General features: G+C 39.8%; 2 protein-coding genes and 1 non-coding gene across 19 annotated transcripts; all 3 read right to left on the reverse strand.

Annotated features, from left to right (window-relative positions):
* Nucleotides 1-71,293: 71,293 nt before the first annotated feature.
* On the reverse strand, nucleotides 71,294-198,345 carry LOC131245698 (uncharacterized). 17 transcript variants are annotated; one of them, XM_058245358.1, is made up of 14 exons: nucleotides 198,132-198,345; nucleotides 197,935-198,030; nucleotides 189,176-189,259; nucleotides 166,917-166,991; nucleotides 166,720-166,800; nucleotides 154,153-154,292; nucleotides 153,782-154,051; nucleotides 153,402-153,576; nucleotides 147,289-147,372; nucleotides 134,201-134,435; nucleotides 133,492-133,694; nucleotides 133,201-133,313; nucleotides 100,200-100,415; nucleotides 88,158-88,416 (listed from the first exon to the last, which is right to left on the reverse strand). In XM_058245358.1, the coding sequence occupies exons 1-13, from the start codon at nucleotides 198,270-198,272 to the stop codon at nucleotides 100,298-100,300; spliced, it is 1,815 nt and encodes a 604-aa protein (XP_058101341.1). In that variant the 5' UTR covers nucleotides 198,273-198,345; the 3' UTR covers nucleotides 88,158-88,416; nucleotides 100,200-100,297. The 17 variants fall into 17 exon arrangements, with proteins under 17 accessions (XP_058101385.1, XP_058101341.1, XP_058101306.1 ...); XM_058245323.1 differs by having other exon boundaries at nucleotides 134,195-134,435; XM_058245330.1 differs by lacking the exon at nucleotides 88,158-88,416 and adding an exon at nucleotides 94,637-95,111 and having other exon boundaries at nucleotides 134,195-134,435.
* Nucleotides 198,346-282,602: 84,257 nt separating this feature from the next.
* On the reverse strand, nucleotides 282,603-282,702 carry LOC131223561 (small nucleolar RNA Z122). The gene has a single exon (XR_009160538.1). It is a non-coding gene; the product is annotated as a small nucleolar RNA Z122 (small nucleolar RNA).
* A 288-nt stretch (nucleotides 282,703-282,990) lies between these two features.
* Nucleotides 282,991-284,673, reverse strand: LOC131245801 (uncharacterized). Its single transcript, XM_058245508.1, has one exon. The coding sequence runs from the start codon at nucleotides 284,461-284,463 to the stop codon at nucleotides 283,261-283,263; it is 1,203 nt and encodes a 400-aa protein (XP_058101491.1). The 5' UTR covers nucleotides 284,464-284,673; the 3' UTR covers nucleotides 282,991-283,260.
* Nucleotides 284,674-288,358: the final 3,685 nt, after the last annotated feature.

The raw sequence follows: 288,358 nt of genomic DNA on the forward strand, positions 1-288,358 counted from the left end.
TCATCTAATGAATGGGCAGATGATCTAGTGGGCCCCACATGATGATGGCCCATATCGAAGTGGCCCCATATGATGGACAATCCACATCAAATGTCTGCTCTTCACGATGAATGACCCACTTCCAAAGCAAGCCCTGCATGACGAGCAACCCACAACGAAGGTAGGGCCCAGGTGATGTGCAACCCACATTAAAGGTGGGCTCCACATGATGGGCAATTAATAATGGCGGGCTCTTGTAAGTGTTGTGATGTATAAAGCACCATTATTTTTTAAATTTTGATGGGAAAAAATAGCTTATAATTGTAAGTGTTATGGTTTCATGCTCCTTTGATTGTCAAATTTTGTAGTGCCAAAACCTCAATCTGTGTCTTGTGTAGCACATTGATATATATGTTCAAGGCAATGCATCACATATACAAGGACAATGCTTCAAGTCAAGAACAAAGATCTACTTCAAGAACTAAAAGATCAAGTATATTATTCTCTTTTGAAAGCTTCAAAGTTTTAAAGCTGCATCAAAAGATGTGATCTTGTTCAAGACTCAAGGCGAAGTACAACTCAAGAACTACGAATTCAAGCTTCCAATAATCTCAAGTTCAAGCTTCATTAAGTGTCGCGATATTAAGCTTCATGAACTTCAAAGATCGTCCATCATCTGAAGAAAAGAAGGTTCAATGTTCATACTTCATGTTTAAGGTATGAAAGACCTTAGATTGACCTTAGGGTAGGTCATTTCGGATACATAAGTCAATTACTTATTTTATAAGTATTTTGGTCTGTTCTTAGACTAGTCCTGGACTCTGTTCAACTAGTCCTAGCACTGGCTCGACCAATCTAAGAAATTCCAAGACCAGTCCTAAGTTGTTACAAAATTTTAAAATTTTTTATTAAGCCACGACCAGTCCTGGAGTCTGCTCGACTGGTCATGTGAACAGTGCATGACTCGTTCACGACCAGTCCAGCAGCTACGACTCAAACTCCAGTAACTATTTTTGGCTCCTTACGGCTAGTCGTGGACAGGTCACGACTAGTCATGGAGGTCTCACGACCGATCATGAAGGTCCTACGATCAATCGTGGAACGGTTTTATCCGATTGTGCTCAAAATTTCAAAAAACAGTTCGTCCTACGACCAGTCGTAGTGTCTACAGGACTAGTCGTAGACATGATTTCTGTAACTATAAATAGAGCATGATTTTCAGAGTTTAATATTCAATTCAAGTAAAATCAAGGCATTACTTTGAGAGATAAGTTTGTAATCTTCTTAAGCTAGACTGCACATATTTACTATTCTCTTTTTATTAGCTTTTCATATTTGATTTTGTTTCTGCATTCCAATTTGATTTGAAAGAGGAATTTTGATATTCCACTTCTTGGAATCAAAATCAAATAGAGCTAGCCCAACTTGATTTAATTTAAAATCAATTAGAACCTAGAACCATTTCATAAGTGAGTATTGGACATTGAACTTCTATTCAAACTTCTACTCCGTCTTAGTTCTTCCGGGCTGCAACAAAAGGAGAAATTCAGGTATTTTACATTATTGTAATTTCCATTGTATTGGTTTCTTTTGAGATTAAGCCAGAAAAATCTCATTCTTTTTGGTTATCTGAGGAGAGCCAGAAAACTCAGATAGTGGGGTTTTTGAATTGTATTGGCCCACTTAAAAGGCCAAATTGTGAGGGTTTTAGGTGAACCTGAGAAAAACCTATTTTCATAGTGAACACTAATATCCATTGTGTGAGGATATTAGGAGTGGAGTAGCTGTTCTCTAACAGTTGGTGTACACACAGGCGAACCACTATAATTCTTTGTGTTTGGATGTGTGGTTTATTTTCTATATCTTTTATCATTCAAGTTTGTGGAATGTATTTGTGGATGTGAATGTTGTAATCGTTTACATTTCAAGCATTGTGGTGAATGTTGTAATAGCTTATATTTCCTTTCAAGTTATTTCTTTTTTATTCCTCTTCAGTTTGAGTTTTTGATACTCATGTCGTTCCAGTAAGGTTGTCCTGCCATAAACCCTTGGTTTTTATGATGCAAGGTTGTCCTTAGAACATTATTTGTATCAACTTCTCAATAATAGAATTTTGTGGTTGCTTTACATTTCAGTATTGTGAATTGATTATAGTGTTATCTTTCCTTTAATTTTTAAATTTCCAATGTTATCATTTTAATTTGGCATAGTCCTATCCACCCCCCCCCCCTCCTCTTCCTCTCTAAGACATATAGCTTGGCATTTTAAAGTGGTATCAGAGCCTAATAGCTCGTTCTAATTATTATATTCTTGGATTTATTTCCTAAGCTAATCGATCTAAGCTATTTACAATAAGTCAAATTTTAATAGCCTTTCAGTCACTAAGCCTCCACTATTTGATGGCTCCAATTATGCCTATTGGAAAGCCAGGATGAGAATTTTCTTAAAATCCGTGGATGAGAGCGTGTGGCAAGCCACAGTGACTGAATGGTCCCCTCCTACCACTGAAGTGATTGGTATCGATGGATCAAAATCTATGAGAGTAACACCTTATTTCTCATGGACCACTCTTAAGAAAAATGAGACTAGTGCCAATGCAAAAGCACTAAATGCAATCACTTGCGCACTATCACCGGATGAATTCAAAAGAATTATATCCTGTGATACTGCAAAGTAAGCTTGGGATATTTTAGAAATGACACATGAGGGTACATCAATTGTCAAGAAATCTAAAGTCCAAATCCTCACAACCAAATTTGAGGAAATACATATGGAGAAAAATAAAATGTTCATGGATTTTTATACAAGATTAAATGACATTGTGAACTCTATGTGGGGTCTTGGCGATAAAATCCCAGAAAGTAAAGTGTGTGTAAAGATACTACGCTCACTACCTGAACGGTTCAATTCTAAGGTAACTGCGATCCAGGAACTTTGTGATACAGACAATATGAGTGTAAAAGAACTAGTTGGTTCTTTACAGACTTATGAGTTATTTTTAAAGCTCCTAAAAGTAAATCAATTGCCCTTAAATCTTCTAAAAATGTTTCTCAAGAAAATAATAATTTTGATTTAGAAAATTTCGAAGATGATATGGCCCTCTTAGCTAAAAAGTTTTACAAAATTTTCAAAAGTAAAAAGAAGGTTGATTTTCAAAAATCTATTGATAAGAAAAGATCTAAATTTAAAACTTGAAAATCTTTAAAAGATAGTCAATGTTACAACTGCCAAGAATATGGGCATTTAGCAAACAAATGTCCTAAAAAGGACAAACCTAAAAGGGAAGGTATGTTGGCTACTTGGAATGAATCTGTTGGCTCTGAAGCCTCTTCTGAATAAGAAGATTCTAAAACTGAGTCGGGTAATGAAGTCAAAGCCTTTATGACTCTAACCAAGTTCACTTTTTCAGATCATGATGATACAACTAGTGAAGAAAATCTGAATAGTGATCATGAAAATGAAGAAGCGCTTCAAGACGCTTACAATGCCCTATAGAAGGAAAGTTGTAAAATTGCTGTTAAAGTAAAACTTCAAAAAGAAAAGTTTTTAAAACTTAAAGAAAATTTTGATTCTCTTGTTTTAGAAAAATCCCATATTTCAGGTTGTTTTGAAAAAACTAAATGCGATTTAGATTTCAAAACCTCCCTTATTGAAAATCTTAAATCTGAAAATGAAAAACTTAAACTTGAAGTCTCTTCACTTTTGAGTTTAAAGGATACATGGAGGTATGCCCAAGGTGATCCAAAGTTAGAAAAGCTTTTGTCTGAATCAGGAAAATGTGGTGACCGATCCGATTTGGGCTATGATAAAAAATTTCCTCCTAAACAAAAGTATACTCCTCCTAAGTTTGTGAAGGGAGAATCTTCAAACTCAAAAGGGAATAGTTTAAATCAAAAGTTTTCTAAAAATGCTAAAACTTTTCAATCCTTCAAACCTAAATGCAACCATATCAACTATAAAAATCAGAATTAAAATCCTTTAGCTGAGAAAATAGTTGATTTACTTAAGGAGCTCTTAAAATCTAACTCGGTAGGTCATTCTTACAACAACTACAAATACAAGAAGACCAACTATACTCCTAAACCCAAAACAGTTATGAAATGGGTTCCTAAGGTTACTTGCTTGGTTGCCCACATGGCTTTCAAAGCATCAAGCCATTTAAAGTGGTACCTAGACAGTGGATGCTCTAGACACATGACTGGTGATAAAGGTCTGTTCAGCACTCTTAAAGACATGACTGATGGATTAGTAACATTTGGTGATGGTAGCAACTGTAGGATTCTTGGCCAAGGTACGGTTCAGCTTTCTAACCTCCCTTTATTTAAGAATGTTTTATATGTTGAAGGGTTAAAACATAACTTTTTAAGCATATCTCAAATATGTGATAAAAATCATAGTGTAAAATTTTCCAATCTTGGCTGTGAAATTTTGAATAAACACGGTTCTGTAATATTAACTGGTCGCAGAACTTCTAAAAACTATTACATCGTAAGTGATGCTAGCTCATCTAATCAATCATGTTACATGGTCCATACCAATGAAACCGAATTATGGCATAAACGCCTTGGACATGTACACTACCGCAATTTGTATAGATTGAGCAAAAGAGAATTGATAAGAGGTCTACCTAAATTACAGAAATTAGACAAAATATGTGGCGAATGCAAGATTGGTAAGCAAACTAGGAGTACTCACAAAAAGGTGGACTCCAATGCCATATCTAAACCGATCGAACTTCTCCACATGGATCTCATAGGACCAACCAGGATGGAGAGGCGAGGTGGCAAAAAATACATACTGGTAAACGTGGATGATTTTACCAGATTCACTTATGTAGCCTTCTTAAGGGATAAATCATAAACCCTTGATGAAGTAAAAGGAGTTCTTAAATGGATCCAAACTGAAAAAGGTTCTCAAGTAAGTAAGATCCGTAGTGATCATGGATCAGAATTCGAGAATAGGTTTTGAGAGATTCTGTTGCGATCAGGGAATATCACATGAATCCTCGGCGCCCAAAACACCATAATAAAATGAAATTATTGAAAGAAAAATAGAGTGCTTTAAGAAATGGCAAATGTAATTTTAAATAGTATGAAGCTCCTTAAAAATCTTTAGGATAAAGCTGTAAATACTGCCTGTTATATAATCAACCGAGTTTATACAAATAAGTCAAACAATAAAACTGTTTATGAAATGTGGTTTAATAAGAAACATATTGTCAAATACTTTTGAGTTTTTTTGCAGTAAGTGTTATATTTTACGTGACCGTGAAAATCTGGGTAAGTTTGACACCAAAAGTGATGAAGGGATCTTTTTAGGATATGCTTTGAATAGTTGATCGTATCGAGTATTGAATAAGATGACCAATGTTATTCAAGAGTCCATTAATGTGGTCATTGACGATCACTTGAATACACCTACCTCAAGTTCAGATAATGATGAAGTTCTTCTAATTGACAAACCAGATATTTCATCAAGTCAAAATAACTCTGAACTGAGGATTGTCACAGATCATCCAACCACTAAGATTCTTGAAAACCCTCTCACTGGTGTGCGCACTCGTAAACAACTAGAAGATATATGTAATTACGTATGCTTTACATCTCAAATTGAACTGGCTAACGTAAAAGAAGCTCTTACTGACGAAAACTGGATAGTAGTGATACAAGAAGAGCTTAATCAATTTATTAAAAATGATGTTTAGTATCTTGTTCCTAGACCTAAATATAAACTTATTATCAAAACTAAGTAAATTTTCAAAAATAAGTTTGATGAACTTGGTAATATAATTTGAAACAAGGCTCGACTGGTTGTACAAGGGTATACTTAAATTGAAGGAATCGATTATGATGAAACATTTACCCAAGTAGCTTGTCTTGAATCAATCAGACTATTTATATCCATTACATGCTTTAGAAAAATCAAAATATATCAAATGGATGTAAAGAGTACTTTTTTAAATGATGATTTACATGAAGAAGTATACGTTGAACAACCAGCGGGTTTTGAATACCCTAAGAATGCTAATCATGTATACCGCCTAAAAAAGGCTCTCTACAGTTTGAAACAAGCTCCTAGGGCATGGTATGAAAATTTGACTAAGTTTTTGCTCAGTCATAATTTTCTAATGGGAAGTGTTAATAAGACTTTTTTTGTTAAGAAACATAACGATCATACCTGAATAGTACAAATCTATGTTGATGATATTATTTATGGATCTACCTGTACTAACTTGACTATTGAGTTTGTAGATTTAATGAAATCTAAGTTCAAAATGATCATGGTTGGGGAATTAAATTATTTCCTAGGGTTGCAAGTAAAACAACAACCTGATGGTATTTTTATCTCTCAAACCAAATATGCTTTGAACTTAATTAAAAAGTTCAGATTTGAGAATGAGAAAAATTTTGATACTCCTATGAGTACAACATTAAGACTCTTAAAAGACTCTACAGGTAAAAGTGTGGATCTTAAATTATATCGTAGTATAATTGGCAGTTTACTTTATTTAACTACAAGTAGACCTGATATTGCTTTTAGCGTTGGAATTTGTGCTAGATATCAATCTGACCCTAAAGAGTCTCATTTAACTGTTGTTAAGCAGATTATGCGATATGTCGCAAGTTCAGCTAATTCGGGTCTTTGGTATCCATATGATACTAGTGTTCAATTGGCTGGTTACACAGATGCTGATTGGGCTGGTAATATCGATGATAGGAAATCAACCAATGGTGGTTGTTTCTATATTGGAAATTGTTTAGTTTCTTGGTTTAGTAAGAAGCAAAGTTCCGTATCACTCTCAACTGCTAAGGCTGAATACATCGCAGCTGGAAATGCATGTACTTAGCTTGTATGGATGAATAGAATGTTAAGAAATTTTGGAATTATATAGGATTCAATGGTTTTATATTGTGATAATTCCAGTGCAATAAATATATCTAAAAATTCAATTCAGCATTCATGAACCAATCACATTGACATTAGATATCACTACATTCGTGAATTAGTGGAAGAAAAAATAATCTCTTTGGATTGCATTCCAACCGAGACTCAACTTGCTGACATTTTTACTAAACCGCTCGACAAAAGCAGTTTTAATAAATTGAAATTTGATCTTGGTATGTGCAAATTAAATTGATTATTCATGCATTTCTATATTATAGTTTATATATTTATTAAATTATATTTTTAAATTTTAAAATTTTGTGAAGAATGCATGTTTTTGTCTTTGCACGACCAGTCGAGGACGTACTCGACCAGCCGTGGCATGACTGGTCGAGGACGTCCCATGACCAGTTATGTAGCGCGCTGGATCTTTTAATTTGGGGAAAAACCCTTTCTTCGTCATTGCCTCTTTTTTCTCCAATGGGTCGTAGCATGACTAGTCGTACCCATCTTCTTGATTCATTAAGGTTAGTGCATTATTTCAATTTTTCTTATAGATTCAAGCTCTAATCACTTCATTTTCTTCCTTAAAGTGCTTGATTTTAAGTCTTCTTGAAGTTTTTAGGGTTTTCTTCTCCAAAATCTAATTTTGAAGAAACCCACTCTACATCTTTTACAACCTCTTGATTCCTTCATTTCTTAGTTGTATATGGATGTTAGAGATAAAAAGAAAACTTTCCGTGGTGCTTCCTCATCTAGATCGACACATTTAACAAGGCACCATCTTCGGTCACCCAAAGATGATCTCTCATACGTGCGGGATTAAAGATCGCGCAATGTTATTGTTAAGCGACCTGTGCATGTTGAACACATTGCTCCTTTTGGTCTCCTTCCACTTCTTCAAGCTGTAGGATGGGCTAACATTCTACATTGGGGTGGGCCGGCATACCAGTCTATTTCGCAGGCTATGTTCGCATGTATTTCTGATTTCTCTACAGAAAATTTAACTTTTAAAATTGCTACTAGAGAAGGCTCATTTTAAATTGACCGCTATCTAATTTTGGCTCTAATGGACATACCTGTTAATGGCGAGGGTATTCCTATTCACACTCTAGTTGAGAAACCCTCAGAATAAGAAAAATGCATGCTTACTAGAGCATTATGCAACATAGATACGCAATGGAGTTAAAATGTGAATACGCTTGCTTCCAAGTACTTGTTACCTAAATACAGGGTTCTTCATCGAATATTTATTTCAAATTTGTATCCACGTTCTGGTAACAAAATAGAACTGACTTCCTTCATGGTTCAAATTTTGCATTTAATCATTTTAGGCTCAAATATCTGTCTTCCTTCTTTGATTTGTCATTCAATCATTCAATTTCATCTCCATCCTAGACACAATGATATTCCATTTGCATATCTTATGACTGTGTTAGCTACTCACATGCTCGTTGTTATGCCTGTTGGAGAGGCTCTCATTCATCACCTTATTTTCAACAACTCCAATATTAACAAGATGAATTTAAGGTTGGCTAATGGCCAAGTGGATGGTGGTGGTGGAGCTAAAGTAGTGAATGAAGAAGAAGGCGGTTTACCTCCTGATGATATAAATGTGGATGATATCTTCAATGAGATCAAATCAGATTCTGAGGCTAACCCTGATTATCAGCCTTCTAATTTTGCTGAGCGATTACAATCTCTTGAGAAACAGGTGGCTCAGATTCGTGTGACCCAAGATTCTCAATTTGCTTATATACGCAAATATATAAGGCGCATATACAAGGGTTTACACTAAATTGATCCATCTATTCCTGCACCATCTTCTAGATCTAATTAAGTTTTTTTTTTTTTAAGCTGTAATAACTCTTATGATACTTAACTCTTTTCTTTCAGTTTTTGAGACTAACTTACGATAATTTGGTTTATGCTGGTTAATGATATGTGATCTTTGAATTTGCTTATATCTTTCATAACATGACTAGTTTTCTTCCTTATTCCTCTTTTCATTTCTTCTTCCATATCTTAGTTGCTTCCTTTGTCATATTGTGACAAAAAGGGAGAGAATATTTTGGTATGATTGTATGGAAATGGATTGGATTGGGATTGGATAGTAGTATACTTTTTTTGGATATATGTGTGGATATATGTGTGCTAGTTCATGATGATGTGTGCTACGTTGATGATAACTAGTGCATGACTCTTTAACCAAGTTGTAACTGGTTTTCTTTTATAACTGGTGCATGATTGTTTATTGAGATGCTTCTCTTATTTTTTGAGTGTTTTTTGTCACAAATTTGACAAAGGGGGAGATTGTAAGTGCTATGGTTTCATGCTCCTTTGATTGTCAAATTTTGTAGTGCCAAAACCTCAATCTGTGTCTTGTGTAGCACATTGATATATATGTTCAAGGCAATGCATCACATATACAAGGACAATGCTTCAAGTCAAGAACAAATATCTACTTCAAGAACTGAAAGATCAAGTATATTGTTCTCTTCTGAAAGCTTCAAAGTTTTAAAGCTGCATCGAAAGATGAGATCTTGTTCAAGACTCAAGGTAAAGTACTACTCAAGAACTACGAATTCATGCTTCCAATAATCTCAAGTTCAAGCTCCATTAAATATTGCGATATCAAGCTTCATGAACTTCAAAGATCGTCCATCATCTGAAGAAAAGAAGGTTCAATGTTCATACTTCATGTTTAAGGTATGAAAGACCTTAGATTAACCTCAGGGTAAGTCATTTTGGATACATAAGTCAATTACTTATTTTATAAGTGTTTTGGTCTGTTCTTAGACTAGTCCTAGACTCTGTTCAACTAGTCTTAGCACTGGCTCGACCAGTCTAAGAAATTCTAAGACCAGTCCTAAGTTGTTACAAATTTTTAAAATTTTTTGTTAAGCCACCATCAATCCTGGAGTCTGCTCGACTAGTCATGTAAACAGTGCACAACTCGTTCACGACCAGTCCAGCAGCTATGGCTTAAACTCTAGTAAATATTCCTGGCTCCTCACGACCAGTCATGGACAGGTCACGACCAGTCGTGGAGGTCTCACGACCGGTCGTGAAGGTCCTACGACCAGTTGTGGAACGGTTTTATCCGATCATGTTCAAAATTTCAAAAATCAGTTCATCCTATGACCAGTCGTAGTGTCCACAGGACCAGTCATAGACGTGATTTCTGCAACTATAAATAGAGCACGATTTTCAGAGTTCGATATTCAATTCAAGTAAAATCAAGGCATCACTCTAAGAGATAAGTTTGTAATCTTCTTAAGCTAGACTGTGCATATTTAATATTCTCTTTTAGCTTTTCATATTTGATTTTGTTTCTGCATTCCAATCTAATTTGAAAGAGGAATTGTGATATTCCACTTCTTGGAATCATAATCAAATAGAGCTAGCCCAACTTGATTTAATTTAAAATCAATTAGAACCTAGAACCATTTCATAAGTGATTATTGGATGTTGAACTTCTATTCGAACTTCTACTCCGTCTTGGTTCTTCCGGGCTGCGATAAAAGGAGAAATCCAGGTATTTTACATTATTGTAATTTCCATTGTATTGGTTTCTTTTGAGATTAAGCTAGAAAAATTTCATTCTTTTTGGTTATCTGAGGAGAGTTAGAAAACTCAGATAGTGGGGTTTTTGAATTGTGTAAGCCCACTTGAAAGACACAATTGTGAGGGTTTTAAGTAAACCTGAGAAAAACCTATTTTCATAGTGAACGCTAATATCCACTATGTGAGGATATTAGGAGTGGAGTAGTTGTGTGGCTGTTGTTTAACAGTTGGTGTACACACAGGCGAACCACTATAATTCTTTATGTTTGGATGTGTGATTTATTTTCTATATCTTTTATCATTCAAGTTTGTGGGATGTATTTGTGGATGTGAATGTTGTAATTATTTACATTTCAAGCATTGTGGTGAATGTTGTAATAGCTTATATTTCCTTTCAAGCCATTTGTTTTTTATTCCTCTTCAGTTTGAGTTTTTGATACTCATATCATTTTAGTAAGGTTGTCTTGCCATAAACCCTTGGTTTTTATGGTGCAAGGTTGTCCCATCAACTTCTCAATACTAGAATTTTGAGGTTGCTATACATTTCAGAATTGTGAATTGATTATAGTGTTATCTTTCCTTTAATTTTTTTAATTTCCGTTATTATCATTTTAATTTGGCATAGTCCTATTCACCCCCTCTTGGCCTTTACAATAATGTGGTTCACACATGTGATGGAAAGTTCACCTTCAAGTGAATCAAGATGAAAAGTTCACCTTCAAAATCAACACATGAAGTTAGAAAGTGCAAGTTTAAGAACAAGACATGAAGATGGTTACTTCAAGTTTAAGCTTTACTTCACTTCAAGTTTAAGATCAAGCTACAACTACATGCTTACTTCAAGTTGAAGATCCACCGAACGCTACTGAATGTTCAAGTAGAAGTTTCAAGGTATATACTTCCATGTCCAATAATTTCAGGTATAACTGACCCTAAAAAGACCCTATACTTAGTTCCTTTCATATGCCAAACATACACGGGTTTTTATACTTTGGTTAGGCTTTAGTTCGACTAGTCCAAGCCTAAGTTCGACCAGTCCAAGAAAAACATCGACTAGTCCAAGATTTAAACTTAAAAAATAGATTTTTCCAGTAGTGCCTCGACTAGTCAAACATGGTGCTCGACCAATCGTGGGCATCTCCTCGACCAGTCGAAGGAAATGCTCAACCAGTCGAGCAGATCCTTCGACCAGTCAAAGGACGGTTTTATCGAATTGCGCCCAAAAGTTGAAATTTTGTTGGATCTTAGACGAGGCGAAGGAGACCTTAGACCAGTTGAAGCAACCGATTTATAACATATAAATAGAGGTGCTTTCTCATTCTAATTCATTCATTAAAGCCACAAAAAGTCTTCACTTTGAGAGAGAAAAGTCTCCATCATCTTCAAGGTATAGATCGGTAATTTTAGATCTTTTAAATAGCTTTTTATTTTTGTAATTCCTTGATCTCTCTTTTATGAATCTTATGTTTTAAAGGGAGTTCATACTCTTCTTTATGAGATCTAAGGAATTCAATCAAGTAGCCCAAGGTTTGAGTTAATTTAAAATCAATCTAGAACCTAAAACTCTTTATTGTGTTATTGGACTTTGAACATTTCTACATCAAGCGAAGCGGTTCTATGGGCTACATCATAGAGCGTCTTCAAAAGAATATAAGTATTCTTTATTCTATTTTTGATTTCTTGAGATATCCAAAAAATGTCTGTATTGGTTTTGACTGAGATAGCCAGAAAATCTCAGCGTGGGGTTTTGATAGTGATAGCCCTTTTGAAAACACAACTATATAGGTTTTAAAGTGAACCTGAGAAAACCTTGATTTTTAGCGAACACCAATATCACGTGGGTTATGATTATTGAGAGTGGAGTAGGTGTGGCTGTTTGAGGCCAGTTGCTGTATACACCGAACCACTATGACTCCTGGTGTTTTTTGGTGTATGATGTCAGTGATGTATATATGTTAAATGGTTGTAATCTTTTTATGTGCATGTGGTGAATGCTTGTAATAGATAGCTTTCTTCCTTTGCCTCTTGTTTTAGTTTGCGATCTTGAACCTTACTACGTTCAAGAAATCAGGTTGTCCTACCTAAAACATTTGTTTTTAGTGTAAGGTTGTCCTTTAAACAAGGTTTGAATCAATTTCTCAATACTATTACAATTGAGATCTCTGATTAGTTCTGATTTATTTAATATTTCAGTTCTTTAATTTTTAAATTAGCATAGTACTATTCACCCTCCCCCCTCTAAGACTGAGAGCTCACCCTTTGTCAAGTGGTATCAGAGTGAGGTTGCTCATTTTCTTGGAATAAGTTCCTTGAGTTTAAAGCTCTAGAGCTTTCATTATGTCAAATTTTGATAGCTTGTCTATTACTAGGCTACCACCATTTGATGGCTTAAATTATGCTTATTGGAAAGCCAGAATGAGGATTTTCTTAAAATCCATTGATGAAAGCGTGTGGTAAACCATGGTGACCAAATGGAAACCACCCGTGTCTGAGGTTTTAGGAAGTGATGGAACCAAGTCCATTAAAGAAATTGCTTTTTATTTATGGACTACTCCTCAGAAAAATGAGAGCAGTGCAAATGCTAAGGCTTTAAATGCAATTACATGTGATCTATCACCTGATGAATTCAAGAGAATCATGTCATGTAATACAACTAAACAAGCTTGGGATATTCCTGAAATGACACATGAAGGAACTACTATTGTCAAGAAATTTAAAGTTCAAATCCTCACTACAAGATCTGAGAAAATTTGTATGGAAGAAAATGAAACTTTCATGGACTTCTATACAAAATTAAATGACATAGTTAATTCTATGTGGGGTCTAGGAGATGGAATCCCAGAAAGTAAAGTCTATGCTAAAATACTGTGATCTCTTCCTTAGAGGTTTAATTCCAAAGTAATTACCATTTAGGAACTAAGAGACACTGATCAAATGAAGGTTGAGGAGTTAGTTGGTTCTCTTTAAACACGTGAGTTAAATTTTAAAGCTCCAAAAGGTAACTCCATTGCCCTTAAGTCATCCAAGTTTATTTCAAAAGATAACAATGTTAATTCTGATATTGAAGACACAGAGGATGATATGGCTTTACTTGCTAAAAAGTTTTACAAGATTTTCAAAAGTAAGAAAAGAGTTGATTTTCAAAAACTTTCTGATAAGAAAAAGGGAAAATTTAAAACTTGGAAATCTATAAAAGACAGTCAATATTTCAACTGCCATGAATATAGGCATTTGGAAAATAAGTGTCCCAAAAGGGATAAACTGAAAAGAAAGGGCATGTTAGCTACTTGGGATGAATCGCCTAACTCTAAAAGTTCTTCTGAGTCAGATGAATCAAAACAAGAAACTTCAAATGAAGTGAAGGCCCTAATGACCATAATCAGAGTCACCTCCTCAGATAATTGTGAATTATCTGATTATGAGAATCTCAGGAGTGACCCCGAAAATGAAAATGAAGATGATCTTCATGATGCTTACAATGCCCTATACAGGAAAAGTTGCAAGATAGCTGTCAAGTTAAAGATTCAAAAAGAAAACTTTCTTAAATTAAAGAAGAACTTGAAAATATTATTTTGGAAAAATCTCATCTTTCTGATTCTTATGAAAAAGCAAAACTTGATTTAAGTTTCAAAACTTATGAATTTGAAAAACTCAGAATAGAAAATTAGAATTTAAAACTTGAAGTTTCTTCTCTATTGAGTTCTAAGGATACATGGAGATACGCCCATGGAGACCCTAAGCTAGAAAAATTATAAACCGCATCCACAAAGTGTGATGATAAATTGGGTCTGGGCTATATCAAAGATACTCCACTGAAAAATAAGAATGCATCTCCCATATTTGTAAAAGGAGAATCCTCAAACTCAAAAGGTAAGAACTTGAGAAACAATAACCAAAACAATTTCAAAATTTTAAAGTTTTTTCAAGCTTCTAAAGTTAATCCCAATAACATCAGCTTTAGAAATCAAAGATATAACTCTTTAGCTAAAAAAATAGTAGACTTAATCAAAGAGTTTCTCAAATCTAACTCTAATGTTATCAAAGTTGATAGATAGAAAAATTTCAACTCATACAAGCCAAGGAAAACCAATGGTACTCCTAAACCTAGAACTATAATGAAATGGGTTCCTAAAGTTACTTGTCTTGTTGCCCACACTACCTTCAAAGCTTCTAGCAATTCAAAATGGTATCTAGATAGTGGATGTTTAAGACATATGACAGGTGACAAGGATATATTCACCAACTAAAAAGAAATGAATGATGGCTTAGTTACTTTTGGTGATGGAAGCAATTATAGGATTATCGGCCAGGGTACTGTTCAACTCTCTAACCTTCCTCCTTTTGAAAACGTCTTATATGTTGAAGGTCTTAAACACAATCTTCTAAGAATATCTCAAAACTACGATAACAAGCATAGTGTAAAATTTACTAATCAAGGATGCGAGATTTCAAATGAGAAAGGTTGTGTGATATTAAATGGTCGCAGGACTTCTGAAAATTACTATATTATTAATGAGTCTTACTCTTCTAAATTTTTATGTTACATGGTCCAAACAGACGAAACATAATTATGGTAAAAACGTCTTGGACATGTTAACTATCGAAACTTATATAGACTGAGCAAAATTTATCTCATTTGAGGCCTACCTAAATTTACAAAAAAGTTGACACAATATGTGGCGCATGCCAAATCGGCAAACAAACTAGGAGTAGTCGTAAGAAAGTGAACTCCTTAGCTACTACCAAACCTCTTGAACTTCTCCATATGGATTTACTTGGACCAACCATAATGGAGAGTAGAGGTGGAAAGAAGTACTTTCTGCTTATTGTTGATGACTTTACCAGATTTACTTGGGTAGAATTCATAAGAGAAAAATATGACTCTTGATGAAGTCAAAAGAATACTAAAACGAATTCAGCCCGAAAAAGAAATGAATGTTATCAAGATCCGAAGTGATCATGGTACTGAATTCGAAAATAGCAATTTTGAGAAATACTGTACTAATCATGGCATATTGCATTATTTTTCTGCTCCTAAAACACCTCAACAGAATGAGGTTGTTGAAAGGAAGAATAGAGTGCTACAAGAGATGGCCAACATTATGCTAAATAGCATGAATTTACCAAAAAACTTATGGGTTGAAGTTATAAATACTACTTGCTATATTATAAACCGTGTGTATGTAAGAAAATCAAAAAGATAAAATAGCCTATGAGTTATGGTTCAATAAGAAACCAACTGTTAAATACTTTCAAATTTTTGGAAGTGAGTGCTTCATATTACATGACCATGAAAATTTGGGAAAGTTTGAAGCTACGAGTGATAAAGGGATATTCTTGGGTTATGTTTTGAATTGTCGAGCATATCGTGTCCTTAATAAGAGAACATGAGTGATCAAGGAATCCATTAATATTGTAACTGATGATCACCTGATCACACCCACACCTAGTATAGAAGATGATGAAGTCAATTTAATTAAGAACCCTGATTCTTCATCTAGTCCAGTTAATACTGAACTAAGTTCAGTCAAAGACCATCCTACTAATCTTATATTAGGTAATCCACTCACTAGTGTACGAACAAGAAAATAATTAGAGAATATTTGTAATTATTTTTCTTTACTTCTCAAATTAAATCAACCAATGTAAAAGAAGCACTTACTGATGAAAATTGGATTGTAGCCATACAAGAAGAGTTAAATCAATTTGTTAGGAATGATGTCTGGTATTTGGTTCTAAGACCATCTGATAAACATATAATTGGAACCAAATGGATTTTTAAAAATAAATCTGATGAAATGAAAAATATAATTAGAAACAAGGCTAGACTGGGAGTATAAGGGTACACTCAAATAGAAGGAATTGATTATAATGAAACCTTTGCGCAAGTAGCTCGCCTTGAATCCATCAGATTATTTATATCCATTGCTTGCTTCAAAAAGTTCAAAATATATTAAATGGATGTTAAAAGTGCATTTTTAAATGGTGATCTACATGAAGAGGTTTATGTTGAAGAACCTAAGGGTTTTGAGGACCCTAAACACTCAAATCATGCATATCAACTTTAAAAGGCACTTTACGGTCTAAAAAAAAAGCTCTCAGGGCATGGTATGAGAAGCTGACTATGTTTTTACTCAGTCACAATTTTATTATGGGAAGTGTTGATAAAACTTTATTTGTTAAAAGTATAATGAACATATACTGATAGTACAGATTTATGTTGATGATATTATCTATGGTTCTACAAGTGCTAACCTGTCCATTGAGTTTGCAGAGCTTATGAAATCCAAGTTTGAAATGAGTATGGTTGGATAATTGAATTACTTTCTAGGCTTACAAGTTAAATAACTAGAAGATGGTATCTTCATTTCTCAAACCAAATATTCCTTAAATTTGGTTAAGAAGTTTGGATTCGAGAACGGTAAGAATTCGATACTCTTATGAGTATGACTCTCAAACTTTCAAAAGATGAAACAAGTAAAAGTATAGACTTTCGCTTATATCGTAGCATGATTAGTAGTTTCTTATACTTAATTGTTATTAGACAAGATATTGCTTTTAGTGTAGGAATCTGTGTTAGATATCAATTTGATCCAAAAGAATCATATCTTATTCTGTCAAGCGCATAATTAGATATGTTTTCACGCCCCAAACTCGGAAACCGGGCTCACAAAATTCTCGATCGCCGAATCCGGCGCCGACAGCCTCCGTAATACCCCATTTTCGGCTCCCGGCACCTATATACCAGGTTCTGATCCTGGGATCCTACAAGGAGGATTTTTTAGCATGAAGTTATTCCGTAACAAGCATAACCATAAACATAACTCATGAACAATAACCAAGACACCATCACAAAATCCACTATAATAAAAAACATTAAGGTATAATGCGCATAAAGGGAAAATACAATAACAGAATCGGAAGCTCCAAAAGTCCACTACATGCTCCAATCCCAATGCTCATGTAGCATCCTAGTGTCACCTGTACGCAACGGTGGTGCATAAGCTTACGAAAAGCTTAGAGGGTGGTGAGAGTGTGTGCACAATATAAGCGTGCTCATAATGCAATATCAGAGTAATACGAAATATGCTGGTGAATCTATGAATACTATCAATCGTATCAAGGCTATGCGATGCATGACATGAATGCTATCGGCCATATCAAAGTCATGCGATGCAAGGTGTGAATGATGTCGGCCATACTAAGGCCATGCAATGTGAGATGCAACTCAAGCATACCACTCATCATCTGAATCCACATATCAATGCAACTCATCACTAAAGCATCAAATATCAGTATAGTTCCCATGTTGGACAATCACTGAGGTCTAGTACACTCTGCGCCAGCTTGTCACCTCTATCCGAGCGTACAACTGGGTAAGTGGAAGAGACCTCACTATCCGCTTACCAATATCAGGCCCGAATCGTCGATAGCAGACCCATTCCTCAAGCTGGTCAAACTCAACCTAGATATTGCCCCCTTACTCAGGCGGGTAAGGTCACACCCCTTTCCAACCGACCACGACATAGTGGGAGATGCGGCTTACTGGTATACGGCCCTCGTAAGCTCATGTATCCACTCGAACTCGACATTGGAGTCATCCTCTAGTACCATCGAGTTTAGAGATTTTCACCCAGGGACATCGATGGCGCCCTAATGCTAGTAACAGTATTTTCGGTACCCAATCCGGCTCTTCACGATGTGCATGTGGAGGCCACGGCCCTGATGTCATTAGGGCATATAGTAATCACATCACACAATGTAAGATGCATGAGTAATATAATCCAGTCATGCATCAATCCTGTACATACCATGCACTCATGAGGGACAACGCCGCCTATCAGGGACTCCCGTAAACAACTTGCTAGTACGCATATGCAATGGTCAACCTCATCTCATCACAAACATGCAGATGATGCGTGTGGGCATGTATCATGATGCTATACTGTCACATACTCATAATCGGTATTGATAATCGGCATCGATAATTAGCCTATATGCAAGGCAGGGTCCATGGATGAACAACCGATCTAAACCATAATATAAAGATCGACCCTTGGCCATGGATATATCAAATCTGATAGCATGGATCCATCTGTTTATGGCAATGATGGACCATGCAACATCAATGGGGCTTAATGATTTGGGTTAACCCACTAAGATAATGATGAGAATGGGCTTAACAAGACCTAAGTGAAGGTCACAATGTGGACATTTAACCATCATTGCCCATCCATGTGGACACTTAACCAACATTACTCCCAAGGAGTGGCCCACATAGAACCACACATATAGTGGGGCCATGGCCTCACATAAGGGCCTAATATACATCACCATGCGCCTCACACAAGGGCCTAATACACGTCACGATCGGCCTCATTCATAGGCCACATATGCATCACATTGGGCCTCACTCATAGGCCTTATATACATCACATTGGCCTCATCATATGAGCCTCACATACATCAAATGGACTGCAATACATGGGCCTCATATACATCAAATGGGCCACGCCCCAGGGGCCCGGAATACATCACAACGAGCCACAACCCATGGGCCTCAAACACATCACAATGGGCCTCTCATACGGGCCCAATATACACACTATATTTTTATTTTATTATATCTCCACTATACATCTATTTTTTTGAGATCATTAAGAGCATTACCCAAAAATATGAATCATATAAAAAATCGTCTGGACCATAGCACAAATAATAGTGGAGATAATGATCTTCATTATTAAATAATCACAGGACCTACCATAATGTTTATTTTCCATCCATTCTAATCATAAGGTCACAAGGACCTTGATTAAGAGGAAAAACAAATTCCATATTGGTCCAAAACTTCCATGACCCCAAAAGGGTTTCAATGGTAGATGTTTAATCCCCACTATTTTTGGCAGTGTGGTCCGCTTGATAAATAGATCTATCTTATTTCCCATCCCAAGCCTTAAGATGAACTCAGAAAGTGGATTGATGATTTCGATTTAACACAAACCTCATGATCAGGCCGCAGGACTGCTGATGTCAAATAACAGCTATATATCTAGTGTGGCCTGTTGGCCCACGGTCCAGATGAATGGTTAGATATAATACATACCTCAAAATCAGACCCACATAACCTGCAGACGTCAACTAGCATCAACACAACAGTTGCATGGCTGGTGGGGTCCACAAATGGATGGTTTGGATGTAACACATACATCATGTAGGACCTACAAAGCATGCTCACGTCCAGCTACTTAATGAACGGTTGAGATATAACATATACCTGATGATCAGCCCCACAAACCTCACTGACGTCAGTATAACAGCTATATTGCTGGTCCTGTAGAGATGGACAGTCACAGATAAAGCACATACCTCATGTGGGACCTCCAAAACTTGCTGACGTCATCACAGCAGGTGGGTCCCACCGTTTGGATGGTACAGATGAAGCACATACATCATGCAGGACCCACAGAACTTTTTGATGTCACAACAATAGCCCTATAGCTAGTGTGTGGAAGACCAACCAATCTACATCCCACATAGGTGGGTCCCACGTAGGGCCCACTATACAATATTATTTATAATTTATATATATATATATATATACACATACATACATACATATACATATTACGTTTTCTAACAAGCCAGCATCCAGGCCTGTGGCCTTCCCAATCTGGACGGACGGTGTGGATTTTAAAACATATACAGCACAGAATGTCCCGCATGATCTGGACGAACGACATGGATACCATACCTTCAGCGGGGTGGTTTTCCACCGTCCAGATAATGGATGGTGTGGATAAACCATATACATCAATGGGCCCCACGAGGTGTGCTCCACCAGAGATTTGCATCTGCCTCATCCAGTTGGATGAACGGCATGGAATACAACACATTCCTCATGTGGGTCCACTATCAACGCACAGTGAGGATGGCATAAACATCAAGGTGGGTCCACGTGGTGGCCCACCATAGCTTTGAATAAAGCTAATATTTATGTTTTCTCTTCATCTGAACTTGTCCAAACGAACAGGCAGTGGGGTGGGCCCAACAAGTGGACCATGGTGTGGTCCACTAAATTGACAGCATGGATAAAATATATAAATCATCGGGTGGGCCATCAATAATGAAAAAGAGAGATAGAGAGAAAGAAAGAAACGGTATGATGGAGGGGCCCCGCCACTATGGGCCCCTCTAATACATACATTAATACATACATCAAGATGGGTCCTAAATGGGATCCATACCATCAATCGGTAGGCCCCACTTGGTTCATCACAAAAACTGAAATCTAATCTTACAAAACCCCACCGATCACCTTCTTCTTTAGCTCCTTAGAATCCTTGGCTCCTAAGCTAACTCTTTAAGGGTGGATGACGAAGTATGGATGGCTAGGATGGGAGATTGGGTGGTAGGAAGTAGGCCTTGATCTTTACTCTCCTTAGAGCTTTTCTCTCATGGAGGCTTAGGAAATGGTAGAGAATGGAGTGAAATGAAAGAGGAGTGGTGTTGTGTAAGAAGAATGGGATGAGAGGAATGTGTAGTGTAAGAGAGGGATGGGTGTGTGTAAGAGAGAGTTGACTTATGGGGGTGAGGTGGCATGGGGTATGGGTTGCTTATCTTTATTAGTAAGAAAGGGATGAGAGAGGCATGGGTTGTGTACTTGCTTCTACTTGATTGATTGATGATATGGGTTGTAAAGATTCTCTCATAATTCGCAATGCGCGACATTTCTTACCAAAACTCGTGGTAAGAAACTAGGGCCCAAAACTCGTGGCCTGAGTATCGCATCGGCAGGTGAGACGCGACGTTGGAACCACGGTAACGGCGTGGTCACTAGGGTACAAGTTTCGAGTCGAGCTGATTTGGGTTAACAGGGTGTAACTTAGGGTCGCGTGCAATTGTTGTTTACATGTCGTGGGTTACCGAAATTCGACCAGAAGGATCGCGAGATCCTAAGGAACAGTACGGACTATGATATGGGCTTTACAGCTCTCCCCTCCTAATAAAAATTTCATCCTTGAAATTTATCATAACTAGACATAACTCATAAGGAAAGAGGAAACATAGCATCATCATGTAAAATTAGAGACTGGATACAAGATATAACATATAATCAATCATTAAAGAGATGGGGATAGTGCTCTCGAATCTCGACCTCGCGCTCCCAAGACGCCTCATCAACAGAAAGGTGGCCTCACTTACTTTCACCAAGGGAATGACCTTGGTCCGAAGGACCTGCTCCTTTCGATTAGGGAAACGAACAGGCTACTCAATGTAAGAAGCGTCGTCACAAAGCTCCAACGGCTACCAAACAATCACTGGAATGGCGTCTGACCCACACTTTCTTAACATAGAGACATGAAAAATATTGTGGACGGTAGACAACTGAGATGGTAAGGCAAGCTGATAAGCCACGACACCAACGTGCTTAGTGATCTCAAAAGTTAATCATCTATTACAAAGAAAATCCAGAATCCCCGTAGATCAAGACACGGCTCACATGAACCCGCTTGAGAACTGCATAAAAGAAAACGCGTCCTCGTCATCCTCATACTCCTGCTCTGCCTCAGGAGTCGCGTCATCATCTGCATCTAAGACAGAGTCTGGTTGGTGTTGAAACACCGTCCTACAATGTGGGAGTGAGTGATCAACTTAGTGGAACTATACAGTAAAAGTTAACATGTTATCAAATCAATCAAGCAGTAATGATAAGGCAATACAATCAAACACGTCCTAATTACTCTTGTTAATGCAAGGATGTATGAAGAAATGATACATGCTCTCGCCTGCACTCCTTCAGCGTCTTCATCTTACGGTACGCATGACAACCTCCAGCAGTGCCAACGACCTCAAAGCACATGCAATGCGGTGCATGAACATGATTACCAAGTTGTTATGGCTGGAAAGGGATAATACACCGTCTAAACCCGACCATGTACGGTCTAGAAGAGATTTGGGGTCGCTGTATGTGATCAGGAGTGTACACGGACTCGATCTCGGCGATCGTTTTCAGTAAACTTTCGCCGATAGGAGCAATAGGAAAATTTACACACATTCTAGAATAAGCTCGCACCCTCCTACACTAAGGTGGCGATAGCGTGCGTTGTGTGACCATAACCCAGGTCCGGTTTAATCCAAATCATGCTCTGATACCAACTTGTAACGCCCTGAAATTCGGGGGTCGAGCATAACTCAGCTCCCGAGTTTCAAAACATCACTTATGCAACATATTTAATGATGGATGTATGTTGTCTGTATGAGTGCATAAAAACATGGAATAGATTAAGCCAAACTGCAAACATAATTTAGGGATAAGTGAAAGATGCAAGCGGAAGACTTAAAGAAATATATGTGTACATGTGCAAGTCCCTGTAATATGTGTACTCTGCCAGGTCATAATTACAAGTGTTGTTTCAAAATATAAGTATCAAAATGAAATCATCTATTATAAAGAAAACCCAGAATCCCCGTAGATCAGGACACAGCTCACATGAACCCGCCTGAGAACTGCATAAAAGAAAACACGTCCTCGTCATCCTCATACTCCTGCTCTGCCTCAGGGGTCGCGTCATCATCTGCATCTAAGACAGAGTCTGATTGGTGTTGAAACACCGTCCAAGAATGTGGGAGTGAGTGATCAACTTAGTGGAACTATACAGTAAAAGTTAACATGTTATCAAATCAATCAAACAGTAATGATAAGGCAATACAATCACACACGTCCTAATTACTCTTGTTAATGCAAGGATGTATGAAGAAATGATGCATGCTCTCGCCTGCACTCCCTCAGCGTCTTCATCTTACGGTACACATGACAACCTCCTGCAGTGCCAACGACACTAAAGCACATGCAATGCGGTGCATGAACATGATTACCAAGTTGTTATTAATCCTTTTCATACAGCAGGATTGGGAAGCTAAGGTACCTTCCTCATATTAATTTCCAAACAGTGATCCATTCTAGGGTCGTCAGTCCTAGACAATCGTATACGATCATATGGTTTTAGGTCGCTGTAAAGGGCTCATCACCAATCAATGCAAGCCTATCATACTTTAGTTATTACCCTAAGGCTCGTCGCCTCAACACAGTATCAAAGTATGCTCAAGGTCACTACAAAGGGCTCGTCACCAATCAATGTAGGCCGACAGCACGAATATAGTGTCCCATACCACCATAATCAGCTCACGAGTCTGGTGTGCTCACTGGTCACTACGGGGAGGCTCGTCACCCCCAGCGTAGGCCGACAGCTCGACCACGGTGTCCCATACCACCATGCCCGGCTCATGAGTCTTAGCGGATCAAGGTACAATGGTTAACGGGATTGCATTGGTAAGTTTGGTACCCTAGATTCAAGCAATAGCGTCCATACATGGTGTACATCCACCGGGACAATCGGGTTACTTGATGAACTCGACTAGTATGAGCGCACATTGAGTTGAATGACATAGAGTGCGCAAACACTCCGTGTGGCCAAACTACTGCCGACAACCCTAATACGACTCGGTTTCGTCAAACACGTCCTACGTGGCAAAATCAACCTCGGCCACGAACTCAAGGTTTGTTACCAATTTTTCTGAACTATTTCATAGTCCCAAACATCTTCAATTATAACAGATATTCATACTAACAATTTAAAATAGTAACGGAACAACAATTCTAATCATACAATATGAAAGCATTTGATGAATATTAACTTAACATGGATTTACACATAAGTAGTACTTGAAGTTAAACAATAAATAATGTAAATTACATGTAGAAAATCATACACACCAATAGGATAGTTGAGAATCTCATCTCAACGCCCATAAATAGGATAATATATTACACACTTGATCATTCAGACATTTCTACAAACACTTAGACTACATATTCCAACATACATGATGTATGTTCGTGATAACACACATTTGGATAATTCCTTTCGCCAAGGTGTTGATACACATACAACTAGCACAATTACACGACAATTAATCATGGCAAACACATGTTCGTATTTCATACGTATACGATACTTTCTATATATACAAAGAATATGCAACTCTCAATATATCCCATATATATCAGGAACGTAAAATCAACATCGCATTTGGCATGTGAAATTGCACCCACAACAATAATAAACCATTAACCGACATTGAAAGCCTTGAAAACCATAACCTATATGAATATAGTCTGTACCTTAAACCAGAAAATGCGCACAGATCTGATTCAGACGATAAGTCTTCGTAAACGACGACTAGAAAACCTAAGGTATAAATAGAAATGAGCTACATCAACACTTAGACTATTCTAAGCTCTAATATAAACTAGGGTTTGATTGACTTACCCAAGAATGAACTTAGAATCGCCGAAATAACGATTCAGAAGTGATGATTTAGAGACGCAGAATAACGGGGAAGAATCTCAAGATGATTCACCGGCTTCTCTCTCACTTTCTCTCTCTTTTCCTCTCTCTCTCTTAGCTAGGGTTAGAAAATTCGTATGGAATTGAGAGTGAGGGTTTTAAGGTCTTTATATAGGCCTAATATGGATGAAAATAGCCCCAGGGCTAAGGTATACTTAGGTTATAACCAAATCGGGACTATTCCGATCTAACGGAGCACTTCTGGTGGTCCTTTCTCCACGTGCGGTTGGACTTAAGCTCACTGACCATGGATCTAGGTCAGGCTGAGTTTTCATACCGATCGGATTTACAGATCAGCCGTGGCGGACCAATCTCAATTCAACGATCACCGAAACTCGATCAGGTCCACTGGCACTTTGACATGTCTGGGCCATCTTCCCTAATCCGAGGGTAAATTTATGTCAGAATCCAACGGTCAGAAAGCTTAGAATTAGCACGTAACACGACTCAGATTTCATAAATCCATATTTAATTTCTCAGCTTTCTCACACTCTTTACTCCGGACTCAAGCAAATCGACTCAGGACATCATCTGGACTTGATTTTTGAGGTGATGGTCAAGCCCAACAAAGAGATTATAATTGTCTAAGATCATCGCTATCAGACTTTCAACGCGCGATCCAGGTCCGATACAAAGTTTCCAAGTACTCCCGAGAGCAACTGGATTTAGCGTTGAATCCTAGATTTCAGGGTAACATAGCACTAACGATTCTACAGGTTTTGGGTCCTTCAGATTAAATTTAAAGTGATTGGTGCTAATTTCACAAGCAATCAAGTTTAACGCTAATTAACCCACATTTAACTTCTAAGGAATTTGAGGTAGTACTCGAGTCTTTGCACCAAATTTTCTAGGTCATTACAATTTCCAATGAATCTCGGGGCAAGCTTGCCCTTCGCTCCAAATCAAACTACGCCCTTCATGGGTGTGACCTTGAAATACACTGTCCCCAATAGCGAACTCCAAGGGACGATGCCGTTGATCAGCAAAACTTTTCTGCTTGCTCTGAGTTGTGTGCATCCTCTGCCTAATGATATCGATAGCTTCTGACGTCTGCCGCACAAGCTTGGACCTATGAGACGCTGCTCTCCAAGCTCAGTCCAACAACTCGAAGATCTACATGGTCTGCCATATAGTGCCTCAAAAGGAGCCATGCCAATGGTCGCCTAATAGTTGTTGTTGTATGCGAACTCAACCAATCGTAGATGCTCATTCCAACTACCCCTGACATCAATCACATAGGCCTGAAGCATATCCTCAAAGATCTGGTTGACTCTCTCGGTCTACCCATCGATCTGCGAATGATACGTGGTACTGAGCTACATAATAGACCCCATCGTTCTGTGAAAGCTCTTACAAAACTAAGACCTGAACCTCAGGTCTCGGTTAGAAACAATCAAAACTGGAATGTCATGCAGTCTCACAACCTCCTCGATGAATAATCTCGCAAGCCGATCTAAAGACCAGGTCACACGAATAATAAGAAAATGTGCCGACTTCGTCAGACGATCCACGACAAACCAGATGGCATCATGACCGGGCTTAGTCCTCGGCAAGCCCATAATGAAATCTGTCAACACGTGCTCCCACTTTCACATCGGGACGCTCAACGGCTGCAATGGACCAGGGGGTCTCTGATGATCGGCCTTGACACGTTGGCATGTGTCACACTTGGCCACAAAACTGGTGATTTGGCACTTCATCCCCTCTCAAAAATACTGTCGCCTCATATCACGGTACATCTTCGTCGAGTCATGGTAAACAGAAAATCGTAATCGATGTACCTCGGTCATAAGATCTCTGCACTACTTTGAAATATCTAGGACACATAATCGGCCTCTGAAGCAAAGTCCACCATCAGAAGCAATCTGTCAATCTTACTGACTCTCAGATGCTACCTCTACTCGGTAACCCTATAATGACTCATCTGTCTACTGAGCCTCGATCACCCTTATAACAAGAGAGGGTTGAATCGACAAGCTCGGTAGGTGAAACATAGAAGATTGTAGACCAATCTCGAAGTTATATGCTGCTACATCCTCAAGTATCTTCCACTCCTAAATCATTATATGCGCCACTAGGCCTCGTAGTTGACGGGTAAGGGCATCTGCCACCACCTGTACCTTGTCTGGGTGGTACTGGATATCAAAATTATAATCCTTCAGGAGCTCCATCCAATGCCTCTACCTCATGTTCAGCTCGGATTGAGAGAATAGGTACTTCAAGCTCTTGTAGTCGGAGAAGAGCTCGAACCTAACTCCATAGAGATAGTCCCTCCACACCTTCAGTGCGAAGACAACTACTGTCAGCTCTAAATCATGCGTGGGGTAGTTCAACTCATGGACCTTGAGCTGACTAGACATGAAGGCCACTGGTTTCTTGTGCTGCATCAAGACAGCACCCAAACCAATATGTGAGGCATTAGTAAATACAACAAATCCATCACTCCTAGAAGGAAGAATGAGGATAGGAGTGGATGTGAGGCGGTCCTTTAGCTCCATAAATGCTCTCTCACAGGCATCGCTCTAAATAAACTCTGCACCCTTCCAAGTCAACTTGCTCAAAGGGGCTGCAATACGAGAGAAGCCCTCAATGAAACGCCAGTAGTAGCCCACCAAACCAAGGAAACTATGGATCTTAAACACGTTCATAGACTGGCCCCACTAATGCACTGCCTCAACCTTCAAGGGGTTTACAACAACACCCTCCCTCATCACGACGTGACCGAGGAACTTCACCTCCTCTTGCCAGAACTCGCACTTCTCTAGCTTCACATGGTGGGAATGGAGGGTCTGCAACGTAATTTTCAAATGATGCACATGCTCCTCACGAGTCCTTGAATATATTAAAATGACGTCGATGAAGATCACAACAAACTGATCCAGATACGAATGGAAGACCTCGTTCATCGACTTCATGAATACTGTGAACGCATTAGTCGGTCCGAAGGACATGACCTGAAACTCAAAATGACCATAGCGCATCCTGAAAGCCGTCTTCGGGATGTCCTCTTCTCGAACCCGAATCTAATGATAACTGGACCGCAGGTCAATCTTCGAAAAGAACTGTGCACCCTACAACTGATTAAATAAATCATTTATCCTTGAGAGCGGATACTTATTCTTGATTGTGACCCGGTTGAGCTCGAGGTAATCCATGTAGAACCTCAACGAGCCATCCTTCTTCCTGACAAAGAGTACCGGTGTTCCCCACAGTGAACTACTCGGACGAATGAAACCTAACTCACGCAACTTGTCTAACTGCCGCTGCAGCTCTTGCAACTCCATCAGTGCCATACGATACGGAGCCTTCAAGATAGGCATGGTACCAGGCATAAGATCAATCTGGAACTCAATATGCCAGTGCAGCGGTAACCCAGAAATCTCCTGAAACACATTGGGAAAGCCATAAACGACTGGCATCTAGTCGATACATAAGGTAACGGGCTCCTCAATGGCTCTCCTTTGGGCTCAGCAATGACCTAGAACTGCAGCAAGCCTGGTATACAGAACGTGATTATCCTCGCAGAGCAGTCCAAGACGGCATGGTACTCGGCAAGCCAATTCATACCTAAGATGACTTTAAAATCTGATATCAATAGCATAAACAAGTTGGTGGGTAAGAAAATTTCTCCCACCAACACAGGACAAGATGAACAGAAGCGGCCTAATATTGTAGTCTTCCCTAAGGGCGTCAATACAGTCAACCCCTCACGAGCAGACTCTGTCGGCAATCCAGTCAAATGACAAAAATTCTCGGACATGAATGAGTGCGAAGCATTGGAATGAAACAAATCTCGGGTGATGCATGCAGAGACTAGAAGTATACACTCGACGACTCCTCTAGAGGACTGTGGGTCTTGCTAAGCTGCAGAGAACCTAGCCTGAGCTGGCTGGGGAGGTGCTTGTATCCTCTAAGGGTGTTGCTACTATTGTTGTTGCCGCTGAGGCCGTCGAAACCGCTACCTTTACTACTGAGGTCTCGGAGGCTAATGTCGATGTTGCTGCTAAGGGGGCCTTAGTGTGGGGGCTGCTGTCGCTGCTACTACGGTGGTCTTAGCTGCTACTATGGAGGCTGCTGTAGTGTTCTCAGCTGTTGCTGCTATAGTCGGGGACACTCCCACCTACAGTATCTTATCCCTACGTATCCATAACAGGCATCGAGAAGCTATCTCCGAGGTGGTTCCAGGGGTGCCACTAGTGCTCTAGCGGATGGGTGGCATATGCACCTCTTCTACTGACGACGTTGCTGCTGCTAAGAGCTACCTGAGGGGGCCTGCCTCTTTCTATCTCTCCTCTGATCAGGTCACTCTGTGTTGGCCCACTCACCCTCATAAATCTTAGCCCTCCGTACTACCGCCTTAAAAGTCAAGAGCTCATGCCCAATAACACGGCCTCGAAGATCGTAATGCAAGCTGTTCTCGAAACAGCGGGGCTTCCACTCCTCATCATCAACTAAATATGGTGCGAACCTCGATAGCGCCATGAAACGAGCTGCATACTGCGCCACAGACATGTCTCCATGCACCAAGGTCTTGAACTCTAACGCTCGCTGCAGATGAACATAGTCGGGGAAGTACTGCTAGTCGAATCGATCTACGAAATCCTCCCATGTCCAGATGAACTCAGGGCCTATAACACGAGTAAAGGAGGTCCACTAGTGCTTGGCCTCACCGTGGAGAAGAAATACAACTAACCGGACCCGCTGCTGGGTCGTACATGCCATCATATCAAAAATCTTCCCCACCTGGGAGTGCCAGCTCTCGGTTGCTATTGGGTCTGGCTCACCCTGGAAACGTAGGGGATCGAGCTGTTGGAACTCTCGAAGAAGGGCACTCGTGCGCTTCTGATCTGCTAAGGCTAGCGAAACAACGGGATGCCTGCCCTACCCCTGAAGGGTGGCCGTCACAGCCTACAACATCTGATGTAACTGGAAGGCACTCACTAGTAGAGTCGGATCCGCACTGGTCTCAGGTGGAGGAGCGATATCCTCATGATGGGGATAAGGGATCTCTGGTAGTGGAGTGGGATCGCAGGAGGTGGAATAGGAGTCACTCGGGTCGCTCTTCTGGGCTGCATGTCCTATAGGGAAGAACAATGATGCCTATTAACCTTGAGAACTCTTAAAGGCATGCATGTTAAAGGTCTACAACAGAAGATCGCTAAGCTATTCGAACTCGGGACTTAATCATTATAAACTCATAGCTGACATGTGATGTTGTTCTCAGTTATTCCCAAGTTATACTTGGATACCAACTTCTACCATGCCCCAACTCAGAAACCGAGCTCATAAAATTTCCAATCACCGAATCCGGCACCGACAGCCTCCTTAATACCTCATTCTCTGCTCTTGGCACCCATATACCGATTCTGATCCTGGGATCCTACAGGGAGGATTTTTCAGCATGAATTTATTCTGTAACAAGCACAACCCACGAATAATAACCAAGACACCATCACAAAATCCACTATGATAAAAAAAACTTTAAGGTACAATGCACATAAAGGGAAAATACAATAATAGAATCAGAAGCTCCAGAAGTCCGCTGCACGCTCCAATCTCAATGTTGCTGCGGCATCCTAGCATCACCTGTACGCAATGGTCGTGCATAAGCTTACGAAAAGCTTAGAGGGTGGTGAGAGTGTGTGCACAGTATAAGCATGCTCAAAATGCAATATCGAAGTAATGTAAAATATACTGGCGAATCCATGAATACTATCAGTCGTACCAAGGCTATGCGATGCAAGGCATAAATGCTATTGGCCATACCAAGGCCATGCGATGCGAGACATAAATGCTATCGGCCATACCAAGGCCATGCAATGCGAGATGCAACTTAAGCATACCAGTCCTCATACGAATCCAAATATCAATGCAGCTCATCACTAGAGCATCAAATATCAGTACAGTTCTCACAATGGATAATCACTAGGGTCTAGTACACTCTACACCAACTTGCTGCCCCTATCCAATCGCACAACTAGTTAAGTGGAAGAGATCTCACTTTTCACCTGCCAATATCAGGCCCGAATCGTCGATAGTGGATATTGCTCCCTCACTTAGGTGAGTAAGGTCACACCCCTTTCCAACTGACTATGACACAGTGGGAGAGGCGGCCTACTAGTATACGGCCCTCGTGTGCTCATGTATCCACTCAGTCTCGATGTTGGAGTAATCCTTTAGTACCATCGGGTTTAGAAATTTTCACACAAGGACATCTATGACACCCCGATGCTAGTAACAGTATTTTCGTTATCCAATCTGGCTCTCCATGATGTGCCTATGGAGGCCACGGCTCTGATGTCATTAGGGCATATAATAACTACATTATACAATGCAAGATGCATGAGTCATATAATCTAGTCATGCATCAATCCTGTGCCTACTGTGCACTCATGAGGGACAGTACTGCTTATCAAGGAGTCCCGTAAACAACTTGCCAGAAGGCATATGCAATGGTCAACCTCATCTCATTACAAGTATACAGATGATCCGTATAGGCATGTATCATGATGCTATACTGTCACATACTCGATAATCGGCATCGATAATTGGCCTATATGCAAAGCGGGGTCCGTAGATGAACAGCCGATCAAAACCATATATAAAGATCGAACCTCAGCTGTGGATATATCAAATCCGATAGCACGGAGCCATCTGTCTACTACAGTGATGGACCATGCAACATCAATGGGGCCCAATGATTTGTGTTAACCCACTAAGAGAATTATGAGAATGGGCCTCACAATGCCTAAGGGAAGGTCACAATGTGGACATTTAACCATCATTGCCCATCAATGTGGATATTTAACCAACATTACTCCCAAGGAGTGGCCCACATAGAGCCACACTTATAGTGGGCCCATGGTCTCACACAAGGGCCTAATATACAACACCATGGGCCTCACTCAAGGGCCTAATACATGTTACGATAGGCCTCACTTATAGACCACATATGCATCACATTGGGCATCGCTCATGGGCCTTATATACATCACATTGGCCTCATCATATGAGCCTCACATACATCAAATGGGCTGCAATACATGGGCCTCATATACATCAAATGGGCCAAGACCTATGGGCCTGGAATACATCACAATGGGCCACAACCTATGGGCCTCAAACACATCACAATGGGCCTCTCATACGTGCCCAATATACACACTATATTTTCATTTTATTATAAGTCCACCGTACATCTGTTTTTAAAGATCATTAAGAGCATTACTCAAAATATGAATCATATCGAAAATCATCTGGACCATAGCACAAATAATAGTGGAGATAATGATTTTCATGGTTAAATAATCATAGGACCTACCATAATGTTTATTTTCCATCCAATCTGATCATAAGGTCATAAGGACCTAGATTAAGAGGAAAAACAAATTCCATATTGGTCCAAAATTTTCATGACCCCAAAAGGGTTATAATGGTAGATGTTCAATCCCCACTGTTTTTCGCAATGTGGTCCACTTGATAAATAAATCTATCTTATTTCTCGTCCCAAGCCTTAAGACGAACACAGAAAGTAGATGAACGGTTTGGGTCTAACAAAAACCTAATGATCAGGCCACAGGACTGCTGACGTCAAACAACAATTATATATCTAGTGTGGCCTACTGGCCCACCATCCAGATGAACTGTTAGATATAATACATACCTCAAAATCAGACCCACATAACCTATGGACATTAACTGGCACCAACACAGCAGTTGCATGGCTGGTGGGGTGCACAAATGGACGATTTAGATGTCAGACATACATCATGCAAGACCCAAAAAGCTTGCTAATGTCCAGCTACTTAATGTACGGTTGAGATATAACATATACCTGATGATCAGGCCCATAAACCTCGTTGACGTCAGTACAACAACTATATTGTTAGTCCTGTAGAGATGGATGGTCATAGATAAAGCATATACCTCATGTGGGACTTGCAGAACTTGCTGACGTCATCACAGTAGGTAGGTCCCACCATTTGGACAGCATAGATGAAGCACATACATCGTGCGGGACCCATGGAATTTCTGACGTCACAACAGCAGCTCTATAGTTGGTGTGTGGAAGACCAGCCAATCCACATCCCACATAGGTATTTTGTAGAAATCTTTGAAGAAGTTGTTGTCACATGGAACTATTTTAGTAGGCCACAGTTTAGATAATGATCTGCAGGTATGCAAAGGACCTTGTCACTCTTAAAGAAGCTCTATTTAATCAATTTGTTGAAAACTCTGATTAGTAGTTCTTTTTTTTTTCTTTTTCTTTTTTCCTTTTTTTCTTTTTTTTGATTAGTAGTTCTCTTTCAACCATCCTAATTGACATCCTTACGTTGTTGTGGGAGTGTTCTTTTCTAATGCTTCATGCTTGTTGTTTGTTCTCCTCTTTTACTTATTTTAATTTGTTTTTAACAATTTCTACAGTTGCATGCACTACAGAATTCAGAACTATTAGCGATCCTTCAAAGTATGATAGCTGAGGAGTAACTTTTGTTTCCTGATTTGATACTTAAAGAAAAGAAATCTTAGCATCTGATTATTGTTTACCCTGCATGCATTTGTTGGTATCGGATCCATTGCTCATGGAAACATCTCAAGTAGTTAGGGTGGCCTGGGCCATGCAAAATCAATATCTCGTGTAGACCCACTCAACCCAACAAGCCCAGCCAATCAGTTCCACCCAAATATTCAAGGGTGTGTCATTTGGAAAATGTAGCAATCACATTCTGCATTGGGTGGAATGGACTTCCTCTATTGAACCAGCCTGCAATGGCAGAGTGAGCTAGTTTCTCTATTCAAAGGATCAGGAACAATGGTAATTAAGGCAAGTGGGCATTCTACTCACTGGGAATTTATTTACATCTAAATTCATCTCTACTGAGCATTTGGGGTTGCACGGAATTCAATATACAACTAGCAGGCTATCATCTTTCGCTTTAAAGAATTTTGCCTTTGATTGGCTTTGTGAGGTAATTTTAAGACCTGTGAGCATTGGAAACTATGACAGCAATCCAGATTCAGTTATCTAATCCAGTATGTGCTTTTTTCTAAGATTGCATTTTCTTTTTCCAATCAACTTGCCTAAGAAAGTGAAAACATCAATTAGAAAAGAAAAAGAGCATGAAGGTCTCTCATTGGCATTTAACGTGGCAAGGATACTTCAATTAGAAAAGGTGACGAGGATACCCAAATATTAGCTGGTTATACTACCACCACCACTAGGATCATGGTTCAATTTAATTTGCTTATGGACTTATTTGCTAATGCAAATTGTAGAGATGTGGAGGAATCATTTATTTGAAACCTTGGGACCTTGCTAGCTTGTGGTTTTGGTTTCTTTAAAAAATTTCTCCTGTTGAAAAATTGGAATTCCTGTTTTTATTTTTTTTTCTTTCTTGCAGTGTGTATCTGCTGATGAAGACAACTAGACTGGGTAACTATAAAAACTGATAAATATATTTTTTATTTGGGGTTCTTGTAGTATTTTATTTTTTTTCCTTTCCTCTGATTGTTTGTTATGATTCCTCTGAGTACCTGTTTTCTACTGACACTTGCTAGCTGACGAGCACCTTCTCAAGATCCTAGCTAGCCATCCATCAATCAGGTCCCACCATGAACGTTACGTGGTTCCAATGCAGGTGCCAATGCTTGGGTATTATGTCATTTTGAATGAAATTCTCACCAAATTCTTTAGTTAATCAATTCTATCATGACTAAAATTCAGTCCTCATGCATCAATCAAAATGAACTATTCCTTGGTAAGGTGGCTAAAATATGTATGTTGGAATCAACTACCCTTGGTAAGGTGGCTAAAAACAGAGGCTGCTCTATGCAGTGGCCTTTTGGAGTGGTTACATAAACTCATAGGCAACCAATTAATTGAGGAGAAAATGTGGTACTTTATTATTATTTTTTAATGCAATGATAATGAATGGACAATTTTTTTTTCCCAAATTCATGGGGCAGCCCCTTTCCAACAACTAATCCATATTTGGACTTGGTCATTGCTAGTGATATCCTATTATGTAAGTTTAGTTGCTATATCTTATATCAGTGCTCAATAATATGAACGAGTAGTTAAAGGCAAAACTTTATTTTTTTATTTTTTTATTTTTTTTTAAAAGGTGAAATTTTATTCTTTGAAATCTTTGGAAAAATCAATCAAGTAGTTGAGTACTCGACAAGTCCTCTTTTTTTTTTTCATTTTCATGTGGACTCTCTCTCTCTAGATTATGTTAAAATCTTATGAGCATGATTTATTGCATGCCATTTCTTACTCATAATTATGTTGTTGCCTAGTTCCAAATGCTGTGTATAGTGCTTAAACTTTGAGTGAAGTAGATTAGGTTAGTAAACAATGTATCTTGTCTGCTACAAGAAGTTCAGTCGTATTAAAGTTCATTCTTTGAAGGTGCAGCTTGTCTGCTACATGTGCTCTTGCACATGTCAGCGTGATGGACATGCTGCGTTTCCACAAGTTCACCATAGGTGAGTCTCTGTCCTATTGCACTGCAAGATGCCATGTTTATTATGTCCCATTGTTGGAACTATTGGATTTGATATGTAGGATTTGCCAAATCATATGAGCAAGATTCATGGATGCCTTCTTAAAGTTGACCTTTGGGATTGTGTTTGCTAATTTCTTTATGTATTACCTTTTTAATTTTCAGGAACATGTGCATTCTGAAGATGATATCACAAAGTTCTGTGAAGAAACTGGTTTACCTGTGGCATTTGATGAAACTATTGACCATATTCAAGGAGATCCTCTCAATAAGCTTATGGCATTTGTACACCCAGGAATAGTTGTTGTTGTAAGTAAAAACTAATCTTTATGAAGTTACAACTTAGAAGAGGTTACTAATGACTTCAATATATTGTATTGTGAACATGACCTAATTTTACTATGATGGTCCTATCAGGTTATTAAACCAAGTGTTTGGGGGGGGGGGGGGGGTTGAAAATGCAGCTGTGATTGCAAAATGGGCACAACAACATGAAAAGATGGTTGTTATCAGTGCTACATATGAGCATCATATGTTCACTTTTCATGCTATCTTAAGCAGCAAAACACGGAGATCTGCAAGATGAAGAATAAGGAATAGCGCCCAACTATAGACCATGGCCTTATGAAGAATGAGGGTGGAAGCATTTTCTATTTTTCCTTTCTAATGTGGGCAATTATTAGCTGCTTTTGGTCATTCTTTTGAATTAGGTTTGTGTTCAGCCCTTTCTACCATGTGGAATTTGAGGATTTGATTTTCCAGGAGGCAAATGAAAATGTGTTGGTTACCAAGACACTCTTTATGCTCACTTTCTTTTGATTGAATGAAGGATTGTAATTGATTCATTATTGAATGAATGATTGTAATTGAATGAATGAATGATTTTGCAGGTGGTAATTGAATGAATGAATGAATGATTATGCAGGTGGTAATTAAATGAATGAATGATTATGCAGGTGGTAATTGAATGAATGATTATAAATTATTATTTTTTAATGTATGCAATAGCTATGGATATTAACCATAGCTGGTAATAGACAACCGTAGCTGTTATAAAATTCGGCATACTGCTACGGATCTAACACTACTTTTAGTTACCAATAATATCCGTAGCTGTAGGTGCTTTTGGCTATAGAAATATTTGCTACAAATTAGATCCATAGCTATTTTAAGCTATAGCTACGGATTTAACCGTAGCCATAGGTTTTAGACCTATTGGCTAGGCACCTATGATGACGGTCGTGCTACGGATTTAATCCGTAGCCATAGGCCTATGGCTACGGATTAAATCGGTAGCCTTTGCCCACTTTTCTGGTAGTGGGGATACCTAACATAGTACTTACACCAAAAAGGGAAATCCATTGAATCATGAGAGTTCAGGAATATCAAGACACATGTCCAAGCCCTTTAAAAATAGATAGCACAAGGCCAATAACATAAAGAGAAGAGTGGCAATGGCCAGCGTAATAAAGAAGAGAGTGACAATGGTCAACTCAATAAAAGAAAAGTAGCAGCGGCTAACTCAACAAATAAACGAGTGGCAGTGGCCAGCCAACTCAAATATAAGGAGAGTGGTAATAATCAACTCAATAAAGATGAGAGTGGCAAGGGTCAACTCAATAAATTGATAAAAGCAAGGGCAATGCTCGTATCCATCACCGGACATAAATTCATGAAGATCATTCGTAATCAACATTACACTATAATCCCAAAGGGAAAATAATTAATGGTAAAACATATAATTGCAGGACAATTCATAGTAACATGAAGGCATGTAAAAGGCATGATAAATATGACAACTTAAATTAATGTAAGCTTAAAGGATAAAACCCTCACCTTTAATGTTCATTTCTTCTTTGAACGTATGTGTCGCAGGGTTGGAATTTTAACCTAGTGTTTAACAAATCTGAACGATTTGATTTCGTATACTTCTTCTTAATTAATTACGGTTGTAGATATGGGTTTAGGGAATTCTTGTGATTAACCTTAATTCGACTTAACTCAAGCCTTTATCCAAATTTCCTAGTCGAGTTGACTCGTTTCGACTCGGTCTTGGGTATTCTAGTTTGAGCCATTGGAAAGAAAGAGAAAGAAAAGAGGAATCTAAGAGGAAGGAGGGAAAGGATTGAGTGTGGGGCCTACCTCATTTTTAGCTGGGCTCAGCCCGATCCTGGACCCAATTCAATGACTCAGTGCGCCGTGACAACAGTACCAGCATTTTGTTAGAGGTAGTTGTTGCCTCTCTTTGTTTTCTTTCTCTCTTTCTCTCTCGTTTCTCTCTCTCTTGCTCTGTTTTCTTTTTCCTTTCTCCCACTGTCGAACAAGGGGGTTTTATAGGCATTAGAGTCTCTAGACTCGTCTGCAAAACCCCTTACGCAGCAAGAAAGATGGAGGGATTCTTTTACGTAGTCCCTGTTTTGCGCAGCTTTCGAATGAAACAACGTAATTGCTGTCTATGGCCAGCCTCCTTCCAAATCACTTCTTCTTTTCTCTGTAGATCAGATCAGATTTGGATGGCATTGGGCTGTCCTTGGATGGGCCCATAGATGGAAGGCTGTGATTGGATTCTTGAGTGCAAGAACGGTCGGACAGTGGCCTAGTAGAGGGGTCTAACGCAGCTATTATGTGTGAGAATGAAGTCTCCATTTCCCTTCTTTTCTTTCGAACTTCTTGGGGAGAATTGAAATTCTCCCTACCATGGCTGGTTGGACGGTTTAGATTACTTCCATGTTAGGAGTTTCATAATGAAGAACTCCCTCCATCTTAGTTCTATTCGGAGTCGTTCGCTGTACGTTGTTTCAACGTGAGCCTGCAATGCCTGATTTTCCAGCATCATGAGGTTCTTCCTGACTCTTTTGGGATATCAGATTCAAGTCGAGACTCCCTTTTCTGTGGAATGAATGGTCCAAATCTGTTGGATCTGCCATGGACGAAAGTTTTGGATGTAGGAAGCTTCCGTGTTTAAGTTTCTTTCAAACGCTGTAACATCGTCTGATTCTACTCATCTTAAGGATGAATGGGCCCACTAGTTCAGCTTTTGTGGTGTGATCCAACCTGTCCATTAGTCTTATCTCGTCAATTTAGGGCATGAGCTCAAGTTTGGAGTGGGTTCGTTGATCAGGTGGCCCACATATGGAGTAGGAAGATGACGTTTCACGAAAGAAACTTCTGTATAATGCAGCTTGGTTCCGGGAAGTTTGGCAAAGATAGTGTTTTTATCTCGGCTTTTCTCCATTCATTCCATTATTAGGAGTTGGAATCCTCTTTGGTGTGGTTTGGATGGTTCAAATTTGATAAAGGAGTTGAATTGGGAAGTTATGGTGGGAGGATTTCCCGCAGGGACGCATATCTCGGATGTTGTTATAGTATGCGGGATTTATTTAACTTTAACTCAGTTGTACATAATAGGTGGGGTCCAGTGTGATGACATTTAAGAAGATCCACACTCTTCATTGACTTCGGCATGCTGTGTTGGCCCATGGACCAAGGTATGGAGTTCATTGGGGTCTTATCTTGAAAGTTCTCTAGCAGATGCCACAATAGACTTGATCTTAATTAATAGTCCATGTTTCATGAACGAGGCCCAATTTTGGGAGAAACATGTATTGAATAAGGTAAATGGATGGACAGAATTTAGTGTTTGATCAATGGTGGAAAATGCCTAGATAAAAAATTTCACCTTTTGCGTCAAAAGGAAAGAGTTTGCTTCTATGTTCAATGATGTAGGATCATCGATCAGGGTCCAAATTTTGTATGATATCATAGTCATGTGAGACCAAGTTGTAGTCCAAGTTTGAGTTGTGATGGATGGCAAGAAGTGGTTAGATCTGAAGGTATAGGTTTATACAAAGTTGATAAGCCCTAAAAGGATAACTTGGCGGTTAAGTAAAAGCCTACCAAAGTAGGGTCTTCATATTTCATACTTGTTCCATGTGATATGCAATTCAAGTCATTCATATGAAGAAAAATATCCTACTACAACTACCCATGAGGTTTCTTCACTCGATGGATGACAAAATCAACGGTTACTGGCTAATTTGTCAATTGAGCCACTTTTACAATGATCTAAGGGCTAAAATTCGACGTGTATGGTTAATTTATAATACATAGGCATGGTATAAAATTTCTTATCAAACAATCGTCGGAACCATGTGATCTATAATTCAAGGGTCTAAGTTAATGACATTTTCGTAATTATTGTTGATATGAGAGTTTGGGAAAATTTAATGGTTCTACATGATTATAGGCACATTTATAAGTATTTTTTACAAAAGGACTTATATCTAAATCATTATGAATAAAGAGTTGTTCAGCAAATTAATTAGGAAATGTACATATATCAAACCACACAATGGATGGTCAGATGAAATGTTTAAAGTAGGAAAACTTGACGATTAGTAATCTAGTCATGTATGTAGGTGGGTGTATAGTCGGTTTTGTAAACAGATGATCGCAAGTAAATTTTCTTGGACATATGATGATCTTATCTTAAAATCAACGGGCGGATGGCTTGATCTATAAATGAAGATTATTCTCAACAGTTAAATTTATGTTAGGGAATAGATGTAAGGTCAGGATAGCTAGATTGGTATCATACATATGTACATATTAAGTTACACTTTATGGTAACGCTCGAGAACTTTCAATACTCGAGTGTTGGAAAGTTCGGGGTGTTACATCTTGCTCCTCTTGATCATTCTTGTGGAATAAGGAGCTTTCATCGAACCTGACTTCACAGCTAGTGACAACCTTGCATGTGACCTTATAGAACAACCTATAACCTTTCACACCTATACCATAGCCAACAAAGATGTACTTTTTTACTTTATGCTGTAGCTTATCTCTCTCAACTAACGGTACATGAGAGTAAGCCTCACAACCAAATATGCACAAATCTTAGTAGTCTAGCGTATAACCACTCTATACTTCATCTAAGATTTTACATTCAATTGCCATAGATGAGGATCGGTTCACCAAGTAGCAAGTCGTGTTAACGGCCTCAATTCATAAGTCCTTGTCCAACGCAGCATTACTTAACATGCATCTGGCCCTCTCCAAGAGAGTCCGACTCATTTGTTCAGTCACACCATTTTGTTCGAGCATGTAGCGCACTGTGTTGTGCTTAATGATCCCTTCATCTTTACAATATTCATTAAATTCAGTGGAAATAAATTCTCCACCATTGTCAGTCCTTAAAACCTTTATTTTTTGCCCTGACTATTTTTCCACCATTGTCTTCCATTGTTTGAATATTGTAAAAACTTCAGATTTACATTTCATGAAGTAAACTCAAACTTTTCGGGAGTAGTTGTCAATGAATGAAACAAACCATGACGACCCTCCAATGAAAACCACTGGTGATGGCCCCCATACTTCAAAGTGCACATAATCAAGCACTCCCTTACATATATGTTTTCCAGATTTAAAGGATAATATAGATTGTTTACCATATATACAATGCTCGCATATATCTAAATCAGAATTCTTAAATACTGGAATTAAATAATGATCAGATAGTACCTTCATGCTCCGCTCGCTCATGTGACCCAGACGAGCATGCCACATACGTATAGAAGTGGAATCTGCATCAGTTGCAACTGCTCCACCTGCTAAAGTGCTTCCGATCAACCTGTAAAGGTTTCCGTGCCTTTGTGCTCTCATAACCACAAGTGTCCCCTTTGAAACTTTAAGGCCACCATTAAGGCGGTGAACTTGCACCTTATAGCCTCGAGTGCACCGAGAGAAATCAGACTTTTTTTCATATCAGGAACGTGCCTAACATCAGTCAAAGTACGCTCCATCCCATCAAACATCTTGATGCTTACAGTACCAATAGCCACAACATTACAGGCAATGTCATTACCCATAAAAACCTGTCCACCATCTCATTCCTTGTAACTGGCAAACCAACTCTGATGAGAAGTCATGTGATATGATGCTTCTGTGTTGAGGATCCACTCATCTCCATGATTGTCGTGCAATTGTCCAATCATGGACATAGACAGAACATCACCTCCACTTATTTCTTCATTAGATTGACAACATTGGCCTCCCTATAAGAAGCCTCTGAGTTTTCTTTCTTTGCTTTAGAATTTGTACAATCCTTTTTCATGTGTCCATTCATCACACAATTCCAGTACTTTAGTTTTCCTTTGTCCTAGCCCTTGGATTTGGATCTAGGTCTTGAGGATCTTGTACCTCGATCAGTATTCCTGCCCCTCGTAATCAGTGCATCGGAAGATGTCCCCATGTCATCGTTTAACTTTCTCGTGACCTTCCCTTGAAGGGTTGAGATAACGGTATCGACACTCAGGGTTTTATTTGCGGTGCATATTGTGTCCTTGAATAACTCATACGATGCCGGAAGAGAATTTAACAATATACATACTTATTCCTCATTTTTGATCACTTCCTCTATATACAGCAGTTTGTAAACCAATTTATTAAAGTTGCTGATGTGGGTCTCCAGATCTCCACCCTCTTTCATCTTGAAGGTGTACCACTATAGCTTCAAGTGTGAGTGATTTTTAGAGAATTTTTTTGCATAGATATCCTCTAACTTCGCCTATAAGCTAGCCAAAGTTTTCTCCCTCAAAACATTGTAGAGAACCTCATCTGTGAGACAAACGGATTAAGGATAAGGCCTTCTTATCAAGAGTATTCCATTCTTCATTAGTCATAGTAGATTTTCTCTCCTCAAGAGCATCATCCTCACCTTGCTTGGTTAAGGAACTGATCATCTTGATCTTCCACAACTCAAAGTTATTTTTGCCCGAGTACTTCTCAATATTATACCTAGTGCTTCCCATTGATGTTAATCTTACATATTCAAATTTCTGCCCCAATGATTGCTCTGATACCACTTGTTGGGGATTGGGTGGCAGAATCACAGAGAGATGGATCTACGATGGCAATCAAAGAGCAGTAAGCAAACACAAGAGAATAAAAAAATTTAATGTGCAAAACCCTTTCGGGAAAAAACCATGGCACAAAGTGACAGAAATCCACTATAAAAGCATAAATTACAAAGAGAAAAGACTTACCCGATTCGAACAACCTCGAATTTCACCCGTACTACACCCTTTAAAACCCTAGAACTCCTTCTAGAAACTCTTTTAAATACTTTAGAAAACCTTAGGATGTTTTAGAATGGCCCTAAGAACTCCTATTTATAAGTTAGGAAACCTTACTTTCACACCAACTTGGAATAGTCCGAAAACCACCTCAAATTTATGCAGTCCACGCGCTGTCTGCGTAACCTTAGGCTGGTCGAGGCAGAGCTTGGGCTGGTCGAGGGTGCCCTTCGACGAGTCGAGCCAGAGCTTGGGCTAGTCGAAGGGTGCCCTTCGACTAGTCGAACTTGCCCCTCAACTGGTCGAAGATCTCGGAAATTCCAAATACATTGTTACTGGACTTTGAGCAGAACTTTCTATGAGCTAGTTGAACTTTTCCAGATTTAAGACATCTGTTAACAACAGAGTGTAATACCCAAAAAAAAAAAAAAAAAGGTGCACTGTGGGACTACCACAATGTGTGTTTTATCTAAGCCATCCAGCCATTTTAACAACTCATTTTAGGGCATGAGCCAAAAAAGGAAGCAGATCAAAGGCCAAAGTGGACCATATATTATAACCGTATACATGTCCCATTAATTAAAGACATAGCCCAAAAGTTGGACAATTCATATTTTTTTTTCATGATGAAATGCATCTGTAATGACCTACACCTTTAAATGTATTTGAAACATGAGTATTATCGAAGTAGAACCATATTAGTACGATTAGACAACATTAAATAGCAAATAAATGTACTTAGTAAGTTGCATCTTGGGTCTGACAAAGCCCACTACAAATCAACTAATGTGATTGACAAAATTTTATTCCCTAGATGTTGTAATAGTGGTCAGAATGTCCAAAAGAGCTCTTGACCGTTCATGGGTGGGCCATTGATTGTAACATTATATGAATGCATTCATCTTAATGGGCTTCACTTTCCATATGGATCAGATGTTTGACATAGTGCCCCAAATCATGCAACTGAGATTAGAACCCAGGAGTGTGAGTTCTGTGACTCACCTCAAATTTTCAAGTGGACCTATATATAAGAAATTTCATTTAGAATAGAGTTAGGAAATCAGAAATTTTAGAGTTTTCTTTAGAGTTTTTGGGGGTTTTAGCTAGAATACTCTGAATTTTCGGTCATTCTTCCGTTCGATTGTTGTCAAGTAGTAATCGAATGTGAGTTTGCATCATACACCCAATTTAGATAATTGAAATCTTGTTTTCTTGCCTTAATTAAAATTTATTTAAAATTCATGTAGAATTCTAGGTTTTTCTTTGAATTGTAAGTCATACTTGTAGTTAGAACACATAATTAAGTTGCAGTTGAGGACTACTCTCTTAAGTTAGCTTTTATCAACCCCTAGCAGTTTCAGTTAGTGAATTTTTGAGTTTTTGTTAAAAATTTTCCTATTTGAATGTTAGAATTATTTCATGGTTATGATTCATAATATATGTGTGTTGAGTAAATAACATGTTTCTTAGGTTGTATGAATTTAGTATTCGTCTAAGCATGATTTGTGAAAATAAGAAATTGTTTATTTAGCATACCAAGTGTTTGGTTATATGCCTGAGTGAGATTCTTAAAGAAATGTTTTAATTATGACTTATAATCATGTTTAGAATGTGATAGAATTTCATTACTTTGGATTAGTCTCTGGGAATAGTTGAATATATGGAGCGCCTTCATTAGGTTTGGCTATCACAGAATTGTTCGATCAATTGAGGTGGAACATGGCAAACCGGCTGTAGCTTGGGCTACACGTGGGTTGCTTTACACCCAAGACCAGTCTAGTCGGTGTTCATTCAATCCATCAAATTAGTCCAACTCAGGGACAATCAGTATTATATTTTGTGGAATCCAAAATACAATGATTATCATTGAAATAAAGTCATCTTTCATGGCCATTGTATCTGCATTTCAACGAGCTACTCATTACAACTCATGGGCCAAGCACGGTGGTATGGAACATTGTGTTTGTGATGTCTTTGACCTGTGTAGGTGAGTGAACCTTATAATGACACTTGAGCACCGATGGAGGTGATGAACCTGCCATCCGTGATTTTTTTAGGACGACCCATTACCTTATTGATACATGTCTTAGAAAATTTGCTAACACCTATGAAATTGATGATTTTGGACACCAAATGATGACCAAAATGGATTAAGGAGCCTGGTTACGAGCCTAGAGGTTCCTGTGTATTTGACTCATACTATAATTGTGGTAATCTGGCTTCATTAATGTTGTTGTTTGAATAGGAATGAATAAAGGCCTGGTAATCATGCATTCATGTGCATAGGTACTTCCAAGTGTTATCGAGTGCCTAGTTGTTCGACGAGAACCCCAGCAGATAACTCAACCCCTAGCATAGTGTGGAAGGTGAGAGAGCCCCACGTTAAAAGTTTCAAAACATGCATACATGTCATTGCATACATGCATTAATCAACTAGTTTAGAAACTGCTTGCGATGCTATGCTTCATTATCTGAACTTGATTCAGTTGATATTATGTTTAACTTAGGGAATGGTAACACTAAGTTGATCACTCACTCCTTTCTAGGACGGTGTTTTAAACCACCAACCATATGATTGTGATGCAAGTACCAGCGAGGCAATAATGAATGATGATGGATTAGTGGACTCTATTTCTAGCGTGTCATACTTTTAGTTTGCAAATGAGCAGCTTTATATGGTTAGGCCACCACTTTTGTTTTATCTTTTGAGAGCATATAAGAGATATCTGAAAGTGTTATGTTGATTACCCTAAGTATTGTCAAATTTTGATGTGCCAAACCAATTCAAGTTTATATCTTGATTTGTATCAAGCTTGTGCATCTGTTCATATGGAATCTTCGACATTCGTTCTGTTCATGCTGAATCTATCTTGCCGATATCTACGATGAACTTACCGAGATCTTCAAACTGGAAGAAAGTGAAGACTTAGTTTTTAAGAACATTGCGGTTCAAGATCTGGAACCAGAAAAGTCCAAAAACTCAAGACCTAGTTGAAAGTTATGTTTGGTATGTCGAGTTCAAGAATTGAAGATTGCAAGAATTAAAGTTACTAAAATGATCAATAGTTTGATGGTTTATATGTTTTATCTCACAAGTAAGGTATGATTGACCTAAATTGACCTTAGATCATGGTTAGATCATTTCATACTTTCGATCGGTCATTTTGGTCATTGTATAAGTGTAAAATTCTATTCTTTTGACTAGCCCTAGCACTGGCTCGACTAGTCCAGGATTTGTTATGAATTTTCAGAATTTTTCTATTGGTCTTCAACCAGTCCTAGAAACTGCTTGACCAGTCGTGTGAATAGTGCTCGACCAGTCGTGCAGTGCTCGACTCATTTTCCAGCGAGTAATGTTGACTCACACGACCAATCGTGTTGTGTCCACGACCAGTCGAGCAGGCCACTCAACCAGTCATGGGACCCACAAGGCCAGTCGTGCAACTGAAAAAACTTATCGCGGCAGAATTTTTGAAAATCTATTTGGATAAGGCCAGTCATAGCTATTCAAAGGCCAGCCGTGCAAACCGATTTTTTACCTATAAATAGTGTTCGAATTTCAGAGTTTTCTATTCAATTCTTATCATTCTTAAGCAATCACTCTAAGTTAATTTTGAGTATATTCTAAGCTATTTTGTGCATATTTTAGATTCTTTAAAGTAGCTCTTGTAATTTGATTTTGAATCTCTATTTCATTTTTATATTGAAAAGGGATATTTGATTTACCCATCTTGAGATCAAAATCAATACAAAAGCCCTTACTAATTTAATTAAAAATCATCTAAACTTAGAACCCTATATACTTATGAGACTGAACGTTGAACATCTACGTCATCATCAAGTAGGTTCTACCGGGCTGCTTTAGAATCGTCATACAGATAAATATTTTTACTTTTTCTATAATTCAATTCTATTTGTTTGGATGGTGAGATTGTTCCAGAAAATCTTCATTTGTAGTTTGTTTGAGGTGATCTAGAAAACTCAGAGCATGGGGTTTTTGAATTGTGTAAGCCCACTTAAAAGACACAATTGTGAAGGTTTTAGGAGAACCTTGAAAAACCTATTTTAATTAGTGAATGCTAATATCCCGAAGGAGTGGATATTAGGAGTGGAGTAGTTGTGTGCCTGTTGTTTAATAGTTGGTGTACACACAAGCGAACCACTATAATTCTTTGTGTTTGGTGGATGTGTGGTTTATTTCTCTGTCTTTTATGGTTTAAGATTGTGGGATGTATTTGTGGATGTGAATGTTGTAATCTTTACATTTTAGCATTGTGTAGTGAATGTTGTAATAGATTAGTTTCTATTTCTTTCATATCCTCTTCAGTTTGAGTTTTTGATACTCACCCACGTTCTAGTAAGGTTGTCCTGCCATAAACCATTGGTTTTTAGTGTTAGGTTGTCCTTAGAACTAAGTTGGTATCAACCTCTCAATACTTGATTTTTGAGGTTGTTATTTCCTTTGGTTATTTACTTTTCATTTGGTTATCTTATTGTTTATATTCCACTAATTAATTTTTATTTGGCATAGTCCTATTCCAACCCCTAAGATATATTGCTCGGGCTTTTCAATATCAGATTTAAACTTCATATTTTTTTTGGACATGTATATACTGGGTCCCCAATGCAGTGGATTTTGTTATTGTAAATGGTTGGATATACGTTTTATACACTTTTCTTTCAGTTAATATATTTATACACACTTTTGAGGTTTGAGTTTCTTTACTAATGATTTGATACTATTAAAATTGATGTCATTAAATTAAGCTTTTGTATTAAAAGTGACACCTGAAAAATTAGGGATTTGGTTATACTCCATTCCTGAATTTCGGGGTGCTACAAGTTGGTATCAAAGCATTAATTGAGAAATAAACTGAGCCAGTGGGCTGGGGACTCACGATAAGCAATACACTGACATATTTAGATTACAAAATTAGTGACAAGGAACCTTAAGACCAAATTTCCCCTTTGTATGATGATTCCAATTTAAATTTAGAAATTTTGAACATAAGACAGCCTTGCTCCATAATACTCAAAGTGACAAGTTATGATAAATCTAATCTAGAATAGTTTAAATGAGGGAAATGGAGGTAATAAAGCTCAGAGAAGAGAACGGAAGTAGGAAATTTGAGAAATCATAAGTTTAGAGAGATTTTAAACAAGAGAGTTTCGGTCGACCATTGCATTTTACAATCAACCGTGGAGCAATAGATGTGCTTAGGCATTTAGTCTAGATAGTCATGGTCAACTATGGAAATTCATGGTCAACCGTGAAGAGTTTGAGAAGGTTTAGGTCCAGAAAGTCACAGTCAACCATGGATTGCTAGGTATGCCTTAGGGAATTAGGTTCAAAGAGTCACAGTTAACGGTGGAGCACTAGGTGTGCTTTGGGAAGACATGTACAGGGAGTTGTGGAGTTATGGTCGACCATAGATTTTTGTGGTCAACTGTGTACAGTGGGTCACAGTCGACTATTGTATTTCATGGTCAATTGTGAAAACCTGTGTTATTTTTATAGGATTTGGGGCAGTGAGTCACAGTCGATCATTGTATTTTACGGTCAACCATGGATCCTTGTGTTAGTTTTTAAAGAGTTGAGGTAAGGGGGTGTTCTAAAAAAGGACTTTAACATCCTTTTTCTAATTCTTCCACTTATTTTCTAGCATTTTTCTGCTCCTCCAGTTTTAGAATTAATGGATCTGTGAAGACTAGTGTACTGGAGTAGAACGTGAAGTGTATAGTGTTTTCCTAGTATAGTCTTTGAGCAGCCAAAAATTTTTGTAATGAAACAATACAACCTTTGAATGATGTTAATAAATGCAATCATTTTCTTCTTGGTTTGCTTATTTATTAGTGTAAATATACTGAATTGTAATGAAATACTTTATTCTAGTTCTAATGAGCGAATGTCAATCAATTCAGGACATGGTGCCTAAAAGAAATCGCTCTTTTGTTACATGATCTTGAACGAATGAACCACATCAGAATCACTTTATCTTGCCTAAGATTTGTAACGTTCTTACCTCAAGTCAGAATCATGTTCCTCCACCCACGCCTTCTACTTCTCAGACAGCACCAACCAGGAATACGCTTAACCAGATATCGCTCATTATGTAACAACAACAACAACAGACTCTAGTGACTCTTGTGAAAACTATTACTTAGAGAATGCCAACTACCCCGTTAGTTGTGCCAACACCGCCAGTTGAGCCAAATCCACCTACTGAGCCAACAAATCTGTTGAGCTAATTCCTCCAATTGAATCAATCTTACCAGTTGTGCATACTTCTCATTCTATTCCCACCCATAAGGATCATATATTTGACAGATTTCAAAAGTTGCAATCACCTACTTTTCCTTGTATACACGATCCTATAAAAGCCGAGCATTGGCTTCATAGAATTTCTAAAATGATCAAACCTCTTTAATGCTCAGAGGTTGAGCAAGTGGAGCTTGCGACGTATGCGTTTGAAAAAAGAAGTGGATTTATGGTGGAATAGTGTACTAAGAACTGTTCCCAATGATTTTGAATGGACATGGGATGAGTTTGAGATAAGATTTTTTAAGAAATATTTTCCGCTCACATTTAGAAAAGAGAAAGAAAAACAGTTTATACTATTACAATAGGGGAGCATGTATGTTGTAAAATACGAGAACCGGTTTATTGAATTATCCCAATATGCACCGAAAATTGTTACATATGAGGAATCTAAGATGAGGTAATTCAAAAATGAGTTATGACCTAGAATTCTTACTAAGACGTGTTGTTCACGTATTTCTTCATATGCCAAGTTGGTAGACATGGCTTTAAGGTCCAAGTAAGACAGGAAACATTGATTAGCCAGGCCCTCCTCTTTATCCAGTTAACAAGAAATGTCGTTTGGTTTCACAACAAGCACCTACACCAAAATCTTACTGTGCTCCTAACCAAACCTGTCACTATTGTGGGAAACCTAGTCAAATTTTTAGAGAATGCTACAAGAAGATAAAGGATGAAGGAATCGCACTTCCTCTATGGGAAAATTGTCTAGTACAGCAGACAAACATTATTCTTCCAGTATGAGCGGGTCATCCTCCTGTAAAGCCAACTGCTCCTAATCTTAATCGGCTGCAGCAAGCCCAAGTTCATTACATATCGACTGAGGTAAAAGAAACCGTCTATCCCAAGCCTCAAACTTTTAAAGGTACTGCTTATATACATGGGACTCCTATATTTATTTTGATTGGTTTCGGACCTACAACGTCTTTTATTTCATGCGCCACCGTAAAATGGTTGAAGTTAGATACCTTACCTATACCTAGTGTATCCATTGTAACTCCACGAGAGATTACTCTGATTCTATTAAACTATGTTCTCAATGTCCTGTTATTTTGGAAAGTAAAGAAGCATGGATCAATCTATTAATAGCAGCATATATCATCATGACGTTATTGTTGATATATATTGGTTGACTCCTATGAAAGTAGAGATAGACTATGAGACCAGGACAATTACGATTCAAGAATCTAATGTGACTTCTTTTTCTTTCCCTATTAAGGTTAGTTATTCATGCTGAGTCTGTTTATGTGTTGTTAATGAGGAAGATTATGATGGACCAACAATATCATATACTCCATTAGTGTATGAATACGATGATGTGTTTAAGTCAATAACTGCGCTACCCCCACAACGTGAGATTGATTTCACTATCAATCTTATGTCTGGTATGACGTAAATTGCACTTGAGCCTTATCGTATGCCTCCATGTGACATGGAGTTGAGGCAACAGTTAGATGAACTTATACATTGTGGTTTTATTCAGCCGAGTGTATCATCATGGGATGCTCGAGTGTTGTTTGTTAGAAAGAATGATGGAACTATGCAACTTTGTATTGATTATCATAAATTAAATAAGGTTACAGTCAAGAACAAATACCTTCTTAGGATCGATGATTTATTTGATCAATTACGTTATGCCCAGTACTTTTCTAAGATAGATCTACGGTTAGGATATAATTAATTGTGAGTTAGGGAAGAAGATATATAGAAAATGGCATAGAAAATGGCATTCAAAATAAATTTTGGGCACTATGAATTTCTGGTGATACCATTTGGATTTACAAATGCTCCTGCCTTATTTATGGAAGTTATGAACAGAGTATTCAGGCCCTTCTATATAAACTTTCCATCGTGTTCATTAATAACATTTTGATATACTCTAAAAGTTGTGAGGATAATAAAGAACATCTATGAGTCGTTCTTGATACACTCAGACATCACTAGCTTTATGCTAAATTTTGAAAATGTGATTTCTGAAAGAAAGAAGTGAAGTTCCTTGGACATGTAGTTATCGGTCAAGGCATTTCAATAGATCTTGCTAAAGTCGTCGTTGAACTAAATTGGTGACAGCTCACTTTGTTTACTAAAGTTAGAAGTTTTCTTAGATTGGTTGGTTATTATCAGTGATTAATTAAATATTCTTCAAAGATAGCCAGACCGCTATCATAACTAACCCGTAAAAAAATTAAATTTGTATGGAGTGAATATGCATAGAAAACATTTTAGAGGTTAAAAACAATATTAGCAATCACCCCTATACTTGTATTACCGGAATAAGCAATCAGATATGTTATCTACACTGATGCATCATGTGTTGTCTTAAGTTGTGTTATTATGTAGAAAGACAAAGCGATTGCTTATGCCTCTCGACAATTGAGGAAGCACGAAGAAAACTGTGAGACCCAACCCGAGTTCGCATGAGTGCATGTGTGTGTGTGAGTATGCATTTCATTTATTTGGGTCCCGCGGTCCTACCGGTCAAATTCTATCAACCCGCGACCTTCGAGTAGTGTTTGAGGTCATCCTTGAGTTCGGTCACATAGACCCGACTCGGATCGAACTGAAAACTATGTCATTGCAATCACATCGTCGTTGCGGTTCCAACGACGCGTCTTATGTGTCCATCCGATGTATAAATCATAAGTTGTGTGTATCTCATGTTATAATTCTTGATCATGATCGCATGGCCCACTTAGGAGTGGTGTGCACGTTTTCTTAGATGGTCTCATCCCTAATGCACAAGTTTCAACACACTACCCAACACCATCCAAAATTCCATAACCTACACTACCCACCACCCACATGCCTACTAAGCTATTAAACCTACAACTTTGGTTGTACCTCCCTACTTGCAATCATCTCCCCTCTAACCAAGGTAAGAAAGTAATGATTACTTAGCTTAAAAGAGGTTTTTCTCTCTTTCCCTCTCATTTCTCTCTCTCTTCTCTTCTTCCCTAGCAACTTCCCTCCATTATTCCAGTTCATCTTCCCTCCATTCCAGCTCCATTTCCCTTCTAATCCTCTAAATCTAACCATCTAAATCCAATCTCACCCATTGATATGGATCCCTTGGTGCACTAGGAGCTAGGAGGTCCAAGTTTGGAGCAATCTAAGGTGGGTGTATTCTTAGGATTTAGGATTTTTATTTTCATGTTCTTAGATCTTTTTTTTTATGGGAAGTGTAGGACCCACCAATCAATGGTGGAGATCCTACATCATCCCTTAGTTGTGGCCAAATGGCCTATTTGATGCATGCATGCCCATGCATGGGGCTTTCCCTCTATGGGCCCCTATTATGGAAGATTACTTGGATTCCATGGCATGATAGGTCATCTAGACCTTAGAATCATGGTTGGGATGGCATCACAACCATTGATCTTGAATCTAGGACATACATGTGGTGGATCTTTGTTGTAACATATGAATAGAAGGAATGTATGGTGTGATTGATGAAGGGGAGGGCCTCAATGTGGCGGAGCCCCTCTTCTTGTGGCTGATTCTTTTTTTTTTTAATAATAGAATTCTGATCTTGCATCTGTGGCCTACCTTGTACGCCAACAAAAATCCAGACCAACCATGGAGCTTGGACACCCATACCGGTCCATCCTTAGACATGTGGCCCCAAAATCCACCTAAATGGGACACATGTAAGGGGTATTTGATGATGGGGAAGGTCTGGACATTTGTGGGGCCCACTGGGGTGGTCCACCACACAAATTCCTAGGGTTAAATCTCATGGAAAACAATGTTTATATTTTAATTCTTTCTATTACATGTTGCTGTCCAAATCTGTCTGGACAGATTTTTGGGCCGACTTGAGGCCAGGATTTGAGGATTTTGGTGGGAAATTACATACCAAGTGAAATATGATTTTTGAATACAGGTATCCCACCTATAAGCATGCCAAATGTCAGCCTCAATTGACCTCATTTGGGTCCCCAAAAGGGTGGGCCAATATAGGTACTTGCTAGGTTTTCTGTTGTAATTCCAGCAAGGTTATAATTTGGAAATGTAAAATTTTAAAATAGTGTCTGATCAGGTGGACCACTTTAGTGGACCCCACCTTGTACTACATATATGAGAGAATGTTTAAATTTAATTTTCTCAATTTTTGGACATCCATGGCCCACCCCATTGGGTGCTTAACCATGATCTATTCAGAATTCTGCACTTAGCAGAAATTCTGGACAGATTGTAGTTCCGAATTTAAATAAAATACTTAAAGTACCTTAATCTAAAATTTTGTAGAGAGGTGCCCCACCCATGGTAGGACCTACCTGAAAAATTTTAGGCCCAATGGACCCCATTTGGACATCCAAAAGGGTGGGCCTACATATTGGGCTGCCAGAAATTCCTGCTGTGCAGTCCAGCAGCATAGTTCCATAAAAACAAATTTTTAAAAATATTTTCTCGGAAGGTGGGCCATATTTCTGGGTCTCACCTTGTTGTAAGCTTGATGAGGGCCCTTGGGCCCAAATTTCAGAAATTTTAGAGGCCCAGAACCCACCCATTTGGATGACCCAAATTTAGGATAGTGGACAGCTATTTTTCCAGCAGCATTCCACCCTGGACAGGTTGGAATTCTAAAATTTATTAAAATATTTTTGGGTGTCTAAAAATTACGAAAATTTACAGAGAGGTGACCTACCCATTGTGGGACCCACCTACAAATTTTTGGGGCCAGTAGACCCCTGTGCACACCGTGGAAAGGGTCGGACTGGCCCACCACGTTGGGACGTCCAGGTCAGTTCAATTTTCTGGATAGACCGTTTTATTTAAATTAATTAAAATATTTCTAGGTGTCTAAAAATCCTAAAATTTTGTGGGGGAGTGTCCCACCCATGAAAGTATCACCCTGTAAAATTTTAGAGCCATCGGGCCCTTGTACTGCTGGTGGTGCGGCCTGGAGTGGCTCATCAGGCAGGGACGCCCAGGCTGGGGCGTCCAGCCTTGGCTGGCCCTCCAACCTACCTTGTGGGCCCACCTAGATGTGTTGTATATCCCACCATATTGTGAGAATTTTGTAGGATAATTCATGCCTTTACACCCTAAATTTTGAGTTTAATTAATGCATCGTTGAGGCTCACCTTGTTTGGGCTATATGGGTATTTATATGCAACCAGATTTTTGGACTCCTTGTAAGCCCAAATGGGTTGGAATCCTTTAGATAGGCCCAGTGGATTCTTGGGCTGTATTCTCTATGGTATTCTGTTGGGCTAGTGGGCTGGAATGTATAAGTGGTTGGGCCCTTGGTTGCCCACCAAAATAACTAAATTCTTGGGCTAAGTTGTAAGGCCCAACTTGCTTATCTTGAATACGATTCTCGCCCATGTGTTGGAGTAATGGGCTGCCCACTATTCCCACCACAATGTATGGACTTAGTAGCTCTTATGTTTGGGCCCTAACCTTCCTTATGGGTCTATATTATTGCATATGGATTTGGCTGTATATTGCCCTTATTGGGCCTATGAATTATGTGTAGCCTTGGGCTACTTTATCGAGGCCCAACATGTGATGTATCTATATGTATATAGTTGCCCATCTCTTTCTTATGTTGATGCTCGGACCACGGGCCTTCATCCTTGGTAGATTATTATTAGGCCGCCTTCAGGGAACAATGGTGGTTGAATGCCCACCTTGGTATGCTCCTCTAGGCCCTTGTTAAGCCCATTCTTGCTTCTATGGGTGGTTAAAGGTCCACCATAGACCATTGTTAGGTCTATTCTTATTATTTAGGCCCATGCCATTATTCATCTAGTCTCATGAGCTACCCTAGGCTATTGGGCCCCCATTGAGGTTGCATTCCTTTTGAAAAGGGGTCTAAGTACCTAGACCCTATTAGTGAGGAGGAGAGAACATTTTCATCGCATTAGCATTTCTTATTCATCTTCATAGCCCACTCCCATACGCATCATATGCATGCTTGGCTGAGATGTGATTGGTCATGGTTATGCCATTGGGCAGGATACTGTGAGGGATGGAGTTTTCCCCTCTTCAGCACATTGGATGTTTAGGTATGATGTATGGCTTTTTGTGTGATTCATGCATCTGACATTGCATAGTATGATCGACATTCGCCCTCGCTTCATCAGGGCCTTGCCTCCACAGGGATATTCATGGATGGTTGGACGTGTGGACACCGAAAATGATGTTTAAGCATACCGGGTGCATAGGATGCCCATGGGTGAAATTCTCAAAACTTCCATGGTACCAAGGATCTACTCCAACGCCGTGACCGAGTGAAAACATGAACGCACGAGGGCCTTACACCTGTAAGCCGTGACTCCCACTGTCGTGTAGTAGGTTGGATAGGGATGTGGCCTTATCCGCCTGTGAGGGAGGGCATTATTAGGCTGAGTCTGACCAGCTCGTGAAATGGGTCCACTACCGTCAGGCCTTGTTAGTGATTGGTTGTCCACAGGCAGGTAGTGAGGTCTCTTACGCTCGTTTGACTGTAAGGGTCTGTAGAGCGGCAGTCATTCAGCAGTGTAATGGACCCCGGTGATTTCCTTATGACTGGAAATGTATTTGATATGTGGATTGGATATGAGCACTGGCATTACTTGTATCGCATTAGCATTAGCTGTGTAAGCCCCCTTCATGCACTGCCTTGGTATGACATCCAGTACTCATTGCATAGTATTCATGATAAGCCTTGGTAAGGGTAGTGATATTCTCATTGAGCATATTCTTTCCTTGTACCTCCTACTATTCTTCTGTGCACCATTGACACACACTTTCATCGCCCTCTAAGCTTCTATAAGCTTATGCACGATTGATGCGTGCAGGTGATCCTAGGTAGGTGTCATAGAGCAGCAGAGCGTGGATTAGAGCTGAGCTTGAAGACCCAGTGTTGCTGACTTTTCTCTCTTTTCCTATTATCTGATGTATGTCCTTTTGGGCCTGATGTAAACTTATAAAAGTTTAAATTCTTAGTGGATTTTGTGATGTGTGCCCTTTGTTATTCTCAGATATACTTGATGTGATCTTGGGTATGCTTGAATTGGAATGATCATACTGTTATAGAAATCCTCCTTGTAGGAATCCAGGATCGGAAACTACCTCAGGAGCCGAGAATGGGGTACTACGGAGGCTGTTACGGCCAGAACCGGCCATCAGGTTCTTTGTGAGTCCGGTTACCGAGTCTGGGGCGTGACAAAAAGTACCCTACTCATGGTCTCAAGTCAGTGGTAGTAATCTATCCACTTAAGTTGTGAAGACATTATTTGTACAAAGAGGAATTTAAGCTTTTATGTGATCATAAAAGCTTGAAGTATATTTTCACTCAATGAGACTTGAACATGCATCGACGTCGTTGGATGGAGATGTTAAAAGATTTCAATTTTGAGGTATCTTATCACCCAAGAAAAATGAATTTGGTGGCTGACTCCTTAACTCGAAAGAAAGTACATGAGTTTGCAGCGCCACTTATGTTAAACGAGTGGAATATGTTAGAATTAGTGCAAGATTTTAAATTAAAACTACAAATAGAGTTATCCTATGAAAGCATAGCCCACTTTCATCTTCAGCCTATAATTGATAATCGAATCATTGCAGCACAAGATAAAGACAAACTTTTAATGAAGTTGAAAGCAAAGGTAACTTAAGGAGAAAATTCAGAATGGAAAGTCAGTACCAACGGTCGTTTATGCTATCACGATGGATTGTGTGTTCCAAGTAACCATGAGTTGAAGCAAGAAGTTTTCGATTCAGCCGAACAATCTAAACTAGCAATTCATCATGAAAGCACCAAGATGTATCAGTACGTGAAACATACCTAATGGTGGGATAACATGAAAAATAAAATAGCAGGTTACGTCTTAAGGTGCCTTACTTTTTAGTAAGTTAAGGTCAAGCATCATAGACCACCAGGACTCGTACAGCTTATGCCGATAGCTAAGTGGAAATAGAATTTTATTTCTATGGACTTTATTTCTGGACTATTGAAGACAAGAAAATGTTAGGATTCGATATGAGTCATATTGGATTGACTGACTAAGATAGGTCATTTCATGCATATTCACATGACAACCACAACGGATGATTTAACTTAGTTGTATGTTAAAGAGATTATACGCTTGCACAGGGTACCATTGGAAATAGTATTGGACAGAGATTCACGGTTTACATCAATATTCTGGACTCGTATTCAAGAAGTTATGGGTGCATCTTTGAAATACAACACTACGTTTCACCTGCAGATGGATGGGCAAACTGTAAGTCCTGTATCCTAGACCGTACCATTTCTTAGACTTCTGCGATCCTCCCCGTCAAATTTTAGGGACCTGCGACGCATAGATAGCATTTGCGCCCAACCATGAGTCACATCATGTCGATCTGAGTCGACTAAACCCGAGACTTGTGCCCTAAAGACCGCATCGTAGCCATGATTCCAACGGCGCGACTTGCGCAGCGATGCGATACCCATGCCAGGAGTTGTGGCCCGCGTTTATTTTGAGGAAACATCGCGCGTTGCAAATTTCGAGAGAATCTCTACCCAAACATCACATCAATCAATCAATCACTAGTCAAGTACAACCCATCACTTACCCATACCTCTCTCTTCACCAAGTCAAATAAACGCATACTAAGCCATCCCCAAAGTCAACAACTCATCCCTTCCTTACAACAACCCATCCCTCTCTCCTTACATCTCCTCTCTCTCTCATTTTCTCCACCATTTTCCAAGCACCAAAGAGAGGGTGGACGTCCAAGCTCTAAGGAGAGCAAGGAGCCAAGTGTGGCCCACTTCCTACCCCAAGATCTCACCATCCAACCCTTCAAATCTCATCATCCTCAATCAAAGAGGAAGCTAAAGAGCTCGGGAGATCAAGGAGTCAAGAAGGAGCAAAATCGGTGGGTGTTCATAGCATTAGATCTCAATTTTTTATTTTTAGGCCCACATAAATTGAGACACATATTGATGTATGCATTGTATCATAAAAGGGAGCTCATAGTGGCGGAGCTCCCTCCATCACCGCACGTCTCTCTCTCTCTCTCTCTCTCTCTCTCTCTCTCTCTCTCTCTCCTTTTCCCTGGTTTGATGGCTAACCATTGATGTATATATGAGATCCACGCTGTCCAGATCATGGGATAACACCGCTATGCACCATGAGCCCACCTTGCTACCTATGTTCGAGCAGGCATGTTTGAAGGAAAAACACAAGTAGCAGCTTGTTTAAACGAGTGGGCCATGCTGGCGTGGACCCCACCATGATGTATTCTATCCACCGTACGTCCGGCTAGAGTGGCCCTGATTAGGGTGGGGCAGATGGGCCAGGACCTGCTGGACGAGCTATTGTCCAAACCGTCCAGCAGGCCTGGACGAAGGCAAAACTCAAATATTAGTTTGATTCAAACTATGGGCCACGTACGTGGACCCCTCCTTGATGTATGTATCTAATCCACACCATCCACCCAATTTCCCAACTCATTTTAGCCCTTGAGTCGATAAAACACAAGTAGCGGCTTGTTTAAACGGGTGGGCCACGCTGGCGTGGACCCCACCATGATGTATTCTATCCACCGTCTATCCGGCTGGAGTGGCCCTGATTAGGGTGGGGCAGATGGGCCAGGACCTACTAGACGGGCCGTTGTCCAGACCGTCCAACAGGCTTGGACGAAGGTAAAACTCAAATATTAGTTTGATTCAAACTGTAGGCCACGCACGTGGACCCCTCCTTGATGTACGTATCTAATCCACACCATCCACCCAATTTCCCAGCTCATTTTAGCCCTTGAGTCAATAAATGAAGTCAAGTTAAATCTCTGGTGGGCCACACCATCAATAAGATTATTTTAATAGTGATAAATTATTAGGACCCGCTGTGATGTTTCTGTGCGTCAAAACATATCGCATATTGGGCTTATTAGACCAGTCACGAGCCAGAGAACCCGACAGACAAAGTGGATCGTCCTGATGTGGACCCCACCTATGAAAATCTAATGTTACAAATATATATATATATATATATACACACACACACATAATATCCAGAGGACGCTGCAGCAAGTAGCTTCTGAATAGTAGGTTACATCTTGAGGTGCCTTACTTGTTAGTAAGTTAAGGTCGAGCATTGTAGACCACCAGGACTCCTAAAGCTTATGCCGATAGCTAAGTGGAAATGGAATTTTATTTCTATGGACTTTATTTTTGGACTATCGAAGACAAGAAAATGTCACGATTTGATATGAGTGATAGTGGATCGACTCACTAAGACAGCATTTCATGCATATTCGCATGACAACCACAACGAATGAGTTATCTAAGTTGTATGTTGAAGAGATTATACGCTTGCACAGGGTACCATTAGAAATAGTATTGGACAGAAATTCACGATTTACATCAATATTCTGGACTCGTATTCAAGAAGTTATGGGTGCAACTTTGAAATACAGCACTGCGTTTCACCTGCAGATGGATGGGCAGACTGTAAGGCCCGTATCCTAAACCGTACCGTTCCTTAGACTTCCGCGATCCTCCTCGTCAAATTCCGGCGACCTGTGACGCATAGATAGCATTTGGGCGCGACCCTAAGTCACATCTTGTCGATCTAAGTCAACTCAACCCCAGATTGTGCCCTAGCAACCGCGCCATCGTCGCGGTTCCAACGCCCCGACTTGCGCACCGATGCGATACCCAAGCCAAGAGTTGTAAGCCCGCGTTTATTTCGAGGAAACGTCACCCGTTACAAATTCTAAAAGAATATCGACCCAAACATCACATCAATCAATCAATCACTAGTAAAGTACAACCCATCACTTACCCATACCTCTCTCTTCACCAAGTTAAATAAATGCAATTAAGCCATCCCCAAAGTCAACAACTCATCCCTTCCTTATAACAACCCATCTCCTCTCTCTCTCATTTTCTCCACCATTTTCCAAGCACCAAAGAGAGGGTGGATGTCCAAGCTCTAAGGAGAGTAAGGAGCCAAGTGTGGCCCACTTCCTACCCCAAGATCTCACCATCCAACCCTTCAAATCCCATCATCCTCCATCAAAGAGTAAGCTAAGGAGCTCGGGAAATCAAGGAGCCAAGAAGGAGCGAAATTGGTAGGTGTTCATAGCATTAGATCTCAATTTTTTATTTTTGGGCCCACATGAATTAGGACACATCTTGATGTATGCATTGTATCATAAAAGGGAGCTCATAGTGGCGGAGCTTCCTCCATCACCGCACGTCTCTCTCTCTCTCTCTCTCTCTCTCTCTCTCTCTCTCTCTCTCTCTCTCTCTAGTTTGATGGCCCACCACTAATGTATTTATGAGATCCACGCTGTCCAGATTATGAGATAGCACCGCCATCCACCGTAAGCCCACCTTGTTGCTTGTGTTTGAGTAGGCATGTTTAAAGGAAAAACACAAGTAGCAGCTTGTTTAAACGAGTGGGCCACGATGGCGTGGACCCCACCATGATGTATTGTATCCACCGTCCGTCCGGCAGGAGTGGCCCTGATTATGGGTGGGCCAGATGGGCCAGGACCTGCTGGATGGGCTGCTGTCCAGACCGTCCAACAGGCCTGGACGAAGGTAAAACTTAAATATTAGTTTGATTCAAACTGTGGGCCACGCACGTGGACCCCTCCTTGATGTATATATCTAATCCACACCATCCACCCAATTTCCCAGCTCATTTTAGCCCTTGAACTGATAAAGGAAGCCAATCCAAATCTCTGGTGGGCCCCACCATCAATAAGATTATTTTAATAGTGATAAATTGTTAGCACCCACTGTGATGTTTCTGTGCGTCAAAACATATCGAATATTGGGCTCATTGGACCCGTCACGAGTAAGAAAACCTGACAGACAAAGTGGATCGTCCTGATGTGGGCCCCACCTATGAAAATCCATCATTACAAATATATATATATACACATATATATAATATGCAAACGGTGCTGCCACCAGCGTCCAGAGGACGCTGCAGCAAGCAGCGTCTGAATAGCAGGTTACGTCTTAAGGTGCCTTACTTGTTAGTAAGTTAAGGTCGAGCATCGTAAACCACCAGGACTCTTATAGCTTATGCCAATAGCAAAGTGGAAATGGAATTTTATTTCTATGGACTTTATTTCTAGACTATCGAAGACAAGAAAATGTCACGATTCGATATGAGTCATAGTGGATCGACTCACTAAGACAACTCATTTCATGCATATTCACATGACAACCACAATGGATGATTTAACTAAGTTGTATGTTAAAGAGATTATACCCTTGCACAGGTACCATTAGAAATAGTATTGGACAGAGATTCACGGTTTACATCAATATTCTAGACTCATATTCAAGAAGTTATGGGTGCATCTTTGAAATACAGGACTGCGTTTCACTTGCAGACGGATAGGCAGACTGTAAGGCCTGTATCCTAGACCGTACCGTTCCTTAGACTTCCGCGATCCTCCCAGTCGAATTGCAGCGACCCGCGATGCATAGATAGCATTTGCGCGCGACCCTGAGTCGTGTCCTGTCACTTAAGTCTACTCGACCCGACACTTGAGCCCTAGCGACTGCATCGTCGCCACGACTTGTGCACCGATGCGATACCCACGCCAGGAGTTGTGGGCTCGCGTTTATTTCGAGGAAACGTCATACGTTACAAATTTCGAGAGAATCTCTACCCAAACATCACATCAATCAATCAATCACTAGTTAAGTACAACCCATCACTTACCTATACCTCTCTCTTCACCAAGTCAAATAAATGCATACTAAGCCATCCCTAAAGTCAACAACTCATCCCTTCCTTACAACAACACATCCCTCTCTCCTTACATCTTATCTCTCTCTCTCATTTTCTCCATCATTTTCCAAGCACCAAAGAGAGGGTGCACGTCCAAGCTCTAAGGAGAGCGAGGAGCCAAGTGTGGCCCACTTCTAACCACAAGATCTCACCATCCAACCCTTCAAATCTCATCATCCTCCATCAAAGAGAAAGCTTAGGAGCTCGGGATATCAAGGAGCCAAGAAGGAGCAAAATCAGTGGGTGTTCATAACATTGGATCTCGATTTTTTATTTTTGAGCCCACATGAATTGGGACACATCTTGATGTATGCATTGTATCATAAAAGGGAGCTAATAGTGGCGGAGCTCCCTCCATCACCGCACGTCTCTCTCTCTCTCTCTCTCTCTCTCTCTCTCTCTCTCTCTCTCTCTCTCTCTCTCTTCAATTCCCTGGTTTGATGGCCCACCACTGATGTATATATGAGATCCACGCTGTCCAGATCATGGGACAGCATCGCTATCCACCGTGAGTCCACCTTGCTGCCTATGTTCGGGCAGGCATGTTTGAAGGAAAAACACAAGTAGCAACTTGTTTAAACGGGTGGGCCACGCTGGCGTGGACCCCACCCTGATGTATTCTATCCACCGTCTGTCCGGCTGGAGTGGCCCTGATTAGGGTGGGCAAGATGGGCCAGGACCTGCTGGACGGGCTATTGTTCAAACCATCCAACAGGCCTGGACGAAGGCAAAACTCAAATATTAGTTTGATTCAAACTGTGGGCCACGCACGTGGACCCCTCCTTAATGTATGTATCTAATCCACACCATCCACCCAATTTCCCAGCTCATTTTAGCCCTTGAGCCGGTAAATGAAGCCAATCCAAATCTCTGGTGGGCCACACCATCAATAAGATTATTTTAATAGTGATAAATTGTTAGGACCTGCTATGATGTTTTTGTGCTTCAAAACATATCGAATATTGGGCTCATTGGACCCGTCACGAGCCAAAGAACCCGACAGACGAAGTGGATCGTCCTGATGTCGGCCCCACCTATGAAAATCCATCGTTACACAAAAAATTAATATATATATATATATATTATGCAGACGTTGTTGCTGCCAGCGTTTAGAGGACGCTGCAGCAAGTAGCGTCCTGTTGCTTGAAATTAAGGCAGGGATAGTGGGCCCCACCAAAGGTCCCACTGTGATGTATGTCAGACATCTACACCGTGCATTTGATGGGTCTCCTCTAGGTATTGGGATACCCCAAAAATCAACCGTACATGAAACTCAAATGGTCCACACTACAAAAAGCAGCAGGAGATTGAACGTCTACCATTGAAACCCTTTTTAGGTCATAGAAGTTTTGAATCTATATGAAATTTATTTTTCCTCTTAATTCAGGTCTTTGTGACCTTATGATCAGATTGGATGGAAAATAAACGTTATGGTGGGCCCCATGTGGGACCCACCTCTGGGAAGTTGATTGGCTGGAGTACCTCACACCAGCTATGTAGTTGTTGTATGTGACGTCAGCAAGTTCTGGGTCCCACATGAGGTACGTGTTATATCCCAATCGTCCATCTGGACGGTGGGAACCACATAGCAATGTTGTTGTATTGACATTAGCAATTCCTGTGGGCCTGATCATGAGGCATGTGTTATATCTAAACCATCCATCTGGACATGTGGACCCACTGTGGTGTATGTATTTAACCCACACCGTCCAGATGGGATGGTGGGCCATGCTTCCCGTGTGGTGTCCACTCCGTCCAACTGGGACAGTGGGACCCACCATGATATATGAGTTTTATCCTCACCGTCCATCTAACAGTGGGCTCCTCCATGATGTATGCGTTGATTCACACCATCTAGTACTGACGGTGGGGTCCCATGTGTTGTAAATCCGCACCATCCAGCCATGGACGGTGGGACTTACCATGATGCATGTGTTTCATATCCACATCATCCGTCCGTTTGCTGGATGTAGGGCTCACCTGCTATGCAGGGCCTACCTGCTGCATGTAGAGGGCCCATTGTGATGTATATGAGGCCCATGCGATGTGGTCCACTTGATGTATATGAGGCCCATGTGATGTGACCCACTTGTTGTATATAAGACTCATGTGATGCGGCCCACTTGATGTATATGAGGCCCATGTGACGCGGCCCATTGTGATATGTGAGGCCCATATGATGAGGCCCAGTGTGATGTATATAAGGCCTATCTGGTGAGGCCCATTGTGATGTATACGAGGCCCATTGTGATTGTATAAGAACCATTATGATTGTATGAGGCCCATTGAGATTGTATGTGGCCCATTGTGATTATATGATGCCTGTTGTGATTGTATGAGACCCATTGTGATTGTATGAGGCCATTTCCCCATTATAAGTTAGATTTTATGGCGGGTCGTACTCTAGGTGCAATGGTGGTTAAATGCCCACGTTGTAAACCTCCATAAAGCCCATTATCAAGCCCATTTCCATTCTCTTATTGGGTTATCCCAAACCGTTGGGCCCACCTTGATGTTAGTAATACCCATTGGGCTACCCAAACTGTTGGGCCCCCATTGATGATGGTGCCTTACACCATGCTTTGTAGAATTACTCATATCTTAGAGCCCACCTTGTGTATATATTGGGCCCGATAGGGAAGTCTAGTTTATTGCGCGATAGAGAGGGTAAGAAAGCCCACTTATTGTACTTAGACTCGGGTCTGCCCTCGATGGGGGATATTATGACACTCCGTCACTGTTGTACATGTGGATAGACACTGATGTGGGCAGGGCCTAGGCAAGCTACAAGTAGTTGGCAGGATACTATGCTGGCAAGCTACTGTGCACACAATGAATGCAAAACTTTGTCTCACATCGAAAGCATCATCCGATGTTGTGGTGGCTATAAGTTGGATTCCTTCCTTAACTGTCATGACGCGTTTTAAATCAATGAGCTTTAGCAAAGCAGTCTATATCACCCATTGTCGTAGACGGAAGAATATGTAGTATTAGGTTTGGTGTATCCACTGTTTAGAGCCTATCTTGATATTTGGACTAGATCATCCGTCCTTCTGTGGACCCCATCATTCGTATGCATGTTATGAGGGATAATTAATTAAAGCATGTGCCATTGGGCTGAGGTGTTTATGGGACTCCTTGTGAGATGGAGTTGCCCCACATAATCGCGCGATACGCGTAGGTTTGATGCATCGCCTAGATACGGCTGATGGTATTCGTGGACTCGTCAAGATTTACATATTACATTGCATCCTCAGTATATGATATTTGGTTTACTATGTCTCCGCATTACATAGCTAATCTACATTGCTTCCTCAGTATATGATATTTGCTTATTATGTTTTTACATCGCATAGCCTGAATAAGGCTGATGGTATTTATGGACTTACCAGCATGTTTCCGCATTGCTCTGATATTGCATACTTAACACTTACCTTGTGCATATACTTACACCACCCTCTAAGCTCTTTATAAGCTGATGCATGATAGATGTGTGTAGGTGGCGTTAGATCACAGCAGCGTTGGGTTTGGAGCATACAGCTGTCTTCTGGAGCTTTAATTTTCGATATATGTATTTCCCTTTCAGCACTGTATTCGACTGTTTATATTGGTGGATATGTGATGATGATGTTGCCTTTGTGATTTGGGTAAACTTGTGGTTATGTTTCTTACGAGATAAATGTACATTGAAAAATCCTCCTTTTAGGATCCGAGGATCAGAATATGGCGTATGGGCGTTGGAAGCCGAGAATGGGGTACTACGGAAGCTTTCACCACTGGATTCGGTGATCGGGAATTCTGTGAGCCCGGTTTTCGAGTTTGGGACATGACACAGACATAACGAGTCAATCAAATTTTAGAAGATATGATTCAAGCACATACCTTTGATTCCAATGATAGTTGGGATGATTATCTCCCTCATACAAAATTTACGTATAACAACAGTTTTCAAGCTAGTATCAGCATGACACCTTATGAAGCTTTATACAGGCGGTCATGTCAAGCTCCACATTATTAGACCAAAGTTGGAGAGAAGAGCTTGGTTGGACCTAAATTGATTCAAATTACTTCTGAGAAGATTGATATAATTAGGCAACGTTTATTAGCAGCCCAAAGCAAATAGAAAAGTTATTCGAATACCAAAAAGAGACATTTAGAATTCAAACTGAGAAATCATGTTTCCTTAAAAGTTTCTCCCATAAAGGGAATATTACATTTTGGCAAGAAAAAGAAGTTGACTTTGTGTTATATAGGTCATTTTCAGATATTGGATCGTGTTGGTGCAGCCGCTTATTATCTTACACTGCCTACGTCCATCTTAGGTGTACATGGTATTTTTCACATTTCGATGTTGAAAATTTATGTTCCTGATCTGTCACATATCATCAAATGGGAACATGTAGAGCTCCATGATGATGCTACCTACGTTGCACGACCTACTTGAATCATTGATAGAAAGGAGCAAGTTCTTCATAATAAGGTTATTCTACTAGTAAAAGTATTATGGATACAAAATATAGAAGAATAAGCTACTTGGAAAACAGAAGTTGAGGTTCATAAAAATTATCATCAATTATTTGAGGACTACGAACAAGTAAAATTTTGAGGACGAAATTAATTTTTAGGAGGGAAGATTGTAATGACCTGCACCTTTAAATGTATTTGACTTGAATAAAAATATGAGTATTATCAAAGTAGAACCATATGATTATGATTAGACGATGTTAAATAGCAAATAAATGCAACTAGTAAGTTTCATCTTGTATCTCACAAAGCCCACCACAAATCCAGTAATGTGATTGACGATATTCTATTCCTTAAATATTGTAATAGTGGACAGAATGTCCAAAAGAACTCTCAATCGTTCATTGGTGGGCCATTGACCGTGAAATTATAGGAATACGTTTGTCTTAGTGGGCTTGACCTACCAAATGAATCAGATGTTTGATATAATGCCCTAGATCATGCAACTAAGATTAGAACCTAGGAGTACGAGTTATGTGACTCACCTCAAAATTTCAAGTGAACCTATATATATGAAATTTCATTTAACATAGGGTTAGAAAATACAAAAATAATAAAATAAATAATTTTTTTTTAAAAAAATAGAGTTTTTGTTAGGGTTTTAGCGGTTTTTAGCTAGAATACTCTAAATTTGCCATCGTTCTTCCATTTAATTGTCGTCGAGTAAAAATCAAATGTGAGTTTGCATCATACACCCAATTTAAATAATTAAAATTGTGTTTTTCTTTCCCTAATTAAAATTTGTTTGAAATTCATGTAAGGTTTTAGGGGTTTTTTTTTTTTTTTTTTTTTTTTTTTTTTTTCTTTTTTTCCAGATTTTAGGTCATACTCATAGTTAGAACATAGAATTGGGCTGCATCCTAAGTTAGCTTTTATCAACCCTTAACAGTTTCAGTTAGTGAATTTTTTAGTTTTTGTTGGAATTTTTCATGTTTGAATGTTAGAATTATTTCATTAGTGAATTTTTTAGTTTTTGTTGGAATTTTTCATGTTTGAATGTTAGAATTATTTCATGGTTATGATTCATATGCTATGTCTGTTGAGTGGATAACATGTTTCTTAGGTTGTATGAATTTGGTATTCATCTAGGCATGATTTGTTAAAAGAAGAAATTGTTCATTTGGCATACCAAGTGTTTGGTTATATGCTTAAGTGAGATTCTTGAAGAAATGTTGTAATTTTGAGTTGTAACCATGTTTAGAATATTGTGGAATTTCAATGCTTTGGATTAGTCTTTGGAAACAGTTGAGTATATAGACCATCTTCATTAGGTTTGGTTGTCACGGACTTGTTTGATCAATTGAGGTGGATCATGGCTGACCGACTCTAGCTTGGGCTACTCATGAGTTGCTTTGTAGCCAAGGCCAGTCTAGCCAATGTTCATTCAATTCATCGAATTAGTCTAACTCAAGGACAATCAGTATTATATGAACATTGTCGAATATCCTGTGAAATCCAGAATACCATGATTACCAATGATATAAAGTCACCATTCATAACCGTTGTATCTGTATTTCAATGAGCTACTCCTTACAACTCATGGGTTAGACACGATGGTATAGGACATTGTACTTGTGTTGTCTTTTACCTATATAGGTGAGCAAACCTTACGAGCCTACCATCTGTGATTTCAAGGGACAACCCATTACATTGTTGATACATATCTTGGCCAAATTGCCAATACTTATGAAATTAATGATTTTGGACACTTGGTGATGATCAGAGTAGATTAAGGACCCTGGTGACGAGCCTATAGGTTCCTGTGTATTTGACTTGTACTACAATTTTGGTAATCTATCTTTGCTAATGTTGTTTTTTAAATATGAATTAATAAAGGCTTAATAACCATGCATTCACGTGCATAGGTACTTAGAAGTATTATCGAGTGCCTGACTATTCAACTAGAACTCCAGCAAATAACTCGACCCCTAGCATAGTATGGTAGGCGAGAGAGCCCCACGTTAAAAGTTCTGGAACATACATACATGTCATTATATACAAGCATTAATCAACTAGTTTAAGACTGCTTGCAATGATATGCTTCATTATTTGAACTTGAGTGTGTTGATAATATGTTTAACTTGGGGAATAGTAACATTGAGTTGATCATTCACTCCTTTCTGGGACAGTGTTTTAAACCATCAACCAGATGATTGTGATGCAAGTACTGATGAGGCAATAGTAAGCAATGATGGATTAGTAGTCCCTGTTTCCAATGGGTCATACTTTTTAGTTTGCAAATGAGTAGCTTTAGGCTATTAGGCCACCACTTTCGTTTTATCTTTTGAGAGAAAATCAAAGATATCATATTTAGATTTCATATTTTTTTTGACTTATATATATTAGGTCCCAAGTGGAGTTGACTGTTGATGTTGAGTTTCTTTACTAATGAATTGTTACTATTTAAATTCATGTAATTAAATTAAGTTGTTGCATTAAAAGTGATACTCAAGAAATTGGACATTTGGTTATACTCGATCTCTGAATAACAGGACGTTACGGCATCACTAAGGGCCCGTTTGGATCGTAAATGGTTTTGCCTAAGCTACTTCTGCCTCAAGTAGTTTATCCAGGTTTCTACTTATTCAGCAGATAAGTATATTTGGTAAACAACATATTTATCAGCCAAAAAGTATAAGGATGTTTAGTTTGCAACATCACATAAGTAATTTTTAAACTTCTTCCATTAATCTCTCCTCTCCTCTTCTAATTTTCTTAAATTCTCTTTCATTAAAATATCTTCCAATTTTTACTTATTTATGTGGAGTTAACCTTTAATCTCCATTGTCATCATGTGGGGCAAACCTTTGTTATGGCCCGTTCATTATGTTGGGCCTACTTTGGCCCTATCTTCAATGTGAACCGACCATCGTGTGGGCCTACCTTTAATGTGAACCATCCACTTCGTGACGCCTGCCTTCAATGTGGGCTATCTACCATGTGAGGCTCACCTTGGATGTGGGCCACCACCATGTCATACATTGGATGCAGATCATCCATCATGTGGGCCCACCTTTAATGTGGGGGGCATCGTTCTCAATCCTAGAAAGTGTCCAATCCAAACTATCCAATCAAAGTCCAATCTCTTGGATGGACCACATTATAGAACTACATGAAGATGCTAATCCTAATTTCCCAATTAAAGTAATTTAAAAAAAAAAAAAAAAAAAAAAAAGAAGAAGAAGAAGGAAACAATGGCGCAGTTAAAATCATCTATTCAACATGACTTTCAAGCCATAGCTAATCATCATTTAAGCTTTATCCCAACTAACCGGGATTGACTACATGAATCCTTTTCAAGCATCGGATTCATGTTGACCGACTGCCAACCTGATGCAACCCTTCTGTATCCAGGCTAGGACAGCAATGAGAGCATAGAACTTCCTATGAGTCTCAACCCATGGCTGAGTGGCAGACTGTGCATTTCAACACTGAGTTCATGGGTTTGAGTCCCCATGGGGTGTGTGTGAAAATAGGCTGATTACAATGATCGAGTTGAAATATAGCCAATCTAAAAAAAGTCCCACTTACTGAATGGTTTAAATGGGCTAGGACACACATTGCACTGAACTTGGTTATCCACATGGTGGATCTCAGAAAAGCCCATGCATATATAAATTGGACATTTTATAACTTCAACAAGGCAAATTTGCTTATCTTTAACATGATACAATCGGTCAATGTGTTCCCTGATCCAATACATCTGCTGAATGGACCTCTTCTCGGATTGGTCACTGGCCTGAAATAGTATCAATCTAATGGCTTTAAACATTCAGACAATCACAGCATCCAATTATTGGACTGTTGATATAATTAAAACCAACAATCTAAAGAATAGTGTTGTAAACTGCACAATATTTAGTTTATGCTCCCAAGAGATGTCAGATTGATTGGCAAGTGCAGATCAATGAGAAGATGTGCTCATTGTAAAATGATTGCATGGACTGATAGTGGAAATATAATAATTTCAATATAAATTAGAGAAGAAAAGATTACCTGTGTTACGTAATAACTACATGAGAAGGGTTTTTATTGACTTCTCGAGCCCATCTAGTCTATCTAGGATTTTTTTTTTGGGCTGTTTGGATTGGTAGAATCCTTCTTTTTTACTATGGAAATGAAATTGTTTTCATTAGATGTGATATTTTCTGCCTTTTGCAAAAGAAAAGTTAGCTGTAAAAATCAATTTCCATTTCCACAGTTCTTCAAAAAAGTGTGATTTCCATTTCCACAAAAGACTCACTTTTTTACCATTAGCCTTTCCACATTTTCATGGAAATAATGTGTGCTAAAACAAGCATGTTTAGTTAAATTCTTTTATGCATTTTCATTTTCACATCTTTCCAAATATACATTTGTAATCCACCAATCAATATATTTTTACTTTAGAATCCTTCTAAAACTAGAATATTGCAAGTGCTCTTAGAGCATTATAAGTTATAGTGCATGCTCCTAGTTGCATTGGGACACTTAAACACTCCAATCGATTGATCTAAACCATCCATTAGATCGAATATGTATTTCATGGACTACAATGCATATATCACACCAATCTGACATTCTGAAACATTTGATCAGTGGCCTCTAATATAGAGGGTCAAGAACATTTTTACAAAAAATAACACTAATCATCTCCCATCTATTTGCTGGCTCCCATCATGGATTGCTTATGATTCTAAAGAATCACTTCCAGTACACAATCCTAACCATCTTATTCATAGGTTGGAAAAAGGATGGCTACAAAAAACAAAGCCAAATCCATGGTTAGCCTAGAAATGCATTCGAGATTAGGTAGACAGTTTAGGCCGATCTATTGCAGTGTCGAAGTTACCAATGCAACTAGGACTCTAAGAGAATTTGAGCATTTCTATTACCAGAATGCGATTATCTACAAGAATACCAAAATGAAAAACTCATGCTATTTTCTAGAAAATAAAAATTAGAGAAAAATGTCTCTTACGTCCAGGTCAAACTGCATGGTCTAGGGGGAGCACTGAAAGCTTGAAACGAATAGCCCAATCATGATTCATGTCCAGACATTTACGAACTTAATATTAGAGGTAACATAATGAAGGGAAATTTATAGATCTTCAAGTTTTTTTATAAATGAAATGGTGATCACGCTCAATATATTTGGCATGAAGCATCGAAAACTACCAGAGTTTCATGGCACTTCAATCATCATGATAAAGAGCATCAAACAGAATCTTGAAGAATGTAATGTAAAAAGGATACCTCAGAAGCAATAGCAGAGATATTGTGATATTTGGCCACAGGACTAGATCTACCAGCCTTCCCATACCTGAGGCTTCACACAATAACCAGTAATGGAAATATTGAGGATCAGGTTATCAGTCCAATCAGCACCATAATAGTTTCAGAGACAAATTAGAGATGTGCCAGTGGAATAATGGAGCATACTGTAGTCAGTTGTTTCCATAGCTACCGAAGAATCCAGTAGCTACTTAAAGGTGAGAAATTATGGGAGCAGTAGAAGTGCCAAATCTTATGGACTATTTGTCTCTTGGTGTAGCTTGATATGCGTATATATGCATGCACGCATATACATGTGTGAGGCTATTACTTTTTGAATTAGACTAAAATGTAGGCAAGCAAAGTGGAGTTCCAGGATAGAGAGGCCTGGGTGCAGCGAATCGCAGGGTACACAAGGCAAGAGTAGCAGAGGGCAGAGGGATTTTATTTTTTTTTAACTATGAGGTCGACTTCATGAGAGCTTCCCATGAAATCGAGCTCGGTGGGCCCACCGTGATGTGCGATGGGTATCCACGCCATGAATTTGGTAGGTCCCCTCTAGGTTATGGGATGTGCCAAAAATCAGTTGTATTTGGGACTCAGGTAGGCCACACCATTTGAAACCATGGGAAATCATGCCTAAAACATCTAAAAGTTTCTACATTAATCTATTTTTCTTTGATTATGTTTATGGGGTCCAAACTTTGTGTGATAATAGTATAATTGATGAAAAATGTATGTACTAAATTTGGGGTCAATCCAAACTGTCTAATCCCTTCATTTGATTTATGCAATTTATACCAGATTTGTTGTCCAATGCAGTGGTCAGCACTGATACCCTCATAAACAATCTAGATTTATGGTGTCCACAGATATCTAATTGGTCCCAAATTTTGTGTGGTGATAGTAGACTTGATAAATAACGTATGTACCAAATTGAAGGCCAATCTGATATATATAACCTCTTATGTGGGCCCCACCATGATGTGTGTTTGCGATTCAACCTATCTAAGTGGTCACATAGACCCAAACGAAGGAACCATGCAAATAGCAGCTTGTCCTAAGACTTTTTTGCGGGACCCATTGACCATGGGCCCCGTTGTGATGTTCACATGCCACCTAAATGTTCATATGGTTATTTCTACTAAGCTAGACCAAAAACACAAATATTAGTTTGATCCAAAACTTAGTGGGCCACATCGTGGAACCCATTTGATATATACGTTGCATTATTACAATTGTTGGTCTGATTATGGCCCCACCTTGATTATTATGCTTGGACAGTAAGGCCACATTCGTGTATGTGATTATATTACGCGGCCATAACAGCAAGCCCCTTTTGATGGGAGTGTTGGACTTTTGAACAGGGGCCAATTTTGGCCTTTTAATGGAACCGTCAATCTGAACCCAGTTACGGAACGTGAGTCAACCGTTGAATCACCCCATTCAAGTAGGCATGTAAATGCCAAATTTTGGACCACACTTTACATCTAAAACGGCCACATAGCTAGCCACTTGATGTCATGATGATAATGTTTAGTTATGTTGATATGTGGTTATGATGATGATCATATTTGTAATTTTATAGTTCATTAGGCCCAGGCCCATTTAGCATATTGTAATAATTATGTATGTAATCAATTATCAATTGTTTATTGGGCTTTGGAAGAGCTCACTTGCCTATCAGGCCTTGGAAAGGCCCACTTGTTCGTGGGGGTTGTGAGAGCCCCTTGTTTATGAGCCTTGGAAATGCCCACTTGCTTACAAGTCTTATGAAACCCACTAAAGGAATTGGACCTTGCCATAAGCCCACTGTAGATATGATGTGCAATGAATTGAAGCCAAAGCACTTGGGCCTATAATTGATTGAATGAATGATATATACTGATTTGCTAATGATAGAATAAGATGTGCTTTTTGCATACATCCGGCATTAGCGTAACATATCCATGCATACATCTCGGGAAAGACCAAACTTTGGCCATCATGTTGGTCAAAGGAAGTATTAGGCCCTCGTGTTGGCTAAGTGAAACATGTGATATGATATTTGGCCCTTATGTTAATATGTGATATGATATTAGGCCCTCATGTTGGACAAGTGAAATATGTGATGTGTTATTAGGCTCTCTTGTTGGCTATTTGAAATATGTGATTATGATATTAGGCACTCGTGTTAGCCAAGTGAAATATGTGACATGATATTAAGCCCCCCGTATTAGCCAAGTAAAACATATGATATAATATTAGGCTATTGTGTTTGACCATTTGAAATATGTGATTATGATATTAGGTCCTTGTATTGGCCAAGTGAAATATATAACATGACATTAGGCCGTCCTGTTGGCCAAACGAAATATGTTTATGATATTAGGCCCTCGTATTCGCCAAATGAGAGATATGATATGATATTAAGCTATCATGTTGGCCAGGTGAAATATGTTATATGATATTAGGCTCTCGCGTTGACCAAGTGAATTATAAGTTGCATTATGTGATTACTGGGCGGCCCATCTATGTGATGTGGAGACAACTTGAGGGAATGCTTTAACCAAGATTTATTCCTAAAAGGTTGGGCATCTCATCGTTGTGATGAGGCACTAAGGCCCGAGATGGTGCTCTGCCCAGAACAAGGTATTCCACATCGGTAACAGTGGCCGTAATGGTCACCACTGTTAACGATACGATTTACAACACCCATAATGCTTGAAAAAATATTTTTGACTAGAAAGTTCTAAAAAATATTTAGAAAATCCAGAACAATGTAAATATTCTAAATATGTATTCTTTTTCCTTTTTTTCTTTTTTAACATTTTTATGATAGCGTAATGGTCCACTCTTTTGGTAAGAGTGTTGTATATGGTTGTCTGGTGAATTTATGAACATGATTATGTATCTCTAATATTTACACATCACAATTGAGCACTAGAACAAAAAATCAGAAAAAAAAAAAAAAAAAAAAAAATGTATAAATACCACTTTCTTTTCTTTTCTTTTTTTAAATGGCTCTCAAAGTTTCCATTTGCACAAATTACTTCAATATATGGTTTTAATCCTAAAAAATATAGTAAAAATGGTCAAATTTTTTTGTAGAATAATCTAAGAAAGTTTTTAGAATAAGAAGAGTGAAAAAATAAAGATATGAAAAAATGAATTTAAATATAATAAAAAGATTATTGTTTTTTAACCATTACCGGGGTAACGGTCATTATGCCTTATAACAGCCTATATAGCCCCCATAATGACCGATATGGTCCTATAAAACCAACTACACATTTTCACCCATGTATTGCATAATGGTCACGGTCGTTACTTGTATGTATCAGCCTCTACGGTCGTATTATACAGAACACCTTGGCTCAAAATTGATTCTTAAAAGGTCGAGCAGCCTACCATACGCTGTGTGGTGACAAGACCTGATGACTATATTTTATTGCCAGGGGGTCCATCGTATTCTCCCGATGTGGTGATGGGACCCGAGTAGTATGGATACTTGGCGACCGCCATCATGTTGGTTTAACCAAATTCGTGGATGGTTCAATCTAGACTTGGCACCATACGGATGCATCGGGGGATGTAAGAGTAATATTCTTCTGTGTGAAGAAGCCCCACTTTCCAACTTAGGGAGGCAACTTAAGGTATAATACCCGACTGTTACCCTAGTTGATCACTAGGAAGCCCTTGATTTCATGTGCATACGTGTTGGGAGCAGAGGAGAGTGGCGAACCTACCGTAGGGGAACAGTGAATTGTGCCTATCTCCCGATTCTATCAGGAGGGATGTGAGGTTATCTTTGATATTATTTTTTGGAGTATTTAGAGTATTTGGAAAGATGGTGCACCACACGCATATATGCATTTACATGCATGCTACATTTCGCCCATATCCATTCTTATATTACTCACTCGGGTTGGTAGATGCGCAACTAGACTATCAAGTGCTTATTTGTAGCGGCTAAGATTTCAGTTAGATATGAGACTAACCTGAGCTTAGGGGTTTACCACCTTGAAACTTGTTATCTAAATTAGGTATGGGACTAGTTTGAATAGAAGTTGTTTGTGTTGGACCCCACAGCTCGCAAAACCACAAACTACTATCCTGACCTCACCCTGTGTTAGTTATATTCTCTCCTTGTTAAAACATGATGATAACATGCTTAGTTATTTACCACTTAAATGTGGTTATCTGCACTTTACTTTGTTTAGTTGCAAATGCTACTTGATTATGATATGACAGGATTACTTGAGCTATACTCTGATCCAAAAGTGTTCTACCTTTGATTTGGTTGTTTTATACCGCTTGATAGAACTACCCACTAGGCTTTCATAGCTTATTCCATTGCTTCCTCTTATATTTATAAGGAGTCGTCGCTAATGGAGTCATATAGGCAACGCTTCATTTGGTTTATTATTTTCAAAAGTTTATTGTTATTAAAGCATGGAAGAATATAATCTATAGTAGACATTTGCATATATAGGCTTCATGTTCTTTGATTATTGCCAATGTCGTACATGGCTACCATAAGGGGGAATTTTTTTACTGTCAACACCATACTCGAAGTTCAGGAAGTTGGAGAGCTTGTTAGCCGAGTTCAAGGTGTGACACTCCTCATCCAAGTGGGACATACATAACAGATGGGTTGGATGTTTAAACCACATCTCACCGGGCCCTACAAACAATTGGGAAGGTTTCAATGGGTGGGCATCCACTCTCAACTATTGTTTGTATTGTGACCCACTGAAGTCATGGATTGGCATGAGTTTTAGGCTTATAGCTCACCATGGAAGGGTGCATCTAATTAATGGAATGAATGTCAATCATATATCAAGGTGGGGCCATGGAGCTCAACCTCAAGGGAAGATTCCCATGAGGAGGTTGACATCACGATACCTTTTATCCAATCTACTCATTCCCATCTAAGCCCTTATTCCAACTAATTGGGGTCTACTACATGAATCCTTTTTTCACCATTCCACTCTGTCGCGGACCACATCCTTGATTAAATCATAGGTCCACGTTGGTTACAAACGCTTTTTGACAAGCATTACCTACAATTGATCGTGTGAACCAAAAATCTATTAATAAATACGAACACATTCCCACCAGTTCCCAAAAAATATGAATTTGTATGGGTGAGTTCCGTAGACGGTCTATGCCCTTGCCCTTGTTATTGAAGGAAGAATCATTTCGTATATTTCACGAAGATGGAGTCGATGTTCCCGACTCGCGAAAGCTAGAGTTAATGGTATTTCATAACTAATAGATTAGCAACAACTCATCAACCGCCTAAAAAGGAATATTTATTATTGGACCCATGTCCTAACATAAGAAATCCAATTGGAGAAATACTGGAAATAGCGATCCATAAAAAAACACCTAAGTTTTTTCTTTCTTCCTTGCTTTTAGTTAGAAGGTGGGGAAGGCTAATCCTACTAAAGATGATTTTGCCTTCCATCAAATATTCTGCTTTTTCTTAGACACTTGGGTTCAAATGTCGGAGTAGAAGTTTTGTATAAATATATCGCGGTGTTATTAAGTATTTCTCAAAGTTTTTGGACTCAAGTGGTAAAGGCGCTAAAATCATCTGAGCCCTTAGTCACTGTGTTGCAATTAGTGGATGGGGATGAGAAGCTTGTAATGAGCTACATATATGATGCGATGGAAAGGGCGAAAAATAATATCATGGACCATTTTAACTATAGAGACCATGATTACAAGCCAATTTTAAATATTATAGATAGAAGATGGGGCAGCCAAATGTCATCCTCATTGCATTCGGCTGCTTACATCCTTAACCCAGCCTGTTTATTCGCTTCTGCTGATCCAGCAGAAGCACTAATTATGCATATGGTTGGATTTATTGATATCTTGCAAAGAATTATTCCAGATAGAGAAGAACAAGACAAGATCTCAACTTTGCTGGACTTCTACACAAAAAGTGAAGGGATATTCTCAAGGGATATTGTAATAAGACATCGAACAATGAAATTACCCAGTAAGTACTTATATGAATGTTAGTGTACTGTGTACTTTTACAAATAGTTTTTCTACAAAGTGTCTCTAACCTACTTAAATTGTTTTTCTCAGCTGACTAGTGGGCTGCCTATGGAGTGGACCCGAACAAGAAGGATCCAGCTCTAAAGAAGCTAACTATGAAGATTCTTGGACTCACGTGTTCTCTAATGGTTGCGAGAACAATTAGAGCACGTTCGAGGTAGTAAGTTTAGACTGTTTAGTAATTGTTTGTAAACTTTAATTTTTTAGTGGCCTAAGCTAAATTAATTACGTAAATAGCTAATGCCAAATGCGCTTTCTTTCTTAAAGATTCATACCAAGAAAAGGAATCGCCTTGAGCAAAAAAAGCTCAACGACTTGGTTTTTGTTCAATACAATTAAAAATTACGAAAACGATTCCAAACTAGGAAAGAAAAGCCCAATTTCTTTGACCCATGATGCTTAGATGAGTTGGATGCAGATAACGAGTGGCTCGTAGAGATAGAGGACCCGGTATTTGCAGGAGATGATCTAACATGGGCACAAGTTGAAGATGCCGCATACGGATCAACACCTGGTGAAGGTAGTACCACTTGAAGGCGAAGGACAGGGAGAGCCAGGGGCGAGTAGTAGCCGTCAACCCGTTGATGAGATTGAGCAGATTGAAGAAGGAGATGGTGATAATGATGATCAAGCTGAAGATCATCCACCATTTGATGTTGATGAAGTATTAGTACGTATAAATGATGAAGAAACGGAAGAAGAAGAAGTGTATGTGGAAGAAGGAGATGACTCGAATGATGATGATGATGATGATGGTGGTGGGGGTGGTGGAGGACCTGGTGGTGATATGCCACAATAGCTACTAGATCAATGTATATGATTATTGATTAGATAAATAATAAATAAATAACTTCTTAATTTTGTTTAATGTTTACTAAGTATATTGATGTTGATTGTTGATATATATCATGTAGTATTGAATGTTGAATATTGATATTTCATATTTCTTAAATGTTAATTATTAAGAAGTTAACTATATTGTAGAATTGTTGATGAATGATGATGACTTAATATTTAATTCATTATGTAAAATTGTAAATGTAAATGTAATTGGTTTTATTTTACTTAAATCAAATGTATTTCATGTCCCAATGACATATAATAATTTATTTTGATTTTTTCTGATTTTATGGTATGAAAGAAAAAAATGAGATATATCTCAATCTTAAGTGGACCACAATACAGAAAACAGTGTTGAATGAACGTTGACCGTTAAAAACATTTTGGGGGCCATACAAATTTTAGATCAAGCTGATATTTATTTTTTCCCTTCATCTGGGTCTTTATGACCTATTCAACATATTGGATGTCAAATAAACAGTACAGTGGGCCGTAGGGTTATTTTAATGGTGGATACCCAATCATTATTGTTTTCCTGTGGTGTGGTCCACCTAAGATTTATATCCCTATAATTTTTTGTATCAAGCCCTAAAATGATCTGTAAAAATGGATGAACGGAATAGATGAAACACATACATCATGGTGGGGCCCACAGAGCACCGACCACCAGCCACGGGGCTGGTGTCAAAGGGAGTAGCCAATCTGTCTCCGTGAGCAGCCATGGCCTTTCACTTTTCGAGTGTAAAACTCGCAGGGCCAAAAATTGACCACTGTAAACGCCACCTTTTATGCGGCGTCTTTTCAACATGCGAAGTAAACCATTTTGTATAGACACACTATTTACAGACGAAAATACCCTTGCATTCACGATGGTTAAATACCTTTAGCTACGGTTATAATCCGTAGCTATTGGTAGTGAATGCAAGGGCATATTCGCCTGCAAATAGTGTGTCCATACATAACGGTTTACTTTGGAAAAGTAAAGTTTGGGAGCGTTTTGAAAAGACACTGGGTAAAAGGTGTATAGTGGTCAATTTCCCTTCCTCGTGAGACCTACCCAGACCTAACTCGTTTTGTGATCAGCTGAGCTCAAACTTGACTTTACATATCCACTCCAAAATTCAAACCCAAACTTAACTCAAACTTGGCTCAAGCTACTGACCAAATCGATCCAAACTTGTCCAATACAACTTAAGAACCGAACCAAGTTGAATTCGAATCACGGTGAGTTGCTAGCCGAACCAATCCGAGCTATGCCAAGTTCGACTCAGTTTAGCTCTTGTCCAGCTCTAATTTTAGCTGGAAGGGAGCCAGCATAGTCATACCTCACCCCATGTAGCCTAAAAACAATGGAGGGGAGCATAAACCCAAGTGAGTGAGGGAAAACAAGTACACTTGGAGAGTGTAGTACAATTGAGAGTTGCTTAGTGGTAGAGTAACGCCATGGTAAGGCATAAGTCATTGGTTCAAATCCGACAAATGGCTTTTTTCATGAAGCTCCAGTCTTAGTCTTCAATTTTCACAGGAGCATAAAGAAATATTATTGATATTTGTAATTAAAAAGGAAAAAAGTTTGGAACAACAATGTACGTTTTTTTTTTTCCATTCACTCATGATCAAGCCTAACCTGGTTAACCCATTCATAATATTTCACTGATTTGGCCAGTGACATATGGAATATATGACAAATCAAAAATATGTATAATCAAACATATTTCTCGATTCAATTGACGTCCAAAAAAAGTTAATATAGTACCCAAACAACAATAGATATGTAAAAAGTGGGTCCGATCAGGGAATTTGACCATACTGGCATCGTTGTATGGTCAAATTCTCGAAAGAGTTTCCACCTTCCAAATATTCCGAGGGTGGCATTTTGACAAGCTTTGGAAAATTTTTCGGACCAAAATGCCCTTATCCAATGAATTTAATGCTAAGAAAGTGATATGGACGAAAGCCTTTTTTGGTGTGGGCAACGCCCAACTCATGGGGCCCACATTGCTGTATGTGTATGATCAATCCATGTTGCCCATCCTTTTTGTCGTGTCATTTTAGGGCTAAGGCCCAAATATCAACATGATCCAAAGCTCGTGTGGGCCACATGATAAAAAATAAATGGCTCCCAATATTGGAACTTTCCAGGCTCACTGTGATGTTTGTTAGAAGTGGACACTGCCCAAGTCAGAACTTTATGGGCCCACAGTGAGCTAGCCGACAAGGTGGACGAAACGGATCACCCTATTGTGGGCCTTGACTCCTATTATTTAAAAATAATCAAGTTATTAATTACATTAACCTCACAATAATCATAATATTTCACTCATGATTTGGCCGGTGACATATGGAATATATGACAAATCAAAAAGATGTATAATCAAACATATTTCTCGATTCAATTGAAGTCCTAATATAGTACCTAAACAACAATAGATATGTAAAAAGTGGGTCTGATCAGGGAATTTGATCGTACTGGCATCGTTGTATAGTTAAATTCTCGAAAGAGGTTCCACCTTCCAAATATTCCAAGGGTGGCATTTTGACAAGCTTTGGAAAAATTTTCAGACCAAAATGCCCTTGTCCAATGAATTTAATGCTGATAAAGTGATATGGACGGAAGCCTTTTTGGGCGTGGGCAATGCCCAACTCGTGAGGCCCACATTGATGTATGTGTATGATCAATCTATGTTGCCCATCCTTTTTGTCGTGTCATTTTAGGGCTAGGGCCCAAATATCAGCCTGATCCAGAGCTCGTGTGGGCCACATGATAGAAAATAATTGTGACAATGACTCCCATTGTTAAAACTTTCCAGGCTCACTGTGATGTTTGTTAGAAGTGGACACTGCCCAAGTCAGGACTTTTTAGGCCCACGGTGAGCTGACCGACAAGGTGGATGGAACATATCACCATATTGTGGGCCTTGACTCCTATTGTTTAAAAATAATCAAGTTATTAATTACATTAACCTCACAACCACGACCCTTACTACATTACAATTAGAACCCTTACCACGTTACAACCACGACCCTTACCATATTATATGGATATGGGTCGTGATTGTAATGTGGAAAGGGTCGATGTTGTTATGTTATATGGGTCGTGATTGTCATGTTATATGCATCGTGGTTGTCATGTTATACGGGTCATGGTTGTCATGGGCGTGAGCAAGGCCCAACTTGTGGGGGCCACATTGATGTATATATATAATTCATGCCGCCCATCCTTTTTGCCGTGTCATTTTAGGACTAGGGCCCAAATATCAGCCTAATCCAGAGCTCGTGTGGGCCACTTAATAGAAAATAATGGTGACAATGGCACCCACTGTTAAAACTTTCCATGTTCACTGTGATGTTTGTTAGAAGTGGACACTGCCCAAGTCAGGACCTTTTGGGCCCACGGCGAGCTAGCCAACAAGGTGGATGGAATGAATCACTTTATTATGGGCCTCGACTCCTATTATTTAAAAATAATGAAGTTATTAATTACATCAACCTGACAACCACGACCCTTACCACATTACAACCACGACCCTTACCATGTTATATGGGTATGGGTCATAATGGTCATGTTATATGGGCCATGGTTCTAATGTGGTAAGGATCGAAGTTGTTATGTTATATGGGTCATAGTCATCATGTTATATAGGCTGTCGTTGTCATGTCATGGTTGTCATGGGTTGAAGTTGTTATATTATATGGGTCGTAGTCATCATGTTATATAGGTCATGGTTATCATGTTATAAGCAAGGTGTCCCGTATTGGTATCGGTTGGCGTAACGGTGACCTCCAAAACCGATACGGATACGGGGTCGTAACGGCAATACGGGGGCGTAACGGCCCGTAACGGCGTAAAAAAAAAAAATTTGCCAAAAAAATATTAAAAAATATGCATTAAATCCGCAATATTCTATGCATTCATTTATAAATTGGAACATGTTTATGGTGGTGTAACGGTCCACTCTTTGGTGAGAAGTTGTATCGGACTGTCTGATTAATTTTTGAACCAGGTAACCTGAATTTGACTACAAAATGTATATATTTAATTTTCTAAATATCTAATTTATATACTTAACAATTTAACATCTTTCTCTCAGTAGTTCTTTAAAAAAATGAAATTAAATTCAGGTAGATGGTGTTGTCAATTTCGGGCTGACTTGGAGGACCAATCTATGCCCTAAATTAGTCTCAAATTCATGCAATTTATTCTCATTATCCCACTTATGTATTAGTGGACATTTATTAGATATTGAATCATGAAAAAAATCAAAAGGCCCTATTTTAAAAAATAAGAGTACACCAAATAACAATTAAAACTATTCAAATAATTTGATTTTGGCATTGTGAGTTAGCAATTGCAGTTTATAATTTAATTGGTAAATTTTAAGTTAATGTCTTTGGTACAATTTTTGAAGGCCCCAAATTAGGCGGGACTCGGATTGTGAAGTGTAGCACACGTGTCAAAGTTTTTTGGGCCCCACCTGTGATGAATGTGTTATATCTAAACTGTCAATTCATTCGACGAGATCGTCTTAAGGCTTGACACGAAAAATAATACAGATCTAATTATCAAGTAGACCACACTGCAAAAAGCAGTGGGGGATTGAACGTCCACCATTGAAAACTTTTTTGGGATCACATAACTTTTAGATCAATATGAAATTTGTTTTTCCTCTTCATTCAGGTCTTTTTGACCTTATGAACAGATTGGATGGAAAATAAATGTTACGGTGGGCCTTCGAATTGTTTAACGGTGAAAATCATCATCTCTGCTGCTATTTTTGGTGTGGTCCAGACAATCTTTGGATACGATTCATTTTTTAGGTAATGCTCTAAAATAATATTTAAAAATAGATGAACGGTGTGGATATAATAAATATAACACTGTGGAGCCTATAAAACTTTGATCTCCATTGAACCGTTCGTACAACTCGGAGCTCGAGGAGTGTCAGCGCTCGTCTCAGCGTGACACGTACCTACAGCAGCTTACGCCTGCCCAAAAAAAAAAAAAAAGGAGAGGGAAACCGAAAAGAAAAAAGAGGGAAAGAAGAGAAGAAAAAAGGGGGAAAGAGGGAAAGAACAGAGAGAGAGAGAGAGAGAGAGAGAGAGAGAGAGAGAGGAAGAAGAAGGAGGAGGAGGAGGAGGCCGTAGCCGCAGCCGCAGCCGCAGCAGGGCCGTAGCAGGCCGAGAAGAGGAAGAAGAAGAAGAAGAAAAGAAAGGAAAAAGGTAAGGGTTTTTTATTTATTTTCTTTTTTTTTTTTTCCAAGGCCCGTAACAGCCGTTACGGGTCAGTAACGGCCGTTACGCCCGTAACGGCCGTTACGTGTACAAAAAAGGGACTTGGCCGATACGGCCCCGTATCGCGTAACGGGTACCACCGTTACCGTTACGTATCGGCCGTTACAGCCGATACGTAACCGTTTTGGGACACCCTGGTTATAGGAGTCGTGGTTGTCATGGGTCGAGGTTGTCATGTTATATGGATCGTAGTTGTCATGTTACATGAGTCGTGGTTGTTATGGGTTGTAGTTGTCATGTTATATGGGTCGTGTTTGTCATGTTATAGGAGTCGATGTTGTAATGTTACAAGGGTCGTGGATCCTATCGTGATTTATGTGCCGAATCCAATCCGTCCATTGGATTTAGAATTTAATTTAATGTCATGGGCAAAAAAAAAAAAATTTGAGTTACACCCAAAAAAATTTATGGCCCCCAAAAGGTTTTCAATGGCAGGTTTTCAATTTCACTGCTTTCTATAGTGTGGTCAACATAAGCCTTTGATATGCCTCATTTTTGGGCTCATTCCATAAAATTATCTTTCAAAATGAATTGATGGCGTGGATAAAATTTATAAATCACAGTGGGCCTAATAAGACCATTCATCTCTATGTGTGTAAGGTAACCACATTACAACCATGACTCATATAACATGATAACCACAACCCACACAATATGACAACTACGACCCGTATAACATAACAACCTCGACCCTTACCACATTACAACCACGACCCATATAACATGACAACCATGACCCATACCCATATAACATGGTAAAGTTCACGGTTGTAATGTGGTGAGGGTGGTGGTTGTAATGTAGTAAGGGTTGTAGTTGTCAGGTTGATGTAATTAATAACTTGATTATTTTTAAATAATATGAGTCGAGGCCCATAATGGCGTAATCTGTTCCGTCCACCTTGTCGGCCAACTCGCCGTGGGCCCAAAAAGTCCTGACTTGGGCAGTGTCCACTTCTAACAAACATCACAGTGAGCCTAGAAAGTTTCAACAGTGGATGCTATTGTCAACATTATTTTCTATTATGTGGTTCACATGAGCTCTGGATCAGGCTGATATTTAAGCCCTATCCCTAAAATGACACGACAAAAAGGATGGAAAGCATGGATTATACACGTACATCAATGTAGGCCCCACAAGTTAGGCCTTGCCCACACCCAAAAAGGCTTCCTTCCACATCACTTTCTCAACATTAAATAAACATAACTTCTTATTCACTCAAAAACCTTACAACTACTGAACCAAGAACAAAGGCAATTTGGTCTAAAAAACTTCTCAAGACCTGTCAGAAGGCTACCCTCAGAATATTTGGAAGGTCAAACAACTTTCAAGATTTTGACCATACAACAATGCTAGTACGGTCAAAAACTCGTCCGATTATGCCTATTCCTAATCCTAAATGAGAATTCTTCAAGCTCTAGCATATAGGACCAAACTAGTTTTCAAAGAGGATCTTTTACCATTTAGAGGAGATATTCATTTATTCAGTATCAGACCATCTATACTGGTCATATCAATTCTGCTAGGTTATTCAGTAATTCCTTTTGGTTATCCTCTTGTTCTAGCCAATCTCAGTATATGTGTTTTTTATGTATCGATATTTTCAACATAGTTCCTATTGGACTTCTTATGTTAGGATATAGATTGAGTAATAAATATTCCTTTTCAGGTGGTCTACGAGTTGTTGCTCAATCTTAGTTATGAAATACCATTAACTCCACGTTTATTATCCAAATCTCTACGTGTGATTCGTTGGAACATGAATGTTTACTCCTTTCCTTTATTTCTAGGAAATGAGTTGAATGTATTGAGTAGATATCTTTATTTTTTTATTCATCATTCGGGTCAAATGAGTTAAATCAGATAGTTATATGAGTGAAACAAAATAGCTTATGAATTCATAGTAAGAACATTGATTCTCATTCCCTGTGTACGAGAGTAAGGTAAAAGTAAACATCAGGAGTAGAAACCGTTTCCCCCAAGATTGATTGATTAGTCATCATGTTTTGAAGAGAGTGCAATGGAAAAGATCAATTGTATGGAATTTCTACTATTGTATGTATTACCATACTAGGAGTCAATAAAAAATGAGTGAAACAGTTAAAAACACCAAGGTACACAGGATGTTGATCACATCCCTAAGTTTGAGTGCAGGATAAAGGAAAGAATTGTAGGTCTAGGAAAGTCCGAGTAAAATAGTCTTTTTTTTTCTGTAATAATAGTTGAGTGGAAGGTGTATTACCAAAAGGACACAATAGATCTATAATGAATTCAATTCGGAATTTCCATTCCGTAATTGAGGGACTCCTCTTTTTTTAATGATTTTTTTATGATATTTGCAACTTTAGAACATATATTAACTCACATCTCTTTTTCGATTAAATCATAGGTCCTCAAATGATATCTCATCTACCAAAAATGATATATTAGAGACTACCTACCACTTTAGGGTTAAGCCACAAGGATAGCAAGTCACCCATCTTCTTCTTCTTTTCGTATCAAAAGCAAAGACAATTTTAATTGGTTTCCAATATAAAGAATCTCAAAATGTTTAAGAAGCTCATGAGAATACTTGCTCTATTAGAGATGTATCCCTTTGAGTAGATCTAGCAATTTCTTTTCTTTTTTTGAAAGGTAACACTACCAGGTATTTAACTCTAGATCACTCACACACACTACACAATCTCTACTAGCTCATCTAACAAGCGGGAGACATTTTAATTTTTCTTCGAATCTTCTTATAAATAAAAAATGAAAAACATGTTTCAATCTAGAACTACAGATTCATATGTATGAAGTTGTTGGGAAATTTTTTTAAATTTTTTACATATTTTCAAGCCATTACAATTTTATTTTTTTAATTTCTTTTCTTCCAAAATTTCTTTAGGGATATGATAGATTTTTGTTGTTTAGATCTACATTTTATATGATGTAATTTTATTTTTCACATATTTTCAGCCAACTTTTTGTCATTCTTAAAACCATTTTTTAAATCAATTTAGGAAAATTACAATTTCATGTTATTTGAACTTAGACTTACATCGTTTGAATATGGATCTACCATCCTATGCGCTGTGATTTTTTTAAAATGTATTTTCAGCTATTTTTTTGCGGTTTCAAAAGTTCTTTTTATCTTTTATAAAAATCAGTTTGGGGAAATGATACATTCTTGCTGTTTGAACGTAACTCTATATCGTTTGAATATAGATCTAACATCTATGAGATGTAATTTTAATATATTTTCGGCCATTTTCATAATTGTTGATTTTTTTTCAAAAATCAATTTGGGAAAATAGACATGTGGACTAAATGGCATATGAATACATTCATTTTCACCTTCTTCTTTTTTATCTTTTTTTAAATCTTTAATTTTTATTTTAGTTGGACATTACCATTGAATTTATTTTATTGTTTTTGTTTTGAATTTTACTTTTCTTTCTTTTTTCTTTTTCCTCATTCATCCACCAGATTCTTTTTTTTTTTAATCTTTTTTTTAATCTTTAATTTTTATTTTAGTTGGACATTACCATTGAATTTATTTTATTGTTTTTGTTTTGAATTTTACTTTTCTTTCTTTTTTCTTTTTCCTCATTCATCCACCAGATTCTTTTGAATTTTAGTTGCTTTGTGAGTTTACGTGTTTAGTTTATTAGTTTATTAAACAAAATTGTCAGTCTTATTTTTGGAATTTTTGCATAGTGAACTATCAATTGCAGATAAATTCTTGTAGACTTGCATTGGGCTGCTAGGTTGTGGTGTACTATTGTTGGCACATGTTGAGTCATTGACTTGTTGCTATAGAGTGGAATGTGGACATTTCTCAGTGTTTGTTGGGTTAGATATTTAGGTTGGTGCTTGAATTGACAGTTAACGGCAGAAAATTGGTTGGGAATGACAATGAAAATGTAGGGTGGCATGGCAACACAATGTAAGAATAATAGTAGACAACAAGTATGCGCAAAAACTTTAACAAGAGTGTATATGAGGGCATAATTCGGTTAAAACAACACTTTACTTTTCCCATGAATATATTCAATTTTTTAGGTATCCAAGTGTCCCCGAGGAAGTAGGGGAACAAATGAAAAATAACATAGAAGAAATTAACTGGGAAAAAAAAAGGCGATGACGGAGAAAGAGAAGGCCACCCATGATGCATGTTGAGCAAAGGTATTTGGTGTTTCAGAGCAAGACATTAGTAATAATGAGGATAATGAGTTAAGAAAGGACTAGGACAGAGATACAATGGCAAGGAGTGAATGTTTATGGAACTGCTCATGACGATAAACAGCCATGTAGAATGTTTGAGAAGAGTAGTTCCATTGTTGATTTATATATATATATATATATATATATATATATATAGGGTGGGGGGTTAGTGGAGGATTATTTACGGGTTTGCATCATGCCTTTAGTACACAATGGCAAGAACCGAGTAGCCTAAGTCGACAACTATCTCATGCTCGACTTGATATTCATAAACACCTTTTGAGTGATGACATGCTATTGAGGAAAGCTACTAGAAAGCAAAATGGAGCCAAACTTATCTCTATTTTTCATCAAATAAATTATGTCATACGAAAAGCATCATCAATAAAAGAGACAAAATACTTAAATCCATGGAAATTAGACCCCATGAATATATATATATATATATATATATATATATATATATATATATATATATATATATATATATATATATCTGCTAGACTCTTCATAGGGTAATATACATAATTATGATGTTTGGCTAAAAAAACAAGTCCCACGTTGTAAATTCTTTAGATCACTAGACTCGACTAACTACGGCAACAAAGACTGTAAAACTAAATTAAAATGATGACCAAACCGATAATGACAACTATAAAGTTCTTCTTTTTATACACTAAGAAACCAAATTAACTTGAAAATTTTGAATGAGGAACGTATAATCCATCCCACTCACGTTCACCACCAAGTAGGTTCTTGATCTTTAGATCCTGAAAGATACAATGATCAAGAAAAACTGCACACTATAATGTAGGTCCTTTGTAATATGACCAATGGATAACAAATTAAAAGAAATATTATTAGAAACTAATAAAATGGAGGACAATGAGAATGATGGCAAAACAGAAACAATACCCCTTCCCCAGAAGATGTTAGGGTACCAACTGTTGATTCCATACGACTTAAATTAGGATTGGGGGTAAATGAATAAAAAGAAATAGATGTATGATGCCATATGATAAGTAGCGCCTAAATCAATTACCGAAGAACATGATGCGGAAGTAGTGTGTAAGTTTGTGAAAGTATTACCTGCCTTCCAAAAAATCCTTGCATTCCGGGAAAAAAAAAAAAAAAAGAAGAGTATTACCCGCCTAAGCTAAAGACATTGATGAAGAGACCTTATTCTAAGAGACATCCTGAGTAAGGCATCATATGCTTTTCGAGAGACGAACCACATCACCAGCTGATGGAGGCATCATATGTTTTTCAAGAGACATCACATCACCAGCTGATGGAACCATGAGTGGCATTGCCAATGGTACAATGTCCCCAACAATATCCTAATAATCTTTACCATCTGTAGCTTGAAAATTAGAGGCTTGGCCATGAGGACGACTATGAAAGATCCAACAATAATGAATGGTATGCCAATATCTACCGCAGTAAGTGCACAAACGATCCATACCACAACTGTCCAATACCACAACCACAACTTTGACCATCATAACCTCAACCTCAGCCAGCACCAGCATTATCAAAATTCCTTGATATTGTCACTGTGGTAGATTTTTCAACCACAATTGACCCCATAGTTATACGGCTTTTCTTGTCTCGTACAAGCAAAGCATATACACTATCAAGTGGAAAGTAAAGTAGGAAAACCAAGAAGATGAGCTTGAACAGGATCAAACTCGGAATTAAGACATACCAACAATTCAAGTGTTATTTTCTTCTAAACACTTCTTTTATGCCTCTATATCCGTAAAACAAATAAATTGAAGATCATCTAGGAAAGACAATTCCTACCATATCATAATAATCAGACCTCATCTTTCCCTCCACCTCAAATGACTAATCCCTTGATAAATATTGTAAATTTAGTCATATTATGGCTCACGGTAATCTCAAAAAAGACCCAAAATTTTCTAAAAGGCACCTATCCTTAGCTCTAAATCAAGCCATCAAAGAGGAGGAAGGGATCTGAGGGCTAAATCCACCAAATATCAACAAATCTCATATACCTAATTGTCAACCGCAAAAGAATCATTGTAAATCGAGATGAAAAGAACCCAAAAAACTGTCCAAACAAAAATATCCAGCAAACCCTAGCTTCCACAAACCAATTTTTTACCCTCCCGAGAAAAAAAAAAAAAAAAAAAAAAGAAGAGAGAGAGAGAGATCAAAACTGAATGTCTAACAACCCTTCAAAGAAAATAAAAAAATCTCCACAAGATCCCTCCTCATTAATCACTTTCAATGGTTGATTAGGCTATAATGACTCTCAAACTGAGAGAAAAATCTAAGACGAAGAAAGAAAGGAATAAAAAAGAAGAAGAAAAAAGAGAGGAGAACTAGGAGATCAAGAAGGGAGGAGGAAGAGAAAACCCTATGAACTTTTCTTTTTTTTTTCTTGTCCGATTCCGTGAAAACCCTAAAAGGCTAGATGTCCAGCCCCCTTAAAGCAGGGGCATTTTCACACCGAGCTCGAGTGGGGTTGCTTGTGGGATGCAAGGGCACACTTGGGGTGGGCGGCCCATGTGAGGCGGGTGGCTCGTGTGAGGCAATACCCATATGATTTGGGGGCCACGAGGGGGGTTCGGCCGAGGTCTTAACCCATGAGATGTGGGGCCTGGGCTATGAGATAAAGGGATTGATTCGCTATGCTCTAACAATTCGAGCTTTTAGAGCAAGTGGTTAATTGTCCTGCATCAAATTGGTATCAAAGCAGGAGGTCTCGTGTTCGAGACTCTTCACTAGGGGTGATTAATGCAGGCGCATTTTCACACCGGGCTCGAGTAGGGTTGCCATGAATATAGAATCTCTTTCATTCAATAATTGGAAAGGTAGTTCCTTGTGTTCGTCAGGTTGACAACTAGGGCAAAGAATGGAATGCAAGACACATGATTTAACACTAGCATACAACGTAAAGATTATGAATGAGTCCATAAAGTAATTCAATTAACAAAAGATGTTAACCTACCAAGTAATTAAGAGTAAACAATAACTGATTTAACCTAAATGTCATACCCGCATGCTAAGAAATCATATAAATCAATTAAAACTAGGACCGATGGAAGGATAATACTTCCAATTTAACATAGGCACGTTCCACACTCAATGGACAGATTTATATGTTTTATGATTAGGGTTGAGAATGGAAAAATCTCAAATTAGAAAAATTAGGGTTCGTGAGAATTTGGGATTTTGAAATTAGAATTTTTAGAAATTATGGAAAATAGGAAATTGAAGATCTATGGTTTAGAAGGTTGTAATGGAAGGAAAAAGAGGAAGACAAGAGAAGAAGAATAATACATTTAGAAGAAGAGAGACGAATGATGTAAAACGAATAATACCTTTCAAAGAAAAGAAAGAGGAAAGATGTACCTTGGAATCCACCACCAAACAAGTTTCAACCCTTCCACAATTTAATTGGAAGGGATGGGTTTAAAAAAAAAAAAAAAAAAATTTAAAATTAAAAAATTAAAAATTAAAATAATAATAAAAATAATAAATATAAATATAAATATAAATATAAAAACCTAGAAAATAATGAGGAAAATTCATTCACACAAAAGTGCTTCTCTCTTTTTTCTTTCTTCTCAATAATAGCACTAGGGTTGGATATCCACCCCCCGTGCTTTTATTATTAAAATTTCGAAATTAAAAATTCAGCATAATTACCACTATGCCACTCACTTAAGTGAATTGGTCCATCGTCCAAAATAAGAAAACTAAAAAGTTTATTATCAATCTCAACCATCAAATAAATCTTTAAAATAAAAATAAATAAATAAAACCATAAAGAAAGGAAGATTAGAGTCCAAGGGACCCGGATCTAAAAAAATGTAGTGGCCCGATGGCCTAATCGATAAGATCCAACGGTCGGATCGACACGAAATAGAAATCATATGACTAAAATAGTCTCCTAAGTATCCCACATGCATCATCTCAAAGTGGGGTCTTCCTGATGCACGTCCAATGCATGTGGGGTCTTCAAAATGGCCCGGCCGGCCACATTTGGAACTTATCTCCCATCCACAAAAAAGATGCGCTGATGTGGGTGGTCATCTCTGTCTCTAGTACATCCGAATAGGTCCTCTGATGTCCCTATCAATTCCTCTCGGCTGAGGAAATTTCTCCTTTGTCAAAATAGAGCTACAATAATGCTTGAGGAGAACCGGGTCTCGTCACTAAAGCTCTGCCTCTGTGATCTACGTACTGTCTGATTTTGGTCTACCCTTCCACTTGACAAGGTACTCCTGGTAACCGTCATGTCGTGTGGAAACTGCTTCTTCATCTAAAATATCATCTATCTCATTTCTTCTCATAAGTATGGATGGAACAGATGGTAAACGTTGAGAAGACGGGTCAGGTAATGGCCATGGGTCTTGGGACAGGTCAGGGGCATCATCATCAAAATTCATATGAGGGTTAGGGGAAGGTCCATAAAACCGTATAAGATCTTCCACATTAAATGTGAAACGAATACCCATGTTAGGTGGAAGATCTATCAAGTAAGCATCTGAACCCAATCTTTTTAAGATTTTATATGGTCCAGTGTAACGGGCTTGTAATTTTTTTATGGTTCTCTGTGGAAACTTTTTTGGACGTATTTTAATCATGACATTATCACCCATAACAAACTCTTTAAACCTATGGCGTGAGTCAACAATTATTTTGTATATTTCATTACTTGTATTGATTCTTTTTCTAATCTCCACATGTAAGTCATGCATATGTTGTGTAGATGCATGTGCATAATTTGAAGGCCTATGGAATACAGACATGGGTATGCAATCTATAAGGGTCTTAGGCTTATCTACTTATCTTTCCAAATTCACTTCCTCCCCAGGACTCATTTGATCGTGATGAAGGTTTGGTAGAGTCAATGCGTGAATGTCCTGCACGGGTGTAAGCTCATCCAGTATGTACTCTGGAATAACGACACTGGACTCCTCTAATACCGGATTCACCTCAGATGGTAGCTCTACACTACCCTCGGGTGTAACCTCAGGTGGCATCTCCATAACAACCTTAGGTGTGACCTCGCTTGCCATGTGGGCATACAACGTCAAATCATTTTTAATATCTCTTTCAGACTCTTTGGCATTAACTATAGGAAGAGACTCAAGCTGGAGTTTCGTCACACCTTTAGGACCACGTTTCCTGACGTCCTCCTTTTCCAAGGTACTTTTGGGTGGGAGAAACTTCAAGACAATCATTTTGCCTCCATATAGAAACGAACACGTATTCGAGCGACCGAACAGTCTTGCATCCCTGTCATACAACCAAGGTCTGCCCAAAATGATGTAGCCTATATCCATAGGCAAAACATCACACCACAATGTGTCCCGTATAGGAACAAAATTGGATGGGAATGGGAAATGCTGAAAAACCATAATTGAAGATGCGTCAACCTATGAGACTTGATAGGGCTGAGGGTGAGGAACGACTAGCATACCTAAGCGGTCCACGATGCGAGCAGATACCACATTGATACAACTGCCACTATCAATGATCACCTTACAGTTTTTTGCCACCACACTTGGCATAAGTGTCAAAAATTGAATTCCTGTGCCAATCATCACTTTCTACAATTTGGCTTAAGGCGTGGCTAATAATTGCAAGTGGCAGAGTCTCAACTCCTTCAATTTGATCCCCGACTTGTGATTGGACATCTTCCCCAGTGTGGGAGTTCGCTTAAAGGGAGGCTTCAAGCCGATTGATACTTGCATTGGTCACAGTCAATTGAGTCGCGGTGGTCTTATTGTACACTTCAATAGCCGTTAGACGATTGTTGATAACGTTAAGGGCCTCGGTAATCTATTCTAGATTCATAATAGGATGTAGGCCAAAACCACGTCCTGAACGAGTGGGCATACACAAGGACACTCTAAAGGAAACCTTAGGTCCTAGGACAATGTGATGACAATGATAATACTAACCTAAAGATCACGCTAGACATACTAACCAGAAAATTCAGCAAGTCGCTATCCTCAGATCTTATGTTGAAAATTCAGCAAGATAGTGATCCGAGGGTACCAAACTGAAAATTCAGCACGGGTGTAATTCTAAAATTATAAGCTGAAAATTCAGCAATGTAAGAACCTAAAATTACCATGCTGAAATTTCAGCAATGGTATAAGTGGGGCCGCGAACTGAAATTTTAGCAATAAGATACTCCAACAAAAATTCAGCAATATGATCTTATATGCAATCCATACTCTACTAACCCTGGATGTGACTCTAACCTAGACGCAACACAAAAATCCTATACTAAACCTATTCTTTGATACCAAATTTGATGCAGGACACATGATTTAATGCTAGCATGCAACATGGAGATTATGAATGAGTCCATAAAGTAATTCAATTAACAAAAGATGTTAACCTACCAAGTAATTAAGAGTAAACAATAGAAAATAAAATCTAATTTAACCTAAATCACATACCCGCATGCTAAGAAATCATATAAATCAATTAAAACTAGGACCGATGGAAGGATAAAACTTCCAATTTAGCATAGGCACCTTCCACACTCAATGGACAGATTTATAGGTTCTATGATTAGGGTTAGGAAGGGAAAAATCTAAAATTATAAAAATTAAGATTCATGGGAATTTGGGATTTTGGAATTAAGATATTTAGAAATTGAGGAAAATAGAAAATTGAAGATCTAGGATTTAGAAGGTTGTAATAGAAGGAAAAAGAGGAAGACAAGAGGAGAAGAATACCTTTCGAATAAGAGAGATGAATGATATAAGACGAAGAATACCTTTCGAAGAAGAGGAAGAGGAAAGATGTACCTTAGAATCCACCACCAAACAAGCTTTTACCCTACCACAATTTAATTAGAAGGGATGGTATTTGAAAAAAAAAAACCCTTAAAAAGTGAGGAAAATTCCTTCACACAAGAGAGCTTCTTTCTTTTTTTCTTTCTTCTCAATAACACCACTAAGGTTGGATCTCCACCCCGTGCTTTTATTATTAAAAATTCAGCATAATTACAACTATGCCACTCACTTAAGTGAAGTAGCCCATCATCCAAAATAAGAAAAATAAAACATTTATTATCAATCTCAATCATCAAATAATTCCTAAAAATAGCAAAAAAAAAAGAAAAAAAGAAAAAGGAAGTAAGATCGGAGGCCAAGGGGCCCATATCTAAAAAGATGTAGTGGCCCATTGGCTTGATTGACAAGATTCAATGGTCGGATCAATACGAAATAGAAATCATATGACAAAAATGGTCTCCTAAGCAGCCTACATGCATCATCCCAAAGTGGGGTCTTCCTTATACACGTCCAATGTATGTGAGGTCTTCAAATGGCCCGGCGGACCCCATCTGGAACTCGTCTCTCATCCACAAAGAAAGTTGTGCTGATGTGGGTGGTCATCTCCGTCTCTTGTACATCCGAGTAGGTCCTTTGATGTCCCATCAGAATGGACTAGAAACTTTTATATCCTGGCATTTTAATTGACTCATTACTAGCAAGTAATAACTAACAACACTCCTAAGTATTCTAAATTGGCACGATCTAATCAATGGTATGCATGATGAGAGATTATGATGAACACTTGTTAGATAAGACGTGGAGCACTAGCACAGGAAGTAGAGAATGACATGATGCTATCATTCAGGGAGAATGTTTTGATTGAAGATCAGTCACAATAACATGAGTAAACATAAAAAAGCACTGAAGAATTGATCTGTTAACTGAGAGAATAATTTCTTTTTAATTTAAATGCAGCAACTTGTTCCATTCTGTAATTAAATGCGGACAAATCAGCAACTGTATTACTAAATGACTCCAATGGGAACTACTATAAAAATCAGCCCTCTATTTCTAGCTGCTTCATTGGCTTTTCCATGCCATCCTTGCTCCTCTATCTCCCAAGAGCCAATGCAATCTCGGCCATCTCAAGTCATGCAGGAAAATATGCAATTCCCAAGCCCAGAACCTTTACAAGCCGGTGATCGAGAAGGAGACCCGTGCCACAGTTTCATGTTGAATTCTCATTAATCCCCAGTCCCGGATGGATTTAATGCATATTTCTTCAAAGTTACCTGGCATATCATTGGGGTTTGGCCATTTGGGAATGATTTTAACAAGACTGTCTCTTATTTTTCCTCAGGAAAACCATTAAAATCAGACAATGCTACTGACATTGCCTAGATTCCGAAAGACAACAACATGGCTTCTCTAGACAAGGTCAAGCCCATCTCCCTAGCGAATTTCCTTTATAAAATCATTACTAACGTTCTCACTAAATGTCTTTCAGAGCTTATGCCATCCATCAACACTCATCAGTCCTGCTCAATCTGCATTTTTGGCAAATAGGAACATCCCTGATAATATTCTCCTTTGCCACAATATATTTTCAAGTTCTGATTGAAGAATGAGGACAAAAGAATGCAAAACAAAGTTGACTTGAAGAAAGCCCTTGATGGTGTAAGTTAGGATTTTCATTCACATTCAATTGCAGCTATGGGATTCCCTGATTTATGGATAAACTCGTTGAAAGGATGTCTCTGCATCAAAATTCTCCATCCTCTTAAATGGCACTCCCTATGGTTATTTCAAGATCAAAAGGGGACTCTCCCTCTCTTTGCGATGGTCATGGAGGTCTTCTGACACATGTTGGAGGTTTCCAAGGACAACGGCATGATCAAGTTTCCTGTTGCAAAAAGGCAAACCACAATCACTCATCTCATCTTTGCAGATGACTTTATTGTATTTCCTTGTGTGGACATTAATTGCATCCATCATCTTATGGCGGTTTTCAATGAATTTCATTAGTTTGTTGGCCTTGAAGTTAATTATCATAAATCTAGTATTTTCTCCTCCACCGGAGTTGAAGCAATTAGGAAATCCTCCCCACTCTTCAAATGCAAGAAAGAAAATTGCCTATCAAGTATTTAGGTCTCTCCCTGATCACATGCAGATTGAAATTTTCCACTTCCAGCACCTGCTTGACAAAATTGTCACAGTTCGCAGGATGGAAAGCCTCCTCATCCTTCACCTGCAGATTACAGCTTATCAACACCTCCCACATTTCTCTCATCGATCGTGTGATGGGTGATACTAGGATCCACCAAACATGAAGCTTCAAAAGTCTGCAACGCAAAATCCCCGTGGAACAAATCAGGGTAATTTACTTATATGTGATGTAGTACAAGTGGTGGATGACTTGATGAACGGCCAGGATGAAAAGAAATTGAGCCGGAAGGCTCAAACTAGGACAAAAACGGCCTAAATGCGCACTACAGCTTCCGACGGCCATAACTTTGCCACCAGCCATCTGTTTCATGCATATAACATACTGTTAGAAAGCTATCAACAAGCTCTATGCTCTAGCCAACCACCCAAGGTTCGTTGACCTCCAAATGGCTCGCAAAAATCAGTGTTTTAGGGGTCAAATTAGAGTTTTGAGTTTTTATTTTTAAACAACTTAAAATTACTATTTTTAGTATGTTTTGTTATGTTGTTTTAGTGTTTTAAGAGTCTGGTTATGGTCTAGCATCCTTGATTTAGTCATCAAAGGATTTTTCACGAGTTTTGGTAGGATTAGACTTCATTTAACTATTTCGGTGAAGTATCATATTTTGAGTCAAATTAGGAACCCAGGGCTTCCTTTGCTTAAATAAGCACATCAAATAGATCGCAATCAGCGCTTTCACCAATAATATCTATTTTTCATTTCACTTTTAAGAGACTCTCCTTGTGCATTCAAGGGCATTCTTGAGAAGAAGACAATGATCTCTTCTCTTTATCCATGCACCCACTATGTTAATATGCGTTATAAAGATAATGGCATGAAACTATAGTACCATTGATGAGACTACGAATCTAGGAAGAAACTCCCAAGGGCAATTGAACCATTAGGCAAAATGGACAAGGTCCTCATGGACTTACTTATGAAAGGTTGCCATGGAATTTGTTATGAGGTAGGAGAACCTGAAGAAGATCAAAGGAGAGTAGTCCATGTGCTAGAGAGAGAGAAAGAGAGGTTATGAGCATAATAAAGTTGCCAAATGAAATGATTGCAAGAGAAGTCGCATCCCCATTTTTGTCTCCTTTCAAAGTTTCCAATTTATGGCATTGTTGACTTCTAGAATCTCATCTGTAGGTAAGAAGGATCTAGAAATGAAATCGTGGGGAGAGAAAAAAATAACCTCCTGTTGGAGGAGAGGCTGCAAATTGTCCAAGTTAGGCAAAGACACTGTTTTAAATATCGACGATATCGGCCAATATATCCCACGATATATCTTGTATCCCACTAGTGCGATACGAAACGCACGAGTAGTGCAATATATCCCACATGTTCGATCTAATAAGCATTTTCGAATTTCAATGCTCTTATTTTCTATAAATTATGTCAAATTAGTGTTAAATTGTTACAAATTCATGATTTTTCATATTTTGCATGTTTTGCATGAAAAATCATGGATTGGGAGCTTCAATTTCGAGATTTGGAGGAGATGGGCCGAGTTGTGGAAAAAAAAAAATCAAAATTTCTCAATTTCTCGTGAATTGTTTACTATCTGTGTTCAAACATCACATCAAACATGTCTGTAACCTAATCTAGTGATTCTTATTTTTCTTTTGAATGTATTGATGCTTGTGTTTCCACACGTCTTTTTGCGTTTATAAATTATATGAATAGACATTGAATATACTTGCATCAATTCAGTTAGACGATGCATAAATTAGGACCCCATACAAAGAAAACATATTATGTATACTCGTTTTGTGTAATGTTTTGATTTATAAGTGTATTGATGTCTTTTTTAGCAATCCCCAAAGTTTCATCGAAAAATTCAAACAATTTCCCAATGTTTCCAACAACAACAATACATTACACGATACAACCGATATATCCCATGCAATAACCGATATGTATCCTTATCTTAAGAATGCGATACCGATATTTCGAACACTGGGCAAAGAAAGATGTGTTGTGAGAACAATTGTCGACACATTGCAATCCCCTTTTGCAGTTCTTCCATGTGCAGATGCAGTACACATGCTTTTGATTGCTAAAGATGTTTTGATTGCTTGCATTAATGCATGAGCAGTTAGCATGTCTAGAACTTGAACAAGGATTTTCATTAACAGTGGAATTGATGCAGGTAAAAAAATCATTTAAATGATAAGGTTGTAATCATTTCATTGGAAACCTTGAAAAAGAGACAAAAAAGGGGATGCAACTTTTCTTGTAATCATTTAATTTGGCAACCTGATTATGCTCATCATTGTTGGTCTCTAGGGTCTCATCTGTAGTGACGAAGGATCCAGAAATGAAACCTTGGAGGAGAGGCTACAAATTGTCCTAGGTGGGCAAAGAAAGACATGTTGTGAGGAATGATTGACGTTGCAATCCCCTTTTCACAGTTCTTCCATGCGCAGATGCATTAGACATGCTTTTGATTGATAAGGATGTCTAGAGTGTTTGCTTTAATGCATGAGCAGTTGGCATGTCAGGAACTTAAGCAAGGACTTTCATTAACGTGGTGGAATTAATTCAGAAAAAAAATTCATTTGATCATGATTGACCTATCATATGTTGAGATGGGTTCCAGTAGACTAACAGATTTTCAATTCCAGCAAGAGTAGAAGTAAGCTAAACATGTTTAGAGGGGGACATAAGAGCCACTGAGATAACTCACAAATTTCGTCCACCAACTAACCAGAGGAATGATCTAGAATGTCTATAGATTATAGGTGTCGATGAGATGAATATGAGAACCATCCAGGAGAAATGAAGGTGGTATATGATACTCTGTATGTTCACCTTTTTTATGTTTTTTGGAATTTATGGATTACAGTTTTAAATATACATTGGAATTTGAGAGAGAGAGAGAGAGAGAGAGAGAGAGAGAGTTTTGAGGAAGGAATAAGGATGCTAGAGATATGGGTTTTGTTAAAAAGGATTGGGAGGAAGAAAACAGAGACGAAGAAGAAGATAATGATGATGAAGATTTGGAAAGTTAAGGATTTAGAGTTTTAATAATTACCTTTTGTTGTTGATGTGGACCCGAATATTAGAGGAATCCACTTTCATACCATGAAAATGGAAATACGATAGTGTCAATGTAAACAAGAAAGAGAGGAAAAGAAGAAAAGAGGAGGAGAAGATTTGTAATGCATTAGATGAATGAGTACACGAGGGTAGTACTTACAGACTCGTCGAGTCTGCTAAGAGATCTCTAAAATACATAGGAGGATTCAAGAATTCTCTTAAAGCCACCAAATTACAATAAGATTACACGAATTCTGTGATCTAAAATTTCATTCCTTAATATCTACCAAATTACAAGAATACCAAATTGAAAACCCATGAAAGCTCTTTATCTCTTACATGATCCACTTCACCAATAAAGTGCAAGGTGCATCACATGAATAGGTGATTTTTCAAGCCTTTAGAAGAATCCAATTAATCTGGCTTTGAAACTACAGTCTACAGCCAGTCATGAGTTTGCTGTCAATTCAATGGCCAAAACAGATAAGCAAGTTCGTCGGATAAATTGTGCATGGAGAGATGGTGATACCTTGTCATATTCGAGGAGATTGCATCTTCATCAAAATTTCCGAGCGATGATAGCCAAATTTCGTGGTGACAATGTAGGATCAAATAGAGGGAGTATTGTTACTTCTGGTACCAAAGTGTGACGCTCCTGAAGGAACAACAGCCTATCAAGCAGAAGAAAAGTTTCCACAACAGGCCCCAAAGTAGCCCGAAGAGACCAATACGGCCCAACAAGCTCCTGTATTTATAAATTTGTCACTAGTTAGCTCACATATCATTGTATGTTGTACAAATCCATGAAAACACTTCATTTCCATGTTGAAGGACTAGTCATGCAATTATAAAGGATCTAGTGTTTTTATTTTATTTATTTTTATTTTTATTCGAAAGAATATAAAGGATCCAATGTTAGGCACTTGCTTTTCCCCCTTCAATATTTTGCACCATATCCTAGTTATGATTAGGGCGCTCATGTTCATGCACAATAATGTCAATTAGATGAGTTATTCAAATCTCATACATGTGTGCTACCTTACATCTAGGGAGATGAAGTACGCAATGGCCAAGAACAACCAAAGAAACTGTCTACAGTTTCCTTATATAGCATAGGCATACCAAGTTTAAGTAACTTAGCATTTCATACAACACTTTTCCCTTTTGTGAGGAAATACAGAGATAACTAGATGTGATCCAACCTTATTCTAAAATAGAGGATGGTCGACTGCCAAACTTCAACTTTAGAATGTTCTAATTTTGTTGTATCATCAGCACAGGAAAAAACAAAGAGGATCTATAACTTCTAGTAAAAGAAGCTATAACATGAAGACTAGATATGGTTTTGTTGGTTAAGTAGAAGACAAATTTTCCACAAGTACACTCTAAAATAGAACCTTTCATACCAAACTTAAAATGCTTAATTGAATAGATGTCATCATCATCTTTGCATTGTCCCAGATATTTAAGGTTAGACATACAAATCTTGCTTCACCAATCAAGCTTTGAAACAGGAATTCCTTGGATAGCTAGGCAAAAGTTCAACAACCGGCTACCTACTCTTTTACCCAGGCTTGGGACTAGATGGTGCATTGCTGGCACCAAGCAAAGTTTTTGCTTGAGCGAATAAAAGTAAGAGTATGAAATCAAGGATAAGATCAATGAGAATATCAATGTGGAAGATCAGACAAAATCATAAACTCAAAACTTGAGTTTTTTTAAGTGTCAAAATCAGAAAAATGGAATTAGCATGCACATTGAACATCATCCTGGGTGATCCAACTATTCAGTTCTAACTTCTAAGAAATAATGTGTTTTAAATTTCTTGAAATTCAAATCCCATAGTGGTCTTCAAGGTAGCTACTTTGCATGGTTTCCACTAATTTATACTAGGATATTTGCATATACCTATTATAGGATATATTGCATATGCCCGTTCTTGCATTCTTGTCAATAAATATGCATATGTGTATTGTTAAACCTGTACAAGTGATAATTTCCCCCATTAAATCTAGCATGTCAGAAAACTACCTTGTTTAATAAAACTAAAAGTTCATGGAATGGTTAAATATACAACATAAAACTAGATATGATTATCATATTACCAATGTTTTCGGAATCATCATCTACAAATGTATTGCACCCTTGAGATATGGAAACATAACGGTAATCACATGAGAAATATCTGGATGCATTGTGTAATGCATCGCTGTTTTTGGGAAACATTGGGAACCATTGGGAAATTGATTGAATTTATCAATGAAACTTCAGGGGATATTAAAGTGGACATCTATACACACTTCGATATCAAAAGATCACAAAAGCAGGTGTACAAAATAAGTTTCTTTTGTATAAGGTCCTAAACTGTGTTGTCTAACAGAAGTGATGCAACTATATTCAAAATCAATTCATATAATTTATAAATCTAAGAAGACATGTGAAAATACAACAAATAAATTATCTTTAAAAATTGAACACTTAGTGTACTAGTAATTAAAATTAAATTGTCCAAATCATGTCTCTTAAGTCTTAAACCAAAACTTACATTTAATTCATCTGACGATGAGATTAATGGACATTTACTGGACAGTTAAGAATGAAAAATATCGAATGGTCCTGTTTCAAAACACAAGTGTCCACGAATCAAAGGTCAGGATCATTCAAACATCTGATTTTAGGACCGTGACTTGGTGACGGTAGATTCCACAATTGGTTTAGTTTGAGTTAATATATAGCATATGTACATTTTTTGCATGCATGCCTATCAAGTGTTATACATTGCGAGAGTATCATATAACTTGCCTTTTAAAATAGAGAATACTTTGATACTTTGGTAGAGCATTATGTGCAATACGCATGGTTAAGAAATTGCTTAAGTGACATACAAACAATTCAAAATAAATCATCCAAATTACGAGCACCAGCTTAGATTTATCATGGATCAAAAATAACTCTTATTTGGTTATAAAAATGGTATATTGTTAGACACTTATTGAATGGTCAGAAATGAGAAATATCCAACGGCCTTATTTCAAATAACAAGTGTCCACAAATCAGTGGAATTATTGTACAATGAATCTGATTTATATACTACAACTTAATGGGAGTGCGATCCACAATTTAATTGGTTTAATTTTGGATTAATATAAGTGCCACTAACTACCATTTCTAAGTGCTTGTGTATTAAGCATAAATACATAGCTGGAGTATGAATTACTGACGCAGGGATGAACGTGATGAGGCCGATCACGGTCTTCCTCAAGGATAACTACTCCGAATCCACGGAGCTTCTCTAGACTCCTCATAGAGACTTCTTGAATCCACGGGGAAAAAAGCAAGGAAAATTGAAAATAAATTCTATAAAATTCATAATTTGATTGATGATTGAAATAAACAAGTCTACAACCCTTTAAATAGGGATACCAAGCCTTGTAATAAGTTTTGGATTTAAACTACAATTAAAACTCCCTAAAATTCGTAACTTACTATAAATAGTAAATTTACTATTTACAGTAAGTGTCCTATATGGCTTAACCACGTTATTCTCCTAATTTTTCTAAACACTTTTCATGTTGGACACAACTCCTAAATCCCAACAGATGAAGAGTTACAATCAAACCAAAACTTACTAAAAATAGTAAAAACGGAAATAAACATGGAATTTGACCATCGATCTAACGAAATCTCGCAAATTTGGCGTGGGCAACCCAGCATAGCCAGGTTGGTTGGCTAAAGTAGCTCTTCCTACCCCAAAATCATATATGGTACATCAAGTATCTCATTCCGGTTTGCGAGATATGCCTGTTTTAAGGTTCTGACGGTCTTGATGACTTCTGCTTCCGATCGGGCCTTCTTTGATCCATCTTGGACATGAAAGTGTTCGCGACTCGCTCTACATCAGTCCCCTCCACTTCAAAAGAACTCATCCTGTTTCGGTTCTTGATACTCGGTCAGGTGCGCCGTAACGATACCCGAATCAAAAGTTATGATTAATTTATGTTCCACCTTCTTTTGGTCCAGAAATGATAGGAATGTATCTATGACACATTTTACATCTGACCCATCCACTTGAAAAAACTCATCCTCGAGTTAATCAAGGGACTTACCTCATGATTCTCAAATAACTTCTGATGCCGATGTTTATTAGCCCTTTTCTTATACTTGCCATCAGGCTCTTGAGCTGACACAATACATATACTTATGCTCTCCTTGACTTAGCTAGTATAGATCAGTTCCTTTACTTGGGCTTGCAAAATCTCACATTCTTCTTGATAATGTGAGCAATTAGGCAGACTTGCCCTTGAGAAAGATCAATGTGATTTTGTATATCTCGTATGGGAGACAATTTATTGGGGAGTTCATCAAGTACAATCGCCTTAAACTCTGACCAATTAGGTTGACTTGCTCCTGAGACAAGATCGATGTGATTTTGTACATCTCGTATGGGAGGAAATTTATTAGGGAGTTCATCAAGCACAATCTCCTTAAACTCCTGCAACACTAGTTTCAAATCCTTTATGATGTTCATAGGCTCCATATATTTTTCCTTTTCAACTATTGCATCTACATCTCATCTTTCCTTAGATTGTTTAACGAAATCATGCTTGTTTATGAGAGATTGTCCCTCCACTTTAGAAGTCTTGAGTTGGTTCTCCGTTCTCATAGGGACGAGGCCAATCTTTCTACCATCTTTAATAAATATAAATACGTTATCCCAGCCTTTATACGTAGCATCAATATTATTTTGCTATAGTCGACTAAGTAACATATGATAAGCTTCCATGTCGACTACGTCACAAAGTACTTGATCCTTATAATTTTTACCAATTGAAAACAAGACAGTGCATTGTTCAGTTATCTCTGTTTTGTTGACTTCCTTGATCGATCCAATCGTGTATGAAAACGGGTGCCTTTCTGTTTTCAGTTGCAGCTTTTCCACCATTGTTTTTTACACGAGATTCTCACTGCTCCTGACATCGATGATCACATTACAAACTTTTTGGTTTACAGTGTGCCTTGTTCGAAAGGCGTGGTGCCGCTATAAATATATCTCTACCTTTGACATGTACAACGGATTCTTCACAATTAAAGTGGTGGCCTGCGATTCACCATCATTGGGTGGTGCTCTAAAGGAATCGATGTTGTGTCATACAACGACCACGGGCGGTTGAGAATCGCCTTAGGCTTGGGGCGGAATTAGCGCATCCGCAATACGGTTGAGGATTGCCTACAGCACTTGAATGGTCAACTGACTCTCTTGGTGGAAAGCTTTCACTCTTTCCTAAAGATAACGAATCACTGGATTACTATCCACGGGATTTTGCTCCATACATTCGTTGTTTGCCATCAACCCGAGGGGAGTCCTCGCTCTGATACCAATTGACACATGGATGAACGTGATGAGGCCGATCACCGTCTTCCTCAATGATAACTACTCCAAATCCACAGAGCTTCTCTACACTCCTCACAAAGACTTCTCGAATCCATGAGGAAAAAGCAAGGAAAATAGAAAATAAATTCTATAAAATTCGTAATTTGATTGGTGATTCAAATAAACAAGTCTACAACCCTTTAAATAGGGATACCAAGCCTTGTAATAAGTTTCGGAATTAAACTACAACTAAAACTCCCTAAAATTCGTAACTTACTATAAATAGTAAATTTACTATTTATAGTGTCCTATGTGGCTTAACCACGTTATTCTCCTAATTTTTCTAAACACTTTTCATGTTGAACATAACTCCTAAAGCCCAACGGATGAAGAGTTACAATCAAACCAAAACTTACTAAAACTAGTAAAAATGGAAATAAACATGGAATTCGACTGTCGATTTGATGGAATCTCGCAAATTCAGAGTGGGCAACCAGGCAGAGCCGAGTTAGTTGGCTAAAGTAGCTCGCCCTACCCCAAAATCATATATGGTACGTCGAGTAACTCATTCCGGTTTGCGAGATATGCATGTTTTAAGGTTCTCACGATCTTAATGACTTCTACCTCTCTTATCCATCTTGGACATGAAAGTGTCCATGACCCACTCTACATCAATTACCCCGGCTTTTAAAGAGAAGGTCTCAGGTCCAACTGGTTTGACCACAAGTTATGGTCAACCCAACAAATAACTTCTAACATTTCATGTGCGTTTGACATCTCACATGTCCGATAAGTTAGGCCCATCACCCAGATCACCATTTGAAAATTCGGCCACATCCACTTATTTAGTGGGCCACACTTGTATTGTACTATTTATCAATGGCTAATTAATTTCTATAATGTGGCCTACCTTATTAGTAGATGGGGCTAATTTTTGCACTAGTTGATCCTTGTGGTGGGACAAATATATTGAAAGGGTTGGATGATGCATGTACATGATAGGTCGGAAGTTATCCGCTAGGTGGACAATTACTTGTGGTCCAACCAGTTGGACTGAGACCTTCTTATAGAGAGTGAAAATGATGTATTTGTTGTGGTGTCTTTATGTACTTTTGGGTTTGATGTATTTTTGGGCGTGTGCATGTACAGTGTTGTATGCTCCTATAGAATATGTTTTAATGTTTTCCTAGCATTATAATAAAAGGTGTAAGGGATTGTTGCTCTAACACACAAAAAGGCTTCTCCCTCACATCTCACTCTCTCTTCTCTTCTACTTTCTTCTTCATTACTCTCCTACATCAACTCAAATCAACTTGGTATCAGAGCAAGAATCTTCACGTTGATTAGTCACACAAGAATCTACTACCATTAGCAACCATATGGCTGACATCAACAATTGTACATTTTGTACGGCCTTTTTTTTATTGGAAAGAACATGGTTTAATACATCTCGATTTTAGAATATTAGAGGTAATGATTGTAAGATTTTTTGGAGCTCATCTGAGGCATGTTTGCACAAGTTTTCTCATCCAATGAAAAAACCTAAATTTTCTAATTTTCTTTGATTTCTCTCAAATTGATGGTTTTTCTGTGTTTTTCTCCACATGGTGGATCGGATCCCTTGTATTTAACTACTCATGGTGTTGTTTCTGAGTGGGGGTTGGATTTGGAGGAGTTGTGAACCCAAAACGTGGACCGGCTTTACCACTTTTGGGTCCTGGGTGGTCTATCTATACACCAGAGCTCATGATGTATGTTCCAATGCTTAAACTTCTCTTGTGAAGTGTTGTTGATGCTTGTTTCAACCATCTCTTGTTCCTTGTTGCTGATTTTCTCTTCGGCTAGTTTTAGACCTCCAAGCCACCATTTAGAACTCGACCTTCTGTGAAACTGTTGCTTTTTCTGTCTCTTGTGCCTCTCCGTGAGTTGTTTGCTCCTGAACTGTGTACATGGACCCCTATGGAGGATAAGATCACTTTGATCTCTAGTGTGGGACCTTCAGAACCCCACCCCTTGTTAATCATAACAATTAAATTGAATGGTAAGAACTATTGCAGTGGGCTCAATCTGTGAAGTTATTTTTAGGAGGAAGAGATAGACTTTCCTATATCTTGGATGAAGCTATGGATTCTACTGATGGGAACGTCGAGACTTGGACCAAGGAGAACTACCAAGTCATGGCTTGGCTACTTAATAGTATGGAACCTACTATGAGCAATTCTATCATGTTCCTAAACTCAGCAAGATGGATTTCAAGAAGATTAAAGATCCTTGAAAGAGTATAGTTCAGCTCTTAGAGCTATGTGGTATGAGCTAGATCTCTATCATCCTCTCCCTACCCATTGTACAATGGACTATGAACATGCATGAAAGCAACATGAAGAAACTAGAATAATGCAATTTTTCTCTGGCCTCAACTTTGAGTATTACATTGTTCGAAAACAGATTATAGTCATGGACCCTCTTCCCCCTTTAATAGCTATCTATGTCATGTGTCAAAGGGTCAAAACGTCATCAACCTCTGCTTTCGTTCCATCTGATCGATCCGCATTATGTTACCGGTGATGAACCTTCTTTTAGCCATGTTTCTAGAGCTCCAATGTGGAGTGCTCAGGGACATGGATGTGATAGAGGAGCAAATAACCAAGGCAGGGTCATGACACTAATTGTGGTGGACATGATACAAATGAACGTAATGGACAAGGATGTGAACGTGACAAACCTTGCCTTTGTACACATTTGGGGCACTAAACACTTTGTTGAGAGATGTTGGACTTGGAACATTGTTGGCCATCCATTTTGGGCCGGTATATCTATAGCTACTAGTACCTCCACTAGTTCCAAGAAGACTTCACAACCGACTGCAGTAGAGAAGTCTTCTTCAGGTGATTTTATTCTTTTATCACGTGAGGCCTATGATGCATTGATGTGATTTCATGTTCGTGAGATTTCTGGCACTTCCAAAACCACAGTAGCCCAATCAAGTACTATTCTTCATGTGTCCTCCTCTCCCTCTCTTTGAATCATTGACTCTGGAGCCACCTCTCATATGCTTGGTAAGCCTCAACTGTTTAGCTCATGCCTTCCTCCTAGTCAGTCACATTTTGTCACTATTGTTGATGGAAACCAAACTCCTGTATCTGGAACTGGTTCCATCAAGTTTTCTCCCCCCATGTATTTATCATTAGTTTTGCATGTTCCCCGCTTTCCCCTTGATCTATTATCTGTCAATTCTCTGACGAAATTCTTGAATTGTTCAGTAACCTTCTTTCCTTCTCACCATGTGTTTCAGGACCTCCAAACAAAGTAGATTGGTGGGGGCAATGAACATGAATGCATTTATTTCCTAGATGATACACCTGTGACAGAATTCAATGCCTTGTCTCTAGATAGGGAGTCGGTGTCTAGATGGCATTGCCACTTAAGGCACCCATCTTTGTCTAGGTTAAAATTTTTATTTTCTTTAATTTTTTGTATCTCAACCATTATGTTGTGAAACTTGAGTTCTCCAAACATCACCGGACCGTCTTTCCTCCTAGTTCATCTGAGAGGAAACCCAAATCATTCGAGCTAGTCCATTCTGATGCTTGGGGTCTTGCTCCTGTTATCTTTCTTTTTTATAGAAATATTTTGTTACTTTTATTGATGATTGCACTCGAATGATGGATGGCATGGGGTTTATCTTCTAAAATCTAAGCATAGTGTTTGATATTTGTAAGGTATTTTATAATGAGGTGGTTACCCAATTTCAATGCCCTCTTAAAATTCTACATTCTGACAACGGGGGCGAGTATATGTCGCATGCCTTCCTATCCTATTTGCATGATCACGGGATTTTATCTCGTACTTCATATCCATGAACCCCTCAAGAAAATGGCATGGTTGAGCAAAAGAATCGTCACCTTCTTAAAGTTACATGTGCCCTCTTACTTAGTATAAATCTTCCTAAAAGATTCTAGTATGATGCCTTGCTTATTGTTGTATTTTAACATCTTGAATATTGTCACATGGGTCTTCATGTGAAATTTTGCATCCACATGATAAACCCTTTACCCCTTAAGATTTTTGGATGTACATGTTTTGTTCAAATTCTTAATAGCAGTAAAGAGAAGTTGAGTCCACCGACACTTAGGTTACTCTCGATCACAAAAGGGGTATAAATGTTATGACCCTCTTACCTTTAAGAGATGTATCCACCGATGTCACCTTCTTTGAAGACATTCTGTACTTTTCTGATGAAGGGAAATCTCTACATAATCATCTTACTAGTTAGGGGGAGCATGTGCTCCTACCCAGTCTATCTCAAAACCTATCCTTGTGTATCATCGACAAACTAAATCCTCTATTGATCAACAGCCCATCATTTCATCAACTTCTGTTGGTGGTTCAAGTATCAGTTCATTATCTCTTAATGATCTTCCCATTGCCTTACACAATCCTCATCGCTCATTTATAAAGCATCCCATTAGCAATTTTGTTTCTTATCGTCATCTTTCACCTTCCTTCCAGTCTTTTACAGCTTCCTTATCCTCGTTAGTTACCCCGCGTAATATGAAAGAAGCTATGAGTATCCCTGACTAGACTAAGGCTATGATGGAAGAAATGCGGGCGTTGGAGAAGAATAGTACTTGGGAATTAGTTTCCTTACCTGAAGGCAAACAGACAGTTGGATGTCAACGGGTTTATACCATCAAGTATCCAGATAGTTCTGTTGAACATTATAAGGCACGGTTAGTTACAAAAGGTTATACTCAAACATATGGCATGGACTAGTTTGAGACATTCTCTCCTGTAGCCAAGCTTAACTTTGCTCGTGTGGTTATCTCCTTGGTTGTAAACTTGTCTTGGTTCCTATTTCAACCAGATGTGAAAATTGTGTTCTTACATGGTAATCTTGTGATGCAGGACATGAGACTAGGTTAAGATCAGTGTTCGTAATATCGATACTATCGGCCAATATATCAACCAATAATATCATTATCACATGCAAGCGATACAAAACCCCCAAAAAGCACTTGGATTTTTTTTATTTTTTATTTTTTTTTGTTGAGGATTCTTCGTATCGTGCGATATATCGCACGATTTTTCTCGATATTGTCAGGATATCATGCATTATTTGCAGATTTTATGACAGATATTTCGACGATAAAAATGCCAGAGATGTCGGGATTCCATAACTAATGAAAAATCGAGAAAAAAAAAATTTAAAATGAAAATATTTGAATTGATGTGAGAGATGGGGTTTCAGTACCTGTAAAGAAGAAGATTGCGTAATCGGAGCCCTCTTTCTTTGACAAATCCACGAGATTTGGGGTCTCGGAAGGACCAGAACCCTCTTTCTTCGAAAATGCCATCTGAAACAGCAAAATTTCAGCGATTTTGGGTTCCAGAAGTACCGGAACCCTCTTTCTTCGAAAATGGCTTCGGCCAATCTTTGTGAGAGAGAAATCTAATCCCTCTTTAACAGAGAGTTAGCATGTGGTTTATCCACACCGTCCAATCTTTTTAAACGGTAGATTCGAGGGCTTTTGGGCCCATCGTGAATGCATCTGGTTTATCCACGCCGTTCATCCATTTTTCCAGTTCGTTTAAAGGGTTGAGCCCAAAACTGAAGCATATCAAAACCTCAAATGGACCATATCATAGGAAACAGAGGGAATAATGATTTCCACCGTTGAAACCTTTGTAGGGCCCACAATGATGTTTATTTGTCATCCAACTATTCATAAGACCACAATAACATGGATGAAGGGAAAACACAAATATAAGCTTGATCCAAAACTTCTGTGGCCCTTAGGAATTTTTCAATGGCGGACGTTCAATTCACTGTTTTCCGTGGTGTGGTCCATTTGAGCTTTGGATATGATTTATTTTTATATGGATGGAAAGAGTGGATAAAATATATAAATCACGGTTGACCCCATAGAGTTTACTCAGTACACGAGTTACACCAGATGCAGATTTGATGCGGAAGCCTTTCGCAGGAATTTCCGCACTGGAAACCCATGTGGGCCCCAACTTGATGTTTGTGAGAAATCCATATCGTCCATCCATTTTATGAGATCATTTTACTGTATTAGACCAAAAGTGAGTAGGATCCAAGACTCAAGTGGTCCGTACTAAAGGAAAATGTGGTTAGGAAAATTCCTACCGTTGAAATCACCCTGTGGTCGACACTGACGTTTACACGGCATCCATACCATTCATAACATCATTCCCACTAGTATGAACTAAAAACACAAATATTAGCATTATTCAAAACTTCTATGGCTCAACGAATATTTCAACTGTGGATGTTCAATCCTAACGTTTTCGGCCCACTTGAGTATTGGATTCGTCTCGTTTTTGGCATCATGTCCTAAAATGAACTCACAAAATGGATGGAAGGAGTGGATTTCTCACATACATCGTAGTGGGCCTTATGATGCGGACATCATGTGCACACGCGACCCCTTACACACGTACGTACAAGGGAGGGCCCCACCGTCGATCTGTCTCGATAACGACATCCAAGGAAGGCCTCCTAGTTAGAAGACAGAGTTTTGATTCAAAGAGTGGGCCCGATAGTCAAAAAAAGCCCATCATGGGATCTCATAATCGTGGCCCACTAGTCAGATTAAGTTCATATTCTAGGTTTTGCTTATTTATATTATTTAGAACATCATGAACGCTTTAGATTTCTTTGATTGTTTTTTATTTTAGTTTTCTTCATCGCCAAGTAATAGGTTGTGCACATGGCGTGAGTTTTGGGGTATAGGGTTTTCCCTATAAATAGGTACCCCTTGTAGTTCTTTTGATTCATTGCAGATTAATAAAAATTCCTACAAGTTTTTTTCTACTCTTTGAGTTTCTGAGTTGTGGAAAAATTCAAGTGGGTGCGAAGCCCTCCCTTTTCGAAGGGCTAACTACCGTGGTGCGAAGCCACGTCTATCCCTATCCGCCCCTACCCTCTTCAATCCATATCTCTCACCTTCTACAACCATCATTGCTTCAAATTCATCAGTTTTTTTTGTAACAGATCTTCTCCCCACAACCGGTTTCCAGAATCTGGCCCTGCAGGAGGGCTAGAACTTTGGCGGAGCACCACGCCCAGGCAGTTCGTCGGATCGACATGAGATTTTGGGGTTTTGAAGCCCGGGTCTGGCTGACCACGCACGTGCGGCCAGCCATCAGCGTACGTGCGTCGGGCCCTCTCCTTGCTGTCCACGCACGTGAGTTGGTTCTAGGTTCTTTTCTCCTCTCTTTCACTCCTCTCTCATCTGATTTCCCTAACCCTAGATTATTCTAAATCCCCAATTTCTACACCTTCTCTCACCCTAAGGTTACTTGATTTGAAATTGGTGAATTCCTTGGATTAGGGATTGATTGTCGTGCATGTGTGGATGCTTTCTATTTCCCTTTAAGTATTGTTTAGTTCATAATTTTTATTGATCCAGCCCTAACATGTGTAGGCCTGCCTGCACCCACATAGATTCCCCTTAATTGAATGTTTGAACTATTGTGTGGGATATGGAATTTGTGTAATTGTTTCTGAACTAACGTGATCTTAAGCCTGAAATGTTGCACATCATATCTGAATTTCATGTCCTGCATCAAATTTGGTCTCAGAGCCTAGGGTTCTTATAAGGGAATACATACTTGTTTAAGGGTTAGTTTGTTGAGTCCTTCATGCATCCAGTCCATCACATGTAGCTTTTAGGAGTCCATAGTCTCTTATTTTGTCAACTATATGGCTGGATTTTAGTAACACTGCATAGTTCTCTCATATAAAGTCTCATAGGATCATTTAGTCCTATTTAATTACATATAATCGTCCTAGAAAGTCCTTAGGTGGAGTTAGCAAGTGTATGCCTACACGTATAGGTCACAGTTTCAGTTTGCACCCTACACTAAACATGGAGCAATTGTAAGAAACTGTGGCCAAGTTAACCCAGCAGATTGATTCCCTGAGTAAGCGCTTGGAACAACGCATAGATCAGCGCCTTGACTAAATAGAGGCCTCTCTCGGAACAAACACTACCATTAGGGAAGATGTCTAATCTCAAGCAGGTAGTCAGGAGGTTAGACCAAGGAATGGGGGCGGCCAAGGAGTTGGTCATAGGCGCGCACCTGTGCACCCAACCCGTGAGGGACATCATGATCAATATAACCTAGATGCACAACTCCGCAAGGGAGTTAGAGTAGATGCCCCTATATTTGATGGCCACTTGGACCCTAAAGCCTTTCTAAATTGGTTGGCGGATATGGACCATTATTTTGGGTGGTATGACATGTCGGATGCTCGACGAGTCCGATTCACCAAGATGAAACTTGTGGGCCAAGCAAAGAGGTTTTGGGCGACGATCAAGCGAAAGAAAAAGAGCGAGGGAACTCCCAATAGCCCATTGGGGAGAAATGAAAGAAACACTTAAAGAGAAGTACCTCCCTTTCTCTTATCGCTTACGGTTGATTGAGTGGCAGTCTCTTCGACAAGGTTCCATGAGTGTTGCAAACTATATCAAGAAATTCGAGGAGTACTCGACCCGCTGTGAGGTTGATGAGGGCCCAGTACTCACCCTTGCTCGTTTTAAAACGGGCCTCCGTCCTGACATTAGGAGAGAATTGCTCACCAAAGACATAGACACTATTGAACAATTGTACCAAGTAGTGTTGGACGTCGAGCTATACCTTAAAGCATCTATGGGAAGGCGGTTTGACTTTCGCGAGTCCGGTGTCAAGGCCAACCCTTCTAGGGTTAAACATAACACAGGATTCCAAAACAAACCTTCCAATAATGTTCAGCCCAGACCCAGGGACGATAAGAGTAAAGAGATTGCCGGGTCTAGTTCACATGGCAATGGGGCCACTAGGTGTTTTAGGTGTCAGAGGTTTGGTCATTTTGCTCACCAGTGCGGCACTAGAGAGGGCACCAAAGTATTCTTCTTTGATGGGCAAGTAGAAGTAGTGCCTCCAAAGAGTGACGACAAAGAAGAAGAATATGAGCCCGTAGAGAACCCTAGTGATGAGGAAGAGGGAGCGCAAGAGTCTACGACCCTCGCGATTGTGCATTGCGCTTTAGCTCAAGCTAAGAGCACTGATGACTGGCGCTACAACACAATCTTCTATACTTATGCAAAATGTGGGGAAATGAGTTGCAAGTTGATCGTGAATAGTGGTAGTTGTGCCAATGTGGCATCGACTAGCACTGCGACCCGTTTAGGCTTAAAGCTGGAAGCCCATCTGCAACCCTATAAAGTCTCTTGGGTTAACGAAACTTTCATTCCAATCTCGCACCGTTGTCTTATTCCTATTCAGTTTGGATCATATAAGGACACATTGTGGTGCGATGTTGTTCCCATGGATGTTGGCCATATCATTCTGGGCAGACCATGGCTCTATGACAGGGATGTCACCATATTTGGTCGTTCAAATGTGTACATTCTGTTTTGAGGGCAAGAAGGTCAAGCTAAATTCTCTGCCACCCAAGAATACGACTGGAAAAGAGTCCACCACACAGAGTAGTGTGAGCGGCTCAAAAGAATTGAAGGAGTCAAAGTCCAAGTCCAAACCGCTTCATATCCTGAATGCCAAAGACTTTGAGCGAGAAACATAGGCAGACTCGATGGTATATGCCCCTGTAGCTAGGGAGAGTGTACCAGAGACTAGTGTAGAGTTACCCACCGAGGCCATTCAGGTAATGCATGAGTTTCGTGATGTCTTCTCTGATGATCTACTAAATGAGCTTTCTCATATGAGGGATATACAGCATGTCATTGATTTAATCATTGGGACGACTCTACCAAACCTCCCACATTACAGAATGAACCCAAAGGAGCATGATGAGTTGAAAAGGCAGATTGATGAGCTCCTAGAGAAAGGTTTCATTCGAGAGAGCATGAGTTCGTGTGCCGTGCCATCTAGTAGGATGGCACATGGAGGATGTGTGTTGATAGTAAAACCATCAACAAAATCACAGTCAAGTATCGGTTTCTCATACAGCGTCTTGATGACATGTTGGATATGATGGCCAATACTACTATCTTCTCAAAAATTGACCTCAAAAGTAGTTATCACCAAATCCATGTACGCCCTGGTGATGAGTGGAAGACGGCGTTCAAAACAAATGATGGGCTATACGAGTGGCTAGTTATGCCTTTTGGGTTAACTAACGCCCCAAGCACGTTCATGCGTGTGATGTTGAGGCCCTTCATGGGAAAGTTCCTGGTCGTATACTTTGATGGTAACTTGATTTATAGCATGACCAAGGAGCAGCACCTCGACCATTTGAGGCAGGTTTGTGGGATCCTTAGGGCCAAGAAGTTGTACGCCAACCTAAAGAAGTGCGCGTTTTTGTCTAGTAGTGTGATCTTCTTAGGTTTTATTGTGTCACCTGAGAGTGTATCGGTGGATCCCGAGAAGGTCAAGGCCATCGTCAATTGGCCTGAACCCCGTAATATTCATGAGGTGCCAGCTTTCACGGCTTAGCCACCTTTTATAGGCAGTTCATTAGAGGTTTCAGTTCCATTATGGCTCCCACCACGGACTGCATAAAAAAGGGAGAGTTTCAATAGACGAAGGCAACCTCGAAGGTCGTCAAGGAGATAAAGGTCAAGATGACCGAAGCTCCAGTCACACGGCTTCCTGATTTCTCAAAAGCTTTTGAAGTCGCATGTGACGCGTCAGGAGTCGGCATAGGAGTACTTAGTCAGGAAGGGCACCCTATCGCCTTTTTTAGTGAGAAACTGAATGAGGCGAAAAAAAAAATATTCCACCTATGACAAAGAATTCTAAACGATAGTACAATCACTGTGTCATTGGCGTCATTATCTATTACCACAAGAATTCGTCTTATTCCCAGATCATGAGGCCTTGAGATATTTAAACTCTCAGAAGAAATTAAACCCTAGGCATGCCAAGTGGGTTCAATTCCTTCAAGAGTACACTTTTGTGCTTAAGCACAAGGCCGGTGTAGAGAAAAGCTTGCCGACGTGTTAAGTCGTCGAGTCGCATTACTCAACTCCATGAGCGTTGAAGTTACGGGCCCCGAGCGTATCAAAAAAGAGTATTCAGAGTGTCCAGACTTTGGAGTTGTGTACGCGTCGTTGTTAGAGAGTTCATCAGGAGCCAGTAGTGAGTACTTGATTTTAGACAAATATTTGTTTAGGAGTGACCGCTTGTGCATACCACACACCTCCCTCCGCGATTTTCTTGTCTGAGAGTTACATTCAAGAGTTGCGGGTCATTTTGGTCGAGATAAGAACATTGCCCTAGTGGAGGATAGGTTTCATTGGTCAAGCCTTAAGCAAGACGTGGCCAAAATTATAGGGCAGTGTCGTACTTGTCAACTGGCAAAGCAAAAAAAACAAAATACAGGATTATATACTCCTTTGCCAGTTCCATTCATCCCTTGGCAAGACATCAGTATGGATTTCGTGCTTGGATTTCCCAAGACTATCCGTAAACATGATTCCATATTTGTTGTCGTGGACCATTTCTCTAAGATGGCCCACTTCATTCCTTGTTCTAAAACCTCCGACACATCTCATGTTGCCAAGCTGTTCTTTAGTGAGGTCGTCAAACTGCACGGGTTACCAAAAACCATTATATCTGACCGTGACGTGCAATTCATGAGTTACTTTTGGAAGACACTATGGCACATAATGAATACTAGGCCCCAATTTTCTTCTGCCTACCACCCTCAGACCGATGGCCAGACTAAGGTGGTTAATAGGAGCCTAGGGAGTTTACTTCGACGTTTAGTGAGGGAGCATACCAAGACATGGGACACCGTACTACCCATAGCCGAGTTTGCATTCAATAGTTCTGTTAATAAGTCCACAGGTCTAAGTCCTTTTGAAGTCGTTACTGGTTACAAGCCTAGGAAGCCTATTGATTTTGTTCCTATGTCATGGTCCCATAGGCCATCAGAGTCTGCAGAGTCTTTTGCGCATCACATACATTCATTGCATCAAGAAATCAAGCGAAAGACCACTACTAGTAATGAACATTACAAATTTTCTACAGACCAACATAGACATTTCAAAGAATTCAATATTGGGGACTGTGATGGTCCGCATCAAGCCCGAGCGGTACCCTCCAAGGGTCATTCGTAAGTTACACGCGCATAGTGCTGGACCCTTTAAAATTATAAAACGAAACGGTCTCAATGCGTATGAGGTAGATCTTCCACCTTCTATAAGAATTAGTTCCACATTCAACGTGGAGGATCTAGTTACTTTTCAGGGGACCACTGATACTTTGTCCGGCCCTTCGCCCACCCATCTTGATTCCCTAAATTTATCCCTTGAACCATAACCTCTTCCTGACCTTTCTTCCCAGCCTATACCTCCCATACCTACCCTTCGCACACCCAGAGAGGAAATAGAGGATATTCGAGACCATCAGATAATTTCAACGTCGGACAGCGAATTTCAAAAGTACCTGATTAAATGGAAGTCACGCCCAGCTTCCGACAGCACGTGGCTCAATGAGGAGCTTCAGAGACATGATCCTGACATCCTGGAGTGGTTTAGGAGTTTAATTTCGCCAGTGGCGAAATCTTCGGAGTCGGGGAGAGTTGATGGGGACGTCATGGCACACGCGCACGCACGCTACCCCCTACGCACGTACGTACAAAGGAAAGCCCCACCGTCAATCTGGCTCGATGACGACATCTAGGGAGGGCCTCCTAGTTAAAAGACGGAGTTTTGATTCAAAGAGTGGGCCCGATAGTCAAGAAAAGCCCATCATAGGATCTCATGATCGTGGCCCACTAGTCGGATTAAGTTCATACTCTAGGTTTTGCTTATTTATATTATTTAAAACATCATGAATGCTTTAGATTTCTTTAATTGTTTTTTTATTTTAGTTTACTTCATCGCCAAGTAATAGGTTGCGCACATGGCGCGAGTTTTGGGTTATACGATTTTCACTATAAATAGGCACCCCTTGTAGTTCTTTTGATTCATTGCAGTTTAATAAAAATTCCTGCAAGTTTTTTTATATTATCTGAGTTTCTGAGTTGTGGAAAAATTTAAGTGGGTGCGAAGCCCTCCCTTTTCGAAGAGCTAACTACCATGGTGTGAAGCCACATCTATCCCCATCCGCTCCTACCCTCTTCAATCCATATCTCTCACCTTATACAACCACCCTTGCTTCAAATTCATCAGTTTTTTTGAAGTAGATCTTCTCCCTACAGGTAGTTTCTAGAATCTGGCGCTGTAGGAGGGCTGGAACTTCGGCAGAGCACCACACCTAGGCCGTTCGTCAGATCGACGTGAGATTTTGGGGTTTTGAAGCCCAGGTCTGGCCGACCAGACCCAAGAGAGCCCTTTTTGGGTTCGTGGGCCCCACGCACGTGCGGCCAGCCATCAGCACACGTGCGTCAGGCCCTCCCCTAGCTGTCCACGCACGCGAGTTGGTTACAGGTTCTTTTCTCCTCTCTTTCACTCCTCTCTCATCTGATTTCACTAACCCTAACCCTAGATTGTTTTAAATCCCCAATTTCTACCCCTTCTCTCACCCTAGGGTTCCTTGATTTGAAATTGGTGAATTCCTTGGATTAGAGATTGATTGTCATCCATGTGTGGATGCTTTCTATTTCCCTTTAAGTATTATTTGCTTCATAATTTTTATTGATCCAACCCTAACAAGTGTAAGCCTGCACCCACATAAATTCCCCTTAATTGAATGTTTGAACTATTGTGTGAGATATGGAATTTGTGTAATTGTTTCTGAACTAATGTGATCTTAAGCCTGAAATCTTGCACATCATATTTGAATTTCATGTCCTGCATCACCCCACCTAGGTTCCCAAAGAGGAACTTCATGCAAAAGGCTTTGGCAACAAATGTGCCAATTACGGCCGTGGGTGTGGATCCACCGAGGTGGATGGGACTTTGATTGTGGGGCTCACAGTGATATATGTCTTAAATCTACACCTTCCAACAGTTTTGAAAGATCATTTTAAGCTCTGATCCCAAAAACAAAGCAAATCCAAATCGTACGTGGGCCATACTATAGGAAACATTAGTGATTAAATCCCTACCATTAAAAACTTTACAAGGGCCACCGGAATGTTTATTTGTCATCTAACCTATTGATAAGGTCACAAATATCTGGATGAAGAGACCAGAAAAATACAAGATTGATCTAAAACTTTTGTGGCCCGGGTGAAGTTTTTAATGGTCGATTGCCACTGTTTCATGTATTATGGTCCACCTAGGATTTGGATCTGCTTCATATTTTGAATCATTTCCTAAAATGAGCTTCCAATAGGTATGGACGGTGTGGATGTAGCCACAAACATCACAGTGGCCTCCAACTACTGTTTCATGTATTATGGTCCACCTAGGATTTGGATCTACTTCATATTTTGAATCATTTCCTAAAATGAGCTTCCAATAGGTATGGACGGTGTGGATGTAGACACATACATCAGAATGGCCTCCACAATCAGGGGTCTCACCCACCTCGGTGGAGTGATTCAACGAGGATTGCCTACTGACAATGTCAGCACCGAGGTGGCAACTAACACTACTTTGTGAGCCCCACACGGTGTGTTTTATCCAAGCTGTCCATCTCTTTTTCAAGAGGATGAGTCTAAAAATAAGGGAGATACAAATATCGAGTGGACCACACCACAAGAAAACAATGGTCATTGAATGCCCACCATTAAAAACTCTCTATGGCTTACTATAATGTTTATTTGGCATACAACTTGTTAATTACATCACACACACTTGAATGAACTATTCCCAGCCCCGTCGAGATGTAGAGGATGATTACAAGCCACTGCGCAACTCTATGTGGGTCTAGGCCACAACCAGTCCCCATCGTTGATATGCATATTTCTCAATTTTTACTTCTTCTTTTGATTTTCAATGAATTGGTTGTGTTTTCATACATATCTTTGATACATTTATAAATGTCATGCATTTAATTTAAATATAGTTGCACTAGTTCAGTTAAACATCGCATAGCTTAGGACCCTATACAAAGGAAATTTATTATGTGCACCTTTTTTTAAAGATGTTATGATTTAAAAGTGTGTATTAAGGTCTTTTATAACAATCCCTGAAGTTTCATTGAAAAATTCAACCATTTCCCCAATGTTTCCCCATGTTTCCCAAAAAGTGAGATAAATTATGCGATACAAACGATATATCCCATGCGATAACCGATACATATCTGTATCCCAAGGGTGCGATACATAGCACGATACCAATATTTCAAACACTAGTTAAGATGATGTCATGAGATTAATCAATGGATTATCATTACAATAAGAACTATAAAAATATATACTCTACCACAGATATAAAAGATACTCAAGTAAGCAACTATTTTTAAATTCAAGACCTAACTACAATCCAGTAGTATGGATCCTCAAAAATATAAATCAAAGAGAAGTAGACCCAATGGAAGATGGGACTTCCATTTATAGCATAGGGATTGATCTACGTTCAAGGGGACTCACAAATGTCCATTAAGGGTCAAGTATTCTAGGTTTGGATTAATTGGAAATTAGGTTAAGGATTTGGTAATGGGGATTCAGGGCTTTAGAATGGGGGATTTAGGAACTTGGGGTTTACAAGTTAGGAAAACAAGCGAAAAGAGGAATGAAAGTAAGAAGATCATTGTTCATGGCACTATTCATAGACATGGGGAAAAAAGGTGTTGGTTTAAATTAGGGTTTGATGTGGTCTTGATTGGGTTTTGATGGGATTTCGATTGGGTTTTGATAAGGATGAGAGTTGGGAATGAACATTGTTGAGATGGGTTCAGAAAAGTGAAAAATAAAAGGGAAATTTGAAAGAAATAGAGATAGAGAGAAGAAAACTTATCTAGATCAAAGATTAATGGCTTCACACCATTCCAATCATAGGAAATTGAAAGGAGAAAAACCCTAGCAGAGAAATCACATTCATAATAATCATAGCCATTTCAAATTAGGGCTCCCATGACCCTTAAATAGTCTCAACTTGAGACTTTTACAAAAAAAAAAAAATGCCTCTCAATAAGGAAAAGTCTCAAGTACCTCCTAATTTTAAGCCAAAATAAGACAAACCCTAAATCTCTAACAAATTTAAAATAGCCCCTAGCTAAGGAGAAAAGCGTGTCTCCACGTGTAAAACGTACCTCCCTGCTCCCAAAAAGCAGCCCACATGCATATCCCCAATGTAGGGTCTTCACTGATGCACCGAGTATGAGTGTGGGGTCATGCACCTACAATTCGAAGTCAGACCCCACATAATGATCATCTAGCCATAGAGAAACCGGGGCATGGGCAACAACTCGTCTCCTCCTCTAATATACTCGATATGGTGCTCAAATGTCCTCATCAACTCCCCTCGGTTAGAAGAGATCGCCTCTAACAATATAAAGTTGCGGTGATACTCAAGAAGATTTGGGTCAATTTTTTAAAGATCGCTCTCCGTGATCCATGTAATATCTTACTCTGGCCTGTTCTTCCACTTGACGAGATACTTCTGAAAACCTCTGTGCTCGATGGAAACCGCTTGCTCATCAAGAATGCCATCTATCTCTTCTCTTTTAGCTGGTATGGATGACAAAGGAGGCAGAAGATGAGTCCTAATCCATGAACCTACTGATGTACACTCCCGCTGGAGGCTCCCGTAAGAGACTTTAGTTGGTTTTTAATACGCTAACCAACAACCTTATTCCGAATCCAAGAGTCTACGTTTACTCCCGCCGAAGGCTACCACGAAGACTTACACGTACACACCCATGTCCAGTGAATTCGGCCACACACAAGAGCCTAGGTCCTACATAAGAACATATTAAGTTTGGGTCACAAACTCTTACTCTCAATCCTACACAAGGAAAGAGAGTATGGACTCACTCAGTGACACTAGTCGAATTGAGCTCCATTGATGCGTTGTTCTTGAGTCGCTTCTTCAAAGCTCACCCATGCTTGAATTTGTTCCTCAATTGCTCCCTCGATCATGATGTCGATTCTTTGCCAAGGCCTCAACTCCAAGATCAAACATCTTGCATGTGATGCTCCGATGTGGTGACCAAGGTGATAGGAGGTATGGTGATCTCCTAAAACTAATAGGAAGTTGTGAAGCATAGGGGATTCACCTGAAAGGGTCTTCTCGAGAATTTAGACAGGGATATACCAATAGAGGCTAGGTTTAAACTCTAGAGAATGGCGGAGATCGAGTTCATCCTCATCATTGAGGTTGGAATCCTCATTGGAGTGTCAAAGCTCAAGAAGATGAATCAAATCGAATAGAATATGAGGCTTAGGATGTGGGATATGATTGGAGATTCACCTAAGCTTCATTTGCACCAAAAACCCTCTCAAATGCCCAAGGACCAGATCTCATATATAAAGAAATCGAGTTCCAACGGTCAAAAAAGGGGCAAAAATGGCTAGTCTTCAGTCGCACCAAATGTAAGTTCGATCGCACCTAAGGTTGTCTTCGGTCGCGCCGAAGCCAGCCAAATTGCCTAAAATTTTGTCCTAGACCGTTGTCCTGTTTCAGTCGTTTTTGGTTGGACCGAAGGTGGCTTCGGTCGGACTGAAGGTTGCTGAATTTGTGCAATTTTTTCAGCAACACGTGACCTCTAAAGCCAATCTAAGGATGGTCAATTTAGGCTCATGTGGCTTAAGGAATGATCAATAAAAGGTTCATCTATTAGGTTTAAGATCATCTAAAGGTTTAGGTTGTTTTGGTTCAAGGGTTAGGGTCACCAAGGCACCGCATTTGCCTATTCTTTGCTCCTTGATGTTCCACCTTCACTTGTGTCTTCGGTCCTCAGCTTCCAAGGGCTCAACCAACTACATGACACAAGGACTCATGTGATTGACAAATAAGGCATAAATCAGTGCACTAACAAAATTGTCCTGGATGAACCCTTTCCTAAGGAGCTCATCAACTTGTCTCTTCAACTCCACATGCTCCGTGGGGTTCATTCGGTAGTGATGAAGGTTTGGTAGAGTCGACTCAGGGACAAGATCAATGGCATGTTGAATTTACCACATGGGTGGAAGCTCATCCGGTGGAACCTCGGGGAAAACATCTCTAAACTCTTCAACACCGGATTCACTTCGAATGGCTACTCTATGACCTCGGGTGTGACCTCTCTTGCAACGAGATCATACACCATCAAATCAGCTTTAGTCTCCCTTTTAAAGTCTTTAGCGTTTATAATGTGGAGAGACTTAGGCTAGAATTTCCTCACATCCCTTCTTGACATCCTCTTTCTTCTCCAAGGTGCTTTTGGGCGGAAGAGGCTTTAGCTTTATCCTCTTACCTTCATACATAAATGAACATGTATTCGAGCGGCCGAACAGTGTCACATCACGATCATACAACCAAAGTCTACCCAAAATAATGTGGCCTTCATCCATAACCAAGACATCACACAACGACATGTCTTTGTAAGAAGCAAACCGAATGGGAATGAGACACTGTTGAGAAAATGATATCGAGGATGCATAAACCCATGAAACTTGATAGTGCTGAGGATGAGGGACGGGTTTCAAACCCAAACAAGACAATGCTAGCGAAGACCACGTTGGTGCAACTGTCACTATCAATTATCACCTTACAGTTTTTGTCACCACACTTGACATTAGTGTCGAAAATTGAATTCTTGCGCCAATTATCTCTCTTTAGCCTAGGCTAAGGCGCAACTGACAACAACAAGTGACATTGCCTGAACTCCTTCAGCTTCTTCATCAATAGCACCAATTTCGGGCTGATATTCTTCTTCTTTACAATCGCCCTGATCATCTGCATCCTCATCACAATCGCCAAGCACAGGGGCCTTATTTCACTCCTTCGTAGGGCACTAGTGTGCGAAATGGCAATATCGTTGGCAATTGTAACACCGCGTATGCTCACCTCCCCTCGAACTAGTACTAGCTAAACCGTTGCCCTTCACATCCCTATTGGTGGATTGAGTATCAGTAGGGGCTTTAGATTGACTCCCAAAATTAGACTTAACTCCTCGATGAGTGGTCATGACATTGGATTCACAAGAGTCGAATCACCTCACGAATTGCAGTTTCACATATCGCTCAAGTTCTTACACAACTTGATAAACATGCTCTAGGGTGCTAAAGTCATGAGGAATGAGCTGACATTGAAGCTCGTGTCAGAGGCCCATCTTAAAATGGGAAGGGTCATTAACTGGTCCTCCTCGATGTTACAAGGCAACATATACTCATCAAACTTGGCAATGTAATCAATCGCGGGCATTAATCCCTGATGAAAAGATTACCACTAATCCAAAAGTCTCTAACAGTTAGAGAGGAAGGTACTCCTTTAAAATCTTTTTCATCTCAGCACACAGTGAGACCAAATCATCTCCAAATCTCTCCATCTTGCTCTCGACATTTGTCCAAAATAACTTGGCTTAGCCCACCAACTTCATCTTGATGAACCTCACCTGATGGCGATCAAATATACGTACCACTCGAAATAATGGTCCATGTCCACAAGCCAATGGAGGAAGGACTTGGGGTCCAAGTGACCATCAAAGTTCGGGGCCACAACCTTCACACCTTTCATGACTCGATCATCAGGATCTTGATGGTCTAAATACTCTCTACAAAGTGGCTGGGTACACACCCCACCATGGCCTCTTCCACGCCCTCCAATTTGGTTTCCTCCAACTTCACTTCCCACTTGAGATTGGTCATCTTCCCCATTGTCGGGGTTTACCTGGAGGGAAGCTTCCAACTGGGTCATGCAAATATGGGTCTCATTCTTGTGAGTTGCCAGTTGGTGACTGGTGTTTCCACTTTGGGCCTCGATGGCCGCGAGATGGTTATTGATGGCATTAATAGCCTCGGCAAGCTGTTCCGAATTCATTATGGAGTGTAGACCAAATCCGTGCCCAGTGCGAGTGGGCATAAACCGAGACTCTAATGGAAAACCTAACTAAAGACTCTAGATGCAATGTGATGAGAATGGGAAGACTGTTAACCCTATGCACAGCAATACGAAAACCTAACCTAGATGCAACATAAGAATCATAGGTTAAACCTAGGCTCTGATACCAAAATTTGATGCAGGACGTGAGACTAGGCTAAAATGATGTCATGAGATTAATCAATGGATTATCATACTAATGAGACAACATGAGATTTATTGCATAGGGATTTATCTACGTTCAAGGCGATTCACACATGTCCATCAAGGGTCAAGTATTCTAGGTTTGAATTAATTGGGAATTAGGTTAAGGGTTTGGGATTGGGGATTCAAGGTGTTAGAATTGGGGATTTAGGAACTCGGAGTTTAAAAGTTAGAAAAACAAGAGAAAAGAGGAATGAAAGTAAGAAGATCATTGCTCACGGCACTGTTCATAGGCATGGGGAAAAAAGGTGTTGGTTTAAATTAGAGTTTGATGTGGTCTGGATTGGGTTTTGATGTGATTTGGATTGGGTTTTGATAAGAATGAAAGTTGGGAATGAATATTGTGGAGATGGGTTGAGAAAAGTGAAAAATAAAAGGAAAATTTTAAAGAAATAAAGATAGAGAGAAGAAAATTTATCTAGATTAAGATTAATAGCTTCACACCATGGCTCGCCATTCCAATCACAGGAAATTGCAAGGAGAAAAACCCTAGCAAAGAAATCTCATTCATAATAATCATAGTCATCTCAAATTAGGGCTCACATACCTTAAATATTCTCAACTTGGGACTTCTACAAAAAGATGGCTTTCAATAAGGAAAAGTCCTAAGCACCTCCTACTTTTAAGCCAAAACAAGACATAACCCCCTAACTCTCTAACAAATATAAAATAACCCCTAGCTAAGGATAAAAACGTGTCTCCACGTGTAAAACATACCTCCATGCTCCCAATAAGCAGCCCACATGCATCTCCACAATGTAGGATCTTTACTGATACACCAAATATGCATGTGGGGTTTTCCACGCACCTACGATCCGGAGCCAGGCCCCACGTAATGATCATCTAGCCATAGAGAAATCGGGGTGTGGGCCATAGCTCGTTTCCTCCTCTGATATACTTGATATGGTGCTCGGATGTCCTCATCATCTTGTCGAGGAGGTCGACGTGGATCAACCCCCGATTTTTCTATGCCCCCTAACTCTCATCTTGTGTGTTGACTAAAGAAATATATTTACAGTCTCAAACAGTCCCCAGTCCTCACGTGCCTGGTTTGATAAATTTAATCGTGCTCTTCTAGATTTTGCAATTGTTCACGGTCAAGTGGATCGATCGTCATTCATCTATCGTCGGCACACAAGGATTATGGTATTGATTGTCTATGTGGATGACATTTGTCCGGCATTGATACTGAAGGAATGGTGGCCATTAAATCTTTTCTCAAGACTCGATTTGAGATCAAGGATCTTGGGATTCTTCGTTATTTTCTGGGCATTAAAGTTGCTCGATCTAAGTCCAAAGTTGTGCTCTCAAGAAAATATGACATTGATCTTTTCTCAAAGATCAGAATGTTCAGGTGTAAGCCTGCCACCACACCAATGGATACTACTCACAAAATTGGTCCTGATAATGGTGAGCTTCTCTCTGATCCTAAGATGTATCAGCAATTGGTTGGCCGACTTATCTAACTATTACTCAGCTGGAACTATCGTATGTTGCAGGTATCGTGAGTCAATTCATGCATGCACCTCATACCGCAAGCCTGTCAATAGTATATCATATCATTCGATACCTCAAATCTTCCTCAGGCAAAGGTTTGTTCTTTCAACAGCATGGCCACCTTCATCTATCTGGCTACTCTGATACAGACTGTGCTAGAAGTTTACATGATCGATGGTCTAGATTTGGATACTATACATTTGTAAGTCGCAACCTTGTCACCTGGAAAAGTAAGAAGCAGTCCGTTGTGGTGTGATCTTATGCCAAGGCTGAGTCTCAAGCAATGGCTCATGCGACATGTGAACTTATTTAGCTTCGAACGCTCTTACAGGAACTTGGTTATAATCCTTCGAGTCACATTCATTTACATTGCAATAATCAAGCTACCATTCATATTGCTAGCAATCCAGTATTCAATGAGAACACGAAGCACATTGAGATTGATTGTCATTTCATTCAGAAAAAAGTTGTTAAAAAGGAAATTGTGACCCCCTTTATTCGCTTTAAGGAACAATTGGTTGATGTTCTTACCAGTGTTCAAATTATCTCCGATATTATCGAAATATCTTCGATCTTATCTCTATCTCCAACTCAACGATACCGATAACACTGGTAGTATCAGAAATTCCAGGTATTATCAATGTATCACTAAGTATCACCAACGTATCAATATCGCTAATATAATCACCAATATTTTCAACTATGTAAATTCTAGGTGTTGCTTGTATTCACAATGCATCAATATTGCTAATGTATCACTAATATTTTCGACTATGTAAATTCTAAGTAATGCTTGTATCGTAAGTGTATCGATGGTATTTCAATAATATCGCCAACGTATTGTTATCATAAAAAAATTGCTTATTAAAAAAAATTGTATTTCATTTTTTTATTCATGGGCACATGGTTATATGTAGTGTTCAATTTATCAATGATAATATTGATAATATCTCAATTTTATCGATATCGCAACATGTGCAATATTAAGACCACAATCTTTCATTTCCTTTCCAATTGTTGATGATTTATTGGTGAAATATCATGTGTTGTTGATATCTTGCAATATCGATTGATATTTGGATGGAATGTTGGATGGTTAAATAGGCCGCATGGGAAACTTATTATGTATGCACTCTTTTTGTATTTTTTTTTTATATTTCTAAATATACAAATATGTATATTTTAACATCTCCTAAAGTTTTGCTGAAAATTCGATCATTTCCCCATGTTTCCCCGCATTTCCGTTATCAATGATATTATCGACGATATCGATATTGTTTCTGTATCCCTGGCCAGTGAAACTTATAGCGATATCGATACTTTGAACACTGGTTCTTACCAAGTCTCCCAATCAAGATGCTCTTCTCCATATTACTAGCAAGTTGGTCATGATCAATATCTATGCTCCAACTTGAGGGGGAGTATAGAGAGTGAAAATTATGTATTTGTAGCAGCGTGTCTTTATGTACTTGTGGGTGTGTGCATGTACATAATGTTATGTGCTCCCGTGAAGTGTTTTAATGTTTTCCTCATAGATATGAATATCGGTGTCACATCGGCCGATATGGCCCTATCGTATATGTATCATCACAAAATGATATGTAGTGTGGGGCCGTATCAGCACGAGACAATATTATCTTGTATCTTCGATATCTTGTGGTAAGTTCTAAACATCACTTATATCGGTGATAAAAGCGCCGATACAAGTCAATGACAGCAGCCCCTTGTGTAAATAGAGAAAAAATCCAAAAATAAAAATTTAAAGAAAAACAAGAAGAATCTTCCCCTTTTTCCATGTCTTCGTTTGGGGGTGGAAACTGGGAAAATCTATTTTTCTAGCAAAAATGTTTTGAAAATCAAGCTGAGGAATGGATTTCGACCATTCTTTCATTTTCATGAATCAAATCCCCTCGATTTGGGGGAAATTTTGGGAAATCAGGAAAACATACGTAAATTTGCAAAAATTAGATTAAAAAAATAGAAAATTAGTTTTGTTTTAATCTTTTTGGGATCTAGTTGGGGAGTAGATTTCGACCACTCTTTCATTTTCATAAATTAGGTAAAAATTTTGGGAAATGGGGAAAACATGCACAGATCTGCGAAAATTAGAAAAAAAAAAATAGAAATTTCATTTTTTTTTTTTTTAAATTTATAAATCTAGTTGAGGAGTGGATTTTGACCACTCTTCAATTTTAGACTTTCTAATTATTTAAAATTTCAAAAATGTAAGAACAAACTCTCTTTTATTTCAACAAAATAATGACACTATTTCATGAAAAACTTATTAATGTTGGATGGATGTTGACGAGTGATTCATTGCATTTTGCAATTAAAAAAAATATATTTTTTTAGAGTTTTAAAAATTATCAAAAAATAAAAAAATATATATTAACTTTTACAAAATAATAACTTTACTTCATAATTATGAATGCATGTATGGCGGATGTATGATATATGTATGTGTACATTGATGGATGGATGGATGTGTTATGCATGTATGGATGGTATGCATGGATGGATGGATGGATGCATTAGTGTATGCATGGACAGATGGATGGATGGTTGGATCATGTATGCATGTATGTACGTAGATATGCATGGATGGATGGATGCATGTTTGTATATATGGATGGATGTATTAGTGTATGTACGCATGGATGGATGGACGGATGGATGTGTATGTATGCACACGTGCATGCATACATAAATGGATGGATGTATTAGTGTATACACGTGGATGGATGGACAGTTGCATTAATGTATGTATGTGTGGATGGATGGATGGACATGTATGGATGTATGTATGCATGCATGCATGTATGACTTTTTTTTAATTTAGAAACAACTTAAAGTGATTACTGTGTTTCTAATGATATTATTGGAACGATATGAACTCATATTTGTTACTATTGTCCTGATTTCTTATGATGATAATGCTTCTAGGACCCCATTAAATGGAATATTATTATGTATGCATTGTTTCTTTTCTTTTCCTTTTTCTTTTTTCTTTTTTTTTTGTGCAATTTTTTTATTCCTAAATATGTAAATATGTGTATTTAGAGCATCTCCTAAAGCTTTGCTGAAAAATCCCGCCGTTTTCCCAATGTTTCCCTCAGTTAGTGATATATTTCTGAGTATCAGTGATAATAACTGTGATATCAATACATGTTTATATATCCCAGCAAGCAATAAATGCAACGATACCAATACTACGAAAGTAGGTTGTCGCCGCAAATTCTACCCCCACATGCTGCCACAGTATACCTCATGGTTATCCCCACATTTTTCTACTAATCGATCACCATCATTGGCAAACTATTCAAAACTTGCACTCTCACAGATAATCTCACACTGACTAGCCACTATACACTAGCACTACAAGTCTACACTTTGCAACTCCCAAATCTACCAAATTACCAAACATAATAAATTCATGCTTTAATAATTATATAATAATTTCATAACAAAAACGAATTATATAATGGGTATATAATGGAAAAACACAAAAGAAGTATAACATAATCAATAAATACATGCTTTAATACATATGCAAAGTATATAATCAGGTAAAAAAAATACAAAATTTAATTCTATAATAAAAAATAAAAAAAAATAGAGAATATACTTTAAATGCCATAATGCAAGAAACAAACAAGCATACATATAGGCATGTTTATACATGATCTATAAAAAAAATAAAAAATAAAAAAACAAAACAAAACAAAACAAAAACAAAAACAAAAACAAATATATATATATATATATATAACAAAAAAATAAAACAAAAAAATAAAAGGAAAAAAATAAAAAAGGTAAAATCAAAATAAAATGGTAAGTAATACTAGGATTAATCTCATAAATGCATAGATAGAGATACAAATTAGTTAAAGATCCCTTTCCCATAGACATTTAAAATTTTAACAAAATGCAAGAAAAAGGGGATTAATGGTAACTGCACCGAAAAATGGCCCAAAATGCCCAAAATGCTCAAAACAACTAATTTTTTCCTTAAAACTAAAGATCTATGATGGGGACATCACGCGCACACACGTCGCCCCCTACGCACATACGCAAGGAGAGGGAGGGCCCACCGTCGATTTGGCTCAATGACGACGTCCCGGGAGGGCCTCCTAGTTAGAAGACGAAGTTTTGGTTCATTAAAGTGGGCCCGATAGTTAAGTAAAGCCCATCATGGGATCTCATGATCGGGGCCCACTAGTCGGATTGATTTCATATTTTAAGTTTTGATTATTTATATTATTTAGAATATCATGAACGCTTTAGATTTCTTTGATTAGTTTTTTATTTTGGTTTACTTCATCGCCAAGTAATAGGTTGCGCACATGGCGCGAGTTTTTGGGGTTTTGAGTTTCTTATAAATAGGCACCCCTTGTATTTCTTTTGATTCATTGAAGTTGAATAAAAAATTCCTGCATGTTTTTTCTGCTCTCTGAGCTTCTGAGTTGTGGAAAAATTCAAGTGGGTGCGAAGCCCGCCCTTTTCGAAGGGCTAACTACCATGGTGCGAAGCCACGTCTATCTCAATCCGCCCCCATCTCATATCATCCATATTTCTCCCATTCTACGATTATCCTCACATCAAACCCGTCTGTATTGCAGCCGTTCATCTCCCTACAGCCAGTTTCCAAAATCTGGCCGATCAGAGCCTAGAAGGATGTTTTGGGATTCGAGCCCCCAGTGCACGTGCGGCCAACCTCCTACGCACGTGTTATAGGCCCGGGCCGCGGTTCGCACACGGGAGCTATCATTTGATTCAGGTTTTCTTCCTATTTTCCCCTTTCGCACTAGTTTTTCATAGCCCTAACCCTAGATTACATTATCCCTAACTTATTTGCCACTTTTCTCACCCTAGGATTCCTTGAATTGAAATTGGGAAATCCCTGGGATTAGGGACTGATTGTTGTGCATGTGTGGCTGAATTCTATTTCCTTTTGAGCATTGTTTCGTCCATAATTTTATTGATCCAGTCCTAACCTGTGTAGGCCTGGACCCGTGCAGATTCCCCTTTACTTGAATGTTTGAGCTTTTGTGTGGGATGTGGAATTATTGTGTGATTGTTCTGAATTAGTATGATCTAACCCTGAAATCTTGCATCTCATATTTAAATTTCATGTCCTGCACCAGTCTAGAGTAGAGACGACTTCATGCTTCACTTGCAAAAGTAATATGAAGAAAGAGAACAAAAAACTGTCAAAATAGGCAAAAATGGTTAAGAGCCATGAAAATTCAGGAAACTTAACCAAATAAAGCATTATCCAACAAAAATCATGGCCCATTATGTTGAAAGACAAACACAAGCAGAAAACAGAAAAGGTGATCACTAACCCTCTTTTTTTGCAATTTTCCCCAAAAGGGTCCATACCACTTCTAATCGTCAAATCATGTTTGAACATTGCATTTTCATCTTCAAAATAGGCCTAGACTTATTTGTAAGCATAAAGCCAAGCAAAAAGGGGGAATGGTTGAGAAAAAGAAAAAGAAAACGAAAAAAAAAAAGTGAAAAACGTAAAAATTGTCTCATTTTGCCTCTCAACCACATTGTGACACACGCGCCATATCGGCACCAATACACCTTATATCGGACAATATGGGCCCAAATCACATGTTGCCACACCCAAGATAGTGATATAGGCCCATATCGCCATCTCCCGAAACAAGACGACCTTTTCTCTTTTTTCTTTTTAACTTTCTAGTAGGCCTACACACCCAAGGGATTCTACCACCAAGGCTTGAGAGAAAGCTCTAACTTCAGTGTATCTTCATTTTGAAGTACATCGAAACTCAAGAGATATACATACATGGGCCAAGATGTGGCCCAAAACCTCCTTAGCAAATTCCCAACCATTATCACATTTGAATTTCAAATTCTTTTTGCATCAAGTACTTGAGATAAAGCTCTAAAATTCTTCGAACTTCTTTTTATTTTCATTTTTAACTACTTAAGCATTCAAAGGATAGACATAAATGGGGCTAGATGGCCCGAAAACTCCTTAGCCAATTTCCCACTCTTATACCCATTTCAATTTCAAATCCTTTTCACATTAAATAGTACTACTAACACTATCCTAGATTCATGCAATAAATTGAAAAAAAAAAAAAGAAAATCCAAAAACTGCAACCTAGTACCTATGATCCAATCCATGCAATGTGCAGAACCAATTAATGCACATGACATAGTCAAATAAAAGTGAACTAATGAAACATAACTTTAAAAACTTTAATGATTGAACCTAAGAACATGCACATACATACACCAATACACGCATGGAGACCCCACAAGTGTGACTGGAGTTATAGCATTCCCTAAAACCCCTTGGATTCCTCCTCCAACCACAATATGTAAACCCCTTTTTTAACTTGGATGATATTTTCTAAAATAGAAAAGGAAGTTTGTGCTACGTTTTCTCACTAAAACTATGTGCAAGTGAAAGAAAATATTTTCATTGGTTTGTACTCACCTTGACCAACATCAATATGATATCCTTAACCAATAGAAAGGGGATTAAACCAAAGCATTCCAAGAAAAATAAACAACAACAGCACCCATACCCATGCATACACGTGCACAAACACAAATACATCATCAACATCATCACCACTATTATTATCATTATCATCATTGTAGTCATTGTATAAACCTTATCCCAACTAATTGGGGTTGGCTGCACAAACACAAACATAAGATCGTGAAAAAAAAAGGTGTGAGAGCAACTTACAAAGATTACCCACACACGCACACACACCCAACCACCCACCCACACGAGCACGGACACGCACACACGTGCAGGTGCACACACAAACAAAAACGAACAAAATAATTGATGTGAGAGTGCGGCTTACAGAGAAAGGCTGAGCATCCTTCCATATCCCAAGAAGATCAATTGCACATGGAGATGAGAGGCCAAGGCGAGATAATCCAGACTTGCTGAATTCTTCAAAAAGCATAAATTTATCAGATCCTCTGAAAGATTGAGTCTGCTCGCATCCAGTACCAGAATAAAGGATCTTCTTAGCAGATTGAGCACACGTGTTTATTTTATCATCTGCAAGACAGGTTTTCAAGTTTCTTTAAAGTCAATCACTGTAAGATTTTTTTTTTTAAAGATAGATTTATATGGTAATGAGCCTCAGCAAATTTATTATTCTGATCTTAGATTCTTAGTTTGGTGATCCATGCTGTTGGTCCAATGGGGGCCACCATTGATTGAGAATGCTGCAAAATCTCCAAGGTTAGAAGATTCTTACCCGATTTAACCATTTTATCTTTGGCTATCTTCCACTCAATATGAACTGTAGTCTTTTTTCAATTGACTTTCTGTTTGTAGTCCATTGATTGAACAGTTATGATCTTCCAATCTGGGAGATCTCCAGGGCATCCACCGCACATGGTGGGACACATCAGATCAACAGTCTAGATCACTACACCATGGCCCCATATGAATGGAATGCGGTGCCACAGAAAATTGTACATTTGATGGGGCTTGGCATCCCATAGTTTCTCTTTAGTAATATGTAAATCTACCACTGGTAGAAGCTTCAGAACCTTTACTAGGAAAATCTTTGTGCTGTACTTGAATGCCACCAACTTCTATAGACTTCATAATTGGTAAATCTGCATCTTTCTCGCTGTGTTCATGTTTGGCAACTGAAGGGGAGTTAAAATGTTCTTCTACAGACAGCTGTGATTGCAGAACCCTCCTTAACTGCTGGCGACGCATTGCCTTCCCTTGCCGCCCAATGGATGGACTTGTTATTAGAACATTTGGATAGTATTTGAGGATAACCTTCAAAAAAAAAAAAAAAAAAATCTGTTATTTTCAAATGAAACAAGGTGTATGTAGATGGATTGCATCATGGTCACATAACCTCACCCCAACTATTTGGGGTCAGCTTCACAAATTCTGTTCGCCAATCACAAGATTCAAAACAGAAATACACATGATTGATTGACAAAGTCTGGCGATTGGCTGCCAACCTCAAATGAACCCTCCTTTACTGGGGCTAGGTCCAGCTGGCCCATTGTTACCAGGCAGAGTTTCTCAGGTTTTTTAATGCATGTAACCAACTAAATTTTTAAAGATAAACAATCCATTAAGGTAATGGAGACACGTGTTTGACACAAAGTTAAGGCCTAAAGACCATGGTATGCCGTAGCGGCCATTACGTGACAGTAACAGTGGCAACCATTACACGTACAGGTTTGTAACAACCATAATGGCCATTATGGAAGAAAAAAAATACCCGTACAGTCGGTTACAGGGCCAATACAAGTTTTCTTCCAAAAACCTTTTTTTTTAAAGGCCATAATGGCCGTTACAGCCCATATCATAATGGTAACGATGGTAGCCGTTACGGCCACCATTATGGAACACCTTGTTAGAGACCCCTTAACTAACACATTCATTGAGTAATTTACTTTAGTAGACAATTTTTTATCAATATCCACTTACCTAGATGCATGCCCAAAAGAAACGTGAGAAGATAACACTACGGCTTTGATCTCGTTTATAATAAAGCCATGATTTCCAAGAGTAGCACTAGAGCCAGAGACCCAGGCAATTAACATTCAAGGAACAAGGGTTTAGGCTACGTTTGGCAAACGGCCATTTGACGAGCAGAGAAATTATTTTTGGTTTTGAAATTCCTAGACCTAGTAGTAAGGGCTTATTTGGGAGCTTATATTTGGAATGCATTGGATTCCAAAATCTCAAATAAAGGTGATTTTCAATCCTTAGTTGTGTTTGGCAACTTGAAATCGGAATGCACTGGAATCCAAAATTAGCAATGCATTGAAATTTTGGAGTACATTTACAGGAATTCGAATTTGATTACTAAATCAACTTTAATATCCCTAATTAGTATACGTATGTGATATTTGACAGAATTATCATAATAAGCCCCTTGATTATTATAATAAGCCCATTGAAATATATACTTTTGCCCAAAAATGATGAAATTATGAGCCTTGGGTGGGCCACAAGCATAGAATCACAAATGATCAACTCACCAAAGTTTTTTAACCATTGATTAACATGGCCAATGTTTGGACTGTTCAGATCATTCTATTGATGTAATTTTAGAGATGCAGCCAACAATTTGATTGTTTTGGGGTATCATCAGTGTGTCACATGTACAATAGAATAGTAGCCTAGCGACGCGTTTGTGACACATGCGACTCTCCTGCCTTTAAAAATGAGCCAAAAAAGACATTTGATTCCAAATCACAACAAAATAAAGAGATTTCAGAACACAGCAAAACTATGTATTTAAAATACCTCCCGACTCCATGCTGCCAAGCGACTTTTGGATTCCAAATGAACTCAAATCCACATTGCCAAATGACCCCACAAGGCAGAAATGGAGATATTATTTGTATTAGAAAGAACAAGCTCTTTCATATCCTCAAAAGTATTGGTTTTTGGCATTCTACTATACATCATGCATCTCCAGGATGTTGAGTCGATGGACCATCTTTTCATGGGTTGCTCCTTTGTGGGTGTGTGGGGAAGATTTTTCAAGCTCTTCCAATACCCTTGGGTCATCCCCTTCCAATTCTATTTGATCAAAGGGGCAACACATTGACCATCCTTGAAAGAATAATTCCACTCAATCACATATGTAGATAAGCAGTGATTGGTGAAACATGTTAATCCCCCTTGGAAGGGTATGATTGATCAATCTCAGCTATAAATGGAATTTGACCTTGCTTTTAGGGGCTGATTTCTGGTTCTAGGGTCTGATTTGAGGTCCCTTTTTTTCTTAGCTAGATCTAAGCATCTGGAGTTGTATGTTTGGCGTATAAGGGGTTGATTTAGGTTTAGGAATGTAAAAATTCCAACTATGAACAAATTCCTAGGATTTTAGGTGGAATGGAATTGTCATTCTTTCTACTTCTGGAGTATAATGACAGATCGAGTAGCTTGACTATAAGGAATTGGAGAGGTCTATGGCTCAATGCTCATATGGTTCGGAGATAAAGGGCAGTTTTGGGTTTCAGGATGCAAGTCTAAGGCTTTAGACTACAGATGGGATGTAGGGGCTTTTTTTTTTTTTTTTTTTTTGGGTGTAGAGATAATATTTGAGCTTATATGTGATGAAGACATCACATCACATATGCCCTTGTGTACGTATCAGAGGAGGCAGGCCGCACTGCTTTCCCTGTGGCTAGGGGAGTACTCGTGAGCATGTTGAAAACCCCATGTGCATGTGCGAGCACCCCACATTGGGAAGATGCACATGGGTTGCTTTATAGAGTGACCCAAATCATTGGATTGGAAGGACGCGACGATCGGGCCATTGGATCACATGGATCATATGATCGGGCCATTGATCGTGGATTGTCCACATCAGTTTTAGACTTTATCATCTTTTAGGATTTAGTTTTTGATTTTTTATATTCAGACACATTATGAGTGTTTTTAGTTGATTTTATTTAGACTAGGGCTATTTCTGTTAAAATTTACAATATGGGGATTATTGTAATTTTTCAAACTTCTTGGATCTATAAAAAGAGGGGGGCGTGTGACCTCTCTCCCATTAGGTTTTTGTGATTTAAAAATAAAAATAAAAAAATAAAGAGAGAGAGAGAGAGAGAGAGAGAGAGAGAGAAGCTCTTGCTTTCTTTATGAGTGTTTTTAGTTGATTTTATTTAGACTAGGGCTATTTTTGTTAAAATTTACAAGACAGGGGATTATTGTAATTTTTCAAACTTCTTGGATCTATAAAAAGAGGGGGGCGTGTGACCTCTCTCCCATTAGGTTTTTGTGATTTAAAAATAAAAATAAAAAAATAAAGAGAGAGAGAGAGAGAGAGAGAGAGAGAGAGAAAAGCTCTTGCTTTCTTCTTCTATCTTCAAGGGATTTAAAGATATTCCTTGTGATTTGGAAGAGAGATTGGTGTGAGGCTAATCTTCATCCATGGAGGTGTGAGGTCTCCATCTATCCCACACCGTCATCTCTTTTCTCCCCCATCCAAATATTTTCTTCAGGTTCTTCATTCTCTCATCCCAGATCTTCGTCTTCTCCCAAACACAACTTTCTCATACCTGTCCACAATCCAAACCATAACCGACCTAAACCCATCCACCCCATGCCACATGCATAACCGTATGGCCACACATGTGAATCTCATCTTGCCCCTTTGGTTTTCCATCATCATTATATTAAAACCCCTTTCTTTCATCCCCAAAACCCTAACTTTAAACCTAAAATCCCTAACTTTCCTACTTTCCTAAATTACCTAAATCTTAATTTTACTCTAGGTTGTATTAGGTCTTTTGCTTTGAAATAGACTAAACTCTATGCTAATTGGATGTCCCTATATCCATTAGATCCTAGTTTCTTTTATATTTAATGATCTTGTGTTACGATGCTAGTAACTTAGGCTAGGATTATACATGATGTTCTTTTGATTTTCATAATATTTGTGATTATCATAGCGATGTTTGTGTTTTTTTGTTAAATATCTTAATTCGGCTACTTGATCTCACATGTTATTTGGTTCATGCATCGGTCCTGCATCAAATTTGGTATCAGAGCACAGTTTTAGCGTAAGTAAGCTTGACCGGCTCTGCGAAGGGGACATTTTGTTGGGTTTAGTTAACCCATTTTCCTAGTTTTTTTGAGTCCTCATATAGATCTAGACCATATAAGATTTTTGTGTTGCATCTAGGTTAGAGTCACATCTAGGGTTGGTAGAACATTCATTACATATAGGATCATATTGCTGATTTTTATTTTTATTTTTGGAGTATCATATTGCTGAATTTTCAGCTAGCCTTTCCACTTATACCATTGCTGAAATTTCAGCATAGTAATCTCAGGGTATCACATTGCTGATTTTTTAGTTTGGCAACCCCAGATTACTACCCTACTGAATTTTCAACATAATATTTGAGGATAGTAACTTGTTGAAATTTCTGGTTAGTGTGTCCAGCTTGATCTCTAAGTTAGTTTTATCAATGTCCTAGGACCTGGAGTCTCCTTGTATATGCCCACTCATTCAAGACGTGATTTTGGTCTACAACCCATAACAAATCTAAAGCAGATTGTTGAGGCCCTTAATGCTATCAATAACCGTCTAACGACCATTGAAGCGCACAATAAAACTACTACCACACAATTAACTGCGACCAATGCGCACGTCAATCAACTTCAGGCCTCCTTACAGGCAAAACCCCGACACCGGGGAAGACATTCAACCTCAAGCTAAAGATCAAGTTGATAGGCAGGAGCGTGGTCATGGCCAAGGCGTTGGTCGTGGTCGAGCACACGTGCTGCCATCACGTGAGGAGCATTATGACCATTATTGATGAGGACATCAGACCCTTCAAAGTTTATCAAAGACGAAGGCGGCCAACGAATACATCTTTATGGCTCGAAGATGGTTCGTGGCACAACCAAGGAGGATTTTAAAGATCTTATACGTGTCTCTGGATTAATTGAAGGCCCCACATTAGGAGGACACACGTGTAGGATGAGTTAGAAGACTGATAAGTTACGTGGGATTTTTTATTTTTTATTTTAGAAATCTTTGTTTTGCACTTTTTTTTTTCCTTTGTTATAGGGGTAGTTTAGTCATTTTCTTTTAAATCCAAATTTTATAAATAGGGTGTTTTCTACTCTAAACCTAATAATGTTTTTTTAATGAAAGCTTGGTGCCTCCTTCCCCTCTCTCTGTGGTAATTTCTTCTCTTCCCCTAATCTCTTCTCTTCTTCTAAATTCTATTTCTAGCCCTCCAACCTTCTTCTCTTTCTATGCCTAGTATTCTTTAATTGCTATTAACCCTAAAAATCTGAGAATTGATCCCAACCCTCTCAAATTTTCCAGTCGTCCCTATTCCAGAAATCATTTGATTTCCTGAACTAGAGAAGTTGCATTGATTGTTGGATTGAAACCATGCAAGATCGGGAGGTCCCATCCTTCGCGGGATCCAATCCTCGCATGATTTGAATACGGCACCGCCGGATTGTGATGATGGTCTGCAACCATTGCATGTTTCCTTTGTTATTATCTTTACTATGATGTGGAATATTGAATATTTCAATTGATTTACTTAGTTTATTTCGCCGGATAATTTTTGTGCTCACACGTGCATTCTAGTTTAGATCGTCCTGCATCAGTTATGATCCAGATGCACAAGTCATGAAATGTGTGAAAGTTAAGACCCCCGGTTTTGATGGTCGCTTGGACCCCAAAACATTCCTTGATTGGGTGGCAGACATTGACCACTAGTTTGAGTGGTATGATATGTCTGATGCCCATCGAGTGAGATTTGTCAAGATGAAGTTGGTGGGCCAAGCCAAACCTTTTTGGACCAATATGGAGTGTAAAATTAAAAGGAGAGGAGAACTTCCAGTTGCGCACTAGGCTGAGATGAAAGAGGTCCTTCAAGAAAAGTATCTCCCTCTTTCTTATCGTCAAAGGCTCATAAACCAGTGGTAGGCCTTACGCCAGGGATCCATGACTCTGCCGGATTACATCGCTAGGTTCGAGTATATGATGCGATGTGACATTGAGGACTCGATGGTTAGTATCCAGATTCAAGATGGACCTCTGATTTGAGATCCAATGAGAACTTTATCCTTGTGACGTTGGCACATTGAAGCACATGTACCATGTGGTGCAAGACATCGAAAGCTATCTCAAAGCACCGGTTGGTAGGTGTTATGAACCTAGGGATCCAAGTGTCAAGACTTACCCTCATGGGCCTAAGCCTAACATGGGGAGTCAGTCCAAACCCAAATTGGTTCCCAGTCCAACCCTAGAGATGTCAAAGGAAAAGGAATAGCAAGTGCTAACTCTAGGGGAGGATAGCAAATGCGTTGCTACAATTGCCATGAAGTTGGCTACTTCGCGCATTAATGTCCCTCGAAAGAAAGGAACAAGACCTTAGTGATTGATGATGGTGAGGAACAAGGAGATGAACAGGGCGATTTTGAAGAAGTTTATCAACCCAATATCAATGGTGCTAGTGATGAGGAAGTAGAAGAAGAAGAGACTACACCATTTGCAGTAGTCATGTGCGCCTTAACCAATGCTAAGGAGAATGATGATTAGCGTCGGACTACGATATTTTACACCTATGCAAAATGTGAATAGAATAATTGCAAGGTGATCGTTAATAGTGGTAGTTATACCAATGTGGTCTCCACTAATACTTTGTCCCGTTTGGGTTTGAAACCTGAACCGCACCCTCAACCCTGTAAAGTGTCATGGCCATGGGTGGATGCATCTTCCATGCATGTTACCTAGCAATGTCCCGTGCCCATTAATTTTGGATCCTACTCAGATTCGTTGTGGTGCGACGTCTTGCCTATAGATGTTGGACACATCATTTTGGGACGGCCTTGGCTATTTGACCACGATGTGAAAGGATATCTCTGGTTCCTCTCCCACAAAAAAGCAATGCGGAGAAGAAAACTGAGGGGAAGTCAGGCAACCCAAGGGATATGAGGAAATCCTAACCTAAGTCTCTCCATGTTATCAACACCAAGGAGTTTGAGAGAGAGACTACGGTGGGTTTGATGGTATATGCCTTAGTGGTGAGAGAAGTTACGCCTGAGGTTAGTGTAGAGGGACCCCTTGAGGTGAAGCCGATTATGGATGAGTTTCACGATGTATTTCCAGAGGACTTACCAGATGAGCTTCCACCCATGAGGGACATCCAACATGTCATTGATCTTGTCCCTGGGTTGACTCTACCAAACCTTCCTCATTATCAAATGAACCCTACAGAGCATGCCGAGTTGAAGAGGCAAGTAGATGAGCTCCTCAAAAAGGATTTCATTCAGGAGAGTGTGAGTCCGTGTGCTGTGCCAGCACTTCTCTCACCCAAGAAAGATGGCACGTAGCGCATGTGTGTGGACAGTAAATCCATCAACAAAATCATAGTCAAATACCAGGTTCCCATACCGCATCTTGATGATATGTTAGACATGATGGCGGGTGCCATTTTTTTGAAGATTGACCTCAAGAGCAGGTATCGCCAAATACATATACACTCAGGAGATGAGTGGAAGAAAACCTTCGAGACGAAAGATGGGCTATACGAATGGCTAGTCATACCCTTCGGCTTGACTAATGCCCCGAGCACATTTATGAGAGTGATAACCCAGGTGTTGAGACCCTTTATGGGTAAGTTCCTTGTGGTGTATTTTGATGACATTCTTATCTATAGCACATCAAAGGAACAACATCTCCACCATCTGAGGCAAGTTTGTGGGGTCCTCATAACTGAAAAGTTATACACCAACCTTAATAAGTGCACATTTATGTCAAAAAGCGTTATCTTCTTAGGGTTCATCGTATCATCTGAGGACATGAGAGCAGACCCCGAGAAAGTCAGGGCCATAGTTGAGTGGCTTGAACCGCACAATATTCACAAGGTGTGAAGCTTTCATGGCTTAGCAACTTTTTATAGGCAGTTCATCAGAGGATTTAGCTCCATCATGGCTCCCATCACGGATTGCATCATGAAATGGGAGTTTGTATGGACTAAAGCTGCCGATAAAGCATTTGAGGAGATTATGGGCAAGATGAGTGAAGCCCCCATCATGCACCTTCTAGACTTTTCTAAAGTCTTTGAGGTCGCTTGTGATGCATCTGGGGTAGGTATAGGTGGCATGCTCAGTCAGGAAGGGCACCCCGTTGCTTATTTTAGTGAGAAGTTGAATGAGGCAAAGCAATGGTATTCCAACTATGACAGAGTTTTATGCGGTCGTCCAATCCTTGCGCCATTGGCGGCATTATTTATTACTACAAGAATTTGTCTTGTTCTCTGACCATGAGGCCTGACGTAACCTCATTTCCCAGAAGAAACTAAACCCTAGGCATGCTAAATGGATCCAATTTCTTCAGGAATACTCTTTCGTTCTTAAACATAAGGCTAGGGTCGAGAAAAAACCGGTTGATGCTCTTAGTCGTCGGGTGACACTTCTCCAAAGTATGAGGATGGAAGTGATTGGGTTTGATAGGCTGAGAGATGAGTATCCTACATGCCCAGACTTTGGAGATTTGTATGCGTCATTACGAGATGGTCAGTCAACCGACAGTCGCGGGTTTGTCATCATCGATGAGTTCCTATTTAAAGGTGACTAACTCTGCATTTCCCGTACCTTCATCCGTGATTTCCTAGTTTGGGAAATTCATGTAAGAGGGGTAGCCGGTCATTTGGGAAGGGACAAGACCATTGCCCTTGTGGAGGATAGATTTTATTGGTCAAGTCTCAAGCGAGATGTAGCCAAGATTGTTGGGCAGTGCAGGACTTGTCAAGTGGCAAAGCAGAGGAAGCAAAATATAGGATTATATACGCCTTTGCTATTATCCCATGCTCCGTCGCAGGACATTAGTATGGATTTTATATTGGGCTTACCGAAAACCATTAAGAAACATGATTCCGTATTTGTGGTTGTGGACTGTTTTTTCCAAAATGGCCATTTCATTCTGTGCTCAAAAACCTCAGACGCCTCCAATGTGGCCAAGCTTTTCTTTGAGGAAGTGCGTTTACATGGTCTACCTAAGACTATAGTGTCTGATCATGATGTACGCTTTATGAGCTATTTTTGGAAGACACTATGGCACATAATGGGGACAAGACTTCAATTTTCATCTGCCTATCACCCTCAAACAGACGGTCAGACTGAAGTTGTCAATAGGAGTCTTAGAAATCTGCTTAGATACCTTGTGGGTGATCACGTCCGAACTTGGGATACCGTTTTGCCTATAGCCAAGTGAGCATATAATAGTTCCACCATTAGGTCCATAGGCATGAGTCCATTTGAGGTTGTGCATGGCTACAAACCTAAGAAACCTGTATATCTCATACCTATGTCTGTCCCATAGGTCATCTGAGTCTGCACATGAGTTTGCACATCCTATACATGAGTTGCATAATGAGATCAAGAAGCGAATTAATGTAAGTAATGAAAAATACAAAGCATTTACTAATTCTCGTCACCAGTTTCATGAATTCCAAGTAGGAGATTATGTCATGGTTCATATGAGGCCTGAACAGTTCCCACATGGGGTCGTTAAAAAGTTACAAGGGCATAGCGCAAGACCATACAAAATAATGCAGAAACTAGGTCCTAATGCATATGTAGTAGACCTTCCACCTACCATGGGAATTAGTTCTACTTTTAATGTGGAAGATCTAGTACAATACAAGGGTCTTGCTACCTCGCCTGTTGATCTGTCCATAGACCCTCCCACAGACTCTGACCAAGTCCCAAACCCATGGCCCCTACCTAGGGGTGTACACGAACGGAGCTAGCTCGGTTAGCTCGCTCGACTCGACTCGAAAAAGCTAGATTCGACTCGGTTCGAAGTTGAGTTCGAGCCGAGTCAAGCTGATTTTTTTAGCTCGAAAATGAGTTCGAGCCGAGTCAAGCTGATTTTTTTAGCTCGAAAATGAGTTCGAGCCGAGTTCGAGCAAGCCCCAACTCAACTCGACTTAGATCGAATCCAGCTCGAATCAAACTCGGATCGAACCAGTTCGGTGACTCGGTTACTTTGCCATTGATGTTGCTCACCAAGTGTTTGATAAAATGACTCAACGAAATGTGGCTGGTGATTGGACGCAATTTATTTCCATCTATTTGTGTAGATTGCTATGCTAAGAAACATATTTTGAATGATTCGAATCGGAGACATTTATCAATGAGTCCTCTTGTATTAAGAGTGATCAATTTCTTTATGTTTGTTCCTGAAGTAGAAACAGTTCTATATGTTCTGGAATAGCTTCCTTCAAAAGGGCTTCTGCCTGCTCGGTGAATGTCTTGGTAGAAGACATCATTTCTTGAGTGTGGCTGGTGGCAAGGAAGGTATGTACATGAAACAAATACCCTTTTTTCTTGATTTTTCTAGGTTTTTATGTTGCTTAGAAGGTGTTTGATAAAATACCTGTAAAACCATTGCTTCTGTATGTGATACAGAGAGATTTTGAAGGTGCATTCCAGGTGTTTGTGGAAATGCCTCAATGGCGAACTCAGCTCGATCTTAGCTCGAACTCGGCCCGAGCTAGCCCGAGCTACTGACTAAACCGAGCCAAGCTGGCCAGTCAGGCTCGAGGACCGAGCCGAGCGAGTTTAAGCTGAGGTCAGCCAGTGGCCAAGCCGAGTCGAGCTGAGGCCAACTCGACTCAGTTCAGCTCGATATACACCCCTACCCTACCTGACCAATCATCCGAGCCATTACCTCATTTACCCTCCTTTCTTGTTCGAAGCGAACAGATAGAAGACATATTGGATGCACAAGCAGTTTCTACTCAACATGGGGGATTTCAGAAATTCCTCACTATGTGGAAGCACAGGCCGATTTCAGATAGTACGTGGATTACAGAGGACGAGCTACAACATTTACAACCAGACATTTTAGAGCGCTACAGGAGTTTTAGTCCACTAGAGGCGAACTCTTCTCGACCGAGGAGAGTTGATGAGAACATCACGTCACGTACGCCCTTGCGTACGTATCAGAGGAGCCGGGCCGCACCGATTTCCCTGTGGCTAAGCGAGTACCTATGAGCGTGTTGAAGACCTCATGTGCATGTGAGAGCATCTGGAAGACCCCACACCAGGAAGATGCACATGGGCTACTTTATGGAGTGATCCAGACTGTTGGATTAGAGGGACACGATGATCGGGCCATTGGATCGCATGGATTATATGATCGAGCCATTGATCATGGATTGTCCACATCAATTTTAGACTTTATCATCTTTTAGGATTTAGTTTTTTATTATTTTATATTCGGATACATTATGAGTGTTTTTAGTTGATTTTATTTAGACCAAGGCTATTTACGTTAACATTTACAAGACGGAGATTATTGTAATTTTTCAAACTTCTTGGATCTATAAAAAGAGGGGAGCGTGTGACCTCTCTCCCATTAGGTTTTTGTGATACATACATACATATATATATATATATACACACACACACACACACACATATATATATATATATATATACATATATATATATATATAAAAGAAAAGAAAAGCTCTTTCTTCTATCTGTTCTAAAAGGGATTTAAAGATATTCCATGTGATTTGGAAGAGAGATTGGTGTGAGGCTAATCTTCATCCACAGAGGTGTGAGGTCTCTATCTATCCCACACCGTCATCTCTTTTCTTCATGCATCGGTCCTGCATCAATATGGCTGAGATGTTAAAGTGGTAGAGGGCTGATTTGGCTTTTGGAGAAGTAGATCTAGGGTTTTTAGGTTTATGGTTAGGATGTAAAAATTTATAGGGAGCCTGATGTGGATCTAAGTTGAACATGTATGGTTAGGATAAGAGACAGATCTAAGGTTCTAGGGTGGGTTTAATTAAGGATGAAGCTAGCACAAAGGCTATGGTTTTTGGGGGTAGAAAGTGCCGGTGAGGTTTTGAATTTTTACAAAGGCTATGGTTATTGGAGGGTAGCAGCTAGAATGGATATGAGGCTTAGTATTTTAGGACGCAAAAGAAAGAAGAAAAAGGAAGAAGAGATTTGGATGTTGAGAGCAGAACTTGATCTGATAGCAAAAATTGATGCAACAGATATTTGCTGAGCCAATCAAAATTGCAACTTTGTCAGATCCGCATCTGAAAAGTGTTGTAGAAACAGCTATAGCAGAGAAGAGAATATTAAGATTGTGGGAGAGATCCCCACAATCCACTAGTTTGAAACTAATGACACTTGACCCCTTCTCTACCAATAGAAGCAACAAAAAAAGCTTCAAATTTGACTTTTATTCAATATAGCATAAGAAAGAGAGGGTTAAACACCCCATATGGCTTTATGTAACCTTCACAACATAAAGAGAGTATGATATGAGAGGAAATTCCAAAAATCCCTTGCTTATGGACAAATTCACAATCAGTTCATAAGGGTACTTCAGGGAATTTCATTAGCTACTCAATGACTAGCTGACATGTCACGAGATCCACCACGCATGTGAGCACATGGGGCTCACACATGATCATGCCGGTTTCACTTTGGACCTCCAATATACACATGGGAACAGGGCCCAGATTGCATCAGATTGGAGCATTGAGAGGTGCATATTTATCTTCAGAATTGGTATGTATTCCCTAATGTCATTAGATTCAATTTCATCCTTATTTACCCCATCATTTAGCTAGCCCATATCATGGATTGGCAGAGCATGGTTCTTCCTTTTAACCGAGAACTTTAAATTCTGTTAAGAATGCGAAAATTTACAACACTAGGACAAGAGGAACTAGAGACGTGGAAAGGGCATCTAGGTCTCACTGGTGCAAGCATGGTCCAGAGCAATAGGGAAGGACATAAGGAAAGAACAAAGAAGACTGATGCAAAAAAGGGGGAACTTTGAAGCTAAAGATGCTACACATGATGGTGAGTTGTAGTGTAATATCCGCTTCCCTCCATATATTCTCAACAAAATCAGTTTCTTTTAAGTTCACATCAGAAACTCTTATGCAAAACAACTATATGATAAATGTCTATAAAGTTGTAGAGCTTTACGTACTAGAACCTGTGTTGTTTCACATTTTTCTGTTCCTCCATGACATGAACTTCACCAATGCAAAGCAGAAATGACAGAAATCAAACAAATAATGGAACTAAAGGACTGCAAATTTAACTGTGTGATTAACATAGAAAACTATCCCACCATCTGAAAGGCAGCACGAAAAGCATGTACTTCAAAATTTTGAAGAGCAGCGTCCTTGGTAAGGCTTCTCCATCTCTCTGCACTCTAATAAATTGAAAAGAAGAAATAAGAAAACTTTTTACTTGGTAATTTATAACCATAGATTTATGAGCGACGGTATGTATGTGCATTAAATTTGTTCAGCAAAAAATATCTGCATAAGTCCTTGAGAAGCTTACTGCTTGCAGATTGCAAGCTTCTGAACATGTTCAACAAGCACCAATGAAAGGGTATGATTGAACTGGATTTTCTTTGCTTGTGCAAGACAATTATAACCACTCTCCATGTTCTGGCATACCTATACATGTGCCTACATGAGTATTCAAATAAATCCTCCTTATCTTTCTTCTTGTGAGCTTTTTATTACTTCAATTTTATAAATGTAGCTTGAAAATATTTCTCTTCATATATAATCTAGCATCAACACTACGAACATTGCATGGATCAGTTTAATACACAAACTGTTAAGACAGGACACTAAAACCCATGTTGTTTTACCTCTGTTTTCTCTTGTACTGCATTTGGTCTTCTCACTAATTAAGGGATTTCAGGATCCCATGTTGCATTATGTTAAAAGGGATACACAGACCACTTAGAGAGGTAATGAACGGGCTCCTTATGGGCTTCCAACTCTCTCTTCTTCTCCTCCTCTCCTCCAATATCAAGGAAAGTTGGTATTTGTTTCTTTCAGTGTCAAATCTTAAATATTCAGGCTTATTCAGGTGCTGACTGTGGGGGAGATGAGGACACGAGGAGATTTATTTCATGAATCTATATTGCGAGAAACAGATGTCTTATCTTTTGGAGGAGAATGAACCAGAGAACTGTGAGGCTATGAAGTTGAATACAAGTCAGTCGATGATGCATCTACAGATGAGCTTATAAGCTCCAGAGTCAAAAACACACAGGAATCTGGATTGTTGTCTGCACAGCATTTACATATGTGAATGCCATCATAGTAAAATATTTTACTATGAAAGTACCTGTTCAGTGAAAGTCTTCACCATGCAAGCAGATTGCCATGTTGTATTTTCATTCTATTTTTCCTATGTAAGTCGCTTACCTATGTTTGTGTTTTTGGTCTATCTTTTCCAAGTAAATCTAAATTTGTTCAAAGAATGTCTTCAAGAAAATGAGTATAATCTGTTTGTATCCATCATGTGAAGCCCACCCTTGATTGCTCATCCTTCTCAAATCACTTTGATTGGTTGCTCCTAGCCATCCGATCAAGATAAGGAATGGACAATTCATAATCATTACACTAGAAAAAATCTTGCCATTGATATAGATTGTGCATCAAGTGGGACACATCCTCGACTGCCAAGCTCTCTCAAATTTCTTTGATAAGATGACCTAACTAGCCAATTAGTGGTTGGGAAATGGACAGTCCATATTGAGTGTACTGGAGAGGTCTAAACATTCATGTGGACCATTCATCAAGTGTGGCGCAACATTGATTGCCCATCCCTCTCAAATCACTTCAACTGGATGATCCTAACTGTCTGATTAGCAGTTAGGGAATAGACAGTCTCCATTGAGTATAATATAGAGGTCTAAGCATTGATGTGGTGTAGAGGCACCTTTGATTGCCCATCCCTCTCAACTCACTTGATGGGACTAACCATTGATTAGAACATTTGCATCATATTGGTTGAATCGTATCAGTATCAGTTCAATACGATACGCAATAAGGGGTCGTACCGGCCCGTTATAAAATTCCAACCTGTATCAGTCCATATCGTATTGTATCGGCACTGAAATTTTATACCTATATCAGTCAGACCAATACGGGTCTCCCTTCTTTCGATCTCTATCTCCTTCATCTCTTCTACTCTCTCTCCTTCCTCTCGTATGTTTTGCTTCAAACCTCCTCCATAGACGAATTTCGGGGAGTTTTCAAAAGATTTACAGCAATTTCGAGGATTAAAACAACCGATTTCGAGTGGATATGAAGAATTGAAGCCTTGGGACCCGATTTTGAGAAAAAAAAAAAAAGCAAGACAAGGTAAAAAAATAAAAATAAAAATAAAAAAAAATCTTCATTTTTTGTTTATTCTTCTTGAAATCTATTTGAATCATCATTTTAAGCCTAGATCTATCAAACTATTCTAGATTTGCCAACCAATTTGGGTTTCTTTTTTCCCCTGGAGGGGGTTGGTATTTACGCTCGAATTTTCTGGATTTTCTAGAAATGTTTTTTATTTATTTATTCAAATGTAATGATAGATCATGCATTGGGGGGGGGGGGCCATTTCTGATCAGATCTACACCAGACCTGATTGAAGGTTTGGGATTTTTTTCGGTCAATTTTTCTGGATTTCCATAAAAACATTTGTAACATATTTAATATAATGATAGAAGGGGGCATTTCCGATCAGATTTACACAAGATCTTATCAGAGATTTGGGTTTTTTTATTTTTTGTAATTTCGGTTGATTTTTCTGGACTTCATTTTTTTTTTTTCTTACTTTTTTCAAATGCAGCCAAGGCTCATGCACAGAGGAGGCATTTTTTATCAGATCTACACCACATTTAAACATTTTTTTGGGGGGTTTTTTTTTTTTGTTGAAATCGAAGCCCCAGAACCGATTTGGGGAAAATCGAAAAACTATTGGATTTTTCAGAATTCTTTTTCTTTCAAATGCAACCTTTAATGCATGATTAATTTTGTAAAACTATACATCTACAGATTTCGGGTGATTAAATTGTTGTTTTTCATCATTTTTTTCTATTTTCTGGTTAATTTTTGGGCATTTTCTGATTTTTGTTTTCTAAAAAAAAAAAATTAGGGAAATAATACGAATGATGGATTTAATCTACCAACTATTTTTCTTTTTGAAATTTTTTGCTGTTTTTTTTTTACATTATTAAAATTAAAAATTATTGTTTTAATTATGTGTTAGTTTCTTCGTTCATTAATTATTATGCAAATTTGTAACACTCTCTCTTTATTTTGGTGTTTTTGCAGTGGCCAGTGGGTACTTGTTGTGGAGTGTGGACTTGTCTGCTAATGTTGTATTTGTTGGGTTGGTCCTTGGATTTGGCAGTTGAAGACTTCCTTGACTTCGAGTTCGGAAAAATTAAAAATTGCTGGAAATGAGAACGTAGATGTGGGGTGAAAGCATAGGGAAGGATACATGGGCGTAAATATCAAATTATGTGTAAGTATTGCAACAGCAGCGTGAGCGGGGCCAAACCTGATTAAAACAAACACTTGGCCCATCAAAAGGGACAAGTGTCTAGGTGCGGAAGTATCCCTCGAGAAGGGAGGAGATGAGAAAAAAAAAAAAACTTAAAAGAAATCTCTAAGGTTAAAAAGCGATGAGGGAGAAGAAGAAGTTATGCTTGATACATGTAGAGCAAAAGTGTTTGGTATTCCTATGCAGTGGGCAGATGAGGATATTGAGTCAAGGGAGGACTCAGATAAGGACATGACAATTGCGATGAGGGAAAGTTTACGAGCTCAACATAAAGATGAACAGCAGCGTGAGAAGTTTACGAGCTCAACATAACGGTTTAGAAGAATCACGGTCTTTATGTACAAACACGCCCTTCTTCTCAGTCGAATGAGAAAACACATTGGGAGTAACTTGCTACGTCCAACAGTCACCCATTTCGCCACAGTTTTTTTAACACTACAAAGATTATATGTAAAATATATGTATAAAAAAAAAAAAAATCAGAACTTAGAAGCTTTGTAGTTCAAGTGGGCTTTGATCAAAGAAGGCTGAATGGAAACCGGTTCAACAAACGATCTTTTCGCAAAGTTTTTGGACACAGGTGGTAAAGGCGCCAAAAGCATCTGATCCCTTAGTCACTGTGTTGCGATTAGTGGATGGGAATAAGAAGCTTGCAATGGGTTACATATATGATGAGATGGAGAGGGCGGGAAATAAAATCATTAACCATTTTAACTATAAAGACCGTGATTACCAGCCAATTATAGATATTATAAATAGAAGATGGGGATTAGTCTTCACCATAGGTTTGCTTCCTATTGGTGAGGGTTCAATTCCCCTCCTTGGCTTTACCCGATACACGTGGTTGTGGGTGATTGCGTGTATCCGCAGGAATTAGTTTCACTTCAAAAAAGAGGTGGGGACACCCTGTGTCTTCAATAATTTTTATTTTTTTTTTTAAAAAAAGATAAGGCAACCAAATGTCATCTCCATTGTATTCAGCTGCTTACATCCTTAACCCAGCCTGTTTACTCACTTCCGCTGATCCAGCAGAAGTACTGACTATGCATATGTTTGGATTTATTGATGTGTTGGAAAGAATGATTCCAAATAGAGAAGAACATGACAAGATCTCAACTTTACTGGACTTCTTTACAAAGAGTAAGGGCGTATTCTCAAGGGATATCATCATCAGGCATTGGATAATGAAATTACCTAGCAAGTACTATGAATGTCAGTCTTACGAATAGTTTTTTTTACAATGTAATCTACAAAGTGATTCTAACATACTTAGTTGTTTTTCTCAGCTAACTGATGGGCTGCCTATGGAGTGGACCCAAACAGGGAGAATCCAGCTCTAAAGAAGCTGGCTATGAAGATTCTTGGACTCACGTGTTCTGCCAGTAGTTGCGAGTGCAACTGGAGCACGTTCGAGACAGTAAGTTTAGTAATTGTAAACTTTAATTTTTTAGTATAAGGCGTAAGCTAAATTAATTATCTAAATAGCTAATGTCAAATGCGCTTTCTTTCATGCAGATTCGTACCAAGAAAAGGAATCGCCTTGAGCGAAAAAAGCTCAACGACTTGGTTTTCGTAAAATACAATAAAAAATTGCAAGAACGATTCCAAATTATGAAAGAAAAGCCTGATTTCTTTGACCCTATCTGCTTAGATGAGTTGGATGCAGATAACAAGTGGCTCATAGAAATGGAGGACCCGGTACTTGCTGGAGAGGACTTAACAGGGGCGCAAGTTGAAGATGCCGCATACGGATCAACACTTAGAGAAGGTACCACTCGAAGGCGAAGGATGGGAAGAAGCAGGGAGGCGAGTAGTAGCAGTCAAACCGTTGAAGAGATTGAGTGGATAGAAGGAGGAGATGATAATGATCAAGCTTAAGATCCACCGTTGGATGTTGATGAAGTATTAGTACATACAGGTGATGAAGAAATAAAAGAAGAAGTGTATATGGAAGAAGGAGATGACTCGGACAATGATGGTGATGATGACGATGGTGGTGGTGATCAAATGCCACAATGGCAAATAAATCAATGTATATAGTATATGATTAGATCAATAATAAATAAATAGCTTCTTCATTTTGTTTACTTAGTGTGTTGATGTTGATTGTTGACTGTACTGTTGAATGTTGATATTTGTTAACTATATTGTAGAATGTTGATGACTTAATATTTAATTCATTGTTTAATTGGTTTTATTTTACTTAAATGTATTGCAAGGGCATATAAAATTATTTATCTATTAACTTAGGAAAGTTCTCCGTACTTTCTTAAATTTTATTCATTTTTTTCTTATTTCCCCTTATTTTTCTGATTTTTTTTAAAATTTTTCAATAAAATTATATATATATATATGCAATTGCATACGTGCACAGGCATATGCAATCACACACGATCGCATATGCGATTTGACAACGCTGTAAGAGATTAAGATTTTGAAGGGAGACAAGAAGATTAGGGAAGAAGAGAGAGACTAACAAAAGAAGAGATTAGGTGAAGAGGTAATGATACATGAAAACAAACCATGGGGATGAAATTAGTGGACCATGCGGTCTAAGATCAACAAATTGACCCTTCAAAAAAAAAAGATCAACGAACTGTGAATGTAAGAGGATGGAAAAGATTCGATCACCGGGCTACATGAATTACAAAAATACCTTCACATGAATTACACCTTAGTCCGTCACTTATTCGGCAAAAACTAATCATGATTATTCTTTCTATTGAATAACATATTCAACATAGTTGACATTGTCATTGCCAACTCCAAATGAAGTCCAAAATTTTGCAGTTCAACCCGATTGATAACTTCATTGTAACACTTGGAGCAACCAAAGAGAAAAACAAAGAATCAGTTAAATACAAGTTCACAAACCTGACATGCAAGATCACGTGCATTTTTGCCAAGGGAGAAGCCAGGCAATTTAGCACCATCACTCATTGGAAATCCACATGTGGAGGTGGTGTTCTCAGAGCATTCTTCAGAAAGCAAGTTGTAACAGCATCCAATGCTAACTAGTGCTTTAACTTCTTTGCAATCCAATAATGTTCTGTGATGATAAACTCCCACATGTTAGAAAGAATTCAGATATCAATGGAACTAGAAGAAATGAGCACAAAAATATCATATGGAAAACATCAAAAACCATCATTAGAGAAATAACAGATGCCAAATACAATAAGTCCCACAGGATTCCCATCCCAAAAATCAGCTAATGAAACTAGAAAATTGAAATAGTAAATTTTAGCATTGACCTAAGCATTGTTGCTGAAAGATCCCCACAAGCATGAAGCCCAGCAAGAACCAATGGAGATTCAATACTCTGGTCATTGAATGAGGAAGATTGTTTTCCCCCATTTACTTCAAAACCTTCAAGAATAGGTGCTTCTGTACTTTTTCCAACCTCCCTTGAGGGTTCTACATTTGCTTTACATAACAGAGTGGCACTCAAGGTCTTCAATGTGTCACTTGACAAAACCTGGCACGTGACTGTCTGCGGCACCTTCAAGTCTTTGTTTCCTGCTCTGACAAGTGACAATTGAAGGTGTTGGAGATCATAAGAAAAGAAAGATGAGGAAGTATGGAAATTATGAAACAGGCTCCTGAAATACATAGGCTGCCGTACTGAGATTTATGGATTTTAGCTGCATAGTGCTTCTTCATTCTCTCAGAACGCGCACTTGTAATAGTTCCATGGTGAGAAGAGGCATCTATTGCGATTACAGAAAAGTGATATTCGAATGAAAGCACTTGCGCAAGATAACCCTGAAATTGTTAAAGATACAACACACCATAAATGGAGATGTAGTTTGATCAAGATGGAATCCAAATTTTAAATTTAAAAAAAAAAAAAAAAAAAAAAAAAAAATCACTGATGATAGCAAACGAGAACTACAAATGTAAAGAAATATAATGAAAGAAGAGTACATTATGCATTTGCATTCTGGCAGTACCGTCCACTACCAAAACAATGGCTATGCATTTGTAAATTGAAACAGAGGAATGCTGTTTCTAGACCCCCATTTTTCAAGCACAAGATACGGAAGCACTACACATGACGACATGGCACATGTTACCAGACCCAGGCCATACATACGGCAGTCTCCCACGGCAAGTGTTCCTTAGACCAAACACACAGCCAGTCCATTTTTCATGTAGGACACATGTATTAAGAAATGGTGGGTTAGTATCAACAGTGTACTTCCAACATGCATGTGTCACTCACCTTGTAACTTGGAGTTCGCTGGCCTCATTTTCAGGTTAAAACACAGGAAGAGACAGGACATGCATTCAAGCCCTCAATGGTCGAGATGGACCCTATATGTGGCAAACTCAACACTTATGGCAATCAAACTGGGCTGTGGAGCCCACAAATCTGACGAGGGTAGGATATATGCCCATATATCATGCGTATGCACTATGCCCATATATATATATATATATATATATATATATATATATATATATATATATAGAAAAATGCTCATGTGAGTGCCTTGCACGCACGCGCGCTCGCGCACACACACACACACACACAGAGTTATATCCACAGTTGTATGATTGTAACCAAGTACTTTATGGGATATAGATTGTTATTTTAGGGGGTTACATACAGCAAGTTCCTTTCTTATGCATGCTTGGAAGCCTTCAAAACTCATACGAATGGTATAGATAGAATATTATGTGAAAATGGAGTCTTTGTGTAACCCATAAAGTCAAAGTGGGAATTTTGTACCAAACATACAACCGCAAATACCATATGGTTGCTTAAAAGAGGCTATGCATAGGGCATTGGAGAGTCAGGATGTCATTTATTCTTCTTAGTAGATTTCAAGAAAACCTTCCAGTCTCTTTATGTGCACCAATGGGAATTTCGATTTTTTATTTTCTTTAAATAAACAACCAATGGGATTGTTTTCCACCTTCTTTAGCATTAATCACTTAAACAAGGCTATATATATATATATATATATATATATATTGATTTAGAGCGGGTCGTAGACACTTTCATGTCCAAGATGGATCAGAGAAGGCCCAATCAGAGGCAAAAGTCATCAAGACCGTCAGAACCTTAAAAGCAGGCATATCTCACAAACCTGAATGAGTTACTCGACATACCATATATGATTTTGGGGTAACATGAGCTACTTGGCTACACCGAATTTGCGAGATTCCATCATATCGACGGCTGAATTCCATGTTTAATTCCGTTTTTACTATAAATAGTAAGTTTTAGTTTGATTATAACTCTTCATCCGTTGGGCCTTAGTAATTGCACGCCCAACATGAAAAGTGTTTAGAAAAATTAGGAGAATAACGTGGTTAAGCCACATAGGACACTTACTATAAATAGAAAATTTACTATTTATAGTAAGTTACGAATTTTAGGGAGTTTTAGTTATAGTTTAATTCTTAAACTTCTTCGTAGTCTTGGTATCCCTATTTAAAGGGTTGTAGACTCGTTTATTTCATCTATCAATCAATCAATTTACAAATTTTCACGAATACTATTTTTATTTTCTTGCTTTTTCCTCGTAGATTCGAGAAGTCTTTGTGAGGAGTCCAGAGAAGCTTCGTGGATTCGAAGTAGTTATCCTTGAGGAAGACGGTGATCGACCTCATCACGTTCATCCCTGCGTCATATATATACATACATAACCATGACAAAACAAGTGGAGTAATTGATGATTATTCTAGAATTGAATGGAAGACCATTTCTATGATTCATGCATTGGGAATTATTTCTTTTGGTGCATTGGCATTAGAGAATCTTTGGTGATGTCATTGAATGGATGGAGAGATTATACCTAGTTACCATACTTGCCTATCTCTACTCATTGAATGGATGGAGAGATTATACCTAGTTACCCATGCCTATTTCTACTTCTGTGTATAGTATTTGTTCTTATCTAACTAATCCATGCATGATGGTTGGAATGGCCCAACCAAACGGAGCATGATAAACTTCATGGCGTACTACCACTTGTGCACTTAGGAACGATGTTTCAAATTGTCATTGATGGATTCGAGAAAACGAAAGATGCAATTTATATTTTCAGTCTTATGGATAATATGGTAGATGAAATTAGGGAGGAAAACGTTGTACAATTTGTTACCCACAATGAAGCATCGAATAAATTAGCTAGAAAAATGTTGATAGAGAAGCATAATATTTTGGTCACCATATATGCAAACTGTATCTACCACCTACTGAAAGATATTAGAAAGAAGAAAAATGTTGCAAATTTGGTTGAAAAAGCAAAGGAGGCGAAAAGAAATACAGAAATAGTTGCGGCTGAGAAGCTTAGTAGGGCAACAGCCAAGCTTCCCATACATGGAAACATAGCTCCAAATATTGCAAACTTCGCCTATTAGCAAGTAGTAAGAGATGCAAAAACAAAGGCAAGCGAAGGAGTTTCTTCACCCACAGCTCATGAGATTAGGAAGAAATTGATAGATAGAGAGTACAAAGATATCAAGACATGTGGGCACTTTTAGACCAGCAAGGCAGAGCAGAGTAGGCAATGGTTGGCCTGACCCAACAGACAAAGCATGATAAACTTTATAGTGTATTGTAACTTGAGAACGATATTCCAAACTGCCATTAATGTATGTGAGGAAGAGAAAGAAGCAATTTATATTTTTGGTCTTATGGATAAGATTCTAGATGAAATTGGGGAGGAAAACATTGTACACATTGTTACCAACAATGAAGCATCGTAAATCAGCTAGAAAAATGTTGATAGAGAAGCGGAAACATTTATTTTGATCACCATATACCGCACATTATATCTACCTCGTACTAAAAGATATTAGAAAAAAGAAAAATCTTGATATTTCTTCACATTTTTTTAAAAAATAAAATCGACCGTACAGAGCTATAATGGCCGTAATGGCCCATAACAAGGATGTACCAAATCTGTTACGTATCGGCCATAACGGCCAATACATAACAGTAATGACTGAGTCTGTTACGCGATACGGGAGCAAAACGGCGACCCCCAGTTTTTTGCTCGGTTTGGCCATTACGGGAGCCGTAACGGCTGTTACACCCCATAACGGCCGTTATTGCCCCATAATGGTTAGGGCATAACGGTCGTAAACAACTAGTTTTTTTCTTTTCTTTTCTTAAGTTGCGATTTTTCTCATTTTTATGCACTTTTCTCTTCCAAATTCTTTCCTAAACTATTATGCCGCAAATTTCGACCACTCTTAGCATCAATTTGATTATCAAAATAAGTTATTTCAATGATTTTATTGAATCGAAGCTCCATGGGCCATTTTTCAGAAAATCTTCAAAAATAGGTGTTTTTACCTTCTGTTTTAATATCCGGTGTTATAGTTGAATATGATGCGTTATTCAAATTAGAACACATAAATGTGCATTTTACACATTATACAATTGATTTTCCTTTTTTTGATTTTTTTTATTTTCGGACTATTTTCAGTCAAATTTTAAAAATTGGGAAAATCATTTTTTCTATATTTTTCTATTTTAATGGTTGAATATTGTGTGTTAATGATAGTAGAACATATAAATATTATTTTTACAGATTATGCAATTAATTTAGTTTTTTTTTGGTACTTTTTGTATTTTTTTAATTTTCGGACTATTTTCGGTCAAATTTTAAAAATTGGGAAAATCATTTTTTTCTATATTTTTCTATTTTAATGGTTGAATATTGTGTGTTAATGACAGTAGAACATATAAATGTTATTTTTACAGATTATGCAATTAATTTGTTTTTTTTTTTTTTTTTGGTATTTTTTGTATTTATGGACTATTTTTGGCTTATTTTTAAATATAAGGAAAATTATATAAATAAATAAAAAAAATCAATCTTTTTCTGTTTTAACGGTTGAATATGATGTGTTAATGATAGTAGAACATATAAATGTTCTTTTTACAAACTATGCAAATGATTTGGTATTTTTTGGTATTTTTTTTTATTTTTAGGCTATTTTCGGCCTTTTTTAATAATTAAGAAAAATCAATTTTTTTTTCAATCTTTTTTAATTTTAACGGTTGAATATGATGTGTTAATGATAGTAAAACATATAAATATTCTTTTTACAAATTACGCAATTGATTTTCTATCTTTTTGTATTTTTTTAATTTTTAGACTATTTATGACCTATTTTTAAAAATTAGGAAAAAAAAGTCAATCTTTTTCTATTTTAATGATTGAATATGATGTGTTAATGATAATAGAACATATAAATATTCTTTTTACAGATTATGCAATTGATTTGGTATTACTTATTATATTTTCGAACCATTTTCGGCCTATTTTTAAAAATTAGGAAAAATAATCAATCTTTTTTTTTTGTTTTAATAGTTGAATATGATGTGTTAATGATGGTAGAACATATAAATGTTCTTTTTACAAATTATGCAATTATTTTGGTATATTTTTGTATTTATAGACTATTTTCGGCCTATTTTTAAAAATTAAGAAAAGTATGTCTTTTTTTCTTGTTTGATGATTGAATAAGAATGTGGTATTAATATAAGATGACATGATGTGCTTGAATGTCATATTGTCATTACTAATTCAATCTTTCTTTTTTTTCTTTTTCTTTTTTTCAAATTAGTGATTGTATGTTTACATTTTCTTATTTTGAGCAAGTTTTGGAGCTTCGTAAGCTTAGTATTTAGTACTTAATTTCTTTTTTATTGATTTGATTTAAAAGAAGTTGGAACATTATTTCATTGATCTATTTACAAGTTTCGAGATTTAATTAATTCATTCTCTAATAAAAATTGTATTTAGACGTAGAGAATTGAGTAGACTCTCATGTAGGCCATATCTAGCTAAGAAAATGTCTAGCCAACAAGGAAGTGGGGATATTGGATAGCAACATTGTCAGAGGGTGGGTGGTGGTAGGCAACAAATGAAGTGCAACTATTGTGATAAACTAATAATTGACAGAATTACACGACTCAAACAAAATTTGCAACATCGAAATGGTCAAGTTGCGGGATGTACCAGAGTGCCAAAAGATATAATGATTTTGATGCAAGCCAATTTAGATGAGGCGAAGGGGAAACGAGCTACTATGCAAAAGAAGAAAGATACGATGGTAGCTAGTAGTGCAACTGCGTCTACAAGTGGGGGTAGGTTGGGTGGATTATGATGTATGTTTGGCAATCGACGGAATGCATCTTCATGTAATGCCCCTATGGATGTGGATGTGGAAGATGATGAGCCAATGAGACCCTCTATTGATCTGACCCTATTTAGGAGAGAATCAACTAAACAAAAGAAGATAAAACAAATGTGAAGTAAAACTTTCAGTCAAAAGCTACGTAGAGCAACAACAAAGTTATTTATACATACCCTCTAATGCGGACAATTCTCCATATTGATAGGTGGTAATTGATGCAGCAACAGAAGCAAGTGAAGGAATTAAAACTCCCACGGCTAAAGAGATTAAGAAGAAATGGACATATGCAGAGTATGCGGATATGAAAGCATACGTAACTACCTTTAAACCCATATGGTAGGCCAGAGGATGCACAATCATGTCCGATGGTTGGACTGGCCCAACCAGACGCAGCATGATCAGCTTTATGGTATATTGCTACTTGGGTACGGTGTACCATAACAATCGATACATCGGATGAAAGAAAAAAAAATGCTACTTGTATCTTTTCCCAAATGAATAAAATGGTGGATGAGATTGGAAAGGAGAATGTGATGCAAATTATTATAGATAACAAAGCAACATATAAGGTTGTCGAACAAAAGTTTGATAAAGAAACCACATATATTTTGATCACTGTGTTGCCCATTGTATTGATTTTATATTGGAAGATATTGAGAAGAAGAAGAGTGTTAAGGAAATGGTCGAAAGGGCAAGAGAAGTGACGACATTTATTTACGATCATAATCAAGTAGTTGTAATAATGAGGAAGTTTACAAAGGAAAGAGAGTTGCTTAGGCCTGCGGCGAATAGATTTGCAACTAACTTTATAGCCCTGGAAGTTTGTACCAACATAGGGGAGAGTTGAGTGAAATGTTCGCTTTCCGAGATTGGGTCAACGCAAAACATGGGAAGAAAACATCAGGGACACCGGTTGTGGTTGTGAAGACGATAAGGGACAACAAATATTGGAAGAAGGTCCAAAAGATCATAAAGGTGATGAAGCCACTAATGAGGGTACTCCATGTTAAAACCAACGAAGCACCAACCATGGGCTTCCTCTACGATGCCGTGGATAAGGCAAAACTGGCAATTCAACGTGATTATTCAAACTGGGAGGTCCACTGGAGGATGATCGACAAGAGATGGACAAGACAGCTCCATCAGGAAGTTTATCTAACACGTTACTATCTAAATCCTAAATACATATATGCTCAATCATTTGTTGCGAATAATAAGGTTCATGCCGGGCTAAAAAATGTGATAAAGAGATTAGAGTCTAACTTAAATATGCAAATAAAGGCGTTGAATGAATTAGATGCATATGAAAATCGTCAGGGTAGCTTTGGAGATGCTCTTACACAACATGCAGTATCTAAGTTGTCACCTGCCGAATGGTGGATGAATTTCGGAGAATGCGAAGGCTCTCTAAAAAATTATAGTAAAAGTTTTGAGCTAGACAATATCTTCATACACTACAACATGAGGCTAAGAAAGTAGCGACATCATATGAGCATTACTGCAGCAGCAGCCAGTGACACAGACTACTGTCTAATAAATTTGGACAATATTTATGAGTACAACCTGCTTCTACCTTGGTTAAAAGCAAGAGAAAAACAAATAGAAGAGGATAGTGAAGAATTGGAAGTGAATGACCCGATAATACGCACGGCGCAACAAGAGAGTCGTACAGTTATGTTGCACCTAGAAAGGGGCAGATTTCATGCAAAGTCCATCTCAGTGAAAAAGTATGAGCAATAGTAGTAGTGAGACTGAGACAAATGACCATGGTAGTGATGGTGATGATACACCTGATATTAGTCCCACTTCTGGTGTTGCTCAGCATATCGGCATACAGTCGTCTACAGATCGTGAGGCCGATGAGCATCGACAGGGTACGCGAGGTCGGACTTATAAGTCTACTGAGTCACGATACAAACAGCGAGAGGAGGTTGGCTCCAGTGGTGCACCATCGGGAGGTCCGGTCAAAGTATTCAAAATCGTTTACATAACGGCCGTTACGCATTACGGGATCAAAACGGCCATTACAAAAAAACGGGTCGTAACGGCCCCGTAACGGTCCAATAACCTCATTTTTCAAAAAATAAAAAACAATCGTAACGGCCAATACAGGGATTGTAATGGCCGTTACAGCCCGTATCATAACGGTAACGATGGTGGCCATTACGGCCACCGTTACTGTTTTGGAACACCTTGGGTCCGGTACATCAACAACAGGTTTATGGTCCCAGGCATTTTGGATATTCTTACGGCTAATGGGATTATACGGAGCCTATTCCATCACGTTCATGTTGTATTCCTCCTAATCCACATGTTCCATATGATTAAAGTTATCCATGTCAAAATCCAAGTTATTCACAATAGGCCAAGTACAGGCACCAGTATGACTATTCAACGGGCACTGGTGGATATCCTTACTCGAAGTCGAAGTCATTGTGATGCAGGACAATTAACCACTAGCTCTAAAAGTTCGAACTGATAGAGCATGGCAAATTAATCCCTTTATCTCATAGCCCAGGCCCCACATCTTATGGATTAGGACCTCGACCGAACCCCCCTCGTGGGCCCCAAATCACATGGGTACCACCTCACACGAGCCACCCGCCTCATACAGGTGGGGCCCGCCTCACACACGCCGCCCGCCTCACACGAGCCACCCACCCCGAGTGGGTCCCCTCATCCCACAGGCTACCCCACTCGAGCCCACTGTGAAAATGCCCTTACATTAATCACCCCCAGTGAGGAGTCTCGAACATAAGACCTCCCGCTCTGATACCAATTTGATGCAAGACAATTAACCACTTGCTCTAAAAGCTCGAACTGATGGAGCACGGCAAATTAATCTCTTTATCTCATAGCCCAGGCCCCACATCTCATGGGTTAGGACCTCGGCCGAACCCCCCTCGTGGGCCCTAAATCACATGGGTACCGCATCACATGGGTGAGGCCCGCCTCACACAAGCCACCTGCCTCACATGGGCCGCCCACCCTGAGTGTGTCTCCACATCCCACAAGCTACCCCACTCAAGCCCAGTGTGAAAATGCCCTTGCATTACATTGCCTAGTCAGGACCAGTCATCCTCTAGTTTTGTTGACCTGATCTTTCCCTCTGGCATGGGATATTATGGATATGCAGCACCTACTCCATAACCGTAGCCTGATGATGACGAGGACATGGAGGTCGAGCAACCACAACTAAGCAAATTTTCATTTTGGTGGTGACTCGAGAGTTTTATTAAGGTAAGTATTTCTATACCCATTACCCACACATTTACCAAACACACACATGACACTGCTGAACTTGTGCTTAAAATAACTCCCCTGACAACCAATCAAGTAATCCTTAATCAAGTTGCAGGAGAGTAAATCAGACACTACTATTTTTTTTTCTTTTTATATCTTGAGGATAACAGGACGGGAATTACAAGAGAGGAAAAATCTCTAACATGTTCAAGACTTCAAGACTTCAAATAGAATAAAGGAAACATGGAAATTAAGTCCTCACCTCACACTCCTCAAAGACAGGTGCGTAATGTAGAATTGTAGAGTAAATTATGGAAAATAATAGTAAACACCTACGCATATGAGATATTTTGATATTAAATTCATTCTAATATATCTATCATTGGTATTAGATAATTAGAATATTAAATCTACGAGTTTTGCAGTCAATTCCAGGCTGTCAGGTTCATAAATTCATCAAACCACCCAATACAGTTTTCTCGCCAAAGTGGACCGTTACACCACCATAAACACGTTCAAAATTATAAATGAATGCATCGTTGGAATATTTAGAATTTTCTGAATTTAATAGAATTTTTTTTCGGATTTTTTTTAGAACAAAAAAATTCCTAACTGTTACGAGGCCGTATCGGCCAATACAGCCTATAACCGTATCGGTAACGATGGGCACCGTTACCGCAACGGTACACCTTGACCATAATATAACAGTTCAACATTGAATACCATACCTATTTTGCCTAATGAAATGATAGCCCAACCTTTACTAGCCACCTACATAGTAAGGTCAATAATCCATTCCCCAAGGTCCTCATTAGTTATCTAGTTCTCCAACACAACTACACAAGTAAAAGCAGATTGGCTTCCCAAGGTAGCCAATCATCTTGTGATGCATCATTGGTCCAAAATCCCATCCTTCCAAACTAAAGATGGGGAGACAACATCAACTGTGATTGGATCAAGGATGCATCTATAAATTCCTCTATTCTCAGACATAGGAAGTCATCTGAGTCATCAGGATCAATCATCGGCAGATGGTCCCTACAACTTGAATGGCCCTTTGCAATTCCACTTTCCTTCAAGCATCTATGCGAGGTTGTTTACAAACAGAGATCCACCCATCTGTATCTGGTGGGGACTTTGACCCAGCAACTCCCTCATTACAGTGGTCGGGGCATCGGACGTCATAAGCAAAATGTTTGCTTGTAGGTCATGTATGGGAGAGAACAAAGTATTACCTAGAAGAAGGAAGTTATCCCACCTGTGTCCAAAGATCGATCCTACCTTTAGAGATGGGGGGGGATTGTCAATGTGCCTCGGGAAGGGACAACCTCTGCCACTATCAAGAAATGAAAGGAAAGAATTGGCCTTAGAAAGTTAGGGTTTCAGAAAGCAATTGTTTTCCTAAGGTGAAATCACCTCCTTGCCATTCTCATATTGAAGATTTCCCCTTCGTCCCTGCCCAATCTCACTGATAATTACTTGATTGCCCCCTGGAAGGCCTCTTGCTTTTTCTTTCTAGGAGCAGTTGCCAGCTTTCCCCTGCCTACCTATTGTGACTTAAAAGCACTGCCAGCTGTGCAGCACTCTCCACCTACCCTTTTGCATGCTTGCGAATAGCTCAATAGTCCAGACTCCAGATGCAGCAGCACAGTGCTTATCAACCATAGATGAAAAAGGCTGGCAAAATACCTCTCATGGAATAAGGCTTCCATCTTGGCTTCCGTACAGTCCATCTGGCTACATGAAGTTGCGCTTCATCATCCTCTGCCATTGAGCTCCAAGGTCTCACCCTCAATAACACCAATGAGAACCGCAAAAGTATTAAACACCGCAGCTGCAGAGATGCCTTCAACCACAGATATCCGATGTCCCACCTCGATTTGGATCAGAAAACATGTATTGTCCACCCATTCCTCAATCTGTGCAAGAATGCATTTGCTATCAATAATCCACAGATTTGCCCCTAGCATATTGCAGCACCACTCTACATTCAAACATGGAATCAAACTCTCTAAACAAGCCAATAGATCTTATCACCTTTGGATCCCATGCATGTAAGGGGATGCCAAGCATATGAATCCACATTGTCTCCTTTAGTAAGCAGGCTGCATGAACCAGCTTTCAATCTTGTTAAGTGATCCACCAAAGAAGATCGAACCCCCATGTTGAACTTCTAGAACTTCAGCAGATTGGCTGGAGATGCTCCACATCTCCAACATCCAGTTCGCCACTTCCAGAGGGGAAATCAGTTCACTCGACAACATACCAACCAGACCCAACTGTAGGTCCTCACTTCTCCTCACAGCTGAGTCTGGGACGTACACCGATCTTAACCAGAACAAATGCTTGTTCCTCCACCATTCTTGTGCAAGTGGTTTCTACCTTCCTAACTTGGGTTCAGGTCGAAGGAACATCTACCCTCTTATGAAGGACCTGCTAGATCATTGAATGACTGAATTTCTTGAATAGACCATGGTCCCACCACTTCAACGTATTTAACATTGATGCTTGTTCTTAGAGCATTGCGACCTACTACAACTGGAGGCTTGCATGTCTAGGGTTTATAGCTAGTCGCAAGATCATTCAAACTAGGTGTCGCTCCCACTTCGAATCGCACTTCAAACTCACGCTACCTCTCCCACTTCCTACCGATTCATACTTGTTTACATTTTGAAACAGATGCTACCTTGTTCCCGGCTTCCCAAACCCGAATCTATTGTCGATACTACATTTTATAGTCCTGTGAATTTTATTTTGCATATTGGACCACCACCTGCCTGCCACTGATATGACTTCCATTCAGACCATAATGGCTGCCTAACTTTCTATGAATGTCAAGAATCTAAAAAATGCAAATCCTCTAATAAATAATGAGTTTCTCTGTGCAAAATGTTGGTTATCTTGCCAAACTTGTTGCCAACCATTTTTCCAAAAAAACTCTCAACCAAAGACTCCCTAATGACATCACACCAAAAGAAACAATCCTCATCGCAATAATTAAAGAAATAAACTTCATTCACTTTCCAGAATAATTATCGATTAGTCCATGCATTTTGTCATGGCTATGTATGTCAAGAATCTAAAAAATGCATAGTGCTGGAAGACAATCCTATCAGTGGTTGATTTTATAAGAAAACCAAAACTTCTTTTCTGCATTGAAACTTACATAAAATCTGTAGAGGTCTTCTAAATAAGAATCATCTCTGAAAAAAATTTACTACATGAGAATCCAAAAATATCCGAACTGTACAATACCCTACGCATTGCCTCTTTATGTAATTGCATGAGAATTTGGGTTTGAGCGATTCGTTTAAAATTACACAGACTCCTTACATAATATTCTATTTATAGCAATCATATGGACTTCCATGCTTGCTATGGAGCTAACCTGCTATATAAACCCCTGAAAAACAAAAGCCTATCAACTGTAAGGTAATTGTTTACAATTGAACAACTGCATGATTGTACTTTTACATCAAATATTGCGTGCGCATGATATATAGGGAAACAGCTTCCAACCCAACTGGATTTGTCAGTCAATAGCCTGATCAGGTTTCGTAACTGCTGAGTTTGTCACATTTGGACTCATATGGACCATCTAGACATGGTCTGGCCTGGATGCATCAGGAAACTTGTGGAGAACATTCCAGATCCCACACGCATGTCCCACATTTGGCATGTGTAGTGCATTTATGTTTGGTTCTTGATGATATGTGTCCAGAAATAGCATTCCTCCATTGAAACATCTTCTTATATGTAAAAAGAGCAATAAACACCATACCTGACCAGCACCAACATCAAGTACTGTGCGAGCTCCCACACAATTCGCAATTGTATTGACAACTGCAGCTAAAATTTCAACCTGTTCCACTAAGAAGCATATTATCCAGTTATTGATGTCTAAGAAGTAAAACAAATTTAGAGGTGAGAGAGACAGAGAGAACTACAGTTCAAGTGTTGAACAAATCAATGACATACTTCATGCTTTTTCTTCATGTTCATGCCTTGGGCCAAAACGCTACCAATTGATGCCACATGCAAATCAGGTAATATCTGCAGCACATTGAAAAGGTATAGGTGCAGTCACTTCCAGAGTAATATGGTTGCCCACCTCCATAGATTACAGGTAAACAGTACCCAATGCAAATTTCATGAATTTAATGTATGTGCGTGGAGATGTATACATATACATGTCGTTGTGGACCTTTGTTGAGTCCATACGCATCTATAAGACTACTTGTCTACAAAACAAATGCACCAACAAGGAAATTTTCTATTTTTTATTTGCACAAACCCGGTAAACGTGATATCTAAACCATCCACAAGAGGGTCCAACGATGTAAGATTCCATGTCCCAAAAATCAGGCTGGTCCACTTATCAGACGGGCCATGGTGTTTGAAACAAATGAAGGGCTTAAAAACTTGTCCAATTTTTCATTACCCATCCATTTGTTTTAAGCAATATGGCCCACCTGATAGTTAGCTCAATTTGGGATAGGGCATCTACAAGCTAGGAACTACCAGTTTGATGGCTTAGGTCTTGCACAAGTGGCGGTGTGTAGGTGGGTTGCCTTATATGTATGCACAAGATTAGCAAACTTCTAGGAATAGGCATACCCATCAAAGCACCTGGCACATAACATCAACCCCTCAAAGATTAGCAAACTCCTAGGAATAGACGTACATATGAAAGCCACTAATAAATAACATTAATCCCTCAATAAGTGCCCACTTTGTAAGAATAAAAATGATACGGACATCAATGGTACACCCTTTAGAGTGTACCAGAGGAGGAGGCGTCGCTAACAGAGTACTGAAGCGGAGGAATTCATGTTAATGGACGTTGGGTCCATCGGACCCATTTTCTGACGCGCTACGAGTGCATGAGCGGCATGACCCACCCTAACCATAGATCCATGGCTCGCATTTCACACCCTACCACACGGGTGTTTTAGTTTTAGGCGTTTTTGTTCTTTTCCTTATTTCATGGGCTTTATTATACTTTCTTTACTTTTCGTCTTTTTTGTTATTTTTCTTGTTTTCAGGGACTTTAGTGCACTTTTACTTTTTCCATAGCTTATATATAAGTTGTGAGAAACCCTATTTTGATTATTATTGAATGAATAGAAATTCGTCTCTTTTCTTCCTCTTTATTCAAAATATTATGGTTTCAGGATTGGCCCTTGGATGTTGAGGATTCCACCCTGATTTCAGGTTTCCTTCTTTCTAGATCTTCGAGGTGCAAGAAAAGGTAAGAATCATTCTCCTCATTTTCTTTTAACGACAAAATGACTTATACTTTATTCATCTCGAACCCTTCATTCTTCACCCCTTTCGTTCCTCTCTGGATATCTCCTTTCTAGTTTGAACGAAAAAGATGGATGGTTAGTCAGTAGAATAGATCCAAATTTGATTGTGGACTGACTTATGCTAGATATAGGATATCTTCATATCCCTAGATCCTCCATTTTTACTGTTTACGCGATTTTATGCTAAGGGGCATGATCCTAACGGAATGACTTCATCTTTGTTTTGAAATTTACCTAATCCCTTTGACTGGAAACGGTTAGTTAATTGGTGTATTTATTTAAACATTCTTTAACCTGATTATACATGCATCTAAGATTAGGTCATCACATGTCCCTGCATCAAATTTGGTATCAGAGCTCAGTTTTAGCATAGGTCAATTTATTGTCAATCCGTCTTTGTGGTAAAAATTTTCTACAGAAACCCTTTACCCAAGTTTTAAAAAATCGTTTAGGTTTCAAGTGGTACACAAGCTAGATGTCTATACTTGATATCAGTGAATCCTATAAACGATCGTGAAGATTTCAATAGGGGAGTATCGATCCTCAATTGGTGATTTCAATCTCTTTAATCTCAAGATATTCGGTCATTAATACTTTAAAAAAAAAATTTTAAAAAAAAAAAAAAAATGAACAACAAGATTTTAAGCAGCAATTTATGCATGTTCAGTCTCTTCCAGCTCAACCCGTGTGATCGGCTCTGCGAAGGGGACATATTTTGTTGAGTTTAGTTAGCCCTTTTTCCCTAGGTTTTGTTGAATCCTCATATAGATCTAGGCCATATAGGGTAGTTGTATTACATTGGTATCATTGTTTTTACCCTTTCTCGCACATAGATCTAAGACCGTTCACTCGTCATTCCTGGTGTATGCCCACGCGCACTGGTCGTGGGTTCGGTCTCCATTACACCATAGACTCCGATAAATTTACCAATGCTATGGAGGGCCTAACTAAGAAAAAAGATCAATAGTTTCAAACCTTGAGAGATAATATTGCGCAGCAGTTTGCGCATCAGGATGGTAGGTTCACGCATCTAAAGGAGAGAGTTATGTGTCTAGAGGCTGGTATTCCAATCGCCGCTGTGGGTGGAGCCCAGGCAACCCCCGACACAGGAGTTGTCGATCAGTCCCAAGTTGTGGGCTCTGATCCGCCTAGGGATGGTTTGGGCGCAAACTAGGCCCGTGGGCCTAGCAACAGACACAATGGGGTGTATCCATTACCACTCACACACAATCATGATCCTGTTCTTCCCGCCCAATGGGAGGGCCATGATGGGGTGCGTCGTCATCACCTCCAGAGATATCATGAGCACGAGGACCCTGTTTCTAGGGTCATGAAGGGCATCAAGGTTGACGCCCCCAGTTTTAATGGGAGATTGGACCCCAAAGTTTTTTCCGACTGGTTAGCAGACATGGACCACTTCTTTGAGTAGCACAGTCTACCAGACCCACGACAAGTAGGATTCGCCAAGATGAAATTGGTGGGCTAAGCAAAACTATATCGGGGAAAAATGGAGCGTCGCCATGAGCAATCTAGAGAGGGGTCAGTTCTCTTTTGGATTGAGATGAAAGAGTGGTTGTGAGAGAAGTATGTTCCCCTTTCTTACAGGTAAAGGATGTTGGATCAATGGCACATCTTACACCGATGATCCATGACGGTAACGGAATACATCGCCAAGTTCGATGAATATACGATGAGGTGCGATGTGGACGAAGACCCTACTGTGGTTCTCTCCCGTTTCCGTATGGGCCTCAGGCCTGAGCTTCAGCGGGAGCTCATGCTTCACATGGTCACCAGTCTGAAACATACTTACCAGGTAGTGCAAGAACTAGAGCATTGTGTGCGCCAGTCCAATGTGAGGGGGATTTATTTTCGACCTACTGTGCCTAGAGTAACTCCGAAGGGAGGGAGACCCCAGGTTGGAATTCAACCCAGACCTCAACCTAGTACCCAGCCAATCAACAGAAATCAAAGTAATAATATGGTTGGACCAAGTACTAGGCCTATGATGCCAGGGCAGTGCTACCACTGTGGTAGCATGGGTCACATCATTGCCAAGTGTTCAAATAAGGGTAGGCGCATTGCCTTTGTTTCCGAACACCCCACAGAAGAAGTGACAAGTAAAGTTGATGGTGACTGGGATGATGAGGAGATCGTTATCCCCTCCCTTGACCCGGCTAGTGATGTCGAGGATGATACTATGGAGACTATCCCACTTGCAGTGGTGAGATGCGCCTTGACTCAGATGAAAGAAAGCAAAGATTGGCGCAGAACCACCATTTTCCACACTTACGCCAAGTGCAGAGAAAAGAGCTGCAAAGTGATCATAGACAGTGGGAGCTGTGAGAATGTAGTTTTCCCATTTACTTTGAATCGTCTGGGATTGAAGCTAGTCCCTCACCCCAACCCATACAAAGTTTCTTGGGTGGATGCGACATCCCTCCCTGTGACCCAACGATGCTTTATTCCGATTGAATTTGGACCATACAAGGACAAGTTGTGGTGTGATGTGGTCACGATGAATGTTGGCCATATCATCTTGGGAAGGTCATGGCTCTATAACAAAGATGTCATAATATTCAAGCGTACGAATAATTGTGTATTTAAGTATGAAGGAAATAAGCTTGTCTTGAGCCCACTCCCTCCCAAATCATCAACGGGAGCGAAAGATGTTGCGTCCCCAGGCGGTCCTAAGAGTCAAAGGGCGCCTCAGTCAAAGTCTCTCCACAACATAGATGTTAAGGAGTTTGAGAGAGAGACTAAGGCGGGAACTATGGTGTACGGCCTACTAGCTAGGGAGAGTACACCTGAGGTTGCTATGGGGATACCCCAATAGGCTCCTCCGATCCTAGAGGAGTTTCGAGATGTCTTCCCTGAGGACTTTCCAGACAAGCTTCCACTAATGCGAGACATTCAGCATACGATAGATCTCGTCCCAGGGGCGACCCTACCAAACCTCTCTCACTACAGAATGAACCCCACCAAGCATGCCGAGTTGAAGAGGCAGGTGGATGAATTGCTTAAAAAGGGATTCATTCGTGAAAGTCTGAGCCTGTGCACCGTGCCCGCGCTTCTTACGCCCAAGAAAGACGGCACGTGGCGCAGGTGTGTTGCTAGTAGAGCCATAAACAATATTACTGTCAAGTATTGGTTTCCCATCCCGAGGCTTGATGACATGCTTGACATGATGGCCACCTCTACTATCTTTTCAAAAATTGACCTCAAGAGTGGTTATCACCAAATTCGTGTTCGCCCGGGAGATGAATGGAAAACTGCCTTCAAAATAAAGGACAGGTTGTGCGAGTGGCTGGTGATGCCCTTTAGGTTAACCAATGCCCCAAGTACGTTTATGAGGGTGATAACCCAGGTGCTGCAACCCTTTATGAGCAAGTTTTTAGTTGTGTACTTTAATAATATCCTCATCTATAGTACGTCCCCTAGCCAGCACATCAAGCATTTGAGGCAAGTCTGCAATGCCTTGAGCACAGAAAAGCTCTATGCGAACTTCAAGAAGTGTTCCTTCTTGACCTCCCATGTTATCTTCTTAGGGTTCGTTGTATCGTCAGAGGGTATATCTGCAGACCCTGAGAAAGTCAAGGCCATTGTCAATTGGCCTGAGCCGCGTACCATACACGATGTGCGAAGCTTTCACGGCCTAGCTACATTCTATCGGTGGTTCATCCGTGGATTTAGCTCGATTATGGCTCCCATCACAGATTGCATACGAAAAGGGCAGTTTCAATGTACTAAAGTTGTGGCACGAGCTTTCTCGGAAATTAAAAAGAAGATGACGGAAGCGCCAGTCATACGTCTACCTGACTTTACCAAAGCCTTTGAGGTAGCGTGTGACACGTCAAGAGTTGCCATAGGCGGAGTGTTACGCCAAGAGGGATATCTTGTGGCTTTTTCAGTAAGAAGCTGAACAAGGCTAAAAAACGTTACTCCACTTATGACAAGGAGTTCTATGCGGTTGTGCAATCATTACGCCATTGGCGACATAATTTATTACCACAAGAATTCGTCTTGTTCTCCGATCATGAGGCCTTGAAATATTTGAGCTCTCAAAAGAAGTTGAGCCCTAGGCATGCCAAGTGGGTACAATTTCTTCAAGAGTACACGTTTGTGCTTAAGCACAAGGCCGGAAAAGAGAACAAGGTTGCTGACGCGCTTAGCCATCATATCATGACGTTGTGGTCCACGAGTATTGAAGTTATAGGCTTTGAGCAACTCAAGGGTGAGTACTCAAACTAACCTGATTTTGGGATCATTTATGCATCATTGTCTAGTGACCCGCCCTCGAGGAGTGCAGAGTTCGTCCTCACAAATGGATATCTTTTTAGAGGGGACAAGCTCTGTATCCCACGAACATCCCTCCGCGATTTTCTAGTTTGGGAACTGCATGTTGGAGGGATGGCAGGTCACTTTGGTCAAGATAAAACAATTCCCCTTATGTCTGATCGTTTTTATTGGCCTAATCTCCAACGAGATGTGGCCTAAGATTGTAGGGCAGTGTTGGACATGTCAACTAGCGAAGCAAAGGAAGCAAAATACAGGTTTATATACTCCTTTGTTAGTTCCATATGCCTTATGGCAAGATGTCAGTATGGACTTCGTGCTTGGGCTTCCCAAGACTATTCACAAGCACAACTCCATACTCGTGGTTGTTGATCGATTTTCTAAGATGGCCGATTTTCTACCCTATTATAAGACCTCAGATGCCTCTCATGTTGCTAAGTTATTCTTTCAGGAGGTTGTGCCACTCCGTGGAGTACCTAGATCCATCGTGTCTGACAGAGATACTAGGTTCACTAGTTATTTTTGGAACTCTCTGGCATCTTTTGGGTACGAGGCTCCAGTTTTCTTCAGCATATCATCCCCAGTCAGATGGTCGAATAGAGGTAGTGAACCGTAGCCTGGGGAATTTGTTAAGATGTCTAGTTGGAGACCACCACAGGACCTGGGACACTGTTCTTCCCACAGTAGAGTATGCGTGTAATTCTTCAATGAACAAGTCCAAAGGAATGAGCCCGTTTGAAATTGTTTCAGGTCTTAGACCCCGAGCCCCCATAGATTTGATCCCCATGGCTATCCCACAGCGTCCTTCAGAGTTAGGAGTCCTTCGCCTAGCATATACATGCATTGCATAGTGAGATCAGGAGGAAGATTAATTCAAGTAATGAACATTATAAACTTTCTACTGACACTCACAGGAGATTTAGGGAATTTCAACCTGGAGATAACGTCATGGTTCGTATTAGGTCTGATCGATTTCCACCTGGATCCGTGAAGAAGCTTCATGCCTGTAGCATAGGCCCACATAAATTTGTGAAAAGGTTGGGGTCTAATGCTTATATTATTGATATCCCTGCTAACATGGGCATCAATTCCACATTTAATGTGGAAGATCTAGTTCCCTTTCACGAGCCATTACCTCTATCCATTGGTTCCCCTGTTTCTTCCCAGACCCCCCTATATATGGACCTAGGCCACAGCCTGATCTTTTTGTACCCATCTTACCTTCTCTTCCACCTGCACCAAGAAGAGACGAGATAGAGGAAATTTTGGACTCTAAGGCAGTTTCCACTCGCTCCGGGGTTTCCAAAAATTCCTAGTCAAATGGAGGAACAGGCCCATTACAGATAACTCTTGGATCACAGAGGCAGAGCTGCAGCGTATCAACCCTGATTTGCACGAGAGAAACAAGCCAAAGCATATATACCATGAATGCCTAGCTTGACAAAGAGACAATCTAGTTGAGTACGAGTCATAGCCTTTGTGGACATATAAGCTAGTTGAACTTGGGACTTGGCGAACGGCATGCAAATTTTCTTACAAACAACTTTCTCCAGAATGAAGTGGTAGTCAACCTCGATGTGCTTGATCATCTCATGATAGACAAAATTGTTGGCAATATGATAAGTTGCTTGATTATACAATACAACCCATGGGAACCTCAACTATAAATTCAAGTTCGCACATTAATGTCATTAGTTAAATAAGTTCACATGTTGCATGGGCCATTGCCCTGTATTCTGCCTACCTACATTTCATACCAACTTCAAAAACCACCTTACTAAACTTGTCGAACCAAGCTCTAAAAGACTGTCTAAACCCATAAATTGATTTATTGAGATGGCCATTGTTCGAAGTATCCCCAATATTATCCGTATCTCCAACTTAGCAGTACCGATAACACTAGGAGTATCAGAAATTCAATATTGGCGATATATCACTAAATATTGGCAATGTCTCGATATCACCGATGTATCGCCAATGTTTTCAATTGTGTAAATTTCAGGTGCCGCTTGAATCACTAATGTATCAATATTGCCAGTGTATCACCAATATTTTCAATTGTGTAAATTCCAAGCATCGCTTATATCGCCAATATTTTCAACTATGTAAATTCCAAGTTTCGCTTGTATCACTAATGTATTAGCAATATTTCGATGACATCGCCAATGTACCAATATCGCCAAAAATCTTTGTTAAAAAATTTTCTGGGTGCATGGTTGTATGATGAAATGCACGTTTGTATGTGTGTGTATATGTATGCATGTATTGATGGAGGGATGGATCATGGATGGATGTGTGCATGGATGCATGGATAGATGGATGGATGTACACACACACACATATCTATGTGATTGTGTGTGTAGGTATGCACGCATGCATGGATGGATGGATCATGCATGTGTTTTTATGTATGTATGTGGATGGATGGATGGATCCACCATTTTCCCCATGTTTCCCCAGTGGTTCCCTGAGTCAACAATACATGCTTTTGGGGCCCATTGAGGGGAAACTTATTATTTGATTCCTAAATATTCAAATATTCGTCTTTCACTATTATTTGATTCTTAAATAAGCAAATATGTGTATTTTTAGCATCTCCTAAAGTGTTATTGAAAAATTTCACCAATTTCCCCATGCTTCTCTAATATTTCCCCAAGTCAACATTACGTGCTTTTGGACCCTCCTTAAAGAAAAACTGATTATGTGTGCGTCTTTTTTGCAATTATTTGATTCTTAAATATGCAAATATATGTATTTTAGCATCTCCTGAAATTTCATTGAGAAATTCCATCATTTCCCCATGCTTCCCTAATGTTTCCCTCAATCAAAGATACGTTTCCAAGTATCTGCAATATTGGCCACGTCACTAGATAGGCCAGATTCCATGCTTCACCATCCAACTAAAATGATATCAATACATGTTTCCGTATCCCCAACCAGCGATACATGTTAAGATACCAATACTGCAAACACTAGAGACGGCATACCTTATCTAACTCCTCCTAAGCAACAAACCTAGGAGGTTGCTCTATGTAAACTTATTCAACCAGATCTCCATGAAGAAAAGCATTCTTCACATCAAGCTAATATAATAGCCCCATAATTTTCGTAATTTTCAATAATATAAAAGATTTTGGAAAAAAAATTGACGCAGGACAGCCCTAATTATGATGCATGCTCATGGAGATAATTAAACAGCGGAAATAAAAGGAATAAATGATCTAAAATTCTAACAATAATCATCATAACTGAGAAAATCATAAAGGAAACATGCAATGGAGCGGGCCATCACTACAACCATGGAGTATGGAATTCAATTACTACTTAGGTTGGATCCGGCGAGGGATGAGACCTCCCGATCTTGCATGGTCACACCCAATCGATCAATGAAGATCACTAGTCCGAAGAACCAAGAAGTTTCTCGGATTAGGGATTTGAGAATTTGGGGATTTAGGGTTTAGATCGGTTCTCAAGATTTTGATCGAAGAGGAATTAGCCAAAACAAAAAATAGAAGAAAGAAAGTTATTACCTTGAGGAAGTTGGAGGGGCACAAGAAGAAATTAGAAGAAGAAGATCAAGGGGAGAGAAGAAGCACCATTAGAGAGAAGAGAGGAAGGAGGCAACCAAAGGGTTTGTTTTTCATTCATCAATAGTTGAAATTCGTATTTAGGGCTTTACCCCACTTAAATAAGCACATAAAGACATAAAATTACTAAAATACCCCTAAGATAAGCAAATAAAGATATAAGATTACTAAAAGACCGCTAACTAAGTCAAAAAACGTGCAAATAACATAAGTATGGGAAAGTTTGGGCGCTCGGTCCTCTTTCTCCAATCTTCCTTCACATGTGTCTTCCCTAAGTGAGGTCTTCTATATGTCCAATCACATGTGAAAGGTCTTCAGTTCCTCAATATTCGCCTATCCACAAGGACGGCACTTGTGGTTGGCGCTTTCTTCGTTGGTACACCTTGAATGCACCTGTGTCCGCATCAATTCCCCTCGGGTGAGAAAAACTCGACCCCGACGAGTTGAAACTTTTGTAGCGCTCAAGTAGATCTGGATCAATACCCTACAATGCGTCGCCCGACAGCCACGTAGATTCAGACGATGGTTTGTTCTTCCACTTGACAAGATACCTTTGGAAACCCCCATCTCTCGTGGATACTATCTCGTCATCCAAGATTTCCTCAATTGCTTCTTTATGGGTAATGGGTGGAGGAGGGGGTGGAAGGGGTTGGGTAGCAAACTCAGAAAAAGGCCATGAAAGGGATGATGTATCAACAATGGGAGTATGGGCACGGACTAGATCTTCCACATTAAAAGTTGGATTAATGCTCATTTCAGATGGAAGGTCAACCCGATACGCGTTGGACCCAACCTTTTGTAATATCTTGAATGGTCCAGCACTACGCGCTTGTAATTTCTTTGCAGATCCTTGAGAGAATCGCTCTGGCCTTATTCGCACCATTACATAGTCTCCTTCTTGAAATTCTTGCACTCTACGATGAGAATCAGCTAAAACTTTATAATCATCATTGCTCTTATTTAACCGTTGTCTAATATGTGTATGCAAATCATGAATATGGCGTGCGAATGCATCGGCTGACTCAGAAGACCTTTGGGTAACAGACATAGGTAAGAGATCTATGGGCATTCTAGGTTTATAACCACTTACAATTTCAAAAGGACTCAACCCTGTAGATCTATTAACTGACCCATTATAAGCAAGTTCAGCAGTTGGTAAAATTAGGTCCCAAGTCTTAACATGTTCACCCACTAGACAACGTAGAAGATTTCCAAGGCTACGGTTTACCACTTCAGTTTGACCATCTGTTTGTGGGTGGTAAGCAGTAGAAAATTGCAAATGAGTTCCCATAATGTGCCACAGTGTCTTCCAAAAATAGCTAGTAAATCGAACATCACGATCAGACACTATGGTTTTAGGTAACCCATGGAGACGCACCACACCATCAAAAAAAAGATGAGCAACATGAGACGCATCTGACGTCTTTGAACATGGGAGGAAATGCGCCATTTTAGAAAAACGATCCACAACGACAAAAACGGAATCGTGCTTTTTTATAGTCTTGGGAAGCCCGAGCACGAAGTCCATACTAATGTCCTGCCACGGAGCATGTGGCACTGGCAATGGCGTGTACAACCCAGTATTTTGCTTTCTTTGCTTTGCCAGCTGACATGTTCGACACTGCCCTAAAACTTTGGCTACGTCTCGCTTGAGGCTTGGCCAATAGAAACGATCTTCCACAAGAGCAATGGTCTTATCACGACCAAAATGGCCAGCTATCCCTCCTGAATGAAGCTCCCAGATGAGGAATTCACGAAGGGACATACGGGGAATACAAAGTCTGTCTCCCTTGAAAAGAAAGCCATCTTTAAGAACATATCCACCCATAATATGCTGGTCACTAGAGAGCGACGTGTAAGTACCCCCAAAATCAGGACATATGGGGTATTCATCTTTCAGTTGCTCAAATCCGACTACCTCTACACTCAAGGAGTTGAGCAACGCCACTCTCCTACTAAGGGCATCCGCTGGTTTGTTTTCAACCCCGGCCTTGTGTTTCAAAACAAACGAATATTCCTGAAGAAACGCTACCCACTTGGCATGCCTTGGGTTGAGTTTCTTCTGAGAATGCAAATATCTCAAAGCCTCATGGTCAGAAAACAAAACGAATTCTTGCGGTAGGAGGTAGTGTCGCCAATGTCTCAGGGATTGCACTACTGCATAAAATTCTTTGTCGTAAGTGGAGTATTTTTGTTTTGCCTCATTCAGTTTCTCACTGAAATAGGCCACTGGGTGTCCTTCTTGACTCAACACTCCACCTATACCGACACCAGACGCATCGCACGCTACTACAAAGACTGTAGAAAAGTCAGGTAGACGCATGACAGGAGCTTCCACCATCTTGCCCTTAATTTCTTTAAAAGCCTTGACGGCGGCTTTAGACCACACGAACTCTCCCTTTTTCATGCACTCAGTAATGGGAGCCATGATCGTACTAAAACCCCTAATGAACCGACGATAAAAAGTTGCTAGGCCATGAAAACTTCGCACCTCATGAATGTTCCTTGGTTCTGGCCACTCAACTATGGCCCTGACTTTTTCAGGATCTGCTTGCATCCCTTCAGATGACACTATAAATCCTAAGAACACAACTTGGTTAGACATGAATGCACATTTCTTAAGATTAGCGTACAACTTTTCCTTCCTAAGGACACTACAGACCTTCTTTAAATGTTTAAGGTGTGATTCCTTAGTGGTACTATAAATAAGAATATCGTCAAAGTACACCACTAGGAATTTTTCCATGAACGGCCTCAAAGCTTGGATCATCACCCGCATGAAAGTACTGGGTGCGTTAGTCAAGCCGAAGGGCATGACCAACCACTCATACAACCCATCTTTCGTCTTAAACGCCGTCTTCCACTCATCCCCTGGGCGTATACGAATTTGGTGATATCCACTCTTGAGGTCTATCTTAGAGAATATAGTGGACCTGGCCATCATGTCAAGCATATCATCAAGTCTAGGTATAGGGAACCTATACTTGACAGTAATTTTGTTTATGGCACGGCTGTCCACACACATGCGCCACGTGCCGTCTTTCTTTGGCGTCAACAATGCAGGCACGGCACACGGGCTCATACTCTCTTGGATGAAACCCTTTTGCAGAAGCTCATCAACTTGCTTCTTCAACTCTGCATGCGCTGCAGGGTTCATCCTGTAGTGAGGAAGGTTCGGTAGAGTAGACCCTGGGACAAGATCAATGGCATGTTGTATGTCCTTCATAGGTGGCAACTCATTCGGTAAGTCTTCAGGAAATACATCACTGTATTCCTTCAGGACCGAGGTCACCTCACAGGGCAACTCTGATGGAACCTCAGGTGTAATTTCTCTAGCCACAAGGGCATACACCATAGAATCCTCCTTAGCCTCTTGTTTAAACTCTCTTGCGATGATTATATGTAAAGACTTAGGTTTGGATTTCCCCATGTCTCTAGGCTCACTTGCCTTCTCATCCTTCTTCTTTCCTAGTGTATTCTCGGTGGCATGGGAGTAAGTTTGATCTTTTTACCATTATACATAAAAGTACACGCATTCGAACGGCCAAAGATCGTGACATCATTATCGAATAGCCACGGTCTACCTAGGATAACATGCCCCACATCCATAGGTAAAACATCACACCACAGGGACTCTTTGTATGACCCAAACTCGATGGGGACTAGACATTACTGGGTGACAGTAGGGATGTCTTGTCAACCCAAGAAACTTTATACGGGTCTGGATGAGGTGTGGATTTCAGTTTTAAGCGATCTAAGGTGCTAGTGGAAATCACATTCTGACAACTTCCACAGTCCACTATTACCTTACAATTCTTTTCACCACACATGGCAATAGTGTAGAAGAAAGTGCTTCGACGCCACTCAGCACTACTTCTAGACTGAGCTAACACACGCCTGACTACTGCAAGCGTTGCTTCTCCATCCACTTCTTCATCAGTAAGTCCTCCTTCAGGGTGATACTCTTCAACTTCATAATCACCCTGGTCATCTCCACCCTCGTGGGATTCGCCTATAACTAAGGCTCTCCCACGGCTCTTCGTAGGACACTGATTAGACATGTGGCCAAGGTTGCCACACTCATAGCACCTCACTTGGCTCATGTTACTAGGACCGGCACCAAGAACCCCTTTGCCCTTGTCCTCCCTAGGCCTAGGCGGAATGGTCGCCTGTGCCCTAGGTTGATTACCAATATTAGGTCTAGTTCCTTGGGAACTAGATCTAGTATTGGAGTCTCGGGACTCAAAACGACGAACGACAGGAGCCTTCAGATACTGCTCTAACTCCTGCACGACTTGATATGCTTCATCTAAGTCCGTTAAGGGCCGAGTGATAAGCTCGCGTTGAAGATCCGCACAAAGGCCCGTCTTAAAACGCGAGAGCGTTACTAGAGGGTCTTCTCGGATATCACATCGCATCACATACTCTTCAAATTTAGCGATGTAGTCAGCTGCAGGCATTGACCCTTGGCGTAAGGATTGCCATTGGTCAAGGAGCTTCTGACGGTATGAGAGAGGAAGGTACTTCTCCTTCAACTTCTCTTTCATCTCATACCAATGTGTGATAGGGGCTCTACCAACTCTCTCTACCCTACGCTCGGTGTTGGTCCAGAAGAGCTTGGCTTGACCCACAAGCTTCATCTTAGTAAACCGCATTTGACGGTTTTCCGACATGCCATACCACTCAAAGTAGTGGTCCATGTCAGCAACCCAGTCAAGGAATGCCTTGGGATCCAAGCGTCCATCAAAACTCGGGGCCTCAACTCTCACACTCTTCATCGCACGCTCATCTGGATCATAACGGTCTTGATGACCACATGTGGTTCGTGCCTCTCGCACCACACCACGACCGTTACCACGATCTCTATCCTCACTACCACCACGTGTGGCAACACGTTCTTCAATGATTTCTTCCACTTGAGAGTGCGCATCTTCCCCTACAACGGGGTTTTCCTTTTGGGACGCCTCTAGTTGCTCCACCTTAGTCATGGTGGTGGTAATTTGGTTCTCAAGGCGGGCAAACTCACGCCTTTGACCCGCTTCTAGGGCGGTTATCTTTTGTATCAATTGAGCAAGTTGCTCAGATAACTGCTCGTTATTCATGGTAGGTTGAAGTCCGAAACCTCTACCTCTTCTCGTGGGCATACAATGAAGACTTGAACCAAACTCTACCTAACTAGACTACTAGGTGTAATGACTTTCAAGATGAATGCGATGAATGCAAAACTACTATGAACTGACACAATTAAGTTGAAACAGGAAACAACTCAAATCTGAAAATTTTCCAGATTAGGAACTTTCTAAAATTGGAAAGTTTCTAAAATTGAAAACTTTTTAAACCTGAAACTTTCCTAAGTTAAACCTAAAAATCAAAACCCTAATTTGATAACTCGATCTAGACAAAAACCATGCAAGCCTAGGCTTTGATACCAAATTTGACGCAGGACAGCCCTAATTATGATGCATGCTCATGGAGATAATTAAACAGCGGAAATAAAAGGAATAAATGATCTAAAATTCTAACAATAATCATCATAACTGAGAAAATCATAAAGGAAACATGCAATGGAGCGGGCCATCACTACAACCATGGAGTATGGAATTCAATTACTACTTAGGTTGGATCCGGCGAGGGATGAGACCTCCCGATCTTGCATGGTCACACCCAATCGATCAATGAAGATCACTAGTCCGAAGAACCAAGAAGTTTCTCGGATTAGGGATTTGAGAATTTGGGGATTTAGGGTTTAGATCGGTTCTCAAGATTTTGATCGAAGAGGAATTAGCCAAAACAAAAAATAGAAGAAAGAAAGTTATTACCTTGAGGAAGTTGGAGGGGCACAAGAAGAAATTAGAAGAAGAAGATCAAGGGGAGAGAAGAAGCACCATTAGAGAGAAGAGAGGAAGGAGGCAACCAAAGGGTTTGTTTTTCATTCATCAATAGTTGAAATTCGTATTTAGGGCTTTACCCCACTTAAATAAGCACATAAAGACATAAAATTACTAAAATACCCCTAGGATAAGCAAATAAAGATATAAGATTACTAAAAGACCGCTAACTAAGTCAAAAAACGTGCAAATAACATAAGTATGGGAAAGTTTGGGCGCTCGGTCCTCTTTCTCCAATCTTCCTTCACATGTGTCTTCCCTAAGTGGGGTCTTCTATATGTCCAATCACATGTGAAAGGTCTTCAGCTCCTCAATATTCGCCTATCCACAAGGACGGCACTTGTGGTTGGCGCTTTCTTCGTTGGTACACCTTGAATGCACCTGTGTCCGCATCAAAAATCATGGCCATTTGATAGATCAGCCCTTCCTAATCATATATAATAAATAAATAATTGAGCCCCAATTTGATATTTTTGGAAGAGATTAGGGAAAATCATATTTTTCCCAATTTATCCACAGAGAGATTGGATCCCAAATCTATTGCGAGCATCATATAACTCATTTTTAATTACACAACAGTATTCATCTATTGGAAATGACATAGAGAGAGTCATTTAATGGCTCATTTAATTTATAACAGAGAGAGAGAGAGAGAGCTTTTAAAGGCTCATTTAATTTATGGCAAAAAAAGAGAGAGAGCCTTTTCAGTTCTCTAAACAGAGAGAGAGAGAGAGAGAGAGAAAGAGAGCCTTTTCAATTCTCTGATAGAAGAAGGGTGAGAGAGAGAGAGAGAGAGAGAGAGAGAGAGAGACGTTGCATGCAAGAAGAAGTCGTTTTTCTTTTCTTTTTTAAATTTCTACGGACTTGCACATATCACAGAGGAAGAAAAAAATATTCGTTCCCCCAATTTTTCTGCTGATTTACGTAGTTCCACACTGTCAAGTTTCAGTTGTGGGCGATATTTCATGATAAAGGGTCACTTATGGGTAGTAAGTGCGACTTTATCTACGATATTTTCTTTCTTTTTTTTAACTCCAACAATAAAATCGGCGAGATGTCACCGACATTTGGAAGGGAAACGAAAACTTACGTATTCGGTATCGCAAGTGCAGCGAAACCAATATTATCAGCGATAATTTGATATTATCACCAATAATTTAAACGTTGTCGTTACCACCCTGCTCTTTCAGGACCCGGACTACGATTGACTCTTCCCCCCACCAAAAGGGTTATCTTCTCTGAGGGCAGCTTCTTATAGCTCCTCCTTATGCAAATTCAACCCCAATGGACCTCTAAGACTACAACGGTTGTCGGATTGATGAGCACCACCTCCCCAAGGCACTCCCCTATAAGCTTAAAAGTGTCAGGAAACCAAAGATCTAGTGGAACCCCCACGATCCTAAACCAACATTCTTCCAACGCAAGCAGGGAACGATCCAACCATCTCTCTGGAGCTTTCACAGGCCCTCCAACTAGCGACGAACTTAGGAGACAAGTTTATTGAAGTCCTACGAGGACAGCGAGGACCACAGTTGATCATCCAATAACACATTCATATCATCAGGGTTAAGATCAACTAGCCAAAGATGCAGCAACCACCTCCTCAGATCATCCGTACCGAATCCTCTATGAACTATGGCCACCTAGCACCATTTCAACATCTCCCTAGCATTCTCCAGGACAAACGAATGGAAGCTGATGACAAGGTCTTCCCGTGAGCCTTCCCTCCACAACCACAGCTTTGATGGGTTCGCATGCGGGACGTCCACCCTATTATCTGTCTCCCTACTCCTACTCTTCTCACCATCTCCCCAAACCACCACATCCTGCAAAGAGGCTTCTCCCTTACGAAGCTCTTCCCCCCTTTCACCTAGATTCCCTTTACTCATTCCTCTAGTTTCCAACCTAGCCAATCCCTACCCTACGAGGCTCGACCCTTCACCCCTCGATCTTCCTACCTCCACTCTCCCTTTTCCCAACTCTAGCAGAGACCCTACAAGAATTCTATCCAAATGTCCTATGCCCAAGAGATTCGACCTTCATAAACCCTTTCTCCATATTAACCTTCTCAGGCCCATGCATGGCCTTTTGGACAGACAAAGAAACCCCTTCAAAACGTCTGTCGTTAAGTTCTTCCACTGTGGCCTCTATATCTACCTCCTTATCAAGATGGATAAAGGCAAATCCCCGAGCGGCTCTAGAGCCCTTGAATCTAGGCACCACCACTTCTCAAACCTTCAATGCCTGCCCAAACACCCTGCAAAAGTTCACTTCTATCCAACCTTGAGGGAACCACTCAAAGAATAGCGTAGGCAGCTCCAACCGAGGCCCAGATTTGAACTCCTTTCTTTTCCCAACCTTCTTCCCCTTCCTCCCTACATGGACTCATTCTCCTTCCTCTTTGCCTTCTCCCTGAATAGAAGGCCCTTTCCTTGCAACGTCAACTTCAACCTCAACTACCTATTTCCACTTTTCTTACCACTTCCTTGCCTTCTCGCCTTTAGCCGGAGCATGAGAAGCAAATCACCCTCCGGTCCCAACTCTACGACGTCCATGCAACCTCGACCAGGAGTCGCATAGCCTACCACCTACGAACTCTGTTGGTCGTCTACCCCTCTAGGACTCTGCGCTGATGAAAATCTTCTCATGACCAATTCTAGAGCTCGGAAGTTTGCTCCGACGCTAGATGGATTTGCCTCTCACACGAACTGCCAAGTCGCCGACCACCCAGTTCACTCAATATAAGCAATTCTTAGTGAAATAGAAGAATCCCATTGTGAATCCACATAGATCACAGACAATGAATTGAAAGATTGGATCCAAACCTCCACTACTTGTATGAAGCAACTAACCCTCTGAAGTTGAGTTCTTTCAGAAGCAAAGGGGTGATATAGGCCCAAGGCCCACCATGAGGCCCAATACATGTTGAATTTGGAGTGCTTAATTTTGGCCACAAGTTCTAAGGTCTATAATTGCTTCTTTTTTAGGATTCTAGTTAATTTTGTTGATTCTTTGAAGATCTTTGCAGCTGATTCTCTAGATTTGTACAGGTTATTTTTAGGTCATGACATTTTGGCACAACCTTCATAGATTTATTTGTTGCTATTTTGGATAGATTTTATTTATAAAATCAATCTATTAGTTGGAAAATCTTGGTAAAGATTTTAGGATGCCATGTAAGGGCCATTCTAGGAGGTTGAGAGAGGACACTTGATATTAATAAGCTCTCTCTCTCTCTCTCTCTCTCTCTCTCTCTCTCTCTCTCTCTCTCTCTCACATCACTTCCCCATGAGAGATTCACAATTTTTATATATATATATATATATTCGTTTTCGGGGTTTCGGTTCGAAGGTTAAAAAATGTGGTGCAGGTTCGCCGATCACTTCTACACTAGCAAATGTTGGAGCACAACTCCTTGGAACAGCAGGAAAGGACGGAACAACACTTCTACACTCCATGTTGAAGGAACATCTGGATCACCGCCGCAACAACAACAAACGCCGCGGCCCTATGAGAATCAGCCTTGTCCTGATATCGCCCGAACGATGTACGAGTCCCGACAACCCTCTGCTACCTGCCCGTAGGGCCTAGCCTGCTTCCCGCCCGAAAGAACCGCTCACTAGCTAGCCAGACTAGTGGGAGGGGGGGCCTGACCGTAGAAAACCATGCCTTTCGAACCGAATGCAACGCCCGTCTTCCAAATCAAGATTAAGTGCGGCCTATAGAGCACATGTCATCTGAATCCCCCCACTGAGTGAGACTCCATCCAAATCCTAAGATCCACTCATCCCACAAAAAATGGACGGAATGGGATATCATATCGATCGGGGGATGACTGGCAAGGGGAGGGGGCCTACATTTGCTCCTTCGTTTGTCGGCGCCTTCTGAAGAAGCTGGCTCGCTTCGCTTTTGAAGCCCCTATATAGATATATATATATATATATATAGAGAGAGAGAGAGAGAGAGAGAGAGAGGGAGAGAGAAAAGATCACATGCGCACTTTCTTAAGTGAGAACTCGTGCGCACCTTTGCACATGTATCATGGGCACAAAATTCGAACGGTCCATGTGATGCAGCACCCCATGAAACCCCAAGGGCCCAACTTTTAGCCTAATCCAAAACTTTGGTGGGCCATAGCAAAGGGAGAGGCAAATCAAGGGAGGAAATTGTTCCCCTTTGTTATGGCCCACTAGAGTTTTGGATCAGGCTAAGAGTTGGGCCTTGGGGGTTTCATAGGGTGTCGCATCACATGGACCCTTTGGATTTTGTGCCCATGACATATGTGCAAAGGTGCGCACGAGTTCTCACTTAAAAAGGTGTGCAGGTGATCATCTCTCTCTCTCTCTCTCTCTCTCTCTCTCTCTCTCTCTCTCTCTCTCTATATATATATATATATATATATATGTATATGCATGCATGCATGCATGCATGTATGTATGTATGTATATGTGTGTCTACGTCTGTGTGTGTGTCCATGAATGAATTGATTGTCCAATCAAAAGTCCATTTTGAACAGTCAACAGAATTTACGGACAGCGGTCCATGGAAAAAGTCCATTGATGTGATAAGTAGGCTTAATCCAATATTAGTGAAGTTCTTTTGGGTTATGGCCCAATTTGTGGACCACTCATTATACTGTATGAATTGATGGCTCAAATCTATTTCCTGTTTAATTACTTGACGTTCGAAACATGTCAGTTTTTGTATGACTGATGAAGACTGACGAAGACTGATGAAGACTGACGAAGACTGATGAAGACTACTAGTAGGTGTGCGCGCCTGCGCATCTCTCTACAAGTGTGTGGGTAAAGATATTATGAGGTCCATTTCTTGGGAAGCTTCCAATATGGTCAAGCTTTTCAGGCCCCACCATGATGTATGAGACACATCCATCCCATTAATCAGATGCGCCCTTTTAGAGTGAGGGATGAGCCTAAAATTCAGTCAAATCTATAACTTTGGTGGACTGCACCACAGATAATACTTGAGAGAGGATGCCCGCCCATTGAAACCTTCTTGATTGCATATAAGGCTTAGTGAGATGTGGTTTAGAGATCCACCTCATCCACTGTATGTATCCCACTTGGATGGTTTTAGGCTATTCCAAAATCCACGTTGGCCCCACCAAGTACTTTTAAATTGATTAGGCTTAAGTTCATGTGGTTTCAAATGATATGGCCCACCTGATGATGTAGAGAGGGTCGCCGAACAGTTTCATGGCCAAGATGGATCAGAAAAGGCCCGATCGACAACAGATGTGATCCGGACCGTCAAACCTTAAATCATGCATATTTCACAATCCAGAATGAGTTATCGGGCGTAAAATACATGATTTTGGGGTAGAGCGAGCTACTTTAGCCACCTAACCCCACTATGTCGGGTTACGCGAGCCGGATTTGTGAAATACCACTAGATTGACTGTTGTTTTCCTATTTTAATTCCGTTTTTACTATAAATAGTAAGTTTTAGTTTGATTATAACTCTTCATCAGTTTGGCTTTAGGAGTTGCGCCCAACGTGAAAAGTGCTTAGAATAATTAGGAGAACAGCATGGTGAAGCCAAATAGGACACTTACTATTTTTGGCCAAAAACCTTGCGTACTAGTAGACATCACGACCATCTATAAATAATAAATTTACTATTTATAAAAAGTTGCGAATTCTACGAGTTTTAGTTATAGTTTGATTTTGATTTCTCTCCCATTACTTGGTATCCCTATTTAAATGGTTGTGAACTTGTTTATTTCATTCTTCAATCAATAACGAATTTTATAGAATTTATTTTATATTTTCCTTGTTCTTTCTTCGTGGATTCGAGGAGTCTCTGTGAGGAGTCCAGAGATGTTCCGTGGATTCGGAACAAATATCCACATGAGGAAGACGGTGCTCGACCTCACGTCCTCCCATGCGTCACCTGAGTTTTGGATACGGCTGGTTTTTAGCATATCCCACAACCTAGAGGAAACATACTAAATACAGGGCATGGATGTCCATCAAACATTATAATGGGGACACAGAGCTTGATCACATTAGAAGCTGCCATGAGGTCAACCTCATGGTGACATTTCCCGAAAGAGGGAGACGCTTAACTTCACACACATGTGAGAACCCCATATCAATGCACAGGCGCATGTGATGTCATGTGGCACATTTGTGAGATCTGAGCTTTCGATTAGATGAGCTCTGCTGTTTAGATATTCTGTCGTAAAATCAAGCCATGGGTGAAACAACTGAATGGTCAGAACAATCTTTAACCATGAAGAGTATAAGTTGTCTGATATTTTTGGGAAACCTCATGGGAAGCTCAGATCTCACACACTAGTTTCATATTTGCGTGTGGGCCTGCATGTGAATGGTACGACTATACTACAGACTGAAAATCAAATTCTCAATGAGAAATTCTCTCAGAAGGAAAAAGAGATTGCCGAGAGATACAAAGAGATGAAAGAACAGTTTGATGCTCAGAAGAATACAGAGAAAAGGATGCACACTCAATCCACTACAGAGATACAGACTCGTCAGACTGAAGACAGAACACTCTTTTTTTTATGCTCCATCTCAATTATAAAGTCCCCAAGGAATTAGAACATGAATTTTGTCCAGATGCACCAATATGTACAAATGGGGCCCATGTTTTAGTAATTGAGAGTTGTATGAGTAATCAAAGTCAAGACCATGCATACAACAGGACCTATTGTTGATGTGGGATTTGGAAAATATCTGCAACATCAGATGTTCCAAGCCATTGGAGCAATGGACTAGATATAGACAATTATTATGAGAAAAATAAAACAATGGTCCAAAAGAAAGGCCGTCTAGACCACCAGATAAGTAAGTGCTTTGGGCCCTGCCTGCAATGGGTACCATAAGACCGTCTAGACCACCAAATGAAGGGGTCCACCTGTGGGGAATGGAAACATCAGGAAACTATTCACGCTCTAATGCATGGACTAACTCTTCATTGAAACTTTAAAGATAATAAAATTAAAGGGAATGAAAAATAATATCCCATATTCATAGAAAGGAAGCAAACACCCAACAAATATAAACAATATGAAAAGCATTGTTACACTAGAATAAATGAAAAGCCATCTTCAAACACATACACTACCAGGGTGCAATATCGCTCTAAAGAATGGAAAGAACATGGAACATGCATACCGTTTGCAATTGTCCTGGCTCTCTAGGAAGAACTAGAGATCTCGAGGTGAAGATAAATTCCTTAAGTGAAGCCGGCCAAGATTCCTGATAAAACAAACAAAACATAAATTTGCACAGCGCAAACAATAAAGGAAGCAACCACCACAGCAAAAATAGAAATTACATCATGGAAATAAACCCCATTGAAGAAGCAGAAAGGGAGAGGTTTTTCCTTTGGTGTACTGGATCTGGAAGGGGAATTTGTCACCCAGTACGTGGCACTTGGTAGGTGGAAGGTGGATACAAACCATGAATATAGTGCATATTATCCACGGATGGCCCGCGATTGAAAATAAAATTAAACAATCAATCCTATCCATATGGACAATGGCCTTCAAGTAGAACATCAAATGAAAATAGATTCAATTGTAGAAACAGATGACTAGAATCATCTGTTTGGTGTGATTTTCAATTGAGGACCATCTATGGGACATGACTGACAAAATGCATGGGCTGGGTCCATCTCCCCACCAAATTGTGAGTGAGAAACGCTCCTTCTTTAGGGGTGGGCAAGAGTCACAAAATGAGTTTTGGGTATTTTTATTATTTATTCATTTAAGGGTGATGAATATCTAGACTCATCTAACAGTCCAAACTAGATGCCTCCTCGCAGGTGCCACAAAACACGACCAGTCAAAGGCAAATGAGAAAAATGGTGTCATGAGAGTGGGCACAGTCAAAGGCAAATGAGAAAAATGGTGTCATGCCGCACAGGCTCGAACTCGACTCGAATTGGCTGGAGTTGCTGACCAAACCAAGCCGAGCTGGCCAGTCAGGCTCGAGGACCGAGCCGAGCGGAGTTCGAGCTGGGGTCAGCTAGTGGCCGAGCTGAGTCGAGTCGAGCTGTGCCAAGCTCAACTCGTGTACAGCTCTACCTCTGTCTCTGGTACACCTGAGTAGGTCATCTGATGTCACCATCACATTTTTACACACTTTTGTTTCTTTATTAACCTTGTGTGGTGATCGGCGGGTCATTTTGGGCTTGTGAAGCCATCCCAAATGTACAAACATGCACTCTTGGCTACCTTCTGTCAATGATGTCATCTTCAATTACAGGTCAAACCCAACACCAATTTGGGTAAGTTCGTATTTTAGGAATGGCCACAAGCTTGCAAAACTTTGTAACCAGGAATGGTGTGTGTGAGGAATTAAAAAACTTTCCGATTGGTTAGCTCAGATTTCCGCATGTTGAAATTCTATATTTTTCTACTCTCTTTTTTCTCAAACCCCATTTCGATTTGTATTCAATTAGATGAAGCCCTAATAGAACATGAATCAAGCATAATTGTGGATTATGGCCCGTTACATATAAATACGGCAAAATGAGGATGGAAAAATGAAAAAAGTGACAGTTCGCCCCTTCTGATCACGCCATCATAACATATATCACACCTTGATCAAGCCCATCCAATGATCTTGATCGCACAATGGACTGATCCAATGATCTTTGTAGATTCATTGCTTGCTATTTTGGATAGCTATGATTGATGTGAAATCAATCTGATAGTTTGGAAACCTTGTCAAGGATATAATAAGGATTTTTATGTAAATAAAGTCTATAAATAGCAGTCATTCAAGCATGTTTGAAAGTGAAGCTTGCGATGTCGACGACGACAAGGATTTCTGCAGTGGAAAAAGGGAAGTTTACGGTGGACGAAGACATTAGGACTTCTCACAGAGAAGACGAAGGGGATTGGGTAAAACTTCAGCATACAAGAAATGCAAAGGATCCTGCTCCTCAGGGACGATCCAAGTACTTCTCCTACCCGACCTTATTCGTCAAAGGATATCCCCATGGGTGGTACCCTCTTAATCTAGAAAAGATCTTCGGTCGAGCGGGAGCTGTCATGGAAGTGATCATGCCTAGAGACAGAGAGTGGGGATTACCGTGGTTTCGCTCTCATTCGCATGGGAAGCGAGGTAAAACTGGCTAGAGCAGTGAGTATGATATACGGACTGAGCTTTGGAGGAAAGAAGATTCTAGTGCAAAGAGCGCGGTATGGCCCAGAATCATTATCTGCTAAGCAGGATTCTCTTAAAAAGGTTTCATCTGTTCCTTCTACGAAACCTACCTCGGTTTACCGCCCTGTTTCGGAACTTCCTAAGAAGAGAGCATCTCAGTCATTTAAAGAAGCTCTGCTTCTCGGCGCCCCTGTTCAATCTCCTAATCCATCGTCTGTCGATCCGAAGGTGGGATTGATAGATATGGTAGAAAACCGGCGCCCTTCTTCCCGGGACGACGACACTGAATCCACTTCTAACCCGGTTATCACCATCGATCAGCATATTTTTAATCAAAATAGTGCTGAGTTAGCCAAATCTATTGTCCTTATCACTATAGAGGGAGCTACCATTTCGTCGGTCAGAGATTGGATCTTCCATAGGACCAGGATTAAGTTCGGCTTGTCCGATTTCAAACCGTTGGGACGCAATTCCCTCTGGATCAGGGCGGGAGCGTCTCTTCACCCTAATTCGTCGGAGATTATTCTGTCTAACTCTAGTCCGGTGATCAAAGTTCTGTCATGGGAAGAATTTTCCATCTTTGGCAAAGAAAATATATGGGTTCTCATCAGGGATATTCCGATGGAATGTTGGTATGATGAATTCTTAATAGCGGTCGCATCATCGCTGGGTTTTCTTCTGGAACTGGACTCGAAGATGAAACTGGGTATTGAAGTCGGGGTTATCACAACCAGGATAAGGAGAAAGAGACTTTCCCCTGCCTGAGGTCGTGAAGGTGAAGGTCAACAACTGTACTCTTTTACTTCCAGTTCAGCAGGAGATCTCTGGGTATTCCCAACCTCGATGGGGAGAAGTATGGAGTAAGCGAGAACTAGAGTGTTCGCCTTCTGTGGAAGAGACGAACTTCGATGAAGGAGTCCTCCCTTACTCCCCCGGTCTACCGAAAGTTTGTTAGGCGGGAAAAACTGACGCAAGCCATCAACGTCTCTTCTCTAGCTGTCCGAAGGAGACACGTGCCACCCTCTCTGCTGACCTAGTGCCTCATTTGTCAGACGAAATATTTCGCTTTGCCGCCACGAGATCGAGCGCTAAGGAGAGTGCTACATGTGTCATCTGCTCTGCTTCCAAAGCTCGCAAGGACAGTTCTCCTCTACTTATGAAGACTTCGGAGAGGACACGTATGCGTCGCCAGCCTGTTTGCAATTTGACGGAGATGTGCCTGCAACCTCCATCCAGGTGCCTACTGACACCGTTACAGCTCCCATCTCAGCCGTCCACGTGTCCGATCTTTCTTCTCAACCAAGGCCATCGCAGTTGTTCAATCCCGGGTCTTATGAATCGGGTCTGGGTTCGACCCAAATCAACTTTTCGTCAGGTCTTTGGGGCCCGATTAAAATCACGGAGTCAGTGCCCTCAAACCCCTCCCCATTTAACGTTTCCTTTCCCGCCCTTCCCTCTCTCTCAGGTCCTGCCATTGGGTTTATCCCTCCTCAGCAATGGGGCGACGTCTCTTCCGAGGGGGCCGAATCCGATAATCTGCTTTCAGATAGTCAACCCTCCAGTCCTGTTCCCTGCCTCAATCCCCTATCCAGACCTCTGACTGGACCAAAATGGGCCCCCTTACTCTGTTTCAGGAGAATGTTTCCAGTGAAGTGTTAGACGTTGAACCACTGCAAGTGTATTCCAATGGCCACCCTCATTAGCAAGACTCCAGCACCACTTCTTCTGGTCCTCGTCACGATCCTACCTCGGCGAACAGTTCAGATGGGAAGAGTAGAAAGGATATTTTCGATGAAATCCAGAATAAGAAATGGATCAGAGACGCGATCAGACACGTAGGGAGATCCCTCGGTTTATCTTTTGGGAATAGACCTGAGGATTACACTAGTTTATTCCAATTCATTGAAAATCGTGGCCGACCCCTTCCTCCCTCCAGAACTCCCTCCAAATCAGTCCAACAGAGAATTACTTCGCCTTCAACAGAGTCCAGAACCAGAGTCTTCATCGGGGGGTCGACGTGGTCGCAAGGGCGCCCAGGCAACATAGTTCCCAATGAATATTATATCTTGGAATGTTAGGGGGCTGGGTTCTAAGCAAAAGAGGGGTCTAATCAGGGAATCCATCAGCAGAAAGAACCCGGATATTATGTCTTCAAGAGACCAAAGTTCCCCGTTTCTCTGATAGGCTAATGACGTCCATTTGAAGAGCCAGCGATGTTAATCGCGTTTCTTTGGATGTTGTGGGCTCGTCAGGCGGCATTCTGGTTGCCTGGAAATCCTCCAAATGGGCCTTGCAATCTTCTCTGCTCGGGAATTTCTCTGTTTCCGTCATTCTGCAAGATAAGTCTTCTAATTTCTGTTGTAATATTATTGCTGTTTACGGTCCTAATGAAGATTCTCTTAGGTCCTCTTTTTGGAATGAACTGACTTCGTCTTGACAGTTATTCCCAGGTCCTTCCTGCTCTGTAGGAGACTTCAATGTCATTCGATTCTCTGACGAACATTCTCGTCTTAGGAGAACTTCTTCGGCTATGCTTCAATTTTCCGAATGGATTCAAGCGCAGGAGCTAATTGACCTCCCTTTGTCAGGGGCATCATTCACCTGGTCCAATTGTCGCAGATCTCCTATTCAATCAAGATTGGATAGATTTCTTCTCTCCTCAGAGTGGCTGGAGGCTTTTCCTTCAGTTTATCAGGTCGCCCTGCCCAGAACAACCTCTGATCACTGCCCGATCTTGCTCTCCATGGAAGAAGTTAACTGGGGCCCTAAGCCTTTCAAATTTAATCCAGCGTGGCTCAAAGTTGAAGGCTTTCAGGAAAAAGTGGTGGAATGGTGGAGTTCATTCCAGGTAGAACGTTTCGCGGGCCACAGACTGTTGTGCAAGCTAAGACTCCTCAAAGAAAAAATCAAGGACTGGAGGGTCAAAGAACTCAACAATAGAGCAAAGGAGACTGAGTCCCTTTTGGCAGAACTGCAGCAGATTGATGTGTTAAATGATGGAGAGGAGATCCCGATTGAAATTTTGTCCAGACGGATTCAGATTATTCAGGCTTTATCTACCAGAGCCTTGGAAGATGAAGTTAATTGGAAGGTCAAATCCCGTGTGAAGTGGCTTAAAGAAGGTGACAAAAATACTAAATATTTTCACAATATCGCCAATCTGAGAGCTTGTGGTAAAGCCATTCGCAACATCACAGTGGAAGATAGACAGATAGAAGATAAAGATGAGATTGCAGCATGTGCGATCGACCATTTTCAGATAGAAGGTAAAGATGAGATTGCGGCATGTGCGATCGAGCATTTTCAATCTATCCTTTCTTCTGAAGGATGGTCCAGACCTCGGCTTGATGGAATTGCTTTCTCTACTATTCAAAGATCGAAGTCCGACTTGCTGGAGGCTCCCTTCTCTGCCGAAGAAGCGAAAGTAGCTGTTTTTGCTATGTCGGGAGATAAATCTCCCGAACCAGATGGTTTCATTATGATTTTTTTTCAGGTGTTCTGGGACATGATTCAATCTGATTTTATGGATTTTCTCCGTGAGTTCCACATCAGGGGGAAGCTTTCTAAAGGTTTAGGAGCTTCCTTTATCACTTTGATACCCAAAGTCTCTGGAGCCTCCGCCCTATCAAATTACAGACCCATTAGTCTCATTGGAGGTCCTTACAAAATCCTATCTAGAATTCTATCTTCTAGACTCGCTAGTGTTATGGGAAGCCTAATTTCTAAACATCAAAACGCGTTCATAAAAGGGAGACAAATTATTGATGGAGCGTTGATTGCCAATGAATGCTTGCACTCTTCCCATAGATCTAGAAGAAAAACCATATTTTACAAGCTGGATATCGAAAAGGCTTATGACCATGTAGACTGGGATTTTTTGCAATACATGTTGCTGCACATGGGCTTTGGTGATAAATGGCGGAAATGGGTCAAATCGTGTGTGGAGTCTGCGCATTTCTCTATCCTCTTAAATGGCACTCCAAAAGGCTTCATTCCTGGCTCCAGAGGATTACGCCAAGGTGACCCTCTTTCCCCTCTTCTGTTCCTTCTGATTAGAGAGGCTTTGTCGCAAATGATTTTGAGTGGGCAGACTGCTGGGCTTTTCAGAGGTTCTTTCATCGCACATTTTGTCATTCCTATCAATCATATTCAATTTACTGATGATACCCTGATCATGATGGAGGCTGATGAAATTTCTGTTAATAATCTTCATACAACTCTAAGATGTTTTCAAGCTGTCTCGGGTCTGAAAATCAATATGGCCAAATCCAAACTCTATGGGGTGAACGTTCCGGCTCAGGAACTATCTGATTACGCTGATATTTTGGGATGCTCCCCCCCCCCCCCCCCCGATGATGATGTGGGAAAAAATTATTGCCAAAGCTCAAAAGAAACTTGCTACGTGGCAATGATGCTATTTGTCGATCGGTGGCAGAATCACTCTAATTAAAGCCGCATTGTCCAACCTTCCTCTTTACTACATGTCTCTTTACAGATGTTCGGCTTCTGTTCTGAATCACATTGACGCGCTCAGAACAAATTTTCTTTGGTGTGGTAAGGAAAACCACAAGAAATTCCATTTAATGGACTGGAAGGAAGTGTGTACTCACTTTAGGAATGGGGGAGCTAATATTAAAAATCTCAATATCATGAATTCAGCTCTAATGGGTAAGTAGCTCTGGCGTCTGGGCAGCAAATCTGAAGCTCTGTGGAACATCATCGTCAAAGGAAAATATGGCTTCTCTCCAGGTGGTTGGTGGACTAGTGACACCTCTCTATACAGAGCCTCTTTCATCTGGAAAGGCATCCTGCGTCATAAAACTGCAGTGCTTTCAAATATAGGCTTCGTTCTAGGCAATAGAACGAGAATCAAGTTCTGGGAAGACCAGTGGATGGGAGATTTCACCCTGAGAACTAGATTTCCGGGTATCTTTAAAATTGCTGCTAATAAAGACAGCACGATAGCCAACAATTTTTCCTATTTGAGAACCAGTGGGGTCTAGGAAATCAATTGTATCAGAAATCTGAGAGATTGGGAGGTGATCGAATATGTCGAACTGCTTCAATGTCTCTCTACTGTCTCTTTGGACACTTCCTCTCTCGACAAACTCATCTGGAATCGCCATAGGTCCGGGAATTTTTCGGTGAAATCGTTATACACGTTTCTAGCTCACAACTCTTCCTCCTCGACGCAGATCTCCCCTTTCTTTTGGAAAACCGCAGCTCCCCCCAAGTTCATTTGTTTTGGCTGGCTTGTAGCTATGAACCAAATCCTTAAGATCGATAATCTCAGGAAGCGTGGAATGCAACTTGTTAATATTTGCCGCTGCTGCATGCGTGATGAAGAGACAGTAGACCATCTTTTGGTCCACTGTCCCTTTATCTCCCACATTTGGTGGGACTTTTGGCCTAGATTCAATTTTATTGGTTGCATCCCTTCCTCTACCACGTCCTTACAGCTTGGCACGGCCACAAGTTGGGTAAAGTGAAAACCAGAATTTGGAGAACGGCGATATTTGCAATTTGGTGGGCTGTTTGGACGGAAAGGAATGAGAGAGTGTTCAACAACTCTCAGGCTACGGCTAAATTTGTGGGATCCTTCGCCAAAACTTGCTCTTTGAATGGGTGACGAATGTAATGGGGTTAAAGGACTATAATCTTGTTTTTCTAGGCTCTTAGTTTGCCTTGGGTCTGCTATCTCAACAGTCCTTTTTGTATGCTTCTTTCTTTTAATATATTTTCTTCGTTACTTTCAAAAAAAAAATAGCAGTCATTCAAGTAGGGTATGTGAGTGATCCAAGGTTCAATCCTTGGTAGTGTAACCTTTCAAAAGAAAAATAAATAAATAGCAATTGTTCAAGGAGGTAAAGCCACAAAGGCATTACACTTTTTTTGAGTTTTATGAAGTTGGTATTCAAGTACCAGTAACTAGTGCAAGACTTTGATATCAACAAATTGCTTTATCTCTTTCTACTCAAATACTCTCATGAGGCCACGTTCTTCGTCCATTCTAGCAATTTAGGTCTCAAAATCTCAATGATTTCATAACTGGATGGCTTAATTTCTGTTTCCAACACGGGGCCATTATATGAACAGTTTAGATCAATATTCTAAAACCCAGACCAGACCAAGCAGTCAGACCAGTTTGGACAGGACCCAAGAACCAAAACAGTCGAGTCACCCTAAAAAACCATCTAGTTTGGGAATATTTGTTATTATAAAAAGTAAAAAAAAAAAAAAAAAATGCAACCACGTCCATTTAAGCTTGAACCCACGACTTCTTCTCATAAGAGAGAAACTCTAACCGCTAGGCTAGCAGCAAAATCAGTGTCTTTTTTTCTTATTTTAAACAAAAACAATTTCTAGGCCAAGGGGGCCTGACTGGTTGGACTTGCGGTTGGACCAAACCACTGACATAGTCCAGTCTGGGTTTTAAAACATTGGTTTAATTACTTCTTTTTTCGAGTATGGTGAGAAGTAATTACTTCTTTTTTCGAGTATGGTGAGAAGGGACTATCCTATGTTCCGCCTATATGAAATATTCCACATTCAAAACTCAAATGCATGCAAAATAACTATCGATCAGATGCCTTTTCCTTGTTTCTACTTAAATTCACAAACATTTCCACATCAAAGCAATCAAACATGAAAATTCTCGAGATGGGTTTATCATCCGAAAAGATTCACACTAACACATAAATCTACAATTCAACAAAATGGAATCTAAAAGCAAAAAAGAATAAAAAAATTAAAAATACCTGAACTATTCCTGATGGAATCTTGAGAAGATTCTCGACGGGTTCTCGCCGGAGACAATCCATCCATTCCCTATCGATCGACTCCCACAACCGATCCTGCAGACATCGAAGATCACTCAGTACGAAAGCAACCATACTGCATCCGAAAATCGGAACAGTTGATCCAGATTGATGGGTTTAGGGTTTTGTTTTCCGACCTTGAAGAAATTGACGACGTGGGCGTTTAAAAGGGGTTTGAAAGGTGTCAGGAAATCTGTAATGGCTTTCATCCATTCTAGGGTTTGAGCTGCGGACTCGCACGAGTATCTTCTGCTGCTGCTGCTGCAGTGGAGAGCCATGGAAGGGGAGGGGGCGTGCGATACGCTGTCAGGCGCACTTAGACCTGCGTAGTTGATAATAAGATGCCCGCGGCAAAAAAAAAAAAAAAAAACAGTAAAAAGAAAATTACTTCGGATTTTTGACGAGTGCTGTCGGGACCCGGACTCGGACTCGGCGGTGGAAATCGGATTGCGTAGTGAGTATAACTCAGTACCCTTTTCTCATACCGAGTAAACTCTGTTGGCCCACCGTGAATGTATATGATTTATCAACGCCGTCAATCCGTTTCTCCAGCCCATTTCAGGGATGATCATGAAGCATAGCTCAGGTGGACCACACCACGGGAAACAGTCGGAATAACGATTTCCTCTTTCGAAACCTTCTCAGGAACTACAGTGATATTTGGTTGTCATGCAACATGTTTAGGATGATACCCACATGAATCAAAGGAAAACTCAGATATCAGCTTGATTCAAAACTTCCGTGGCTTGCAAGAATTTTTTAACAGCAGAGTACATTCACATTGTTTATGTAGTTTAGTCCACTTGTGCTTTGGATATGCTTCATTTTTTTTTATGTCAAGCCTTAAAATTATTTGGTAAAATAGATGGACGGAGTAGACTAGGTGGCCCCCATAGAGTTTATGTAATCCACTTCCTTGGTCAATTGGTAAAATAGATGGACGGAGTAGACTAGGTGGCCCCCATAGAGTTTATGTAATCCACTTCCTTGGTGTGACCCCCCGAGGTTGGTATTATTGACCCACCATGATGTATGTGTTTTACCCACTACATCCATCCATTTTCCCAGCTCATTTTAGGGTGTGAGCCCAAAATATATGCACTTCTAGATATCAGGTGGACCACACTATAGGAAAAAGTGGTGATTGAACACCCATCGTTAAAAACTTCCTAAGGTGCATTGTAAGATTTATTTTCTGTATAAGGTCGCAAAAACCTAAATGAAGAGAAAACACAAATATCAACTTTATCCAAAACTTTCATGGACCTTATAAGTCTTTAATGGTGGGCGTTCAATCCCCACTTTTTCCTATGATGTGATTCACATAAGATTTGAATATGCATTATTTTTGGCCCGTATGCTAAAATGAGCGGGGATATAGATGGACGGCATGGATATAAGATAGCTTTTCCAGCAAGGACCAATACCAACATGGGTAACAAGGGGTCACTACCGAATCTGAATCCGTAGAATGCAGACAGCTGGGGAGCGGATTAGGTGCAACCCTGACCGTGGAGCCTGAAATACTGATATATTTCTGTATATCCACTGTCCATCCGTTTGCCGTCTCTTTTCAGGGCAAATCTAAACAATAAATCAAATCCAAATCTCATGTGAACGGTCACACTAGAAACGATGCTGATTGACTATGATAAACTTCACGTTTTGGAAGAAGCTAATATTTGTTTTCTTTTTCCTTTCATCCAAGTCTTTGTAATCTTATCAAAGGTTGGATGGAAAATAAACATCATTGGAATATAGAGTTTGGAAAACTATTTAAACAAAATAAATTTAAATTAAGAATAAAAGAAAACTTATCGATTTATAGAAGTCGAGAAGTGACGTGAGTCACTCGGCTTGAAATCGAATTTGCTCCCCTTGGACAGCGTCCCAAGTGTAACAGGTTTCCAGAGCAATCGACCTCCAGGATACAACGACTATGACCCGGTCTTAGCGGTGCACTCACTGTACACGGGCTCGAACCACTTGTAGTCTTAACCCGAATTAGAAAATACTTAAACAAAATTTTTAAAGAGAAAACCAATTTTCTAATCCATTTCAAAACTCAAAATCAGAAGTCTATTTATAGACTTTGTGAAAACACCTTTTCACAAAGGATTGTGACTATTGAGTTTAAACCCAAGTGGTGCGACCTTTAGGCTTAAAAGGACACAACTTTTCAAAACAAAATATGAAAGGATGCAACCTTTCAAACTTAAGTGAAAAGACATATCCATAGGGCACCTATAGCCACAGCCATAGCCTGTCCCAATGGAATTTTGAAACACCAAATTATTTTAAAATAATTTAAAATACAACAATCCCCCACATGTTTCAAAATTTTTGATATTTTGGGTTAAGATAGAAGAGTTGTGCAATAGTGCTGATGTCACCATAGACTTGAACCGACATTAGAGTAAACATGATAGGTATATAGGAATCAGGTGACACCATAGTCTTGAACCTGATTCCTTTTGATATAGATCGCAAGTACATGTCACTCACACAACTTTTCTGCTACAAGCGATTCTGCGGTTCGGTGCCTTTCGGTTATGCACCATTACCTGGATTTCATGAGTGCTCTAGAAAATTCGCGTAGATTCTCATAAGAAGTAGTCTCCACCTCCACACCCATATAGATGAATTCCATCAAGTGTACGCAGCAATTGAGTACACCACCAATTATATAGCTACGGATTCATTAAGAGTTCACAAACTCATCCTTCCTCATTGCTGCTGGCATTGTACACCATAGAAGGGGCTCATTTATATCAGTGCAATCGTCTACCTCGTGTCTTGTTGTTTACCCATTAAACCTATCTAATAGGATTTCTACTCGTATAGGTTGGGTTGCCAACACTGGTAGCCCATATATTAGGCTCAGCCCCATTCCCTTCGATGTATCATTGATTAATCTTTTAGATAGTCACTTGGTCAGAGAATTTATGACCTGTAGGCCTTTTACCTCTACCCATCATTGATCCATCAGGCTTTCTTCTCATACTAGTTTGGCCATGTCTTAGTCCCATTGTGGCTAATCATCCTTTTAGATCAACTAGGGATCATCGCATTGGCAAGCTATTGCATCACCAACTAGCTATTTAGAAACGAGTCTCTGCTTAGGCGGATTCATTCTTTTGCTCCTTAGTCAAGTCTTTGGCAGTCAATCGCATCCTCTTTGACTATTCATATCTCAAGCTAACGCATACCAAACTCATTTCTAACATCACAGAGTCAATAATTACGACTCCATACAATAAATACTGAGCATCACTTTTATTATGATAGTTGTCGTATCACCGGCTCTGAATACAACCAACTTTCTTAGCCTTGAATGTACTCTTACAATTCAAGCAACTTCACTAGCCCATCATTCAACTAACTGGTGGTAAAGTCAATCGACCATATTGTATCTGCAATACAAAGGCTGGAGTAATCTGTCATGCATAGACATATGACAACTAAAATAGAGTATAATTTTCATGTAATCATATCGCAACATTATCATGTTATCATATGTTCCCTAACACATAAAAGGTTGGCCAATTTATCAATTAGTGATTAAAATTCAATACAATTAATGGATATTTGGCAACTGAATATGGAGGAGAAATGTCCAAGTTCATTATTAAGTATCTTGATCGATAGATTGAACAATGAGCTCCATATGTGCATAAGTTTGGACATTAGATACATTTGTTGATGGTAAAACAATACAGTTCATTACATAAACTTATAGTCTCATATGAATACCAATTTCAAATGTCCAAATCTAGCCTCCAATGATAATAGAATATAGCCTCTAAAATCTCATTGATCTAACAATCATCTTATGAATTTAGACCGCTACCAATATTCTTTCTATCATTCATTTGATGGCTACCAATTTGATCATTAAAACATACAATATATTTAATTCTGGACACCTTATTTCAAAGACCTAAATATCAACGTAAAACATGTACATATTGATCCATAACATTCAACATATAGTTTCCTTAGTGCAAATCTTCAATTTTATGTCAACCCATTCATCAAATACATATTGACTAAACTTGGATTTCATGCGTTAAGTGGTTTATGCATCCGAGTGCACCCCACAATTTTAGATTTAGCCTTGATAAATATATCTATGGCTCACCTGATAAATCTATTAGAAAAAATCTTTCGTAGGAACTATCATATGAATTGACTGGATCTAACACGTGTCCTAGGTTGGCATATGATCAGATGAAAATAACATTTCCTCTGCCTTTCTAAGTAGGTGATATTGTCTAGAAAGTATTGTGAATGATGCCAAAAGTGAATGTAACTTGTCTCATAAATTAGGCATGCGTACTCATCACCCTATCAACAACTTTATGTTTAAGATCAATAATATGAACCATTTATAGAAAAGCAGCAATAAGTGTGTTAAACAGTTAAGTGATATGTGCCGATGGTCCGTCTGTTATTAGACCCAATATTCTATAATATCACTTTCTACATATATAATAAAATATAAGTCAGAATTATCATTGAATTAAGACACATTCACTACTAGTTCATTTGATAAACTCAAGCTACCCATTACTTCATGGTAAGTGAAACTCCAGAGATACGAGCATTCATATAATGTGAGTTATTAAGTACTTAATATTCATAAAAGTAACACACATACAAGATCTAGACCTTTTATCTATTAGGCCTGCAAAAGGTAATATTTTAAAAATACACCAGCCCAATCATCCCACATGGGCCAATATAATATTTGTATGGATCTATAACTTTGGAACATTGTAGTGCATCTAAGTACATAACCCCCATAATTTAAAATTTTTATAAATGAGATCTTTTCCATATATGTACAATTTTTGAGTGTCTATGTATCAAGTATCATATATTGTCTACTGTTTCATATTATAATAGGAAGACTATATTTTGTACATTTGACACATGGATATAAGATTCAAACATATCAATCATAAATCCACATAGGATGGATCAAAGGCCACAAGATACATGTAATGATACAAAAGGAATAATGTGCGTTATCTATAGATACATAGTGATAAGTGGGCCCATGGTTTGATAGACTTGGCCATTGATTTGATCAACTTCAATATAGCATACTCATTTATTCCTTGTGTGCACTCATTATTATAAAGGTCATTCATATCAATGGTTAGTCCACATTATAACTTTATTTTTAGGTCACTATAAATACAAAGAATGACCCACTAATGAACTACTCATGATACAAACATGTGTGCAGTGACGCCTTAGTATGTAACCGTGCATTCCATTGCATTTCTAAAGATCAACATTAATATAACTATTCATTCTATGCACATCAATTACACAAAAATCAATTCCTTAACATGCACCTGATCAAAATAACATGTTACATTTTGTTAGCATTAGTGGCTATCAAATATCTTCCCAAAATCTCCTATCCAAAATTTTAGACAGAAAGTAGATGGTAAACCATCAACTTGCCGTCCATATAAGTTGGACATGTAAGATTATCCAATGGAAGAATATTTAGTTGACACATATTATACATTGTCCGATATATTAGTTGAATAGTATTGGTCACCAATAGTTAGGTATCCAATATCTCGTGTGCAGTATGACCTATTAATTATACTTTTCATAATCAATTACTTTCATGTTATGTGTATGAGCCGTGATACGTTGTCAAAAAAATGGCTAGCTGTTGTCTGGAGAACAACAAAATACCACTTATGCAAGCCAATAGTTGACAGGTTTGGACCTTCTAATCAAAAGTTTTACTGGCATCCTTCATTCACGACAGGACCCATCACATTAACGGTTTGGATTGCCTAAGCATGGCTTATAATGATGGATATTTAATAGATGGTAAAAATGCTCTATTTTGAATTGGTTGGTGGATCCTATTTAATGAGTATAGCCCATGTTTATATGCTTAATCCAACCTTTTATATGCCTAACATGTAAAGTGATTAGGACCATCCACCTTATAGACCCCATCTAAGATGAGCCACAATCACAGATTGCACTATTCGGATAATTCTGGCCATCTAACTCCTAGATTCTCACCTGCTAAAGAAATGGATTATTTGAAAACCCTTGGATGATTCCACAATCAATGATCCATGTCCCGAACATCAAGAAAATTAGGTAATCATTTAGGTCATACGTGTACAAAAAAGAAAATAGAGAGATGGTTTTAAAATAGTCCCAAGAACATTGATGGTTCTGATCATTGGATAATGTTTTAATCCGAGCCTAATGGGGTGACCCTAATAATAAAAGAAAACTGTCGCTTATAATAAAAAGAAAAACTTCTTCAGTTGTTCCCAACCTAGACTTCCAAAAGTCTAAAAGACACAAGTATATCCATAATTATGAGAAAGTAGAGGGTATTTTCAGATCTTCTCAAAATTTGTGCAACCACCATGAGAACGGACAAGAGCACTCATCCCTCTGGAAGAATCACCATTTTACATAGCTTAGCCTAAGAGATTATACAATATAGAATGCCACTCGTGCTTTCTGTTTTTACAGCGCCCAATATTATCAGCAATCACAACCGTTGGTATTATTATTATTATTATTATTATTATTATTATTATTATTATTATTATTTTATATGGACGACCATCATTAATATGGGTGGCCATCATTAGATCATGCCACTTCTTTGTACCATATAATCTCTTACTGTTGGGTTTTGCTCTTGAGGCCATACCAAATACTTGACGATTTAAAAAGAAGTAGCCCAAACGACACGTTCATCCAAAAGACAATTCAAGGTACTCGCCAACGCAACAGGGTACACACCTTTCCTCAAAACTAAACACCCGCGCATGTAGGACCAAACTTAGAAAAAAAGATCTATTTGATTTTTTTTTTTGAATTTCTGATGTATTTTCTAAAGATGTATTTTCTAACTCTCTCTAGATTCTTCATGGAGATAATATGCACCAATTGACCGCTCATCATGGATGGCCATGACCATTATTTGACTTTGATTAATTTCATATGCATATATCCCAATTGGCTTTCATCTTGTACCATTTAAGAAATAGTTACTCTTTAGTTGTAAACAAGACAGTTATAGTGCATTCAGATGCAACCATAGTTTTAAATAGTTTTCTAATAATAAATCTCAAATTCGATTTCAAGATTGTTGGAATATAGAGTTTGGAAAACTATTTAAACAAAATAAATTTAAATTAAGAATAAAAGAAAACTTATCGATTTATAGAAGTCGAGGCGCGACGTGAGTCACTCGGCTTGAAATCGAATTTGCTCCCCTTGGACAACGTCCTAAGTGCAACAGGTTTCCAAAGCAATCAACCTCCAGGATACAACGACTATGACCTGGTCCCAGCGGTGCACTCACTGTACACGAGTTCGAATCACTTGTAGTCTTAACCCGAACTAAAAAATACTTAAACAAAATTTTTAAAGAGAAAATCAATTTTCTAATCCATTTCAAAACTCAAAATCAGAAGTCTATTTATAGACTTTGTGAAAACACCCTTAAGGGTGTAAAGACACCCTTTCACAAAGGGTTGTGACTATTGGGTTTAAACCCAAGTGGTGCGACCCTTAGGCTTAAAAGGACACAACTTTTCAAAACAAAATATGAAAGGATGCAACCTTTCAAACTAAAGTGAAAAGACACATCCATAGGGCACCTATGGCCACAACTATAAACCGTCCCAATGGATATTTTGAAACACCAAATTATTTTAAAATAATTTAAAATACAACAAACATTACAGTGGGCATTTCGATAGGCCCTACAAAATTTTTTAATGACATTTCGATAGGCCCTACAAATTTTTTTAATGACAACGTTCAATCACCATTGTTTCCTATCATGTGGGATGAAGGCTATACAAAATATATATCAAAGTAGGCCCTAAGGTTCTGGCCGCGCTGTGTTGGGTGAGACTATGGCCCAATTAATTGGCTCGACATATGTGCCTCTTCTAGATGTCTAATTTACAATAGAAAAGCCTCAGCATTATGGCCTGGTCAACAAATGGACCCTTTCTCCCCATCATGTTGCTGTAGGAGGTGCATAACGTAAAACCTTGAAAATTAAGTGGTGTGGCCCACCTGAGTTTTTGATTGGCCTAATATTTGGGGTGTCCATTTATTTTAGAATGGATTGAATGCCATAAACAGAACACGGCTTAAACTTTGGGTTGGAAGGTTTTAGTCTCATCTCAATTGTTCTAGTTATGTGACTCACTTGTTTTTTTATGTGATGTGTTTACATGTGGCCTGTTACAATTCACATTGCCCAATAAAAAGTTGTCATGTGTTGCGAATGATAAAACACATCGTATCGGCAGCAGAAAAGAGCCAGTGACATGTGTCATTTGGTAAACTAAAAAATAACATTTGAAAATTAATTTAGCTGCTGAAAGCTTAAACTGCTTTTGTACTTGTGAGCATTGAAAAATCTGTTTGGTAATTTGTTCAAAAAAAGGTCCTAATATTTGAAAATAAATAATTTTTTTCACAAAACTTGTTTGGTAAAAATAAACCACAAATGTTTGAAAATTCACAATTTATCATATTTTTCCTTATTGTCTCAATTTCTATGTTTTTAAGAATATGAGAGAGAACATGTGATTGCATTGCCACCAAATTTGGTACATGTAGTCCCCATCCACATGCATCTCTCAAACATAACCCGTTAATTAATGGGCCATGTGTTATACCCTTCTTGAAATCATAACCATTCAATAATATTAAGCATTGGGTACTACTGAATTACATAAATATATGAAATAAACAAAAATTATCCACCATCTTATGATAAGCTTTCAATCCCCACTACCTTTTGTGGCGCGGTCCACTTGAGCCTTCAATCTACCTCATTTTTTCATTCATGCCCTAAAATTATTAGTCAAATGGATGGATGTAGTGGATAAAACATATATATCACAGTAGGCCCCACAGATCCCCTAACAAAATCGTTCATTTTTAGATACCCAATCTGCAAATTGCCTGTGACCCCGACACAGAGATATTCTGGTGCCCGGGGCTGTGTGGAGACCACATAGATGTATGTGATAAATCCACTCTATCTATCTGATTTACATGTCCACAATAGGACATGAGTCTAAAATTCAGGCATATTCAAAACTCGTGTGAGCTATACCACATAAACATTGGAGATTGAATGTCTTAGGTGATAAAAGTTTTGTATTAGTACGATATTTGATCTATATGTTTTATGTTCGTATCTTATAATGATTTGAATAAATGGATGGAAGGTGTGGATCTAAGAAATACATTAGCGTGGGGCTACATAAATTTCACACTTTAAGAAATTTAATTTCGTTGCTTGTTGTGTGGTGTAGGGGAGCGGATTATGTGAGACCTTGACCTCACCAAAGACGGTGCAACCTGTATTGTGAGCTTACCTTGATGTGTGTATTCTGTATCTAGTTTGTCCATCCATTTTTTTTTCAAATCATTTTATAGCATGATACAAAAAATTAAGAAGATCTAATTATCAGGTGGACCATGCTCTAGGAAATAGTGATGATTAACCACCCTACCATTAAAAACTTCTTAGGGCTCACCTTAATGTTTCGATAGTTTTTATTTGCCATCCAATCTATTGATAAGTTCACATAAGCATCAACGAAGAGTAAAAACAAATACAAACTTGATCCAAAAATTTTGTGGCCCATTAATAGTTAATCACCATTGTTTCCTGTAGTATGGTCCACTTGATAGTTGAATCTACTTCAATTTTCGGATAATGCCCTAAAGTGATCTAAAAACTTAGATGGACATAGTGGATACAGAATACACATCAAGTTGAGCACTCGGGTAAGGGCTGCACCATCCCGGGTGATTCCGGGGTCTCACCTAATCCACTCCTGTGGTGCAACACATTCCAGGTCGGGAGAAGAAAATTGGAAGTGGTGACATGTGGAACTTCCGTGGGACCCATCATGATGTATGTATTAGATCCACATCATCCATCCATTTTCTAATTCATTTAATGAAATGAGATTTTTAAAAAATGAGGAAAATCCAAGGCTTAAATGGGCCACACTACGGAAAAAGTAGGAATTGGATGCTTAGTGTTGAAAACTTCTTGGGGCCTCAAAAGGCTATGATCAAGCTGATATTTGTGTTTTCCCTTCATCTAGGTCCATGTCACCTTATGAAGAGGTTAGATGACAAATAAACCTCACGGTGGAACCTAGGGAGGTTTAAATGGTAGTCGTTCAATTCCCACTGCTTTTTGTGGTGTGGTCCACTTAAGCTTTAGATGTACCTCATTTTTGGGCTCATGCTCTATAATTATCTGTTAAAAAAATTATGGACATTGTGGATCTAAAACATAAATAATTGTGGGGCTCAAAGAAGTTACACACTTTAAAAGTCATGTTGTTTAGCAGACAAATAATTTGGGAGAGTGAAATCTTGCATATCTTGTTAGCTTGAGTCATTGGCCATGACGAGGACCAATGAGAAGCGATGCCCTTTATTTGAAGGGTAATCTCTTCATTTAGAAAGTTAATAGGGATATCTGGGTCAAAATTCAACCCAAAAAAAAGGGAAATGACTTACCGGATTTCACAATAAGTTTTAAGCCAAGTTGTTGTGGCTAAAAAAATCCTTAAAGTTTAAGTAATTTTCCAACTAAGCACTGAATGTCTTTTGGTTACCAAACGGTCTGAATTACCAAAATCACTGAAAATACTATTTTTTGGTAATAAGTTACAAAATTAAGTTTTACCAAATGCTCCCTTAGCCTACCAAAAACAAGCTAGCTCATAGCCATACGACACGTATGCAATAAGAAAGGTGGATATCATTCAGAAGGCACATAACTAAGACATGCACAACACATGTACCTTTAACGTATGAAGAAAGTTTCCAAAGATTAGCTGATGATGGATTCCTTGTAATCCATTTCACGAATAGCATGGTTGTCCCAAAATCAGAAATAGATCTGCAAAAAGAAAATTTTTACCTAAGACGATCGATATCTTATTAGAGGCAGTAGAGGATTAGAGCAATTAATAAGGAATCTTACTGAGACACGATCGATACATAATTGAAGATTTACACGAAAATTATAGCATAGCCACCCCCTCATAGGAGCCTATAAAAGCGGCACTCGAAGAAGAGTTCTGGGCCCTTGTCACACACAATTAATCTCTCTACAATGCAACACTGATTATCCTTAGTTTAGATATCTCATTTTTATCTAACCACATAGCAGCAAGTTCATAATCCTTAGTTTAGATCCAATATTGTCCAATGCCATTGTTGTAGTATACCTTAAGAGTAAGTTAAATATCCACGATTATCATCATTGAATCTCGATCACCGAGTCCTTACTTAGCAGAACACTAGTCACATCTTGCTAACTTCACATTGCGATCGTCTAATATTTTTCCATGACCACTTTACCAACATAAGCAGTCGTGGGTATTTATTTTCTTCTTTGCTTACTTTATTTTTCTTTTTCGCTGATTATACTATTCTTACATGAAAATCAATAAATTTGGTGATCAACCTTATTTTTAATCTTGCCCATCCACTATCAATTCACTAAGAAGCATGACACTGTGAATGCTGAAAATTGGCGCCCACGCTGATTTATGTTTGTAGTGGGGTGATCGGGCTGATTTGGATTGGTGATGCAATATAGACATGGAGTTACCACTAGCCACTTAACTCAAAATCCCGCAGTCGGCTAGAACCTGCAGAATATGTAAGGTTAGAGAAATCCGAAGATTCTCCTACCTCAGATTGACTCCTGGTCTGCGATCCGGGATTCCGAGTAAGGGACCTCGATTACAAAGAGGGAAGGTGTTAGGCACCCTCTCTGCCCGTACGAATGTACGGTCTCTACTTGGTGTAGTAAGGAAATCTCGAGGGATGAATGATATGGTCGAGGTAGGACTAGGCACACGTGAATTTCTGATGCGGCAAGATCTGAGATTTTGACAAGCTACAGAGCATACGTCCAACGATGTGTCTAGAAGGCGGATGTAACGATGCTTATGCAAAAAGGTAAAGAAAAGTGGACTAGATTGCTAGGAATTTCTGATGTGACAGGATCCGATGTGCGGCAAGTCACAGAGCATACGTTCACTAGAGATCTAGAGAAGCAGGGGGTTGAGAAGGGAATAGATGTCATGATGAATGCTTGTATGTAAAATGAAAATTTCTTTAGCTTGATCTTGAGTAGGCTAAGATATGGATTGCACCATGATCAATCCAGGCTAGACTTATGGGTTGAGATGGTTGGGAGGAGGCTAAGAGGTAGCTGAAAAATCTGATCTTGGAGGCTTGGGAGCTCCTTCTCACCCTTACTCTCTTCCTCTCTCTCTCTCTCACTTGGATTTTAGAAATGAGAAGTTGTGTGAAATGTGAAGAGGAGAAGGCTATTTATAGCATTTTTTGATGGCAATGTGGTAATTGCTGAGTTTGAGAGGGGTAAAAGCTGACATGGCAGCTTGAAATTGGTTGAGGAGAGGGGAATGCCACATGGCGTGCTCTCATTGACTCTTGGGGGTTGGTATAATGGTAAATAAGGTAGGCTTGGGGGTTGAGGGGGGGGGGGGGGGGAGGGGGTAAATCCATATGAAAGTTGACTTTGGGACGAGAGACAGCTGTTACTCGAAGAAGACAGCTGTCCATTTTTGGAGCGGCAGTCGGATTACCGCCCGCTGCAGTCCGACTACCGCCTAAGCTTGGTTTGGTCGTGGCTTTAATCGGTGGGCTTTATTTGGTGCTCTAGTTAGTCCGGAAGTCTTCTTTCAGGCTTTTGGGCTCCAATGGGTGTGTTTTATACTGATCTGTATGCTTCGACCTGGGTGATGGTTTGAAGTTCGGATTAGGGTTTAAGCTAGGATTAGGCTGGGTTTAGGGTTTAGGTTAAGGTTTGGGTTAGGGTTAGGCTGGGTCCTTGGTTTAGGCTGAGGTTTGGGCTAGTGTTTATTTCAAATCAGGGTTCGGTTTAGATTAGGGTTTGATTCGGATCAAGGTGTGGTCCGGATCAGGATATGATCATGGCTCTCAGATTGTCTTAGCTTTCTCAAGATGTTAGCCTGGGTGGGGTGTTTACAAATGCCCCTCTTTGGCCGAGGTTGTGAGCAACTGAGTGCTAAAAGCGAGTGGACACCTGTCACGCCCCAAACTCGAAAGCCGGGCTCATAAAATTCCTTATCGCCAAATCCAGCACTGACAGCCTCCGTAGTACCCCATTCTTGGCTCCCAGGGCCCATTCGTCGTATGTGATTATCGATTTCGATTTTTTATTCTGATTATGAATACATAACAACATAACATCATGATACATGTTCATACGCATCATCTGCATGCTTGTGATGAAATGAGTGATTGATCATCGCACATGCCATTAGGCAGATTGTTATGAACTCCCTGGTTAGGGAAGTTACCCGCACGAGCGCGCGGTATGCACATGTTTGCTGTGTGATTGGATTGCGTGATTTATGCATCTTGCATTGTGTGACATGGTTACTATACGCCCTAGCAACATCAGGGCCGTAGTCGCCACAGGCATATCGTGGTTGATAAGATTGGATACCAAAAATCTTGTTCTACATGGGGTGCTATAGATATCCCTGGGTGAAAGTCCCTAAACCCTTATGGTACCAAGAGGTTGCTCCAACGTCTAGACCGAGTGGGTGCATGAGCTCCAAGTGCCAATTACCAGAAGGCCGCGCTCTCCACTGTGTCGTGGTCTGTTGGAAGGGAGTGTGGCCTTACCCGCCTGAGAGGAGGGGGCAAAGCTAGGCTGAGTTTGACCAGCTCGAGGAATGGGTTCGCTATCGACGAGCCAAGTCCGATATTGGCAGGCGGATAGTGAGGTATTTTTCACTCACCTTATTACACGCGATGGAGCGGTAATTTGGCTTGGAGTGTACTAGACCCCAGTTATATTCAAAAGTTGAGCTATATTGATATGTGGACTTAGATGAGGATTTGTATGCTTGAGTTGCATCTTGCATCGCTTGGCCATGGTATGGCTGACATCATTCATGCCTTGCATCGCATAGCCTTGATACGGCTAACGGTATTCATGGATTCATCAGTATGTTCCGCATTACTCTGATACTGCATAACTGTATTACTACCTTGCGCACATACTCTCACCACCCTCTAAGCTTTCTATAAGCCTATGCATGACCGTTACGTGCAAGTGACGTTGGACCACAACAGCGCTGAGGCAAGAGCGCATAACAGATCATCTTGGAGCTTTTGTCCATTATCATTGTATTTTCCTTTATGCTCATTATACTTATAAAGTTTTTGATCATAGTGAAAATGTGATAGAGTTTTTGGTTGTTGTTTGTGGGTTATGCCTTTGGTTATGCTTATTATGAATCAAACTAACATTAAAAATCCTCCTCGTAGCATCCCAGGATCGGAACCTGGTGAATGGGCGCTGCGAACTGAGAATGAGATACTATGGAGGTTGTCGGTGCTGGATTCGGCGATCGGGAGTTTTGTGAGCCCGGTTTCTGAGTTTGGGGTGTAACAGAAGTTGGTATCAAAGCATAACTTGGGAATACCTAAGAGCAACATTACATGTCTGCTATGAATGATTAAGTCCTAAGTTCGGATAGCTTAACAATCTTTTATTACAGACCCTTAACGTGCGTGCCTTCTAGAGTTTTCAAAGTTGATAGGCGCCTTCGCTCTTTCTTGTAGGACATGCCGCGCAGGAGAGCGACCTGATCAACTCCCGCTTCACCACCTGAGACACCCGCTCCACCACGTGTGACACCCGTCCTACCACCTATGATCCCCACTCCACCACTAAAGGTTCCTACTGCCCATCCTGAGGATGCTGCTCCTCCATCAGAGACTGGTGCGGATCCGACTGTATCCGTGAGTGCCTCTCAGTTACAGCAGATGTTATAGGCTGTGACGATCGCACTTCAGGGGCAGGGCAGGCATCCCGTTGTTTCACCTGCTTAGGCCGAGCAGGAGCGTGCAAGTGCCCTCCTTCGAGAGTTCTGACGGCTCGATCCCCCGCGTTTCTTGGGCCAGCCAGACCCGACAGCAGCTGTACGACCGAGCGGTGAGTCTGATTAGTAGTATTTCTCCTCTATGGTGAGGCTGAGCATTGGTGGACATCAGTCTCCCGAGCAGCAGGTGCCGATTTTATGTAGACCTGGGAGGATTTTGTGGATCGGTTTAACCGACAGTACTTTCCTGATCACATCCAACGACAGCGAGCATTGGAGTTCGAGGCCCTGATGCAGGGTGATATGACGGTGGCTCAGTACGCCGCTCGTTTTGTAGCGTTATCCAGATTTGTGCCATACTTGGTAGATGATGAGGAGCGGAGAGTCCGCTGCTTCGAGGACGGCTTGCATTATGGCCTTCGAGGTCGTGTTATTAGGCATGAGCTCCCGACTTTTGAGGGGTGGTACGGAAGGCCCAGATTTATGAGGCTGAGTGGGCTGGTTCTCAGTCTGATCGCGGTTAGAGGAGAGACCAAAAGAAGAAGGCTCCTTCTAGTAATTCCTCGCAGCGTCGACCACAAAAGAGGCGCACAGGCCGCCCAGCCTTCCGAGTGCCAGCAGCACCTCCAGCACCACCTCCGAGGCAGTTCACTGGCACCTATTTTGGGTGCAGTGCGATGGGGCACCGTATATGGGAGTGTCCCTGCCCCCAGCAGCAGCAGCAGCAGAGAGGTCCACAACAGTAACAGAGACCCCCATACCAACAACCATAGCAGCCCCCACCACTGAGGCCCCCTCAGCAGCATTATCAGCCCTAGCCTCCGAGGCCGTAGCAGAAGAGACAACAGTTTCGACTGCCTCAGTGACCTCAGTAGCAGCAATAACAGCACACTCAAAGGGGATAAGCACCTCCCCAGCCAGCTCAGGCTAGGTTCTATGTGGTCCAGCAGGATCCACAGTCATCTGGAGGAGTCGTTGAGGGTATACTTCTAGTCTCTGCATGCATCGCTTGGGTTTTATTTGATTATGGTACTTCGCACTCGTTTATGTCAGAAGGATTCTGTCGTTCGATTGGATTGCTGATAGAGTCTGCTCGAGAGGGGTTGACCGTATCGACACCCTTGGGGAAGACTACAGTATTAGGCCGCTTCTGTTCATCTTGCCCTGTGTTAGTGAGAGAGATTTTCTTACTTGCTGACTTGTACATGCTGCCGATGTTAGATTTCGACAATATCTTGGGCATGGATTGGCTTGTTGAGTACCACGCCATCTTGGACTGTTCTGTGAGGACAGTTACGTTCTGTATACCAAGCTTGCCGCAGTTTCAGTTCGTTGCAGAGCCCCAGGGAGAGCCATTATCTTGCTTAATGCCTTGCGCCGTTGAGGAGCCTGTTGCCGCTTGTATTGATCAGATGCCGATTGTCTGCGATTTTCCTGATGTATTCCAGGAGATTCTAGGATTACCGCCTTGCCGACTCACCAAGTTTTAGATTGATCTCATGCCCGGTACTGCGCCTATTTCGAATGCCCCGTATCGTATGACACCATTGGAGTTGCGGGAACTATAGAAGCAGTTAGACGAGTTGCGCGAGTTGGGTTTTACTCGTCTAAGCAGTTCACCGTGGGGGCGCGCGGTACTCTTCGTGAAGAAGAAGGATAACTCATTGAGGCTCTGCGTAGATTACCGTGAGCTCAACAAGGTCACGATAAAAAACAAATATCCACTCCCGAGGATTGATGATTTGTTTGATCAGCTGCAGGGTGTACAGTTCTTTTTGAAGATTGACCTACGTTCGGTTATCATTAGATACGGGTCCAAGAGAAGGACATTCTGAAGACAGCATTCAGGACGCGTTATGGTCATTTTGAGTTTTAGGTCATGTTCGGTCTTCATGCAGTTGATGAATAAGGTCTTCCATCCGTATCTCGATCAGTTTGTTAGGGTGTTCATTGACGACATCCTGATTTATTCGAGGACCCGTGAGGAGCATGAGTAGCATTTGGAGGTTACATTATAGACCCTCCACGCACACCAGCTGTATGCAAAGCTGGAGAAGTGCGAGTTCGGGCAGGAGGAGGTAAAGTTCCTCGGTCACGTGGTGACGAGGGAGGGTGTCGCAGTGGACCCCTCGATGGTTGAGGTAGTGTCTCAGTGGGACTAGCCCACGACCGCGTCCGAGATCCGGAGTTTCCTTGGTTTGGCGGGCTACTACCGGCGTTTCATTGAGGGCTTCTCTCGTATTGCAGCCCCACTGACCAGGTTGACTCGGAAGGGCGCAGAGTTTATTTGGAGTGATGCCTACGAGCGAGCATTTATGGTGTTGAAGGACCGTCTGATGTCCACTCCTGTCCTCACTCTTTCCTCTGGGAGTGATAGATTTATCGTATTTACCGATGCCTCACATATTAGGTTGGGTGCTGTCCTAATGTAACACGGGAGACCAGTGGCCTTCGCATCTCGTCAGCTCAAGGTCCATGAGCTGAACTACCCCACGCATGATTTGGAGCTGGCAGCAGTTGTCTTCGCACTGAAGGTGTGGAGACACTATCTCTATGGGGTTAGATTCGAGCTCTTTTCTGGTTACAAGAGCTTGAAGTACCTCTTTTCGCAGTTTGAGTTGAATATGAGACAGAGGTGCTGGATGGAGCTCCTGAAGGACTATGACTTCAATCTTCAGTATCACCCGGGTAAAGCAAACGTGGTGGCAGATGCCCTCAGCCGTCAGCCACGAGGCCTGGTGGCGCATATGATGATCTGAGAGTGGAGGATGCTTGAGGATATAGCAGAGTATGATTTTCAGTTTGACCTGCAGTCTTCTATCGTGCAGTTATCGAGCCTGTCGATTTAACCCTCTCTTGTCGCAAGGGTGATTGAGGTTCAGCAGGTTGATGAGTCATTGCAGAGTTATATGGCTGAGGCGACATCTGAGAGTCAGGCAGATTGGCAAATTGGTTCAGATGGTGGACTTCGCTTTAGAGGCCAGTTATGTGTCTCGGATATTCCTGAGTTATGCAGAGATCTTATGACTGAGGCACATCGATCGTGATTTTTTATCCACCCTGGCTCGACGAAGATGTACCATGATATGAGGCGATAGTATTTTTGGGCAGGGATGAAGCACCAGATCGCCAGTTTTATGGCCGAGTGTGACATGTGCCAGCGTCTCAAGGCCGATCATCTGAGACCCCCTGGTCTATTGCAACAATTAAGTGTCCCGATGTGGAAGTGGGAGAACGTGTTGACATATTTTATTATGGGCTTGTCGAGGACTCAGCGCGGTCATGATGCCATCTGGGTTGTTGTGGATCGTCTGACGAAGTCGGCGTATTTTCTTCCGATTCATGCGACTTAGCCTTTGGATCGGCTTACGAAGTTATTCGTCGAGGAGATTATGAGACTATATGGAGTTCCAGTCTCGATTGTTTCTGACCAAGAACCGAGGTTCACGTCTCAGTTTTGGGGGAGCTTCCAGAGAGTGATGGGGATTGATATGCAGCTCAGCACCGCGTACCATTCGCAGACCGATGGCCAGACCGAGAGGGTCAACCAGATCCTTGAGGATATGCTTCAGACCTGCGCGATTGATTTCGGGGATAGCTGGGATGTGCATCTGTGATTGACTGAGTTCGCGTACAACAATAGCTATCAGGCGACCATCGGCATGACTCCTTTTGAGACACTATATGGCAGACCTTGCAGATCACCGAGTTGTTAGACTGAGTTTGGAGAGCCCCGCCTCCTAGGTCCCGAGCTTGTGCAGCAAATGTCAGAGGCTATCGATATCATCAGGCAGAGGATGCGCATGGCTCAGAGCCGACAGAAGAGTTTTGCTAATCGTCGGCGTCGTCCCTTGGAGTTTGATGTAGGGGACCATGCGTATCTCAAGGTCTCACCCATAAAGGGCGTAGTTCGATTTGGAGCGAAGGGCAAGCTTGCCCCGAGATTTATAGGACCTTTTGAGATCACTGGGCGCGTTGGCGCCGTGGCCTATCGGCTTGCCTTGCCATCTCAATTATCTGGCATTCACATTATTTTTCACATCTTTATGTTAAGGAAGTGTGGGTTAGACATCATTCCTGTTATTGATTGGCAGCCATTAGAGGTTCGTGAGGATGCTTCTTATATTGAGCAGCCGGTTCGCATCCTTGATCGGAAGGAACAGGTCCTCCGGACCAAGACATTTCATTGGTGAAGGTTTAATGGGGTCACTATTCTGTTGAGGAGGCTTCTTGGGAGCGCGAGGTCGAGATTCGAGAGCGCTATTCCCATCTCTTTGATGATTGATTATGTGTTATATCTTGTATGTTGTCTCTGATTTTGTATAGTGATGTTATGTTTCTTATTCCTCACGATTTATATCTAGTTACGATGATTACGTAAATTTCGAGGATGAAATTTTTATTAGGAGAGGAGAGCTGTAAGACCCGTATCTTAGACCGTACCGTTCTATAGACTTCCACGGTCTTCCCGGTTGATTTTCGGCAACCTTCAACCCTTAACCGGTATTTTCGTACGATCTTGAGTCACACGTCGTCAACTCGAGTCTACTCAACCCAAGACTTTTATCCTAGCGACCGCGCCGTCAGAAAAAGGTAGTGGTTTGAATCTGTTACCTACCATTGTATCATTGTCAGTTGATTGTTTAGAAAAGAGATGACTCGCACATATCATGAGGGTTGGAGGAAAACGTTGTGATTGACCCTGCGCGTTGATGCGGCATTACGTGTTACCAACCACAACCCTTTCACATCGGATTGTTAATAGCATTGGAGGGTAAGTTTGAGAAGTAAGGCCTCTGTCCGTCGATGCAGCTTTACGAGGATTCCCGTACTGTTTGGATCTGTCATTTCCTTCACTGCGTAATCACCCTAGGAGTATTCGTTCCATTTGATCGTCAAAGTGGTTAGCTACCCTGCGCGTGGATACAGCCTTACGAGGAACTCACTACACCGACTTGGACTCGATCAAACTTTTCGAACATCTCGGATTAGGTATGTGCTGGTAATCGTTTGCCATGCAGTCCGCTGATTCTAATACTTTGGTTACAATAGATTGTCATCACTTTTAATTTGGTTATTCTTTCCAGAGATGGATCAAATCATTTTTACCTGTATTCATCTCATACGACTGTCTAGATATTAAGATTAAGCCAATCGTACTTGTATCATATATGAATTCGATCGTCCTATGGGGAAATCGGAAGGGATCGAATCTTATTTTGCTGTTTGCATTGACCGCAACTAGAGAATATGAAAGATTTCTCAGTGTACTGCGCGCCGCGTACGTTTTATTTTAAAAAAAAAATTAAATTTTTTTTTTTTGAAAACTATCCTCTTTGGAAGCAGTTCCTTAGGGATTTTATTTGAAAATATATTTTTTGGATTTTTTGTAAAATATCCGTTTAGTCTCGTGGGTGGGCATCATCATTCGGTTTTTATTGTACGGTATGGATCGAATAGTTAGATGGCCTCCACTAATGAATTAATGGGGAATTAACCATGATTTATTGTATTTTTCTATAATTTTATTTTTGACACTTTTTGTTTTTTCAGCAATTTATCATCCGATTTATTAAGATTCCCAATTTCTCACGAGATTTTGCAATTTCTCGTGAGATATTGGATCTTATCATGAGAAGATTCCATTTTTCTCCTTTTTCGGCTTTGGTCCACTGGATACGAAGGAGGTCCTGCCATCCCATCTATCAAGGGGGACCGGCGTGCTGCCCCAACAGATTCTGGGCAAGGGCGATAGTTGGACTGCTGCAGGCGGCGGTCCAATTACCGCCCGACACCCATTTGCCCGTTAGTTTGGCACCAGCGCTGGTCCAAGCATGGCATCCTCTCCCCTTATTTCAGTCCCTCTTCCATCCGTCTAGGGACGCTATTGTTGCTCCCTAGAAGCTTTTGGTGGTGGATTTTAGCTCTTTCGAAGCCCCTTTCTTGCTCCATTTTCTTCTTCATTCATTCGGGTGGCTGATTGCTCACTTGGGCTGATTCTCTTTTGTGTATTTTGTTGGACTTGGTTGGATCATGTTTATGGAGTATTTGGAGGGCCCATTTGTAGCTTTGGATCTTCTTTTTGGGAATAAGAGAGTTATGATCGGGACCATTGATCGCGTTGACTGGATTTCCAGCCATTTGATCTTGCTGAAAAAATACTTTGGACAGAGGATTGCGGTATTTTTTTATTTTATGTTAGAGTGGGGTATGATAAGAAAGGGAGCCCCACTCTCAAGATCATTTTATTTTTTCGTGTTTTGTTGTTTTTTTGTTGTTTTTTTGTGATGATTTAGACCGTAAGATGATGGGTGGGATGGACGATTTGGTGTCCCCTTGAATGTTCCGATGGTGTGGATCTTGATGGTGGGCCATCACTTGTGGAGTGGATCACACTCCTTGTCATGATTTTTGGCCATGTGTGGATTGGATTTCTCTAGTGGGCCCTAGATCATGGATTAGGAAAAATGGGCCTGATTTGGACATGTGGGCCTAGGACCGTGGGCCTTGAAGTTGGACTTGTGAAAATGGGCCTTGTTTTGGATATGTGGGCCTAGGAAATGGGCTTGAAAACATGAGGCTTGAACCATGGGCCTTTAGATAATGGGCTTGGTGGGCTTTCGACATGTGGGCCTTGTGGGCTTTTGACAGGTGGGCCTTGAGGGCTTTAACTTTGGACCTTGTGGGCTTTGACTTTCGGTCTTGTGGGCTTTGACTTTGGACCTTCGTGGGCTTTAACTTTTGGGCCTTTATGGGCTTTGACTTTTGGGCCTTGTGGGCATTGACTTTGGGCCTTGTGCGCTTTGACTTTTGGGCCTTGTGGGCTTTGACTTTGGGCTTTGGACCTTTGCAGTGTGAAGGGTACTTACTTGTAAACCTTCTGCTTGTGCAGCATGCCTCGTCGTGGTCGCAATGATGCGGGTCCCTCTTACCATTCTGATGATCCATGTTTCGTCCCTAGGGTGGCCCGACATTTATCTGATGTTGCTCGTGAGGGAGGCACGCCTATGGTCTTGAGAAGGTGTGGGGTCAGGACCTATTGGCCGGACTGGTTCAAGGATCCCCAACCTTTTGTTCTTCGAGGTGTTGGAGTGCACTCCCCTTGCTAGTTGCTTTCAGATTCACTTGGGTAAGACGAACATGTCTTCTCTATCTGTGCTAGCTAAGCGATGGCATGCGGGGACCCATACCTTTCATCTACCCTTCGGCGAATGGGGGATCACCCCTTACGATATCTATATCCAGTTGGGTCTTCAGTACGAGGGAGGATCCATCCCGTTCGAGGACGACCTTCCGATACCTTCTACTGACGACTGGATGACCTTGTTGGGGATGATGTCGGATCCCTCAGACTTTTCGGGCCCACAGTTCAAATTGCTTTGGTTGTCCACGAACTTCGCCCGTCGTATCCCGACAACCGAGGCCAAGGCCATTGTAAAGGCCCGCGCCTTGATTTTGTACACTATGGGAGCGATGATATTCTGTCACGGGAATGAGCTGGTGAATTCTCGTTTACTGTCACTCGTGGCAGACATCACCTTTCCCACCCCGTATAACTGGAACGCAGCCCTTCTTGCTCATTTGTACGATGGGTTGGATAGGGCCAGTCGCTGCGACAGTAGGTCCTTAAATGGCTTTTACCCAGTCATTGAGGTGCTTGCCAAATCCCCTTTTTCTCTTATCTTTCCTCTAATTGATCGATGCGATTTCTGATGGTGACTTGTGCAGGCCTGTTTCTTTGACCATTTTCCTCATTTGGCCCCCACTCTGATCAACCGCATATCTCCTTTTCCTCACATGATGCGGTGGTATAAGGATAATCGCACGTGCTTAGTCCTTGATCTTGCGTGGAGGTCGAACGTTGATGCCCTTGTCCCTGATGTTGTAAGTAATTGCCCTGCCCTTTGTTGTTTCCTTTGCTTGCCCCTTATCTCTGATTTTGTTGTCTTTTGTAGTTCCATACCAAGCCGTACCTTTGGTTGCCTGCTACTCTCACCCCTGTGGCTCAAAAGACTTTTTAGGCCCCACGTCGTCATCGCATTTTGAAGGATCCTCGTCTGACGAAGTGGTATCTTAAAGAGAGGCTCTTCTGGCAACTGATAGTCACTCCTTTTGTTCCATTCAGTCCTCCATCCGGTTCGTCAGATTGGAGGGCGGTGCCTGAACGTGAATTGAGTGCTGCTCTACAGGGCTTTGATGTCAGTGTCTTTGTCAATCTGGCAAGGGAGTACAGTTCTTGGTGCGAGCAATACGACATTGGTCCAATTTTGCAGCCTGACGACGCTCCTGGTGGCAATGTGCTCTTCGTTGGAGGGGGCCTTCTGGGGCCTCTTTTTGCTGGAAGGACACAGATGATTATGTACCTGGCGATGATTAGTTTAGTTATGTCATATGATCATGTATCATCAGTTGTACAAATCTTCCGTATATATGGAACTTCAGTTGCCCGATGTTGCCTTTCTGGTTGCCTTTTAAGCCTTTCTGTTGATCTGTCATTCCTGTTAGCCCCTCATGGCCATCTTATATCTGAGCTTTCAATGTTTCGCCCTGCCTGCGAGGATACGACCCGTCTTCTAGCGGTGGGGCGACGATATGGTGAGAGCATGGTCACATCGTGCCGCTTGGAGAGAGACGAGGTCTTCTACCTGTGCATGCGGCAGAGAGACTTAGGCTGAAGCTGACGATATGTGAGGGATAGGATAGAGGCTTACCTTGTGATCCCTGACTTCTTTGGCTGCTCGTCTTGTATATGCATGTATGTTTTTATTTTTGTTTTTGTAAAGGAAGGAAAACAATGTACTTGCAAAAGGATGTTTTAAAGGAATGAACGTTTTTGTTTGTACCAAATTTGTCTGTGTTTGCTTGTGTTTGGATTTGTGCTTTGGATTATTAGGATCAGAATATTGGGCTCAACCCACGTTGTGTTCAGTGGTCTGGGTTGTGTTATAGAGATCTTGGTTTCTTAAGAGTGTGCATTCGGGACCGTGCCCCTTGGATTTGGGTAGAGTCTGACAGAATTCTGATCCAGGATCGGTCCTTCCCTTGCCCTTCTTCGTTTCGTTCGTTGCCTCAGCTTCTTCTGTACCCGCACTTTTATTATTATTATTATTTTTTGTTTTATTTCTTGTCGTTCTTGCCTATAGCGCCCTTTCAAGTTTTCGCTACGACTGGCTTCCCCGTCATTTTTGTCTGTGGCGTCCTTTCGAATTTTCACTACATCCCGGGTTTTTGTTCTTGCCTGCCCCTTGGCAGCTTGTGCTTTTTTACCCTTGGCGCCCTTTTGGGTTTTCACCAAGCTCGCCACATGCCCACTGTTTTTACTCGAACCACCCTTTCGGGTTTTCAACTCGCCCTTTTTGCTTTGGCATGCTTTTTTTTTTCTTTTTGAAGTTGTAAGTGCTAAGTTGTAAATCTAGCACCCTGAGTTGTCAAATTTTGTTATGCCAAAACACTTCAGTATGGTTGGCTTGTTTTGATAGATGGAAAGTTTACCTTCAAGTTCAAATTGATGGAAAGTTCACCTTCATTCGAAGATGAGCATGGTGTTATCTACATCGACGTTATATGTGCTACAAGTACACATGTTTAACTACAACAACAAATTGATGATCATCAAGTCGAGGTACTCAAGCTCAAGTGCATCATTACTTCAATCTTCAAGCTTATGTTAAAGCTTAAAAGCTCAAGTTGAAGCTCAAGTACATTTGCTCAAGCTTAAGTCTCTAGACACAAGTTCGAGATACAAGTTCAAGTATACGAGGTCAAGCTTTATGTGCTTCAAAGTGCCTTTTCTACCGAAGCAACTGATGTTTTAATTTCAATACTCACATTTAAGGTATACATAACCCTAGAAAGATGTTGAGATTCAAATATTGCATAATTCCCCCATTTATATCTTGGTATTATGAACATAAATTAGCTTAATGTTCTATTTTACTCATGTATGTGTTGCGAGGTAAATTTAAGAGCTTGGATTAAAAAAGGGTGCTAAAAGCATGGATTTGATGTTCAAGAATCACTAAGGCAAGTGATAAATCTTAAGAGACAAAGAATAAAGAATTCACATGCCAAAGATCTAAGAAAACCAAGTGAAGAATGAAGAGAATCGAAGATTTAAAGTGAAGTATCCTGAAATCATCCTGAAAAAGTGTATTCTGGAACTCTGAAGTCTATTTTAGAAAACTGCGCAGCATAAAATCTATTTTAAACAAACTGTGCAGCAAGAAGTCTATTTTGAAAAACTGTATAAATTTGAAGTGGTTTTTAGAGTTTTCCAACTTTGTACGAAAATTGGAATTCCCCACTTATAAATAAAGCTTCTCAGGGCATTCCTAAGCATCATTAAAAGCATTCAAGAGCAAGATTGAGGGTTTTTAGATGGTTTTCAATTTTATTAAAGTTTTATAAGTTATTTTTTCCTTTTAGATCTTTTCTATTTACATTTATTTATTTCTTATTGCTTTATTTCTCTATTCTAATTATATTTTTCTAAGTTCCCTCTAGCCCAAGATAGAAGGGAAGCACAATAGTTTAATGTTTTCATAGTTATGATGATTGATTATTTTAATGATGAGAAGAATGGTATATGCATGTTATCTATTGCTTAGGTTTTGTTTTTTTATCCTCATGTGAGATCCATATGTTTCCATCATATGAGATCTACATTGATGGATAGGCTTATCCTAAATCAATTATATTTCCTAGATAGGAGAGGTTTTTAAGCTGTTATATTTCTTTGATTTTTATTATCTTATAGATATGAATTTTTAAAATCACTAGTGCTTGAGAATATATATTAATGGTGTAAATCCATGATTTTTTAATATTTTATATCATTTATTAAAATATTTAAACTGTTTTATTTTTCGATTAGGCTGACCATAGTGCTCAGATCCTAGTTGTGTTATTCAAGTCATCATGATTTTGGAACATTATGTTATGTGTAGAACTTTGAAGCTTGGGTGTTGTTTTCAAATTAATTGAATTACATCCATTCAAAACTCCTAAAATTAAATCATCAGTTTAGTTTTTTTATTACTTAGTTTGTTTTACATTTGATTTTCTCATTCTCACCATTCATCTCCCTATGGGATCGACCTTGTATTCATGGGATATTAGTTATGAACCTCTGCACTTGGAAGCAAGCAATCAAGTTTTTGGCGCTATTGCCGGGGAGAGACTGAGAAAGATTAGATCTGTGCAAGATAGCTAAGGTAAGTTCTTTTCTAAGATAAGTTCTCTTATAAACCCTCCAAATTTTCTGTAGATTTTTTATTTTTCTTTGAAAGTAAATTCAATTGGGTCTTTCAAGCACTAACTATGACATAAGGTTGACTTGCTTGGGATTTTATCACCCAGGTGCTATGGTTGTCATACAGTTGCTCTTTGATTACAAAGATCATCTGCTGAATCTATTTTTTAGATTAGCATAGTTTAATTTCTGCATTCATTTTACTTTTGTTGATATATTTTTTTAATTTTTGCTTTGTGGATTGAACCCATATGGTTGGCTCTGGCACTTGGGTTGTTGATTTATTTTTGCTTTATGGATTGAACCCTCGTGGTCGGCCCTTCCACTTGGGTTGTTGATTTATTTTGCTTTGTAAATTGAACCCTCATGGTCGGCCCTGCCGCTTGGGTTGTTGATTTATTTTTACTTTGTGGATTGAACCCTCATGGTTGGCCCTGCCACCTGGGTTGTTGATTAAGTTTTTATTTTTATTTTTAGTATCATGCTTGCTATTTGAATTAGTAGTATTCGTTATGTGGTGTGGATGTTTTGTCCCATTGGAGTAGGGATCAAAACAATCGACTCTCCTCCAAAGGCGGACTAGTTCCAAGCATTGATCATTCACTTAGAAGAGACACTCAACATTACTTGGATTCCATGGTAGAGCCAGTGGATAATCGAAATCCAAATCCAAATCTGTCAGATCCAACTATAAATCAAAACAGAGAAAATCAACCTAATCTTCCTCTTGAGGATGAAAATGAAGTTCATAGGAATGTGTTAAACTAACCACGAACTTTTCATGAATATCTACACCTTGAGAGATCAACTTTACCATCTTACATAGTGTTCCCTGCTCACACAAGGAACATTGATTTTAAATTAGGTGTGATTCAATTAATTCCTAAATTTCATGGCTTAGATTCTGAAATCCCCTACTTGCACCTCAAGGACTTTGAGGAAGTAATTGCAACATTACAAGTAAACAATGGTAATAGGGATGCACTTAAGCTTAAGTTATTCTCTAAAGGATCGGGCCAAAGCATGGCTCAACTCTCTAAGACCTAATACCATCACTACATGACAAGCCTTAAGTAGAGATTTTTTGAAAAAAATTCTTTCCTGAGCACAAAACAAATGCACTAAAACAAGAAATCATGTTGTTCTCCCAAAAGGGGAATGAACTGTTTTTCCAAGCTTGAGAGCGCTTCAAAGACCTTCTACTTGTCCACATCACGTTTATGAACCATGACACGTGATTAATGTGTTCTGAAAGGGGCTCACCATGGATACCCATCAGTTCATAGAGATAATGTGTGGTGGAACCTTTCTTGACAAAGATCATAATGAGGCTTAAGATTTTCTAGACATGTTGGTACATAATACGCAGATATGGGATGTCTCTGCTAAACCAGACCAAACTAGACCCATTCCTAGAGAGAAAGCGGGGATGTACGTCATAAGAGAGGAAGACGACTTTAATGCAAAATTCACTACATTAGCTAGAAAGGTTGAAACCTTGGAAATTAGGAAGGTTGATATGGTTAAAGCAAACACTTCCTTAGGTAATTTTTGTAGCATTTGTGGTGGTACAGACCATGACACAAATGATTATCCAATAATTTCAGTTGTACAAAATATCACGCATGAGCATGAGCAAACAAATGCTATAAATAACTACCAAAGGTCAGTTATGCAACCAATGGGAAACACGTACAATCCAAATTGGCTTAACCATCCTAATCTTAGTTGGAGGAATGGACCACAAATTAATGTGCCCAATGCACCTCAAATGCCTCAACAAAACTTCTTTGGGATATTTAACAATGCACCATATATGCCCCTATCAAAGCGATCATCTGTGGAGGATGCATTAACCGCATTCATGAACTCTCAAGCTTAAATGAATCAGTCTCTAATCCAATCAAATTAGGAATTAAAGACGACCGTGGATAGGATTGAGACTCAACTAAATGCTAGGGAAAAAGACACTTCCTTCTCAACCTGTGCCATACATTAGAAACACACATTTCATTGGAGACTAAAATCTAAGTAAGTTACATCATGATCAAGCTAAGGCCATCATTACCTTGAGTAGTGGAAAAGAGGTCGATAACAAGATAATGCAATCGGTAGAAATACCGAAGGATGAGCCACCATTTCAAGAGAATGATGAACCCGCTATGGTTTAAGAGTCACAAAAACAAAAGGATAAAGAGACTAAGTTATATGAGCCTCCAGTCCCATTCCTATCTAGACTTCGGAATCCAACTGTCCCCATGAAATATCAAGAGGTGTTGGATGTGCTCCAAAAGGTTACTATCAATATTCCTTTGCTTGATGCCATTAGACAAATTCCATTATATGTTAAATATCTCAAAGACTTCTGCACTGTAAAGAGGAAATTAAATGTGCACAAAAAGGCCTTCCTTACTGAGAAAGTGAGCGCTATCATTCAACAAAGTGCCGTACCTAAATACAAAGACCCAGGAAGTCTCATTATTCCTTGTATTATTAGAAATTTCTAAATTAAGCATGCTTTGCTAGATTTGGGTACAAGTGTCAACTTAGTACCTTATTCAGTTTACAAACAAATAGGGTTAGACGAGTTTAAACCAACCATGATTACACTCCAACTCACTAATCGCTCTATTAAGGTACCAAGGGAAATTTTAGAGGACGTGCTAGTCCAAGTGGAGAAATTCTACTTCCCCGTGAATTTTATTGTACTAGACACCGAACCATGTGTAAATGCTAGCGCTCAAGTTCCCATCATTTTAGGCCGCCCATTCCTAGCAACTTCAAATGCAATCATAAATTGCAGGAATGGAATGATGAACTTGTCTTTTGGTAACATTACTCTAGAGTTAAATATTTTCAATCTATGTAAGCAGCCCATTGATAAAAATGAGATCCATGAGTTAAATTTCATGGACTGCTTGATAGAAGAAGAGGAATTGGAACCTAGTCTGACTAAAGAATTGATTCAAGTCTTTGGGGACTTGAAAAATTCTGATTTAGAAAAAGTGTTTGCTGAATTTTGTGATGATAATGAGAGCACTACCACCCAGGACATTGGTATGTACCAATAGAGACTGCGCACTCAAATCCTATCTATCGAGGACTCGCGACCTCTGCCATCACCAACTAATGTTTTAAAGCATGATTTAAAACCACTACTAAATGAGCTTAAGTATATATACTTAGGTGAAAATAAAACTTATCCTCTGGTGATCTCTTCATTTTTAGACAAGGATCAAGAGATTAAATTGTTGAATGTTCTAAGGGACCACAAAGGAGCCTTGGGCTGCACCATTTCTGATATAAAGGGTATAAGCCCTTCCATATGCACCCATCGGATCCACCTCAATGAGGATGTCAAACCAATTAGACAACCTCAAAGGCATCTCAATCCAAACATGATGGAAGTTATAAAAAATGAGGTGATCAAATTATTGGATGTGAGAATCATCTACCCAATATCCGATAGTGTTTGGGTGAGTCCAACTCAAGTAGTCTCAAAGAAATCTGGAATAATTATTATGTAGAATTCTAATAATGAACTCATACTAATATGTGTCACCACAGGTTGGTGTGTTTACATTGACTATAGAAAATTAAACCAGGTCACAAAGAAGGACCATTTCCCTCTACCATTCATTGATCAAGTTTTAGAGAGGGTAGCAGGTCACTCCTTCTATAGTTTTCTTGATGGATATTCCGAATATGACCAAATAGAGATAGCCCTAAAAGACCAAGGGAAAACCACGTTCACTTGTCCATTTGACACGTTTGCTTTCAAACGGATGTCATTTGTATTGTGTAACGCCCCAGCGACTTTCTAACGGTGTATGTTAAATATTCTTTCAAATATGGTTGGGAAGTTTCTTGAGGTTTTCGTGGACGACTTTTCTGTATTTGGGAGTAGTTTTGAGGAATGCCTTAACAATATCTCTTGTTTTGTCTAGGCGTGAAGAGAAGCACCTTGTCTTAAATTGGGAGAAATGTCATTTCATGGTTCAAAAGGAATTATTTTGGGCTATGTTATCTCCAAAAATGGAATCAAGGTAGATCGCTCAAAACTCGACATTATAGCCAATCTATCTATCCCCTGAACTGTTAGAGATATTAGATCACTTATAGGGCATGCTGGTTTCTATAGAAGATTCATTAAGGACTTTAGTGTCATTACTAGACCCTTGACTAATCTTCTTCAAAAGGATATCCCATTTAAGTGGACAGATGAGTGTGCAAGTGCCTTTAATAAAATTAAATCATCCCTTACCACTGCACCTATCATGCATCCACCAGATTGGACACTTCCTTTTGAACTAATGTGCGATGCAAGTGATTATGCCATAGGGGCTATTTTGGGTCAAAGGAAAGATAAACAGCCCTACGTTATTTACTATGCGAGTAGAACTCTAAACTTGGCCCAAGTGAACTACTAAACAACTGAAAAAGAGTTACTTGCAGTAGTTTTTGCTTTGGTTAAGTTTAGGTCCTACTTGCTGGGATCCAAAGTGGTCATTTTCACAGACCACTCGGCTTTGAAATATTTATTATCTAAGAAGGATGCAAAGCTGAGACTTTTGAGATAGATCCTCCTACTCTAAGAATTAGACTTAGAAAGGAGTAGAAAACGTAATGGCCGATTACCTTTCCAGATTAGTGTTAGATGATTCCACTGAGGAGATGCAAATCCAGGACACTTTCCCTGATGAACAATTATTTGCAATCTCCAAATTACCTTGGTATGTAGATATAGTGAGCTATCTTGTAACGGAAAAAATGCCATATCATTAGAAGTCGCAAGATAGGAAGCATTTTGAAACCAAGGTTAGGAACTTCTGGGATGACCTGTATTTATATAAATATGGGATTGATTAGATTTTTAAACGTTGTGTCCCGGAGGATATAGTTCAGAGTATTATTTCCTTTTGCAACATGGAAGCATGTGGTGGCCATTTTTCTACTAAGAAAAGCACTGCAAAAATCCTGTAGTGTGGTTTTTACTGGCCCACCATGTTTAAAGACACACATGTTTTCTGTGTTGCTTGTGATAGATGTCAAAGGTTGGGAAGAGTGTCCCGGCGCAACATGATGCCTTTATCCCCAATTTTACCATTGGAGATTTTTGATTGTTGGGGTAGTGATTTTATGGGCTCATTTCTATCTTCTTTTGGATTTCTTTATATATTGGTTAGTGTGGACTATGTTTCAAAGTGAATTAAGGCAGTTCCAAGTAGGACCAATGACAATAAAGTGGTCATACGATTCCTTAAGGAAAATATTTTTTTCTAGATTTAAAACTTCAGAGGCCATCATTAATGATGGCAGGTCTCACTTTGTAATAGGACTTTTGAGGCTTTGATGAAGAAATATGGCATCAAGCGTAAAGTGAGCACCCAATACCATCCATAAATGAGTGAGCAAGCTGAAATTTCTAATCAGAAAATCAAACACATTTTAGAGAAAACTATAAGGCCAGATAGGAAGAATTGGTCCCTCAGACTATCCGACGCTTTATGGGCTTATAAGACTGCTTATAAGACCCCGATTGGAATGTCCCCATATAGATTGGTGTATGGGAAAGCTTGCCACTTGCCTGTAGAATTGGAATATAGAGCCTCCTGGGCAATAAAGAAATTAAACTTTGATATGGACCAAGCAAGTTGACAAAAAAAATTAGAGTTAAAAGAATTAGAGGAGCTGAGGAGAGACTCCTATAATTCTAAAACCTACAAAGAGAGGACCAAAGCTTTTCATGACAAAAACATCCTGAGGAAGAATTTTGAACCTTAGCGAAAGGTCCTATTGTACAATTCCCATCTCCAATTCTTTCCAGAAAAGTTAAGATCAAGATGGACATGCCCCTTCATTGTGAAGAATATTTATACTGATGTGGCTGTTGAAATTAAAAATTCACGTAATGGCAATGTGTGCAAGGTTAATGATCAGAGATTGAAGCCTTATGTGAAAAACTTTCATTTGGGGGAGGAGTCTGTCCCTTTTTCAGAGCCAGAATATTCAGATTGATGCTACTAGTTTGACGGAGCATTTGTGTAGGATTTATATCATATTCAAATTTTTTAGTGTTACCTAGTAGGTGAGTTCTTCATGGTAGGTACTATTCACCCTTTCTTTTATTTTTATTGTTTTCTACATTACATTTTCATTACATTGGGGACAATGTAGATTTTAGGTTGAGGGTGTGGATAGTCATCCATGTGAGTTTTATTTATTTATTTATTTTTATTTTTTTAGGTTTAAGTTTTTTTAAAATTTTTTTTAGGTTTATGGGAAAAATTTTCAATATTTTCAAAATAATATTTTTATATACAAGAATGTGAACATGATATTATGCGAATTCCAAAGGCAAAGTTAATATTTATTCTAGGTTGATAGTAGTTAGAATTCTGATAACTGAAAATTATAGACTTGAGTTCAATTATCTAATTACTAGTTTAAAGTGAGTTGTAATTTGATGTACTGAATTCACAATACACCCTAGCTAACTAAGTGAGGAATGTGATATGTGAACTAAAATAATAAATTTTAATTCAAATAAGGTTGAATGAACTAGTACTATTGATATATACTTAAAAGAGAGAAAATTGAAGAAAAAAAGTGATGGAAAAAGAAAAATTTATTATAGAGCATGAATGCAATGACCATAACAATCGTGTTAGTAATCCGGAGAAAGGATACCTAAGTATCCATTACTGTTACCATTACAAGTCGATACCTTAGGTTATGAAGCAAACCCGGTGGGAATCTTCATCTAAGGGTGGTTTATAATAATGAGGATATGATGATAAAATAAGAAATGGCATGAGGGAAATGAAATAACTAGAGATTTCATATTCTTTGGATGATTGAAAGGAGTTAGGATAGGGAATATGCATATTTCTCAAAGTTAGACTAGTTTCACGAGCACCTAAGTATATTAGATCATAACTATTCTAAATTTTGATTAGGTCTCTAAACTCAAGAATGTAATGAATTAAGAAATTGAGATTCTAACTAACTTCAGACTTAGGACAAGTATTGTTTTGTTTTGGAATTCATATGACGAATGAAGGCATAATTGTATAAATTTCTGGGTGTTAAACTATTTTTAATGTTTTCAATGTTTGTGGGTAACATTTCTGGAAACCCTCACGAGACTATAACTCATCCACTAGGGGAAACCTAGGGGTTTAAAGGCTGGTTGCATAGGCTAAATGCAATCAAGATTACACCGTGTAATTCTATCCACTCTCTATAAGATTCCAGATGTTCGGTTGGATCGCTGGTTCTGGAGTAGGGAGTCATCTATGGCTTTAGAATCTTGGCAGTAGTGGAGATTGTTGAGACTCAAATATTGCATAATTTCCCCCATTTATATCTTGGTTTTATGAACATGAATTAACTTAATGTTTTAGTTTACTCATGTATGTGTTGCAAGGTGAATCTAAGAGCTTAGATTAAAAAATGGTACTAAAAGCTTGGATTTGATGCTTAAGAATCACTAAGGCAAGAGATGGATCTTAGGAGACCAAGAATGAAGAATTCACATGCTAAAGATCCAAGAAAATCAAGTGAAGAATGTAGAGAATAGAAGGTTTGAAGTGAAGAATCCTGAAATCGTCCTGAAAAAGTGTATTCTGAAACTATGAAGTGTATTTTGAGAAACTGCGCAGTGTAAAACTTATTTTAAACAAACTGTGGAGCGAGAAGTACTTTTTGAAAAACTACGTAAATTTGAGGCGATTTTTAGAGTTTTCCAACTTTATACGAAAATTAGAGTTCCCCACTTATAAATAGGGCTTCTCAGGGCATTCCTAAGCATCATTAAAAACATTCAAGAGCAAGATTTAAGGTTTTTACAGGGTTTTTAATTTTATTAAAGTTTTACAAGTTGTTTTTCCTTTTAGATATTTTCTATTTGCATTTATTTCTTTCTTATTGCTTTATTTCTCTATTCTAATTATGTTTTTCTGAGTTCCCTCTAGCCCAAGATAGAAGGAAGCACAATGGTTTAATATTTTCATAGTTATGATGATTGATTATTTTAATGATGAGAAGAATGGTGTATGCATGTTATTTATTGTTTAGGTTTTATTTTTTATCCTTATGTGAGATCCATATGTTTCCATCATATGAGATCTATATTGATGGATAGGCTTACCCTAGATTAATTAGATTTCCTAGATAGGAAAGGTTCTCAATGTCATGCCCCAAACACAAAAATCGGGCTCACCAAATTTTCGATTGCCTAATCCGATGCCGACAGCCTCCGTAGTACCCCATTCTCGGCTCCCAGCACGCATACGCCAGATTTCGATCTTCTGATCCTAAAAGGAGGATTTTTTAACATATATTTAACTCATAATAAGCATAACCATAAGTTTACCCAAATCACAAGGGTAACATCATCATCACATATCCATTAATATAAACATTTGAATACAATGCAGAAAGGGAAATACATATGTCAAAATCAAAGCTCCAAAAGACCGCTGAACGCTCCAAGCTCAATGCTGCTGCAACCTAACGCCACCTGCACGCACCTATCGTATATAAGCTTACAAAAAGCTTAGAGGGTGGTGAAAGTGTGTGCGCAAGATAAGTGCCAAGCACACAAATACAATGCCATAATCATATAATGTCGGAAATACTGGCAAGATCATGAATCATATAATATCAGAGTAAGCGGAAACATACTAGTAAGTCCATGAGTCATATAATATCAGAGTACGCAATGCAGATCATAATGAGTCAAACATCATATACTGCGGATGCAATGTAATGTGTAAATCTTGCTAAGTCCGTTTAGGCCATATTAGTGCAGAAATGTAGCAACCCAAAATGTCATATGCCACGAATGTAATACAATATATGATGCGAATGAAATGACCAAGCTGGAGTGAAGTCAGGATGACAGTATGTATTATCGCAGGCTATGGGGTCCATCATAAGCGAATTATATCCAAACCAGTCTTATACCTAAATTTGAATAGTCAAACACAATGTGGTAAACTCCTGATCTCAGGTTGGTCGCGCGCCCCAACTGAAATCCTGGCCATTGCGAAGGTACATATAACAATTAGTTGCGCACCACCAGCCAAAGTGGAAAGTGAATGAATGAATGAATGAGTATGCAACTCCTATTCAATAAGTCCACATATCAGTACTGTACATCTCTGGGATCATCACCGGGGTCTAGTACACTTTACATGCAATTGTCGCCTACTGGACGCACAACCATGCAAGTGGAAGAGACCTTACTATCCGCCTAACCAGTAGTCGGCCAATATCTACCCGACACATCGATAGCGGATCCAATTACGAGCTGGTCAAACTCAGCCTAGCTATGCCCACTACCCTCAGGCGGGTAAGGCCACACCCCCTTCCAACCGACCATGACACAGTGGGAGACGCGGCTTACTGGTATTCGACACTCGGGCATTCATGTATCCACTCGGTCTAGACATTGGAGCATCTCCTGACTATGGAGGTTTAAGGATTTTCACCCAGGGACATCTATGGTGCCTCGATGCTAGTAACAGATTTTTAGTGTCCTATCTAACCATCCATAACATGCCTGTGGAGGCTATGACCCTGATGTCGCTAGGGCGTATAGTAATCGTAACACACAATGTAAGATGCATGAGTCATACAATCTAGTCATACATCAATCCTGCACATATCGTGTGCTCATGTGAGCAACTTCGTCTCTCAGGGAGTCCCATAATAATCTGCCCAATGACATGTGCTATAATCAATCACTCCTCATATCAAGCATACATATGATGCACATGGTCATGGATTGTGAAGCTATACTAAGCATGTTATAAGATGATGGTGTACTCTTCTTATATCAAGGATAGGCTTAGACGGCCTATTCATAACAAGAATGGGCCTCACAATGGGCCCAAGGGAAGGTCACAATGTGGACATCTAACTATTATTGCCCATTAATGTGAACATTTAACCAACATTGCTCCCAAGCAATGACTCACATAAATATCATTACATACATTATAGTGAAATCACACATTACATCGGTCCGCACATTCATCGCATTGGGCTTCACTCGAGGCCACACATACACCATATCGGGCCTCACCATATAGGCCATAAACACATCACAATGGGCCTTATCAGATGGGCCACAAATACATTATAATGGGCCACATACCCGAGCCTCAAATACATCACAACGGGCCGCATGACATGGGCCTAATACACATCACAATGGGCCACTTAATGGGCCACACAAATATCATATTGGGCCACATATATGGGCCAGAAATACATCACAATGGGCCTTACCAAATGGGCCGGGAATACATCACAATGGGCCTTACCAAATAGATCGAAAATACATCACAATGGGTCTTACCAAGTGGGTTGAAAATACATCACAATGGGCCTTACCAAATGGGCCGGGAATACATCACAATGGGCCTTACCAAATGGGCCGAAAATACATCACAATGGGCTACGCCCCATGGCCTAATACACACCACAATGGGCCTCATCACATGGGCTATAATTGCATCAAAGTGGGCCTTAACGGATGGGCTACAAATACATCAAGATGGGCCTCATGGATGGGTCGCACCAATGGGCCTCAAGTGAGAGCTTGGGTTACACCAAAAATCATTTCAATAGTTGCAGGTTTAACATTTGTATCAGTGGACACTATCATTTTATGGGGCACATGGATCGCTAATGATAATCAGCACTGCCCAAACATTGGATATGTAAATCAGCACTGTCCAAACATTGTCCAGCACGTCCAAACATTGGACAGCACCGTCCAGCATAATTTGGACGGTGTGGATGAAATAAATACATCATGGTGGTGTCCACGTGGTGGCCCACCAGAGATTTGAATCTGCCTCAGTTTTAGTCTCAAACCTTAAAACGAGCTTGCCAAATGGATGGACGGTTTGGATGGAACACATCCATTATGAGAGGTGGGTCCCACTCGCCTAGATTGCTGGACGGAGTGGATAAGACCCATACATCACAGTGGGCTCCACGTGCTGCACCGTCCAGCGATGGACGGTGTGGATACAAAATCCATACATCAAGGTGGGCCCCACCCCCACGTGCGGGGTGGGCCATGCCTCCTAAAACAGATGGACATCATGAATAATACACATACGTCATGGTGGGGATCCACCGTCCCATCCAGGGACGGTGTGGATGAAATCATACATCACAGTGGTCCTCACAGCACCGTCCAAATAGACGGTGCAAATCACCTACATCATGGTGGATGCTCGGCGTGGATCAAACACATGCATCGGTGTGTGGCCCACCATCCCAACTGGACGGCTGGATGAAACACATAAATCAGGTGGGCCACACTGCATCACAAGAGGGAGAGAGAGAGAGAGAGAGAGAGAGAGAGAGAGAGAGAGAGAGAGAGAGATGTCGGATGGTGGAGGGACCCCACCACTATGGGCCTCTCTATACAATGCATACATCAAGAAGGGTCACACCATAAGTGAGCCCTCTAGTCAATAAAATCACATAAAAAATCACCCACCTTTGATCTTCTCAGACTTCTCCTCATCTTTAACTCCAAAGGAACAAGGTTTAAGGGTTGAGATGAAGCTTGGATGGTGGAGATGAAAGATAGGAAGTGGGCCACACAAAGCTCTCTCATGGAGCTTGGACTGTTACTTGGGAGGAAAATGAGAGAGAGATGAGAGAGAGAGGTGATGTAAGGAGAGAGGGAGATGGTGAGTGATGGGTGTACTTGACTAGGTATGGGTTGTAAGAGAGAGAGTTGACTTTGGGGTTGCTCTTGTACTTAACATGATGGGATCTGATGTGATTAATTGATGGGACATTCTCTTGGGTTTGCAAATGCGCAGCATTTTTCTCAAACTGAACGCGAGCCCACATCTCCTGGCCTGGGTATCGCATCGGCACGTGAGACGCGGCATTAGAACCTCGGCGACGGCGCGGTCGCTAGGGTACAAGTCTTGGGTTGAGACGACTCTGGAATACGGGATATGACTCAGGATCACGTGTAAACACTGGTTACAGATCACGGGTCGCGGAAATTCGATCGAGAGGACCGCGGAAGCCTACGGAACGGTACAGGTTAGGATATGGGCCTGACACTCAACCTGTTATATTTCTTTGATTTTCATTATCTTATAGATATGAATTCTTAAAATCACTGGCGTTTGAGAATATATATCAATGGTGTAAATCCATGATTTTATAATATTTTATATCATTTATTAAAATATTTAAACTGTTTTATTTTTCGATTAGGCTGACCATAGTGCTCAGATCCTAGTTGTGTTATCCAAGTCATCATGATTTTCGAACATTAACCTATGTGTGGAACTTTGAAGCTTGGGTGTTGTTATCAAATTAATTGAATTGCATCTATTCAAAACTCCTAAAATCATATCATCAGTTTAGTTTTTTTTATTACTTGGTTTATTTTGCATTTGATTTTCTCATTTTCACAATTCGTCTCCCTGTGGGATAGACCCTGTATTCACGGGATATTACTTACGAACCTCTGCACTTGGAGGCAAGTAATCAAAAGACCTTAGGATTAGGTTATTAACATTGCATATTTAATTTGGGTCATAGTACTTATTTTAGGCTTTGCTTTGACTAGTCCTAGTATTAATTCGACTAGTCCAGGCACTGGCTCAACCAGTCCAGGGTTTTTCTCAACTAGTCCAGATTTAAATTCATTTTTTTGGAATTTTCTGGTGGGTCCTCGACCAGTTGAGTACCCTGCTCGATTGGTCGTGGAGTCTAATTGGACAAGTCGAGCAGGACTCGACTCAAAGTCCAGCAATGCAATTTTTATTCACTCGACCAGTTGAGTGCTGTGCTTGACCAGTCGAGCTGGCCACTCCACCAGTCGAGCGAGCCACTCGACCAGTCGAGGGTCTATTTTATTCGATCGCGCCAGAAAATTTGAAAATTAGTTTTGCCAGGACTAGTTGAGTCGAACCTAAGACTAGTTGAGTGAACCGATTTGCAACCTATAAATAGTGGACATTTCTCAGAATTTTTCATTCATTCAAGCCAATTCAAGCCAATACTCTGAGACATAAATCCGCACTATTGTGAAGTTATTGTAAGGTATTTAAAATTTATTTTAATAGCTTTTTGGTTATTTAATTTCTTGATCTCTTGATTCCATTCTATTTGATTTAAAAAGGAAATTTTGATTTAACCCTTTATGAGATCCAAGAAATTGAATCCAAGTAGCCTAAGGTTGGATTTAATTAAAATTCATGTAGACCTAGAACCCCATCTTCTGTGAGATTGAACATTGAACATTATCATCTACAAAGAATTTGTTCTACCAGCTACATCGAATAACATTCTTCAGATACGTATTATATTTCAATTTTCTATATTTTTAGTTTGTGAATTCAGCTAAGAAAATCTCTATTTGTGGTTTTAACTGAGATCAGCCAGGAAAATCTTAGTGTAGGGTTTTTGATTGTGTAAGCCCATTGAAAAACACATCTGTAAAGATTTTAAGGTGCACCTTAGAAAACCTTCTTTCTTAGTGAAAGCCAATATCCCGTGGGTGTGGATATTCCGAGTAGAGTAGTTGTGTGGCTGTTTCCGAACAATTGATGTACACACACGACCACTATAATTCTTAGAGTTGTGGTGGATGATTGTATTTGATTATGTGTGTGAATGCTGTAATCTATTTTATACTTTTATGGTGAATGTTGTAATATCTAGGTTTATTTCTTTTACCTCTGTATCGGTTTGAGTTTTTGATACTTACTGTAGTTCTAGAAATCAGGTTGTCCTACCATAAGCCATTGGTTTTTGGTGTAAGGTTGTCCTTAGAACAACGTTTGTATCAACCTCTCAATACTTGTACATTTGAGGTTGCTTTAAATTTCTGCTATCTGTGTTATCTTTTCACATTTTATTTTTATTTGGCATAGTCCTATTCACCCCCCCTCTTAGACTTGGAGCTCTCCCATTTGAAAAGTGTCGGGAGAGACGAAGAGACTTCCTTCATAGCCGGCCGACTGGTTACCTTCCTGTCCTTGTATTTGATTACAATCGCAAGCTGTTCTATGTTGCTTGGATTATTTTGGGGGATATAGGATTACCTTATTTTCTTCTCTCTTTTTGAAGTCTTTTTGAGTTTTCTGTCTTTTTCTTCTCTTTTTATGTGTGTGGGAGTTTTTCTCTCCCTTTCTCTGTTTTTTTTTTGCATTCTTTTATGGGAGTTTTTTTTTTTGTATTCTTTTGTAGGAGAACCGATTTTCTTCTTTTTTTTTTTAATTTTTTTTTGTTTTCGTTAATCTCAGCTTAGCAATTGTAACCATTGACAAAGATAGGTGTAGTTACCCATGATAGATTTTCACGTTGTCAGCGTTGATGGGCTCAGGAAGATCCTCTCCTTTCAGACTGGTAAGCCAGAGGGCGCCTCCTAAAAGTACCTCTCGAATGATTAGCGGTCCGTCCCATAAGGGTTTGAACTTTCCTCTAGGATCTGGCAGATGTGGAGGTAAGATACGTTTCATGACCATGTCACTGACTTTGAAGCTCCTCTTTCGGACCCTCTTGTTGTAGGCCCGTGTGATCCTTCTTTGGTAGCATTGCAAGTGAGTTAGCGCATGCATGAACTTTTCGTCTGCCATATGTAGTTAATCGTATCTTGCTTGTTGCCACTCGCCTTCCTCGACTTCACTTTCTAGCAACACTCGGAGTGATGGGATTTTGATTTCGACCAGCAATACTGCTTCCATTTCGTATGCGAGTTCGTATGAAGTTGCGCCTGTAGCAGACTGTACAGACGTCTAATAAGCCCAGAGTGCGTATGAGAGCATTTTCGACCAATCTCGATACGTTTTGACCATTTTCTCCAGTATGCGGATGATAGTCTTGTTTGTAGCTTCGACCCCACCATTCATTTGAGGACGGTAGGGGCTTGACCAATGACGTTTGATCTTGAATTTGTCGAGAAAATCACCCATCCTTTTATTGACGAACGGGGTTCCGTTGTTTGTAATGATAGCCTGAGGAATCCTGTACCGACTGATGATATTGTTCTTCAGGAACTTTATCACGTCAGATGCTGCGAGGGTGGTGTAGGATGCTGCCTCTATCCACTTGGTGAAGTAATCTACTGCCACCAGGATGTATTCATGCCTGTTTAAAGCTTTGGGGTTGACTTTGCCGATGATGTCAAGTCCTCATATAGAGAAGGGCCATGACATCATCAGATTGTATAGCTCAAGAGCAGGCACATGAATCTAGTTCGCATGCTCCTGGCACTTGAAGCACTTCCTGACATGTTTGCAGCAATCCGTCTCCATCGTTAGCTAGTACCAACCGAGCCGTAGGATCTTTTTTGCCATCATATGTCCATTCATGTGTGGGCCGCATAGTCCTTCGTGGATTTCTGACATGATTTGAGCTACTTCTGTTTCATCCACGCAATGGAGAAGGACTTGATTGAAGGACCACTTGTAGAGGATGCCCCCGGTGATCGTGAACTGGGCCGCTAGCCGCTGGATAGTGCAACGATCGGTTGATGTCTCTCCTTCCAGATACTTTTGATGTCCGAGATATTCCTTGATGTCTGTGTACCACAGCTGATCATTCGAGGAGATTTCAGCTTCATTGATCTGCAAGTAGAATGCGGGTTCCTCTTGCAGTTTGATGGTGAGTTCCCATTCAGCAATTCCTCTCAGGATCTCCAACATTGAAGCGAAGGTAGCCAAAGCATCTGCAAATTGATTCTTTGCTCGGGGCACGTAAGAGAATGTGATCTCTTCAAATTCCTCGGTCAAATTCTCCAGATAGACATGATAAGGGATCAGCTTTTCATCCTTGGGCCTCCAGTCGCCATTTGTCTGATTGATGATGAGTTCTGAGTCTCCCAAGACCCGCAACCTTTTTACGTTGAGAATGATGGCTTCTCTTAAACCTGTGATACATGCTTCATATTCAGCCACATTGTTGGCATAGTGAAATGCCAATCGCTTGGAGATGGGGATTGGGACGTCGTCGGGAGAGTAGAGTATTGCCCCTACCCCACTCCCTTTTGAGTTTGCGGCTCCATCGAACAAGTGTGTCTACTCTCCTGCCATTCTTTCTTCTTCTTCCTCGATCAGGAGGATGTCCTCGTCAGGGAAGGTCTTCAGTGGTTGGTAATCAGGCAGAGAGTGTGCTGTTAAATGGTCGGCCAGTGCTTGCCCCTTGATTACTTTCTGAGTGATATAGGTGATGTCGAACTCGAAAAGCAGCAGTTGCTTTTTTATGATCCTGTCCGTTAGTGCTGGTTTCTCGAACAAGTATTTTAACGAATCCATGCGAGCGAACAGAAGGATTGGGTGGGCGATTATGTATTGTCGTAGCCGTTATGTCGTCCAGACCAAGGTGAGACATGTTTTCTCTAAGCTGGAGTATTTGGCTTCGTAGCTTATGAAATGTCGGCTTAAGTAATAGATCGCTTGCGCCTTTTCTCCTGTATCGTCGTGTTGGTCGAGGATGCATCCGATTGCTTTCGTTGCGACAGAAATGTATAACAGTAGTGGCCTTCCTGGTGTAGGCAGCATAAGCACTGGGGGGTTTAGCAGTTACTTCTTGATTTTATTGAAGGACGCTTGACAGTCATCGTTCCATTCCTTTGGCGAGTTCTTCCTTAAAAGCTTGAATATGGGCTCGCAAATAGGCGTGAGCCGTGCAATGAATCGGCTGATATACTGGATCCTTCCGAGAAAACCCCAAATCTCTTTTTCAGTTTTAGGAGGCGGCATCTCAATGATCGCTTTGGTCTTGGTCTTGTCCACCCGGATGTCATCTTCACTGATAATGAAGTCTAGTAGCTTGCCTCCGGTTGCGTTGAAGATGCATTTTTACAGGTTAAGGCGGATGTAACGCCCCAAATTCCGAGGGTCGAGCAAAGGCTCAACTCTCGAGATTCGATGCATCACTTATACAACATAGATAATGATGTTTAAATGTTGTCCATATTAGTGCATGAAACATGAGTGGGATTATTCTAAAATAACATATCAATTAAATTAAGTAAGCAGAAGACTTAAGTACTTGAATTATAACATAAAAGTGTTTCGCCATCCAGAGTATGAATCTATTCCAGGTTGAATGTATACAAGTGTTTGTTCCAAAATTTACAAAATTTCAAAATGTAACTGTCCAACTAATCCTTGTATTCCTGTAATCCCGTCAAATCAGAACAAAGTCTACAGAGACCTGCCTGATAGCTGAATATAGGAGAATTCCTCCTCCTCATCCATGAAGTCCGGCTCCATCATGTAAGCCACATCACTACCTGCATCTAAATCAGAGTCTGATTGGTGTTTTAAAACACCGTCCCAGAATGGGAGTGAGTTATCAACTCAGTGGCACTATAAGGCAGAGGTTAACTTATTATCAATTTAGTTAAGCTGTAATGATAAAGCAATACAACAATCATTTCCTAAGTCCTCTTGTTAATGTAGGAATGATATGCGTAATGATGCATGCCCTTGCTTGCACTCCCTCAGTGACTTCATCTCACAGTCGCACATGACAAACTCCCAAAACGTGCGTTTCCTCGCCAAAGCACATGCAATGCGGTGTATGGTCGTGTTAGCCACGTAATTTATTAGGCTTATTCATACAGTATATTCGGGAAGCCAAGGTACCTCCTTTTATATCACTTACCCAAACAATGATCTATCTAGGGTCATCAATCCTAGTTAATCACATACAATAGGTAAGTTGTAGGGTATCACCCCTGATGAAAAGCAGTGGATAGATAAGTTCATGAGTTCACACTCGAGGTCACTACAAAGAGGCTAGTCACCTCAGTGTAGGCCTAATTTATACTCGAGGTCACTACTGGAGGCTCGTCACCTGAACGTAGGCCGACAACTCGAATACGGTGTCCCATACACCACCATATTTGGCTCATGAGTTTGGGTTGCTCACTGGTCACTACGAGGAGGCTCGTCACCCCAGCGTACACCGATAGCTTGACTACGGTGTCCCATAAACAACCATGTCTAGCTCATAAGTCTTAGCAGATCTTGGTACCATGGTTAAACGTGCTTTACATTAGTAAGTGGTACCTTAGATTCAAACAATAGTGTCCATACATGGTAAACACATAATAGGCCAATCGGGTTAATTGATAAGTGCGATTGGTACGATCGCAAGTTGAATTAGTCGGCATGGAGCACGTAAGCACTCCGCGTGGCCTAACCACTGTCGACAATCACCATACGGCTCGAATTCATCGGTATCTAATGTGACAAAACTAGTTCGGCCACCCTCTTAGAAACTGTTACTAATTGCCTGGACTGCGTAGTAGTCTCAATCATATTCAGATGTAATAGGCAGTCACATATGTTAATCATAACAGCATTTGACGAACAATTCAAGCATAATTCCCATTGAGCATTTTATCAAACATATTGAACATATAGTTATACATGTGCATTTTAACCATAAATCACGTAGTAGCAATTTACATTACATGAAAGAAACGATAACTATGGACAAGGTAGTTGAGAATCCTATCTCAACACCCTTGTTGGAAGTAATTTATCAAACACTTTCTCATTCAGACATTTTATCAAACACTTAGACTACATGATACATAATATTATATACATAACTAAATTAGTTATAGTATATATTAAATCAGATCCTTTCATAAAGGGGTTGTCATACATACCACAAACATATATTTCAGATTAATAGTCATGGCAAGCATAAATCATAATAACAATTTCATTCAATCATTTCAACAAACACATAGTATGCATTTTATATTCACATAATACACACACATGTATAGTATATCAAATACATCATAACTAAGATCATATGACAGCAATCAAGTCAGACATAAATCATTGCTGACATTGAAAGTCTTAAAAACCATAACCTAAACATTTATAGTCCGCACCTTTCGTCGGTACGCTCGTTACAAACTTGGTTCGTATACTACATCCCCGTCTAGAGCACAATGGCTACCTAAATCACTAGATAGGTTAGCTATTTCATCGTTTCCTCTATTTGAATCCCTAAAACAGAATTAGGGTTAGGATTTCTTACCCAAAATGAAGTTGAAACGAGTTAAGTAGACTGAAGGCGATCCGTAGAGTAGTAGAACAGAAGTACTATGCAAACTCCAAGGATCTCCCTTGGATCTCCACTCTTTCCTCTCTCCTTTTCTCCCTTCTCTCTCCTAGGGTTAGAGAAAATCATATGGAATGAGAGAGGGGTGGTTTAAGGGCATTATATAGGATCAGAAGTGATGTCAATGGCCCCAGGGCCATGGTATACTTGAGTTATAGCCAAAAGGCATCTGTTTCGGGCAAACGGAGCTCAATTGGAGGTCCATTACCTGTCTATGTCATGGAGTAAGTTCCCTGACCATGGATCTAAGCCAGGTTAAGGTTTCAGTCCGATCGAATTTGTGGATTGACCGCAAAGGACCCGTATCAGTTCAACGGTCATCGTCACTCAATCAGGACCACAAGTACATTAACCTGTATAGGGAAATTTTCTTAATCCAAGGGTATAATTTGGTCAGAATCTGACGGTCTGAAACCTTCAATTTCGCCCACAAGCTAACGGTCCAAATCACTTAAGTTCTGGTTCATTTTCTAAAGATATTCGCGTTTCTCACACACTTCGCTCCAGGCTCAAATTGTGTGTTTCGCAGTATTTGGGCTTAATTCCCGTGATGCTTGTCAAGCCCAGTATGGCGGTCATAACCGTATAGTTTCGCGATAATCGAACTTTTGACGCGCGGTTCAGGTCCGATACGGAGTTTCAATGTGCTCCCGAGAGCAATTGGGTTTTGAAATTGCTCTTAGGTCTTTAGGTAATGTTGAGTTAGCAATTCTAATGGTCTTAAGTCTTGCAGTTCATATAGATAGCGGTTCAAGCTAATTCACCGATTAATTTAGCTTAGTACTTAACTAATTTTCGTCTAATTTCTAAAGGATTGAGTCATTAAGGATTCCTGCATGAGGTGATACTCGGGTCTTTGTACGGATTTTTCTGAGACGTTACAGTGGAGCTTGAACTTTTCTACCCTGTCAAAGAGCTTCTTGAGATCTTCAAAATATCCTTCGATCGTGCGAGATTTGATGATCATGTTGTCCACATAGACTTCCATTTCCTTGTTTATCATGTCATGGAACAAGGCAATCATGGCTCGCTGATATGTAGTTCCCACATTCTTTAGCCCGAAGGGCATAACCCGACAGCAGAAAGTTTCCCACGGTGTGAGGCAGTGATCTACCGATGCGCACTTCCCTAGGGAGTGATCTATAGATGCACACTTCCCCATGTGTGGTCATCGGGCTCCCACATTCTTTCATCACACCTGATAGCAGAAAGTTTTCGATGCACACTTCCCTAGGGAGTTCCAGTGATCCCAAGTTCACAACTTTGAAATTGTCTGCCACAATGTTGGCCTTTGTTTCGAACCTTTTGAGGGAATCCTTAAGTTCAGGAGCTAAATCATCATTTCCCTCATCTTGGGCTTCATTTAAACCCCTGAGTTCGAAATCTAACTCTATATCGAAATCGTACGAGTCGACCTCGAACTCTGGTGCTGTGTGTGGTATGTTTGACACATTGAAGTTTCTATTATTTTTGGTTTTGGAAGATTTTTTGATGTTTAGTGATTTTGAGAAATATTTGATGTTTTTGTGATTTTTGGAATATTTGTTGTTTTTGTGTTTTGAATGTTTTTTGATTTTTTTTGTGTCATCAAGGGATCCCGAACAGGACGGTGTTGCAAACCATGACTGATCCTGTCCTAACTCGGGATGCCAAGTGCTATCTAGATTGGCATTTTTTTTAAAGGCCGTTATCCATGGATGGCTTACCGATCGATTTGATTGTTAGGGGGATGACTGACTAGCTTAGTTCTTTCCCCCTTTCGATAATGTTGCCCTGATCTGTTTGTACCCGTGGGTCATTCATCCCGATGACCATGATGTCTGCTGGACCGGGTTCAGGGTCTGTGTCTAACCTGATCTCTTCGCTCAGAAGTTAGAGCTCCTCAGGTCCACATTGTGGTAGGATCCTGATGTCTGTCCAGTCAAGGGAAGGCCACTTCCCTTTTTCGATCGAATGGAGGGGCTGCTTTTGGCCCTTGCGCCGTTGAGATGATGGCGAGGCTGTCTCCCCTTAGCTGTTGGTGGGGATGGGTGCTTCCCCTTCTTGTCTGTGTGCCTCGTAATGGGCGCCTCTGGTCCTGAGTCTTGTATGGGTGATCCCACTTCCGTGCCCTTAGCTTCGTTTGATGGGTCCGGGGTTTTGTCCCTGGCATTGGGTGTGCTTTTGAAGTTCTGAGGATCTTATTCGATTGTATTGGCGGCTCCTGACTGGAGTGTTCTGTTAATTTGAGCGTTTGGAGGTAGTCCTCGAGAGAGGTCATCATGTCACCACAAACTGTCCCAGATTTTACAAACTCGATGGCCGTACATTTGAATGGTTGCCTCTTTCTAGGCCTTGTGGCTTGATCTTTCGGCATCAATTAATATCCCAGTTCTTGTCTTCACTCATTGGTATGAGCTTGCTTTACTACTATACCTTTCTCATGGAACTTGGTACAGTAGTTCAAAATTAGCCATTTAGCCGTGGGGATGACATATTCAGCTGCGAGTGGGTATGAGTTGGCAATGGAATTCATAATTTCATACTCGAAACTATGATATGGTATGTCACCCTCCATGTGCTGGACATCTATTACTGAGATGTTGACCGCTACCGGTAGAATGATTTCCAGTTCGGCCAATATCGAAATGGTTCGATTTCCCGAAGGGAATGTAACCCTTTAATGGAGGGTGGATGAGATGGCTCCAACAGCATGGAGCCATGGTCACCCCAACAGAAGGTTAAACAAGGCAGGGATGTCAATGATCTGGAATGCGACAAGAGTCACATCTGGTCTGATTTGTAACTCAATGTCTACTCAACCTCCACTTACCTTCAGGAGTTTTCGAAGGCTCTGACACTCATGGTACTAGGCCGGAAGGATGCTGGTTCAATCCCTAAACGTTATGTAGTCCTTAGGGGGCAAACGTTTAAGCTTGATTCGTTGTCAATAAGTATGAGTGGGACCTTAAGGTCCTTGTAAAGTACAACTAAGTTGAGTGAGCGCCCATGTTTGCGGCCCTCAGGTGGCAACTCGTCATCGGGGAATGTGATGACTTGCGGTGCAAGAAGTTGTCCGATCATGCTTGCCACCATTTCAGGTGGTACGTCAGGAGAGATGTGTGCATCATTCAGAGTTTTTGTAAAGATTTCTCGATGCGATCTTGACATGCACAAGAGTTCCCATATGGAAATTTGTGCGGGAATGGTTTTGAGTTGAGCTACTATGTCGTAGGCAATATCAGCTTTGTGGGTTGTTCTTAACAAAGTTTCCCGGGTTTCTTTTGGATTCTGATTATCTCTCATGAAATACCTACCATTGTTGCCCACTTCAGGGCACTCAGGGTAATGCCATGGGACTGCCTTTCTGTTGTAGGAGGGAACTATCCTCCCCTCCAGGTATATCACTGGTTCTTGAGACTATGGAGTTGTTACTGGAACTATTTGTGGTGAGCTCAAGGATTTTCCCTGAAGTATGACTAAATCCTTGTGGGTTATTATGATGAGATTCTCCTCCTCCTTTTGGTGTACATTTTGTAAACGAGGGATCCTTTGGGCGTGTGCCAATTGGTGAGGTAAGAGGAAGCTTGGAGATTGGACCAGGGGTACCCCTTGCAAGGTCAACGAGGCTAGATCGGGGAGGCCCACTGGTAGAATGATAGGTTCAGAGCCTGACCTATTTGGATATGCGGGAGATGATACTGGATGTGCCCCTTGGAGAGTGAGAGGCTGAGAGTTTGACCTGTTAGTTGTTGGTGATGGGCCTTGCAGAATGAGAGGCTGAGAGTTTGACCTGTGGGGTGCTGCGTCAAGGAGGATGAGAGGTTGTGCTATTGGTGCTGCTTCGAGGAATACCTCTGGCCCAGGCAGAGACGCCTGTTGGTATCCCCATGTCCGATTTGCCATATCAGGCATGATTGCTTGTATAGAGTGATGTGGGAAAGAGTGCGCGGGACATCCTTCCTCGAAGTTGTTGATGGTAGAGATGCCGGATGTGCTAGGCCCTGCTTGGTGCGATGGCAGAGGATTATGGAGGATGTTGGCCTGAGCCGTAGTGTTAGCCTGTGGGGTGATCGCAATCTTCTAGCTTTCGATCAAATCCTGGACCGCGTGTTTCAAGGCGAAACAGCGGTTGGTTAGGTGGCCAGGAGACTGATGATATGCATAATACTTGTTCTCATTGTAGCTTGCAGGTAGGGGATTTGGCAGAAGTCGAGGTTGGAGCGGTGTAAGAAGTTACTTTTGCACCAATATTGTCATGACCTGACTATATGTTTGTGCCAAAGGGGTGAACTTCCTCCCTAGTATTGCCTGTTTGTACAGGTTTTGCGCATTTTCTCTAGACTGTTGCTGTTGTTGTTACGACGGTTGTGCCTGATATCCGTGTTGGGCTTGCTGTGGTTGGTACTGCCTGTTTGGTTATGGCTGGTACTACTTGTTTTACTGTGGATCTGGTTGCGGGGCGTATTGGTTGCCTTGAGTGTTGGCGACGATGTTGTTAACTTCTATAATATGTCGCGCGGGAACAGTGCCATTTCCATTCCCATATCTGATGAGCTTCCCCTCGACTTTGTTTCTTTTGATTAAGGGGGCCTGATGAGGCAATGGGGAAATGGTTCCGGCTCTTATCCCGGCTTCTACTTGTTCTCCAACTCGAATGAGCTGGGAGAAGTTCACATATGGGGTACGAGATTAGATATCCAGAGATGTTTGGGTTTGCCGAATGGACAATCATGGATATCTATTCCTCGTCATCGATGGGGTTTCTGTAAGTGCCATAGTTTATAGCCCTTTGTGTTGTCAAATTTGTGGTGCCAAAGACACTGTTATGAAGCTTGCATCTGTGAAGAACAATGCTCTACTCAAGATTAACTTAGGTTGACAAGCACTGTTCACAAGTCAAGAATCTCAAGAAGCTTTCAAGTTCAACCTCAAGATCTTAAGAAGCTTTCAAGTTCAATCTCAAGATCTCAAAAAGCTCTCAAGTTTAAACGACATCAAGACTTCAAGCTCCATTACTTTCAAAGGTCACTCATCTCTAAAGTTTCAATGTCCTTACTTCACTATTGAGGTATGACTGACCTTAGGTTGACCTTTAGAATAGGCCATTTTGGATACATAATTCATATGTTTTATATAAGTGAGTTTGGTCTGTTCTAAGACTAGTCTTGGACTTTGGTCGACTAGTCCTAGCACTGCTTCGACCTGTCTAAACATTTCCTGGATCAGTCGTAAGTTTGTTACAAAAATCGAAAATTTTCTATTAGGCTTCGACTAGTCCTGGGGACTGTTCGACCAGTCGTAGGAACAGTGTCGATTGCATCTTTGACCAGTCGTAGACCTACGACTCAAAGAACAGCGTTGAAATTCAACCACTTACGACCAGTCGAAGGGATCCTACAACCAATCGAAGGAGACCTACGACCAGTTGAAGGAAACCTACGACCAGTCGTGAAACTGCCAAATCTTATCGCGTCCGAATTTTCAAATATCTGTTGGTTCTACGACCAGTCATAGAGATCCTTAGACCAGTCGAATGCATGATTTGCTCACTTATAAATAGAGCACGAATTTCAGAATTATACATGGAAATTAAAGAACTTCAAGCTAAATTAATTCGGCCTTCTGAGAGATAAGTCGGTGCTCCATATAAGCTAAGTGTGCATATTTAATATTCTCTTTCTTTAGCTTTCTTAATTGATTTTGTTTCTTGTATTCCAATCTAATCTGAAAAGAGGAATTGTTGTTTTCCTTTTTCTGTAATCAAAATCAATTAGAGCTAGCCCTCTTGTTTTAATTTAAAATCTATTAGAACCTAGAACCATTATAAAATGAGTATTGGACATTGAATTTTGACATTCAAATTTCTACTTCGACTTGGTTCTTCTGGGCTGCTACAACGAAGGAGAAAATCAGGTATTTTACAATCTGTGTAATTTACATTGTTTGGTTTTATTTGAGGTTAAGCCAGAAAAATTTCAAAGTTGTTGGTTATTTGAGGAGAGCCAGAAAACTCAGAAGTGAGGGTTTTTGAATTGTGTAAGCCCTTTGAAAAAGACACAATTGTGAAGGTTTTGGGTGAACCTGTGAAAACCTATTTGATAGTGAACGCTAATATCCCCTGTGTGAGGATATTAGGAGTGGAGTAGCATTCTGTGTGGCTGTTGTTTAACAGTTGGTGAATACATCGGCGAACCACTATAATTCTTTGTGTTGTGGATGTGTGATTTATATTTCCTATCTTTTATCATTCAGAATTATGGAATGTATGTGTGGATGTGAATGTTATAAATTTTACATTTCAAGCACAGTGGGGAATGTTATAATAATTTAGATTTACATTTCAGCATTATATTTTTGCTATCTCTTTATTACTTCGAGCTTCGGTTTCTCTATTTGTTCTAGTAAGGTTGCCCTGCCATTTTTATGGTGCATGGTTGTCCTTAGAACTATTAATATTTTGAGCTAGCACTCAGCAGTGTGAATTGATTTTTTTATTCAGTTCTATCTTTCTATATTTTTGCTGTATTTATCTTAAAATTTGGCATAGTCCTATTCACCCCCCCTCAAGGACATATAGCTTGGCTATTTCAGTTTCTCATTCGGGCTGCCATGGCCCGCCATCGTCCCACGTATGTTGATAATGATTCATCGCTTTTTGCTTCAAGGCAGCCAGATCGGCTCTTCTCAGAGCCATGTTCAAATTATAGGAAAATCTGTCAATGAATGCCTGGGAGAGTCTTTCCCAGGTCCTGATCTGATTGCTATCCAGCGATGTGTACTAATCCAAAGCATCGCCTTTAAGGAATTTCTGAAAAAGTCGTATCAAGGCCCCATCATTCCCTACTATCGCATTGAGTTCCCCACTAAAGGCTTTTACTTGTGCTGTGGGGCACCCACTACCGTCGTATCTCTTGAATTTCGGCACCTCAAAGTTTGGAAGCACCCGAGCATCCAGAAATGGACATAAATCCCTGAATTTAGTGGATGGATGATTCACTCCTTGCTGCCTCTACAGTTGATTTTGTACCACTTGCAGCTGTTCTCGCAGCTCCTTAATTTCTGATTTGTTGTGTTGCGGGTACCTTGCCCCTTGATGTAAGGCTTGGGCTGCTTCCTCCTCATAAGGGTCGATTCCCTCAACCCTTTAGTTTCTAAGAATGGGTGGTTGTTGGAAAGAAGATGGGCTCCCAGTGGCGGGAGGTAATTGGAATTAAACTCCACTCCCTTTCGGGGGAGGGTGTGATATACAGAAATGGCTCCTGCCCAGGGTATCTGTCAAATCCGAAATGTTACTCCCGTTAGGGGGAGTGAGTTGGACTCGAAACTGGCCCCCTTCATGGGTATCTACCAGTTCTTATCGGTGATTCCAGTTAGGGGGAACTTGTGTTGTAAGTTGATTATTGTTCCCATTTCCGGGGAGATGTGTTGGGTAATGATGTGTGGGAGGGTTGCTCCCATTTGTTGGTTGTTGTTGATCTTGTGCTGATTCCTCCAGATGAGGGAGAATAGGATTCACTAGAGGAATGAGGGAGAAGGCAAAAGGAGTTTGCTAGATTGAGTTGTTTTGCACACTAGGCTGTGTTGCCTGTGTGTCAGTATGGCGCCTGGTACTAAGTGAAGTAATAGCTCTTGTAATGCCTTAAAGTTTTGAGACATCTCACTCAAGGCTGTAGTAACTGGAAAATCTGTTGGAGTTGCCGGTGCCGATACTGGTATAGGTGCTGGTGCTAATGTTGATGTTTGGGGAGCCTGCCGAGCTGCCGGCTCGTCTTCATGGGTGGCCATAGTCGCACAGGATCGAGTAGTCATAGCTCGGATTGATGCCTAGACAAGTGTAAGCCAATGATTGATGTTTTTTTTTAAAGTTTGTTTGTTTGTTTGTCTTATGACTATTATCTATTTATTTATTTATTTTATATGAATGCAATGATGAATGTTCATTGAGATTGGAATACCACACACTTTCGAGTTGGGTCTTAACTAGTGCGTTCTAGCAAATCACCAGTGGAGTCGCCATTCTGTGAACACTGAAAATCGGCGCCCACGTTGATTTGTGTTTGTAGTGGGGTGATTGGGCTGATTTGGATTGGTGATGCACTACAGACTTGGAGTCGCCACTAGCCACTTAACTCAAAATCCCGCTGTCGGCTAGAACCTGCAGAATATATAAGGTAGAAGAAATCCGAAGATTCTCTTACCTTAGATTGACTCCTAGTTTGCAATCCGAGATTCCGAGTAAGGGACTTCGGTTATAAAGAGGGAAGGTGTTAGGCACCCTCTCTGCCTATATGAATGTAGGGTCTCTACTTGGTGTAGTAAGGAAATCTCAAGGGATGAATGATATGGTTGAGGTAGGACTAGGCACACGTGGATTTCTGATGAGGCAAGATTCGAGATTTCGGTAAGCCACAGAGCAAACATCTAATGATATATCTAGAAGGCGGATGTGATGATGCTTATGCAAAAAGGTAAAGAAAAGTGGATTAGATTGCTAGGAATTTGTGATGTGACAGGATCCGACGTGCGACAAGTGACAAAGCATACGTTCACTAGAGAGCTAGAGAAGCAGGGGGGTTGAGAAGAGAATAAATGTCCTGATGAATGCTTATATGTAAAATGAAAAGATCTTTGGCTTGATCTTGATAGGCTAAGATATGGATTTCACCATGATCAATCCGGGCTAGACTTGTAGGTTAAGATAGATGGAAGGAGGCTAAGGGGTAACTGAAAAATCTGATCTTGGAGGCTTGGGAGCTCCTTCTCACTTTCACTCTCTTCCTCTCTCTCTCTCTCTCACTTGGACTTTAGAAATGAGAAGTTGTTGTGTGAAATGTGAAGAGGTGAGGGCTATTTATAGCCTTTTCTGATGACAATGTGGTAATTGCTGAGTTTGAAGAGGTAAAAGTTGACATGGCAGCTTGGGATTGGTTGGGGAGAGAGGAATGCCACGTGGCGTACTCTCATTGGCTCTTGGGGGTTGGTAAAATGGTAAATAAGGTAGGCTCGGGGGTAAATACATATGAAAGTTGACTTTGGGATGAGAGACAGCTGTTGCTCGAAGGAGACAATTGTCTGTTTCTGGGGCAGCAGTCGGATTATCGCCTGTGGCAGTCCGACTACCGCCCACTGTAGTCTGACTACCACCCAGGCTTGGTTTGGTTCGGGCTTTAATTGGTGGGCTTTGTTTGGTGCTCTGGCTCATCCAGAAGTCTTCTTTAGGGCTTTTGGGCTCAAATGGGTGTGTTTTGTACTAATCTGTATGCTTGGACCTGGGTGATGGTTTGAAGTTCGGATTAGGGTTTAAGCTAGGGTTAGGCTGGATTTCGGGTTTAGGCTGAGGTTTGGGTTAGGGTTAGTTGGGTCCTAGGTTTAGGCTGAGGTTTGGGCTAGTGTTTGTTTCGGATCAGGGTTCGGTTCGGATTAGGGTTTGATTCAGATCAGGGTATGGTCCGGATCAGGATATGATCATGGCTCTCGGATTGTCTTAGCTTTCTCAAGATGTTAGCCTGGGTGGGGTGTATACAGATACGCTATCAACCTTGAAAGCAAAAGTCATTAGCTTAAGGTAAAAAGATCCAATTTTGAAGGACTAACCCTCTCCTTCTTAAATCTCACTATCATTGTAACAATCAGTGGCTAAACAGTCAAATCAATCTTCACAAGTTTGATCATAATCCAGCTTGTTTGGCTATTACACCCTGAAATTCGAAACCTGAGTATGGTGATCCTGATCCCGAGTTCTAAGTGTGAATTATAATTTTATGTATTCATTCATTTTATTAATATTCAAATCATCATTCATCCAAACCAAGTCATAATTAAATCATCCAAACCATAAAAATTAAAATTTAAACTTTAAACTAAACTTCTGAAATTGAAACTTATACTACTACTAAATCTCTCACCACTCTTTCTACTTTAAGTTCATTACAAGCTTTTAAATAATAAAAATACATTAAAAATCTAAGATATAATGAAAGTAGCCATCTAGGTATTCTTCATCTCCAGCTCATCTCTCGTCATGTAAATCTATAGGAGTAATTAATATGGGTGAGGTAGAAACCCAATGAGATCATACCCACCACAAGTTTGAAACAGACATGATGAAGGCACGTAAACAACGATTTAATGTACAACAACATAAAATACAAGCATACTAGGAATTCGAAATATACACAATGGATATAGGTAAAACATATAGAAAAATTCAATATTATGATATAAGATTCACAATTTAAGTATGATGTCTTGATGCTGATATTGCGGATTTACTGCTACAAGCAAAGCTTAAAGATATGTCCAATATCCTAGAGGGGGGTGAAAAGGACTTTTCAAAATTTATTTAAACCGATAACATGCACTTACTTTTAAATACACAAGTAAAGAATTCTAACTGATAAGAAGTGCGAAAACATAGTCTGATCAGTGAAATACATCATTCATGCATTTTGACAAACATGTTTGTAGCATAAATTAGACATAGTGTAGTGTTCAGCCAAACATTACAAATAAGGAATTAAATCATTGACCACAATGCACACGATGTATAGTGGTTCGACTATATGTCTACTCCACTCCCATTTGACCTATTTTCTCCTAGAGTGTGTTGGATTTCACTATTCAGATGGTTTTAAATGAGGTTCACCATAAACCTTCACAACTTACACAAGGTCAACGTTTTCCATCTGTCGATGGCATACACAAGGTCTTATTAAGTCTTACATAAGAACTTGAGAAGTCCTACACATGGAGAACACAACGTACTCTCACGTCGGAGGTCTACACAAGGACTTGTTGAGTTTGGAAGTTCAAACTTTGAAACCCAATCCTACATAAGGAATGGTTACCAGACACAATGGACTCTTAGTACTTACTTAAAAGTGAGTGAGTCTCATTACGCATTTTGATGAAGATCTTCTTGGATGATGAAGGATCTTCAACTCCCTTCTACCGCAATTAGATGATAACACTTCATTGAAGATGCCGAGGTTGTTAGGTCAAGGGTTTGGTGAATCCTAAATAGGTATTGATGTGTATTTAAGAACTAGTTAAGGATCCTCATGGTTGAGCATTAAATTTTGCTAACATACAGATTTGCCAATTAAAGTGGTTTCTAGAGTATCAATGAATGTTGAAGTTCATTGTTCAATCCAAGCTTTAAATATTCCAATTATTGCTTTTAAGATAATGATTGAATGATGAATTCCATGAGGAAAGAGAGCTTGAGAAGATGAGTATTAACTCTAGGTATTAACTCTCACAAAGCTCTCTCAATAACTCACCAAATTGCCAAGGAACACCTCAAATAAATATGTAGAAAAGATTCTAACGGTAAAAAAATAGCGTAGAAAACTGTCAAGTTCGATGCCATCGCTAAAATTAGCTTTAAAATGCAAAATGTTGCTAGATAGTTTCTGAACTCCAAACGGTGCCATTGAGTGGCCTTCGATGTCATCGAAGAGGTCCTTTGATGCCATCGCAAAAATCGATTTTATGACTTGAGGTTGTTGGACAATTTAGGTTCCGATTTTCGATGCCATCGAGCTGACCTACGATGTCATCGAAGGCCCCTTCGATGTCATCGAAGGAAGCTTTGATGCCATCACAAAAATTCAGAAGTTCGATGATTTCTTACTAGATTATTTCAACACATTTTCAATGGCATCGAATTTAAGTTCTATATCATCGAACGGTTCTTCGATGTCATTGAAACTAAGTTTAATGCCATCGAACTGGCTTCTATGCCATCATAAAAATTCTCATTTTCCTTTATTTCTTGCTAGACAATTTTATGCTCAAGCTCGATCCCATCGAGCTACCTTTGATGCCATCGAAGGCAGTTTGATGGCACTTTGATGTCATCGAAAATTTCTGTTTTTAGAGTTTAATTTTTAACTCAGACATTAACCCTCTTAACTTTTTAACATATTTAAAAATAGATTTTTTCATATGCTTTTGGATAAGTATAGGTTATATTTTAATGCAGGGGCATTTTCACACCGGGCTCGAGTGGGGTTGCCTGTGGGATGCAGGGGCACACTCGGGGTGGGCGGTGCTCACATGGGTGGTTGCGTGTTTGAGACTCCTCACCAAGGTGATTAATGCACATTTCACACCGGGCTCGAGTGGGGTAGCCTGTGGGATGCGGGGACACACTTAGGGTGGGTGGCCCGTGTCAGGCGGTACCCACGTGATTTGGGGCCCACGAGGGGAGTTCGGCCGAGGTCTTAACCTATGAGATGTGGGGCCTGAACTATGAGATAAAGGGATTAATTCACCATGCTCTAACAGTTTGAGCTTTTAGAGTAAGTGGTTAATTGTCCTGCATCAAATCGGTATCAGAGCGGGAGGTCTCGTGTTCGGGACTCCTCACCAGGGGTGATTAATGCAGGGGTATTTTCACACTGGGCTCAAGTGGGGTCTCTTGTGGGATGCAGGGGCACACTCGGGGTGGGCAGGGCCCACGGGGGAGGTCTCGTATTCGAGACTCCTCACCGGAGGTGATTAATGCGCATTTCACATCGGGCTCAAGTGGGGTAGCCTGTGGGATGCGGGGATACACTCGGGGTGGGCAGCCCGTGTGAGGTAGTGCACTTTAAGATGCATGAATCATAAAAAAACATATATTCAAGCAAACCCCCGCTTAATAATCTCACTTATGCATAAGATGCAAGTCATCTATGAGATGATCTTCTAAGGAACCCCCGCTCGATAATCCCATTGATGCAAGAGATGTAAGTCATTTTAAAGAAGATCCTCTAGGGAACCCCCTCTTGATAATCCAACCAATGCATGGGATGTAAGTCATTATCCTGAAGATGATCCTCAAGAAAACCCCCTCTCAATAATTCCACCGAAATATGCAATCATCCTTGCTATGTAGGTCAAGTGAACCCCCTCTCGATAATCCCACCACAATCATCCTTGCCATATAGGTCAAGGGGACCCCCTCTCGATAAGCCCACAACAATTAAACATAATAAATTCAATGTATTTCATAATGAGGCAGACAATCCAATAATCAAGCACTCCATGTTTTCAATGCAATTCAAGAAATCCAAGCATACAGGTTCAAACACTCACAAACATTATACATGTAGACACAAGAATCAATCATATAATATATGGTACACATGTTAGGATAGATCCATGGTTCAATAATTATATAAGACAAGTGTGGAAGATAAATTCAAGAAAAATAACATATGACAGATAAAGAATCAAGATTTAAAGAGATATTAAGGAAGGGTTATCATCAACAAACTACAATCATAAAAATACATCAAAACTTGGGAATTCAAGGATGTGAAGTTGAGGGAAACACCTTCGAGTAAAAAAAAGGAAGAAATTGGCTATTCCTAAACAAAAATGGATAGAATCTAAATCATTAGGGGCAGATTCGAGTTAAAAGAGCTAGACCAAAAATAAGAAAAAAGTTTATTAGAAGCAATAATGCAAGTATGGATTTAGGGAAGATTCCTTGCCTAGGATCTTAGAGCACATAACATGAATTAGAATTGAAATGGAAATAAAGTGATGAATCTAATAAGTGAAGAAAAATTGAATATGATTTGAATCGAAGAAGGAAATCCAAACCAGTGAAGGATCACTCACCAATTATCATCAACCCAAATTTGACCTGAATCAACTCTAATTCGTTCATGACCCAGTGAGTCAACATGAATCTGACTCACTTTTCTTCTCTCTTCCTCTCCTTTTTTCTCTTTCTTCTTCTTTCTTCTCCTCAGCCCTATCCCTGACTCGCCATGCTCGACTTTACTCAACTCAACGAATTGACAACTCATTACTCGCTACCTCACTTTCCTCTCAAATATTTCTTTCGAATTCTCTCCACTATTTATGTTAAACTCTACAGCTCCTTCTGCATCCTTTTAGACATCTCAAATAACTGACTAAGTGTCGAGTTGATATGGAGAGGTATGCATGTGAACTCCATGAGGTTTGGATTTGATTTCAGATTCTTCTCCCAAATAATGAATCTTAGTTAAGTTTTTGTGATTGAATGTTGTGTAACACCCCTGTTCTCGAAATCCGAGTATAGTGCTCATTTTTCAAAAACCCAAGCATTAACCTGGAATTTAAAGTCTAAATTTAAACAATCTTATCATCAATCAAAGTTCGTAGTACTTACTAGCAGAGTAAACCATGCATTGAGTAAAAATTTTCCATTCATAACAAAAATTCAAATGTAGTACCCATAAAAGACTCATACAACCAAATACGAAAAGTACATTAATAAAAAGTGAAAATCTATCAACTATTGATGAAGCTCAATATGTCCCACAGGAACTTCGTTTAGCTCCTCAACTACCCGATCAATTCCAGCAACCAGGCAAATGGCGTTGGCTCGACACAGTGACTCGACAGCAAACTGAATCAGCGAGTCACTCGCCAATCTTCTTCCTCCTCCTCTCTCTTATTTTCTCTTCCTTTCTTCTTTCCTTTCTTCTCCTTTTAGCTAGGCTCAGTAGGAGCTCTAAGCTCGACTAGGACCTGAGTCATGCTTGACGTAACAATGAACTGGACTCGCTCCTGCAGCCCGGTGCGGCACCACGCAGCTCCCTCTCTCTCTCTCTCTCATTCTTCTTCTCCTTATCTTTCTCCTTTCTTCTCTCTCTCTTTGAATCTTATCTCACGGCCAAACAAGGTCCTGGACTCGACCCAGTCAAGCCGATGCGGTATGATAGCTCTCTCTCTCTCTCTCTCTCTCTCTCTCTCTTTCTCTCTCTCATTTTCTGTTTCTAGAGAGGGGTGCCCTAAAAGGAGGGTTTATAAGGGCTCTCTAATCCTCCTCGAGAGGGTTCCAACGCTAACTAATCCCTAGATTATTTATGTTTTTAACTAAAAAGGATTTAAGAATACCACTTGAAAGGAGTCCAAAATACGACTTAATGACTACATGGGCACGGATGAACTTCTGGGACCCTGGCCTAATGGACAACTTAGATAAGCAAAATGGGCCCCATCACTAGTGGATGGGTTTTTCAAAGGAACAGAGAAGATAATCTCCTTGAACATGGCGGTTCGATCAGCCCCACCATTCATAAAACTAATGGTCATTGATGGTTCAGATAGGTCATAGAGACCTTGTGGGGCCCATCTTTTGAACGGTAGGTATGGTTTTTGTGGTGGGTTGTGCTCATCCTACGACTTATGAAGAAGAGTTCCAAATGGCGGCTAGAACCCTAATCGCTTCGAGGGACGCTTCTAGACTCAAAATTAGGGCTTATGTGGATGGATGGGATGGATTAAAGGAGCCATGAACTGTTAAGATGCCATCTCGGCTCCCCGCACCAATAACTGAGCTGCAACAAAGAAGATTCCTTTGTACTCTTTTTTACCAAGAAAACCCTAACTTGGAGGGTTAAGATCTGATCAAATGAATGGCCGTGATGCTTGGTGAGAGGCACACACGAACACGAATCACCAGCAAAGCAGCCCGATCAAGGTTGCCGTTTTTGGGAAAATTTCTCCCGTACAATTATCTTACGAATGAGATTATGCACTTACACGTGACTTTCAACATGTGAGACTCACAGGGTTTTGGTCGGAATTGAGTGCCCGACGAGATGGACGGTTTGGATCAGTCATCTGATCTCATCTGGTGGGCCACAATTTGAAACAATGAACAAGTGTTCGTCGTTGGCGGAAAATAAAAGAGAAGAAGAGAACTTCTTCTCTGGGTGCTATCGGGTCAAACCTAGTTTGACTGGGTTTCCCAGCTTAGTGTTCTGCGGTGCATGCACTCCACTTGTATGGGGTCCATAGTGATGCCTTTCAAAAAATGATCCGTCCATCATATTCCATGGGTCCAAATGGGACCTCTAGCTAAAGATCAGGCAGATTCAAAGCTCAAGTGGGGTACACTTATGAGAAACATCGTCTTTAAGTGTTGATTTCCGTCGACTTGATGGTCAGATTGATTCTAATTTGTATATTAGTGGTCCTAGGAGTCCAATGGTTGTCCAAGTGGTTGCTAATAGTTGGATTTATGGTTTAGATAGGGTGCTCTCACAATTTAGTGGTGTATTTCTCTCCACTCAAGTATGAAGCTGATAAACGGTGGATCTCAAAATTTCATCTTCGAATTTTAGGATAGGCGGTTTGATTTAACCTATTAAGGAAAATGAGCTCCTAAGAATATGTTTCTTAGATGATATGAAGGTCTATTTTGAAAATCGACGGACATATGGTTTGATTCATGGATACAGAATGCTCCCTGCAATTGGATTTGGGCTAGAATGTGTGAATGTTCACATTAGTTAAATTTGTGTTTATACTAGGTTAGGTCTTCATGGTAACACCTGAATACTGAAAAGTACGGGGTGTTACAATCTACCCCCTTAAAGAGAATTTCATCCCGAAATTCAATACTTCTATCATGAATGGAATTGAGGATAGTTCCCTACTATCTAAAGTAAAAGAAATATTTATGTTTTCATTATTCAAGCAAACACGTTAGGACAATTGTAGTAGGTCTGATCCCGATACGCCAAACTTCTGCCTGGCCAGGGTGGTGAGTTCATCAGTATCAATCCCTAATCCTTGATGAGTGTCGATCTTCTGCTTGATCAGGGCATTGAGATCATTCTAATTGTCAAGATTTAGATTTTTTATCAAACTGTGTATACTTTGCTCAAACATAGTTTTGTCGGTTTGTGGTCCTGATCATTCTAGTCACTTGGAGATATGTTATTTAGTTCTATACTTTCATAATAAGAGTGCCCAAGGTCTATTCCAATAAGAGAAACGGGCCTAAATGACCATCACACTACCACTGCGCACTCTGGTCACCTAATGCACTACTTGAAAATTTCATGACTAAAATTTCTACACGAGAGCTTAAGTTGGAAATTTGCTATAGCCACACTACTACATATTCATAAAAAAATTTAATCCCTACGAATCAATTTATAATTATTAAGGAAAATTTGTAAAGATCGCACCTTGATGGGTTCTCTCAAGGTTGGGTGTATCTAAAGCGTACATGCGATGAATTCCTTGTTCTCGTGCTTGAGGTTGTGAGGCTTCAACATGATTTGAAGACATCTAAATCGATGGACAAGGATCTTTTTGCCTTACTAGAGGAAAGATTCTCTCATCTCGCAATTTCTTGAAACATTATTTTAAGATATGACCCGGTTTTCCACAATAGCTGCAAAACTTAACTTGATGTGAAGAATGAGTTGGGTGAGATATGAATTTCACCTTCTTCTCAGTCATATGAGATGCATATGGTGTTGACCTCACTTTACTCGCCAAACCTCGAATAGGAATACGTGTTCTGGCCATACGCTCGAAATCTTTTTCTATTCGTATGGCTTTGTCTACGACATTCACAAAGTGAACAAAATCCAATGTGCACAATCTCAAATGAAATTCAGGTCGAAAGCCTTCCTTAAACTTCTGCATTTTATATGCCTCATCCTCAACAACCTTTGGCCCATATCATGACAACTTGTCAAAGTGCACTTCATAATGAGACATTAACATATTTCTCCACTCCAACTTGAGGAACTGAGCTACTTTCTCATAGCGATAGCACTGGAAAAGGTATTTTTCATTGAACTTCTTTTAAAACTCAGCCCAAGACCATTCATAATCAGTTAGAACTCTTCTTAACACACTTTCCTACCAGATAAATGCCTTGCCTTCTAGGGCATAAATGGTGAGAGTAACCTTCTGGGCATCCAAAAAACCCAATGATCTCATCATCTTAGCCATTCAATTCAACCAGTGTTCTGTAAGGACTAGATCTAGAGCACCTTAGAAGTTCAGTGGCTTTAACCTTTAAAACATTTTAAACATATTTATGCCATTAACCTTCTCAGACTTTGAGGTTGGTGTATGAATATTGTGTTGAAGAGCCTCTAGTAGTGTGGTAATCGAAGCATGTTACTGTTGTATAATGGTAGTCATCTGACTAATAACATCGCAAGGTGGAGCTTCATGCTTCGCATTTGATGGAGGTGTACCAACAAAACTCGCAGGCGGTGGAGATGGGGTAGTTCCTAATGCTGACTCTCTTTCAGTGATACTTGGTTTGACTGGAGACACAAGAGTGCGCTTAGGACCCTCCTCCCTACTAATTTTATATGTTGGTGAAACTAACAAATAGGGGGTCTACGGTTTTGGGCAATGGGATTTTGGAGCCATAATCCTGTCAAAAGAAAGGATTTTTCATGCTCCTATTCATATTGGTTTAAACAAATCTTGACTTAAGATCACGAAGTGGTTTATACCTTCTTAAGATATAAAGGGAAAACCTTGACAAAAATTGCATGACTGGAGTGTCGATCAAATTGATAAAAGTTTGACAATTCTCTATTGTTTGCGATTATGTACAGCAAGACTCCAAAGATCCTAAGATCATCAACCAATCATCCTCTTAAATATGATCATAGCCCACATTTTCTAATCTCCAAACTATTGTTAAGGTTCTATAAATATCCTAAAGTTATATTTATAACCCGAGACAAATTACAAGAGGTCTAAACTTGTGAGTCTTTAAGCCTAACCAGATTTCCCATAACACCTAAATTCTGTTTCAAAGCTCAGTCACTATTCAAGTGATTTTTAAGGGAGCATAAAATTTAGATCTCTATATTCACAAAAAACTCTAATGCTGAGGGAATTAAACCTAGTTTCAAGTCTCTAATTTCATTAATGTAACCTTGAAGTATTTGAATTTATATAAGTCTCGTTTTCCCAAGGCTTGATTTATCTAAATTCCGCTTTGATACCATCTCACCCCAATTTTCGTTTCCCGAAAACCCGAGTGTTAACCTTTAAAATTCAAGTATAAATTTAAATAGCCTTGCATCAATAAGAGTTAGCAAAAATATTAGCAGAGTAAACCATGCATTGAGTAAAAATTTTCCATTTATTTTTTAAAAAATCCAAATGTAGTGCCTATATAGGACTCGTACAACTCAAATACCAAAAGTACACTAATCTGAAATGGAAATCTATCGACTAATGATGAAGTTCAATATGGGACACTAGGATCAGTGTTCGCAATATTGATATTATTGGCTGATATATCGGTATCACAGTCCAACGATACGAAACTCGTCAGACGAAACTAAGAAATTTTGTATCGTGCGTAAATATTCTGAAAAAATCGGGAAAAAGAAGAAGGAAACTTTCGGTAGGGTAGATTTCCATACCTATAGAAGAGATTGTCGTGATTGGAAGCAACATTTGGTGGGCCATTCGAATCAAAGCGGGCCATTCATAGGTTAGTGTAAAGAAAATCTCGATTCCTTTATTTTTATTTTTTCTTCGAATAGATTATTGCTTGAAAACAAAAGTGATTTCGGAAGAAAATTTGAAAAAAATTCCAAAGAAATCTGGAGATTTGGGAGAGAATTCAAGGTTTTAAGGTTCCAGAAGGCTGAAACCCTCTTTGCAATAAAAATGGCTTCCGAGCCCTTTTTGATCGAGCGTGGATAGACACGAATTTCATGGGAAAGGCTTCGCGCATGAAGTTCCTGCGTTGGGATGCTAGGTGGGTCCCACCGTGTTGTTTGTGAGAAATCAGCCATGTCCATCTATTTTGAGAGCTCATTTTAGGACATGTGATCGAAAATGAGGTGGATCCAAAACTCAGGTGGGCTGCGCGAGAGGAAACACTAAGCATTCTATGAACACCGTTGAAACATTTTTATCACCATAGAAATTTCATATCAAGATAATGTTTATGTGTTTTCACTTCATGGCAATGAGAATGACCTCATAAACGGTTTGGATGGCATATAAACGTCAAGGTGGAGCCCAGGAAAGTTTCAACAGTAAGAAACTCTTTCCCCAGTTTCCCTCTCATATGGCCCACTTGAGTTTTGGATCCACCTCATTTTTGGTCGCATGTTCTAAAACGAGCACGCAAAATGGATGGACAGGGACCCCACCTAGTATCCTAGCGCAGGAACCTCTTGCAAAAGCCTTTCGCAGAAAGAGGCGTGCTGACTTACGCACCTAGGCACGTGCACATCTTTGCACACATGTCATGGACCTCCAATCTGAATAGTCCATGTGATATGGCATCCCATGAAACTCCCAAGGACCAATTTTCACCCTGATCTAAAACTCTGGTGGGCCATAGTAAAGAAAGATGCAAATCAAGGGAGGAAACTGTTTTCTTTTTTCCATGGCCCACCAAAGTTTTGGATCAAAGTAAAAGTTTTTCCATAAGGGTTTCATGGGGTGCTGCATCACGTGGACTGTTCAGATTTTGGACTCACATCACGTATGATGAGTTCTCAAAAAGTTCTCACAAGAACTCGTGCGAACTAGTGCAAAACGCGCCCGTGCAAATTGGGAGCCTAGAGATGGATGGTCCTGTTAGGGGCTCTATAGGGCCCAACCATAATATATTTATTTTATCCACACTGTCCATCCATTTTGATAGGTCAATTTAAGGCATTAGCTGAAAATGTCGCCAGATATGAGGCTCAAGTGGACCACACCATAGGAAGCCGTAGTGGGAATGATATCTACCATTGAAGCTTTCCTGGGGCCCATCATGATATTTATTTGCCATCCAATCTGTTCATAAGGTCTAACAAACTTGGATGAAGGGAAAACATAAATATTAACTTGATCCAAAACTTATGGAGCCCCCTAATTTTTTTTAATCGTGGCCATTCAATGATACTTTTTCGTGTGGTGTGATCCATCTAAGATTTGGATTTGCTTTATTTTTTGGCCCATACCCTAAAATGATTTGTCAAAATGAATTAACGGTGTAGATACATCATATTACGTCGAGGTGGCCCCCACGGTCAGGGTCCCACCATATTACGTACCTCCTATGTTTGAAACCAATGGAATTATCAGCAATCTCAACCTTATTTTATTAACTCTGTGGGCTCCACGATAATGTATGTGCTATATCCACTCCTCCCCTTCGTTTCTTCATATCATTTTAGCCTATAGCCTAAAAATGGGGCAGAGCCAAAGCTCAAGTGGACCACACCAAAGAAAACAATGGTTTCAATGGTGGCGTCATTACTCCCACTGTTTCCCATGTGTGGTCCACTTGATCTCTGGATCTACTCCATTTTTTGTCTTAGGCTTTAAAATTATCCAAAAAAAATGATTGGACGGCATGGATAAAATGCATGGGGCCCACACAATCTGCCTCTTTTTTGAGCCAATACCTATAAAAAAAATAAAGATGTTTAGGTGAGACTCGGACTCACTCGAGACGATGCAACCCTTAACGTGGGCCCACTTTAATGTTTGTATTTTGTATCAACGTTGTTCATCCATTTTTCGAACTCATTTTAGTGTATTATCCAAAAAATGAAGCACATCCAATTATCAAGTGGACCATACTAAAGGAAAAGGTAGTGATTGACTATTAATGGGCCACAAAAGCTCTGGATCAATCATCTATTTATTTTTTTCCTTTCATCCAATTATGTGAACTTATCAATAGATTGGATGGTAAATAACACTATAAAAACATTAAGGTGAGCCCTAAGCAGGTTTTAATGGTGGGACCTTCAATCAATATTGTTTCCTATTGTCTCATATGGCATCGTCCACTGGATAATTGGATATGCTTCATTTTTGGGATGGTGTCGTAAATTAAGGTGGCAAAATAGATGGATGGTGTGGATATTCATGTCTTAATACATTTATAAATGTTATGCATTATATTTGAATATAGTTGCCTTAGTTCAATCAGACAACGCATAACTTAGGACCCTATACAAAAGAAACCTATTGTGTGTACTTTTTTTTTTTTTTTGATATGTTATGATTTGAAGTGTGTATTAAGATCTTTTTTAAGAATACCTGAAGTTTCATTGAAAAATTCAATCAATTTTCCAATGTTTCCCTATGTTTCCCAAAAAGTACGATAAATTATGTAATACAAACGATATATCCCGTGTGATAACCGATAAGTATCTGTATCCCAAGGGTGCGATACATTACGCGATACCGATATTTCAAACACTGACTAGGACCTCTTCTAGCTCCTCAACTGCCCGATCTGTTCCAGCAATCAAGTGAACAACATCAACTCGCTCCACACTTGCATCAATTGATTTTTTTGATAGCGTCAATGGCTATCGCAGTGAGGAATTCTGATGCAGGGAAGGACGTGAGGTTGAGCACCGTCTTCCTCAAGAGGATAACTATTCCAAATCCACGGAACTTCTCTGGACTCCTCACAGAGACTTCTCGAATCCACGAGGAAAGAAAGCAAAAAATAGAAATAAATTCTAATAAATTTGAAATTGATTAATGAATAATTGATAATTGTCTAATGTGTCTCCTTACACCATTAATAAAGAAAAAAATAAACTAAAATTCGTAATTACTAAAAATAGCAAAATTCTAACTCTAATAAAATCCTAATTCTAATAAAACTCTTCTAAAGCCTGATTTCTAAAAATAAAAATTCTAAATAAACTTTCTCTAGAAGAGTAAAGCCTGATTTCTAAAAATAAAAATTCTAAATAAACTTTCTCTAGAAGAGTCCTAGTATAATTAAAAGTTATTTCTAAAAAGGAAAAAAAAAAATCTAATACTCTAAAAATAGAAAAATATTTAAAAATTCAGAATTACTAAAAATAGTAATTTTTTCCTAAAAATTCATTTTTGAGCTAAAAGTGCACGTTTTCTGACAAAACGGACAGATGCGACCCACTTTCTGGGTTGGCTCACCTCGAATGGCCCATTTCAATAAAGATTGATAGGTTGTGCACCCCGTAATGATACCTGGATCAAAAGTTATGGTCAATTTATGGTCCAACTTCTTTTGGCCCAACTGTGCTGGGAATATATCTGTGACACATTCTACATCAGACCCCTCCATTTGAAAAAAACTCGTTCTCGAGTTATTCAAAGGACTTGACTCATGATTCTGAGATAACTTTTGAGATAACTTCTGATGCTAATGTTTATTAGCCATTTTCTTGTACTTGGCATTAGGCTCTTTAGCTAATACAATACGTGTCCTCATGCTTTCCTTGACTTGACTAGTATCGATCAGTTCCTTCACTTTTATCTTCAAGATCTCACATTCTTTCTGATAACATGGGTAATTAGGTAGGCTTTCCCCTGAGATGGTATCAATGTGATCTTGTATATCTCGTATGTGAGGCAATTTATTAGGGAGTTCATCAAGCACAACTGACTTGAACTCCTGCAACACTAGTTCCAAATCCTCTGGGATGTTCATAAGCTCCACATATTTTTTCTCTTCAACTAATGCATATATATCTCTCGTTTTCTCATATTGTTTAACAAAAGCCTGTTCAATCATGAGAGATTGTTCCTCCACTTTAGAAGTCTTAAGTTAGTTCTCCATTCCCATAGGGGTCACATGTTCACCACTGATGAATCTTGTGGTTTGTTACAACTCCGTTTTGACCCGGTCACCTCTCGCTGACAAATAATAGGATTTCTCTGCATAACCCTTTAATGATTGGTTATCTTGCCAATAATTTTAATTTTATTGGAATAATACCTGATCATAATTGGTAGGGAAGAATTGCATGCACAATTACTTCTACATCTAGGACTACGTGCGGATTGGCGGCTTTATCTGTCTCGTTTGCTTGAGTTGAAGTTGTTCCCACCAATCTGAAGCTCTGCTCGTCAACTTGTAGGCCACGAGTTTAACTTTCTTTTCTCTTACAATGTTCATGTAGTCGAATAAACGTTCAATTTCAAGCAACCAATCGAGGAAGTCCTTGAAGTAGAGTTGGCCATTAAAACTAGGAAGATCAACCTTCATCTTAAATTCTTGATCCATCTTGTGGTTCACTGATAGCATCGCCCTACGATCTGTATAATTATGAATTCTAGCAATTGCTGGTGGTGGATCACCACCATGAACACGGAGTTGCCCTAGGGCCTCCGCCAAGTGGTCTGCACTGTCATGCAATCGATGGAAGCCTGCATGGCTTGCCGATTCTCTCGCTGCGCCACTTTAAAAGTTGCCACCCTTAAATGTAAATTACTTGGAGCACCGTCCATGGGATTGTTGCCCGACCCGTCATTAGAAGTCATCGATCCAAGGAAAAACCTTGTTTTGATTCCAAATTGACACAAGGAAGGACGTGAGGTCGAGCACCATCTTCCTCAAGAGGATAACTATTCCGAATCCACAGAACTTCTCTGGACTCCTTATAGAGACTTCTTGAATCCACGAGGAAAGAAAGAAGAAAATAGAAATAAATTCTAATAAATTTGAAATTGATTAATGAATAATTGATAATTGTCTAATTTGTCTCCTTACACCATTAATAAAGAAAAAAATAAACTAAAATTCGTAATTACCAAAAATAGCAAAATTCTAACTCTAATAAAATCCCAATTCTAATAAAACTCTTCTAAAGCCTAATTTCTAAAATTAAAAATTCTAAATAAACTTTCTTTAGAAGAGTCCTGGTATAATTAAAAGTTATTTCTAAAAAAGAAAAAAAAAACTAAAACTCTAAAAATAGAAAAATATTAAAAATTTTGGAATTACTAAAAATAGTAATTTTTTCCCAAAAATTCATTTTTGAGCTGAAAGTGCGCATTTTCTAACAAAACGGACAGATGCGACCTACTTTGTGGGTTGGTTCACCTCGAATGGCCCATTTCAGTAAACATTGATAGGTTGTGCACCCCGTAGCGATACCTGGATCAAAAGTTATGGTCAATTTACGGTCCAACTTCTTTTGGCCCAACCATGCTGGGAATATATCTATGACACGTTCTACATCAAATTCCCTCTAAGATTACACACTCAAATTTCCTCTAAGATTACACACTCATCATTCATAATCCAGTATAGTTCACAAGAGATAGAAAAAGATATATTAAGAAGCACAATTCAAAATCGTAATCATATATTCATCAATATAACTAATCAATATAATTTCACCATTAAGAAAGTGTAGTAGCAATCACAATACGAGTGAATATATCCAGATAGTCAGATAATCAACATACGACCTTCTATTGCACTTGGAAATCACATTGTATGCGAACTCCGCAAGATGACTAGAAAATTAACAAGTGAACTTCCTCTTCACCCAGAAATTAATGAACTCCGCAAGGTGACTAGAAAATCAATAAATGAACTTCAGCTTCACTTGGAAATCATATAGAACTTTGCAAGGCGACTAAAAAATCAACAGTGAACATCAGCTTCACTTAAAAATCACAATACAAGTGAACTCCGCAAAATGAATAGAAAACCAACATTTAAACCTCCGCTTCACCCAAAAATCATATTGTATGTGAACTCCACAAGGTGACTAGAAAATCAATAAATGAACTTTAGCTTCACTCGAAAATCACAATACAAGTGAACTTCACAAGATGAAGAGAGAATCAACACGTGAACTTCAGCATCACTCGAAATCATATGAACTCTGTAAGGTGATTAGAAAATCAATAAATGAACTTCAACTTCACCTGAAATCATATAAAACTCCACATAATGACCCGAAAACCAGCAAGTTTATACGAATTAAACCATCAAGTCTCAAAATGATAAATATTCTATCAAAGCTACATAGGGCAAATATCCGAAGATTAAAGCCACATTGGGCAAATATCTTATCAAAGTCACATAGGGCAAATGTCCAATCAAAGCCACATAAGGCAAATAGTCTGTCAACATATGCGATAAAAATGAATCATCCCCAAAAGCCACATAGGCGCAAATGACCCGTGAGATGGTAAGTCCACAACAAATTCCATTCAATCTATTAGAAATACATACTAGTTCGAGGACCTCCAAAATTATCATTAAGTAATCACGAGTGGCAAGCATCTAATTGATTGACAAATTTTTAACTTGAGATAACATGTGCCAATCAAATCATTCATGCTTATCAAAATCAAAGAGGCATGTTAATCATTCAATTCACAAGTTGATCGTGCGACAAATTAGCATATCGTAAAGTGAGACAAACAGATAAATCAAATAACTCAATGGATTCTAAATATAAGAGATTAAAACGTCATATATACAGAGATTAACAAATTTAAGTGGGAAGCTAAAAGAGAGAGTCCTCACCTTAGGATGTGAGTTCACCTCTCCATAGGGTTTGAAGGTGTGAAGTAATTTGAATCAAATTAACCATATGTCATACAATTTTCCCAACATATATGATTAAAAAAAAACCTAACCAATCTATTTAATAATAATTTCTTATTTAAATAATTTAGTTGAACTTACCCAATTGGATCAACCCGATTTAGACTCGGTTTGCTTATCTCGACTTGAACCAACTCAACCTGATTGACACAACTGGTTGGGAACTTAAACCAGCTTGATCCAGCAGATATGTTGTTGGACAAGCTGACCACCACCAACACTCCAATGACGATGGAAGCTCAGTGCAAACTTACTAAGTCAACTCGATCACGACTCAACAACTTCACCTCTCTCTCTCTCTCTCTTATTTTCTCACCTTCTTCTTATGCTTCTCTTTCTTTCCACTCTGGACCAGACAATGTCTAGACTTGAGTCGACCCACACCCCACGGTCCAGACTCAGCTAGCTAACTCAACCGGAACTCAATCAGAGTGTGGCACTACCCAAATCTCTCTCTCTCTCTCTCTCTCTCTCTCTCTCTCTCCCCTTCTCCCTTCCTTTCTTCTTCGCCTCTTAAACAGGTCCAGGAAGGTAACTGGACCAAAGCTCGACTCGACTCAGACTTAACAAGTCGAGCCCACTTGACTCAATAGCAAGCCACGACCCGGGCTCACTCTCTTTCTAGTTCTTCTTCTTATCTTTCTCTCACTCTTTTCTTTTCTTTCTCTTACTTCGTCTCTCTTTCTGCTACGCCCAACAACCCCTCTGGCTTGAACTAGACTTGTCGCACCGACTCAGCAACTTCCAATAGCTTGGTGCAACATCATATGGACACCACTCTAGAGCTTCCTTTCTTCTTTTCTTTCTTCTTTGTTTGCTTCTCCCCTCTTCTTCATATGCTCTCACTCTCTCTGGACTATAGAGGATCCAGACCCAACTTAGACCCGCGCAGAACTCAACCGAGTCGACCCGACTCGGTGCGGCACAAGAGCGGTGCCCACTCCCTTCTAACTCTCCTCACTTTTGGGGTTATTGGAGGGCTACCCAATGAATAGAGACCTTTTATAGTCTCTCAATCTGTCCAGAGAGTTCGATAGTTAACTCCATTATTAGTTGTAAGGTCAACTCTAATCCAGGCAATTTAAAGGTAATCACTTGTTTTAAAACAAACTTTCACTTGTATAGCTATAAGCTAACGTTATGGATGCACTTCTAACATCATGACCCACTAAATGATCGTCTTAGATAAGAGAATAGGACCCACTCAACGAAGATGGGTTTTTCATTCACTTGAAGAAGACAACCCCACTAATAATGATGAAATGTTGTTGGATGACTAATCCTTTGATTTGAGGCATCTTGATGGCTTGGATTGAGAACGGCTCCGTCGTTGGCATCGAGAAAATCAAATTTTCAATTGAATTATTGCTGGACAGTTTTCACGTTGTATTCGATGTCATTGAGTGGACTTCGATGGCATCGAGTAGCTCAGATAAAAGATCGCACTACTGGACAAATCTGAGTTACTTACTCGATTCCATCGAGGAGATCTTCAATGCCATCGAAGACCCCTCGAGGGCTTCTTGATGAGATCGAGCACCACTTGAAAGTTTGCTATTTTGGGCATACGATTTAACAACATCTATGCACCTCTTCTATCCTTACTTATCATGTCCCAATTAAACTTATAAGGCTAAAGGGTGATCAACAAGGTTTACCTATAAGACTAAGGATCATTTAGAGGTTGAAGAGATTACTTTGGGTCAAGGGTTAGGGCCACCAAGGCAGCGCATTTACCTATTATTTTCTCTTTGATGCTGATGTCCTCTTATGTCTTCAATCTTCAACTTACAAGGGCTCAATTGGCTACATGACACATATACTCACGTGATTGACAAACAAGATGCACAAATCAATGCACTAACACAGTTCAATTGACTTACGAGGCCTTATCCAAAATTTCATCGCGACTAGGTTCCTAGAAATAAGTTTTTTGAGGTTTAGTGTCAGGTAGGGGCGTGTACATCGTGAGAAACTTAAGATGACCATATATATCCACTGAAATTTGATTTTAACATATAAATATGGTTGGATAGCTTCATCTATCCATAGAAGGTCTTCTCAATGGTTAGGATTGATGTATGATTGAGTAGATTACGAACTATAAGATCTGAAATGTGTGGAAGGATGTACACGTATATGTGCACAAGGTCAGGATCGTCAGATCTTGATTTCAATGGTAAGTTAAGTACTCATAAGGGTAATGAGTGAGATGAATGGATCAGATTCTGGAATGGATGTGTATATGAGTGGATATGAAGATCTCGTAATTGGTTTACTATGATTGGGTGGTTCGAAATCAAAGTGGACGGTCAAATATCTTTTATCTAGGAATGAATAGTTGTTTGGATGATTGATTTAATGAACGATCGTGTATACGAAGATACATTAGGGTCCAAAGTTCATTATAGTGCGTATATGGGTATAAGTGTGTATACATACATGTGTATTAACATAAAAAAAATTCTATGCCCAAAATTACACATATGAAAGTGCTCTCATGTACCACTCATGCGTGAAAAATTTCGAAGTGTTGCATCGACGCCTGGGGTCACAAGTGTTCAATCGATTCGAGTCGAATATAACTCTAACACGCTTGACACTATTCCTAATCGCATATATTTGACCGAATTCAGTTTGTACATGTGGCCACACATTGGGATTGAACAACAACACTATTTTTTGGCATATCCGGTGGGACACGGTGTGCTGTATCAGCATCTTTCAGTAAATCAAAATGGTTAGTAAAGCGAAAATAAGGGCTAGCAATTTCTCTAAGTGTCACGCCTCGAAATTTGATACCCGAGTTGGTCGGGCCCAAATCTAAATCCCAGGATGTGAGGTAAGTTTAATAAAATATATTGCAAACCACATAAATTCCATTAATTTCCACAAGTAATTAAATCAAATCTAAAGGGAAATAAAGTAAAGTCATTCTCATTAATGAAAACATCTACTAATCCATCATTGAGTCTTTATTATATTAATACTCAAAATCAAACTATTCTAATAATAAAACGGAATTCTTCAATAATGTCCAGCTTACTCTTCAGACTTCAATTTTGTACTTGTAAAACTATCTAAGGGGATGTGAGTGCAATGGCTCGTGGGGTCACTACACACCCATGATTTGGAAATCCCAAGTTTACATGATAACAAATCATATATTCAATCGTACAGGGTTAACAATGAAATTCAAACAAAACTATAAAATGACATTGGATCATATAAATTAATATATAAACAACCAATAAAAACCCAGGGATTGAACCCAGACAAAGCACCTATGCAACCGTTTTAGGGATTGAACATGGCAGAGCACCGTGACCACTTTGGATCTCTCAGGGTAGGGCACCGTGCATCCAACATTTTAGGGAGTCCAGGAAGAGCACCCGTGTACCATTTTAGGAAAAACCCAGGGCAATGCACCCTTGTAAAACCATTTGAATATTCGAAGGTAGGGCATCGTGCATCCAACTTTTTTGGGAGTCCGAGCAGAGCACTCGCATACCATTTTATGGAATAACCCAGGATAGTGTGCCCCTAATTATAAATTAAACTCGCGGTATGATACCACATTATAAAATCATTCCAACAGTTGCATTAATGTCAATGATTATTCATAAATCAAACAAGTAATTAAAACAAAAACCAATTTCATATACAATTCCAATTATTATAAATTCAAACGAGTAGAGATTTAAGTACGATATAAACATCAACACATTAAATCATTGAATGGAATCCAAACAACTATCATTCTTATATGGACAAAAGTAAACTAAACATAAAATGTATGTAAGACATAGAGTTTACATACTATGGGAGGATCACCCACCTATTAACGTGAGAAATCTAATGAAAATCCAATCTCTTATGCGATTGATCTATGTACAGTGCAACATTAGATAACTCGTCATGGCGTAATGAACCCGAACTCGATTGAAGAATTAGGTGTGACTCGGTTCGAGTTCGTGGTTTTATGTGAAACGGTGGAGTTCTCGACATGGATACACATGTACTGATTATATCTATCATTCTAGGGTTTTCAAAAACTAAAATACAATAAATTGGCTCATTGACTCAGTGAGTCGACTCGATGATTTGTTAGAATTACAACTACAACAACATATAATACAAGAGTTGGGAGGGGGAAGAACCCATCTGATGGATGGCATGCATACGCGCGGATCCAGTGGGTTGACCCACTGAGTCCACTCGATCATAAGCAACCTACTCTCTCTCTCTCTCTCTTACTCGATTATAATCTTCTTTCCTTTCTTCTTCCTTTCTTTCTTCTTTCTTTCTTCTGATTTCATTCTTCTGGTCATCATCTCCAAATCTTCCAATAAGGGTGGAGCTAAAAAAAATAGTGTGGCTCAGTGAGTCATGACTCAATGCACATAACGTGATCTCTCTATTGTTTTCTTTTTCCTTTTTTTCTCTTCTTTACTTATTTGTGCTACATGTGCAACATGTGCCACTCACATTTGCAAATGTACCGACCTTATCTTCAAGCATCCTACATTTGCAAATGTTGACTACATTTGCAAATGTTGAGACTCAGATATTGCATATTAACCATTCATTCGCATTAGTTTTCCTGTCATTTAAGTGTTAATTTGATTTAATTATATATATTTTTGTCATGTAAGGTGGTTTTGAACCTAAAGATGAATATGCGCTTAAGAGGATGTATTTAAAGCTCAAAAGAATATAATGAAGAATTGGAGATTGGGAAATCATTAACGAAAAATTTACATACTAAAGATCCAAGAAAATCAAGTAAGGAATGAAGATAATCAAAACTTTGAAGTGAAGAAAAGGAATCTTGAAAATTGGTCAGAAAAATGATATTCTAAAATTCGGAGTCTAAAACAGATTTCGGTCCAACCGAAATTGCGCAAAATAGTCCAGTGAGAAAGTGAGATTTTCAACCTTAATTCGGTTCGACTAAAGCCAACTTCAGTCCGACCTAAATTTGATAGATTCTTTACATATTTTTTATACACAACTTCGGTCTAATCGAAGCGTAATAGAAGTGCACAAATCTAAGGTCGGTTTGCGAAATCTCCAAGTCGGTGCGCAAGTTGGAGTTGCACAACTATAAATAGGAGTCCCTTTGACATTCCAAAGTATCTTTTACAGTTTGAAAAGGGAGAGAAGGCCTAGGTGGAGCGCTGATAACGTTCTTCCAATTCGATTTCTTCACGGTTTTAGTAGATCTTTTTGTTTTTCTTCTAGGATGTTAGTCTACTCAGTCTAATCTCTTAGCTAAAGCTAAGGGATGAAACCCGTAGTTTATTTTGATATTTAGTTTGCTTTGATTCAAGTATATGTTAAACTTCCATTAAGTTTTAGTTTAAATAAAGATATATTTCTAGTTTTCTATGATTTATTGTGACTGAAATTATAGTAGATATTGTGAAAGCTTTTGATATGATCTTATTGGCTTTGGAATTGTGTGATCTGTAAAAGTCGTTGTTCACCATCGTCTATGGGCATTGTGGATGATTGAATTCCCTACGATCATTGTAATTAGACAGATATTTGAGAAATAAACTAATAAAAAGTTTAGATTATGTTTTAACTGCTCCATCATCCAATTGGATATGATAAGACTTCGATTCCAATTGAGTTATCGTTGAATCAAGGAAATTGAATATTGAGATTGCTATAGGTGGATTCCCGAATCCTTAGTTTTTTATCTTTATTATTTCTAATCCTTTTTTTTAAAATCGCTAGATTAAAAACTCAGACCAATCAAGTTAGACTCAAATTAGTTATAAACCATGTTCCCCAAAGTATCTTTTACGGTTTGGAAAGGGAGTTTTTATTACATTGCAACCCTGTACTTGGGGTTGTGAACAACAAATTACACGCCACATGTTCTATTATACCACATGTGTTGTTAGCCATCTTTAAGTGCTTTACATGCACTGCATAAACCGCCATCCATGTTCAAATATCCCACACATACCAATGCCTCACATGTGCAAATGCATCACGTATTACATGTGCCATGTTTCATCTTTAGCATGTTCAACTAAAATTTTCCTCTTTTCAAACATTTTTGGAAATGAAAAACATTTACTTTTTTTATTTTTCTTAAAAATGGCATTTTTTAAAACACCATTTTCCCATTTTTTTTTTTTAAAAAAATCACAAATCCAAACGGACCCTTAAAAGAAGTCATGTAGGAATTAAAGTCCATGGAATGCAATTCAACTCTAGGACGCAAAAGTAGCTTGTGGACATCTACTCCATCCATCATTTGTGTCATATCATGTTACTACGTGAGCCAATTCAGGCCAATCCAAAACTCAAGGGACCACACCATATGAAACAATGGGTTAGGGTCACCCATCATTGAAACCTTAATGAGGACCACCTTGATGCAAACATCCTATCTAACGCGTTCATAAGAAGAATATTACTGTGACAGAAAAACCAAGAATCAGCTACGTCCAAAACTTCCGTAGGCTCAAGGTTTCAATGGTAGCAATACCCATCCCATTTCTCCCTTTGGTGCAGCCCACTTGAAACATTGATCGGCCTCATCTCACATATTAACATGAGGTGGCTCAAATGATGAACGGAATGGAAGTCACGCACATCGCAATCCACAACTTTTTTATATCACAGACTGGTGGTACGAAACTCCTGTATGTAAATTTGGAGCTTATGAGCCGTGCATACAAAACTGCCAGGAGTCGCGAACGTGGGCCCGTAGAGATTTGGGTCACAGGAGCAACATCCCCAATGCAATTTTTATTTATTTATTTATTTATTTATTTATTATTATTATTATTTTGAGTTAGCTTGTTAGTACACACCCCAATGCAAACTTAGAAGGGTAAGTTAATTTAATTTTAGGGCCATCCATATTGTTAGTTCTAATGTAATCATATATGCCTATGGTACCACTAAAAGAAACGACAGAGGAGGAAAATGGTAACGATTGATTAAATGTGCAATGCACGTCAAGACGACGGACTGGATTGTTTAATGACAGTGTTGAAATATAAGCATGGAATTCCATGAAAGGGGGCATGGACCACCTCTAGCATGGAGATATGGGTCAACGTTTCTGCTTCTTACAGCCAGCTCAAATGTAGGAGACTTTGGGAGGGACGTGCAAGACGCTAGTGTTTGGATTTCTAGCCAGGAAGTGAAAATAGTTTCTCATCCATATAACTTTTTAAAAAATAATAATAATAATTTATTATTATATGTTGTTGCTGCTGCTGAGTATGACACGTTCATATCACGCGGAGGGTAAGGTAGGCACGTGGAGCCGGGAATAGACAGCCTGACAGATACCAGAGCCTGCTTGGTAGGGTCGAGCAGGGCACGGGTGTGTGGCCAAACAGTTATGGTTGGGGGTCCGGATATTTTAAAGGCTTCTTCCAACCAATTTAATATAATACAACTCGGAGCAAACCATGACGTAAAAATCACACAAAATTAAATAACCGTAGAATACGGACAGTCTAAATTGAGCGGATCACCATCACCCGTCTATCCTATTTTGTATAAATTGTATTGTTTATTATTTGAAAGTTGCAGTTTGATTGATAATTCTGACCATGGGAGTAAATTTTTATTTTAAAAAGAACGAAAATACGAAATTCTAGAAAATAGTACCTTATTAATATGATACTAAAATCTGGCTCCGTTTTTTTTTAAGATACCTCATTGATCAAGTTGCTGTGAAACTGTAAAACAAGTGACTTCCAAATAAGTAGCCGGATATAAATGGATTTTGGTGGTTGTTGCATTGAGGTATGGTAAGTCATTTGGCAAGTTTTTGAAAAAAGTTTAGACCAAAATGTCCGTCCTTATAACTTGTGTTTGTACATGCCTTCTTCTTTTTCCCTTCTTTCTTGGTAGTTTTCTTGGGATCTCTCTCTCTCTCTCTCTCTCTCTCTCTCTAAAAAAATGTTTTTCAATGATGTTCACGGCCATCAACTTATCCAACATATAGGCACAACTAACTTTAAGGTCTTAAAAAAAGTGTTACTTTTTACTGTGACAACATCGTTTATTAGAAATAAAAACCATTGATATGGGGAAGACATTTTAAATGAATTCTTTATTTTATTTTTTTAGAATAACATTTTCTTATAAATAAAAGCAATTTTTGTCATGGATAGAGAGGGATAGCCATGGTTGTTGTTGAAGTGATTGTTATAGGGGATTTGATGTGGATAATAATGGTTGTGGTTATCATATGGAAGACAATGAATGAGATAATTTTTAGATTTTGTAATGTATTACTTTAAAATATAATGAACATATATCATTTTTAAGGGTTGAGGTTGTGTATTAAGGGTTTGGGTCGTGGTTGTCACATGTTAAGGGTTTGGGTTGTGGTTGTCTTGTGTAAAGGGTGTGGTTGTCACATGTTAAGGGTCTAAGTCATGGTTGTCATGTGTTAGAGGTCTGGGTCGTGAATCATGTGTTAAGAGTTTATATTGTCAAGGTATGGGCCGTGGTCGTCATATGTTAAGGGTGTATGTTGTCAAGGTATGATTCATGGTTGTCATGTGTTAAGGATCGAAATTGTGATTGTAATATGTTGAGGGTCGAAGTCACAATTATAATGTATTAAGGGTTAAGGTTGTCATATTATAAGGATTGAAGTCGTGATTATAATGTGTTTAAGGTTGAGGTTGTCATGTTATAAAGGTTGAGATCATGATTATAATGTGTTACGGGTCGTGGGCGCAGTTATAATGTGTTAAAGGTCGAGGTTATCATGAGTTAGAGTTTAGGTTGTCATGTATAAAGGTTGTGAGGCCTACCGTGGGTTATGTGTCGAATCTACTCCATCCATTGGATTTAGAATTTAATTTAACATCATGGGCCAAAAATTGAGTTATATCTAAAAATTCTATGACCCCAAGAAATTTTCAATGGTAGGTTTTTAATCTCACTACTTTCTATGGTATTGTCCACATGAGCCTTTAATATGCCTCATTTTTTGGGCTAAGCCATAAAATGATCTTTCAAAATAGATGAACATGGATAATTCTACCATCATAAGCTATGTTGGGATCACCGTGATGTTTGTGAGAAATCCACTCCATTCATTCATTTTGGAAGATCATATGAAGAAATGAGATAAAAAATTGGATAGATTTTCAACTCAAGTGAATCACATGACGGGGAATAATGGAAAGGAGTTACCTACCATTCAAACCTTTTTAAGTTCCTATCAAGACTGACAAAAAAAAGGAGAATATGATGTTTATAGGCAATCAAGACTATACATAAAGTGACCCAAATGCTCATGAACTCCTCACCACGGGGATGTACTGAAGGGATGTACTGAAGGAATAACAATATTAGCCTGATGCAAAGCTCATGCAGCCCCATAAATGTTTCAACCATTAGCATACAATCTCCACCGTTTTTTATTGTGTGGCCCATTTGAGCTTTGGATCTATCTCATTTTTTAGCTCATGTTATAAAATAATTTGACAAAACATGTGAGCAATATAGATTTCTCAAAAACACCATAGCAGGTCCACAATGTTCAGCCAGTGTAAAAGGCAGTCAAGGGCATCACAAACTTTTTTTAAAAAAAAGTGTCGGGTGAGCAGCTATGATATTTGTTTAATATTTCCGATATTTGGGGGCATCTGAGAATATCACAATGATACTTTGGTCAAAATAAATATCTTTAATGAGGTGAGGATTTTAGAAAAGAATAAACAAACCCATCCACCATCCATTTTTTTCAGATCATTTTAGGGCGTAAGCCCGAAAAATAGGCAGATCCGAATCTCCATGGGAAACAATAGCGATTAAACACACAATTAAGAACTTCTTCGGGCCCACCATAATATTTATTTTCAATCGAAAAGAACCTGTATTAAGGGAAAAACAAACATCAGCTTAACTTTTGTAGCCCACCAGAAAATTTTAATGGTGGGCGTTCATGATCACCGTTTCTGGCTGTGTGGTCCACCTGGGATTCTAATCTGCCTCATTTTTAAGTTCATGCCCTAAAAAATGACATGGCAAATGGATTGACAGCTTGGATTGAACACACATCATAGCGGGGCCATAGGGCACCATATGCAATCCATGTTAAAAGGCACCACATGGGAGTCTTTGCAGGACGCGGATTGCCGGTGCCGGTGAACACAAAGTTCCGATAGCCAGAAACGTTGCGGGGCCCACAGAGCTGCCTCTGTCACAAATCCACTCCTTCCATCAGTTTTTCAAGACCGAAATAGGACTAGAATCTAAAGACCAGGCAGATCCAAAACTCTCCGGGCCCACCACATTAAACAATGAAAAGAAAAACGTCCACCATTGAACGCTTCCTAGAGTCGACCGTGATGCTTATAGGCCATCCAAACCGTTGATAAGGTTTTTACAAATGCTATCCAAACATTCATCAGGTTATTACCACTCAGATAAACTTTTGTGGCCCCAGCGAAGTTTCCAATGGAGGATGTCCGGTCCCCTCTGTTTCTTATGGTCTGGCCCTGTGTCTACCCAATTTTTGGATTCACGTATTATTTGTCTTGGTAACCGATGAAGGGCAACCTGCAGGCCCCACACGGCTTTGGACTACAAGAAAGAAGTGTGCGGCCATGGCTTCCACCAGGCGGCCCTAACGATGGGTCTACCATGCGACCATATAATAGGAACGCCCACCAATAAAAACTTCCTGTGGCTCACTGCAATATCGACCATAATGTGTATTTGTCATCCAAAAACCATTGTTGAGGACACAGACCAGGATAAAGGGACAAGGTAAATATCAGCCCGGCGAGATGTTTTTAATGGTGGGAGTTCATCACCACTGTTTCCTACAGTGTGGTCCACAAGAGATTTGGATCTAGCCTTATTTTTGGGCTCATGCCTCAAAATGATCTAGCCAATTAGATGGACAGTGTGGATTAAAGACACACATCAGGCCCACAGTGCACCACATGCAATCCCATCCAGGTTATAAGGCTCAACAATGGCGAGCATTTTTTGTCAATTTTTTTTAAAATAATAATACTTAAAACTAACGAACAAACCCCGTTTGACAATAAATTGATTGATGAGGTAGCTTAGTGAAAATTTAATTAAAAAAAGATACCACGATGTAAAATACCAAGAAAATAACTGACTTGAAACTCGTAAAGTAATTGAAATAACAAAAACAGGACTGTAGCATTGGATAGAGAACTGTAGCACGTTCGCATCACGACGGTGGAAGTCACATGTTAGATTCTTGGGAGAAGCTTTTTTTAATAGAATAAAAAGTCGGGCCTCTGGCTCGATTACTGTAGTCGTGTTGAGTAGCGACAACAAGTCGTATCAACCCAGTTTCAAGGCAGCTGGCAACAAAGTAGAGCCCGGTCAAACAGTTTCTATGAGACTCGGGCTCGAAATCTCTTCAAGGCGAGTTGACTCAGCTTGGCTCCGAGGCAAACCACCGAGTTTTAGTACTACACCTTAAATTACAGAATGATATCAAATTGGATTTTCTGGCTAAAATATCATATGCATGATGGCTCCTCTTCGCCACTGTGCTTTTGTGATATGAAAAGGATATGTTCAGATGGGCGGATTACTGGCAGTGATTGTTACATGTAGGCCGTAGCAAGACCCTCCATCGGTTGAGAAATGGAAACATTATTTCCATCGGTTGTCGACGCGTTCGGCAAGAGCCCAGCAGCTGATCAGATAAGAGTTTTTTTTTTTTTCTATGTGCCCTTCTTGGGGTCAAAGCCAATCCCAGCAACTGTTTTCAGGTAGTACTTGCGCGTAGGGACAAGGCACACACAAAAGGTGGGCCTACCAACTCACCCTCGGCAAACATGGACAGATGGAATCCTACACTACCGCCGCGAATGAGAACAGCGCCCGGTTGAGAACGCGGATTCCTTGGGACACTTATTTTTTTTTTCATAGGCATGGTGTTTTTTGCTGTCTATTGTCGGGTGTATTCGCGCCATAAGACGTAGCATGGAAATTAACTGGAGGAGAAACAGACTTTTAATTTCTCCTAAAAAAGCTAATACATGAAAATCACGTAATAACCAATCTTTGCTGTTGACCATTTACTTCCCATCTCCTCAGCAATCAACCTCTGATTTCCAGCAGGTCAAGGGGGTTTTGTATATGGGCCTCCTTCAAATGTTACCCTACTCAAAGGGGCCATCGGAGAGCTTACAGATGGTAGAGGACGTGGGAGTTGGAATCAAGATAACTGCTTTAGCATAAGACAGCTCTAATAAATACATTTTACTGGGAGATTTAACATGCACAACTACCATGGCGCCGTAAAATGAAAATTGGGTAAATGGTGAAAGGACCACACTAGATGCATGAATACCAAGATATATAATAAAGTTCTTCTGATCATGCAGTAGGTGGGTCACACAAGCAAAAAAAACGATACCCGGATCCACTAAACTGTCTACCAGAAAGCAAGCCTCCAAGTGAAAAATATCACAGAGTCAGAATTCAATGCGCATTTATCAGAGTTCCAAATGTCGCAATCGATCTGATTCTAGGTTATCCTACCGAACCCAGTTTTCACAATTTTTTTGATTTGAGCTAACGTCGAGGTGCAGTAGATTTGAGTATCTGCCTATCAACCACTCACTTCCCGAATTAAAAAAAAAAAAAAGATTGTCAGCTGCCAGGTCATTTGTCTCGTCCCATTAACTGAGAAATAAGAGACATACGACAAAAGACAGCTTAGATTGCTTTAGCTTATGATAATGTTGAGGACTGAAGATGGAATCTCATCAGAACTCGACCGTCAATAAGCATCTTCCTTTTAAAAAGGCCAAGAAGCAACTAATAAACAAAAGAAGAATGAACAAAACTAAAAATTTTTTTTTTTTTTTTTTTTTAAGCAAAGGAGAGAGGAGAGAGAGAGATTCTTGCCAGCCAAAAAGCAGCTATTTCAAACCCACTAAAAGCGAGAATTTTTTAAAAAAAAAAAAAAATGAAGAGGAAGAGCGCGGAGCGCCGGTTGTGTACTACACAACCACGCAATTCGCACCCTTGTTATGGGCACAATATCGAACTCACGGCGCCTCTTAGTGTAAGACCCGGCTATAATCTAACATGCGCCATAGAGTTTGAAGAAACAGAGTTCAGGATCAGACTGACGTGCAAACATTATTCAGCACAGCACAGGTGTAAGAACACCATGTGCCTCTGACAAACGATTATGTATCGCATCATTTCCTAAACTCAGATCTAAAAAACGGGCGCTAGTTATATATATATATATACACACACACACACAGACACACACACACGCACACACACACCAAAAGAAAAAAAGGGGGAAAACGCCAAAAGCAATCAACAGCAAACAAGTCATCGGCGCATCTTAGCCAGGAGGAAGAGAGATGCGCAGGTGAGGTATTGCCACTCTAATCACCACCGAGTATACCACAAGCACGACTTAGCAAAATCCACAAGTAAAATACTAAAATGCTCCAATGAGATACAGAACTATTCAACAGAGCAGAACATGCATGAAACTGGCTCATTTCATTTCCCTCATCATTTCTAAGAAAAACAAAACCATATGCCAGCAAAAAAACCAAAACAAAACACGATCATTACACCAAGACACCCCCAATTTCCATTTCGATCGGGAAAAAACCTAGATCAGCAAAAACAAGGCCGCATATATACAACTACAATGTACGCAGAAAATTTAAAAAAAAAACCAACAATGAGAAAAGAACAGTTAAAAGAAATGTTACCAGCTCGATCGTTATGGTCATCAAGACCGTCAATCAAATCCGATCGTTCCTCGTTTTACCATGGCTTCTCGCGCCGTCTCTCTTCTGTGGTGAAAACAACTGCCCTAGTCCGAACGCCGATCCCCTGAGCGAACAGACGGGGACGTTCAGAACCGGCGTGACGACCCTCACATTCGAAGAATATGATCTCTCTATCCCCCTATGCTTTGTATTCCTCGAGCCCCCATTGAAGCTACCTGGGCTGCTCGAGCTCCTCTCCAAGCTCTGGAACACAATCTTCCCCGAAGAGTTCATCCGAGGGCTGTCGACAGAGACGCCTCGGACAGGGGCCACGTTGGAGTCTCGGGGTCGACGCAACGGGCTCCGTCCGATCCTCGCCGTGTGATCGGACACAGCCCTTTGCCTCGAAACCCTGACTTTAGGATGATTCTTGGGGTTGGATTTGTCGGAGTGAAGGGAGAGGCGGGGAAGATCGTCCTGGTCAGCGACAGATGATGAAAGAGAAAGCGAAAGGCGGGATGAAATTGAGACGGACTCCGTTGACGAGTCGGAATCCCGCAACAAAGGAACGGTAAGATTTGAATCGATCGGAGGACATTTCGAGCTTCTGTGAAGAAAATGCTTTAAGGATCTAGTGTTAGAGTTTTTGGACGGCATGGAGGCGGATTTCTTGAGATCTGGCTTCGGATTAGGGTTTCTCGACGGAACCGAAGCCGATTTCTGGAGATCTGGCTTATTAGGGTTAGGGTTAGCGTCAGGGGTTTGGAGCTTCTTCAAGCCGAGGAGCTCTTTCCATCGACTCGAGCACCTAGGCGCCTTCGGAGAAAAAACGTACGGATCGGTCCGTGAGATCCCGGCCCTACGTCCAGATACCGTACTTTCCGGCGATCGGACGTCATCGGACGGCGCGGAATCGGCGGCAAGGCGGACGGACGCGAGCTGCAACGGGACGAGCTTTCCGTCGAAGAAGAGCTCGTCGGCGGGAAGCATTGTCACAGGAACGTCGAGCCGGAACTCGAAATCGACCAGATCCTTGCCAGAAGGCTGGATATCTGGCTTTTCCTGCGGATTTACCGACGATCTAGATGGAGATGGAGGCTTTTCTGCGGCAATCTTCGACCCGTCATCGACGAGATCGCGACTCAAGGAGATTCGAGGACTGAGCCAGCCGTAGGAAGGGTAGGCCGGGAAACCATCCGGCGACATTCCGATGTTTTTCACACAGGCGGATGCCATCGGAATCCGACCAAAGATGTGCGCCACTCTTTGGATCGGAAACGATAACGGGAAGAAAATAGGCCGGAAAACCGGATTTCTAGCAGTATCACATCGCCGCAAAAAAGAAATACGGCAAGATCGCGCCGGGCACAGAGAGAGCGAGAGGGAGATTTGCTCCTCTTTCAGTTGCTGTTCCAGGGTTTTCTGAAGCGGTATTATATAAAGGATTTCATTCAACCTGTTACGGCAGGATTAGGGTTTTGCATAGCGCAATCTGGCAGCTCTATACTGTACAAGTGAGAGTATCTGCCGTACACGTGGCATTAATCTCAGATTCGAACTGTTCCATAGTGGGACCTAGCATAGATCGATCAGATACTCAATAAAGAAAAGATTGATTAGGTAATTTCGGTCCTGATTAACGACCGTCTATCTGTCAATTTCGAACCGTTTATTGCTTCATGATTTTCGAGCCAATTAGGTGTCCACCAATCAACCAGTCCAATCAGTTTTCGGGTGTGCATTTCCGTTCCTAAGCCTTAGCAGTTGGTCTTTGGACCGTCCTGACTTGAGATACATCGCTACATGAAATTCGGTACGATATTTAAGCTCGTTATCGGATAAAATCCTTCCTCGTGGATTTTTAGGAGTGCAGAAGAGCCACGTGGATGCAACGTGGCAGCGGCTGCCACGAAGCTTCCACCAATGGGGCGCGGATTACGTACTACCTCCGCCTGTTGGAGCTCGAGACAGGCGGAGGCTTCGAGGACCGGACGCGGATTGCGGACGAACCCCGCCCGTCCCTAGTTCCGAACGGGCAGTTCTGTGGGCGGGTCTACTGTGATGTATCGGTACATCTAAACCGTTTATTTCTTTTATCAGATTATTTTAAGACATCAAAACAAAAATGAAGTAGATCTAACGATCAAGCGGACCACACCAAATAATAAGCCTCGTAGCCTTAAAATGCATGGAGTATTAAATGTCAGTTACATTAAAGGCAAGAGTAATCTTTAGTGTGGTCGATTTGAATGTTGGGACTGCCTCATTTTTGTTAATGATGCCTTAAAATAATTAGGAAAGGGATAGGCGATTTGGATTCGCAGGTACATCATGGTGGGCCCGCCCATAGAATTGCCCGTTGACAGCTATGGACGGGCAGGGATAGTACGCAATCCACGTCCTCGAGGACCATTGAGGAGCCACTATTACGCGTGACTCTTATCCACACCGTCCATCTCTATTTTCTTATCATTTTATAGTATTGAAACAAAAATAAGGCATATCCAAGTCTCAACGTAAGCCATACTATAGGAAGCAACTGTGCTAAGGATGCTCACCATTGAAACTTTCTTAAGGCCTACTTTGTCATTTATTTTCCATCGAACTCTTATTTATATGGTTATATACACCCAGATGAAGTGAGGAAACAAATATCACCTTCCTAAGAATCTTTCAATGATAGAAATTTAATACTAAGTGTGTGGTCGGTTAGGGACTTGAATATTCATTATTTTTTGTGTAATATTTTAAAATTATATTAAAAAATGAATGGACAATGTGGATAAAGTTTATACATCATGGTGGCCCCTCAGTGTCCCTCGGAGCCTCTGCGAGCTCCGAACAGGCTGGGGTAGTACCTAATGTGGGCACCCGCCAATGTGGTTGGACCGGGCCACCATGACATTTGTGACTACATCCACGTCGTCCATCCATATTGAAAGCTGATTTCAAAGTGTGATAATTAAAAGTTGACCACACCACTGGAAACAATGGGAATTGAACTCCTACCATTGAAAGCTTCTTGAGGACCCCAAAAGTTTTGGATCAAATTGATTTTTTGTTTCCACTTTATCTATGAGTGTGTGACCTTATGAACAGGTTGAATGACAAATAAACATCAATGTGGGTCCCAGGGAGAAAACAACTTTCAACCATTGACGTCTTAATGATCATTGTTTCCTAAGGTGTGGTCCACTTGAGCTTTTGATTTTCCTCGTTTTTAGGCTTTTGCCTTAAAAGGATGGATGGTGTGGATAACTCACATGTATCATGGTGGGGCCCACATATTTAAATCAGTAATAACAGGGTTTGTATGGACCAATTTTTGAAATGTAATTCCCGACAAATTTCAAATAGTTGGTGTAAGGCCCGTATCCCAGCCAGTATTGTTCCGTTGGCTTTCGCGGTCCTCCCGGTCGAATTTTGGCGACTCGCGATCTGTAATCGGCAGTTGTGTGCGACCTTGAGTCGTATCCCATTTTCTAGAGTCGGCTCGACCCGAGACCTATATCCTTGTGACCGCGCCGTCGCCGCGGTTCCGACGCTGCATCTCGCTCGCTGAGGCGATACCCCTGCCAGGATAAGTGGGCCCGCGTTCAGTTCGAGGAAAACGCCGCGCGTTGCAATCCCGAGAATCCATCACATCAATCCCATCAATAAAAGTACACATCACACTCCATCACTCACCCATCCCCAAGTACAACCACCCCTCCCCTAAAGTCAACTCTCTCTTACACTAGTACACATCACACTCATCACACCCATCTCTCTCTCTTACACCCCTCTCTCTCATCTCTCTTATTTTCCAAGCAAGCATCCCACGTCCAAGCAAGCTTCCATGGGAGAGCTTGTATGGCCCACTTCCTATCATCCAATCCAACCCTTAGATCATCATCTCAACCGTCAAAATTGTCCCCTTGGATCTCTAGATTGCATAGGCAGAAGGAGTTGATCTAGAGGTGGGTGCTTCTCTCTCTCTCTCTCTCTCTCTCTCTCTCTCTTCCTCTTTCTCATTTTTGTGTGATGTGTGGCCCACTCGGATGGACCCCACCTTGATGTATGTCTTATCCAAACCGTTCAAGTCATGTGGACCCTACCTTAGGGTGGTTTAAAAAAAATAATACAAGTATCAGATTGATTTAAATCAGGCGGGCCACGTTCATGTGGGACCCACCATGATAAAATGTGGGCCACGTCCATGTGGGACCCACCACAAAGCCTTTGTTTACTCGTGTCGTCCAGCGTCTCTGGACGCTGGACGTGATGAGAATGGGGGTGGCTAACATGAGTGCGTGTACTGACATGGGTGTGTACTAACAAGCTAACAAAAAAATAATAATAATATATATATTTGAGTTTTTGAGTGGACCACTCATGCAGGCCCTACCTTGATGTATGTAGACAATCCATGCCGTCCATTCCATTGTTTAGCCCATTTTAGGCGTTGAGCAGAAATTTGGGCCCAATCCGATAATCGAGCGGGCCATACCATAGGAAATAGTGGTATTACCGTTAAAACCTACATTGATTCTTCCATTCGTTAAAAATACATCGCATATTGGTCTCATTTGGTCGATCAGGGGCCGTAGAATCAAATAGAAGGGTCGGATTTCCTTGATGCTGGCTCCACCTATGAAAAACCACAAAAATATTGGTTTAAAAAAAAAAACAACAAACACTACATGTAATGACCTGGGAAATTTTGTGCCTTGACCTGAGTACTACCTCTATTTTTCCTTAAAAGCTATTTGGGGTAATTAGTGCTAAACTCGATTGCTTATGAAATTCGCATCAATCACTTTAAATTTGATCTGCATGACTTAAAACCTGTAGAATCATTAGCGCTAGGTTACTCTAAAATCTGGGATTCATCGCTAAATCCAGTTGTCCTTGGAAATTTTTGGAAGTTCTGGATCAGACCTGGACCGCGCGTCGAAAGTCCGATAGCAATGATCTTAGGCTGTGTTGGTTACCATGTTAGACTTAGCCATCACCTCAAAAATCAAGTCCAGATGATGTTCGGGGTCGATTTGATTGAGTCCGGAGTGAAGAGTGTGAGAACGGTGGAAATTAAATAAGATTTTATGAAATCTGAGTCGTGTTGCTTCCGCGACGATTTTAAGCAATCTGA

Source organism: Magnolia sinica, chromosome 1 (genome assembly GCF_029962835.1).
Source record: "Magnolia sinica isolate HGM2019 chromosome 1, MsV1, whole genome shotgun sequence".
Classification (NCBI taxonomy): Eukaryota; Viridiplantae; Streptophyta; class Magnoliopsida; order Magnoliales; family Magnoliaceae; genus Magnolia; species Magnolia sinica.

Excerpts from the sequence above, each read along its gene's own strand:
- LOC131245698 (XM_058245323.1), bottom strand. The coding sequence starts at position 198,272 with ATGGCTCTCCACTGCAGCAGCAGCAGCAGAAGATACTCGTGCGAGTCC. Across the intron at positions 154,293-166,719 it reads TTGATGTTGGTGCTGGTCAG|GGTTATCTTGCGCAAGTGCT; the intron begins GTATGGTGTTTA and ends TAACAATTTCAG. Across the intron at positions 133,314-133,491 it reads AGGATGCTCAGCCTTTCTCT|CCAACCCCAATTAGTTGGGA; the intron begins GTAAGCCGCACT and ends GTGTTTGTGCAG.
- LOC131245801 (XM_058245508.1), bottom strand. The coding sequence starts at position 284,463 with ATGGCATCCGCCTGTGTGAAAAACATCGGAATGTCGCCGGATGGTTTC.